The sequence below is a fragment of the Diadema antillarum genome, unplaced genomic scaffold (assembly GCF_040938485.1).
Source record: "Diadema antillarum isolate AM-2024a unplaced genomic scaffold, OU_Dant_1.0 seq00001497_RagTag, whole genome shotgun sequence".
In the NCBI taxonomy this organism is placed as follows: Eukaryota; Metazoa; Echinodermata; class Echinoidea; order Diadematoida; family Diadematidae; genus Diadema; species Diadema antillarum.
The window spans coordinates 72,433-343,487 of record NW_027272234.1 but is presented as its reverse complement, the minus strand read 5'-3'; the positions used below and the strand labels follow the sequence as shown (position 1 = coordinate 343,487).

The following is a 271,055-nucleotide window of genomic DNA, read 5'->3' as shown; positions in this document are numbered from 1 at the left end:
GTTGAGTGCATTTTACATATTTACATAGCAATATGCAACCTTACACTCGTGAAGCTGCGTTGAGCCTGATAAATTTATAAAATATTATGCTGCGAAGGAATGTGACATAAAAATGCAGCATGACACTTGAGAACTTTTGTAGGCTGCGCTCAGCCTTAGAAGAATTTGCCTTTTCATAAAACACAACTAGCGCTTTGGGAAAAGAAAACTAGCGATTGTTTCTTTCTTTCTTTCTTCCTTCCTTTCTTTCTCCAGTCTTTCTTTCTTTTCTTTCTTTCTTTCTCTTTTGATACCTTAATGCAGGGGGTCCCTGTTCCGAAATCGAGCAAGGATGGGGACACAATAAGGGAAATTTCTATTCGTCTCTGATGTGATAGTATAGGTTTTCCCATCCATTTTCGCACTTTTGTCATTCAATTTCAAAGATTTACTATTCAATTTCGTCCCGAGAAGCACGTGGAACGCAAATCCTAACTTCAATTTCGTCAATTGTCATTGTAATAAGCCAGTTCGGAGATAGCTCATGTGCACATGGGTACAAATGACCTTTCATTTTTCTGTTTGTTAGGCACTTCACTCAGTTCAAAGCGACACAATGCAGCAGCTTGCCCAACATAGCAATTTATGGAACTCGAATTCTAACAACTAATGAACCTTTCAATTTTTCAATTTTTTATTTCCATTTCCATTGAATAAACAGAAAAAAATATATACAATACATTTACAGAACAAATTTATAACAATTTCAAAGAAAACGTACAAGTGGTCACGAGTAACAACAGAATTTCGTTTCTAAGGTATATACCTAATACAAAGATTAGAATGGAAATGGAGGGTCCCACTTAAAAAGCAAAGCTTGTAGGGTATGGGACCCTCAAAAAATACGTACACAAAGTCAAAGAAACCAATGTCAACTGACATGAAATTAACTTAGGAAGGGGAAAAAAAGAAGAACAAAAAAAAAAGAACAAAAAAGGGGGAAATGAGACTATGGTACAACACGCGCCATCGTGGACACAAGCATACTGTACTTCATGATTAAAATGCAATAACAAAACAATACAACGCTCCCTGGTTTGAAATTGCGATTGATTGGGTGCATATGCCGGTATGAATGCATAGGAACGGATATAAGAAAAAAAAGAGAAAGAGAATAGACTCACTGTTACTGGTACAATAAAATAAATATCTGAGGTAAACTTATGTTAGACAGATTGTTTTCCTTAAAAGATGATTTCTGTGTGATATCTTAATACTTGTAAAAACAAACAAACAAACAAACAAACGACTTGATTGAGAGAATGAAACCGAAACTAATTTGGTTGTATATCATAAGATTTCAACAGAAAGAATTTTAATTTGTTCTTAAAAGAATTCAAAGTTTGTGCTGTTATTATGTCGTTGGGAAGTGAGTTCCAATACTTAGGCCCCTCGTAGATGGAGGTTTGCTGAGCCAGCAAAGTCCTAAAAAATGGTAAATGAAATTCGTTGGATTGCCTTGTAGGATAATTATGAACAGATTGATTTTTTGAAAACATTGATTCAAATATATATGGAAGATTGTTTTTATTGTAATTATACATAAATTGTCCTAAATTAAACAAATACAAATCTTTAATTTTAAATATTTTATTTTCAAAAAATAACGGATCAGTATGAGACAAATATGCAGTGTGACATATAATACGCAGTGACTTCTTTTGTAGCAGAAGTAATTTATCCAAAAGAGTTTGATATGTATTTCCCCATACAAGAATACCGTAATTTAAATAAGGCAATATGAGGGATGAATATAATGTAAGCAGGGACGACAAAGGAAGACAAAATTTAATCTTGTTGATTATACCGATGTTTCGAGAAATAATCTTACATATACTATCAATATGAAATTTCCATGAAAGCTTATTATCAACTGTTATTCCCAGAAATTTGATATAAGAAACATTTTCCAGTGGTGTGCCATCAAAAATAATATCAGCAGGTAGTGCCTCAATGGAGTTGCTGAAAAGCATATATTTTGTTTTTTGAAGATTGAGAGATAATTTATTAGCTTTTATCCATTGAGCAACTTTTTCTAATTCAAAATTTAATGTCTTTACTAGGGTAAAAGGATTATTATGCGAAAAAAAACAAATTTGAATCATCCGCAAAGAGAATGAAAGAAAGAATATCTGATGATTTACAGAAATCATTCATATAAATAAGAAACAGAAGCGGACCTAATAAACTTCCCTATGGCACCCCACATTTAACATTTAACATTTGTGAATTGCAACCATTTAAAGAGACATATTGCTTCCTGTTCAAGAGGTAGCTCCTGAACCACTCCAAGGCCTTCCCACGGACTCCGTAATGTTGCAGTTTATTAAGTAAAATATCATGATTAATGGTGTCAAAGACCTTGGAGAAGTCCAGGAACAAACCTATGAGATGTGAAGATTTGTCGATAGCATGTGCTACTTTTTCAACAAAACTCAATAATGCATGTGAGGTGCTATGTTTTTCTCTAAAACCAAACTGAGTATTTGAGAGTATATTATTGAATTTCAAAAAAGTAAGAGTTCTTTTGTAAACAATTTTTTCAAGAATTTTGGACAATGTACATAACAAAGAAATTGGTCTATAATTATTAACATCTAATTTGTCACCTTTTTTAAACAAAGGGATGACTTTTGCTATTTTCATACTTTCAGGAACAATACCATAAAAAAGAGATAAATTGAATATATGAGATAAAGGATCCGCAATTGAAGATATTACCCCCTTCAGCAGAAAATTACTGATGTCATCGTGTCCAGCACTTTTTTTGGAACGAAAATCAGAAACAATATTGATTATCTCCTGACTATATGTTGGACTAAAAAACATTGAGTTTAAATTTGGTGGACCTAAAAATTCAGAAAAATGTTTATTTGAAGATGGAATTTTGCTTGCAAGATTTTCCCCAATGGAAGAAAAGTGATTATTGAGAATATTACAAATATAATGAGGATCTTCATGAATTTTATCATCAGATCTAATTTTAGTAATATTCGACTTGTTATTTGATATATTCATTGCTTGCTTTAAAACTTTCCATGTATTTTGCATATCATGCTTATAAAATTGTAACTGCTTAGTATAATATTTTTTCTTTTCAATACGTATAATTTTCGTCAAAGTATTTTTATAACTAGTATATTTCAGTTTTGATTGCTCAGTAGGTTTCATTTTAAATTTGTAATATAAATTATTCTTTCTATTTATTGAACGCAAAAGTGACTTAGAAATCCAAGGTAACCTAGGTACCTTTTTATAGTTGGGTGACTTTTCTCTTCGTTTTGGAATATGAATGTCCAAGAGTTGAGTAAAAATATGCATAAAATATTCAAATGACAAATTCACATCATTTGAGTCAAAAATAGACGACCAGTCTGTCCTGTCTAAACTAGCACCCAGACTGGCTACATTTTCATGTGTAATTCTTCGTCTAAATAAAGAACTAGATTTATTATCAATGATATCATTTCAAAAGAAACTAGTCTAAATGGGGAAGTGATCTGTAATATCTGAAAGTAATATAAGAGAATCAGGAGACGGCAGAATATTAGAAAAAATATTATCAATAAGGGAGGCGGATTCATTAACTATACGCGTGGGCTTAGATATCAAAGGTAAGAAAGAAGCAGATAGAAATATTTCCATAAAATCTTGTGAGATTGTATTTTGTTTCAATAAATCTATATTAAAATCTCCCACTATGAAACATTTTTTATGAATAAAAACTGGATCCTTCATTAGATTCGCAAAATATTCCAAAAATGATTTCATATTCGCACTGGGTGGTCTATACATTACACCTATGATTATATTTCTACTGCCAGGGACTGTAATTTCAATGAAAAGAGATTCAATAACTTCAGTCATACAGTTGAGCTCTTCACGAACTATATAATCATACTTTTGTGAAACATATAAAGCAACGCCCCCACCCGCCCTAATTTGCCTGTTATTAACTACAAAATCATATCCGTCAAGGGCGAAAGGAAGACTTAAATCATTGGAAAGCCAGGTTTCGGTTAAACCTATTATCGAAAATTTTTTCCTGATGGGATCATCTAAAAGTAACCTCAGTTCTTCAAAATGTTTATTAATACTCCTAATATTAAGATGTATGAGTGAAAAAATGGTGTGATCATATTCCTTGACAACATTATTAAACTGGTTGAGAGTAAGATATTCCGAAGATGGGCTTTGCAATTGGTTTTCTATATCAAAGTCATAATGAAATTCTTTCGACAATGTATTAAAACTATCTGAAACACAATTATCGAAAAACATATTATTTTGATCAATATTTACTTCTCTTTCTGCCAAAGAAGGTCCTACCGTATCGAAAAAATCATCATCAGTAATTGAATTGAATGCAGTGTCTATTGGATTGTGTAGTACAGGGTGAGCGTGATTGCCATTGCTTGTGTCCACGAGGGCACCTGTCGAGTGCAGCACAGGGGATTTAGACATCTAGAATGTCTGTGATGTACGAGTCTAAAAAGAAAGAAAATGCTACATCTTAGTTGGAAACAGAGTCAATGTAACATTAATCCCATACACGAGGTACCACATATATTACAGAATAACGTATTAACAATTATCTAAGAGCGTCTTCAGCCTTGCTCTACTATATAATAGGAATTAGAATACACCAGTTAAGAAATCAGGTTACAGAAGGAAAAAGAAAAAAATAAACTAGGTAAAATGTCCCTTGACATTTATGAGTATTACATTAACCATTTTCAGAGAGTGATAGAAAAAAAAAAGAGGAAAAAAAATAAAACACCTCTCCTATACCAGATGCAGACATCTTGAATTGAATGATTTACATTCACAAATGTATGTACATGGGATGACATGGATACAACACTGGTTGAATGCGAATGCCTCAATGAAGGCGCCAACAAACAACCACGTGACGGGGAGGCGCCATGCTTCGGACTGCAATATACAATGAAACAATAGAACGCAATCATCACCTGTGTATTACACTTGGGTGTCACAAATATAGCATATTCAGCTTTGTGTACACAGTATAAACGCGCAGATGAAGGAATGAGAAAAAGTGAGTTAATTGTATAGGGAAACGTAGGTCAGTAACCACCAGCATGGTGCCCTCTGCCACGCCCCGCCGATGAGGCAGGAGACCCCCAAGCAGTACCTCAATAAAGGCGCCAACTAACAACCACGTGACAGGGAGGCGCCATGCTTCGGACTGCATTAATGAAACAATAGAACACAATCATTACCTATGTATTACACCTAGGTGTCACAAGTACCATAATATGCAGCTCTGTGTACACCGTATAAACACGTATGTTTTAAATCATCCTACTATCCTGTTATAAAACGTCATGTTACGAAATTTTGACTCCCGCTTACCTCTAGTGATAAGGACAGACAATGTCCAATTTACCATGAGCGTCTGTGAAATTTCATACTGAGTTAAAGAAATACACTGGTATGTATGATATTTATAGTCATCACCTGTGAATTACACTTTGGTGTCACTATAGAAGCGTAAACAGCTTTGTGTACAGTAAAACGCGGTCATGGGTGATACAATTCAAGAAGAAATTTCAGACTGGCATTATAAAGAACTGACCCAATATAACACAGACATTAAGGCATGTGTTTTTCAATCCAAAGGGAAGTTACAGACTGTAAATCATAAAGAATGTACATTATTCCTGCATAAACAAATACTATACAAATGAGTAAAACAATGACCCTTTGATATCGCCCGTTGAGAACGACAAGGGCGCTAAGCTGTCACAAAATGGTTCGTCAATCAACACTTTGGGAAGCATCTATTTCATTGTGCTGTTTTGAATACATTAACAAACTTTTCTGTTAACATTGTCAAATACCAGGCTTGTTGTCAGGTGGATGTACTGGCAGGCACCATTTATAAGGATGTCATGAATAATCATTTACAGAATAGATGCTTATCTCAGTGAAATTAAAAACCAACCTGTCTCTCGGTACAAATGACCTTTTTCTGCTCATGCTCAAACTAGAACCCCGAACTGGCTTATTCATCCCTCCCTCTGACGGATCGCAGAATGTGAAGATCAAATTCGTTTTTGTTCACACAATTTCATGAATTTTATTCAAATTAGCCAGATGTTGTCGATTCTTTATTTTGAGGGTGAACCAACTTTTAGCCGGCATGTTTTTACTTTCTCTCGTAAATTGTATCGTTACACGTTATTCCCCAACCATTTGCTTAGACAATACACACGAAAAACGTACTTGGCAAGATGCCTTGCACAACAGGAGATTGAAGGGTACACGACAGTCAAAAGTCATAACCCAGGACAGTATGTCAGTGTCACCGTTTGAACTTTAACTCGTGATTTCCAGGTTTTCGCATCATAATGCATGATGCAAACTTTAAATTTTGTACCCTGCACAGCAGCAAAAATAATTATGTTATCCATTCTTTGACATTAAACAGGCTACAATTCTACACTTGAGATTTTGTCTTTAATCATAGCTGTTTGCCTAGAAATTGTTTGTCAGTGTTTTCGTATGCGAGACAGTACGTCTGTTTGTATCAGTGTGCACTCGGATTGCTTGTGTGTGTGTCTGTATCTGTGGTTCTGTGTGGGGGGACGCTTGTGTGTATGTTAACTCCTCAATGTAAAATGTGAACGGTTTCAGAAAAAAAAACACGAATGACTGGGAAATCACACCGGATAGAGATATGAGACGAATATGAATGAGAATTTAACGAAAATGATTGACAAAAGACGAAATCGATCCTGCTGTTTTGAGTGCTGCGAGTGAGACTGACGAATTTGAACTGTAAATGACGAAAATGTATGCCAAATGACTAAATTGAATGGACTTTATTTGAAAATGAACGACGAAAGACGAATTTGAATGTAAGATTGGCCTATTCCTGACATCCCGCGATGAAATTGAAGTAAATATTTGTGAAATTGAATGAAAAAAAGGTTTGAAAATGAATGGGAAAACCTGTATAAATTATTCTCATTCGTGAGAGCAACTTCAGCTCTAATAGAGTTTCTCAGGTTCCAACGGCAACTTCGTGAGTGGCGGCAAAATCTTTGGCAAGCCAAAAAATTGCCCGCAGATCTTGGGAAGATTCATCTGTATTCGTTTAGCCTTCTTGTTTGGTTCGAATGTCATCTTGAGACCTTCTGTAGAAATCATAATTTGCTTCAGCTCATGATAGGCATTTTACCAAGTAATTCTGGCAATTTGTCTGGGCCAACTTCGGGCGAAATTGAAACTTTCACATTGGTATGGGCATCTTGTGTCAATTTCGGGAACTTAAAAGCATAATTTTATACAGTGGCTTCAGTCGCTACAGGCTTGGACTGGCGATGCAAAGTCGAATGTATACGTTTATGATTATATAATTCCTGATTATCTCTGTGTTATGTTTGTTGGAAAAATTAGAATGAAAATAAAAGAATTGAATTGAATTAACACAGATAGCCCAGCCAACATCCAGCTGCCTGGTAATCATTTCACCCCTTGTTTCCCTCATGTAGGGCAAGGTGGATTTAGGACGTCATGGATCTTTTATATCATCTATGACTCCTGTACTTGTCAGATTTGTGTCCGGATATGTCCAATCGAATATTTCATTCTGATTTCATCGATCTTTGTGAAGTCACTGTCTTTACCTTTATTTAGAGCGGTTGGCCATGATGACATGAGACATGAATCAATTGTTTTCTTATCTGTGAAGCAGATCAAGTTGGGCACATGCTTCAGATGTCAAACAGTAGTTAAGATTAAGGCTGCTGTTTTGCATCTCGAACATCTTATGTAACACACCGGTTCTGTAACGTATTCAGATTTTATTCATGATTTGTTCACAAAAGTTGCTTAAAGAGATGATACAGTATTGGTGGAGATGAGAATTGGGCTTTTAAATTTTTATGAGATACCAAGAAAACACTTATGATATTGTACAGAGCATACCATTTTAAGAGAAATTCAAAGTTTATTTGATGAAAGTCGGGTTTGGAATGACTGAAACATCCAAAAACAAAGTAAAACAAAGCGATCGTAATAAAGTGTGGGTCCCACACTTTATCAGAATCGCTCTTTTTTGGATATCTTAGCCATTTCAAAACCAATTTTCATCAAATAAACGTTGAACTCCTCATAGAATTACATACTCTTTCATATTTCATAAGAGATTTCTCATTATCTCACCAAAAAAATGTGAGAAACCTGACATTAAGTCTCAACCAAGACTGTACAATTCCTTTAAACAACCACCACGCTTGCTGGAGACTATACATGTACCTCACAACAACTTCAGTGAATTCCTACCTGTGGAACTAAATGGGAGGAAACAGATGACTGAAATGCTTTGTTACTGGGCTGTTAAGTGTCAAAAGGAACCTCCTTAAATTGCAATGAATTACAGAAATTAAAGATTTATTGTTTTATCATGGACGCAATTCCTGCGAGTAAGCTGAGTGGCAATTACACGTGTATTGAAGAGCAATGAAATGCATTGATTAGCTTGTTACTCGTTCATCGGATGTCAGAAAACATAAATACATGTATATTGATATAGCTTTCACGTTTTGCAACAGCTAGTATAAGCAATGGCCGACTCCTCCCCAGATAGCATATCGCGACTTATCTTATGGGGTCGGGTGAGGTTTAGAAGTAAGAGGAAAATTAACTCCCAGTTGAAAACTTGAATTCATATTTTGTATTTAAAACTGGATGAAAAATTGATGCACGACTACATGAATAATTTCCCTAAAAATATGAGAGCATGAAAATAATATTGACAGTAAGAGGTCCTGTTGTGGTAGTCTTAAAATCTGCCTTAGCTAGCTTCTTTGCTGTAGTATATTTTCGGGTTATAGGGCCATCCATGTAAGACTTACACTCCATTCACTCGATTGAAGAAAGTGTCACCACACCAAGAACTACAGCTTCTGCGCAAAGTAACTTCAAACATCAATCCATACATCGAAAGAAAAAAGTCGAGGGAAACGATCACTCCCTCTCGTGGTGTGATAATTCTCTCCTCTTTCAATGTAAAAGTTCTGAGTCTGAAATTCTTCGCATGGGGATATCTTTTTTATTCGAACATAATGTCATTCAACTTTGATTGGTTAAGACCGAATGTCGAAGAAAGGTCATGAAGTTGTTCTGGTGATAAAAGAAAGGGCAATGGTTTATCATAAACTCTGACAAGGACGCATTGCATTAGGGGTGTGGTTTAAAGAAAGTGGAAGAGTTGTGCATATCAATGAAATTCGTACAATGGTGCCTTGCACATCGTTTCTTTATAGGTCATTTTAGATTTACACAAACAGCAAGAAACTATGTTGATGATCGATCACAGGTGTTAACGGGAACATAATTTCGTTAATATGAGGTGGAATTTTAAATTTCTGCGATCAACTATAAGACGTCATGGCTGATAAACCTGTTCCGAGCAATGAAATCCGTTATTCAGGAAGAACAATTTCTATATCATTCCTTCATCTAAAAACAATATGTGCATCCATACGCTGTATGGTGTGGACACAGCAGACATTTTGATGTAACCATGTAATCATGGAGAAACTAGATTGTAGGCAGTAAAACAGTTATCCGTTTGATTAAAGAATCCATGTTGAGGTAAAGTCAACTTAGCTTTACACCGAAACAGCTCTGTTAAATGTGACTAAAAATTTGCCAAATTCTTTAGGCGAAGGTAAATTGGTGGAAATAGTAGCCCTATAGATTTGAAGAAAAAAAACACTTTGACACTGTTCATCATGGCATTCTGTTGCTTAAATCTAAAGGAACGGGACAAGTAAAAGAGCTTTTGAATGGTTTCAGGTTTATTTACAAGATATGTATCAGCGCACGGTTGTCAATGATTACGTCATCATTGCAGAAAGTACATTGTTGTATTCCACAGGGAAGCAATCTAACAGACACCTATTGTTCACACTATGAATACATCAATGACCTAGCAAAGTGCATAAAGAAAAGACCAGTGTAAAGTCTCCCTCTACGCTGATGACACATATATTTATTCACAAAGAAACCCTTCCACCATCACTGACACTTTAAATGAAGAATCAAAATCAATAAATCAACGGATGGTCCAAGATAAATTGGCTTTTATTACAAAGAAATGTAACTTTATGCTGATAGGATTAAGAAAAATAATTAGAGATGACGTTGTCCCTAACGTCACGGGCGGAGAAAACACACTCACTGATACTCGGGAGTTATTGCTTAACACCTGGATTGGCCAGCTCAAGTGGAAACACTTCGCAAAAATGTTGTAAAATATATAATTTATTGTAGCGAATTAATCATTTCATATACCAGTAATTGGCAAAAAAAAAATGCGCTTGTGTTTTATAAATTTGTCATTCAACCTAAATTAATCTTGATTAATGTAATATTGTGTTGAGAAATGTGGGAAATAGTCATGATAAATTTGTTATTCAACCTAAATTTGATTAATGTAATATTGTGTTGGGAAATGTGGGAAAAAGTCATGAAGAAAACCGCAGATTGTACAAAATAAAGCATTGCTTCTTTTGATACAGTATATCATGCTTAACTTAGATAGATTACAAGACCGAAAAAAATAAACGTGTTTTTTATCCTATGGATGAAGTAGTTCACGATTTAGCGCTTCAATGATTTATTTTGTTTTGAAGAGTTATGATTGCAGTTTAAGACGACCGATAAAATACCGAATATTTTATTACCGCTGATACTGTGGAATAATTTGAAAAATGAAATTAAAGTAACAAGTTTGAATGACTTTTCAAGACGAGTAAATGATGATGAAAGTATTTTAGTTAGAGCAAAAGAATCTTTATTATTCAGATAGCAATTGTAAATGTATGTTTCATTAGAGTTTGTTTAAAAGATGGGTGGATTGTGGGGATATTTGTGTGTGTGTGTGTGTGTGTGTGTGTGTGTGTGTGTGTATCATAGGGTAGTTAGAGGGGATGTGCAGTGTTTCTTTTACATCAATCTTTAATCTTACTTAGTTGTTTGCTAATTACAGTGTGTGTTGGACATTATTTGAGTAAGTTGTGTTTTTTAAATTGTTTCCCATCAATTAGATATTTTTGACATTTTTATACTCGTAAGTTTGAATGGAAATGTGATTCCATTTATGTGACTTTATATATAGTCTTGTTTATTTTGGGGTCTGGCCTAGGATTTGTAAATTAGTTTGTTTATTTAAGTAGTTTTATTTGTATTGTATCGATGCTGTATTATGTTATGTATACTTGTTTTTATTCCACTGACTAACTGAAAAATAGCCGTGGCTGATGTTAGTACCGTAATTAAATAAAATGAATGAATGTAACCTTCATACATAACCTACAGATCAAGCGTTTGTACAATATACAGTCAAATACAGGGGGTCTTCCATTTTTCTAACTTGTTTTCTCTTTTTCTAATTTACTTGTTGTCACTATGATATATATGTCTCATGGAGACACGACATGCAAATCTAATTGACCTTTTTACGTATTTGATTGCTAAAGAGTTTGAATTTTAATATCATACGCATGTATAAGTATATAAGTATACATATAGTGTATACTGCATACATGAATCACTCGGGAACAAGTGTGAAATGGTATAGATATGTCCTCTTTACTATTGGATTCGCACTTAATTCATAATTTCATTCTTGGAACGATCATAATGTCATGTTACCAAACTAATAGAAACTGCTAGTTCTTTGCTTTTTCCATTAATTTCTCTCTCCAACACACACACACACACACACACACACACACACAAAAGTCGTTATAATTGAGCCTGGTTTTAAAGAAAGTAAATGAAATAAGATGTACGCTACCAGGTATACAATATAAGGCCGGAAGCTGCTCAAATTATGACAACCTTTGATTAAACTTTAAAAAAACTCTTGTAAATTACTTTACAGTAGACAAACAATATTTCCTACGGGTCTTTCATTCCTTACATGTCACGATCCTACGTAATAATACATGTACGTCTCACACATTTTGAGAACAGAATTACCACAAGGCTCGTGATATTCTTCAAAAACCACATTACGGTGCTAAGACATCTATTCAATGCTTTACAATACTCTAGCAAGAATCTTTTACCCCTGGTGAGAGGTTTCGACGTCTTTTAAAGGGTAAGTCTGGGCGATTTTTTATAATTTCACATCATAACGTAGATCAACACCTCCCCGTTTGTATTTATGGACTTGCTTGTGGTCCTTGAGCAGAGAGACCAATACTCTCAAAACCCAAAACAAGTTACGCTCAATAAGATATCGGTTTCAACATAAAAATGCATGAGAGAGGGCTCACCATATAACAATGAACCAGAGCCTTCTATTACAGAGTTTGGCCAACTTAAACACGGCGCCATTTTGTGCCCACCAAAGAGCAAGCCAGAGAGGTTCTATATGTTAAAGAGTGCGTGCTCGCATATAGAAGCGGGGCCAATTGAACGACCCGCCGCCATTGGCAAAGAGGTCGAGAAGTCGAGCATTCGGGAAGGGTACCACACGTTTCTGGTAGTCGACCTCTTTTGTGCGCGCGCGCGCCACTGTTCAATATTGGCCCCGTTTTCATTTGTACGTTCTGAATGGTGAGCGTTTTACTCTATTACATAATACATGTATGATAGAACCTCTTTGGTGGGCACACAATGGCGTCCATAGATCGAAAAACTCATAACAGGGTTGGCCAAACTCTGTAATAGAAGGCTCTGCAATGAACGAGTAGGAGGCTCACCAATTTGAGAAATGTAGCGATGCAATACTTTACAATACCGCTTGCTTAACAAGGTATGACCTGTGTAGAAGTTATGCACTTTCTTCTTTTGATATGCTTCCTTGAGACCCAGCTCATGCATTCTCATGGTGAAGCTGCTATGTCATCATCTTTGTTCATTGCAATCTGTTATAAATTTTGAAAACATTCTTATTCCTTATCCCAATCACCATAAATTCTAAAACTCTATACACAGGAAAACCAATTCATGGTTGTTCCGAGGTAAAAGTTTGAAAATCAGCCTCAGAACCGGTTTAAGTTTGTTGTGCGTTTTTTCCCTCCCTATATCTCTCATTCCTTTGTTAGAGATTTCCAGGATGATATTCAATTCAATTCAATTCAATTCAATCATAGTTTATTTCCAATCAACGAAAATCAAAAACATAGTACAATGTATACATGTCATTAAATGATATTGTTCAAACGCTTGCAAAAGATTCATGTAATATACGAGACAAATTATAGAACAACATATATGTACAATAATAAAGAGGAAAACTGTCTACAACAAAGAATTTCGAAAGTTGTCGCCCCTTTCAGTCGTACTTAGCCTCCGTGATTTACTACAAGTGTACGCATATCTAAGTATTTAAAAAAATACATTAGTTACACAATTCACCCATGTTATGTAATGCATCAAGCTGCATCCTTTTTTTTTCCTTTTTTTTTTACAGTAAAAAAACTTCATCTTCACCGTCCCTCAGTTCCGGATGATTATTAAAGCTCTAATCTAGTCAGATTAAATGTATTTAATCATAAACTTGATAACTCTCGCGGAAAAAAAAAATAATTATGCGTGACTTTAGAGCTTATTCTTAATACTAGAATAATAAGTCTGAATGTTTTTCTTTTTTTTTCTCTTCAGTATACCTGCCACATTTCTCCATCCTCCTCTCTTGGTCAGTTGTATTACGTAACATAGCTCTAATACTGCTGCCTATTTTTTATATTATTTGTATTTACATTATTTGTATTTACCGTTATTTGCCCAAAAGCTTGAATATGAGATTGATGTCAAATTTGAAATTCTACCACCACTTTCTTTTTCTATCCATTTTATACTCATCTTTCTGTTTCTAACTCTCTCTCTCTCTCTCTCTCTCTCTCTCTCTATCACACACACACCCATACATCTACTAAATTCACAAGACATGGCAGTACATTTCTAATTGCACGTCAATCAGTTCAATCAATGACTATTGCTACTCGTGCATTGTGTCAATCCAGTAGGGCTAATGAATAATGCTAGTCATACATTGACCATTCTACACCTGCCCACGTGTTTGTTTACATTCATATTATCCCTATCCACTTTGTGCATCAACAACAATAAAACATCCAACAGTGTGTGCGTTGTGTAACTCTGTACAGACTCAGGCGAGTACACAAATTCACATTGGTTATCTAAAAAATATACACATTACAAGAGACGTGCTGGGAAATTATTGGCTCAGAAGCAGTGAACATTCATCAAGCACTATTCCCTTCTTCTTCAACGGAGTTTGTTAAATCAGCCTTGTTGAAAAAGAATAAGAAAAAGAGTGATATCAGAGCAAAAACCCGTTTCAGATCATGAATTCTTTAAACTGCAGCAACGAACAGCTGACGAATATAAGTATACATTGCAAAATGTATAATACTGAGGATGGTTTTCTCTTGAAGGGGTTCCTTTTTTATGTATTTCAGTCATGTCATTACGCTACCAAAGATTATATCATGAGCTTATTATTTCCACTAAGTTAGTAATCTGTAATGTCTTCTTTGCGCGACTATGAGAGAGATGGAAATTCTTCGACAGTGCAAGTTGAGAGTAACAAAAAACCCTTTGAATAATGACCATGGCGAATTGATAAGTACTTTATTTTCAAGTCGTATCGTCTTATTTTTGAAGTATAGTGTACGAAAAAAACCTAGGCTGAATATCGAGCATCTGTAATTCGAGTCACTGATAGATATGCTCTCATGTGGCAGAGGAAGGCGATGGCTGCGTCGGCCGGAACGTCGCTCATTTATCCTCCAACTCGATGTCGTGGTCGTACCCTTCGTTGACTTTTCCGTTTGTGCTCTTTTCCGGCATGCCGTCCTTCTTCTCCACATATGTCTCTGTGACGTCACTTGCCATCTTCTTCCTGCGATCGATAAAGGGGTATAATGTTCGTAATTTCGTCATGATCATTTGATTTTCATTTCATATCATTAAATTTATAAGTTTCGTCACAAATTACCATTGGAGCATATATCCATAAATCAATGAATAGTAACAAAAAATAAGATATCTGAAAATTCAGGGGTACATGTATACCGGCTTTAAATTATATTTCAGTAATACAAAAGGTACGATAGAGTATGTTACATTCATATTAGTTGATTAAGATTATGTGTGGTGATCCTACAGAAAAGCAGATGCTTGCTGGGGTAGGTCCCCAGAAAAAAAGTCAGACACAATCACTAACACACACATAACACTGTACGCACGCAAGCGCACCTGGACCAGCGTGGCGTGCGCACATACACACACTCATACTCATACTCGCACACAAACAAACAAGCACAAACATTTGCTGTGCAATGTAAAAACTATCACAGACAAGACTGCATGAGAAGTTCCCACTCTTAAAAAGATAACAAGGTCCCCTTCTGAGGTTGTTCATCATCCATTCAAGCCTAATAATGTTACTGACAAATCTGTTCTCTGCACTGCCTAGAATTTCGACAGTCAGAACACCAAATAAAACCCGTATCAAAGACACTCATAAAGATCGAACCGCTTTACTAAAGAAAATCATTGTGACAGAAATATTTCGGTACTTTTGCATGAAATTTAATAAAACATCGTGTCTCGGATAATAAACGGCATGTAACTTAGAAGAATTTCAAATCTATCAAGTTTCCGTCAGAGATTATTTTTCGAGATGGATTCCTGCCTGGAGGTTAATTGCACCCTTAGACGCAGTGTTTTGTTTAATTGTGATGGTGTGTTATACCTTAAATACCCCCTCCTTTTTACAAATGTGTAAAGCTGGAAAACTAGGAGTTCTGGCCTCACTTGCTCCACTTTCATTATTTGCACGTACAGAACTTAACAGGAAGAGCAGCGACAGTATTAATGACCTAACATGCTCAGCGTTGGAATTCATTTTTACGATTAATGATATGTTTTATTTGTCAATCAAGTGATGTTGTTATCAAAATGCTGTCATCAGCATGCTTCATTTCTACCACTGCTATTCTCATTTTCTGAATTGGTCCACCCTTGATAATTGGTACTTTAACTGTTTCGCGATCGCCCAGTGGGCACTATACTCTACCAACGTACGTTCCAAACAGCTCTCCCTCCTCGATGGTCTCCGGCAGCTTCTCGCCTAGAGTTTCGGGTAAGAGGAGGATGAGCAGACCGGCGGCGATCGAGGCGACGCCAAAGATAAGGACAGGCAGTGGCTCCCACGTCTCGTTGAGGAGAAGGATGATTGGGGCTAGGATTCCGGCTATACGAGCGCTCATGGAGCATAGCCCGACACCGACACTCCTGATGGGGAGAAGTGGTACGGGTACAGGGAAGATGACAAACCGTAGCAAAGATGATGTCAAGTGTCAAGGGGACGTTTGCGTAGGGAGGGCGTGGCGGGGTAAGGAAAATAGGGACATAATGTTTCAGTTTCGGCGGCTTTTCGTATTTTCTAGATATATTTCGAAGTCATGACAGAGCAGGAAGGACTGCAGGGAAATGTCATACAGAGAAAATTCTAATAGGCAGGGGATAGGTACTTTGTAATTAACATGAAGTTTACATGATTCTCAAATTACTTCGTTTGTTTGGTGACTGATAGCAATCCTAAATAGCATTGATAGATAATTCACTAAGATATTGCCTGTACTATAATAAGGTGACTGCGACTTAACACATAACTGTTCTTTTTTTTCAAACGTTCTGATACTGATAACTATAAACATAGCCACCCCTTCTGTTTGTGAGCGACAACTAACCTGACCGGTGTCGGGAAAAGTTCGGCCGAGTAGACGTAGATGATGGCGAAGGAGGCCGAGATTCCAAACTTGCCAATCATCGCCACGGTAGTGCGCCATGGTCCCAGAGCTACGGTGTAATAAGCAGGAGGAGAACAGGGAGGATAAAACCGTTGGAGAATAGCTTCCAAGAGTCCTTTATATTTCTTTACAGATCACATTTTGTCACCTATGATTAGTCATGTATGTATCCAAATTTCTGAGTGCTAACCATCATGCAACATAGCCAAACTTCTCTTGGGGTTATCACTTATATGATGTGTTGCGAGTGGCTCTCCATGGTGAAATGCAGCCTACATGATAATAATAGCTGCAGATTCTAGCTTGAGTTGCAACTTCATTACATGACTATCTAAACCCATTGTGTTTAATGAAGCCAACCAGTACACTAATCAACGCAACTGCTTACTTTAACCCTATTCTAACTGGGGGGGGGGGGGTCAAATTGATCAAATTGACCCCCCCCCCTTGACGTTTCGCGCCACGATTTCGCAACGCGCAAAGATTTTGCCGCGTCGTTTCATGACTTTTTTCATTGAAGTCTCCCGCATATTTTGAGACCAAATTTGCGACGTCCGGGGACACCGTTTTGAAGTTACGTAGTGTTTTGCACATGCATGTCAACCAAAAAACAGCTCAAATTCACGATATCGTGTGCAAATCCAGTGCAAATTGTGTTTTTTGGTTAAATTGATACAAATTAGATTATTTCAACTTTTAACCATTGAAATTAATCAATTCTAGCGTAGATAAGCCTGAAAGAGTGCCTGCAACATATTTTGGCAAAAAACAATAGAAAACAAAAGGTCGAAAAAACAATAAAATACATTAGAAATTAACAAAACAATAAAAAAACAAAAGAAATTGATTTCGATTGCGTTATTTTTTTACACGAAAATTGTTTGATGTGTCTTGAGGAATTCTAACACAAAAATTTAGCAATCCTCCAGTCTTGTTAATGGAGTTATAGGTGAAAATATGATTTCATGCACAAATCTGCGTAATTAATTTATTAAAAATAGAAAGGTAATATTTTTCTATTGTATGACCATGTAATCTTGGAGTTGACATCCAGCTCTATCTTCAGGCAAAATTTCGCGGCGATCGCGCAATCGGCGGCCGAGATCTGAAGGGGGGTCAAATTGACCCCCCCCCCCCCAGTAAAAACTTGGTCTCAAATAGCCCAGTTAGAATAGGGTTAACAGGGGACAATAATGAACAGAGTGGGGTCTCTATCACAATATAAAGTGTGGGAATTTCTAACTCTCTTGGGGACCGGGCTGCTAGCGGAATACGTACGAGTGAAGATGGTGCACAAACAAGCGATACCGCCGCCCATCATGTAACCGAACATGCTCCATTTCCGCCCGAAGTAGTCGATAGCGAAGATGCTGCTGATGTAGGCTGGCACCTCGACGGCGCCCGAGATGAAAAAGGCAATGTAGTCGTTGACACCGAGGTCAGAGGTGCTCAGAGAGAGGCCGTAGTACACCAGAGTGTTGACAAACCTGGATGGGAGGGGTGTGGGGAGGTGAAAGTATGAAGTATGGCGGCAAGATATTCCACAGCCCTTATCAATCATACGATGAAACAATATTTTGTCTGTAATGTATAAACTCTCTCCTATTCACTTATTGCCCATTGGGAAATTGTTCCAATTCTTCAGATTTTGATTTGGTGCTCTGACATGTTAAACACTTTATGATGAGACTAAATGCAGTCAAAAGTATTTTTTTTAAATCAGTATATACACATTTACACACTCGTTATTTGTATGTATGATAGATTATACAGAAAGGGCTCGAAACTATCTTTTTTTTTTTTTGGTGGCCGTTCGGGCCACTAAAATCTTTAAAACTGAAATTTTGGTGGCCCGAAAAAGATATGTAGTGGCCCGTAATTACAAAAAAAAAAGTTACAATCCATTTTGAATATTAGTTGCCCGACAGGGCCACAAAAAGATAAATTAGGTGGCCAGACACCACATTATGTACGCCCTATATCTTTGAAGAATTACGTATTATGTGAATATAATGTAGAAAGACAGAATTCAGAGAGAGAGGAGAGAAATATGCTGGGTTTTTCTTTTATTTATTGTGTATTTGTTTGCTTTATTTACATTTCATGACGTCTCAAGTATAGAAAGTAAAATTCAGCCAATAAAACAAGTCGAAGATGTGCGTAATTTTTTGCTTGCATTTTATGAACTCCAAACCAAATTTAAACGGTCCCCTTGTCTCTAAAACTTGCTGGATCGAACGTGTAGGCCTAAAAATAACTCTAGTTTCAGTGAATTGCCTCCGATGAAGCAAAAACGGTGATATAAGAAATGACAGCAGGTCTCAGATCTACTCCCTCTTCTTCTACATTCTTCTTCTTCCTCTTCTTCTTCATCACTTCTTCTTGCTATACGTAACTTCGGTTTGTTCATCAAAATTGGATCTTGCCAACAGCCATGTCTGAAAATATCTTTATCCACGCGCTTTCTCTACTATGATGGTGTCATCGCATTTCCTTTAATATCGAGAATGCAATTTGGAGCTCTTACCAGTTAAACATGCAGTTCAGTGTTCTGACTCGCAGATTTGGTGTCCTGAAAAGTTCGATCATTGATGGGGGTCTCGTATTTGCAGCTGCCTCCTACAACAAACAGAACAGAGTCAGAGTGTTTACATAAAAAGAACTTGCCGGGAAACGAATAGACTGTAATATGGCTTGTTGTTTTTTATTTGTTCATTCATTCATTCATTCATTCATTCATTCATTCATTCATTCATTCATTCCCTCTTTCATTCATCCATTCACTCATTTGTTCAATCACCAATCCATTCGTTCACTCACTCATTCATTTACTCATTCGATCTTCCGTGCACGAATTCACCCGTTCATTCATTCACTCATTCACTCAATCCTTCATTTTGTCAGTCACTACATGCTTTATCAATTCATTTCATCTTAGCAGGTTGCTTGGTATACAACATAACTTACTAGTACTTCCTATATTTAAAAAAATGAGAATGAAAGACATCTGAAATCATTCAAACTACAAATCAAGCAATTCGGAGAATTAAGATGAATGTCTGATTGAAATTGCTTTCTACTTCTTTCAAACCGTGAAAAGAAGGTTGCAGATTTTAGGAGATTCCCAAATCGTTAATGTTATTACAAGTGATTTTTGTTTTAATGCTGGACAGCTGTTTGTATTAGAATGTGAGAGTGTCATATGGGAAACAATCATTCGTCAAAAGAACTGAGTCCTTTTAGTGGATGATAGCAATCTTAATAGTATGAAAAATGGAGCTGAGATTGGCAAGAATCGATGAGCAAGAACTTATTTTCTGTTACCCAAAAAAAGTGATGTCTATATGTTTTTGTCGAAAAATGAAATAAAATTTGAAATGAATTGAATTGAATTGAATTGACTTTTGAGATTTATTCACACTGCGTGTATGAAAGATGGTAGAGCAAGCCCAACAAATGTGTAAATTGCTACAGGAAACTTTTTTCTTTGTCTCTTCAATTCTTCAAGATTATATGAGCCGTGCGGCGTATGGTATGCTGACGTCATGAGAGTAAAGTGTCATGTGACGCCAACAAACCAATCATGTCGTCGAGATGAAAGAAATATTTTTTAATCATTGGTACAGTATCAATAAACGTCAAGCTTAAGCTTTTTAACTAAATCGTCATTTTTTCGTCTTTCTTCTTTTATACAATGTGAGAATCCATTGAGTAACGAGGAAAATAGATCGGTTTTCTGATACATCAATCTACAATGAATACCTTAACCAGGGCGATGTAACAGGAGAGGTTATTTCTTACAACCGCGAAGGTTGCAAAAGGGTTACTCGATATGGCAATGGATTATAAAGGCACTTACTACTTTTGTAATAGAGTTGATGCGGAAAGGTAAACCAGTAGGCCTAGACGAGTTTACACAGGAGTGGGGGAAATGCGTGTGAATTAATTTTCATTGAGATGCAGGGTTGTTAGCCATTCAAAAAAAAAAAAAAACGATTATACAAACAAACTAGAAAAACACTCGGAGAGAGCAGACCTCCGCCAAGCAGCTCACTTCCAACCAAAGTGTGATTTCCACTCGATATGATAGTCTTACATTTATCATCTACATGAGATTCCTTGCCCATCAAAACATACCCTTTTTGCCGACCAGCCGTCGCGTCGCTGCATTCATGCCTCCGCCGCACTTTCTGGCCAACAGCGCATGCAATTAGTGGCCCTGAGAGTTGCAAAAGCAAGCGCGCCATCTAGCGTTCATTATAAACATCACCAATAACAGAATCCTTCAAAATATTGAGAAAAAGTCATGGATCCAGACAGTGATCCAGATAACTATCAAAATTGAATCATCTCTTTCTTGTGTCATCATCAACTTTCCTTGAAAACTTCATCCAAATCTTTTCTCATGTTTTTTAATTGTTTTACGAACCGACAGAGAACCCAACGCCGGTTAAAACAAAAAACAAAACAAAACAAAACAAAACAAAAAGCCAAAACATATAACCTCCATGACGGAGGTAAAAACCCAAACATGTGATACTCCGTACTTGTTCCTTCAGTTCTTCCTCGGAAAAGAGCGGTGTTGGCAAATCGACCTTGTTGACTTTCCCCGCTTTGACAATGATCTTGGTAGCCTGCTCCGTGCGCCCTCTAGTAATCAACCATCGTGCAGACTCTGGAACGAACCTGTGGAGTCGACAACAGATGTTTTAAAAGTTTAAATGCATGCTGAATTTTAATTAATCAATGCATGGCAGTTAGCAAAAAATTTAAAGTAAAGGGTCAAGAATACGATAAGCGATCATGCACAAAAGGAGACTAAATTCCGGGGTAGAAACAACATTAAAGCATAAGAATTACAAAATAAAACCAGTCCTAAATAATACCTATGATTAGTGGGTCCTGAACAATTATTTGAAAGCGGTACAAAATAGCGTATTTGGCATATATAACTTCTTCTTCTTCTCCTCTACTACTACTACTACTACTACTACTTCTTCTTCTTCTTCTTCTTCTTCTTCTTCTTCTTCTTCTTCTTCTTCTGGTTAAGTCTGCCTCCTTCAATCGGCTGAAGATTCTTGCAGACTGTGTGTGTGTTCACCGAAACTCAAGTCCATTCGAGTGTTATCTACTTTATAATACAGTTTGTTTACAGCTATTTACAAGCACATAAATAGCAAATACGAACAACGAATAAGAACAACCATATTGTAAGCTGTTTAAATTTCATGTGGAACATGAAGAGGAAATCCAGTCCAAATATAAGTTAGTCTGATAAAAAAGAGTAAAATGTTAAGAGTTCACCGGTAAATATCTAACTGAAATCGGATGAAAAATAAGGAAGTTGTGACATTTTGAAGTTTTAATAATTTCTGCACAACAGTTCTTGTACAGTGAATATGAATATGCAAATGAGTGAGCTAACCGTGTCGTAGCCTCACAATTTCCAGTGATGGTGTACAAAAAATGATGAAAATTCAATCTTTCGATCATTGAAGTCTGAAACATGACGTTATTCCTGGTTGAATAACTTCAGAATAGTGATCAGTTAGATATACGAGGATTTGAGCCTCTGGCAGAGTTGCATTTGAATGAAAACTAGAAATGTCAAAATTTTATGTACAAATTATATGGAAAATTGTGAGGGAATGACATGCCCACTTTGTCATTTTCATATTTTATTGACTGTTCAAGAACTGTTTCCCGAAGAAAAAAATAACGAAACTTCAAAATGTCATAACTTTCTTATTTTTCATCCGATTTCTAGCAAAATTATACCATTGAACTCGTAATATTTTACTCTTTTTATCAGACTAACTTATATTTTGACTCGATTTCCCCTTTAAAGAAAATGATACAGGCGTGGGGCAAAAGCAGCGGCGATATGACGACACTCACGGAAATGTGAGAAGCATGATGAAAGAGGGCGCGCTAATCACGAGTTGAAGAATCCACCAATCACGGATGAAGTAGGCCAGCAGAGCCAGGAGCATGTAGCCGAAGGAGAAGAAGAGCTCAATGACGATGCCTGCCACCGTACGTTTGCTTGGCCCTACCAGCTCCGTGCCTTTCATCCAAAACAACATAACGAAAGTAGGATGCAAATTAAACGGATGATAACAACAGGAATACAGATGATACGTTTAGACTAAATGATACAAATTAAACGATTTTTTAAAAAGCAAATACCACAATAAAAATAAAGCAACACTACAAGGAAAACAATTCCCTACACCTTGCGTTTCGTTGTGGTTAATGTTGTAGAGTTGGACGCACATGTCCAATCCTGATGTTTGTCCCACAACTGCATCTCATTCTCATTCTTTGAAGACTTCCTTTGAACATATTATATTCGAGTTTTCTATAGGCCAATACGTGTATAGCTGTCTCAGTGTATACCATCATCAATCTATTTGCACGCGATGTCATTGTCTTACCAATCACAAAAGCCATAAGGAAGACGCCCATGTTAGCCGCAGCCAAGATGACCCTCAGAGTTGTAAAGGTGACGTAGTTTGGGGAAAAGGCGATTGCTGCTCCCAGAATTCCCTGCAAGGCCAGGGCGATGTACAGCGCGATTCGCCGACCAATGCTTCAGGAGAAGTAAGTCAAATTCAAATTCAACAGTCAAAAACAAATTTATTTCAATTTTTCAACAAGTCATAAATTATACATTTTTGTTGACAAATGACAAATGCATGATGTTAACGGTATACACTGTGAAAGGACCAGTGTACAACTATAGCGAAACATCATGATACATCATTATGTAATAAATCACCAAGAAGAACTTCTAGGTATCTTTTACAGTGCACTCCCGTTACAACGAACACGGTTAAAGCAAAATACGGATACACCGAAGTAAAATTCAGGGCTAAAACTTATCACCTACAGTTATATATCTTTATGCACTTTATTTGTTTGGATATAACGAAATTCCGATGATTATAATGAAAGAAAATTTTTATCAGACCAGCTTATATTTGGACTGGATTTTTCCCTTTAAAGAGAGATTAACAGAGGAACCTGCGAGAAAATTGATATAAGCAGTTATATACGTGCTTCTCGTCATCACGCTTTCTCCTTGTAGTTCTTGAAGTTCTGGTATCATTAGGAATTATATTTATATTGTAATCTGGCTCCTAATCGGATTTGTTGAAGCAAGCAAATCAACATTGTTTTGCCCAACATTTCTGACATTATAACACATATTCATTTCTTATTTTCATTCTTGTTTAGGATTGAAATACATTGTATGTTCGTAAATTAGATCAGCTGTATGAAACTAGCCTGGTAGCCGAATTATATGGAAAAGCGACATGACTATGGGCATTTTTTTTCTATACTAGGGAAATCATGTCATTTCCTGACATATATGTTTTGCTTGAAGACTGCTGTTCCTTTTTGCATGCACTATGAAATCTAACAACTGCGGTATAGCGGCGTAGCCTATCAAATCTGTTCTGTACATATCGAGTTCTGCTGCAAACCACTGTTTTTTACTCACATGTCTGAAATGGCGCCAAAAATGACCGATCCGAGGAGAACTCCAACAAAGAAGAGAGACTGGGCTAAGTTGGTCAGGGTGGCCTGGCTGCACACCAAGTCGAACTTTAAGAGAAGAAATTTTATGATAATTAGTGACCGAAGGGAGATGACATCTACAAAACCTTGCTTATGATCTAGGACAGTCACTGACAGTACGACAACAGACACTGCTGTCATGGCATTTCAATTCAATTCAATTCAATTCAATTCAATTCAATTCAATTCAATTCAATTCAATTCAATTCAATTCAATACAATTCACAATTATATTGCTTAAAAAGGTAAAACATTACACAGATTTCTTTATTGGGTTACGTCTATAAGAAGCGAACTGGTTACCCGAAAGGGTCGGGTAAGGTGCTTCCTATTGCAATATATTATATAACATAATAATTATAAAGAGTACACATACAGTATATACATATATATATATATATATATATATATGTATATATATATATATATATGTATATATATATGTATATATATGTGTATATATATATATATATATATATATATATAACTGATAGAATCAATTGATACGTGCATACATACATACATACATGAATACAATTGCAAATGCAACAAAATAATTATGGAAATGAGTTAAAGTGAGGCATCAAATAAAGTATGATATTGGCGACAATGTACGATGGCTCATTTGAGTATGTTTCAAGGTTTATCGAAGAACATCACTTGTTTACTAGAGTTTGACTGTACAATGACTATCAAAATTCATCGTTTGTTTAAAATATAATCGAAAGAACTCCACCGCCATAAAGAAATAGGCTATCACATACTGACACATGCAATTTAAAAGAATGTTAATTGTCGTTTAAGATTTTACCTCCTGGACCACAGATGAGTGATACTGGCTGCGGTCGTACACCCAACCATCGTTGCAAGACGTCACGTCGGTGTTGTTGTAATTGGCGGGGTCGAGGTCGGGGCTGAACTGGAGGTCGTCTACGATGACGTACTTGGAACACTGGAGCTCGTCCTCCGTGCCGTTCACCGGCATGCTGGCGTTCCTCTTCGCCTCGGCGCATTGCTCCTCCGTCAGGTCCCACTGGGTACATTCCACGTCCTCCCAGCCAGCAACCTGCATCAATATAGAAGCCTTCATCAGTTGCATTGTCATTTTGGTCTGAGCACTGTAGTAATTCTTCTCAGTTGTATTTAGATTTTCAATTCAATTCAATCGTTTATTTATTTCTATCAAGAAAATAACACATGATACAAAGCGGTACATTTGTCAATTCGACTTTCATCCAGTTTGGATGAACAGATCATTGAACACAATATAAAATATATCAGTATACGCGAATGGTATTGAAGTGAAAAAAGGAATAATGCACACTTTGCCAGAGTAACAAAAAAGAAGTTATCATAACGATGGGAAATAGTGTTCCACTAATACCCCGTTCCCACTGCCGATCAGATCAACTCGATCAAGCGAGATCAATCCCGATCACCTATTTTTACCAGAGCAATCCCGACCAAATGCTCGATCGTCCTTCAACACGATCCCTTCCCGACCGCTATTCGATCTTATACGATCCACACCCGACCATTCTCGACATCTCCAGAATCTCTCCTCGACAACCACATAGATCTCTACTCGAACATCCCGATCTACACACAATCAATACACGATCGCTACACGGTCAATACTCGATTTCTACTAGACTTCTTAGACCAGCTCGACATGACACGATCTGTGTAAGATCTTGCATCGAACGGGTCGGCAGGTTCGTAGAGTGATCGAGTGAAAGAAGAATTGGTTACAGTTATTCGTTTGGTTACATGAGACAATTCAGTATTTATACTTGAATACGGCATGGGCCAAAAGAGTGCTATAGAACTGACTATCAATTTCAAAAGCATGAATGAACGAAAGAAATGATTATCTTTGGTATATGTTTTCCCGGCCAATTTCGCACTTTTGTCAGTCTATTTGATGAAAGGTTCATTCAATTTAGCGAAATCCTCGTCACTGCACATTCTTTCATTCAAAATTGCAAGTTGTTCGTTCAATTAGCATTCCGATCCATGAGATTTGCACATGACGATTGTGCCTTTCGAATTCGTAAAAGGGGCATTCAAATTGGCACGTGCTCTTCAGTCATTCAAATTCGCCAGCACTGGCGAAAGGGGTACTTCAGTCATCAATTTCGCGTATGGGCAGTCAAATTCCTAACATGTTCATTGAAATTAATGCCATGTTATTTCTTTTTTGAAAAGTTGATAACATTTAGACGCGTATTTCTATGTGACTTATTGTTTCATCCACGCACTGTTAAGTAGTAAAAGTATCGTATTTTTGACCATTACTCGAGTCTGCTGTTCTGTAACGCCCCTTTTCTTTCATACATGCCATTTTAGGCCTACATGTACCAATACTATTATATAGTTTAACTTCATCTTCTTCCAGTCATGACGGCACAAGTTAGATATAGACGTATTACAATTTTCTCAAGGGGACAGAAAAAGAATTATAGGAATATTTGATGATCATAACCTTGACTTCCTAGAACTGGCCGACACACGGAATAAAGCGCTCAACGGCGAGATAAGTTGTGGCCATGCACATGTTGCATTATCTTCAGACTTGAAGAGTCACTAAGCATATTAAAGAAAAAAAAATGTTGCCAAAATGTCTAAAATGAGTACGAAAATATGAAACGTAATGACGCTTGGAGAAACAGTAACTAAGTTATAAAAAAGAAAGAACCAAACCATAAACATGCGTGCTAAATTGACTGCAAAAGATGTTAAATTGATTGCCAAAAATGAATTTAAATGAACGAGAGCAGCATGTCCGTGATCACGTGAGTATATAACTCTAACTGAATGAACGAATAACGAAATGGTGCTTGTTTTACGAGTTTCAATTGAAAAAGTGTTAATTAGAATGAGGCTAAAGGTAATTTGAATGCTCCAAAATGAATTTGAATGAAGAGATCATAAAACTGAACTTCCGAACATGTCATCTATGCTTTGTGCTAACTTGAATGCAGCTATTAGGAATTGGACTGACAAAGATCGAAATTGGGCCGGGAAAACCTATAGTTGATAGAAGAACACTTCCTATTTTGAAACCACAATTATCAATTCTCGCGCAGGCGTTTCGATTATATAGTCATTTTTCCTGAAAAAAAAAAACGATGATAAAGACTGATCACTCTGTTTGTGAGCCAATCAAAAAGGTACCCCCCCCCAAAAAAAAAAAAAAATGCATTCACTTGTATTCATTCATTTTATCCGTTTTTAGTAGTTACTTTTTTGACGCATTCGTTATCAGTTTTTAACGGCTGCACTATCGCTCAGTTCAAGTAGGATATCATTGCCCAAAGTTACAGATTTTGTAAATCACAAATTTTCATGGAGATCAAAGCGCCTGCATAAAGATTGATTATCATTGTGTTAAATAGAATTTGAGGTGTTTTTTCCTATTGAACAATGTCACGATTTCATTCAGTCGCTCATATCTTTTTAAATAAGAGACAGTTTTGTAGCCTTCTGTCTGCCGGGACACCATGTATAATATAATAGGTTCGTTCATATGCATTCAATATTTGCATTGGATGTGAAGAATAGCAAATCAAAGTTTGATCTCTCGTGAAAAAAAAAAAATTACACCGCCACGCTTCGTAAGTGCATTACATATAGGTGGCTGAAATTAACTTGGTCTAAAATGAAACATAGGCCTATATGCCCATAAATGCACCATCATGTAGAGTTTTAAAAAAATGACTGTCCTACAACCCTATTGAGTCGTGTTATCTTTGTCATTATTGTTCTCATTATTTAAGAATGAAAAAGTGAATGCAAAATATGTATGTATTCATTGATAAAGTATAAGCCCAAGAGTGTGTAAAAGGAAATACATGTATTACATTAATTTCTAAATTCATGAAGTGTGCTGATATGTGGAACAGAGTACATTATTATGAAAATTAAAACAATATTACATTTTACATTAGCAAAAATGATGAAAATCTTGGTTGTTTATTTTTTTGTCAACTCATCCCAGCCAATCGATATCAAGGTGGACTTCAAGCAATGTACATACAACTCTCAATAACCAAAACCTTATCAAGCGAAGCAAAAGTGTAACATCTACGTAAATAAAAGTAAAGTAAGTCAATGAGCATTTATGAATCTAAGTTACAACTAACACGTAAGCGTAAGAAATAGATTTTATATCAACGTAATCAACTTCAACTTTGAAACAGACAAGCTAGCAATAGAATTGAAGAAACATTTCTCAGTTTATAACTAAAGTAAATAATCTAGAAAATTTCCTTTCACGTTACAGTCATATTGCCAGAATACCGAATTTTTCTCAGTTTCAGTCGTGTTTCCTTTCTTTCTTCTGAAATGTTTGTCTGGAAAGTCTAATTCTACCATGTCTGCTGTTTAGGATTTGTTGTCCTTTCTCTCTTCGTGGCCCTTTTCTTTTCTTCAGTGGGCCAGGAGTGGCTGAAGATACTGACGACATTTAACTTTTTAACGTGATCAAGGACTGCATATATTTTCATGAACAATAAATGAGTGCTAAGAAAGTACGTCTGCACCTGCTGCAACCACTATTAAAAAGTGCTCGGTATTTGATCGAGTGCCGGTCGAAGCATGATCGAGTTTAGTCGAGTATCAGTCGACAGCAGTCCTGTAGCGGTCGTGCAGCGGTCGAGTTATTTATGAAACTGATGAATCCTGGATCGAAATGATCTGAAATCAATCGTGTCGCATTCGAGTATAACTCGAGATGATCGGGAACTGAGCTCGGGGAAAAATCCGTCCCGACCACACTAGATTTCTATACGACCGATTCCCGATAAGCTCGATCTCTTCTCGATCACTACCCGAGCTGTTGGTGTTCGGGCTTCCTACTCGAATATTTTGGACATGTCCAAAATTATCGTGAAGGAAGCAAGAGCGATGCCGATCAAGGTAGATCGACCCCGAATACCAATGCCGAGCGAGCCCGAACAGGCCAAAAAAGCTTGATCGGGATTGATCGAGTTGATCTGATCGGCAGTGGGAACGTACCATAAAAGGCTAACCTTGTAGAACGTGGAATACTCAAAAGAAATTGATTTATACTTTGTCGTTGGTGTAGTTGTTTAAAAGCACTTTCAATCAGTCAAAACCATATAAAATGTATTATATTTCATATGCATATTGTCACAAAAGTAATATTGATACTACTGTCTTTGTGATTTTCATTGTCGTCATCTTCATCATCAAAATAATAGACACCCTTCTTGCCATTATTTCGTTATCATAATTGTAGTTCTGTAAGATGGAGAGGGAGGAATTGCGCTTGACTTCGCTGACACCAGTGTCGCTAGTGCAAACTACAAATCACTTTCTTCATAAATAACAACTACGTCGCTGGTGTTTTCATGAATTGCATGAATTACGGGCTTCCCGTATAATCTTTACAAGACACAATTTTAAGTTGAGGGAATCAAACCAGTCGCGTTGAGTTAGCTTGAAAACATGAAGATTCGTTAACCAGTCTTTGATGTGGCCTCGGATAAAGAAACTCAAGACTTCTTTTCTGATTCTACATCTCACCATGACGGGTACCCAGAGGAGTTAAACAATGGCAATTGCCATGATTGCTATCACTAGACGCTCACAATGAAAAATAGGCATCAAATATTCCGAAAAGCTTGAAAGGCCGGGGTTCGAACGAATGGAGAATTCGAGTGAATGATAGAATTCTGTTTCACTTCTAATGTAATGGATCATGGCAGGGTTACGCACTTGCAGCTTTTGGAGAGCGAATTTACGAAATAGACTGTGGCATTCGTTTACTCTGGGGAGACTTACATTACACTGTTTATAACATGTTCCACAAATCTCTACGCCTCCAAGGTAGCAATACGCCCAAGTGACATCTTAAACCCTCTCACACTGCGCGATTTTGACTTCAGCACATTATATATTTGAGGTACGAAAAAAAATGAATATCTATACAGAAGGGTCATTCATGATATTTGTGTAGAGATCAGCAGATTTTATACTGAGAAGAGAGTACACTGTAAAAACATCGGTGTTAGATTGATCACCATGGGTGTTAAATCTAACACCGATCAAACTTCAATAGAGGACCACATCCACAGGTGTTGAAAATGTACTGTGACGGTGTTAAAAAGTGTTCGCCTGGCACTTCGTGGTGTTAATTTGACACTGTGGCTGGTGATATTTTTGACACTGCGCTAGAGTTAATTCAATAATGACACCGCATGGAGTTGATTTGATATTGGTGGTGTTAATTTCAATGATATAACACCCGTCCAGCTTCAATAGGGGACCACACCAACTGGTGTTACTGTGGTGTAAATGTGTTTACACATTTTTTTCAAAAATCAAGTACTTTATCGGAAAATTCTTTATTGTCTTGTTGAAGTTCAAAATTAACAAGAAGTGCAGTAACTAAGAAACGATTCAAAAAACAATTTTAAATTTTGAAAAGACACCCGGAGGTGTTACTCTAACACCATGAATGAGCACCGGAAATTTAACACCAGATCGGTGTTTCATATCTAACACCGGACTTTTTAGGCCTACGTGATAGTTATAAAAATAAAGCAGACTGCAAATATTTATTTATTGTTTTGTTGAGTTTTAGTGTCCATAGAAGACTTGAAGGGATATGCCTGGAAGTTTCTGTTTAACTCTATACTCTCGTCAGAATCCTATGCGCATTGCATGACCTGCGCGGAGAAACCGATCTAAAGATCTACGGATAAGACGAACCCTTCCCCCTCAAAAAAAAAGAAGAAGAAGAATGAAATTTGCATTTTTGATGTTTTTTCTTTGTGACAGTAAGCTCAGGCCTGCAAGGATGTTTTTCACATGTTTTTGAACCATCATAGGAAATTATCTACAATTAACACAGAAAACAATTTTAAAAAGACAGAGTTATGAAGTTAAGATAACCATCACTGGGAATAGGGTAGACAAATATATCTGGTAATGTTATTTCATGAGCCATAAAAGCGAAGATAGTAGTTTTAATCTTTAAGGTTGTCAAAAAGATCTTTCATTGATTTAGATAAAAAACTAACACAATTGTTGATGTAAAACTTCAAAAAAAGGAATTTCGATTGAAACGTTTCTAATTGCAGATCTACACACCGTAGACTTATACTAAGATCTATCTGAAGGTGAATCGTGTGTTCTGAAGGTTGAGAGGGTTGATTGATTGAACAAGCGTTGAACAAGCGTTGTTGTTCTGAAAGTATCAACCAGAGTTTGAGCATCATTGTTGAATAGAATTGTACAGAATAGATTTTGTTTTACGTGACCATTATGACAGCATTGAATGTTTCGCAGCATAATTTTTTCTTGCACTTAAATTTCTAGGGGGTAGATTCAACAGAATTTATAAACTTCACTCCGACATCTATACACTCAGTTTGGGGTTAAGTCCTATGAGCCTTTCTAACCCCAAGTAATGTATGAGTGATGGAGGCACTCTTATCTCGTGTATCCTAAAGTATATAACCTGATCCTGGTGGCAATTTGACAAGTCTCATTGTAAACAAATGACGTGCATTTAAATCTCATTTGGATAATTATGTAAAGGTAAAATATGCAATCGTCATATTGTATACTTTCGTCGGAAATGAAATGAAATGAAATAAAATGAAATGAAATGAAAATGAAATGAAATTCAGCTGCCTGTTTCATGTGTACTAGAAATTTGGATTAGAAAAAGTACACTGGAAGCAGGAATATAAGGTTTACTATTCATACGTATGACTTGTACGATGTTTATGATTTGTACTGAATTCACATTCTGACACGTGTACGCAAGTGAAAAGATACCTCAGGTCTGCAGGTCATGAAACGCATTGCATATTTTGTATGCATATGTTCAGAATGTATGTTGGAAAATAAGACTTTATTTTGATATTGCTCAGTCATGTATAATGCATGCTGGGAAAGGAAACGAAAGACAAAGGCAAAAATCGTGGGAAAGATAACAACTTTAAGACAGGTCAAGACAAACTAGACCACGTATCGAATCTACAATCTATAATTAGGTGCCATGTAGGCAAACAGTGATGTTACAGCTGAACTTAAATGTTTTTATCTGCACCGAATAACCGTCCATAGTACTAAAGTAGGTCGTTTATAATACAAGGTATATCCGTCAGACATGAAAACACAGATAACGAACATAATGTATGACCGACAGTGAACCATTATCACAAACGCTGGGACTGTTTGCATTTTTAAACAATAACATTGTGTACGGAGTTATCACAACGCTTTGCAGCTCCGATCCAGCATGTCCAGGCAGTTTGATGTTGTACTGTAATGTATTAACAAGGAGGTTCTAGAGAATGGAGTCACAACCGTCTTATTTCCTTTGCTAGATGTTCGAAGCTGCCGCCCAAGAATTTTTGAAGCATATGTCGGACGGGATCTGCCGCGCAGATACGAAGACAATTGACTCGTGTCTCATTGCATAATCACCAGGCACTTTCAAAGGAGATATGTCTTTGTGATGGTAATCACTTTTCGCTATCCCTCCTCATAAAAGGTAGATGGCATAGACACGAGGATGCGCGAATAGAAACTGAGCCAAAAAAAAAAAAATGCTGAAATAAAAATGAAAATTACTCGACTAGGCATACCCGGGGCACTAATCTGATATATCTATAAATAAAGAATTATACTTGAAGATTATTCCATATCATTTTCATTTGTGGAAATTAAGCGGAAAAGTGATACAACCACCTTTCAAGGATGGTACAGTTCTAAACATTTTCACATGATACAGCTCTGATTCATACTTTTGTACAAATTTCTGGACGGGATTGACTTTTGTTTTATATGCTTTATCATTAAGTGATATTTCATTTCATTTAATAAACAGATAAGCGAAATATGGCCAACATTATAATAACGTTCAAAATGAATCTTCAGATTGCTCAGCAAGACGGCGGCGTCGAACATCGATCATAAAAGGCACAAGTGCACCTCTGGAATTCTTTTGTCCATCAATAGAATTCTGACAACTGTCTGAATAATTACAGCCAGTTGGAACTCCACGTATAAAACCTCCCTGGTATTACACACCCTTAGGTTCGTCGCAAACAACTTCTCCTGGACGTCTATCTCAGGAAAAATTTCCTTCTGGAGAGAACACAGTGTCACACAGTGTCCCACAGTGTGAGAAACCACAATGTGAAAACAGTCTGAACACAGTGTGAACAAAGTGTGAAATCTCTTCACACTGTTAAATTCGAGAGTTTTAACAGTGTGAACACAAGGTGAGTCATCCATCTACAATGAGAAACAAAGCATTACAATGTGAACAGTCTGTGAAAACCACACCACAATGTGAATCATCTTCACACTGTTAAATTTGAGCATTTTCACAAAGTCAACTACGTGAGCACATTGTGAATACACTGTGTAAAAATGTGTTCTTTCTAATTGGGTTTGGTCACGTCATTGTTGTCTTCATAACATAGGACCAGAAAGACAGAGTATACGATATACCTGTCCGTCATGTGATAGACTTAATAGTAATCAATGTTTCATAGTTAACGTTGAAGACGTGTCTTTCCTCTGGAGGCACTCCATTAGAGACGAATGCTCTGGGAATTAATTCCTTGAGATTGGCCAACTCTTTTATGTTATTGTCGGGATTTATTTCGCAAAGTCTGTTCATGATTTCGCTTGATAAATACTGATATCGTGCCAGTCAACTTTACAATCAAAGCAGGATTCGAAACTACAAAATATATTAAGCCCTGAATATCAGACATTCAGTGATCAATTAGTTGTGTAGAAGCGGATGATAGGTGCAGGTAATCTAATCTTTCTAAGACACCTTGATCTTTCCGGATCTTAGCTCACTGGATCTTGTTTTGTTTTGTTTTTTCTAAGACCATAACCTCGCCAGACCTTGGAACTCCCACTTTCTTCTAACCTTTTATAGTCCATAACCTTCAACATGGCACTTGTTGTCGAGTGACCACGTTATCGGATAGGTGGCCATGGTAAAGGTTATGGACGATAAAATGTTAGGAGAAAGCGTAAACAGAAACCTGCATTCGTATAGGCTGGCCTAGATGTTCATTTGGTCATTTTCATTGACAGATCTCATCCATTCAGTGAGACATTTACTGTTCCTTCATTTGACACTCAATCTTGGAAAAAGCGCAATTTTCCATTGTTGTCTTTAAAGTTCATGTGCTCAGTCATGCATGACATTTGTCAACATAATTAGGCAAGAATGCAAAGAGGAAGAGTTCTTCTATCCTCACAATTAACATTTTGCTCTCCGTAGAGGACAAATATGAAATGATAGCCCTCCAAAGTTGGATTAGGCCTTCCTTTTTTTTTGATACGCACTGTTTATGATTAGATTTTTTCCCATATAGTCCTTTCCTCAGATCTTGATATTTCCAGGTCTTGATTTTCCAAAGACTTTTATCGATCGTCGACCTTGGTCTTCTAAGATCCTGATCTTTAAGTGTGTTTTTTTTACCTTAACAATCCATTCCCTTTATTGATCTTTTGTTCTTTGATCCAACTTTGCTGATTACCTAGAGGTCTGTAGTCCCGAAACTGGTCCGGAATAAAAAGAAACTGTAAACTCAGCACATTTTGGGGGACAGGTTCTCGTGCCAGACCATTTCCTGCAAAGGAAATAAATAACTCTTCTGATATTTATCACGGGACACCTAGATGGAACCAGGGAGGTGACTCACGTCCCTGATGGAACCTGGAAGAGAGTTATATCCTTAACACCAACCCCAACCTTACATAATACAGTTGTACATGTCCACAGGGATCCACTGCGCAACTCGTGGAAATGCTGATTTCCTCAGCCCAAGTGACCATAAACAAAGATCCTTGAATTTCCTTTTGTTTAAAGTATTTGGGTATTTCTTTACTCTTTACTCTTTCGTTATTGTGGTATAGGAAGGGAGAAGTGAGAATCTTCCTTGCTTAAGGAATATTACGATTTCTGACAAAAAAAGTCCTTTGGAAAAGTGTACACAAGAAGAGAGAGAGAGAGAATGCGAGGGAGGGCATGTACCGACCATATCAATCTTATGTAGATCGAATTTCTAGTTTTACACTTTTCACAGTGCAATCATAAACTATCATTGACTACTACATGCCTGTTCAAATACTTACAGGCAAGGCAAGCCAGCTAACAAACTCATGAAGAATCTGCATGTAGTCAGCGGAAGCAGCCACGAACTATAACGACCGAATCAAGACACGAACTGAGATTAACATTACTGCGACCATTTTCGACACACCGTATACATGAATCGGATTTACTCGGACCTTCTGAACATTGCAGATGGGTTCATGGAACAGCGCCATCTTTAATCCTGGCTACGTTTCCCTTTAAGGATTTGCCATGCCCAATGATGCAATCTCCTCTAATTAATAGTCATTAAGCCTTTTGTATCCCTTCTTCCCGATACACATACACACACACACACACACACACACACACACACACACACATTAAACCAAGTAAAATTCACCAATTCTACACCGTAAGTTGTTCATGTCCATGCCCAGTATTCCCATTCATGTCAAATTGCTCCTTCAGAATGGCTGTTTGATTTGATTGATAAAACAAAACTTAAACGACAATGATAATAATTTATTAAAAGGTGTGCAACGCATGGTACCCTTTACGGAATAATATGTTTGATTATTTGTTTATTTTGGGCTTTTCCCTCTTGAAGTATGATGCGCAGCAATGTGATAATTCCTCTCAGTGTCACAAAAATATCTTTGATTCCTTCTCCTTTCTTCAGTCACAACAAAAACCTATTTGGCAGTTAGAGGCTTTGATGATACTCGCCATTGTAAACAGTAGATGTCTTATTTTTATCATTGTAATCGCTATCAATAGATTTTACCTGATAAGGTCTCCTATATGAATGATATGAGTGGTCTCCAAGAGGATCCTAATAATTCTGGTGTTACCTCAGCATTAACCCATTCTTACATCCTGGTAAAGTGGCATATTCTGAACAAGGAGATGGGAATCCGTGGTGTTGAGCTCCTAGAGCACTCTCTACTCTCTGTTAGTCTGGACTGCAACATCGTTTATGACGTTATGACGTTTACACAGTTATGACACCATTTGAGGGAGAACTTTCGTCGAGATCGCTATTAAACGGAGATCAATTCTGATTTCTGTCGTTCTGACATTGACAATGACACAATTTGTTTGAACAGCCATATGCTTCCTTTACAAGGATAAACGTATAAGGACAAATTGGAGGGGTTAATGTTATAAAAGCGAAAAAAAAAACAGTTGGGCAAACTCACATTACACCAATGGTCAGATCTGCCTGCCATGAAAACCTGGGCCAACATCTGCATAGCACACATCATCCCATTAACGCACACCAGAAAGTAGATGATTTTCTGGTATCGACCAAACTCGCTGATGTGGATCAAAATATCGTCGAATCTCATCTTGATCTATTTCTGTCTTTCCCTCCAAGTCTAATTCACACGAAGATGCTGTGGTAGGATATGATTACCTCTTCAGTTTCGAGCCTGGTCTGTGCCGATTAACAGAAACCATTGGTAACACTCTGGTATCCAAAAGAGAAGGCACCGGATAGATCCACTTGTTGCAATACCTTGTCTACATGTATCAATTACACAAGAACTGGCAGGAACATGATGTGATATGAAGTCTGCTAGTGTTCGCGGGGAAATAGCAGAAAGTACCCAGTAATGTAAAGGAGCCTTGCGCGGATTGTTGGTGCGCAGTTACGTGGTGCCATTGTCCAACACCGAGAATGTTTTTTTAGGTTTGTCTGTTTTTGTTTTTGTTTTTTTGGTTCTTGGATGTGGGTTGTTGTTTTTTCTTTCGTTTTTGTTTCTCCGGTTCTGTCTGGTGAGTGTTCAACTCCCCCCCCCCCCCCCCCCCCCCCCCCCCACCCTTGCACACCATTGTGGTTTTAAACATGTCATTGACACAGTTTGTAAAAGCGAATCTAACTTATTACTGATTTCAACCAAATTTATACACGCTTTTACTCTTTTAGTCTCTTAATGTACAATACCGTTAGTTGGTTAAGGTATTTGGGTATGGGAGGGTTAATTACATTATTCAATCAAAGTTTGCTTCAAAACTGGGACGGTTTTCAATTGTCTTTTTCCTGTTCATAATTTGTGCAATGTCAGGAATTAGGTTGCGAAAATCAGCCAGCGGATATAAGGTAAAATGCAGACAATACTAGTATATCTGAATAATAACAGTGTCATACTTAGTGGCTTTATAATCACAACATAGAGTCGGCGTAGAATCAGGATGCGTCCCTTGGCATTGTGGCGCCTATATGACACTGGCCTTGGCACGCACTCTACGAGTTAACAAAACGTTTAGAATATCAGTTTGGGACATGTGATGTGTTTTAAAATTCAGTTCCATGAAATCGTTCCTTTTTTTGGGGGGGGGGAATGGTGTGTTTGTGTGTGGGGGGGTTTGTGTGTGTGTTTTTGGGGTGTTGTTTTTTTGTTTGTTTTTTTTTGGGGGGGGGGGTTAGGGGGCTCTGTTTTGTGTTTGTATTTTGTTGTTTGTATTCAGACAGGTGCGCTTTTCTGGAACTGCTGGCCCCCAAATCATAAAAACATTCACAGGGCTCCCGGTTGTTTTTTTTTTTTTTTTTTTTTTTTTTTGGGGGGGGGGGGTTAGGGGGCTCTGTTTTGTGTTTGTATTTTGTTGTTTGTATTCAGACAGGTGCGCTTTTCTGGAACTGCTGGCCCCCAAATCATAAAAACATTCACAGGGCTCCCGGTCCTTTAGCATTGATAAATTAATTGTGAGACCTTTATGAAATCATTTTGTAGAACAAAGTAGGCATCACACGGCATGACCGGGGTGTAAAGAAGAACTTGAGAAAACACGGTATACAAGTATACCAGAATGAGAGGTCGACAGTAATCTTGTGTAATTTTTTTTTTTTTTTTTTTAATCCCCTTACCCTGTCTGTACCACTGGAAATTTACTGTGTATAAGATAACAATGACATCATGAGTTGATGATCTAGAACTTGATTAATGGATGATACTGGGTAAAGAGGGAAATATAAAAAAAGAAAAATCACCAGAGCTCTTTCTAAGAGAACTCAATGTAAGGAAGAAATCGTGAATAGCTAGTGACACATTACAGTAATGCCAATTTCTCAAAATTATGTGCAAATGTCTGACGAAGGAAAACGCATCAGCCCCTAATGATGAAGAATGATCATGCACTTGGTAAATTTGTAGGGAACCGTTGCAATTAAGGGATACCGCAGCGCAATCGTCTCTTGAAGTTTTTCTTGACCCTCTATGGGAAAGTAAGGTCTTTCAAAACGGCGACGATATCCGCTGGAAATTACATAACGCAGAGAAGTCATTTAGATAGAGGACCATAAGTCCTGCCAGGAGGTGGGGGTGGGTGCACATAGAAAGCCACCGTGGATCGCGTCTTGAATTGTGAAATCAGGATCGGATGGTGAAGCAAACCTTTCATTTACACGGGAAATGATATAATCGTACTCAAGTGGTAGTATGGATGACGGTGGTAGCTGATCGTTTACTCTCTTATTTCAGGAAGAACTTTATAATATCAGCACTTTCCGGTAAGGGATGATTGATATTTTTTCCAACAAAATATTTGCGTAACATTCATCAACAGCAGAAGGAGAAAAATGTAATGAAATCCAGAAATGACAAACAATGACAAAAAACAACAACAAAACGAAAGATAAACAGACTTAATCCATTAGTAGCTGAACAGCTCGAGAACGTGCCCGTCCGCTTTTTTATAATTTTATGCTTTACTATTTCAAATATTTTATATAGAATATATAATTATGTAATTTGGAAGAGGTCAAAGGTCAACAAAACGATATCAGAATTATTTCTGTGACACACAAGTTTCTCGGTAAAGTCTTAATAGGCTTTCAAATGTTACATAATTGATAGCAGACAAAAATAAACATGCAGTGATCTATTTCCACATTGTCGATATGAGAGAAACGTTGCTGCACCTTCCAGGGAACAATGTGTCATTTTGTACGGAATCTTCAGTTGTTAAAAGGGTTAAGCTAATCTTGTATCATGAGGAAACACTCGATACAATGTATGACAGGTAGAGAGTGAAGATGGTGAAACATAGTTTGAAGAAATGACCTTTCTATACAGTGATGCACAAGAGGCCTAAATGAATCATAAACGATACTTGAGATACTAAGGTGTATAGTAGAGAAGCGTAAACGGTAATACATTGTGCCTGCATTTGCTTTTGATGGTGCAGTCACTCACGCGTATTAGTATTTAAAGGGGATGGCTAGTATCTGATCTGTGGGATTCAGTGGGAATGCCGGAGGATGATTGTTCCAATCCTTGTGGGATTCATTTAAGAGTACATTACATATCTATTGTTGTGTGAAAATTATTTGCTTCAGATTCCCACTGATCAGTTACTAGCCATCCCATTTAAGTGCTTGCCACATTCGCAGCTAGCTGGTTTCAAGCTGGCTCCAGCGATTATTCACCTCACCCACTGTTCTGAGCGACGGACTCTGGTTCTCATGGTTGAATACATAATGTTTTTACACATTGATATCCTGTGGGATCGTACCATTTAAACGTTAACAGGTGTGGGTCTACTCATCCGTTTGTCACGACACTCATACATCTAACAGACAGGTCAAGAGTACAGCTGGTCCTTCTACAACCAGGCACTGAAACCCATTTCCCACTTCTCCTGCCAGACTGCCTGCAGTCCAGGACAGTCGTGAACTTGCATGCAAAAGTCAGCAAATCATGCACGCCATGGCGTTTGTCTTTATTCTGTAAATAAGACGAACTGTAAGGGGAAAACAGTGGTTAATGACCGATACTTGAACGATGTTCGCCCCTGGGGGAAATCGCTTAATTACAATAGTCAACGAAAAATACACATTATTTATTTATTATAGAAATATGACAAACTATCGACTGAGATAAGGAAATAGTATCTTGGCCGATGAAATCATACGTGAAGTCATCCCACCGTTGTTGAAAAAAAAACGCGCACGCACGCAAACAACACACACACACGCACTCACACACTTCCACATAATTATTTTCAGGAAGGATAGCTTGCTGCTAACGTTAAAGACTGGTGAGCAGCGAATGTATGATAAGACGTTTATACATCTAAAATACTGTGTGTCTTCACATGCGTACATTATAAATTATGAAGCCATTGACACATTGAGGGTGTGTATATCGTTACTGTGTCTTGCATCCGTTTTAAATACCACTGTAAACACTCACGCACATAATGTGTGTGTAGGGTGGCTTGTTTGGTATAAGGGCCTACATTACCTACATCAATGTACATGATTCCTCTCTGTTTCATTTTTCACCAATGTATTTTCACATTTACATTGTTACCGATTGAGGGTGTGTATATCGTTACTGTGTCTTGCATCCGTTTTAAATACCACTGTAAACACTCACGCACATAATGTGTGTGTAGGGTGGCTTGTTTGGTATAAGGGCCTACATTACCTACATCAATGTACATGATTCCTCTCTGTTTCATTTTTCACCAATGTATTTTCACATTTACATTGTTATCAATCTGACAAATGAGATGTTAGGGTTCCTTTAATATTATCAAGTTTTAAATATGCAGAACGAATTTAATGTATTTTGTGAATATCACATTACTTTATACGGCAATACCAGTTTATGATATCTTCTTTGCCCCGTTTAAATGAAAATGAATCATACACTGTAAAAACATCGGTGTTAGATTTAACACCACGGGTGTTAAATCTAACACCGGTCAAACTTCAATAAAGGACCACACCCACAGGTGTTGAAAATGCACTGTGATGGTGTTGAAAAGTGTTCACCTGACACTTCGTGGTGTTAATTTGACACTGTACCTGGTGTTATTTTGACACTGTACTGGTGTTAATCAAAAAATGACACCACATGGTGTTGATTTGATATTTGTTGGTGTTGATATCAATGGTTTAACACCCGTCCAGCTTCAATAAGAGACCACACCAGCTGGTGTTACTGTGGTGTAAATTTATTTTCACATTTTTTCAAAAATCTAGTATTTTAATGTAAAATTCTTGATCGTCTTGTTTAAATCAAAAATCAACAAGAAGTGCAGTTACTAAGAAACTCTTCAAAAAACAGTTTAAAATTTGGAAATGACACCAGGAGGTGTTAATTTAACACCATAAATGAGCACTGAAAATTTAACACCAGCTCGGTGTTCACTATTTAACACCGGACTTTTTGCAGTGTACCATTGAAAAAAGGGGGAGTGTAAGTGTGCGTGTGTGCGTACACGCTCAAAACTTCCTCTGATTTCTGAGAGACCTTTATAGGCCTTTCGTTCGGTCTTTGATGCGAGGGCTTTCAGTGGAGCAGTATCGGCCTACGGCGTACTAATTAATGATACCTGAAAACAAAAACAAAACCAAAAAAAAAGTCAGCGGAGCAACATTACTAGTACCATTCTTCTTTAATGCAGGCCCAACATAACAAGATTCTATGCCACTTTTGGATTTTATTGATGGCAAAATAACGATTTCGATATAAATGCTTCGAACATAAATTATCTACTAGTATATTATCCAAAGGACCCGTGTCTTTACGGTATTTCTGGCCACTGAGAGAAATGCCATATTAAACATCCGAAGGTGCAGGGCCTAATAATCATGTCCATTGGTATACATACAACTGTGTGTGCACATTTGTTTGTGTTGTGTGCGCGAGCGTGTGTGGATGAATGTCTCTCAAGAGATGACCACCTTGACCAGAATCATAGATATTACTTTGGGCTATCAAGCTGCCCTTGTCTAGTGGTCACTACTAAACACTTCCGGTGTTCACCAATACAATCACGGTATCCGTTCAATTTATCACAGCTTTGTTCCGAGTCTTGACCTGTTTCCATAAACTTTGAATCTCAAAACAAAGCAATCGACAGGATACAGGCTGGTGATTCATTGCTCCCTTGCGTTTTGAAGCCAAATTCACCATAAAATCTTCTCATGAACAATGAAATAGAGTGGCATTTATCTGAAATCGTATAATAATCTTGATTAAAAGAGCAAAAGTGAAACGACAAGCATGCCAACAAACAAACAAACGGGTGATTGGTGACACACATACCTCCCACAACCATGGTAAGTTACAGTTTTTGTAATGAATAGGTGATTCCTGATAATCGTTTTATAACAGTTATAGATAAGATGACCGCACTATCACTGATGTTCATTGTACCGAAGTACGTTTGGGTTAAGTCGCATTCTAAAGGACTCAGACTTCTCGATTTATTTTTAAAAAAAAGGACAAGTCATATACTTTTGTTGATACCAACACACTTTTTTCACCTTAACACCTATCTTGCTTGCAAGTTCACTTTTTTGAACTCTTAATTCTTTCAACAAAGCACCTGCTGTATGTTTGTACTTTGAAAGAAAAACATATTCTTGTTTAGGATAATGCAGAAAACACATAGCACTGAAATGTATATGGTATGTGAAGTTGCCTTGGCCACGCGTACGTGATATTTCGTATAATCATGACGGATAGTACATCTTCAGTGTTATACATATGTAAAGTGAAAACTATTATAATAGATTGTTTCTATACACATGAGGGGCTTCTCATGTTCATATAGGATTGTACTGAACTTAACAGAGCTGTTTAATACTTCGAGATATATATATATATATATATATATATATATATATATATATACATACATATTATATTGTATACAGGCATTAGTCATTGGTAGTTGTTTTTGTTGCGTTATTCACGCATCTGGCTAGCTCTTTGGTCTTCAGGAAGAACTTTTAGAAAAGGAGTGTATAAATAAATGAAAAAATGAAAACTCCCTGAATATTTTAGATCAGGAGCCTCATCATGCTTGTCATGATTTATCTGTAGCAAACCTTTTCATTAAAAAAGAAAAGAAAATAAGAACTTAAAAAATGTACCCTACGTACCCCATCTTTCCCCTCCCACCACCACCATCCCCTTTCACCTAAAGAAACTAAAGAAACACAATGCGTTATAAATGGAGACCGTGATGTTGATGGGTATGTAAATGCTGACAGAAATCGATTTTGCTTTGATGATATATTTTCAGATTTGGAGACGTTGAAGGAGACGTAAAGGGTTACATGGTGAGTTCAGTGTACTATGACAAAGTACATTTTAATTACAGGCTTCAAATGACACCAATTTGTTATGAATGTATACCCGAAGGTGTCGGTTGACTCTAGTTTATTTTCATTCTAAACCTATATGTTTATCTTTCCCTTGTCTGCTGCTAGCTATCACGGCCAGCCTCGGTTGTTTTGATTTCTGCGATGCCTGTATCATAATTATATTTTCTAAGTCTCTTCCATGCCCAATATGAGCCGTTTAAAATACATTATAGGTCTTACTCATTGTCATTGTCGTTTTCATGTCGTTGTCCTTTCTTGTCAATACATTCGTTGAAAGATCTTGATTACCGCAACCATCTTTGAATGTCATACCACCCATTATATTTATCACTGAAATCAATAATTCTGTTGTCACCGACACAGTGTTGTCAACAATTATCATTAACTTAAAATAAAGATGGCCAGTACTAAACTGGCGAGATCATCCGACGAGCTGAAAATAGATAGGCCCTACTTATAAGTGTTAAAAAAAGGGGGGCTCAGGAGTTATACACGAGGTACATTTTGATATAGAGTATGTAGATTATTATTAACATTATTATTATTATTATTATTATTATTATTATTATTATTATTATTATTATTATTATTATTATCATCATTATTATTAAGTAATGTTTGTGGATGTTTGTGTTTGTAGGGAAGACATTCAGCACACTTTCCTGTACCGTAAGATGAACAGATTTGTTTTTGGGAGTCAATGGTTATCAAAATATGTTTAATTACAGTCAATTAAGAAATAGACATTATATCATTATCAAAGTTGAGAAAATAGGAGTATGGATGATTTGTCGAATTTTCATTTTTTTTTTCTTTTCTTAGTATTGCAAATTTGTTAGTTCTGAGGAACAAAACAAGGAGTGACAATATGACCAAAATTATTGAATGTTTCGCAAGATACACGCTACGTATTTTCAAGTGCGGACCAACTGCTGGGAGGTCCGGGTAGTAAAAATCTTTCCCAGTGTGTCACTTGCCCGCAAGGCTTCCCAAGACACGGCGTGACAAGGCCTTGAGCATGCTCAAAACTCGTAAGGCACAAAACTAGTATAGGCCCCGCGCTTGCCCGGAAAGATGTGACAGGGCTCACTTGATGTACCTCTGTGGGTGTGAAATTTGAATATTTGTTTGTTTGGGTATTTCTCTTTCTATTTAGGGGTGTAGAAAGAAAAAAACCCAAACAAACAAGAAGTATGCCTACAGTTATTCATCGCTTCGACCATACCAGACCCGGTGGGTGTGTTGAAACTGGACCCTGGAGTAGATCCTGTAGGTATATAATGACCATGGTGACGGCATGTCATAGTCTGATAGTACGTGTGAATAGGACCGTACCTCCAATCGAAGGGGGCAGCCGGGCCCTTGGTAAGTGTCAAATATTCATACCATGATGTTATCTCAGCTATAGCCAAACCAAGTAAAACAAATACTCACATTTACCCAACTCAAGCGAATGTTACAAAAAATAGTCCTCTTTTTCCATGTGTGATGAAATACGATTGGAGGTCATAGGTTAATGTTTTACAGGTTAATTATAGCTGTTGCCGATTCATTATATATAGGACAGCATCACTGTGTCATTTAAAAATGAATAAAAAACATGCTCTCTTCTTACAGATGAACGACTTGTCATTTCTGATTTGAAAAATATCTGTTTTCTTCTATTTAGTTGTTATTAGGTATTATTGTGTGTTTTGATCAAAACAACGCCTGTTCTATGTCATCCTATACTGTGATAAAACGTATAGAATAGCTTGTTGTCAGCATAGGTTGCTTTGAAAGACCTCATAAAGTCTCTTTGTAAGTCCCATAAGTTCGATGATTTGTGCAGATATGATGCCATTAACGATTAGGATTCACTATAGAAGTGAAATAGTTGAGTAATAGATTCTCTTAAATCATGTATGAAAGATACTTCATCTCTAAATGCTTTATAGAGAATACGGATCAATGAAAGAAGAAATTGATAATTGTTTTGACGTATTGATAAAGAATACTTATAAAAGGACTTTCAAATTATCAGAATTGCGTTTTATGAATAAGGACCTATTTATGAACTTATGGATTTATAAATCTATGAATTTATCAATCAATAAATCTGTGAATTTATGAATTCACATGTCTATGGATTGATAACTGCAGTATATGAAATATTCATGGATTGAGTACGCACGTTCAGTATGCACCCTATAAAACAAATCAACAGGGGTTAATACGGAGCGCTATGGTGTATTGGATACAACGGCGTAGCCAGGATTTCATCTTAGGGGAGGCGGTTAGTCTGCGAGGGAGCGAAGCGACCGAGCCCGAGCGAGCGGAGCGAGCGAGGGGGGGAGGGTGTGGGAGGGGGGTGTCCCCCCTCCGACGGTAAGAACTTTTTGCATTTTGATGTTGTAAATGGTGCAATTTCATGCATGCTTTTGCGCGTTTTATCGACGTGAAACAGTCCCACTTGTTTAAGGTAGCAGTTTATTTTGATGTAGATTATTATTGAACAATTTGCCTATAAAATGGTATAATTTAAATACACTTCTTGTATTAATTCTTTTCACTGAATATCATGAACGCGACTGAACCCGAGCAAGCGGAGCGAGCGAGGGGGGAGGGGAGGGTGTGGGAGGGGGTGTCCCCCCTCCCATGGTGAGAACTTTTTGCATTTTGATGTTGCAAATGGTGCAATTTCATGCATGTTTTTGCGCGTTTTATCGACGTGAAACGGTAACATTAGTGTAAGGTAGCAGTATATTTTGATGTAGATCATTATTGAACAATTTGCCTATAAAATGGTTTCATTAAAATAATCTTCTTGTATTAATTCTTTTCACTGAATATCATGAACGCGACTGAACCCGAGCGAGCGGAGCGAGCGAAGGAGGAGGGGGAGGGTGTGGGAGGGGGTGTACCCCCTCCCACGGTGAGAACTTTTTGCATTTTGATGTTGCAAATGGTGCAACTTGATGCATGTTTTTGCGTGTTTTAACGAGTTGAAACAGTCCCACTTGTTTAAGATTGCAGTATATTTTGATGTAGATTATCATTGAACAATTTGCCTATAATATGGTATGATTTAAATACACTTCTTGTATTAATTCTTTTCACTGAATACCATGAACGCGACTGAACCCGAGCAAGCGGAGCGAGCGAAGGGAGAGGGAAAGGTGTGGGAGGGGGTGTCCCCCCTCCCACGGTGAGAACTTTTTGCATTAAATTTTTGATGTTGCAAATGATGCAGTTTGATACATGTTTTTGCGCGTTTTATCGACGTGAAACAGTAACATTAGTGTAAGGTAGCAGTATATTTTGATGTAGATTATTATTGAACAATTTGCCTATAAAATGGTATCATTTTGAATAATCTTCTTGTATTAATTCTTTTCACTGAATATCATGAAAGCGACTGAACCCGAGCGAGCGGAGCGAGCGAAGGGGGAGGGGGAGTGTGTGGGAGGGGGTGTCCCCCCTCCCACGGTGAGAACTTTTTGCATATTGATGTTGCAAAATGGTGCAATTTGATGCATGTTTTTGCGTGTTTTAACGAGTTGAAGCAGTCCCACTTGTTTGAGGTTGCAGTATATTTTAGTGTAGATTATTATTGAACAATTTGCCTATATTTAAATACACTTCTTGTATTAATTCTTACACTGAATATCATGAACGCTGTCTGTTCAGCAATCAAACAGAAAAAGCATGCACACGAGGTTGTAGATAGGGGCATATCCCCTCCCACACGAAGGGTATTTTGCGTTTTCAGACCTGAAATTCAACGATCTGGTGCAAATTTTTGGTGCAATACTTTTTCATCGAAGTGTTAAATCACGGAATTTAGCTCTTATTCCGAATGTGCACCATCTGTGTGTCAGTGTATAAAGTCTAGTGAGGTACAGCTTAGGGGAAGGGGAATTCCGCCTCCCGCTCGCGGAGCTTTTGCGTTTTTAGAATTGAAATAAAGCAATCTGGGTATAGCCACAGTCTACTTATATGCATGGCGGAGGGGGGGGGGGGGGAAGGAGAGGCGGGTGAGCAGGGAGAAGGCGTGGGCGAGTGTTATCTCCACCTTTCCCTTCCGATGGAGCTTTTGCCTTTTTAAGGTTGAAATTGAGATATCTCGTATACGCATATTTGATGGAATCAACATTTGGGAACTCAAAAAAAAAAAAAAACTGATGGGGGGAGGGGACTGAGGGAGGAAAGGGTCGATTAAAAGGGGAAATTCCCCTTATACATGAGGGAACCTTGAGTTTTTGGAAGGTGTGTGATAAGTCTTGTGCACTCAGAATTATTCATAATTTTTTTTTGTAAATCTAAAAAGTGTACTAAGCTAGGGAAAGAGGCACAGAGGGGGAGGGTTTGGGAGGGGGATACCCCCTCCCAAGCACGAGAGATTTTGCATATTTTGAATTGAAATTCAACGATCTGGTGCACACTTTGAGAGAAATATTCAAAAAAATATCTTATTTGATGAAAGGTTGCAAAGGAGACCCGCTTCATGTGCATGCATACAGTATACACGCATTTTTTTTCCGCCTCCCAAATCCCCGGTCCAAATCTTAGGGGGGGGGGCGACCGCCCCCATCGCCCCCCCCCCCCCCCCCTGGCTACGCCAGTGATTGGATAAGATTCTTGACATTGAAACGGAGGCCCCAATGTCGAGTCTTGCCGATTGCTTAAGTCATAGGACGAGATGTTTTAACTATGATGTCGCTTTCGACCCAGGTGTGGAAATTTGTACCACTCCTAAGGTAATGATAATTGCAGAGCCTTCTGAGAGAACAGTACTAACACTGATGAGTCTATACCCTTGGGAAAGACTGTGTTATTATCATTATATGATTATATTAGTACGTTACCCCCAAATTCATAATAATGAAACAGGGGTCTAGGAACAGTACCCCCTGGAAAACCACCCTCCGGATAACTACCACCCGGATAATTACCCCCCAGGACAATTCCCCCCTAGGGCAACTACCCCCCGGACAACTACCCTCCAAGGGCAATTACCCTCCAGGGTAATTACCCCCTAGGACAACTACCCCCCGGACAACTACCCTCCTAGGGCAATCACCCCCCAGGGCAATTCCCCCTTAGGAAAACTACCCCCTGGATAACTACCCCTCGGATAACTACCCCTGGATAACTACCCCCGCGGATAACTACCCCCTGGATAATTACCCCCCGGAAAACTACCCCCTGGATAACTACCCCCCGGAGAACTACCCCCTGGGTAACTACCCCCAGGAGAACTACCCCCTGGGTAACTACCCCCAGGATAACTACCCCCCGGATAACTACCCCTCGGATAACTACCCCCCGGATAATTACCCCCCGGATAATTACCCCCCGGATACCTACCCCCCCCCCCCGATAATTACCACCAGGATAATTGTCCCCAGGTTAATTACCCCCTCCTCCGATAACTAGACCCCAGATAACTTCCACCCAATAACTACCCCCTCCGATAACTCCCCATGGATGATTAGCCCGGATAAGTAGGCCTACAACTCCCCCTCCCCTATAACTATCAAGAAGAAAAATTACCCCCAGGACAGTGCACCACGTCAATTACCCCCTGGGTAACTACCTCCCGGGTCATTGCCCCCCACCACCCTCCCCCCCCCCCCCCCCCCCGACTCTTACGTTTAATAAAAAGGATATCATTACTACAGGAAACGAAGTTCATTGTATTACTTGCCAGGAATCACGGAGTACCATACTGATACATCATCTTATGAAAAAAACATCTTAAGGATTTACGATTTGTATCGTTTGCATTTAGGACGATTTATGTACAAGCTTAATTTCTCCCTCTGTATTTTGACTCTATGTTCATAAAACACGAAGCTGTCCCTTCATATCCTACCCGGTAATCCAGTAAAATGTCAATGCCTTTAACCAAAACTATTTTCGCTAAATCTGTATTTTCTTTTACTGCTCCGAAATTTCGGATTTCTCTTAATAGTATAGTATAAAAGAAGTTTTAAGTTTGAATGCCTTTACCATTGAATTAAAGACATTTTGAAGAAATGTTACACTTCAGAATGAGTTATACTTTTTGCAATATTTTTTTAACCACAATCGTCTATCGTTTACCATACATCAAACATCATCATACATCAAACATCATCATACATCAAACGTGATTTTGATACTCATTAGAGTCTGCTGTAGCATGCAACCTTATACAATAGACCATCGCGTTCTTTTCTAGGCAGACCCTGGTTACGTATACCGGACTTCCGATGGGAAACGAATGTTCGGAATGTATTTATCATGTAAAGTTATGTAAATGATTTTTCCTTGAGTAAGACCCGCCTTGTATATTTGTAGTCTGTTCATGATTCACAGTATTCTCTTACCACCATTTTTGTTTTGACGCTCACTGTAGTTTAATCATTATACGGTTACCCCACATACTGACTCTCACTTGCGTATATTATAGGCATTATGCTTTACTCGAGCCACTTCTTTTATGTGACATTTACTCAATACCCCAATGAGATAAAATCTGCAATCATTATGTCATGTTATACGAATCAATTTTTTTTTCTTGTTTTTTTTTTTCATCCATCATGTTTGGCTCTTCTTATTTTCTCGTATAGAGTAAGCTTCGTATTCTTATACCAGTAACCGAAACATGACGTTTTATTATTCCATTGATTTAACCATTCTACCATTGTTATACATAGTTTTGTCCTACGAAATATAGAGCTTTAAATTAGGCGGTAGCCTTATACATTGTGCCATAAATTGTAAGCTTCATCAAAGAATTTAGAGACATTTCTGTTGATTTATTTCACTGAATAGTTTATTCCAGCATTTATGGCATCTTTCGTCCGCAATTGCAAAAATATGCAATTTTTCTGTATTAAGATGTTATCTGCCCTGCTTTGGCAAGGGGAAGCGAGTCACAAAAGTGACATTTCTCGTAAAGAGCTAGGTGTGTCTGTTATTTACACTGATGTCGGTGGACTAACATGATGTCTTGTCTAACGTGTCCCTTAGTGGGATGAATGTTTCTGCACGAAATTTGGCCTGGAAGAGGAACTCATTATATGAAGTATGAAAACATCGATGACTCAAATTCGTATGGTATGTCACTTGCTTCCTTTTGCCAAGGCGGGGCAGTTATCTCCCCGTACCTTAGATATACATGTTTTGCATGGCATCGCAACGAATGCTAAATTATTATGTGAATCTGCTATAGCTTGTGACTTTCCCCACATACCATCACATTCTGTACTTGGCGGATCTTCGTATGCGTACTCCTGATTTCCAACTGTGTAGGAATGCTGGAAATGTATTTGTGTTGTAAGCTATAATAGCCAGTAAAGGCTCGGTTGTATATTTTTGCAGTCTTTCCACTTATTTACAATATAAACGTGTATACTTATATAAATATATATATATATATATATATATATATATATATATATATATATATTTCTTTTTTTTCGGGGGGGGGTTGCTCTACTACAATTTAGTGAGGCTGGTACTTTACTATATCCACAAACATTTCCGACTTTACCACACTCATGACAGATTTCAGCCATTGTGAAACTTATCGTGTTTACTCAGGGCGCTCTGTACCTCATTCGTTAATTTTACTATTTCATACCCATATATTTGATTGTTAAACTGATTTCAAGTAGGCTACATTTATGATAATGAGCATTCGTTTATTTGAAATATTTGTATTTATACTTATCCTTTACAACCAAGTTGTCTCATGATTAACCATGCAAAGGTTCTGGCCATCTTAGCTGATATTCTGCTTTAAAGTACAACACAATGTTCACCCTTTCAACAACAAATGTAAAACTTTTTAAATTATATCCGGATATAGAGCCCGCGGCGTGAAGCTGTTTAGCAACGCACGTGCGAGGCCTGGAACTGGCATGTGTTGTGGTTTATTCAAGTTTCCCGCAGTTAACTATGTTGTTATCATTTGTAAAGGGCACCGTCCTTCCTTGTCCTTCTTTGCACTGCATTTTATCTTACCATTTTGTTAATCAAACAAAAAAGTATCGATATTCACATAACACTTACTCAGCCGATTCAAACAATATGAGATCATATTGTATTAGCAGTACTCATGTATTTGCCTTTAAGTATATTCCTACATAAAATCTGTTACCTATTGAAATTTAGATAATTCAAATTCCCTTTGCATTTTCTTTTGATTTGGATTTTCATTTTACTTTTTTTTCCCTTCCTGTCTGCCAAATTCTAAACGGTGTATGGTGGTGGCTGGCAGGAAGATGTGCACCGATGCTTTCTGTCATAGCGTATTATTATGTACTTTCTGAGGCGGATTTTTTGTATTATTGCAGCGGTAGGGCAATGCTCTCTGCTGATAAGATCATGTGCATTCCTTCTTCTTTTGTCTATACTCTCCGCCGATCATCTTGTGTATGCATGTTTTTTTATTTTATTTTGGAAGCCCACCGAGACACTCGTTGTATCTTCGTTCACCTGTTGTGTGTGTTCCTTGTTCTTCTCTCTCATCGTTATTGACCCTTCTAGCCCAATTCATTCTGCATTCTTTTACTCCCTGTTCCCTTCCTTCGCAACGATCCTCTATCTACTCAAGTCTTTACGCAACCCATGCACACTGTTATGTGCATCGATTATATCCCGCGCCTTGTCACATTCCTTCTGCCGTGTCTGCTGGCTATTCTCCCATTGCATAATAACCTGGCATTCCTTCGTTACAGCGCTATTGTTTATGCAGGTTCATATCTTAGACAATTTCATCTTTCGTTATGGCTGATCTCTCGAATGCACCCTTTCATTCCGTGCCAAATGACGATTTTTTTGAACTGTATAGGCTCACAACATCCGAATCTGACTCAGTTGATGAGGCACCAGTAACACAAGCAACTCCTTATGACAACTTCGTTGCCGATAATCTTAATTCAGCAGTAAATGAACTGCCTTATGATCTTAGTAATGATTTAAATCTGAACACGTCATGTAATTATATAACAGTTAATCAATTCAAAGATATGTATTTTAATTTCTCTAAAGACACGTTTTCTCTGTTGCATTTTAACATAAGAAGTCTGAATAAACATTTTGATGAGTTAAAATTTTTATTAGAATCCCATGCGAGCCAATCACTCTCTATCATTGGACTTAGCGAAACCTGGTTGACTTCCACTACGGAAGATTCCTTTGCAATCGACGGATACAATATGTATGTCAGTAATAGATCGGACAGAAGTGGAGGCGGTGTTGCATTTTATGTATCAAGTATTTACAAATGTATTGTTCACAACGACATTTGTAGAATGGACAACACTGTTGAATCTCTTTTTGTAGAAATTTCTATCCCAGGATGTAGAAATGTGTTATTGGGTATAATATACAGACCTCCTAATTCGAATACTTTAGAGTTTGTGACATATCTTACAGACCTGGTAAAAAACCCAGTTTTTAGAAATAAGGATTGCTTTCTACTTGGTGATTATAATATTGATTTGCTGAAATCTGGAAATGATTGTATCTCAAGCGAGTTTCTTGAGACATTTTTGTCTTCATCCTTTTTGCCACTCATTACTAAACCGACTCGCGTCACGGATCACTCTGCTACTTTAATTGACAATCTGTTTTGCAATATCTTACCTCTTCCCGATTCTTTTATAATTCTCTCAGATGTGACCGACCATTTCCCAATCATGACTCATTTTACTTTGAAAACTTTGGCAAATGATGCTAAACCTTCGGCTCCTTTATGCAAACGTAGAGTCTCATGTGAAAAGTTAGCCAGTTTTGATGCCGCTCTTGATAATGCTGATTGGTCACGAGTTTATGAAAATGATGAAGTTAATCTGTCTTTTGATAATTTTATGGAAATATTTAATTCTCTTTTGGATGATATTATTCCAAAGCAAAAAAGTAAAAAGGATTATAAAAAGACGCCTAGGTTACCGTGGATTTCAAAATCAATTCTTCGTTCAATTAATAGAAAAAATCGATTGTATTATAAATATAAAATGGAAAAAACTGAACGATCAAAGAACAAATATACATTATACAAAAACACATTAACTAGGATTTTACGTTTGGAAAAGAAAAGGTATTATTCTCAGCAGTTGTTGAAATTTAAGTTTGATATTAAAAATACTTGGAAAGTTTTAAAGCAGGCAATGAATATTCCGAACAAAAAAGCAGAAATAGATGAAATAAAGTGGGATGATGAAATAATTGATGACCCTGTTGATATTGCAAATGTTTTTAATTCTTATTTTTCAAAAATAGGTGAAACGCTTGCTCATGGTATTCCGGCTACAGAACAGAATTTTACTGAATTCTTAGGCCAGTGTAACCCCAACTCTATTTTTTTAACTCCAACAAACAGATATGAGATTATCGATATTGTATCCTCTTTAAAAAACAAACGTAGCTCCGGTTATGATGATATAGATAATTGTATCCTTAAGGGTGTTATATCATCAGTCGCAGATCCCTTGGCTCACATTTTTAATCTGTCAATTTCTAATGGTATGTTTCCTGATAAACTGAAATTGGCTAAAGTAATTCCAATATTTAAAAAAGGTAATAATCTGGATGTCAGTAATTATCGTCCAATCTCTTTATTATCTTCATTATCGAAATTTTTAGAAAAAATAATATACACCAGAATTATCAAATTTTTAAATGTGCACAAAATATTCACAAATTCTCAGTTTGGTTTCCGAGAAAAACATAGTACCATCCATGCAGTTCTTCATTTTATTGATAAAGTCGTTAATGCAACTGACAATCATTCCCATTTAATTAGTATATTCTTGGACTTCTCCAAGGCCTTCGATACAATTAATCACAACAGTTTACTCCACAAGTTATCGCACTACGGAATACGTGGGAAGGCCTTGGAGTGGTTCAAGACTTATTTAGCTGACAGAAAACAGTTTGTTTCGATTAAAGATAACAATTCAGTTATAAGAGATGTAAAGTGTGGTGTTCCACAGGGAAGTCTTTTAGGGCCGCTGCTATTCATAATATATATCAATGATTTTTCCTCTGTTTCAGAGGTACTTTCCTTTATACACTATGCTGATGACACCAGTGTTTTTCTTGCCCATAACGATATCGATGTTCTTGTTCAACAAGCTAATACAGAATTGAAAAAAGTGACCAACTGGGTCAGAGCTAACAAGTTGTCATTGAATGTTCAAAAAACAAAATATATGCTTTTCAGCAATACTGTTGATTCTTTGAATTCAGAAATAGTTCTGGATGATTGTAATTTAGAAAGTGTGTCATATTTCAAATTTCTTGGTATTTTTGTAGATAATAAACTTTCTTGGAAAATACATATTGATCATATTTGCAAAATCATCTCTCGAAATATAGGTGTTATGAACAGACTAAAATTTTATATTCCTGAAAAGACATTACTTGTGTTATACTCCTCTTTGATACTCCCTTACCTTCAATATGGAATTTTAGCTTGGGGCAATACACATCAGACGCTGCTGAATAGAGTGTTATTATTGCAAAAGAAAGCCCTCCGTATCATTTCCAATTCTCCCACTCGTTCACATACAAATGTATTGTTTAACTGTAATAAGCTCTAAAAATTAACGAATTATTTTTATACAACTTAGGCCAATTTATGTATATGTATGATAACAGTTTACTGCCACCTATCTTTGGTTCTATGTTCCAAAAAAATCAATCATTCCATAATTACCCCACCCGACGCTCTAACGAGTTTCATTTACCACTTCTTCGAACGATTTTAGCAAAGAATACACTTATTTACACTGGACCTAATTATTGGAATTCCCTGAACCACGATATAAAATCTGCTCCCTCTATCTACTCCTTTAAAAGGAGATTGAAGTTTTTTCTTTTGCAATCCTATAATGACGACCCCCTGAATCAGATTAGTTCATAGGCTTATTTTGTTTCCCGTCCGCAAAATCTTTATTGCCGTTTTTTTCATTATTGTTACCTTTGCCTTAGCTTTGATTATGATAAGATCTTCTTTAACTTATACCTTGCAGTTGAAGGGTTTGTTGTATATTCTTCTTTTCTTCTTCTTCTCTTTCTTCCTCTAACCTCCGATGATCGTTGTCTCTGTTGCTTACTCCTGTCTATTTTGTTACCTCTTCGTCGCGCTGTAGTCTTGTTTCCTGTCGTGTCGTCGAGTCAGTTTTCTTCCCTATAAGTAGTCTTGTTGCTGTCCCAGTCTTGTCTCATGCTCATTATTTCGTTTGTTATTGTTTTGTGTGTAACTGTTTGTCCGTCTGTCTCTTAGTGGGCTGTTAAACTTTTATGCCAAACTTTTCGTGCTGCTTTGTTGCTATATTTAGTCAAATTTTGCATCGAGTTTTTAATACAAGAGGGGCCCACACTCTACAAGCATTGTCTTTTTAGTGGGTCCCTCCGTTTTTTTCACACAGTGCATATTGACAATTCTTTCATTTTCGTTACTTCTGCAACAATTGCAATGTATTGATACTATTAGTTTTTCTCATTATTGTTGGTTTCTTTGTACGAATTTACATACATTGTATTTGTCACTCAAGAAAGTGAGATTTATGTCTGTATGATTTTATTGTGGAAAAACGAATAAATTCGAACTTGAACTTGAACTTGAACCACAACTCCATGTAACACTTCTTTATTTGGAGGAGCTTATATCTCATGCCTCACGTGCCCTGGTTTTGACCCATCATCTTCCTCTTTCCTCTCGCTTTTCTCTGTCCACCGTGAAGGTAGTCTATTCCTGTCATTCATTACTCACCTTTCCTCTTTCTCTCATTACAAGGGATTAATCTCGTGTGTGTTCATGTGCAATGCACTCCCGTTAAAACGAAATGCTCAGGACCGGCATTTTTTTTTTTCGTTTTAACGAAATTTCGTTATAACCGAACAAATATAATATGCAATGTATAACGAAAAGAAGGAAACCACGCATAAAAAATTATATTTGTTGAATCCTCATCATACGCTGGAAGGCTATGTGAGATGGGAGAATACCTCTTTAATTTCGGTTAAATATTACATTTTGAAAAGAGCATAAAGTTGTTTGTGTTGTCACACGTGTAGAAAATGACGGTGTAAGATTTGGTTACAGTTCGCTATTCCAAAGGTTCTTTTCTTACTAAAGTACGTTACTCCAAAGGCTCCTTATTCCAAAGTTTCGCCATTCCCGGGATTCCGATGGTTTGTTTATCTGAAGGTTCGCATTTCTGAAGAATCATTATTCCGAAAGTTCATAATTTAGATCAAAATAATATATTGTTCATTTTCCGAAGGTTCGTTGATCTGAAAATGAAATGAGGTTCGTCATTTTGAAGGTTTATAAATCAAAAAGTGAGAAAGGTTCACTATTCAGAAAGCCCGTTGTTCCGAAGGCTTTTTCATCTGAAAATGAAATAAGGTTCGTTATTCCGAAGAAATTTTGCTAATGAAAAAAAAAATGAGAAAGGTTAGTTATTTCGAAGATTTATTTGTCTTAAGACTATTATAAGGATTGCAGTTCTTAAGTTTTGTTAGTGTACTCTCCTTTTTCCACCATGGATTAACGATACTTTTTGTAATGTTCCGATTAACGAACGTTTTGAATTCCTATCATTTTCGGACTAACGAACCGTATAAGAATGAGAATAAGGACCATATTTTATTATCGGATTAACGAACCTTTGGAATAACGCCAAAATGTGCTCAATAACAAACCCTATTTCATTTCCGAACTAACGGACATTAACAATTTAGTTGTATCAGAATCTGTGTGTTTTGTATTAAAGGACTTCGGAACAATGAAACAAACCTTATCTGAATTCAGATTATTGTATTACAATAACGCAAGTTCCCCTCGGAAACTGTGCGTGATACACGGAGTGAACATTCAATGATGCGTTCGCTCATGCAGAGACGCTTTAAAAATGCTTGTTCCGCTACGCATTTTCGAATGCGATCCGCATTTCGTTATAACGGAGCACATTTCCTTTGTTTTTCTTTGTCAGTGGTGCTCAGAAAAGACTTCGTGATGACGAAAATTTTGTTATAAACGTCTTCGTCATAAGCGAATTTTGTACCATAGAGACTTTAATGGCGATACTTTTGGGACCAGAAGTTTTGCTTCGTTATAACGAAATTTCGTTATAACCGTGTTCGTTGTAACGGGAGTGCACTGTATCTTTATTTGTGTACTTCGTCTCTGTCTTAATTTGCTTTCTTTGCATTGTTTCATCAATTTTGTAACTATTTTACTGTTATACCATTAACGCTCATTTCAGAATTGCCCTACTGCATCATGAATTGGGCATTAACAACTAGTATATCAAGAATGTGGGAAGATATTGTCACCTCCTTGGTATGATCACCGCAGAGCATTACCTCCCTTGACAATTACTCCTTATTAAAATTAGGCTCCAAACAGTCACCCCTCTTACAATAACTCTCCCCCAGAAAATTACGTCTCTCATTTTTATTTTCGAACAACGTTTGCTATTTGAATTGATAAAAAAACACCCATTTTTTCAAATCGTCTGGTTTTGGTCGAGACCTAACTTCAGGTTTTAAACATCTTTTGGGTGAGAAAATTAGAAACCCCTTACGACATATTAAAGAGCATGTTATTCCAAGAAGGATTCAAGTTTTTGTGAAAAAAAAAATACTCTTGAAATGGCCGGGATAAAAAAGAGCAGCCCTATAATGTAAAAAGAATTCTGTCAACTACAACTCTCTATAGATCTATTAAAAAAGAGGGTGCAGGACAAAAGACTTCGTTAACAACTAGGGGTGTTTTGTAAAAAAAAAAAAGAAATACCGTTAAACTCATAATATTTTACTCTTTCTAATCAGACTAACTTATATTTGAACTGGATTTCCCCATAAAGTGTCGAGAACATTTAATTTGAAAACTAGCACAATTCTACTTGTATGTAAAACGAGCTGTAATTTTACTCTTATGACAAATTAGGGCACCGTTTGATAAAAGTTGCCAGTTATGACATCTTGTTAGTCTCTAATAATTTCAATAAAACCATGGGTTCTGCTTGATAGATAAGCTCGAGTTACTGACTTGTTACCGTGGACCTGCTTTGATCGACCTACAACGATTGGTAATTGCGTGGAACTGATAGCTTGTCAGGACTGACTTCATAAAACCGTGCCCGGATCCTATCAGAAATTATGGCTTTATATCGAAGGGTCCCTCGCTAATGTTAAGGGAATATGAATTGCAGTGAAATCAACTCTCCTTTTCTTATGTTTATCTTCTAATGTGTTATAACGGTAGAAAATGACAAGCCAAAAGAGTAAATGATGACAGTGTAAGAGAAAGGTGCATCTTCTGATATGGTGTTATGATCTTCTGGAAAAATTACAAAGGGTGGGAACTTTCGGGGGCGGGGAGGGAGGGTTGTCCAGTAGGTAGGTATCAGGAGGGGTGGGGGGGGGGGGGTCGGGGTATGGTTAGGGGGGGGGGGTAGTAATCCGGGTGGTAGTTATCCGGGTGGTAGTTATCCGGGGGGTAGTTATCCGGGGGGTAGTTATCCGGGGGGTAGTTATCCGGGTGGTAGTTATCCGGGGGGTAGTTATCCGGGGGGTAGTTACCCAGGGGGTAGTTCTCCGGGGGGTAGTTATCCAGGGGGTAGTTATCCGGGTGGTAGTTATCTGGGGGGTAGTTATCCGGGGGGTAGTCATCCAGGGGGTAGTTACCCAGGGGGTAGTTATCCGGGGGGTAGATGTCCTAAGGGTAATTGCCCTTGGGGGTAGTTGCCCTAGGAGGGTAGATGACCGGGTGGTAGTTGTCCTAGGGGGTAATGGCCCTGGAGGGTGATTGCCCTAGGAGGGTAGTTGTCCGGGGGGTAGTTGCCCTAAGGGGGAATAGACCTGGGGGGTAATTATCCGGGTGGTAGTTATCCGGAGGGTAGTTGCCCAGGGGGTAAGTGCCCGGATACGATGAAACAGATCGAAATCGGACAGCTAGTTTTCAAATTTTTTTAGGCCTAGTTCCTTGACCAATAAATTCTAAATAACTCATAAGGAGGCAATAATGTGTACAGACAAAGATTTACAATTTTGAATTTATTTTGAATTCTCCTAATTCAAGATTCAAGATTCAAATCTATTTTCATTTTCATCTAATAAACAGAGAAATTGTATACAATGTATAAGCAGAACATATTTGTAATAATTGGAAAAAAACACGCGAATTAACAAAGAACATGTGAAAATGAGTAACACAAAAAAGAAACACGATTGTATTATTTTTGCTTTAATATTTACATATGCATATAGTACAAGTTAAATAAGGATGGGAATGGAAATGGAGGGTCCCTCTAAAAAGCAAAGCTTGTACGATGTGGGACCATCAGAAAATGCATAAGACTGCGAATAATGCATTCAGGTAGAAACCAATAAAAAAACAAAATAAAACGATCCAATGTCGATTGTAATTCTCCGTACTTCGGTTGCAGTTCGTGATTCACAAGGTTTGTTATTCAAAAAATTCGTTAATCCGAAAATGCATAAGATTTGTTCATTCTAAGCTTCATCAATTTCAAAATGAAATAAGGTTTGTAATTTCAAAGGTTTGCTAGTACGTACTTTCTTTTTTTTTCCATTTTCGGATTAACATTTAACATAATCCCAGTTTGTATTTCAATTTCGATTCCAGAAAGGTTTGGAAACTTTGTCCTTAGATATAAAACAAAGGACAAAAAATAGACAAAATATTTTAAAAATGAGAAAACCGAGTGTAGGCCTTGATAATGAAGCCGTTACTTTTATTCCGCAACAATATATCATTTTGAATTTTATATGATACAATTAAACTTGCTACAATTGTAGGTTAGCAATAGTTAAGAGAAATCCTATATATAGCATGTATTAGCAAAATACGCTAGAATATTTGCCGTCAAAAATTACCGCATTTTTATCTACTTCCACCCCAACCAAGCCCACCCCAATATACATATAATTATATATATATATATATATATATATATATATATATATATATATCGTGAACTATGTCCATTTGCAACCCCTGATATCCTCACTAATTTCTCCCTTAAAAGATTTTGATAATGATCCATCTATAGTGAAAGCATGCATGCTGTGAAAACCGGTCAATGGAAAGTATGTTGTCATGACAATGAATGCTGCTATCATATTTTGATTCCATACTGGTTGTGACATTTCTGTTTGTCTTACCTGACACCAGTGATCAGATTCCCCGGCCAGGAACACCTGAGCCATTTGATGCATGGAAACGGGGATAGCAATTACACAGAGGGTAAAATAGATCCATCGTTGGTACCGCCCAAACTCTCCAAGCTGTCCCGAAATCTCGTCAAATCCCATTATTCCGTGGTCACATTCAAGATGTTATCAATAAAACACGTTCGATCCTTCTGAATGTTTTCGATATGTCTAATCGAAGGGTTGACTACCAAATGTGGTCCTTATTTGCGGCTCTTAGCTTCTAGCCCCTTACGTCATATCTTGCATGCAATAAATTAATACAGGGATGAAGACAATTTCAGGTAGATAACCGTAGTCTGCATTCTGCGTTCAAGGCGACGTGTGTACAGGACATAACACAAATCTACAATGAATGAGATACTAATAGTATCTATTCTCCTGTTGATTCTCAAGACAATAAATTCATTGGAGACAACAAATGCATACATTTTCACGGATGATGACAATGAAAAGGTTCAATATCATGCTCCCCTTGTTAGGGAACTAATAAAGATGAAAACCGTATTAAAAAGGAAAATTCATAAAGAAAATGAGCAAAGCCTGGAGAAAAGAATAATTATTAACGACCTTTGTATCGGAGCTTGTTCTTGGCCGATAACAAGTGTAACTCTGTCCACCCTGCTCAAAACTAAAGACCAAAGAAGTCAACGCCCCTCGTTCGAAGGACAATACTTTTTTTCAATCGTTTATTACCATTGAGTGTAAGAACTGTTGATTTTCTCTGCTGCTAATGGTGTTGACAACGTGACAACGAAACGTGATGCTCGTCAATGATTAAAACTGTAAGAAGATCTTACAAAAAGTCAATCTTATCCGTGCTCCCTTTAACGGTGAACCTCTGAGGAACGCTTTGCTCAGTTTATCTTTTTAAGGAAACAATTGATAAAAGTTTAGCGAATCTTTTCAGGAGGATAAAATTATGTTTATCTAGTTATAAGTTATAGATGAAGACTTCTAAAAAATGATGAAAGAAAGAAAATTACTTAGAACAAAGAAATGCAATGCGGTATTCAGAAACACTTAACTGAAAGAAGGAAGGATGTGTACAGGCCTCTACTTGGAACAAAAGAAATTATGGATGATCGGATGTGTTTATAGAATAAAAACTGAAGAATAGGGTGATGAGGAATTAAAGGTCATATAAAGTCATCCGATAGTTTAACGTGATGTGAAGGTCGCCTTTCCTTCATTTGTATCATTATGTCATTTTTTTAAGTTTGGAAAACATTAAAAATAGCTTTGTATTAATCATCATTTACTGAGAGTAAAGTCCGATGATTTGTTATCAATGCTAGTTTGCATATCAGGTTGGTCGTTATGGTGGATGCTGTCGCTTTTTGCAGGCAGATGATCATTCAGACTAGACTATAGCGTTATCACGGTTATAGCAGCATTTACTCTTTTTTTTAAATCATAAACCTTTCAGTTGTACAAGCATTTAGGCATTGGTCCCATCAAAATCGACCTATATCCCAAAGAATTTCTCACGAATCTTACTCTTCCAATCATTACCCTACGCATGAAGATGTTGGTATATCCACATTATCCCCACTATCGTCGCGACCTATTGATAAAAGCGAGTACACAGCACAATCCTGACTACTCCAAGTTTCTTGTTGTGAGAGATAGTGTAGTTGACATGTCATAAAAGGCTATCGCACAACGCCACGTTCTATACGAGGACAAGAAACGGGAGTCCTTTATCTTATCTAGTTGGCCAAGTTACTTAGTAGGTAAATTGGTAATTTGAGCATGTCGGTTGCAGGAGGCAAGCATAGGTTCACTTTGTCATTCTATTACTGGGTTGATAATTCCTTTAGCATAGAATGTTCTCAATGATGATTACATAATTTGACTTTTTTATTCTGTTCTGTCTTTTCTATATATATAAGGAAACCATGTGAAACGATAGTGAAAGATTGTGTCGTTCTGTTTGACGTATACATGTGACACACATATCTATACTGTACTTAATATATTATATGTACATATATATATATATATATATATATATATGCATATATATATACATATATATATATACATATATATATATATATATATATATATATATATATATATATATATATATAACTGAGTGTGATTTTTACAATGTATGATGTATTTACATGTATTGTCCTTTGTCTTTGCCTTGTGCCTCCTGTTCAATCCAGGAGACAACCTAGGCCTTTCATGTTACATTGTTTATTGATATAATAAAGAATACTGAACAACAAAATATGTTTGTATGAGTGTGTGTGTGTGTGTGTGTTTTTTTTTCATCAATTCCATGCATTCGTTATACAGAACATGAAATATCAAGATATATCACGTGAATATTCGTGAGTTGTTTGCACAGAAGAATATAATAAACTGTTATACACTATTGTATGATTATATTCAAATGAACATGTATAAGCACATAACAATCATACTTACATGTATTCATACATGTTCATTTGTACTTGTAAGCAGCTTCTCTCATTTAATATAACTTGAAAAACGATTCTTTTTTAAGGCCAAAAAGACATTTTGAAAATATCACAGCTATTTAATACAAATCTCTCTCTTATGAATACACGGTTGAGTGAAATAAATGCCATCACAACTGTTCCACTTAACGGTAAAGAGTGTCAAGGGAAATTAACATAATGACCAGGGAGGTTTCGCTTACTCCCTCTCAAAATATGTTTCTAAATATTACGAGTATAGATTGCAAGGGGTTTGTGATGCATTTAACACACCGGTAATTAGCTCTATGATCGTTAAAGATTCCCTGAAGTATAAATGCATGTTGATTTGAGTGGAGTTATGATACCCTCAACATCACATTTGCGGTGAAAGGAATATCTAGAAACATTCCACTACGTTTTTAGCAAACCAATATGCATTTGTATTTCAGGGAACCTTTAGATACTGTGGACGACACAGTGATATCGTAGAAATTTTATAAACACTTCTCAATAAAATATCTTTCTTTAAAAAGTTGATATCAGATGTTAAGCCAATTGGCTTTAAAAGAGTACCGAAGTAAGGATGTCACTGTCTTTTGTTATAGCTTATGGAACCAGGTGCAAGCATGGTTAGCAACAATGAAGTGTTCGTAGACCGGGTCTGGTATAGAACCACTTTGGTACTCTAAGGATTCACATATCATCACAGTCATATGCAAATTATGCTTATCTATAAGTTATAAGTAGCACCAAGTGTTACAAAAAAAAAGGAAACGTATATAATGCCACTAAAACATGGGAAATGGGATTGGTACAAATCATGAACGCACAGCACGAAATGAGATATATTCTTTCAATGTCTCCATTTTGTTGAATACCTCAGGAAATCTAACAAACGGCTTTAGCTGCATCAAGTCAGATAATACGTATTTTTCAGTTGTTGTCAAAGTTGCAAAGTTTTAGAATATGATCAAGCGCAATTTTTACGCACAAGATCTTTCTGTTTTATTTTTCTTTTTTTCACATAGGTTGGTTCCAGAAGCTCACATTTTTATTCCACTCGTAAATAAAACAGCTCACTTGGCTGTGGAGACTTTTTACCTTTGTTTGTTTGTTTGAAGATCTAAAAATGGATTCTATATAGTACGACGTCGTAATAGAAAAAAGAATGAAGAATACCGGTGTAGTGATGGGAAATCAGTGTGTTAGATTTGAAAGAAAAAAAAACTTTGAAACAAAGCGATTTTCCTTTTTCTTTTGTTATTTTTTCTTTGCCGCAAATTATTGTAAATATGATTCATCAGTACATATATGTCTACAAAATATATACACAGTAAACTTCCTTTAATTTTCTGCTGTGCCTTCAATTAAGAGAATGTACATTCAAACATTTGAGTTCATCTGATATGCATTGTCGCATACATCACTTGAAAAGGAGATATATGAGGTTGAAAGAAGTTTACGTTTAGTAAGGAATATATGAAAACGTATAAACATTATAAAAGAAAACGGTCCTCAGTTATGCAGCTACAAATTACACAATACTTTCGACGCTAAATACTGCTTTCGTGTCTCATGTTTCTCTTATTTTAGATCACACAATTCCACTCAAGAGAAGTGAAGGAATTTATAAAGTCTGTATAGGGTCTCACAAAACAACTCGTTTTTTGCGAAGCATTCTAGGATTCCCGATCAGTGGTGAGCCAGTCACAGCTTACAGGTGAGCTCTGCGGGATTTTAGAGAGCTGGATCTCTCAGGAATATTTTCAGGTTCAGTCGTTTTGTGTTCCAATTCAGTCACAGTTCTCTTTACGATTATTTTGTTTTCAGCTGAGGTCTGTGAGACTCTGGAGGACTAAGAAGCCTGGGGGACCAAGAGGCCCTTTGAGACAACTTTCAACACCGAAGAATGATGCGGACGTATACACATTTAAATTCACTACAGACGATAAATACACTAAAGCCCTTTTTACACTTGTGTTTCTTAACCCCGTACTTTCTCTGACCCAGGACTATCGTTAATCCCGTACCAATTTTTTTTCCAGCATTTTACACTCTCCAATAAATCCCGTACTAAGCTCTTGTCCTGGGCTAAAGAGAAAACTGACCTTTTTACACTCGTATTTCTTAGTCCCGTACTTTCCAAACCACATGAATATTCATGATTACGCTGTGCACTGTACAAGTACACGCACGCACCGGCAGCACTTGATTACCTCGTTTCTGATTGGTCAGTGGGGGTAGGACTTCGTCTCCGTCGCTTAGCCCCGGATTATTCTTTCGTTCTGTTTACACTCGCTTGCTTGGCACCGCAATTGCTAAGGTCCCCCCCCCCCCCCCCCTTAGCCCCACCGTTGGTACGGGACTAAGCAAAAATTTGCAAGTGTAAAAAGCCCATTTTTTGTGCCTTCTCCTCTGATATCTCTTCATTAAGTCAAGAATGAATTTCCTTCTCAAGGAGATTTTTGCCTTACTTGGGCCTACGTGCAATAAGGAGATATTTGAATGTTCCTTCTTCTTCTTCATCATCATGAGATTCTTTCTTAATCTTCAAAGGGCTATGAAGCATATCAAGAAGATCAACTTGACCCGCGTGCTCATGTTATGAGGGTCCTAATCTGAAGCTGTTGCGAAATGGCCTATAAGGAGATCTTGAGTTTGTTTGTTTGTTTGTTTTTTATTTCGATTTGTCATATACATGAGGAATGTACACCAAAAGGTCTCCTGGGACAATCTATTTCCATTTTTTCTTAGTTATGTGATGCTGTACAAACGCAACCCTAACATATAATGATATAATCATAAAGATATGTGTGCTTAAAAGCATGTCCAGCAGAACTACAGCAAGACGATTGGCAGCGACAGTATAAACCTGAAAGCCCCGCTCGACAGGACTAGGCTTTCTCCGTCGACGTAGAGTCGTCGACGAACCCTTTATTGACGGCCCCGTTGCCATTCTCCTGGTAGGCGTGTTCTTTCTGGTCGACAGAAGATGAGACCGTATTGAGTTCGTATTCTTTCTCCTTCCTGCAGCAGTACAAAAAACAAAATCAAGATTCGTTGATTTCCAAAGTACGTAATTGCAACGTATATCGTTGTATGATAGATCATTATGGTGAGAGGGTCCATGCAGATGATTCATCACACTTTCAAACTCCTCAGACTTGCAACTGATTGACACATTGCCCTGCATCGACATAGATAAGCACTGAATTGATCAGTGTTTTAGTAGTAGCCATGATAAAAATCATGGGCGTACATACTCGAACGGGATTCGAACCCACGACCTCCTGATCTCCAGACCGGCGTTGTCTCCCCTAGACCACCGAGCTTTCGCCCGACAGCAATTAATGTTCGTTCTAATCCTTATAGCATGTAAAGGGTACTGCGTAATTATTCAAATTTACGAAATTCTTCCGTCGAGATGCTTTCATTGCAACTGATTGACAAATTGCCCTTCATCGACGTAAATAAGCACTGAATTGATCAGTGTTTTCGTAGTAGCCATGATAAAAAAAAGAAAAAAAAAGAAATAAAACACTGATCAATTCAGTGCTTATTCACGTTTATGCAGGGCAATTTGTCAATCAATTGCAAGGAAAGCATCTCGACGGAAGAATTTCGTGAATTTGAATCCTCAGACCTAGCAATCGAAAAACCGGAAAAACCGAAACTAGAAAGTGCTACCTACCCAGAGTAGTCTCTAAAGTGCTAGTATACCAAACTGTTTATTAAAGGGATCCCACCATTATTAATACACACACATACACACACACACACACACACACACACACACACACACACACACACAAAATAATGTTACGGACACATGCACGAAGTGACGGCGGGCATCCTACAAGTGTACCACTCCTACTTTTTGGTATGTAGGCATGATGACGAAGATATTGTTTTCGAATGAGTAACTTCATGTAACTTATTATGATCAATGAGGTCATTATTCTCCAGGTCAATGCTTGCTGTAGTATGCCTGCATGAAATACGAGTAGTACACATAGCCTTGAGACGAGAATGCCATTTGTTGACTTACGCCTTGCTTGTCCCGAACAGTTCTCCCTCTTCGATGGTCTCCGGAAGCCTCTGGCCCAGAGTTTCGGGTAAGAAAAGGATGAGCAGACCGGCGGCGATCGAGGCGATGCCAAAGATAAGGACGGGCAGTGGCTCCCAGGTTTCGGCGAGGAGGAGGATGATGGGAGCTAAGATTCCAGCTATACGAGCGCTCATGGAGCATATCCCAACACCAACGCTCCTGGATAGAGGTACATGTTAGAAGGGCCGTTGGGCGTAAAAAATGAACTTCAAATTAATACTTCCTTTACTTTTCCACAGATGCGTACATACACACACACACGACCAATGCATTACGCAGAGTTTAGATGATGAATATTGGAAAGAAGAAATGAACAACAATTTTCCTCTTTAAAGAATGTGCTTAAAAGATATTGCCCTGAGTTTTTGCTACTTCTTCGATGAAAGGTTCAACGAACAGCGTAATGACGAAAACCAAGTGATATCCTGAGTATCCCTAGAAAATACTCAGAGTAAATCGACCCCCCCTAAAAAAAAATCATTAGTAAATTAACTGATATAGTAATCATCATATGAATATATACAAGAAAATGAGATATGAATAAATGATACATAAAGTACAGGAAAAAACTAGAAAAGTCGCTATGGCGACTCATGCTTCCGCCATAATGCATGATTCTAACAGCAGGTGTATGGTACAATGTCTTCACAATGTGTGATGACTGACAAAATATTGAAACGTCAGGTTTGTCAAGAATATCTTGAATGTTCACATTCCTTGAACTAGGTTTGCTATAGTTGTCTAAGAGTGCAGTACACGCATTTGGGGAAGTGAGGATTTTTACTCGACTTCTGACCAACCCTTTTGTAAGTTTATACATTGAGTAATTTTCAAGGTATGAAGAAAGAGTGTAATTACAGTATAAAATAGATTTCCTTTTTACATTTAAACCTGGCCTTTGACCCTTAACCTTTGACCTTTGAGAGAATCTACATTTGGTAATACATGTATATATCAAGTTTTAAAAATGATAATGCAAGCATTGCATATGATACCAGTTAATGAGGGAAATAGTAAAATTTTGAGTTGACCTTGACCTTTGACCCCTGACTATTGACCCATGACCCCTACATTCCCTAGATAATCCCTGCCAGTCAATACATGTGTATGTACCAAGTTCCATGAAGATACATTGAACCATTTGCAAGAAAGTGAAATTGTAACATTCTCACCTCACCTTTTGACCTTTTGACCTTTGACCTTATGACATGAAACTCTCTCTGGAGAATCTTTACGCTGTAGTACATGTCTACACTAAGTTTCTTTTTAAAAAATAACTTCGGACATTCCATGGATATGGGGGAAATAGCAACATTTTTTAGCATTTGAGTTCACCTTTTGACCTTTGACCTCTTGCCAATTTCACTTAAATCAACTCAACTAATTGCCCCATCATACATCATTCTTGGACCAAATTTGGTGAAAGCTGCTTCATCCAGTTTTGAGTTATCACGTAAACAGTTAAATTTTAGGATTTGACCTTGATCTTTGACCTTTGACCTATGTCCAATTTCACTCAAAAACTAATCAAATAATTGTACCATCATACATCATCCTTGGACAAAGTTTGGTGAAATTTACTTGCTCCAGTCTTGAGTTATCGCGTAAACGGATACAATTTCATGATTTGACCTTGACCTTTGACCTTCGGCCGATTTCACCCAAAATCTAATCAACTAATTGCCCCATCTACTTTATACTTGGACCAAGTTTGGTAAAATTCCAGTCAATATTACTCAAGTTATCGCGTAAACGAATGCGGACGGACGTACGGACGGACGGACAACCCGAAAACATAATGCCTCCGGCACCACTTCTTGGCAAGGCATAAAAAAACAGAAATTATACTGGTAACAGTACCTGACCGGTGTCGGGAAAAGTTCTGCAGAGTAAACGTAGATGATAGCGAAGGAGGCTGCGATGCCGAATTTCCCCAACATAGCAACAGTGGTGCGCCATGCACCGAGTGCTGTAGAACAGTTCAAGATCAAAGTGACGTCACTATTCATGATGGTGATAATGTGGACTAAAATCAAAATGATCAGATTATGATGTCTAGGGAGAGGTTGATGGGTGTGTGAGAGAAGGACGCATGTAAATTAATGTACCTGAGGTGCACTAAAAGTGAGATCATTATAGACCTTTATTTTTTTTTCACACACAAAAACACAGACCAAAAAAAAAAATCTGAAGTCCAATCTCAACCAAAATTGTATACATCGTCCCTTTAAATCATCATGAATTATCAAGGAATCATTAACCATACTTTTCCATCTCCGCCATTTATGTCGGTAGCAACTTCAGTCAGATGAGAATAAAGGATAGTTGGAATGACTCCAACAACAATGAAGAACCGTTATGCTAACATCACATCGCGTGCTTGCCATAGGAAGAGTTCCAATGTAGGGCACAAGGATGACATAGGAATAGCAGGTGGTTTGTCGATGACTGAACCACTTCGCTGTAACCTGTCAGTAAACGGTTTACACTCTGTCTTTTGCTTTCGATTTTCTTCTCATTGTTATTCTTCGTTTTCCTGTTGGGGAAGACCAAGGGATGACCCGTTTCGGTCAAGGAACGCCTGTCACCTGTTATTGCAGATGTATATACAGATATATGCAACCACGAATTCGGAAAGGACTTGTCACATAAAAGTGACATCATTAACGTGTTTACCAGACCGAGATGAAAGTGACTTTGATTTCTATTTCATTTTCATGGAAGGGGGCATGGCACAAGTATGTCCAACACTAACAACTTATCCCATTCTTTGCCTTTCCTCCCTTAGTTTGACGTGCAAAAAATGCGAGAATTTAATGACATACCATACATACTCATGAAGTGTGTGTATGTGTGCATGTGTGTGTGCATGTGGAGGGATTCAAACATTTTCCGAGTCCCTGCGCCTAAATTGTTTGCCATTTAATTTCCCACTTCTTGCGGTAATCTTCAGTCACAGCTCGAGTTTATTTTAAAGTGTATTGTAGTTTACCGATTAAAGGGCAACTTCTTAGTTCATCGAACAGCTGGATATAGGTGTGCTCTCGGACTTGCAAGATTGCATTCTCTGGCACTTTTTAAACGGCTCTACCCGTGCACTTTTTTAAAAAAATAATTATAACAAAATGTGTGTACATGCAATGTATGTGATAATATAATGTGAGGGTTTTGCTTCCCACAGTCCGCGTTCAGCATACATACGAGTGAAACTGGTACAGAGACACGCCACGCCGCCAAAGACCATGTAGCCGAAAGTGCTCCACTTCCGTCCGATGTACTCGATGGCGAACATGCCAGAGATGATGGCGGGAATCTCCACTCCACCGGATATGAAGAACGCTACGTAGTCGTTGACCCCGAGGTCGGAGGTGCTCAAAGACAGGCCATAGTAAACCAGCGTGTTGACGAACCTGAGATTGCGATGACAGACATGGCTCATTTGCTATCACTAATATCTGATTAATCTTTCAACCATTGATAACTTATAATTGTATGATTATTACCAGCCTTCATATTCATTCATAGCTCCATTATCAACACTTTTTTCTTAAAGTTTTGAAAAGATACACATTTGACAGTGCACTAATAGAAATGTAAACAGTGGATATTCTAGTACTGTTGTTATCAAATGGTTGCTGCAGAAAAGAGAGATATATTATTTTGTTTTCATGCAGATGGTTTGGTATACTTTTAACTTTTGTTTGCGGTGAAAATCGTTGAAGTACGTTTCGTTTGAGATACAGAGTAAGAAAGAATAAGAAAGCGTAGCACTCACCAGTTAAACATACAGTTCAGTGTCCGTAATCTCAGATTCCTCGTTTTGAAAAGATCAAGGGCTGTGGCTTGTTTGGCTTTCAGTGCAATTTCCTGAAGTTCAGTAAATGAAACAACCAAAAAATGGTTTTCATTCCGCCTACAGATCTTTTTGATCGGAGTTCATGAACTCGATCAGAAACTTTCAAGAAAGAAACTAAAAGTACAGGTCATTTCACAATACTCCCCCCCCCCCCCCCCCCTTTGAGACAAGACCATGGCTGACACCAACATTGAACTACAGTGGACTCCCGTTGTAACGAAGTCCTCGGGACGGGCAGTTTTCTTTCGTTACATCGAAATTTCGTTATGACCGAAAATAAACAATCAAAAGCATAGAGCAAATAATGTTGCGGCCTGAATGTTTATTTCGTTGTAATCGGAATTTCGTTATAACCGTGTTCGTTATAACGGGAGTGCACTGTATAGGAGGAAGAGCACTTGAGACTTTTTGTTGGGGATCGCAGCGACCAGGAGGAAGAGAGAGGCTCCAAAAGCGAGTATATCAGTTTCTTCTGCAGTTTTCATCATGACGGCATCATGGCTATAGGTGTATTACGTCGGCTAATGTAATTGTGTTCTGCATATAGGACTATATACTGCTCTGCATATAGGACTATAATTACTGTTCTGAATGGGATTCACAATTTCAGAGTGAGAATCGCCTAAAGAGATATTCAGTCAAAGTATATCCTTCTGGAAATGTACACATGAAATGGTTGGGCTCTAATCAGGCATATTTTTTTTTTTCAGTTTTCAGTTCAGTAATATTTATCATGCCAGATATTCTTTCTTCCTCCTCCTGAGTGAGATTTTCGTATATCATCTGAAGATCTCGGAAAATATGGAAAATTAATGTATTGAGTGCCACTCGCTCACTGCAAGCGACTTGTCAGCGATGCATGCATAAGATAGAAAAAAACTGCCACGAAAAAAGAGGGAAACCTGCAACTGTCAGAAAAAAAAAGGGAAACCTGCCGAGTTTTCAATGTGCCCATGCAGTGAATGGCAGCGCTGTGTTAGTGCAGTGGATGAAGTAATGGATTCAGATCGTGGTCTCAACGCTCAATAACCAATTAAATCATTGATCAAGATGTTCTATCCCCTATGTTACAACCTTGGAGCAGCAGCATCAAGAGGACCAGGGGGTGTTTCACAAAAAATTTAAGTCTTTAATTTTAAGATCAACTGAAAATTATGGCAGGATGTGTGTGATTTCAGTAATATTCATTTTTTCATGTAAGAATGAACATTTTGGAGACTTTTCATACAGGTGTTAATAAACAAAATAAAGTAAGGGACAAAAAATGTTTCTGTAAATTTGGTAATAATTTGAAATGGATTCTGAAAACATTAGATAAAACTGAAAAGAGAAACCAACGGCATACCATAATTTTAAGTCTATCTGAACTTTTGAAGTTCGACTTAAACTCTTCGTGAACTCCCCGGAATGTTATGCTTGGCCCTGTACAATGATAGTGGCACTGCCGTTTGGGAGAACATGCAGCAAATCTTGTGATAAGATCATCTCGTTATTGCCATAATTGTCATTACCAGTGTTTCTGAAATGATTGAGTGCTGTGTACAACACATTATTAAATATTTACCAATAACGATGATGAGTTCAGTTGCACCTTAATCGATGTAACAAAATTGCCAACGCAACAGCCAATGTCTGAGGAATATTCAGTACTAAGATGCACCTCCTTTAAAAAAGTGAAACCTAGCTGATTTGAGTCCAAGAGTGTACTTTAGGTTGAATTGGCAAGCTCAAAGATGATAATTTGCGAATAGGCCTTTAGAATTAAGCGCGTACTTTCCCTGACTCTTTCTCTTCATTATTACTGCCATTGTTCTCTTCTATTTTCAGCTCCAACTTTCAAGAATGCGAGATTAATTATCGAGATAATTACCAAAAGGGGAAAGCGAGTGTGTTTTCAGTAGGAAATTCCCAAAGAGGAAGATCTAGGGTAAGTGTGCCTCATTAGGCCGATGCTTAACAGAGCTGTGATAACATGAGTACATAGGCATGTCGTTTTCCCAGTGGCTTTTGTGGTTGGTAACAAGGGGAAACAATCTGTTTATGCGTGAGGGTCAAATTCTGACTGAATTGCTAGGTCAAAGATTAGTTGTAGTTAATCCATTCCCATCATGATTACTCCAAATCTTCATATTCTGGAAACAAAAACAGTGATTTTCACTGTGTAAATATAAACATCAAACCCGGGTACGCGCCTATTAAAGAAGTCAACGGGAAATGCTGTCAAATCCTGCATTGCATTGTTCTCTCATCTGTTGTCATTTGTTTTAGCTCGATCGTAAAAGAGAAAGACATTGTGTAATATGTAATTAGCAAATGTTTTAAAGCCTAACACTCTTCGGCTCAGGTGGTGTACCAATAATACGAATTAGCATCGATGGCGTTTAGCAAGTCCACATACCCCTCTCTTTAATTGAGCGGAGTTCCCCGGTAGCCCTCGGTCTAATACCCTTGAACCTTATAGAGAAGAGTCAGGGGTTTTAAGATGATAGAATACGTATATGTGTACATATACCTGTTCCTTGATTTCCTCGTCCGTGAAGATGGGATCGGGAAGCGTTGCTTTGTTCACTTTGCCGGCCTTCTCCACCACTTTGGTGGCCGCTTCAGTGCGGCCTTTACTAATCAGCCAACGGGCAGACTCTGGAATGAACCTATTATAAGGAGACATGTAGACAGATATATTCATACAGACTGACATGATACGTATTATAGGTAAATATATCAATACAATTATGCTTTAACGACTTAGTTAATCAATAAAGCAATCATTCTAATATATCAAACATGCACGTAAAAGAGATCGAACGCAAAAGAAAAAGAAAAACGCCATTTCAATTCTTTGAAGTAAGGTCATTATCAAAACTAATAGAGAAAAATAATAATCCTTTCAATCACACTGCACTCGTTAAATAAGTAGAAATAACTTTCACGATATTACTGAAATCATGATATACATTTTGTTCACATATTCTGTGTTATTCAGAAGCTTTAATCTCAAATATCTTAAATTGACAGAAATGGATGTATCTATGTTTGCATTTAAACTCCTCATATTACGAACATGCATAGATAAATGCATATCATGTACACATATACATATACATATACATATACATATACATATACATATGCATATACATATTATCCTTACATATACATATACATATACATATACAGAAAGAGATAAGTATGAGAAACGAAACATGAGAAACATGTTTTAACAGGTTTTACATCAGGTATCAAAGCCGTGATTCACCAGCGCACAGTTTATTCCCGTTTTCGGTAATATGTGGATAACAATATAGTTGTATTCATTATAATGAATACAACTTAGTTGTATTCATTAGTTATCCAAAGATTATATTTCCAAAGAAGATATTTCCTTTTTAAAATTGGATTGTAATAAAGTAAACCAACTGCAGTGCCACTGCATACTGAAGTAAAATTGAATAAATAGCAAACCAACAATCAAGGACAATGAAAGTAAATAGAATTGGGGTATCTCAAATCAATATGACAGAAACATTACTGAACAGAGCTTGGAAAATTCATTATGCTTTATGATACAGCGGTATTAATCACAAGCTATGATGAATATACAAATTAGATGGGGATGATATCCCGTGTTCATGTACATACGTTTCCTATTTGCTCGCACGCAAATCTTCAATTAACTTTCACCGTTTTGTTTATTTGACTTTTGGACTGACATTGCCACAGGCAACTCATCCAGGATTTAAGATCCGTGATAGGAGTGAAGGGGGTATCTCACTGATGCTAGAGTCACACACGGCCGGATTTCGTACCGGGTCCATAAGGAATCAAAACTGTATCGACCCGGTTTGAGCCGTAGAGACCCGCACTGACCCGCATCGTAACCCGTGTCAATTTCTGATGGATTCCAGGGGCTACGATACGGCGGTGAAAATTTTTGGTCATGTTCAAAATTTTCTCACGGATTTCAATTCCGTATTGATATTCGAATTGACCCGGTTCGAACCACATTGACTCGCGTCCACCCTCTGCAACCTGCAGCGTTAAACCGTATCGACCCTTGCCGTATGCCGCATTGCCTTCAATGCAACGGATGACAAGTTTACATCCGGGTAGGTACGGGTCGAAGCGGGTTGACACGGGTCGATAGGTGTCGAAAAGGATTCAGTGAAGGATTTAAAAAGCGGATTTTTATACGACTCGATACGGGTAAATACGGGTCTCTACGGCTCGAACCGGGTCGATACGGTTATAATTCCTTATGGACCCGATTCGAAATCCGGCCGTGTGTGACTGTAGCATAACCCTCCATTCCGGGACTATTCCGGCTCATTTTCACCCAGATCAAATCCGTTTTGTGACCCGGCCGTGTGTGACTCTAGCATGAGCGGCGATTGTTTGCAAATTAACGCGGGGAATGTATGTTTCGTTAGGGATCATTAACAGTTGCAATCAAGTTCTTTAACATTTGCAATCAAATTCGGGAAACAGTTTACAGTGTCGCAAACAGTTTTTTTTCTTGCCACAACTTGTCGCAAAGAAAGTTTGAACGTGTTAAAAATTTCTTTGCGAAAAAAGAAGCTGCTTGCCACAATGGAAACTGTTTGCGGATTTGATTGTGTAACTGATTTCGAAAATTGACAAAATTTAGAATTCTCTAAATTTCGCTAGTAGACGTTCTCAAACATTCCCCGGCTCAGTGAGATATTTCCTATAGGGGATGGCGGCTTGATGATCCCAAATTTCTAACCAAATGATGAAGTTGATTATGATGACGTCTTACACGATGCTGCATACGTAATTCGATAATCACTCCAAGGGTGTCTCCTTTGATGACAGTCATCCCCTAATCATTTCTGAAATTCAGTGGTTGAGCATGACAACGATCCCTGTGAGAAGCTCACATTATCTTGTTACAAACGCAGATCAATCGCACCGGATATTACCAAAACGATCACTTTACTGAACGGAAATAATACCCCGTTCCCACTGCCGATCAGATCAACTCGATCAAGCACGATCAATCCCGATCACCTATTTTTACCAGAGCAATCCCGACCAAATGCTCGATCATCCTTCAACACGATCCCTTCCCGACCGCTATTCGATCTTTTACGATCCACATCCGACCATTCTCGACATCTCCAGAATCTCTCCTCGACAACCACACAGATCTCTACTCGAACATCCCGATCTACACACAATCAATACACGATCGCTACACGGTCAATAGTCGATTTCTACTAGACTCCTTAGACCAGCTCGACATGACTCGATCTGTGTAAGATCTTGCATCGAACGGGTCGGCAGGTTCGTACAGTGATCGAGTGAAAGAAGAATTGGTTACAGTATTCGTTTGGTTATATGAGACAACTCAGTATTTATGCTTGAATACGGCGTGGCCCAAAAGAGTGCAATAAAACTGATTATTAATTGCAAAAGCATGAACGAACGAAAGAAATGATTATCTTTAGTATAGGTTTTACCGGCCAATGTTGCAGTTTTGTCAGTCCATTTGATAAAAGGTTCATTCAATTTAGCGAAAATCCTCATCACTGCACATTCTGTCATTCAAAATTGCAAGTTGTTCGTTCATTTTATCATTACGATCAATGAGATTTGCCCCTGTGCCTTTCGAATTCGTAAAACGGGCATTCGAATTGGCACGTGCTCTTCAGTCATTCAAATTCGCCAGCACTGGCGAAAGGGGTATTTCAGTCATTCAATTTCGCGTATGGGCAGTCAAGTTCCTAACACGTTCATTGAAATTAAAGGGATAGTACAGTCCTGGTGGAGATGAGAATTGGGCTTTTAACTTTTTGCGAGATATCAAGAAAACACTTATGAAATAGTACAGAGCATACCATTTTAAGAGGAAATCAAAGTTTGGGTGGTAGAAGGCTTCACGGTGCATCGCGTATTCTTTCTGGAGTAAGTGAGTGGCCCTGAAAAGGGCCTACCCAATCCCGACGTTTCGGCAAGCATGTTCTCGCCGTTCTCAAGGGATTCCCTTGAGAACGGCGAGAACATGCTCGCCGAAACGTCGGGAGTGGGTAGGCCCTTTTCAGGGCCACTCACTTACTCCAGAAAGAAAAGTGGTGCACCGTGAAGTCGTCTACCACCCAACGTTCTACCACCACGGAAGCCTTCAAAGATTTCAAATCAAAGTTTGTTTGATGAAAATCGGGTTTGGAATGACTGAAACACCCAAAAGACAAAGTAAAACAAAGCGATCGTAGTATTAATGTGGGTCCCACACTTTATTAGAATCGCTCTGTTTTGGATATCTCAGCCATTTCAAAACCAGTTTTCATCAAATAAATGTTGAATTCCTCATGGAATTACATGCTCTTTCATTTATCATAAGAGGTTTCTTATTACCTCACACACACAAAAAAAAATTGGAAACCTGAAATTAAGTCTCAACCAAAACTATACGATCCCTTTAACGTCATGTTATTTCTTTTTTGAAAAGGTGATAACATTTAAACGCGTATTTCTATGTTACTTATTGTTTCATCCACGCACTGTTAAGCAGTAAAAGTATCGTACTTTTGACCATAATATTATATAACTCGAGGTTGCTGTTCTGTAACGTATATAACTCGAGTATGCTGTTCTGTAACGCCCCTTTTCTTTCATACATGACATTTTTGGCCTACCTGTACCAATACTCTAGTTTAACTTCATCTTCTTACAGTCATGACGGCACAAGTTAGATACAGACGTATTTCTCAAGGGGACAGAAAAAGAATTATAGGAATATTTGATGATCATAACCTGGACTTCCTACAACTGGCCGACACACGGAATAAAGCGCTCAACGGCGAGAGAAGTTGTGGCTATGCACATGTTGCACTATCCTCGGACTTGAAGAGTCACTAAGCACATTAAAGAAAAAAAAATGTTGCTAAAATCTCTGAAATGAGTACGAAAATATGAAATGTAATGACGCTTGGAAAACAATAACTATGTTAAGAAAATAAAGAAAGAAGCAAACCATAAACATGCGTGCTAAATATTGACTGCAAAAGATGTTAAATTGATTGCCAAAAAATGAACTGGAATTAACGAGAGCAGCATGTCCGTGATCACGTGACTATATCATTCTAAACTGAATGAACGAATAACCAAATGGTGCTTGTTTTACGAATTTCAATCGAAAAAGTGTCAATTAGAATGAGGCTAAAGGTAATTTGAATGCTCCAAAATTAATTTGAATGAAGAGATCATAAAATTGAACTACCGAACATTCTATGGTATATTTTGCAAAATTGAATGCAGCAATTAGGAATTGGACTGACAAAAGTGCGAAATTGGCCGGGAAAACCTATTGTTGATGGAAGAACACTTCCTATTTTGAAACCACAATCATCAATTCTCGTGCAGGCGTTTCGATTCTATAGTCATTTTTCCTGAAATAAGCCACTCAAAAAGGTACAAAAAATGCATTCAGTTGTATTCATTCATTTTATCCGTTTTCAGTAGCTATTTTTGACGCATTCGTTATCAGTTTTTACGGCTTCACTATCGCTCAGTCAAGTTGGATATCAGTGCCCAAAGTTACAGATTTTGTAAATCACAAATTTTCATGGAGATCAAAGCGCCTGCACGAAGATTGATTATCATTGTGTCAAATAAAATTTGAGGTGTTCTTTCTATTGAATAATGCAACGATTTCATTCAGTTGCTCATATCTTTTTAAATAAGAGACAGTTTTGTAGCACTCTGTCTGCCGGGACACCATGTATAATATAATAGATTCGTTCATATGCATTCGATATTTGCAGTGGATGTGACGAATACAAATCTAAGTTTAATGTCTCATTAAAAAAGAAAAAAAAAATGTTCCACCGCCACGCTTCGTAAGTGCATTACATATAGGTGGGCTGAAATTAAATTGGTCTATTAAAAATGAAAATAGGCCCATATGCCCATAAATGAACCATTATATAGAGTTGGAAAAAAAAGCTGTTCTACAACCCTAATGAGTCGGTGTTATCTTTGTCATTATTGTTCGCATTATTAAGGAATGAAAAAGTGAATTAAAAATATGTACAGAGTATTCATTGATAAAGTATAGGCCCAAGAGTGTGTAAAAGAAAATACATGTATCATATTAATTTCTAGATTCAAGCAATGTACATACAACTCTCAATAACAAAAAAACTTATTAAGCGAAGCAAAAATGTAACATATACGTAAATGAAAGTAAAGTGAGTCACTGAGCATTTATGAATCTACGTTACAACTACTGTTTTAACACGTCAGCGTAAGAAATAGATTTTATATCAACGTAACCAATTTCAACTTTGAAACAGACAAGCTAGCAAAAGAATTCAAGAAACATTTCTCAGTTTATAAGTAAAGTAAATAATCTAGAAAATTTCCTTTCACGTTACAGTCATATTGCCAGAAAACCGAATTTTTCTCAGTTTCAGTTGTGTTTCCTTTCTTTCTTCTGGTATTTTTGTCTTGAGAATCTAATTCTGCCATGTCTGTTGTTTAGGGTTTGTTGTCTTTTCTCTCTTCGTGATGGCCCTTTTCTTTTCTTCATTGGGCCAGGAGTGGCTGAAGATACTGACGACATATAACTTTTTATCGTGACCAAGGACTGCATATATTTTTTTCTTAATACCTGAACAATAAATGAGTGCTAAGAAAGTACGTTTGCACCTGCTGCAACCACTGTCAAAAAGTGCTCGGTATTTGATCGAGTGCCGGTCGAAGCATGATCGAGTTTAGTCGAGTATCAATCGATAGCAGTCCTGTATCGGTCGTGTAGCGGTCGAGTTATTCATGAAAATGATGAATCCTGGATCGAGATGATCTGAAATCAATCGTGTAGCATTCGAGTATAACTCGAAATGATCGGGAACTGAGCTCGGGGAAAAATCCGTCCCGACCACACTAGATTTCTATACGACCGATTCCCGATCAGCTCGATCTCTTCTCGATCACTACCCGAGCTGTTGGTGTTCGGGCTTCCTACTCGAATATTTCGGACATGTCCAAAATTATCGTGAAGGAAGCAGGAGTGATGCCGATCAAGGTAGATCGACCCCGAATACCAATGCCGAGCGAGCCCGACCAGGCCAAAAAAGCTTGATCGGGATTGATCGAGTTGATCTGATCGGCAGTGGGAACGCACCATAAGCTGCTCGGCGTAGCCTATAGACCTACACATGCGCTGGTAATGTCTTGTGATGTACTTTGCTGTTAAAATACAATGACGTCTATAATGGTGTCAATCGGGTTAGATTTGCGTGAAAGAAGGTCTTATTTGTCTAATGAGACTCATTTAATTGTGATGTGATCCTACAGGGCATGATATGGTGTGTGCAAGTGCACTTCGTGTGTCCGATGTCCAAGTCTGATAGTACAATTACACTTCCCCAATGTGTAAAACAATGCGAGGAAAACTCTACTACCAAGGTTAAACCTTGTTTCAGCAGCTGCTATATATGGGATATTCTGTCCTCTATCAATTGTACTACATTATTCTTGTGACCTAGATAAAATATTGTTCATGTTTTGCTGATGATCTGGCAGAAATGGCCGGATAAGCGATCTACATCACATACCTAATCGATTATTGGAGTCAAAGTCCACAATTTGTACAGCTTAATTGCTTCGGGAAGGTTAGAAATGAAACAAAACGGCTGTTGTTAAGCTGGTGTATACGTGTGCGTCAAGTTTCGAGTTTGGCAGAAACACCATTGCAACGTTCTGCAACGGGATGCGAGTTACAGGGTATCATTGTTGCGTCTTCATTTGGGTCAAGCTGTTCTGGCAGACTAATTATCTCAACAATCGTACCTTCACACACTATACCTTTGATAAGTCAACTCATTTTCGTGTTTCACCTGCATCCTCAAACCTATCGCCTTCCTTACGTCTTCCGGCTAGTCTTTTGATAATGTCTAAAGTGTCTGAGATCTAAACTGCCCTGTTTCGGCAAAACGGAAGCACGTGACGAAAGTGTTGTTCCTTAGCGGCATTGCAAAGTTTATAAGCCATTTTCAGTTACATCACAGCAAAGTTACAACGTCTTAGACATTTCTCAGGAGAATGAGCTTTGTAACATAAACTGTTGTTGTTGTTGTTGCTGTCGTTGTTGTTGCTGTTGTTGTTGTTTTGCTCGAAACTTTATCATCCAAGAAGAACGTATACCGCGTCGAATCTGAAATTAAAGAACGCTTAACGTCACACTTTGATGTTTTGTTACTTGTTTCACACATGTCTTATCTCCTTCCCAAGGTAGATTCGTGTCGGTATATTTGGAATTTATTCATGATATATTTGTATATAACTATATACAAATTGTATATATGATTGTTGTGACAACTTCTTGTCAAGAGGGTATACTTTTGTCTGTCTGTCTGTCTGTCTGTCTGTCTGTCTGTCTGTCTGTCTGTCTGCCTGCCTGTAAAGCGTACGCAAGGACTCACGGGTAAAAGAAAAACAAAAGGAAGGACGGGACCGTTATGACGAGTTGGAGGATCCACCAATCCCTGATGAAGTAGGCGTAGACGGCGATGATCATATAACCCACGGAGAAGGCTAGGTTGATTCCCATGCCGGCGAAAGTTCGCTTGCTTGGTCCCACAAACTCGGTCCCTTGTTGTCAAATTAATGAAAATAATGAAAAAAAAAGAGAGATAGAAACAAAACACATTAATAGATTAACATTCTTCATATAAGGGGGGGGGGTTGTTTTGTTTTTTGTTTTATTTTTTTGTTTTGTTGTTGTTGTTTTTTGTTGGTTTTTTTTTTGGGGGGGGGGGGGTATTCGGCCCATGAGTTTCTGGTTTTGAGACTCATTGAATGATTTAATGTCTGCTTTCGTGCTATAATGACAAGCATGATATTGACAAAGGTATAGTACCACACATATTTTGGTAATGTGGGAGTATATACAATTCATATGTTTATGGGTGCACGTATACGCATGGATACATTATGTTTATAATTATGTGCCTATATACGTGTAGATACATTACGTGTCTGTGTATATATGCCTTTGTGACTGTATGTGATGAAAGTTAAATATATTTCGATATGCACAGGCGTTGAACAAACTTTAATGGGGTGTCATACGCACGTAACCAAACAAAATTCGGCTATACAAATATGTGCGCGCGGATTTGAGAAGCACCAACAAAAGAATGAGAGGTCCAATGTTCGACAGACGGGTGAACTGCATGAACACCGCCAAGGATAAACAGTTTTGTTTATTACGAAGAAATTAGCTAAAGTACACTCCTCAACAAATGGTCCTCAGCACCGGTTGCCTCGGTCATGTCGGTCAAAATGATTATAGCACGGAAGTAATTTTCCGCTACAAACGTCACAGTCCAAAGAAAACAGAGTCAATAATTTTGACGTGTGTAAAGATGCTTCCACTCGAGCTGGCGCCCGACAGCCTCACAATTATACGCACTGTCATATACTTTATTATCATTTCATGCAGGCACATGAAGGGCTAATACGTACAAATGCATCTCTCCTCTTAATCAAGATTACACATATTTACTCCGTCCTGACTGATGAAATAATAAAAAAAAAGAATCTACAGATACTCTACAATCAAAAATAAGACTCTGTAGATTAAACAAGAAACGTGGTTTTTAGAGAAAAAATACACGCAAAATGGTCGTTTCGACATAAACATTTAACGCTTTTTTCAATTGCAATGTCACATGCTCAATACTGGTTTTCTGTAAGATTGATGGAGTTAAAGCTGACGTCACTATACCTCAGAAATCTCCCTTTTGGTCTACACCCAAATCTTCACTTCGTTTTTCATTCAATCACATGAAATCAAAAGGAAACTTTATATCCATCAGTTCGCGCGCACTTGTATGTGTGTGTGCGTGTGTGTGTGTGTGTGTGTGTGTACGTGTGTGTGTGTGTGTGTACGCGTGTGTTTGTGTGTGTGTGTGTGTTGGTAATGGATTTGTCTTTTGAATGGCATTTGTACCGTTTTTATGTTCATGTTACACCCAGAATGGGTTGATTTATGATTGATTTGAATGAAATCAATAAAATATCATTGAAAAGCAAAACAAGTGTGTGTGTGTGTGTGTGTGTGTGAACGTGTGTGTGAACGCGTGTGTAAAAGCGTGTGTTCCAATGACATATTACAAATAGTAAAGAAGACTTTCTCGGCGAGAAGAGTTGTTGTTGCTAAATTAAAAGTACGTGATATATTCCTACACTTTCCAACGGGACAGACCGGTCAAAGACATACCGGTAATCTTGATCTCAACAATAATAATCATTATTCAGTGAAAACATATTTATGACTCATCCATTTTCCATAACTTTGTTAACAAATTCTGATTCTGGTGAAACTGCTGACACTCTGTTGGCTAAGTTTGATTTAATTCATCAAATTCATTTTATCAATTTTGATTTATTATCAATCAAAGTCAGCTTAACAATGTTAAACTATGTATTTCAATATATTCTATATAAATGAAAAAAAAAAAGGCTTTGAACTGCCCAGGGAATCCAGCTTGCATCTCCTGGGACCTGTTGCATAAAACTTTTTGCCTGAGAAAAACTCAGGTTAATTTCTATCAAAGTTTTTCCTGTGTTAAGACAATGGCAGCATCATACTAACCTGAGTTTTCAGTTCTTACCAGGGTTTTTCCTCATGCAGGTTAAACGTTTTATGCAACAGGCCACTGGTGGAATCGAGGGGCTATATCCCGGGAAAATCCTGAGTTTAATAGGTTTGTGACTCGTTTATGTTTATGTTTTTGTGGGTTTTTTTTTTTCAGCTGAATGTGGGGGAGCTGAAGGCCCCCCTCCCTTCCCATCCCCCCCCCCCCCCCATGATTGTGTGACCAATGCTAACAGTTTTGTCCGTACATGTGAAGCTTTCAATTCCACCACTCAGTCCATTCATTACGTTGGAATGTGCTCACCGATGATGAAACATAGAAGGAAGACCCCCATACTGGCCCCGGCCAAGACCACACGGAGACTGGTAAATACCCAGTAACTGGGGGAGAAGGCGACCCCAACGCCCACAGTGCACTGCCCGAACAGGGCAATGAAGAGAGTATAGCGTCGACCAATGCTGTGAGAAAAGTGGAGAAGACAATGTTATGATTGAAAATGTGAAAACTGAATTTATTTCAACACGAAACTTACAGGGTATGATATGTATATAGGGCACTTGGTATAAAGATAAACGTCATAATACAACTCAACCCATGACTATCTTAATTTGTTCATACTGCTGTACATTAGAATGTACCAACTAAATACAACAACAGCTAGGGCACGTTATATCATACGCGGACACAACAACGCAAACATTGAGATCTTACATCTTGAATGGCCTCGGTACATTATACAAATGAAGAGACAATCTAGCTTACTCATGAAGAGACATTTTAGCTTCAGTTTCAGTATACTCATGAAGAGACAATTTAGCTTCAGTTTCAGTATACTCATGTAGAGACAATTTAGCTTCAGTTTCAGTATACTCATGTAGAGACAATTTAGTTTCAGTTTCAGTATATTCATGAAGAGACAATTTAGCTTCAGTTTCAGTATACTCATGTAGAGACATTTTAGCTTCAGTTTCAGTATACTCATGAAGAGACAATTTAGCTTCAGCTTCAGTATACTCATGAAGAGACAATTTAGCTTCAGTTTCAGTATACTCATGTAGAGACAATTTAGCTTCAGTTTCAGTATACTCATGAGGAGTCAATTTAATTTCAGATTCAGTATACTCATGAAGAGCCAATTTAATTTCAGTTTCAGTATACTCATAAAGAGCCAATTTAATTTCAGTTTCAGTATACTTATGAAGCGACAATTTAGCTTCAGTTTCAGTTTACTCATGAAGAGACAATTTAGCTTCAGTTTCAGTATACTCATGAAGAGACAATTTAGATTCAGTTTCTGTAAGTTTTATTTCTCCACTTGGAACCCCCCCCCCAAAAAAAAAAGATGACAACATATTATACACAAATTATGAAAATATAAACAAGAGTTCTCATTACAAATATATAATCATACGGTATATTTCATGACTAATCGCAAAGCATACAGACGGAGGAGACCGTCATCAATAAGCAAATCGCTCGACTTGGATAACGGTCTCTAAACATCACGACTTGTAACAATTCTTTTTTTTTAACTGAAGGAACAGAACACATAGAATATAATAACGTAAAACTCTCAAGTATTCTAAACGTTATTTGGCATAAAAGGACAACACAAGGTGGGATATAAAAGAACAAAAAAAAATGAGAATAAGGGACAAGAATAAGGGTATCGAATAGGAAAAATAGAGAAGAGAGAAGAGAGGCGAAAGGAATAAAAGCAATAGTATGTGCGTGTGTTCATGAGTTGGGAGCTAATAAGAGCGTAATTTCCGAATCGAGTGTTTTACTGCGAGAAGAACTGAAGATTTTCATTGAAGTAATCTGTGTTATAACGTGCTTATGTTTTAGTTCATCTATGTCGGTTGAAATGGCAGTAACGGAAACGAATTTAAATGGGTGCGCTGTTGTTGTTGGGGTTTTTTTTCGCCCAGAATGATGTCCTTTTACAACTCGTGCATGTGATTTGTATCTATGGACGCAATCTTCATAAAGTAAAACACATGACTGTAAATGTTGCTACATGATGATTATATGATTTGAATGAAATCTTAATAAACATTTTTAAAAAAACAGATAGGACGATGTTACCTACATGTCGGAGAGGGCGCCAAACAACAAAGAGCCGATTAGCACGCCGACAAAGTAGAGAGACTGGGCTAGACTGTCGAGATTCGCGTCATCACAGACGAGATTGAACTGTGTAAAAGTAAATCAAACACGAAAGAAGAAAAAATACATACACTGTGATCACAAATTACAACCCCCCCCCCCCCCCACACACACACAGGGATGATAGAGCAGTTTCCATCACAAAGTAAGAGCTGCTTTCATTCATTGTCAACATGGATTATGTTATGAGTTATTCATTATTTTCTTAACACCCTCTTCAAATCTAAATGTGTGGGGTTATTATCTTTTTCCACAAAGAGAGACTATTGTATTTACCTAGTAGCTTGACGGCCAGTCGTCCAAGTAGACCAAGTGCATTACATATGGCCAAACTATTCAATTTAGCTTATGCTTGCCATTTGAAAAAAAAAAAAACTAGCCAAATTTGTCAGAATAATCATGTTTCAGTTTTCTTCAAATCAAAGAAAAAAAACAGTAGTTTCGTCAAAAAAAAAAGTAGATGTGAATGTGTGTACGCGTAGTGGTGGAGTAGTTAAACGTCCTTTACGCCTTGATTAGTAAACATGTTTATTTATATCTGTTATTTTCACATGTACATTATCACTTGCATTTTTGTATTCATATATTGTAAATATGTTTGTACTCTCATACCCCGAGAGGGGGTCGATAGAGTCTATAAAATCTTACAAATCTTACAAATCATTATTTTGAATTGAGTATATTCTTTTTTGCAACTGATTGACAAATTGCCCTATGGGTACATCGACGTAAATAAGCACTGAAGAAATCAGTGTTTTTGGTAGTAGCCATGATAAAAAAATCATGGGCGTACATACTCGAGCAGGATTCGAACTTACGACCTCCTGATCACCGGACAGGCGTCACCTCCACTAGACCACCGAGCTTTCGCCCCACATAAGTGTTGGTTCTAATCCTTATAGCATGCAGCGGGTACTGCGTAATTATTTAAATTCATGAAATTCTTCCGTCGAGGTGTTTTCCATAGGCGTTTTCACATCAGCCCGATGTTTCGAAATAGCGCGCTATTTTCTGACTTGGGAAATTTTCCCTATAGCGAAATAGCGCGCTATTTGATAATGTGAGCACAAATTAACGCGCTTATTGTATCGCTCTGACCGAGAAAATTTCTCGAGTCCAACTCGGGAAATTTCTAAAATAGCGGGATAGTAGCGCGCTATTTGATAATAGGCGTTTTCACATCAGCCCGATGTTTCGAAATAGCGCGCTATTTTGCTATTTTCTGCGAAAAATATCTCGAGCTTGGATTTTTATCGGGCTGATGTGAAAACGCCTAATGTGAAAACGACTCGAGAAATTAGCGCGATGCATACCATCATGCCTAGCGTGTGTGACCCGATCGATCGAGGCAAACTGCACACAAATCACGACGAACTTTTGAGAGAACACACACATTACTTATGCTGTTTGCACATACTCAGCTGTCGAATTAGCTCAAAAAAAAAATCTAATTCTCTTCGGGCTGATGTGAATAAGAAATGAAATCGCGAAAAATATTTCGAGCCAAATAGCGCGCTATATTCTGACTTAGGAAATTAACCCGATAACGAAATAGCGCGCTACTTGATAATGTGAACACAAATTAGCGCGCTAATTGTATCGCTGTGCTCGAGAAAATTTCTCGAGTCCAACTCGGGAAATTTCTGAAATAGCGGGATAGTAGTGCGCTATTTGATAATGTGAAAACGACTCGAGAAATTAGCGCGATGCATCCCATCATGCCTAGCGTGTGTGACCCGATCGATCGAGGCAAACTGCACACAAATCATGAGGAATTTTTGAGAGGGCACACACATTACTGATGCTGTTTGCACATACTCACCTGTCGAATTAGCTCGAAAAAAAATTCGGGCTGATGTGATTAAGAAATGAAATGGCGCTCGAATTCGCAATCGCGAAAAATATCTCGAGCTTGGATTTTTATCGGGCTCATGTGAAAACGCGTATTAGGCGTTTTCACATCAGCCCTAAAAATCCAAGCTCGAGATATTTTTCGCGATTGCGAGTTAGCGCGCTATTTCATTTCTTATTCACATCAGCCCGAAGAGAATCAGCCCGAATTTTTGTCGAGCTAATTCGACAGCTGAGTTTGTGCAAACAGAGTAATGTGTGTGCCCTCTCAAAAATTCCTCGTGATTTGTGTGCAGTTTGCCTCGATCGATCGGGTCGCACACGCTAGGCATAATGGGATGCATCGCGCTAATTTCTCGAGTCGTTTTCACATTATCAAATAGCGCACACTACTATCCCGCTATTTTAGAAATTTCCCGAGTTGGACTCGAGAAATTTTCTCGATCAGAGCGATACAATTAGCGCGTTAATTTGTTTTCACATTATCAAATACCGGAAAAATTTCCCAAGTCAGAAAATAGCGCGCTATTTCGAAACATCGGTTGATGTGAAAACGCCTATTGCAACTGATTGACAAATTGGCCTACATCGACGTAAATCATTGTAAATAGGCGTTTTCACATCAGCCCGATGTTTTGAAATAGCGCGCTATTTTCTGACTTGGGAAATTAACCCGATCACGAAATGGCGTTGAAAGCGCGAGCTCTACTGGTATTAATATCCGACACTGTTTGCGCATGCTCAGCTGTCGAATTAGCTCGAAAAAAATTTCGGGACAATTCTCTTCGGGCTGATATGAATTTGCGTTTTCACATCAGCCCGATGTTTCGAAATAGGGCGCTATTTTCTGACTTGGGAAGTTAAAAAATATCTCGAGCTTGGATGTTTTTTTTCGGGCTGATGTGAAAACGCCTAATAGGAAATGAAATAGCGCGCTAATTTGCGATCGCAAAAGATATCTCGAGCTTGGATTTTTATCGGGCTGATGTGAAAACGTCTATTGAAAACATCTCGACGGAAAAATTTCATGAATTTTAATAATTACGCAGTACCCGCTGCATGCTATGGAATTTTGTAATCTGCGGCCTGTGAGTAACCAGAAGTATTCAAAGTTGGTTGAAGGTGCTGCCCATTAGCAAATTGTGGATCACCTTATTGTTTATTCACTTCTGCCTTTTAACCAGTCAGCTTACAGACAATTCCGCAGTACTGAAACAACATTGTTCAGAATTAAGAGTGACATATCGATGGCATTGGACAATCAGAAAGTAACCATATTGCTTTTATTGGATCTGAGCAGTGCTTTCGACACCATTAGATCATTCCCACTTAGTGGAATCATAATACTTGCTTTGGCGTTGATGGAGTTGTTCTGAAATGGACGAAGTCATACTTAGCAGATAGATATCAACAGATCGATATTGATGGTACTGTTTCTGATTTTTTTTTTCCCCAGTGCCCTCTGGAGTCCCACGGCTAGGGGTCTCGGCTGGGCCCTCTGTCCTTTACTTTATACACAAGCAATCTGATCAAAAATATGTATGATAAGTTTCCTGGTGTATCTTGTCATTGCTACGCAGATGACACACAGATGTATTTGTCGTTGACACCTGACGCACTTGCTCAGCAGCAAAGCATCACTCACATGGAAACATGTGTCAATTATGTGCGTGAATGGATGCTGCAAAACAAACTCATGCTAAATGACAGTAAGATTGAATTGTTATTGACTGGCACATCCAAGCAAATATCTAAGCTTTCTTTTCATGGGATATCGCTTGGAAGTACTGTCGTAAAGTCATCTTCCGTTGTTAGGAATCTTGGAGTGTGCTTTGACACACATCTGAACATGGAAGCACACATCACAAATGTGTGTAAATCATCATACCATATGATATACAATCTTAGACGTATCAGGAAATATTTTGATGAGAATAGTATGAAAGTGATCGTCCAAGCATGTATTGTTAGTAAATTGGATTATTGCAGTGGGTTATTATATGGACTCCCTGATTCTCAAGTTGGGCGCCTGCAGCGAGTCCAAAACTCCCGCGCAAGGCTTATCTGTAACAAACCCAGGTTCTCAAGGATTACTCCTCTTCTGAAAGATTTACACTGGCTTCCGATTCGTAAACGAATGTTGTTAAAGATTTTGTTGATTGTATATAAGTCACTCATCGGTCAAGCCCCCAGTTACATAACCGAATTATTAGTATTTGAATCTCACAGACATACTCAAAATCTGCGCAGTTTCAAGGACATTCTTCTCTTACAAATTCCAACACGTAAAACAAAGGTAACATTGGGAGACCGAGCATTTGCCTGTGCAGCTCCCAAACTCTGGAATGATCTACCATTTTTTATTTTGAAGTCCGGAAATCCCTAACTGTAGCATTCTTTAAATCACGACTCAAAACACATCTTTTCATTTAACTGTTTATTATCATCAAACACATCAGAAGCTTTTGCAGCGCAGAAGAATATATGTCTATAGGTTTAGCGCTTTATAAATTGATATATAATTAAATTGATATATTATTATAAGGATTAGAACCAACACTTGTTTTGCTGTCGGGCGAAAGCTCGGTGGTCTAGTGGAGATGACGCCTCTCCGGTGATCAGGAGGTAGTAGGTTCGAATCCTGCTCGAGTATGTACGCCCATTATTTTTATCATGGCTACTACTAAAAAACACTGATCAATTCAGTGCTTATTTGCGTCGATGTAGGGCAATTTGTCAATCAGTTGCAATGAAAAACACCTCGACGCAAGAATATCATGAATTTGTGAATATTTGTTTTATAATGACGAAGATAGTGATCTGCGAATAGCAAAAAAGCGGTCTGTGATTTCCAAAGATGAAATTATAGAAATTAAACATAAGCCGGTTTTGTTTTTGTTTTTGTTTTTATATTTTATTCTGAAGACGATTACAGTGAAAGGTCGTGAAAATACTGTTCAATGGACTTCAGGACACTCTCCTTGAAGGAATCGAATATTTTGCATTGTTATTGTATCTGCATTATCTATGAAGTTTATTATAAGGGTATGTGAGCAAGACTCAAATTCAAGTGGTACTACACTGCCATGAGATGCCTATGTGTTAATCAAATCCTTGGCTGTGTTACTGCTGAATCTCTTAGATGAAGGCAAAACATTCCATTGTTTTGTTTTGTTTCTGTCACGAGCATATTATACCCCATAACATTTTGCTTCGAGTTCATTCATCTCTTTCTCTACCTCTAAGTAGGGGAAATGGGACATACGTCTTATCAGTCCTGCAGTGATTTCAGTGCTGGCAGTCAAGAGTGGTAAGTCTAACTCCTCGTAAAAACGAAGGTTTAAGAATTCCCACAATTTGTAAAAACAAAAACAAAACAAAACAAAACAAAAAACAGGGGCGGATCCAGGAATTCCGTAAAAAGAGGGGGGGCGCCTTTACAAAATTACTTTCTTTTTATTTCTTTTTTTAACAAAAAAAAAAAAAGGGGGGGGGCGTGCCTGGTGCGCCCTCCCCCCCCCCCCCCCCCCCCCCCATCCGCCACGGCTAAAGACCAATATTTCTGCTCTGTTTTGCTTTGTTTTTGTTCTGTTCTGATGTTCTCTTTAGTTCTGTTTGGTTTTGTTTGTTTTGCCCTTTTTTTTTTGGTTCTGATATGTTGGTTTTATTACAGCGCCTAAAAGTCAGAATGTAGCAGATTGTCCTCACGTCTTGGACGATAGAAGACTTATACTGGCTCTTGTCGTAAACCCAGCCGTCGTTGCACTCGATGATCGTGGTGTCGTTGTAACTTGCAGGATCCAGCCCCGGATGGAACTCCATGTCGTCGACCACTTCATACTTGTAGCACTTCAGTTGCTCTTCGGTGCCGTTCATCGGCGAGCTCGCGTTTCGCTTGAACTCGGCGCATTCGGCATCGGAGAGCCCGTTAGCATCGCAATCATAGTCCTCCCACGCTGCTACCTACAATGTACCATCCAATAATTAAAATAGAACAACATAATATGCATGTCCTGCTATATTATGCATCCATACAGACAGAGAGACATATAGACAAATTGACAGATGGACTTGATGAACGAAACAGACGAAAGATTAATTCAGGCGACAGTGTTTTGAACCATTAAATACATGTCGGAATGAAACTGTACAAACTACTACTACTATTTCTACAGTTTGTCTTCAAAGCAGGCGTCCATTTTTTCTATCGAGGAATTTCTTATTGGTGATGATGTCATCTGTGCTTACGGGTGCTGTATTGAAGTGTAACTTTAATTTATGATTGATGGGATTTAACAGTGTTTCTCAACTCATCGGTTACTGCAATTGCGTGACTAAAAGTGTTAGTACATAGCTTGGTCTCACAGTTTACAGCTCACTCTTCCCTATATATTTCGACATGGGTGCATTCTCATCTCAATGAAAGATCGTTGATGGTAAAGGCTATTCAGACCACGCATATATCGATGAATCATACCTAAATGACTTTAGACATCTTATAAAGGACAACACTATAAAAACTTCATGTAATTCAAGCATAGTGGGTTATGATTGGACTGAATGTAATCGTTTCATCTACTACGGGTCAACAAGCCCTCAAAGAACAACACGATTCGGAGTATTAAAACTATAAAAAATGCCTACTATGAATAGCATCTTCAGTCGAAAATCCCCAGAGGAGACCTGATAAATGAATGTAAAGTCAAGTCATAAATTATTTTTCGTTACGTTGTGAAAAATCCAAAAAGACTGATGAATGAATGACTAATGAACGTTCAGTATTCTCATTTTACGTTTAATACAGTGCAGATTGTCTGCGTCTTTCGGTGTTTTTTTTTTCATTCACGACGTACCCAACATGGACATAGCTAAAGCATTTAAACCGAATTCAAAGCGCGTTTTGAAATGTGGTTGACAGGAATCGCTAGATTGAGATTGGAATTTCTCAATTCAAGTTCCTCGGAGACTGATATGATACGCATAAAGTTTGATACATTGTTAGTAAAGCGGTCTGTATACACGTCGCGTTGTTAAGACCCGCTGGTCTCACTTACCTCACACCAGTGGTCAGAGGCTCCGGCCAAAAAGACTTGACCCATGTGGTGGAAGGCCACTGGGATGGACGTGATGATGACCATGGTGTAAACCCATCGTTGGTATCGACCGAACTCACCGATTTCTGACAAAATGTCGTCAAACTTCATTGCTTGCGGTCTATGAGGTGTTGCAGAGACAATGTACTTGGCAAAACACAAGATTCACGCTGTAAGTCAAGTAACCGGTGGTTTATTTCCAAGCAATTACCACATTCCGTTCTCCACCTATTCCCCTAGAAGTGCCGGTTGCCATGAAAACAGCATCCAGCCACTCTTGCGTCTTGCTCCTGTCAAAGGCTATCATACACTGACTCTGTGTAATCCTTGCCAAACGTAAATAACAGGAGGGGGCATAGCCTTGATGAATTCAATGCGAAGGTGATTGCAACCCTTGATACAGCATGTCAAGAGTTTACCTTATTCTCCGTTCAAGGTGTCAAAAAATATCAAGGGCTCAAACGGAATGAGTCTTTTGATGGACTATGTATATAACATGATTTTCTTGTTCTGTCGATACTGACACAGATAGCATTCAAATGAGAATTTTACACATAATTACTAGGGCGTGTCGAGATCATGATTGACGTTATGAGTGATGGTATGGACCCTCAGAACCACGCCCTCAACCTACCATTAACTTTGAGTGATGATCCAGATGGACCGTGGTATAATGAAAGAGTTGAGGAGTGCATATTACCATCATTTACTCCGACTATAAGGCTTAGACGGCTGGAGTGTGAGACAATGTTCTTCTGTTTGTGTAACACGGGCATGGAAATGGTTAGCCCAACCGCAAACAACACCAATAGTAATATGAGATGTTAGTTGTAGAAGGGTTAAAATCACCTATAGTGACGATACTGACCTATAGGCCCTATCTCTACACGTCATGTCTGCTCAAGCAGTGTGGCAAAGGCGTAGTGCAAAGTCCTCTTTACAATCAGGAGCAAAGATAAGCGAAGACTATTTCTGCTGGCGGCGGACAAAGGGGCGGGGTGAAGTGTTATTATGGATTCCTTCCACTTCTTGATAAAGGCGAATTATGATAACAACCGTTCATAATATACACCCAAACACAAATATGATACATATCTGTACGTACACACTCATTGTCTTTAATCAAGATTCAGTTTATCTTATAGCTTACTCATTATGAGATCTCCCTCTCTCTCTCTCTCTCTCTCCCTCTCTCTCTCTCTCTCTTTCTCTCTCTCTCTCTCTCTCTTTCTCATAGAACGGGTTCTTTAACCATCGTCCCACATTTTGATTTAAGTCTAGGTATCTCCTGACAGCTCCCAGCAAGCCAATTTCGACTAATCACTGGGATCATCGACAGCGATTTCACACAGGCCTATCATTATGTTCAGGCGCAGAGTAACAAAACTCTTCAGGACAGGGGCGAACTTGTCAAGAATGGCACTAACTAATCAAAGATTAGTTAGTGCTGTGTAGATCTCCTTTATTGCTTTCAACACCTTTCACGCATCTAGTACGTTATACGATGGAACTGGCTCCATGATTACACTCATACATGTATAACAGAGGTTCAATACAACTCCATGATTACGCCTATATATTAACAAAGGTTCCTCTGGGAACCAGAAATTTTGCTCGAGATTTTCCCAAACAGAGCGACATTCCATGTGAATTGGATTTTAAGTATCAAAACGCATGTCATACAATCAGGTAAACTAAGCAACTCGTAATCATAATTATATACCGGTATATTATAGGGACAAAATATCCATTCTGATGCTGCATGAATTCTTGTGCTTCCCGGTCTAGTCATGTCAATTAGCAAATGCTTTAGAGAGCACTGTAAAAGCTAATTTCGCTTTAAGTAGTAGTTACACAATTTTCATGCTTCCAATGAACTGAAAAACTCAAACTCTTCAGGTTATTTAAATTGTATCAAGTTTTCCTAACTGAAAAAGCACAAATCAAAATGTTGAGTTAATAAAACGTATTTCTTATGAATTAATTCTACTAATGTAGAATCTATATGATTAGCTTTATAACATTGAAATAAGTGATAGTAACTCATGTATGATATTAGAGTTAAAAAGTTCCGCAAGTGTAGTAATACTCATCCTTTATAGTAGCAGCAACTGCAAGTAAATCTTATGTGTGTCTCCGTTACTTAATTATATCTCATTCGATTTCCTAGTGAGAATCTGTATACGGAGTTAGTTTGAAGTAAGTTAAAATAGTAACTTTTATGAATTTCATATGAGTTTGATCGACTGGTCATTGCCCATATTTAGTCTATCCCCCCCCCCCCCCCCTGTGAATGTCTCTGTGAATTATCGATGTGACAGGGTGATTATGCAACTGGGCTTCAGAACTCGACCTTAACCTGCTATTTGACAGACGTCAACCTGCCACTTTCTACTCCAGTCGATGGGACTCCTCAACCAACCCAGACCTTGCATGGTGGCAAAGTGATTCCTCTGAGGCCCCTGAAAGACTAGTGCTGGACAGCTTTCCTCACAGCCACCATAGACCTATCATTATCAGAGGCACACCCCTAGTGACTCCAACCATGACACGCCCAGCAAAAAGATGGAACTTCCGCAAGGCAAACTGGAACATCTATAAGGAAGAGACAGATAACCTAGCAGCCAATCTTCCTTGCCCATGGACCACGGACATCAACAAGGCATATAGTGCCTTCCTCCAGGCAGTCAGTGCTTCATCAAAAGCAACCATCCCACGAGGCTGTCGGAAAGAGTACATCCCTGGATGGGACGAGGAGTGTGAACGGCTCCACAAGACTCTCCAAAACTCCCCAAATGCTGAACATGCCGCAGAGGTGGCAGCCCAGCTGAAGTCCCACCTTGACGATACGCGGAAGGCACGCTGGCGGGAAGCCTGTGAGAGCATCGACTTTACGCACTCAAGCCGGAAAGCTTGGCAACTAATCAACAGACTCACTGGGAGGACAACCAAGAAAAAGGCCTGCCCCGTCACGCCAGATGCAATAGCACGTACTCTCATCAACAACGGAAGATACCCTTTCCCTGACAAGGACTTCTCCCGCGATGTCAACAACAAACTGAAAGAAATGAGAAACAGTCCATCTGCTGATCGTGGTCTCACAGCAGCCTTCACCATCTCCGAAATGAAACAAGGACTAGGCACTCTCAAGCATGGGAAAGCCCCTGGCCCTGACAACATCCACCCAGAACAACTGTTACACATTGGCCCTCGCCTTAATGACTGGCTCAGACACTTCATGTCACGATGCCTCTCTGATGCCAAAGTCCCCCTGCTGTGGAAGAAGGCCACTGTTGTAGCCATTCTAAAGCCGAACAAACCCAGAAATGACCCTAAGAGCTACCGCCCCATCTCACTTCTGTCGGTGCCCCTGAAACTGTTCGAACGACTCATTCTAAACAGGATAGAGCCTATCCTTGAGCATTTCCTACCAGATGAACAAGCAGGCTTCAGGAAAGGGCGTAGCACTGAAGACCAAGTGCTTGCAGCAACCAACCAAATCGAAGCTGCCTTCGAGGACAGGAAGAAATGTGGAGCTGTATTCATTGACCTCTCATCTGCCTACGACACAGTCTGGCACCGAGGACTTACCCTCAAGCTCCATCAAGCACTACAAGACAGACAGATGGTCCAAGCCATCACAAACATCATTTCAGACCGCTGCTTCAAAGCAATCATTGACGGCGCATCCAGCAGAACAAGGACCCTCAAGAACGGCGTCCCCCAAGGCTCGGTTCTTGCACCGGCACTCTTCAACCTGTACACAGCAGATATCCCCCACATCAGCAGCTCTAAATACGCCTACGCTGATGACCTGGCTATTCTCTCCACATCAAACTCCTTTGAAGAAGCTGAACACACCCTCACCCAAGATATGCAGACTCTGCAGACCTACTACCACCAATGGCGGCTAAAACTTAATGCACAAAAGACCATCTCTTCTGTGTTCCACCTGAACAACAAGGAAGCAGACCGCCAACTCCATGTCAAACTTCAAGGAACCGATCTTCCATTCTGTGCTACTCCAACTTACCTCGGAGTGAAACTCGACCGCTCATACCACTCACCTTCCGTCACCATGCACTGAATGTAGCTGGGAAAGCATCTGCCAGAGTGTGCCTTCTACGCAGACTATGCGGCCATGACTGGGGAGCCGATTTTACCACCCTCCGCTCCACCGCCCTCGCCCTTGTCTACGCTCCAGCGGAATACTGTGTCTCTGCCTGGGGGCGTAGCTGCCATACCAAGAGAGTGGACACCCAACTCAACTCTGCTCTTCGCACCATCACAGGCTGCCCGAAACCAACCCCCACCCACCAGCTCCCTGTGCTAGCAGGCATTCCACCCCATCACCTCAGAAGAGAAGCCGCTACAAGACAGGCAGCACTGAAAGCTGACACGGAACAACACCATCCCCTCCACACCAAGATGCACGCTGCCCTCCCTAGACAGCGCCTCAAAAGCAGGAAGCCTTTTATCAGGACTGCACAAGCCCTCTCCTCAGAGAACAGGAACCTCAGTCGGAAGGCCTGGCTCAAAAACAAATGGAAGGAGCAACAGCCTGCAGGCAGACTCACTAACATGCTGCCACTTACATCTCATCCCTCTGGCTGCGACCTCCCACGAAAGGACTGGTGTCGCCTTAATCGATTCCGCACTGGAGTCGGGCGCTTCCAAGCATGCCTGCACCAGTGGAAACTGTCAGAGACAGACAGATGCGACTGCGGGGAAATACAGACAGCAGATCACCTGGTAGAGGACTGCACCATCCATCGCCTGGCGGGAGGATGGACTGCCCTCCGTAGCCTCACCCCTTCTGCCAGGTCCTGGCTGAGGGACGCAGTCTTCACTGCATAAGACTCAAGATGACAGATCAGACAGACAGATCACAAGCAAGAAGAAGAAGGTGATTATTATTATTATTATTATTATTATCATTATTATTACATTATAATTATTATTATTATTATAACCACCCCTAAGATGGAGAGAGGGAACTAAAAATTAAAAAAAAAGACAGGAAAAAAGAAGATCATTTTTTCAACTCATTATTCATCAGTTGGGAAACTGATATGACATAAACTTTTGGTTCTGTACCCCCTTTATAGACCTAAATATCTTCGAGAGCAGGGACCATAGAGGACCCCCCCCCCCCCCCCCCCCATTCAATGTCAATTCTTGGATAGTAATTCTTGGATCGGCCGACACAGGTGAGATATAATGAGCACCGATCTATATATGAAAAGAATCTGGGTATTGTTCGAGATTTTAACGAAGACGGCCATCACCGTGTAACCACTCACAAACATGATTCTGCATGCCTGTCTGGGGGGGGGGGGGGCACTCAGTTTCGGCCTATTACTTGTAGTAGGCCTATAAGCCTGTGTGCCATTTAAGACCCCCATTTTTACACCCATTATCAGTTTGTTTTCTTTTTACTTATTTCATTTTATCAAAAGTTACAGATGGCCCCCCTGGATCTATCAATGCTGTTACATTAATCACTGCGATTGATTGACCTTATGCTAATTATGGTATAAAAGTGTTCAATGACAATTTCCAATAAGAAAACAAAGGAAAAATAAAAAAAAAGAAATTGATTTGAAATTACAAAAACATTTATACACATAAGAAAAATGGCTTTTGGAAGTCCTTAAGTGTCTGATGTACAGTTGTTAAATAAATATGTCAAAATGGACTTACAAATAATAAAGAAATAGACTCTGAATGCTCTTAATTAGGCTAAAATAAAATGCTGAGCCTAATTTGCACAAATAATTGATTAAGTGATCAATTAAAGTTAGATATTGATAATTAAACAAAACATTGAGACATATCAGACATAATCTTGTAGATTACGATGTGGTTGTCACACAGGTCAAATTTCACTGCGATCGTGAGACTAATGGTCGATATCTTGTGGGGCGGGGGCGAAATTTAATCCCAAAACGCAGGTTTTAGCATTTATAGCCAAATAAGCCCAACCCGTTAAGGATAAGCAAACTAATTAATTCTTATATAACAATTCATTCGTTTTGGAACTCATTGACAATGTGTTTGATCTCATACAAATTCCAAGTACGACCCAAAATATTATACAGGTTCATTCATGTAATAAATGTATTTAGTATATACAAGGAGGTCCAGTACCTCCTTGGCATAAAATGTAAATGTGTGTATGTGTGAACTTAATTGTGTGTGTGTGAGAGTGTGTGTGTGTGCGTGTGTGGGTGAGTGCAAACACCCATTAGAACTAATATATCCATGGAGACAACTGACTTCTTCCAATGCAGTTAATACCTCATCTACCCAACTGGAAAATGTGATACATGTTGATTAAAGGGGACCTCCGGACGATTTTCAGACTTTTACATTTGAACAACTATAAATTAGTTAAACTGAGTACAGAGTTTCAGAATTTATAGTGATTGGGATGAGGAGTGAGAATGTTTTCAAAATCTATAACGAATTGAAATGAACAAGGATGATGACATGGCAGCCTCACCATAAGAATGCATGAGTTGGGGCTCAAGGAAGCAGAACAAAAGAAGAAGGCATGCATAGATTCTTCACAGGTGAAATTGTTGAGCAAGTGGTATTGTAATGGAATTCCACTGCTGCATTTCTGAAATATGTGAGGCTCTGATGTCATCAACACTGTTCAGTGTAATTTGTTTAAGATTTTCAGTTAATTTGTTTCTCTGCTCAAGAACCACAATAAATTCCACGAATATATACATGGAGCTGTCGATTTATGTACTACATAATGTGAAATTATGAAAATCGTCTCGAATGCCCCTTTAAGTTGCACAATCCTTGTTTTGACTTGGTTTCTGTATCGATCATGAATATTCATGAGAGAGCATCTAACATGCAAAAAAGTAGAGGAAATAGATAAAAGACATAAAAACCCAAAGTATATAGTCTTTGTTTAAACTTTGAAGTGTGCTAGAAATTGTATCTTTTGTGATCAACTATTTTAACTTGTTTTATGACGATGCATATTCATATTTTAATATAATATTAATATTAATCTAATATTATGTAGAAGCTGTCGTTAGCAACCATGCCTTAAAACTTTTCAGATATCAGCCCATATATAAAGAACTAATACCATAGCCATGTATCTACGAATAGGAAGCGTACTCTAGGTATACAGATATATAGAGTAGGATGTAACCCTTGAATATTAGGTTAGAAATAATAATATGTGATTCGCGGTCAGGTTTGAAGATAAAAACATACTAAGTAATGGTGTGATAACACAACCATTAATATTTTTTTTAATTGTATTCAATATAGTAATATTATTACTGTCAAATAATGGTGTGCTCCATGTAGATTCTACTTAATTTACATTCTTGCAATTTACAAACAGACTAGACCATCTTGTACATGATACGTAAGAAAATTAATAAAAATTACTATGAAAATCGATGCTCCAGCTGATTCTACTTAATTCATCCTTGTAAAATTAACAAACAAGCTTTAAGTAGATGTTAATTTCTGGAAATATTTAAGTAGATTTTACCTATATAAAACTAGTAAAATATAACCCATTAGGTTTCTTTATCAGAACTTAATTTTGGAAAAAGTTATATTTACTCAAAAAAATTGATGCAATCTGTTGAAGAAATCAAATTAAGTAAAATCAACATTTTTTTTTAGCAGTGAGCGTACAAGATGGCAAGGCATAATTATACAACGAGTATTCTCTTATACGCGAAACGGCCATCTATCAATATTTGACATAAGTTTGAATCTCCTCACACCTGCCCTGAAAGCGGTGTTCCACGGTTAACCCTGTAATTACCATAATCAACCCTCCTATATACATTGCCTTGGTTATTTTAAATGCTTGGTGACGAGAGGATTAAAGTCCACTCATAGTGTCGGATAAACGTCATTGCGTAACACACTGTCTGACTTTGCATGCGATTAATTGTCCTATTTTTCATCTCCTAAGTAGTTAAGCGATTTCTTTATCGAACGTAATCCGATTGTCCGTGCTCCAAAACAGTGAACAGCAAATACAGAGGGGTGATTTCAAATGCCCTTGAGGAATACACAATAAGGAACTATATCATAGATACGTGAATGATGAAATGTATGAGCGTGCACATAGCAAACGTTCACGCACAATTTTTGTGTAGAATATTTTTTCGGATTTTTTTTTTCTTCAATAACCAGTGTATTTAAACACGCAACGCCCATGTATAGGTTGTCACCTGGTATAAGTAGGAGACATCAAGCACGGATAAATTACATAACAACCTCGTCACATTATCATAGAAATACCACAAAAATGATATCTGAATTGACAGCAGTTATACACTATGTCGAACGTTGTATCACCACCAAGATTGCTGACATGAAAATAATAAAGCTTTGTTGTATTCGATTCCTAAACATATATTTCTCTCATATTCTGCTTTCTTTCTCCCTCTTTCCTATAGCTCTTACTGTCGCACTCTCTCTCTAGCTCCAATGCACCATTTCGATTTTCGCAGCCCACCTTCTACTCCATCACCTGCCCCTCCCTTCCCCTTCTTTCTCCCTCTATCCCCCCCCCCCCCCCTTCCCCTCCTTGCCCTTCAAAGAGACCTCCGGATGATTTTCAGACTTTCACATAAATTATGAACAATTAGATAAATTGGTTACACAGGGTGCAGAATTTCTGAATTTGTAGTGATTGGGATGAGGAATAGGAGTGTTTTCAAAATTTATAACGAATCACAATGAACAAGGATGATGACATGGCAGCCTCACAACAAGAATGCATGAGTGGGGGCTCAAGGAAGCCGAACAGAAGAAGAAGGCATGTGTAAATTCTGCACAGGTGAACTTGTTATTCATGTTGTAATGGAATTACATTGCTACATTTCTGAAATATGTGAGGCTCCTATGTCATCATCTTTGTTCAGTGTAATTTGTTTCGGGATTTTCAGAGTATATACATGTACTGTATTAACTTTTCTGCTCAAGGACCACAATAAATTCCACATATCTATACATGAAGCTGCTGATTTATGTACTACAGGATGTGAAATTATGAAAATCGTCTGGAATGCCCCTCGTATCCCTTCTCTTTCCCCCTCTTCTTATTTGCTGTCTTCATTTTAATTTATTTAAAGGGATTGTATAATATTGGTGGAGATTAGAATTGGGTTTTCAACTTTTTGCGAGATACCAAGAAACCACTCATGAAATAGTACAGAGCATACCATTTTAAGAGGAATTCAAAGTTCATTTAGATGAAAATTGGTTTTGGAATCGCTGAGACATCCAAAAACAAAGTAAAAGAAAGAGATCCTAATAAAAGGTGATCCCACCTTTTATTAGGAATGCCCTTTTTTGGGATTTCTCAGCCATTTTAATACCGATTCCCGTCAAATAAACGTTGAATCCCTCTTAGAATTATACGCTCTTTCATATTTCATGAGAGGTCTCTCATTATCTCACAAAAAATAAGAAACCTGAAGTTAGGTCTCAACCAAAACTGTACTATCTCTTTAACACTATATATAGCTCTTTCCCAGGCTGCATTTTATTTTCCCCACTAAAAAGAAAATAAATCGTGAAATCTACATAGTGTATTTTGTTATGAAGCGAAAATAGATTTTTTTTTTCATAGTGTGAGCACTGTCTTCATGTTCCAGGACGGCTTTTCACGAACATCATAAACCTTTAATGGTATACATAACAGTAATATCTGTGTGGGCGTATGTATACTCAGAATATATCATGCTCATTAGCAACAGGATACGGTGACTCGCCTCCCCTGTATTAAGAGAAAGATTTTTACATTATTTCTTTGCAAGATCGTGGCCATACAGTATGATGTGCAACGGCATATGATACATGAGTGCAATATCAACAGACACGTTTCCATGTCATCGTTGATAAAATGTAGGACAAAATTACGTTGGGAAATTACGGCTGTTTGCATTTAAATATGTGTGCATTTGTAATGTGTGTGAGTTTTGTGTTGTCGGCCTATGTGCATGTGCGCCTTCTGTATAAATAAAAAGTGTAACGACAGTTGAATGATCGGCGAGAATTCAAAACGTACTCTCTAAAAAAAATCGAGTGAAAATTTTCACTCTAAAAAGAGTGAATACAAAAAAGAGTGAATTTTGAGTGAAAATGCTCATTTTCACTCATTTTGGAGTGACGTCAGGGATCACTCCAAAATCTTCGAGTGATCCCTGACGTCACTCCAAAATGAGTGAAAATGAGTATTTTCACTCAAAATTCACTCCAATTTCACTCGAAATTCACTCTTTTTTGTATTCACTCTTTTTAGAGTGAAAATTTTCACTCGATTTTTTTTAGAGAGGTATATCTGTGTGTGAGTACATGCGCCCTAATGTAATTACTATCGGTTAACATGCACCCGGGCATAAATGTCCTGTAGAGTTTGTGTAATAATCACACCACCAAAACACAAACAACCCTCGCCTTATTTCAAAGGTCGGACTAACGGTCTGAAACTCGGCAACTGTGCCAAGGTTGGACTGCAGTATAGCTATCCGTATCCACAGTCAAACACTCCACAGATAAGATAATTGCGTCTTTAAGGATTCTGTGTATTTGCTTTACCATTCGAAGTAACAAATTGGTAATATTATATTATTGTCTTCTTGAACACTTGCTTTGATTGCTTCAGTGTATAAAGTATTATGGAATTAACGTTTTGATGGTGTCAGCTCAAAATAAGGGCAACTGCAACTCAAAGTCAAAGCAGTTCAGAACGATATCATTGCAATGTCATTGTGTGAAGTTTGGGTTTCCTCTTTCTGAAGAGAAATTATGTGAAGTTTGAGTACAGGTCAGAAGGAGATTTACGAGGCAATGACATTACTATCTCATCGAATTTGCATAATTATGCGGTTTAACCAATTACACTGTTACTTGGGAAAAAGTAAAAATTACAATAACCTTCTTTATACTCCATTTTTTCTTGCACTCAATAGAACTATAAAATACACAATAAAAGTTTGAAAGACAAAATAGTGTTTTATTCAGATATACTCATTTAGCCCTAACTTACCGGGGGGGGGGGGGGGCATAATGCCCCCCCCCCCCTCGACAAATTCCGCGACCATTCCGCCGCGCAAAATTTTTTGACCACGCCGCTCGCTGACTTTTTATTTTCAAGTCTCGCGCAACTTTTGAGACCAAATTTGTCGCGCCCGAGCACACCGCTCCGAAGCCACGCCCCTTCAAAAAATTTTTGTCAACCCCAAAATTGCTCAAAAACATGATTTTGTGTACAAAGTCAATACAAATTGTGTTTTTTCGATTAATTTATATAAATATTCATATTTTTAATTTTAATGGCTGAAATAAATTCATTTTAGTGTGATTATGCTTCTAAAGATGTGTATGACAAATTCTGCTGAAAAACAACAAAAACAAAAGTTCGAAAAAACAAAGAAATACATAAAAAATGATAAAACAATAAAAAACATAAGAAATTAATTTTGATACTGATTTTTTTAACGCATAAATGTTCAGAATGTCACTAGGAATATATACATCAAAAATCAGAATTCCATAAGCTTTTATAAGCCAATTACAGACGAAAATGAGGCTTTTTGCATATATTTGCATAATTAATTAATTCAAAATAGAAAATGCAAATTTTTTGAAAATTTAACTAAACAGGCTTGTAGATTACATCCGGCTTTATGTTCATGCAAAATTTTGCGGCGATCGCGCGATCAACGGCCGAGATCTGAAGGGGGAGCATAATGGCCCCTCCCCCAGGAATTCAAGCTAGCTAAATAGCCCAGGTAAGTTAGGGTTAATAACGACATGCACAAAAATACATCAAAACAAGACAACTATGTTTATTAAACAGTTAGTATCGAAGAAAGGGTAAAGTACAAATCAGGGTCACATATAAATAAAACAAGCTTTTATCACTGAGAATACGTGTACTATCGGAGAAAGCCGTAAACCGATTCCTTTAATAGGAATATATTTTTATAAGGCATATTGCTTGTTTGAAGTAACTTTTGGCATAAGCCGAACTTGAAGAAGGAGAAACGCTACAGTTTGAATTTACACACACTTATCAACCACAGGATTAAGTTATGATGTGATCTGTATGCGTCCACATTGACTGGTGATTATTATGATAAGCATGAAATTAGGGGCTTAGGCTTATACTGTACAGGTATTTCTTTTCTTCAGGCGTTTGCATTCTTGCAAACAGGTCTAGCAGGGTAAATTATAGAAGGTGAAGAAAGTTTACAAAGTTAATACTCTCATTGCCATTTAAACTAATTAGTTAAATGCTTGTGTATGCAGCTAACGTAGCGTTCTGGTTAGAAGTAGAGAGTTTGTGCGTGGAAAAAAAAATGACTTCATAAAAGATTGACGTGAATTATCAATGTTTCAACTTTCAAGTACAGTCGAAGTATGTATACGAGTCACGTCATCAAAACTTATCTCATGGTGGTAAAAGAGTAAGTAGCAGAGCAAACAGCAGACTGATTAAGTCCCGGTCACGTATAGAAAGTATGCCAGTCACTTATTAGTGGATTATTCCATGATAGGTACTAGTATCACGTTCGCTAAAAGAGATTCAAATAAAATACAAACTCTGAAAACAAAAGACATCCAAAGTCATCGTGTTGATAATCTCTCTCCTTGACTGTACTGATATCGTGTTTTGTTCGGGTTTTTTAACTGTAGAGATAACCCACATTGTTTGGATAGGTAATTATCATGGCCCTTGATGATAAAGACACAAGGGTCGACAAAAGAATGGAGGGGGACAGTTTCTTTGCCAATATATATATATATATATATTTTTAATGTTGAATTCTTGTAAAGTGTGCTTGGGACGTTAGGTTATACACGAGTGATGTGCATTTATAGTCAGGAACAGGGACATGGTGTTTGGTTGCCTGCTGTCTGATATACGCTTCCTTCCAACAACTAAACGTTGAGAGAAAAAGATGATGATGATGATGACGATGATGACGATGATGATGATGATGCAGATGATGATGATGATGATGAACAGCACTAAAATAGGACGCCATTTTTCTGTAAAGAACATTCAAAGGCACCCGCCTCCAGCAGTATATGTCAGTATGTCACATAACATTCACAAAGTTGCTGGAAAAGACAGCTCTTGTAGTTTAGATTTGAAGGTATCAAGGTTGTTACAATTCCGAAGTTGGATTGGCAGAGAATTCCATAGACATGATGGAGGAACTGAAGAGAAGAATAATTATATCCCGAATGTTTTAGGAGGGCAGTTTGGGCACTTGAAGAGTCAGTCCTGCTCATGGTAGTCCTGGTCGCCGCTGAGGCATACACTGATTAGTGCAAATAGGAGACAAGCTAAAAAGGGCCTTGTAAGCAGCAAGATTCTTAGAATTATAATGCAAGAATTAAAGAGAGGTTAACCTCGAAGCCAAACAACATATAACTGTAGTCTTGCTCTGTAATCCAATAACAATCTTACAATTAGGGCTAAATTGTCTGATCTAAGATGCCCGATTCAATAGGGGGTGTTGCAATAAAGTTGCAATCAATATTGCAAATCCCCTAAATCAAGCGCAAGTCTTGCATATTGATCGCAACTCGGCTTTCTTACAGCATACGCCCCATAGGCGAAACGTCTACAGTAAATAAACAGTGCTTTAACACCCCCCCCCCCCCGTTGTCTTGTGGTAAATGCCGCTTTTTTTTCTAACGCTTTGTGTTCGATACAAATCATTTAATGCTAAAATTAATCTTCAAGTCTGCATAATGACATGTGTTATCCTTCCACACGGTGCGAGTGAATTAAGTCTGAAATATAATAATATTGCCTATAACTGTTAGAGAGTGCAGGAAAATGTAATCTTTAACACAATGGGTTTGGGTGATCAGGAAGGTGTCGATACCAGTATTGACTAGGAACCGAGGTACTCCTAAAAGGGTAATCCCTAACTGGTACTGTAATGCCATAGAAGGTACTTCGTTTCACAAAGTTTGTTCGTTTGCCTATTTGTTTGTTTGATTTTGTTCTTGTGTTTGTTTTTGTTTCTTTTGGGTTATTTGTCTGCTTGCTTACTTTGTTTGCTTTTTTGGCTGTTGCTCTTGTTTTAGTGTTTGTGTATTGTTTTTTTTTTTTGGTGTTTCTGTTGTTTGTTTGTTGGTTTGTTTGTATTTTTTTTACAATCGACTTAAATCACATTAACTACAATTCTACCGCTAACATTGCCCTTTGAACCACCAATGATCCACTATGCATACGCACAGATAGATACACAAGCTACTATTCTGATCTCTTGAGCAACCTATATTGCCAGCAAGAAATATAACAAAACATTTCACAATAAACATATACATCAACTAGCCCCTTGTCAGATTCTGAAATCCCCATAGATTTAGTAGAAAGAAAAATCAGATTCCAGTTTATCAATAATAGTTGAATTCACCTTGATCTCTACGAGTTAGACAGAAGAATCGTTGTATAGTGAAACATTGCAGCTGATGGATGTGAGCGCAATGTAGGCCTATAGGCCTAAGGGGGATATTGGTTCTTTGTTTGTTTGTTTGCTTGTTTGTTTGTTTGCCTTCAAAAACAAAGTACAATTCTTGTCGTATGTCGGAACTCATCTCACATCAAACATAAATTAGGCTATGACCCAGTTGAATATACTTTGTAAATATTTTTCCTCTCTCTCTCTGTCTATCTTTGATGGTAATTCGGCAGTTGTAATGGAAAAAACAAGTAAATGGAGAAAATGGAGTTTGACCCCAATATCAACGCACCTACAACACACCGGATGTATTAACCTTTCACAGACAGTCACTTCCGGTTGTTGACTGAGATAAACCAGCTATTTGCCACCTGACAAAAATAAGTGAGCCGAGTAACTCGTACATTGACTACACCATTGAGCACATTTAGATATCGTCATTGGTTCTTTTCTTCACAAAGAAGACCAAGTTATAGCTCGTCACTATGGTTGCTCAGCTGTTACACGTGGTTTTCGCGCTTTTCGTTACAGCTAGCTACCAGCTGGTCGTAACACACGGATGCGACTGCAGCTCTTATCCCGACGTTTCGGCCGAGGCAACCGTCTTTGAGAGCCCGAGTTTGCCGTCGGACGCGTGTTGCGTGGCCTCTGTTGGGAATGGCTATCTGGCTACCGTGGTTTTTAGTGACACTATCCACTTGAACAGAGTGTATAACGGGAGGTATGGCTCAAGTCACCGGGCCGATATTCCTTCCCCAGCACATATCCGGGTGGACACTAACTCCATTAACATCAGCAATGAAACTTATTCCTTGGATGTGTTGAACGGAACGTTTCATCGCCGATCAAGTACAGAAGTGGTTCACATACATCATAAGGTGTACGCTCACCAGGTTTTGACCCGCCTTCTTATCAACGAAATAACACTGACGAGGAAACCCGGAACTGCGGGTCAAATATCGGTAGACTTAGCCCTTAAGTTCAACCCAGAGAGTGAAGATGTGAACATCACGGTGGTACCTCCCAAGAGCGAAGATGCTTGGTTTGCATTCGGAAATACCACAACCTCAGAGACGCCAACCAGTGCAGTATCGACAGTTTACATGTACTGGACGGAGATCCCAAAGGTACTTACTCTTGCGTCCAAAGAAGACACACACACTTGGTGTTTCATCACTTCCGTTTCGACTAGTAAAGCCGACGCCCTCGATTCGTACGTTGTTGGCGAAGCTCTGGGGCGGAGACTCTCTTTGTTCAGAAGTCATGCTGAGGCTTGGAGAGACAAGTGGGAAGAGGGTCACATCGACGTGACTGGAAACCTCTACCTTGCGAAAGCGATCTACGGAAGCCTGTATTACATCATGAGCTTCTTGCCTCCTCTCACCCAAAAGCAGACCGCTCCCTTTCGCTTCTACGGCATCAATCCCGGAGGACTTGCGCATGGCGGACTTTCCCCAGCTGGTTACAAAGGACACATATTCTGGGACCAGGAGACCTGGATGTATCCAACAATTCTGATGCTCCATCCACAATTGGCGCTAGAGATACTGAAAACAAGAACCAGCCAGCTAGACGCAGCGAAGGAGAACGCCCAAAAGAATGGGTACAAAGGAGCTCAGTTCCCTTGGGAGATGGCCTTCACAGGGATGGAAGTGTGTCCGGCGACACCTTATCCCACGCATGAACTTCACATCACTGGAGACATAGCTTTTGCCGTTCAGCAGTACCTCTCGGCAACCAATGATACGGACTTTCTTCTCAAAGAAAGGGGCTTTGAAATGATCATCGAAATTGCAGAGTTCTGGGCGAGCAAAGCGAAGTTCGACCAAAGCCGGAAGATGTATACAATCAATGACGTCATGCCCCCAGATGAATATCATCAGAGTGTTAATAACTCAGTGTACACTAACGTCATAGCACAGATCAGTCTCCGATTACCAGCGTATGCTGCCTCGATGATCAATAAAACTGTCCCTGACAACTGGACGCAAATTGCGGAGCAGTTGTACATTCCGTACGACAAAAATCGGGAGTACCATCCGGAGTATGAGGGATACACTCTCGGAACTGAAGTTAAGCAGGCAGACGCCATCCTTTTGGGATTTCCCCTCATGCACAACATGTCCACAGCGGCTCGACGCAATGACCTCATGTTCTACGAAGCTTACAACGGCGTCAACGTGACCGACCCAAACGGCCCGGCGATGACATGGGGTATGTTCGCCGTCGGGTGGCTGGAGCTCGGGAACCAATCCAAGGCTGGGGAGCTCTTCGAAAAGAGCTACGCTAACATCCAACAACCGTTCAAGATTTGGACGGAAACAGCTCAGGGTGAAGGCGCGATCAATTTCGTCACCGGCATGGGAGGTTTCTTACAGGCAGTCATGTACGGGTATGGTGGGATGCGACTGCGGGAGACTGGTCTGTATATGAATATCACAATCCCTCCAGAATCTCAGAGTATTACTTTTACAGGGATCGAATACTTCGGCAATTCTCTGAGCATCTCAGCGACGGAAAACAAAGTAGAAGTAGTGTTGACCGATAACAGTGGAGCGTACAGACGAGGAGTAGAGTTAGAGGTTCTACAAGGCACGGATGTGCATTCACTAGTGATTGATATTCCCATCATTCTTTCGAGAGAAGCATTTATGATTCGAGCGTCACCACAGACATCTTCAAATAAGGTCACAAACAGTACTCACCGCTAATTTCCATGACAACTATCCAAGGCATGTTGCATGCATTGATTCTTTCTACCTTATCTGCGTTGACATCCCAAAGACAGTATTCTACAAATATACATGTATGTGCATATTTTTAAAGTCGAAATGTACATTACAGTCATTGCATGGAGCGTAATGGACAAACAAATTAAATAGGCCCCTTGCTTCCTTTTTCAAACAGTAACAGTTACTATGTAATCGCATGTCATCAAGAGATTATCTAGTTAACATTCCCAAAGACAAAAGCTCTCCCCGTAACATTTCAGGACTTTAATATTCTCCTGTACGATGAAAGGTCAGGAGTAAATTTTCTGAAAAGGGTCTGTCAAATAACTTGATATACGTACAGAGAAGAAAATGTTTCAGAAGATAGATGAAGCAAGATGAAAGGTGATTGGAATGTGCATTCTTTTCAGGTTCCATCATGTAGCTTCAGTCAAATATTACCATCACTTGAAGTGTGGAATGAAAATGCAAACATTGCTCTATAAAGTGTGGGTAAGTGCTGCATCATAATCGAAGTGGCATATACAGTAGGACTCGTGATCTCTGCATTACGAGTACACATAAAACATGTACGACATTCGGGAAATGCAGTAACAGGTCTTATCAGAATGGTCTACTATTTGTTACAATTCCTAAGTTTCATGAACTGCTGCTTTTTGTTGTAGTATTTTAATTCACTTTTTGGTTTGTTTCTGTCTTATCAGGTGTCTTTGGGTTGACAGTAATATTGATGACTTTTCAACATTTTGCGGTGTTTTTTTTTTCCTTCTTCTTTGAGTGTTTAAATGTAAGCAATACAAATGCATCACACATGAATGTATGAATGTAGGAGTGAAACGGGTGTGCAGCAGATAAAATTACAACCAGATCTGCATTCACACCTTGTCACTTTTGATGTCTTTGCAGACATATAAGAATGCAGAATAGAATGGAGTATATATGTGGTACAATGCATTTCATCCTTACAAATGTACTTGATAAAATAATAACTTATCTCCTATGGAATAAAAAAATAATCTATCAGGCAAGGCTATAGCAAGTTGCGTCAGGAACAGCTATGTATCACAATACAACATATCCCCTGACTTTATTCAGTAAAATAGTTTGCTCTGGACAATTTCTCTATGACAGTTACTTCATTTCTTGAATCATATCTGGCTCATCTCTCTCTAAAAATGATAATAATAATAAAATAAAAATATATATGTTTATATGTTTGTATGTATGTACATGTATGTATGTTTCATGGCTGCATAAAGTGATTTAATGCATTTAGAGATGTTAACGGTCCTGGTCTTTTTGTCAGAAAGAATGAAAAACATTGCGGTAGCATGCTGACTCCGTCAGATGTCATGAGAGCACAAAAAAATTACTTCCAGGAAACTTTGTTTTCATGTCATTTCTTATTCAAATAATGGCACCCGTGACCTTACTCAATAATAGAATGCAGAATGAAATTGTTTGGAAATACCACTCATGATCGTGGAGCCAAATGCATACAAAAAGTTCTGTACTGTGTATTGTGAGCTGCAAGAACTGCAGTTTCCATGGTAGCAGTCACAACAGAACCAATCAGCTGTGAGCATCAAAGTAGTTGCTTTGGGAACTACAATTAATGCAACATACCATTGCAAGTGCCATTATGAATTAGGCTCGTGGTCTCATCTCTTGGGTACAGACACTTTACAGAGGCACATGTCAGAGCCAATACTTTGAGGATTCATTCTTTCTCATTTTATTGTATTGACACACATGCTAAAACAACCAGAAATAAATAAAGCAGGATGACATTTTTGCTGCTTAGTCTCAGAAGTGTTCTGCTCCATTATTCTGAATGCATGAGTTCAAAAAAGAAAAGTCAAGAACACGTGTGGAGAATGTCATAAAGTTTTAATACTATTGCACTCTTTTGGTTACTTTTTCAGCAAAATGTTTGGATTCATCATTCTGCATTGCTGTCAAAGGTTTGCAACTGTAAACCAGCAATACTGTCAGGGTACTTGAATATTTCTTCCAGCAAGTAATTAGAGGTTGTTATTATCTCACCATAAACAATCGTTTAATCTGAAATTTGCAAACAAACTAAGTCTTCTTGAAAGTCTTAATTTTATTTCTTAGAGATTTTTCTTTGCTGTCTGTTTGTTTTTCTTTTTCATATTTTCGTGCAATCTCCTCACACTTATTGAGCTTGCCCTTTGTACAAGAGTAAGTTCTTGCATTTCATCATGCATATTTGGATATATTTATGATGTATGCATATGTACTACACATTGCCCACATTGCCAGTGTTCAGAGACCATGCCGAGTCAAAACCTATTCTGAATACCATACCAATTTTCATTCCACAATCTCAGTCACTCAAACAGTCCTTTTGCGATTCTGAGAAACACATCTCTGCACAATACCTTCAAAGGACAAGTCCACCTTCATATACACGTGGATTGAGTGAATGCAGAAAAATTAGTGGAACACATCAGAGAAAATTTGGGGAAAATTGGACAATCCATTCAAAACTTATGAATTTTTAAAGTATCTGTGCAGTCACTGCTGGTGAACCTGTCATGAAACCTGACATGAAATTACCAGGTGCCTTTAAAATCTTTATTCAGTGTTGAGAAGAAAGATGTAACAAGTACACTTTATCAGTGTACCTGGGTATCCTAAATGAGGTCCTCAGTCTGCATCAAATCATGATGACATCATGCACGGGTATTCCTTGCTTCTCAAAAGTGTTTCACAGGAGGTTTCTCAACAACGAACGAGTCGCACTGCAATGCAACTAGTGACTGGGTGTAGTATGTAACACCTCCATTACAAAGTCATCTGTGAATTGTCCCCTCAGATCACTGGGTTGTCACCTGTAGTTGTAATGGAAGATACCTGGTATCCTCTGACAGATATCATGGTAGGAGAGACAGAGTGCGTTGAACTCTTCCATGGTCAGCCTGAATGGTCGGCACGAGGGATCAACACCCGAGGTTTCAAACATCTCCTTCGTTAGATCCTGGCGCTCAATGGGGAACAGGATCCTTAGGATGTGAGGAAGATAAAGTGTAGAAACTCATATTAAATTTCTGACACATCACCAATACATGTTAGTCCTATGACAATGTGTTGATCCTATCAAAATATTGAAGTTTTCTGTAAGATACAATTGTACACCTATCAACTGCGATATCGTATTTCAAAAGTATTGGGATGATTATAGACACTCTCGGGTAAAAAGAAATTTTCAATGCATGATTTGAACAGGAAAACTGCTCACCACACTACTGAAAAGCTTTGATTTAGGTAAACTTTGGATAACTCAGAAGCATTGTATTTGTTGACAGATGATAAATAGGATGAAGTGACTGTAGATAGTTGGGGTATCATAAGTTTGAAATACATGTATGTTCTAAAAATCACATTTCATGACAGTAATTTTGTCTGTAGACATGATGCAGAGTGCTATTTCTTTGATAAGAGGAGTACTTGCAATCATGCAACAACACTGTTGTATGAGTGCTAGCATAATATCTTTCTAAGTCATTAGTTTCTGTTACAGTGAAGAATTCCTGTTATAAAATGATGAAGCAGATCCGGATTGTATGATTGGTTGATAGAATACAAGTAAGCGAGCATTTATTTATGCCTAAGTAAACACATAATTTTGCTTGTTAGTCATATTTTGCTATTTAGTCATTAGCGCTTTCACATCATGATAATTCAATATATAACATTAGATCTAGATCTAATGACATATTATGGACTTTGACAAGAGGGAGAGTTATCAAATGACACGGATCTGCTTCATCATTCTATAAAACAAATAACACATCATTTTGTTGGGCATTAGTATAATCACCTACGCTTAATACAATGTACTTTGTTTGGGATAATGTCACTAATGCCCTTACTGATGTGTATTATTTGTATGTTCTTATCCACATGCTATATTTCACTGTACATTTTGTAAATACTGCATGAACACTTCATGGTTATTGTCATAATCCTGATGAACTGGAAAAAAACAGAAAAGCGGTAAATCGTTTTAAACTTGAGGGCGATACGCTGAATGTGACCAAATGACGTAACTCTCCAGGTGAAAGGAACCATTTTTTGTTGTCATATACAAAACTGTATGTGTGATTTATGTGTTTGTACTTTCCATTTGTATCGTGAAAATGGAGTGATAGGCAGCAAATCTAGTCAATTTAATCAGTTTAATCATGGTTTCAGTAGAAAATGAAAATGTGCATCTCTTATGTTTTTATTTGATCTCCAAATGTAAATCACCATGATGATTATATAGTGAATCATACACAATTTTTGGTAGAAATTTTGCTAATTTCACATAAGTACATTGTACAGTGGTTGAAACAAAGACAGCAATATAATTCCATGAAAAATGCAGAAACATGGGCTATTCTTACAGTGTCTGCATGAATCATGACCAACATATGAAGTAATATTTCATGATTTTCATTTTCATCTTTACCCCGTTGAGGACAGACCGATTTTGCTACAACACGCATTTCCCACAGACACCTGCCCGAGTATACTCAGGACTTGCCCTCAACAGGTTAATAGCTCACTCAGAAGATTTTCAGCAGAAGCATTTTCCTAAAAGTGCAATTTCTTTATTCATCTATTTATTCATTTATTCATTCTTTTGTCTTATTTTCACAGGGTGGCTCCATCAGTGATTGAGAGCACATTTTGTAATTAAGAATATAATTTGCTGTCAGTTATCTCTGACACAGCATTGTCAGATCAAAAACACAGAACAAAAATCAGTATTGAAATGAAGAAGAAGCATGTATTCAAAGCAAAAGCCATTGTGTATATCAGATACCCCACAATGGCACATGCTCACTGCACCAACTGACTTAACAATCAAATCGGAAGTCTCTGGACTCTAAGGATGGATTTTAATAGATGCATTCCCACAAACGTAACCATGGCAACTCACTCTACTCCTCGCTTGCAGTATTTCTGCCTGAAGTGGAAGACGCTCCTGACAAGTTTTTCCACCAGCTTGAAGGGGAGGTCAATGTGAGGCTGCACAAGTGGAGTAAAATGAACCACACCCACATCTACCTGCAATGTGAATAAAATATTGTGCAGAGAATCACATTGAAACCATATAAACCTGTGAATGCACACATCATCACATATAATGCATGCATCAAATTTTAGTATGTTTGTATGAATGTATGAATGTGTACAATATATGCACCACACATATATGTATATATATATATATACACACATATGTATATATATATATATATATAGAGAGAGAGAGAGAGAGAGAGAGAGAGAGAGGGGAAAGTTCTATTTATACACTAAGTAGAAATACACTTTAAGGCATGCGACAGACAAAAGTTTCTCCTCATCATGCTGTTCGTAAATCTCAGAACTGACATTACATTATTTCTTGCTAAAAGGTAGAAATCATTCAGTCATATCTGCATTATTTATAAAACTAAATCTACTGTATGGCATTCTCATTCAGACAGCAATTGACATATCAAATATAGCACCACTAGTGTCAGTCCAGAATAAAGTGCTTAATATCTTCACGATGATTGAATGAATACTCTTCCAATTGCTAAATGGTGCACTTGAAAGTTTACCTTTGGTTTTGGTACAAATGCTGTCCCAGGTATCGTAAAGCAATGCTTAACTTCACACAGGTGTTGGGCAATGATGGACAGTCTGCTCCTTTGTTCATCACCAGGGGGCGCTGTCAGCCTCTTGATAATTGACACAAAACAAGTCAGGAGTTATGTGCTTGCTGCATACTTGATCACAAACAAACTAGGTATTTCAGAAACTATCATGAAATAAGTTGATATTCATGAAATAATATCATTAAGCACTTACGCATATGATACAGATGATTGGACAACCATTCTGAAAACATTTGTCTTTCCCACTATCCATGGTTAATGAAATTATCATATGGTCCCATCAAAGTGTTTGGTTTGCCCGAAAGCTAATTTAGTGTTCTAGAACTCATTTACTCATGACAGCCTGAAGGGCTTGGAAACCCCAGTATTTAAAATACGACCTCTGCCAGTGCTCTTCACACGTAGAATAATTTGATTAGGTGACCAATCATTATTGCTGCATTATGAAACGGCTAGTCATTTAACCCTAAAAGGGCCAGGGGGTTGAATCAACCCCATCCCCCCCCCCCCCCGACATTTTTCGCCACTAATCCGCCGCGCGAGATTTTTTTTGACCATGCCGTTCGCTGACTTTTTACTTTAAAGTCTTGCACATCTTTTGAGACCATTTTCACGAAAAACGTGCATACCGTTACAACGCTGAACGCCCTTTTATACATGCCTCTCAGAGCAAAAATGGCTCAAAAATGTGATTTTATGTATACAGTCTATGCAAATGGAGTTTTCTCACCTTATTCATAAACATATGATTATTTTCACTTTCATAGGCTGAAATCAATTATTTTCAGCATGATTATGCTTGAAATAGGTTCTGTCATAAATTTTGTGGGGAAAAAATATAAAACAAAAGGTCGAAAAACAAGGAAATACATAATACATAAGAAATTCATAAAACAATAAATACATAAGAAATTAGTTTTAATACCAGATTTTTTTTTCAAGTAAATTGTTAGGAATGCTACAAGGAATAATGTCACCAAAAATTAGGATGCCAATAGCTTTATTTTCTGAATTCGAGCAAAATGTATTATTTCACGCATATGAATTAATGCAGTATAAAATATAAACAAATGAAAAATTCAATTTTGTTCTTTTATAGTTTGGTAGATTATGCGACAGGTAATGTATGTGCAAATTTTCAGGGCGATTGCGCGATCAACGGCCGAGATCTCGGGGGGGGGGGGGGGGGGGGGAATCAACCCTCCCCCGGCCACAGAACACCCCAAAAACCTCAGCCTGGTTAGGGTTAACATTTATGGAATCAGGTCTCTTTGTTTTACCATTCTAAATCTTTTAGATCTTTTGTTCTTCACTCCTTTGGACAGCTTGAGCCACACAATTCAGTCAGGAATCCTGAGCAAATTCTTCAGGAGCCCCCTTTTAACCCTTTGCCTGCCACATTGATTATTTGTCCATAGGTATTTGTGTGAACTTTGTGTGCATTTGAATCATTGGCACACATAGGGTTAAACTCCTTAAAGTGAAAACTAAGTTTCAGTAAGTGCTTGAGAACCCGTCTAGCACCATTTCATTTTTGCTTGCAATATATCGAAAGAGTCCACTAAGAAACTTACCTGGCTGACGCGGTTTGCCGGAATGATGAGTCGGTTTGGAGTATTTTGAGAAAAATAATAATAGTAGGAAAACCGACTTTTATTCCAGAAGGCTCCAGACTAACTCGGTCTCGGGGAAAAATTCGACCCTACTTCAGACAATTCACACGCAGTAATTAGTGATCGCCACATTCTACTGGCCACTGCATAATACCAAATGAGGCCTAACTGAATGGACAGGAAAGTGCGTGCTAACGTAATCCTGTACAAAACAAAACAAAAATGACAGCGTGCGGTCCTCAGTTGCCGAGACGCGCGGTCTTTGGAGTTTTTGTTGTTGTTTATCAAGCACCTTTGATTGTTTTAGAGGTGCTTGATAGGCGCACACTAATTTTGCTTGCACGCAAAAGAGGTTTTTGATGTGCGCGTTGTAACAACTCGGACCATTACTGCGAGTAGCCAGAACACGAAGCGCTAGTTTATACAGGCCGCTCCCATAGGACAACACTGTACAATCAGAGGGACAACCATTACAACTCATCCCGCCGTCAAAGCGAAGCCGAGTTATCCCTGAGTCCGAGTTTAGCCTGACCCCAATCGGGTAAGTACTGAGACTGAACCTTTTTGGTTAATATTTCACATTTTCGTCGTTACCCATCGAATATCTTGTAATAACATTGTTATCCTGCACATTTCCTAAGCATACGTTCACATTTGGGAGCGAAATTTGACAACTTTGTTTGGGCTAAAAGCCCATCCTACACCCAACACCAACCCAATGTGCCTTGAACAAGGAAATGCCTTTGCTTACAAGAAAGCACATGATAATAAATCTCCCTGAATTGCTGGTATGACAAAATCAGACTCTCACCTCAGCCACCTCCTTCTGGAAGGTGAGCAACATCCTCGTCCTGCCAAAGGAAAATGGGCCCGTTTGATTAGACGCTGCCTCCATCCATCGCAGGATCAGGGGAAGTGAAACGTTGAATGGCAAGTTGCCAATTACATGCAGGTTAGGAGGATCTGAAACAAAAATCATACAATGTGTCATTGAATATCAAGTTCTCGTAAGAAACAACTAAACAACAAACCTTCCTATGTATCTGCTGCTCTTACAAAGCTCTTATTTTCAAAAAGAGAGAACACTTGTGTTTAAGCCCAACACAAATGCAACATACATTGTACTTCTTTTGGAAATTGCATTTTCCTATCAGAAGCAAGCACCCCACCTTTCACTCAACAGACATAAACAAACTGCCACAGCACTTTCTGTGATTGCCTGGGACTGTGACCTTCGACAGATTTCTGTACAGAGATAGGGTAAATGCTGCACTGAGAGCATACCGGTAAGTACAATGGCGTGGTGTGAATCAGGGAGGTTCCACCTCCCTGTGTGAATATAGTAGTTCATAGCAAGATAGCAAAAATACATCAATGTCAAATTTTGCTCAAAACAAGCTCTCAATTTCTCAGTGAGAAATGCTATACAGCAGTCAGCTCACAGTACAAGTGGATAATTGCGACCACACAATGCATTGCTGATATTTCAAATTTAATTTAATTTATTAAATTGAATAGATCTACACAACCACTAAGGAAGTAATGAATGTTTGTGAGAGAACAACCACCTGACTAATAAATGTGGCTTAAAATTACCATCATCCCACTGTTTCTTCAGGTGATGCGGAAAAGCATCCTCAAAGTCAAATTTCAGGATGTCTCCGCAAGCCACCCTCACTTTGCCCTCACTGGCTTCACTCAGAATCTGAATGAAAAGAGACAAACAATCACAAGGTTTTATCATGGGACAAAGAGACAATCTGAGACAATCAAATATTGTATAAGCTGTTTCATGTACAGATATATTTGCGGTTGAGGCCACAAACGCTTTCGCGAGATGCTGTTTTCACGAATGGACACCGAGGTTACTGAAAATGCACTATCACCCTAGCGCAAGGCACATTTTCGCTCATTGCTGAATTTATTGTCAACTATGATTCACGAAATTCCAAAAAATTAAACCATTGTGAAAATAACAGCTTATACAGTAGAATAATTATTCATGAGCTATGATTAGAATTTTTATGGTGTTGACAGCAATACTAATGATGATTACATAATGTATCTAATTGGAATCATTGTGTAAATATGATATATGCTATATATGTGGCAGTTTTGTGCTTTTTAATCAGAGTATGATTTGCATTCATTATGCTCATACAGAGTTTTTCCAGCATGGACTTGTGGAAGAATAGCCCGAGGCTGAAGCAGTCTATGCTATCCTTAAAAGACAAGTCCACCTTCATAGACATGTGATTGAGAGAATGCAGCAATATTAGTAGAACACATCAGTGAAAGTTTGGGGAAAATTGGACAATCCGTCAAAAGTTATGAATTTTTAAAGTATCTGCGTAGTCACCGCTGAATGAGAAGACTACTACAGTGTATGATGTCATATGCGTACAACCATATAAAGAAAATAAAAAGGGAATTTCACAAATCTTTACTTTTTGAATAAAGTGCACATTTCTTCGACTCGTTACTGACATATGTTAAGGGTAATATTATTCCCCCTGCCTTCTGAAAGAAAGAAGTCAAGTGATCCTTTGTTACTCGAGAAAAGTGAAAATATGTTGAATTTTCTTTATTCTTTCTTTATATCGTTGTACTCATGTGACATCACAAGCTATAGTAGTCTTCTCATCCAGCCATGAGTGAGCAGAAACTTCAAAAATTCATAACTTTTAAACGGATTGTCCGATTTTCCTCAAACTCTCAATGATGTGCTCTACTAATATTGCTGCATTCACTCAACCCGCATGTCTATGAAGGTGAACTTGTCCTTTAAACAAAACATTCATTTACTGAAGTGACAATGATGATCTTGAAGAGGAAGAGAAAGGAGGAAGAGGAGGTGGAGTTGGAGGAGAAAATTGACAGGATGCGGAATTTAGTGATAAGAGCAGGTGGTGTGGGAAGTATAGAGACCTAGTTTGACAAAATTTGGATTGTAAAAACATTCACATTAAAAGGCTTTGTTTCACAGAGCTATTTGCAGTCATGGTAACATACAATAGGAACAGATGCCACATAAACTATTCGAATGCAGGGCTGCCAACTCTCACGCATTAAGCGTGAGACTCACGCATTTTGGTCCTTTCTCACTCTAAAACTTTATTTCATTTGCATGCATTTCTATTGATCTCACTCATTCTGACTCCTAAATTATAGCATTGGCCTATGGAGTCCCACTCTCAACTAGTTTCCAGTGTTGGCAGCCTTGCAAATGCTTACAATTTATCAGTTGGTGTCTGTTCAATTTTGCTGTCACCAAGATTTAAATTTTGTATATATTGAATGTTTTGTATAGGAATTCATAAAATAAGGTCCAAATGCAATCAATCCCCCCATCAACCTTTCAATTACTCATACGACCACAACAAACTAGAAATTTGTTGATACTTTTGAAACAACCCCTTTAAGGACTAGATCAAAGAATTATTTGTCAATAGAATTGTACCTCCAGACTTGGTATGAACCTAGCATCTTTCTCAACCACCAATAGATCCGCCACACCCTGGTTGACAATGGATCTTGTGATACCCCCTGGTCCAGGCCCGACCTCACAGACATGACAGCCTTGCAGCTTACCAGCTTGTCTCACCAGCTTATCTGAGGAGAAAAAACAAACAAACAAACATGCTTATGAAGTAAGACTACATTGTCTACACACAAAGAGCCATTAGTAGCCAACCATAATTGAAGGACAAGTCCACCTTCATATACATATTAGGATTGCGAGAATGCAGCAATATTAGTAGAACACATCAGTGAATGACGAAGAGGAAAATTGGACATTCCGTTCAAAAGTTACGGATATTTTAAGTATCTGCGCAGTCACTGCTGGAAGAGAAGACTACTACAGTGTATGATGTCACATGCGTACAACTATATAAAGAAAATAAAAAGAGAATTTCACAAAACTTTACTTTTTGAATAAAGTGCAGTTCTTCAAATTGCTACCGATGTATGTTAAGGGCCTGCCTTCTGAAAGAGAGAAGTCAAGTGTTCTTTGTTATGCGAGAAAAATGGAAATACGTTGAATTTTCTTTCTTCTTTCTTTTATATCGTTGTACTCATGTGACATCACAAGCTATAGTACTCTTTTCACCCAGCCGTGACTGAGCAGAAACTTCAAAAATTCATAACTTTTTAACGGATTGTCCGATTTTGCTCAAACTCTCACTGATGTGTTCTACTAATATTGCTGCATTCACTCAACCCACATGTCTATGAGGTGAACTTGTCCTTTAACCACCTTGCATCCAATAGAATATCCAATAGAATCCAATGGAATGAGTGTTAGAGAAATTCGCGTATGTAATGTCATGCAATACATCAACGCTGAACACTGGCCTTGGTCCGACGGTTCCAGACCAGTAAAAAACACTTTCAGAACTGCAACTTTTCAGGGATTGCTGAATTTACTGGTCTGACATGACAGGTGAAATAACAAAAATTACATGGTTGGGGCCAGTTGAAAAAATAAATAAATATAAAAATACAGGACCAGTTAATTTAAGGTTTGGACCAGAAAGGAAAAAGGGTTAGTGTGCGACCCTGAATACATGCTAATGCCCCATCCCACCAATATTTCAAAAATGTCACCACAAAACATGAATATTGCAGCAGGGTGCTACAAATCAAGATGTCTGCTAATGCTATGCTTGTCAGGAACACCTCAAAAACAATGTTGAACGAGTTAAATGAATGGGTGGAGCTACTTGTCTGTGGTAAATATTTTGGAAACTTGCTTAACCTGTTGAGGACTATAGTCCCAAGTATACTTGGGCAAGCATCTATGGGAAATGTGTGTTGTAGCAAAATCAAACCGTCCTCAACTCTTACTGGTTACAGCGCCACGCGCCGGGGTTATCACAGACCTATCTCAGTGAACGTTGCATGGGCCAAAAACCAAAATGCAACACAAACATGTAATCACATTTAACCTCGATCAGATTTAGAAGAAGACGAAGATTTATCACAAGATTTTAATGCATAAAGTGTTTGAAATGTGTGTGCTTTACCTTTTACAAACAATAAAATACGAAATTTGAGTCCCATTTGCCATTTTCTCTTTGTCGTTCGCTCAGTATGAATGTGTACAGTGAATTGTGGGGACTATGAGTATGAGTTATGTCAATGATGATTCAAATAAGACTTAAAGTCCTAAGAATCAGATGTGAAAGACATCGATTATTCCATTTCGAAATTCGTGTTTGGAATTTAAAAATGCCATTTTGCATCGCTAGAAATGTAAACTTTTTGTGGAGGGATCCGGATGGGTTAATGTTTAACAATTCATGAATTGTTATTAATGACAATGTTAATGTTAAGTTGACTAGACTAGCTAACGTTAGAGAGAGTCTATTTTCCAAAGTGAGAGAGAAAATAATTCCAATTATTTTGCGAAATTCGTTATTTTCAGGACTTTATCAATAACTAGTGCTGCTTCTGCTCATATTTTCATCCTCTAAGGACGGAACTCAGAACATCGAAAAATAAATGTCCGGTATTCAACATCTAGACGTCGACTCTCCTACCAAACGCAGACCTACAACTACGCGTACACTGCACTGCACCGAACGAGTCGCTCAAGAACACTGCCCCAGCACCACCGGCGTAGCGATTGCGAGAACCGACCAGTCCTTGTTCGCGGACTTTGTAATTGTGGGCCTTCATAAACACGACATTTACTTACCCGTAAGCTTGAGATCGAGAATAAAAATCTGAGCCAGCTGCTTTTCTGCTCGAAGACCATATAGCCTAATTATCTCTCGAATTGTAGGTAACGGTGGTAATCTTGCAACAGCCATAATACGGCCTCCCCAAAATGTTCAGCATCAGTCCGTTCTGGTTCTGAGAGAGATCGCAGCAGCCACCATTCATCAGTCCGCATACCGCACTAACCACACACCATAGGAAGTTGCACGTGTGTAAAAAGTGCATTGACCTTATTACTCACAATTAGTTATCTTTAATTGTCGTTAAAATTCACAAATACTTCCTTATTATAAATTATAAAATTTTAAATCATAATTTTTCATTTTAATAGATTTTTAGTATATTTTCACGGAATCAATATGAAAAATTTCTAATGATATGCGCCTTCTATGCTACTAGTAAATGCTCGAGCCTAGAAATTCCGTATTCTTGCTGTCGCCAAGAACGCTGATCTGTGAGTGACGACTATCTGCCGAATTTAGTAAGTGGAATTTTTGCTGAAATTGTTTACTATTTTTTTTTCTCTTCATGCACCCAGCTGCTTCATCATATGTTTAAATATTATTTACATGAAGTCTGTCTGACGGAAGAATAGTGACCAGTGCAATGGTGTGGCTTGTGCTCTGGGTAGCGGTAGTTCTAATCACTTCTATATCATTGATATGCTACAATAATAGCTGTAGTGCAGTGTCAACGTCCAGTCAGTGGCTGCGCGCTGCGCTAGCACTTCGCTCCGCGGCTCTGCCCTCTGCAGGGCAGTTGTAATTACTAAATACTAATAAATCTAACTGTTGAGTGTTAATGTTAGTAGTTAAACGTTAGTAGTAGAGTGCTAATAATGTATTTCTTTGACTTAAATAGCTCTAAAGAAACGTTAGATGACATCGTACAATTTCATTTCATTTCATTTATTTCCACATCCTGATAAAAAGCATTAATACAATTACAAAGGATACTAGGAACGATACATACACAGTATAACATTGGAACAAAAGAGGAAATGTTGAACCTATTACAATTACACAACAGACAAACACAACATAAAGCAATCATTTCAGTTTGTGGGGGGATCAACATAGACCATTATTACAATACATGCATGCAGTCACTACCTTCAATTACACTGACATGGCATCAGCTAATGTCTAAATATAAAAAATGGCACTTTTTATAAATGCTAGTAATCAAGCTAGCTTACTGAAAGTGGGAGGGCATTTACAAGATCAAGACTATTTCCAGACCAGAGAGGCCCGACAAGATGGATGACTGGTGAATAGCTAGCCCGGCAGATCATTCACATGGAGTGAAAGATCCATAGTCACCTGTGCTCTACAAATTACAATGTAGATCTAATTCACCTAAAACGTAGCACCTACTTGCTGCAGGCCGGCCCTTAAAGATTGTTTTTGCCCTTTTCCTCAGCCAAGTCTTGCAGTAGCGGTCAGAAAGCATGTGTGCAACCCCTGGTTCCTTGTATCTTTTTCTTTCTTTTCTATCTTTCACTTACTCTCTTACTTTCACTTTTCTTCCTGTTAATCATTTCTTTAAATGGGTTTCCTCTTGTCTTACTTTCTCAATTTCCTGTTCAATCTTACTTTCTGCCTATTAAATTGTTCTTTGTTTGGTTATCTTTCCTTCCATCTACATTTCCTTTCTTGCATCTCCAATATCTTTTTCATGTGTTTCGTTCTGATGTATCCTTTTCTGTATTTCCTTTTCGACCTGTATAATTCTTTCTTTCCTTCCTATTCATCTTTGCTTTCATCCAGTTTTGATTCATCTTTCACTCTATTATTCTACCTAGTGCTTTTTTCAATCCTTGATTCTTCTTTGCTTTCTTTGCTTTCCACTTTTCTTTCAAAACATATCACTCCTCATCTGTCCCTTGCTTTCCTAAATGAAAGTTTATCTTCTTTCTTTCCTTCCATTATCTTTTGTTTTTAGTTTAAGGGCAAGTCCAAGATAAGGTTCCCTCAGAAGACAAAATTTCATCTTTGCTCAATATTGACATATTTGGTATCATTTTGAAGCTTATGAGTTGAAGTTTTGATTTCCATGGAGGAAAAAAATGATATTATGTAAATTTATGCAAATTTCAAACTCTTCATTTGCATAATTGTAAAACACAGCGTTACGTATGGGACATTTATAAAAATTCATATTTATTCAAAGGAAAGCAAACGATATTTGATTAATATGTGGACATAAGAAATTCATCAAATAGATTAACTTGTATGGAAATTTAGGGATTAAGCATATGATTATGCAAATTAGCTCGTGTCCTATCATGAGATGTCCCATACATAACAAAATGAGGTCATTTTTTTAAGGTTTTTTTCTAAAATTGCTAAGGCTATTTGAATGCCCTTTTGGAAAGTTCTAATTTATTGTTTAGAGAAATTAAATACCATAGAAAAAAGAAAAAAACAGTAAAAAGAAATGTTTTTTATTAGGCATTGAAATAATGTTACGTATGGGACAAATGTGTTACGTATGGGACATCCTCATATATATTGCATGTGAATGCATGTAGCTAGCTGGGAAGGTCTCTCAGTACACAAATGGTCAATCATCCTGAAGAAAGCATCCCAACTTTGTAGCTTCTTTTTGAGTAATAGACACTTGCAACAATACATGTACTTGACTGAACAATTTTCAGAAAGGGGGAGGGGAAGATGGCAAAATACACAATGAAAATCAGCATTAAAGGGATGGTATAGTTTTTGTAGAAATGGGGATTCAGTTTTCAACATTTTATGAGATGACTGGAAACCAATAATATGAATTACTAAAGAGCATACAATCCTAAGACTGGAGGAATTCAAAGTTAATTTGATGGAGATCTAATTTGAAACCGTTTGTGATATCAAAAAAAAAGTAAAATGATTTGTTTTATTGCAAGTGATACACAAATTGTCCTTATTCAGTTGTCAATAGTAGCCACAACAAAATTCATGGGTATACATACTGAGGTGTGACTCAAATCAATGACCTGATTGCTAGACAGACATCATACATCACTCGATTATTGGAATTCCACACAGCAGGTATTGCTTATCTATTAAAATTAATATTTATTGTGTCAAGTTGTTGTTGTTTTTTAAACTAAATGGCAAACTGCCCTTCATTAATGGAAGTAAACACTTTAAACTATTCAATTTTTAGTAGTAACTATCCTGATGAAAATAGGGCATACATACTCAGGTTGGTCATGAAAATATAGAATATGATTAGATATGATTATGATCATTATGGTAAATATTTGGGGGGATATTGTTCCCTTGACAATCTGGATCAGTATTTGAGTAATTTCAACTGATTCCACCTCAATAATTCTGCAAAAATTTGTTTATGGGGTATTTTGCAAAATCATTTTGCAAAATACCCATAAACATGGTTCTCCACACACTAAACGAATGGGGGACAAAGGGCATGCATACTCAGGTTGGTCATAAAAATATAAAAATATGATTGAATATGACTATGATGGTGAATATTTGGGGGAATATTGTTTCCTTGACAATCTGGATCAGTATTTGAGTAGTTTTAAACTGATTTTACTTCAATAATTATGCAAAATACCCATAAACATGGTTGTCCACACACTAAATGAATGGGGGACAAAGTGTCCCATACGTAACTGTCCCATACGTAACACGTCATGTCTGTCTTTAATGAGAACCTGTAATTAGAGCTTTTTGCCTAATGACATGAAACTTACCTGTGATAATCTTGAGTGTTGTGACTTTCATCACAGTGAGTTACAAGTTGTAGAATGAAATACTTTCAGAGAGTTTTGAGGTCGAAAAATATGTTCTAAAAAACAAAATTTTTCTGGTCCCATACGTAACGGCACATATTTTCTCTTCTAGAATATAATTGTGATGGTCAATTTTCTCAATTCTTTACATGATTATACTTCTCCTAGATATCAATCACCATGATAAAGTTCAATATGATCAAAGGCCATTAACACTATTTTTCAGGCCATAAAAGTCTCTGAATGTCCCATACGTAACGCGCGTGTTATCTTGGACTTGCCCTTAAGTGTACTTTCTATTTTGTAAACCTTTTATTTTCTGAAGTTCTGAAGTTTTTGAGGTTCCACAGTGAAACTTAGAGACGAACTCTCATCACTTTACATTGTAACATTGATAATTGACTGAATATGAATTGACTAGGGGAATCAAATTACACTTTTAATATTATAGACATTTAAAAAAGAATCATGTTGTCATTTTGCTGATAATTTTCATGTTGCAAAGTCTTTGTGATATTAATTTGCAGATGGAGAGGCGGTGTGTGTACCACTTAAAGCTTTTGAAGACGTCAGTACAACATCTGCAGTGTCAGGAGACTGAGGACATTGCTGGAGGATCTTGTCTACGCAGACACAGGAGAGGCATACTGTATGTGTGTCACCCTGCATAACTTACTGGATTGATACTCGCTCTCCCAAAGACACTTGCCCTACCTGTAAGCTTGTATCGGCTGGCTTGCTGTCATGGGCTTTGCTGCCTTTCTGGCCAAACTCTTTGGCAGCAGCAAGAAGCAGGCTCAGGTGCTGTGTATAGGACTTGACAACAGCGGAAAGAGCACCATTATTAATCACCTGAAGCCAAATGAGGTGAATGACACTTGACACTACACAACATTTTTAAACCTACTTGCCAATAACATGAAGTTTACAATTGTAATACAGCTTGTAGTTGTACTGTGTACATGAATCAGGTATAACTGAAAGGTCAATAAGATATTTGCCCTGCTTCAGAGGGGTGTTGGAAAGAGAGCCCTTTGTCCTGCCTAGTGGTAAGATTTCAAACGTGTCATGCAGCCTAGTAGATATTATGATAGGAATTTGCGTAATGTACAATACCCCTGAAAAACTAGGACAGGTTTACAGCTAATGTGCACATACAGGCTATACAAAAGTAGCTGTGTTGTTTTCACAGAACAAATCCATGGCATTGGTTCAATATTCATGTTTCAAGACAAAGAACAAATTTGTGTCTAGTGTACGTTGTATCTTTCAATATGATTTACATGTAGGACGAAATTTTCTTCTGATACAAATCCTTTCCTGTTGTAGCAAGATTAAAATGTCCTTTGCATTCAAAATACAAAACAGAAAGAAAGTGGACACATTCTGACATACATTGTGTACACCAAAAATGAAATTCACACTTCAACAATGTGTTACAAGAGTTCTGTAGTAGAGACAGCATACCAATGGTACCCTAATTAATTAATTTCTGCAAAGCACGGATGGAGTACATTGTATGTACACAATATCTAAATTATACATTTTAATACACAGAGCTGCGTAGGTTTTGCCCTTGTCATGGAATTTGAAAGGAGTGCTGGAACAGTAATTTCTTGTTCAGCTGTGAATCCTGACAATAGGGACCTGTCCCCCCCCCCCCCCCCCCCCCCCCTTTTTGTCCCTGTCTATATGTTGTATTTAGATTCTGGGAATTTTTCTGGAAAGACTGCATGTTGTTCCACGCTGTACAAATGACTGTAATTGTTCTTAGTAATGCTTGTGCATGTGTGACAAATCCAGGCTCAACATTTGTTCTCCAAAAACAGGACCAAACAGAAGATGTTGTTGCCACAGTCGGATTTTCAGTGGAAAAATTCACAACGCCTGGAGTGAGCTTCACAGTCTTCGACATGTCCGGTCAGGGCAAATACAGAGACCTGTGGGAACATTACTACAAGTAAGTTCCATTTAATGACATGTCATCTACAGGTTTACATCTGTACATAGTCCATTAATCTAATCATGAAAATCAACCTATAGTCAAGGAGATTTACTTGTAACCCTGGAGGATGATTTGAAAATAAAGGGAAGTTGCTTGTTCAATGTCGGTCACAAGAGAATTCAACAAGTCATGGAGTGTGTTGGGTTTTTTTTTTTTTATTTGCCTATTACCATAAGTTTATGACCTTTCAAATGTCAGAAAGTCATGTGAAAGACTCAGCCCTAAAGGTTCCTTGCAGTAACTCTGGATTGTGTTCATGTCATATCACTTGTGTATACACAGTATTTTCCCCATTTGTCTTGTGAATGAAGACAACAATGAAAAAGCAATGGTCTGCCTTTTTGATATGTAGGCCCTATGGTAATGTATTGTGAAAGTGGTATCCTATAACCTACTGTACATAGATGTCCCTGTGCCAAGTGGCCTTACAATTACCTGACCAAAATGGTTTGATTTTAAAGTTTCGTGTTTGACTCCATGATAGATTACTTGTTAACTCGTAGACATTCAAATTGTTGTGACTTTGATGAATTCAGTAGAATGTCAATCCAGATTTTGTTAATTCATTCATATTTCATATTTACATTTTTGAAGATCTCCAAGAGGTGCATATTTCTTTAGAGAGTTGTTACTTTGTCCACTACATCTACACAGAAAATATGAACCTGCTTACAGATTTGCATTAACTCTTTGTGAAACATTTTAAGATGCATACATACTGTAATTCTTTAGTTCAGAACAGAAGTGTTCTTATTCCTGAAATTCATAAAGGTAAAACCCTTCAAACATCACTTGTACTCTGAGCTGTGAAGTGCTTGACAGTACAGTCAAATGCTCAAACATTGCAGAATGATTAAAACAATAATAACAATATCAATGTATTGTTTGTTGTTTTTTTATAAATCCATTTTGGCTGTTTTCAGCAAGAGGATGGCTTTCACTATAACTTTCAATGTGAGTAATGTCTTGTCCAACTATATCAATCTATCGTGTTGTATGTGTGCGTATTTTTTTCTGGCAGGGAAGCCCAGGCCGTCATTTTTGTCATTGACAGCAGTGACAAGCTACGGATAGTGGTTGCAAAGTCTGAAATTGACATGCTGCTAGAACATGCAGGTGAGAAAAGATGATCACTAGGTGCTTTGGTGCTTCACTAATTTCTCAGATGTCAGCACCTGTATAGTAATGTTTATCATTGTTTGTGCAAATACACTACGACTTAAATGGTAATTCCTTTTTTTTTTAAAGATAATAGTACATGAACAGAAATACAAAATGATGTAATTTAATCAGATATTGAGCAGGTGGTTGCTGATATTTTTTTTTTCAATGTGTGTGTGTCTACCAGCAAATTTTGTTCACACTTTGCCTGTGTGGAGTAGATTGTGACCTAACAAGAGTGTGCACCATCATACAATACAGTCACTATCCAAGGAAATAATATTGCAGTGTAATCAATGTCCTTTATTCCAGCTGTCCAGTCACGGAGGATACCCATCCTCTTCTTTGCCAACAAGATGGATCTACGAGACGCCCTGACCTCTGTCAAATGCATCCGACTGCTAGAGCTAGACAAAATCAAAGACAAGCCGTGGCACATCTGTGCTAGCAATGCACTGACAGGGGAGGGCTTACATGAAGGCATCCAGTGGTTATCAGGTAAGATTTCCTTCCAGGGTCCTTATTACATCTTTCTGTTATAGTTTTATTACCCATGCAAATGTTATAAAGATTATTATCATTTGTTTTTCTTTTAATGGGAGAAAGAGAGAGATGGAAATGAGCAATGTTCTCATGTGGATTATTTCTTCTCTTGTGCTATTCAGTTGCACTGTTTCATTCACAGTCATGCAGAAGATCTAGATTAGTCTCTTTATTGTTTTGCAACAATGGGAACATGGCAATATGTTGAGAACATTAAAGGAGATCCAACATTTTCACGTTTTCTGACAGTCTTGATTTTAAAGTTAGCAGAGAAAACTATGCTTGTTGTGCAGTGCAATGAACCGTCTCATATTTAAGTGAAAAACATTTGCTTGATTGGTCGTTACTATACAGCTCTAGTCATCTTGGCACAACTTGTTGCTGGCATTTGTGCCAGACCTTAAAGTAATAAAAAGCAACAGCGTAGATGGAACCTTCAGTAAATGTAGATTTTCTAGAGTAAGCAATGCTCAACCTTGAGAAAGATGCCAGATGAAGGCATACATGTAGAATTTGGCAAAGCACATTATCCATTGCTCTTGTCATCTTCAAGTTCATGTACACACATATCTCATATTTTATTGGTACTGTTGTAGGTTGTTTGTGTCTGAAGGTACAAAATATTTGGAAGCACATGCTATGAACTATAGATGATTCTTGATTGACGAGTATCTTTGTATGAAAGTACTTTAACCAATTCACCAGGCTACCAAATTTCCCTGACAATGCAGGATGCTTCCTGAGAATGTTACTGTCTCTTCATATTCGGATAAGCAAATGTAAAACTTTCCCTGATTTTAAAATTACTTTATGCCCATTGAAATGCTGAAACACACAAAGGCAAACTATCTCCCTGATTTGCTGTGTAAATGTTGGCAGCCATGACTTTGGCTTCACAAAGCATATTGAGAGAGAATGGCTTAGCTCATGTAATTCAGAATGATTTTTTTTTTTTTCGGTCCCAGCTTTTTGGACGTCTTCAAAAACGCATCCATTCTCATATCTTGAGAAAAGCATTCATTCATTAGGATGTCTAAGAGTGTAATATGTCCATATTGGTTGTTCATTTGTCTTTTGTTGTGGAAACACATTCTGGTTTGGTAGGAGACGTTAAAGATTTCACAATCTCCCCTCTCCATACAGAACAACTGAAATCTGGTGTATAAAGTTGGCACCCTGTAGTCTTCTCATCGCCAAAGTATGTCAAACATCTAGTCATCTGTGATCCTGAAGTTGGACAAGTCTGTGGATGTGCAGCATTGTTCACTGAGAGAGACTGTGAAATCCAGTGGTGCAGTGTGTAGGGAATAAATTGCCTTGGTATGAAGTTATAAATTAGAGAGCTCCAGCATTGGCAAGTTGGTGTTTGTTTCTGTTGTAGAATGGGGGAAGTCCCAAGTGCTATGACAAAATCATGGTGATATGAAATCAGATAGTGTATGGGGTATCAGCATATCATTTAGTCCATTTTGATGCCTGCTTTCATACTGTGGGGTAGTTGATATGGAGCAATGATGTGCAGATAGGCTTACTTGCATCTGTGTAGTAAGAAAGCTCTGCCATTGTTTTGTTTTCCCTTCTTAACATGTGTTTTATTAATTGCATGTGTTAGTTGTTAGGTCCGATTCTATTAGATTTCCTGTAGTTTGCCAGTACTGGTGTTATTTCCTGTTCTTCCCTTTAAAAGAGGAAGGAATGGTAAGGGGTTGGTTTGAACAAATATCGATGCCAAAAGTGCTGCAGGTTAGGTTGTTGAATACAGTTTCATGGGATGTGTGTTAGTGTCAAGTCAGTACTCATCAAATTTCATCAAGCTATTAAGAGATGATTTATGATTTATGTGCTTGCTTCTATATAGAGATGCAGTCAACTAGTATTACATGACTACCGGTATTTTATGGGATGGGAGAATTAGCTTCAACTTATAACCTTTTACATACTACTGTATTTTGGTGCAAGACTGTAGGCAGAAAATTCATAACTGTGCACACTGCTAGGAATTTCCCTCAGAAGAAATGACACAAATTGGAACAGCAGACAAAACACAGATTTGCCCTGTAAACTTTGCAAATTGAACTTTTGGTGCAACAGTCGCTAAAGTTTTTGCACAGCAGGGTTAAAATTTTTACCTCTAGTGCGGCAACTTGTATTCTAACAGGTGGGACACCATTTAGAAGTACTATTTAGACAGCACCTTACATTGTACAGTAGTGTAGTATTAACAGAAGAACAAAATGAGTCTATGACGCATAGAATATGACTGCCTCCATCACACTATTTAACAGCATGATGATTTGAATGCACCGTGTAAGTTTGAATGAATGATTGATAACTTGAATTTGAATGCCTTCAGCAGTACAGATGCGTAGGCCTATTCATGCTACCAGTCAAGGAGATAGCATTACAGTGTGGAGGAGGCAACACGCATCGGTGTATTTTAGGAAAAAACTTGCAAGAGGTGAGGAAACCGTCTCGCTGCACAAAATTGTCGGAGGACAAATGATGTATTCTGTTTATTGCCACCTCAACTGTTATGCACTGGACGCTTTTCCACTTTGCATGGTAGATGGCTAAAAGTGGGACGTGTGATCACATTTTTAGTTGTCATCGTCAAGGGGGTCTTAACCCCGTCGCTCCACCCTAAATCACCACAGGCAATTTGTACTTATTTGGTGTACTGCATGTCTCCATTATGTTTAAGCCTTGAAAAAAGTACTCACCTTGTATATTCACTTCTATGTACATTGTAGATATGGAAATACTAAATCAGCAAATGTAACATATGTAATAGTATTTATGAGCGTGATAATTTTTCTATTTTTGTAAGCATGTAATTGCATTTATCCCATGAGTTGGCAACAATGGAGATAGTCACATTTTGCGTAATTCATACCAGATGAATATATTGTCACGACACCAATGTTCTGGTGACTGAAAAAATCAAATTCATATTTGTGTTTCTGGTTATGTCAATCTGCTCTGAATTTATGTTCTTCACAGTGCAGAGCTGGTTTGTTTTATTGTTTTATTGTTTGTTTGTTTTTTGTAAATGTACTTTTGAGTTTGATTAAGATTGAAAAAAAAAAGCTTGTCAGTTATTAACTGCAAGCATACAGTTTATTGCACTGTACAGAAAAGTGATAAGTTTATCACACTATCTTTGTAGATTTTATTCTTTTTCATATTCTTGCTGGGGTGTGTTGTGAGTATTTATATTTTTTCCACAATAAAAAAAGAAAAATGTTGCAGAGTCATACAAAACTGTAGATATAGAAATGATAGATACAATGTCTTGGGATTTAACACTTTACATTAATTACAACCATATGCCCTTGTCTACATGTTGATGTCTATAGAAAGTATGTGTCATTCTAATTGATGGGGCATTTTAGTCCATATTTTTATATCTATGCTCAATATCGAAATGTTCCCTCGCGAAGCTGTGCAAACATGACATACATGTACATAATTTACACATGTGGCAATGGATGTCAGTTGCAAGTGATTTCTATCTCGATCTTTTTTTAAATGAATGTGATACAAGTGTACTTATATCACTGAACAGAATATCTATGACACAGAGACTGCAGGCTTTAAAAGCACAGCAGTAGCAGTGAATTGGAAAGGACATTTACGCTAGACACATACACACACGCGCGCGCACACACACACACACACAAATCTGCACCTTACACCAAATACAACTCTAAAGGTATGATTGATTTGTCACTCAACATGTAAATATCCACCAAAAGAATCATCCCATGCTTATTTTGCGCTTAGAGAGAGCATTAATAGTTCCTTATTATTATCAATGATAGTCCCTTTTGGAACAGCAAATAAGATTTAGATTTATTTAAATTAGTGGTGGACAAGAATACAGTGCTCCATAATATAACCCACCCAAAGTGTGATAGAATGTGTATACAGTATATGATTAAACTTCCTGATGTCTTGAAATTTGCAACAGATTCAGTTTACTTGGCCCCAATGCCATGCATTTTGATAAAATATAAACGTAAACAATTAATACAAATGCCAGCAAATAGCACATCAAATCTTTGACCCAATACTACCATGCACTTTCATTGTAAATGACCTTGCCATTTCAAACATGCAGAGCACTTGAGGTAGGCAATTATTGTGTGAATTGACCTTGATTGTAAATGCAATCTTTGCAGTGGTAATAAACTCAAGATTGAGAACCAAGGATGGTATGTGGCTGTGATTTTGATAGTGACTCGGTCGAGACTGTGAACTGATGTATGAAGTTGTATGCTATGATGGGACATTGTATACAGAGGTTGCATTTTGCATGTACATGTAGCAAAACCCTGTTTTAGCAATGTTTTGCTGCTCCCAGCTCTTTATATTCTATTGTTATTTTACTTTAATGAGACATGAAACCTCACGTGAAAAGGTTATTGTTGTGGTCTTGGAGTCATACAGTTAAAAATTGATGAGGTCCCATGTACTTCTGCATCTATGTTTAGACCTCACATGAAAAGGTTATTGTTGTGGTCTTGGAGTCATACAGTTAAAAATTGATGAGGTCCCATGTCCCATGCATCTATGTTTAGAAAAAAGGTAACGTGGTTGATGGGACAATACTAACAGAGTAGAGTGGATATGTGGCTGTGACAAAGTAAAAATGAACAGCATCCAGCAGTAAAATTGTAGAACTCGGTAGCCATGTATTGAAACTTTGTTGTTAGCACCACTGCATTGTAGTTACTTTTTTCAATGTATGTAAAATGCTAAATATCTGCCTCATTTTGGGTTAATTTACTGTTACCAGTACAACCTGTAAAGTCTTCATAACACATACTGTATATTGTTCAAACATAAATTTTGTTGCACCAGCTACACACTTGCCTCTCTTCCAAAATAATGGATGTATTTAAAAGTACATTGCCTTTGGTCAGCTACATTTGTATATGTGTTATGGTGACTTTCTTGTCATTTATATGAACTAACAATAACTGCACAATGTGAACCACCAGAATTAAACAATTCTGAATGCAAAAATAAGTATTTATTGAAATGGCTTTTACATGAGAACACTTCTAACATAAGAATATGAATGGAAAATCTGTCAACATTTAATAATAAAAGACAGAATTAACCCTTAAAAGTCCTATGATATTACAATAAAACCGATGGCAGCTCTTAATCTTTGTGTTGGCACAAGATAGTGAAGAAACAATTCTAAACCACTGACAGAAATAGTATTACACGTAGCAGTAGTAGTAGTAGTAGTACATGTAGTAGTACATGTAGTTGTAGTAGTAGTAGTAGTAGTAGTTGAAGTAGCAGCTGACCTTCATTTGCTCACAGCATAAATCATTCATGATACAAACGGTGCAACTGTCCATATGCAAAATGGATCTGTGCCAATAACAAGCAGTAATCAAGGAGGTACAAGGTGAACCAAGTACCTAAGTGGTAAAATACAGTACAGTGCACTCCCATTATAACAAAGTCCTCGAGACCGGTGGTTTTCATTCGTTACTATCAAAATTTTGTTAAAGCCCAACAGTAAGGTACATAAAGATATGTACAGTTCGACCTTGATTATCCCGCCTCCTTATATCCGGAAATCTCTATTATCCCGACATGTCAGGCAGTGAAGGACTTTTTTTTTTCTTCCAAAAATTGAGAAAAAAACAGTGACTTTAAACTCAATTAAAATTTCTACAAAACTCACATGATTTACCTACAATATTCCCAACAGAACTAACATAAATTCACACCATATTATCATCGTAAAAGTAAGGGACAACAATTTTGCGCAGGCTAGCATAGATTACACCACCGTTGCGGGGTACGCTACCTGCCTAGCTGCCAGTGCACTGGGACGGCAGCTTGGACGGCAGCTATATACATTATGATTGTGTCTCCCATATCCGGCCAATTCACTTATCCGGATGAGCGCTGGTCCCGACATGGCCAGATAATCGAGGTCGAACTGTAGATAGTAATTTGGGGACCTGTGTTTTTACTTCATTGGAGCAAACATTTCATTATAACTGCATTTGTAGTAAAGGGGTGAACTGTATTTCATAACCCCTAGCACTATAACAGATATTTTCCCACAATCCCAACACAATACAACATATAACATCCTCATTAGACAGAATATGCAAACACTGTCTAACAGTCTACACCATGAGGTGGTTTGGTCTTCTTTCTAAGGGATGAAGTGCCACATGTGTGTGTAGCCAGAGCACATCACAAGTGACTACAGGAATGTAAATTGACCACTGAAATTTAAGAGCATAACACATCAACACAAGTTAAAAAAATTCATGTTCACCTGACAATATGCATGGAGCATTCATACTTGACTAGCCAGCACTGACATGATCCACTCATTGTGTTGTGCACAGCAATGAGTCCAATAAAAATAGTGGAGGTCATCCATTGTGCTAATACAAATGATGTACCACAATTTTATCATCGATGATCATAATTTGTTTACATATGGGTATTGGTTGCTTGTTTTTGTTGCTGATGTCAGTCAGGGTTTTGTTTATTAATGACAGAGCTCCCATGTGTCATCAATGCTGCAAAGTGCAACACTTATTTTATAACCTCTCTAACCTCTATTTCATTAATCAAGACCACATTCCAGCATCTGTGCACACTTTTAAAATAGGACTTCAATTAAACGTCCATTCAGATTTATTGGCATGACGATGACCTTAAAAGGGTCTAAAAACAGCATTTCAAAACTATAGTAAAAAAAATAAATTAATATAAAATCCATAATTCAGCCAGATCACTTGCACATATTATTGTCAGTCACATCTTACCATGCCTTTTCAGCACATTATGATTTAGAATAAAGCTTGTCATAAATGTGCATTATCTTTATTGTCACCTCATGAAGTCTATAGATTGATGATGAGACTCACATGCTGTAGATTATCAAAATCACTGATAGCAATAACCAATGTGTACAAAATTCAGTTTTAAGAAAGAAATCGTACTAATACATGTATATGACTACATTTTGACCGCCAACAGTACACCTGCGCCTTATCAAATGCCCACTACTCAACCAAATCATAATGCCTCCCATAGTAATCCCTAAGATATATTCCATATGTACAAGTTTATCATCTTCCAATGCTCCTCTTCCTCCTCCTGAGCCTATCTACAGACCCACAATGGAGTTGGCCATACCGCAGCATCTCCTCACCACAAACACCATAGAATCAGTTAAATCACTGTGTTATCATCATAAGGTTTGTTTATCAGGGTTTGAAAAATGATAAGATAATATAGAGAAATTACAAAGTTTTGACGAGAAATATTACTGTTATAGCAAACTCTGCAATATCATGGTCAAATCAACAGTCTAATCATGTTTCTTTAGTCTCATCTTGAGAATCAGATTCAGTCATTCTCATAACAGCAAAGCTCTTTCATAATTTTCATGATTGACACATTTCAGTGCCTGAATATTCTTTATAAAAATAATCCCAATTATACTTCTCACTTGATCGTCAGACAGAATAAGATTGCCATGAGGTATACTTTGCAGGCTACAATACAATTAATTCTTCATTCCATGAGGCAGAAGAGAGGCCAATCAGTTGGTCGCACACCATATGAACAGCGCCCTCCACTGTCGCCAACTCTCCAACTAGTTTTGACCCTTCCTCAAGCCAGCAAACTCTTCACAGTCACATTTACTCCCCATCAAGCATGCCCAAGTTACTGTCCAACCGGCATCATCAGGAACGGAGACATGCACGGCCTCCGTGCCTCGTCGAGGATGTGTTAAGCAACGTCGGGTTCCTTGTGCAGAGTCCATATCGTGGTCTGGCCCACCCCAGTCTGGGTGACGACTCTGTAGCCAACCTTTTCCAGCCTATTGAGAATCACTCTGGGCACATCCGGACTCCTGTACTCTTTGCTGGACATTTTGTGATAAATAAATTGAAACAAGTCAGAGACATATTCCCGACTCCTAGCTAGAATTTAGAATTATGGAACTGTGTTTCAACACACTGCATCTAGCATTCTCTGGCTGCTTGGGCCATATCATGTTGGGTCAGTAATGGAATTCTACCATTGCATTCACCTCATGCTCTTGACTAAAGAAGTAAGAGACCAAAATAATATGATGTTTTTAAAAAAATGCAAAGAAAACTGGACTGGTTAGTGAGAAAATTTCAAGTATTGGAAACACACTGCAACACCTGTTTAACCCTAAAAAGACTGGGGGGGGGGGGGGGCCTAAAAGGCCTAAAAGGCCCCCCCTCGACATTTTGTGCGATTACTCGGCAACGAGCATTGCTTTCACTGCGACGCTCTATGACTTTTTTCTTTTGAGTTTCCCGCACATTTTGACGCCAAATTTGTGACGCCCGAGGGTATGGTTCTGATGTTATGTAACTTTTTGTACGTGCACATCGGACTGAAAACGGCCCAAAAATGTGAATTTGTGCACAAAGTGAATGCAAATTGATATTTTTCACATGGTTCATATGAATATGCTTATTTCTACTGTCAATGGCTGAAATCAATTTGTTTTAGCAGTATTGTTCTTCAAAAATGTCTGACATAAAATTTTGCTGAAAAAAAAAGACAAAAACAAAAGGTCAAAAAACACAGAAATACATTAGAAATTCATAAAACAATAAAATACGTAAGAAATTAACTTTGATACCAAATTTTTTTCCAAGTACATTTGCTAAGAATGCCACAAAGAGTATTTGGACCAAAAATTAGCACTTTTGGAACTTTATTTACTGATTTATAGCAAAAAGTCTGATTTTTGCATAAATTAGCATAATTAATTGATATAAAATAAAAGAAGACTATTTTGAAAAATCTAATTATGTGATCTTGTAGATTACATCGCACACTACCATTGTGCAAATTTACGCGGTAATTGCGCGATCCACGGCCGAGATCTCAAGGGGGGCCCTTTAGGCCCCCCCCCCCCCCCCCCAGTCTTTCCAGCTACCAAAATACCCCAGTCTTTTTAGGGTTAACCAAGAAAAATTAGAGGTGATATGACCTCTTTTCCTCTCCCCACATGCTAAAACATGACTACTTACAAAAAAAGTAAGAGGAACCCATGCAGTATGATTGACCTGTATGTGCATGTAGTATGTACTGTTTATGCCATAAATTAAGTGATTTTACTTTCTTTCTTTTTTTCGAATCGAGACTTCCCGACAATTTCGCCAGTGGTGGAAATCGGAATAGATATGAGAAATGTATGCGTGCATGTCACATTCATGTCGGGATCACAGTTAATACTTCTGCATGTTTTTAAATTCATGAATAGCGCCTGACGTTTTCTGTGTTTCTCACTGTGATTATGTGCTTGTGCATAATTATAATAATATTTAATGGAGCAGTCCTCGCTCTCACTTACAAATTGTTGCCAACTTGCTTGATCAGCGAGGCTCCAAGATATTCCATGAGCTCTGGATCAGACTCGGCATCCCCACAGATTGTTGGTCCACACTCCTGGGTGCAAATCATTTCCCACAATTCAGAGAATACATGAGATCTATGACATCATACATTCATAACTCATTAAAATGCAGACTTTTAAGACGTAAATTTAGGATCAATACACCTTTTTCTCGAACTACAGTTCCATTTTCTCTTTTCCTTTTTTCCGAAATTTATTTGACAATAATGCCACTAAATTTGAAGTTAAGAATTAGATTTTTCAAGATTGGGAGACATAATTCATCCAGCATTCAAAAGTGGCCACAGGGTCAATGGTCCTTTTTTTTTTTTCTACCAATCCCCCTCCCCCCCCCCCCCCAAAAAAAAAAAAATCTCCTGTTTCTGCAGATCCTGTCATAAGTGTTCATAGTTGGTTGGGTCAAGGGTCAAGAGTCATAGCACCCTTCCTTAAAAGCCAAAAGTGCGTGTGTGGGGGGGGGGGGGGGGGGGGAACTACAGCGCTCTTCCTAACGAGGACTAGGACCCTGTGCGGATAATACAGTATTTCCATAAGAAATTGCCCTGCTTTATTGCAGAGGCAACAGACAGGAAAGGAACACTCACCAATCTAATCTGGGTGCTAATGATGACATACGGCATGGCGATACCCTTCACTACTCTGCGTGTCCTTTTTAGTTCTGTAGACTGTGGTTCTTTCATGTACTGAATGAAATACAAATGTAAGTATGGTACAAAATAATGCAACATTTTTCACTAGCATCCAATGGCAGAATGTGCATTTCTCATACTCCCCTCCCTTGATTTCACGACTGGCCCAAGAAGTGAAATCAAATGTGATACAGGTGAACCCCATTATAACAAGATGCAAGGCACAGCCAGCACCACTTTTTCAAAAGTGAGGGGCCCAGTTTATATTTCTGTTGCCACTTCCAGCCAATCCAGGTTTCATTAGCTAATAACAAGCAAAAAAAAAAGTCTTCAGTGCAATTCATGACGGGAAACATTTTGTGCAGTTAAATGTCCTTTTATTGTTCGGTTCAGCGACATAACTGTACATTGCACCACTTGGCTTGGCACTTCATCATCATTATCATCATCATCATCATCATCATCACCATCATCATCTTACTGCGACTCTTAAGGAGAGGTAGATCCTGTGTCTAAACTTATTCTTCACCTCTCAGGTTAAGTTAGTTAGATCATAGATGATCAAAACTTTTATTCAATTACTGCATGACATGCGAAGTAAAATGAACACAGAAGCAGCTTTAGGTCTACATCTTTATGTAGGAATCTATCTTTTCTCTTAAACTTTCCCTTGCATCTCGATCACTACATTTTGTATTCCTACTCTTAGCCTCTTTTAGTCTTATGACCAAAACTTACTACATAGTGTCCACACTAAGTTGTACATACGGGACTGAGGATCAACCTGACGAGTAATATGCAATAAAACTCTTCCCTTTCGATTTATTAGTTTCTACAATCCTTTCAAAATCACTTTCAGAAAAGTCTTTTCTTGACAAAACTCATTTACAGCGTAATAACGTGAGCACACTTACAGTCCAACGTGAATCAAGCCAACACTGCACTGTGGCAACAGAACTACCAGATGAGATGACACACACAAGACATAAATTTTCGACTTGTTTCAGCTGTGACTCGAGCGATCATAGCCGCACCATAAGAACCGTTGACCACCCGGTACGGCTCGGTGTACCCCGGCCGAACGCCCACGGGGCGAGCGAGGAAACGGTCGGCGACCGAGCTAGCAGCGGCTGCGTGCCACAAGTGCACCCGACCCGTTGCCCCGGGGCCCGGCGCCCGCGGCCGGCCGCGGCTGCGAACGAGCAGAGCAGAATAGAAGAGACGGACAGCACATCAAGGCAGGATGAATAAATCAAATAAGATTAACGTGAACGTTTCTTCGGTAAGTTTGTAGAATCTTAGAATACAAAATATTCGTCCAAATTTCACACGGCATAAGAGGTGTCATTCTTATAATTCTGTTGAAATATAACGGTTTAACTTGAAGGTACATGTACAAAGGAACAGAGGAATCAATCTTGATTTAGAGTGTAGCACCACACCTTGCATTCTGTGATGGGGAAGGATGTCCCAAGCTTGTTCAAACCAACATTCATGATGGTATGGAATTCATGGAACCAATTAAGTTACAGCTGTTCTCGTGAACTGAAAGTAAGCGACAGTGAGAACGAAGCTCTCTAGAATCTCTGCCAGCTAACGTAGTAGTGCATTTCACCTCATCAGAATTTGTAATAGGGGCCTACTTGTAAAGTTGTAAGACCCTCATTAATCAAGGCAAGGCCAAGGCTAACCCCGTCGCGGGGCGCTGTAACACAGTCGTATTTATCCGTATGGGGTCGCTGCTGCGGTAAGGCCAAGGCAAGGTCTAGTAAGGCTTGTAAGTAGTAGTAGCCCGACCAGACGCCGTGCACTAGTTACACTTGTGTACAGCGACAGGGCTGTGTATAGTTAAGTATAGTAGTAGAGTGTGCCGAATAGAAATTCCCCATTTTATTGAATCATTTTTTTAAAAGAAGTGCTGTACCCCGTGTGACAAAAAAAAAATAAAATATGAGTGAGTCAGTCTGGGAGCACGATTAAATTTATTGTACTGCCCTGTATGCAAGAAGATTTTTAGCACTAATCGGGGTAATGTACCAAAAAAAAAAAAAAAGATACATGAATTCCTTTGACTTTGTAATGATGGATTTTGTGTCTCACAATGTTGAGTGGAAATCAACATATTCAAATTTTGTCTAATATATGAAAAAAAAAATCAAAGTGTCAGTTTCTTCGATTTGATACAGCAATGCTATGATTAAAATGTGTGCATTCACATTGCATGCCCTCAGAACCCTGTAATCTTTGGCATGCTTATTTTGCCATTATAATCAATAATATTGTAGGAGAAATTCACACCACTTACAATGCTTCACTTCTTGCACAGATCAAATCATCCGCCAGCTTAACTTTTTCCGCATTTTATTCCCTCAATTATTATGAAGAAGAAATGTGATTATTATGCAAAATGAAATAAAACAAAAGATGTTTCAGTTTAGCACCCTATCCTGCCTCAGCGGAAAAATAAAAAGGAAGGAGGAGGTCCTTTTTTTTTTTTCGAATTGGTCACCTGCCACATCCACATTTTTCAATACAACCAGCTGCACTGTTTGTCAAAACTACCTGCCAACCTTTTTTTTTTGGGGGGGGGGGATTGGGGGGAATACTCCCCATAAATGGAAAATTTGATTCAAGAGTCTCCAAATATCATATATGCAATCTCTAGATATGAATATCAATCTTTTCCTGTGGAAAAAAAAAATGATTTTTTTTTTTTTTGAGAAAGATTACCGGTATATTTTTCTTCCCCCTTTTTTTTTGTACAATTGAAAAAAAAAAGAACAGACAGCCTCAAAAAGAAAAGATAAAGTGGGCAGAGACACTGAACATGTATTTTTTATTCACTTCACTATTATTATTGTAATTTTGTTAAGCACATCAGGATGTGGAATTGGCATTGGGATTGATATCGCCAATTGCTAAAGTTTGGCCACCATGATGTGAACGTGCAATGTTCTGTATATCTTTCAAACACAAGATAGCGCCAGACAATGCCGTATTCTGGGTTATGATGGTACCAAGGGTTACGGCATGCTGCATTACATTGTTACCTACCGGTATATTTTTGAATGTTTCCTGAAGTTATGCAAAGTTCTTTATTCTCATTTCTCCAAACATGAATTGCCTGAATTACCTATGATGTCTGATGACACCCTGTACCATGTAAGTTATAAACTTGTAGATGGCCATTTAGCAGATCCTGATCCTAGAAAGGGTGGTTAGTTTATGCAATTTGAATTAAATCTATTTTGTATTCTTATTTATTAACTTCCATGTTAATAAGACATGTTTTCCAATTATCATTTAACAACCAATGAGTTTTATGTGATGTGTGAAGATCATTTGTTCATGAATCCTACCTGGAATAGCTCGTGGATCTGAAGGCAGAGCTCTTCAAGAAACAGGAACAGCTCAAGAGGGATCGCCTTCAGACACAGCAGCAAGGAGGCAGCTCGGCTTCAACCACCAGAGCCAGACCAGCAGAGTCCAAGGTAGGGGGTCTGTTATTTCATTCTCAGGGCTGCCAAGTCTCGCATAGTGATCATGCAGAGTGCAAAAGAAGCTCTCTGTACACCCTCAAATGACCCCACCCCCTCACCTTCCCTTCCACATGGGTTTGGTCCTTTGCAGTGTCTCACTTGCTTCTTGTGCAATGTTAGCAGCCGTACTTTGTGGTCTCGTTGAAGAGCAATATATTTTTTTTATTCATTTTTGTTTGTTTATTTGATTTTTATATATTTATTTTTTATTTTTTATTTTTTTTATTTTTTTTTTATTTTTATTTTTTTTTTTTTGGGGGGGGGGAGGGGGGTTAGTTCAAAGAAGTGAAAAGTGTTGGTTCCAGCTCAGCAGACAATGTATTTTAGCACTACCTTTGCTGTCACAACAATATATTCCCTGAGTCTCCTTGGCATAAACAGTTCAGAGTATAGTGTAGACATTGGGATAAAATCCAGGTTCCTTGCATTCACTTTGCCTGCATATGGCATCACTTTTGCTTCACTCCTACAGAAGCCAAGTATCTGGAGCAAGAAAAATGCTGGAGTCAAGGCCAGAGCAGAGAAAGATCTTGAGAAACTTGAGGAGGAAAGAAATGAGCTTGAAAATGCAAGGTACAGTACTTCTAACAACATTGGCTTGCTACTCACAACAGATACCGGTAGGTGATATGATTAGAGGAAGATATTTTTGTGTTACTACTTTCTTGCTGTTACAGCCTCAAGGAAAAGATAGGCGCAATCAACATCACATGGATCATTCAGTGACACCAAACAGCAAGAAAGCCATATCACCACCAAACTTTTATGAGGAATCGCCAAGAACAAACTTTATTCCTCGATCTCGAGCGCCATGTCCTCTCTCAAAGCTTCCACCACATGGACTCAGCGTGCATACATACTACCTTGTAATTTACTTAAACATATGCATATTCATGACAATGTTTATATCCAATTATTCACAAAATGCATCTTCAGACTGAATACATAATTATGAAAGATTAGTTGTATTACTCTGTCCACTAAAGATCTGTAATTCTTGATTGTAGAAATATCATTAATATTGGTGTTTTGTGAAATTGTATAAAATTACTGTAGTACAATGTATCTAATTGAATGTGTTAAATGAGTACAATAAGCACATCAAAGTGTACAAGATGTGGAAAAAAAATCTTACCTTTGCATTTCAGAGGAAGTACTTGTAAGTTTGCATTGAGAATTGTCGGTTGAGATTACAGTAAAGATCACAAACTTACCATTAATATTAATGAATGCTTCCATCAGATATTTAGACTATTTAGCAGCACTGTCTACTCAACTGAACTGTGTTCTTCAATTCCATCTGATTTTGATTTTACCTTCAGTTGTTTTGATTTACAGATGGACATTTGGGTTGGTGCAAGGTTTTGTGACCCATGTGTGTTATTCCATTCCAAATGTGATATGGCACAGCCCATCCCCTTTTGCTGTTTTTTTTTTCTTCTTCTTCACAGGAGCAAGTTGGAAGCCAAAGCAAAGTTCTATGAGAAGATGACCAAGGATGGGGGTCTACCAAGTATGTAGAATGTTGTTCTATGTCTCCAATTTTTAGTTACAGTGTACTGTACAGCAAGATACATTTGTGGCATGAAATTTTTATGAATTGGAGCTGACAGCTTTTTTCTTGTGAAATGTTCACAAATTGGCACTGGCATTTAATGCTTATAGTGTAGACAAGATCTTTTGTATGCATTTTGATTTTGCACATCTTGGCTCTGGCAAAATTCGCGAAATTAAAATGCATGCGAACATATCTCTATCCACAGTATAAAAGTGGAAGGATAAAAGCACTGAATCCTTAGTTGTTATCATAGATGTCTCAAAATTTTTCCTTCTTTTCTTTGATTCTCATATTCACCCTTTCTCATCCTCCATAGTCTTCTATTCTATCAGTCTTGCAATACCATCAGTATCACATTTACCAATATCACCGTTGTGAAAGTTACACACTTTAAGTGTGCTAATTCTTTCTAGCACTGCATTTGGATACTTTGATGTATAGGAGCAGTTTGATGTCTTATGAATTAGGTGTGTAATTCAGTCTCCTTACTGATGGCAATTAATACAGGTCATTGTCTGTTCTGGATCTTACAACATTTAATCTCAACTTATTAACAAAATTTCATGTGAATGCAATTTTAGAACAGCCTGATCGACAGTCATAAAGGCCAAAGAACCTACACAGGCATAAGTTTGATGTGGATATTTCTTGTTTTTGATTACTTACTAGACTCAGATGGTGGGGAGCACTTCCTTGTGGACTTTGAGAAGAAGGCTCTAGACAATCTGGATGAATTGAGGAGCAGGGGTGTGGGACCGTTACCAAGGGAGGAAGCGGAGAAGGAAGAGGTGGACAGATTAGCGGAGGATGATGAGATACCACCTCCAGCAAACAGAGATGAAGAATGGTATGTGAAAGAAAGTTTATGTTGTGAATTTTGCTGTTCACTTAAAAAAAGAACAAGCATAACATATGGAGATTTTAATCTTTTCTCATTTCACATGTTTAAAGGCTTCTAAATCTATTTTGCTGTTGTTGTTGTTTTCTTTAATGGAGAGGAACCACTTTATTGACAGTTTGTGATGATAAAATGAATTTTTCCTTTCTTCAAAACAGGGTGGACTATACAGACTCCCTTGGTCGATCCAGACGGTGTATGAGAAAGGATCTCCCGCATCTGATCTCCATGGACAAGAATCTTAACCCACAAGCCTTCCAGTGAGTAAACATCCTCCCCTGTGCCAATCAGCACTTTTTCATTTTCTCAATCAGGAGGTTACTTTAAAGATCATGGTTTCTGTGATGAGGATGTTGTATATTTCGTAACGGTGGGGAATGTTGATTTTTTTTTTTTTAGCCAGCACTAGAAAAATGGTGGAAACCCCACAGGTAATTTTGATGGAAGCACATTGGGATAAAACATCGTTAACGAATCACACACAAAAGAAGACAAAGAGTATGTGAACTCCTGACGTGTTTAGTCAACTACCACAATGACCCACAGTATTCTCACTGTTCCACCTCAAGCTACAATGTATTAGATTTTGTATGTCACACCCATGTTTGAAGAAAAAAGTCGTCTTTCACAGGTCTTTTGCCATAGTATTACTCATAACTCTACTTTGTTCACATGCTTCTATGTTTATTCATGCATCTGCTTTCAGGGAGAAGGAAGAGAAGAAAACATCGGAGAAAGGGGAAGAGCTACCAGACCTGATGTCCAATGACATGTATCGTGAGATGCTCCGCAAGAAATGGGAGGCGGAGGAGGAGGCTGCTGCCAATGGACCCCAGGGCCCCACCCACTACCAGAATGTCAAATATGACGGTGAGGTCATGTGCGCCATCTCCTTCTGGTCTTCTGCCACTTGAGTTTTTTTCTTCTTTTTTTTTTCCTTCTTGAGTTTTTCTCTCAATGTTTAGTAAAATGTTTCCCCTATGGTGTAATCCATAGGCGCCGGAAGTGGGGGGGCAGGGGGGGCGGCCGCCCCCCCAATCCAAAAAGTGGGGGGGCAAAACGCATTTTTGCCCCCCCAAAAAGCCCCCCCCCCCAAAAAAAAATAATAATAGTAATAATGATAATAAAGATAAATGAATAAACAAAGAAAATAAAATAAATATGTATATATATATGAATAAAAGGGAAAAAATATGGCTACAAACGGCAGCTTTTGGACTGGAAAATGTCAAAATTTTCAAGCTCGCTCGCTTCGCTCGCTCGCATCCAGCAGTTGAGTCCGGTGCGCCTCCCCCTTAATTTCTAAAGCGAAAAGCATAGCTACGACGGCAGTTGTTGGACTCTAGAATGTCAAAATTTTCAAGCTCGCTCGCTTTGAATCGTTATGCCATTCTCCTAATGTTGCTGACAGTAATAGCCAGTAGTTGCGCCCGATGCCCCCACCCCTTAATTTCCAAAGCGAAAGATAAATATAGCTACAAACGGGAGTTTGGGGACTGTAAAATGTCAAAATTTTCAAGGTCGCTCGCTTCGCTCGCTCGCATTGAATCGTTATGCCATTCTCCTAATGTTGCTGCCAGTAATTGCCAGCAGTTGCGCCCGATGCGCCGCCCCATTAATTTCCAAAGTGAAAGATAAAGCTACAAACCCCAGTTTTGGGACTGTAGAATGTCAAAATCTTCAAGCTTGCTCGCTTCGCTCGCTCGCATTGAATCGTTCTGCCATTCTCCTAATGTTGCTGCCAATAATTGCCGGCAGTTGCGCCCGATGCGCCCCCATTTATTTCAAAGCGAAATATGTAGCTAAAATTAAAACTCCAGTTTTGGAACTGTAGAATATCAAAATTTTCAAGCTCGCTCGCTTCGCTCGCTCGCATTTTATTGTTATGCCATTCACCTTATGTTGCTTACAGTATATAATTTGTCAATCGTTTCACACCGTCATTCCATAATCCATGTAAGGAAAACTTACAATATACCTCAATGACTGCGTTGTTGAATGTATCACATTCCGTAATGTATTGTAGTCCCATTATTGCTCACGCACACACGCACAAGCATACAGACCGTCAAAATTACTTTATGGTTCCCCCCATGTTTCGACCCACCGTACGCCACTTTACATATATCTATATATATATATATATATATATATATATATATATATATATATATATATCTATATCATATATTATATATATATAATATATATATTATATATATATATATATATATAATTATATATTATATATATGAATAATAGATGTGTGTGCGTGAGTGTGTGTGTGTATGTGTATATTGTGTAACATATGCATGGTCTAATCTTGAGCCCCCTCCAATGTTTGCCCCCCCAATCCAAAACTGCTTCCGGCGCGCCTGGTGTAATCACATTAAATGCTGCTTACTTTATATATACAAAGTTGCAGTAAAAGAGTGGGTTATTCATTCTGTTGATTGTCAGTAGGTGATTGTCAGCTCTGTGGACTGTACATCAGCTGAATGTTCTTTCTCACTTTGAGTTTGTAGAAGAAAGATCAATAACAAAATGTTTTATTGCCCTTTTTGATAACACAATTGAACTAAAGCTAAATCTATTTTGCAATAAAGCAGACTGCAGTGGGAAGTTCTGTAGATTGCACAATTATTCTGGGTAAGATAAGTCATTAGTCTACATAAGCATCCTATCATGGGGTCTAGGGCAGCTGCCCCCTGGGCAATTACCCTGGACCCTTCCCCTGACCCTAACCCTGATCCTTATCCTGAACCTAATCATAACCCTAAACCTACCTAACCCTAATCTTCACTCTAACCTTACCACTGGCCAGTATTTAGCCGGGGGTAATTGCCATCTGGGAGTACAATGTAATTGCCCTGATGCGCCTATCATGATTCTATGTCTATAAGAAGTATCAAACTTTGGTGTTTGGTCTTTGGCATTCTGTTATTTTGCAAACCATTCTGTCTAAGCTAGGCTTCACTTAAATTCATTTTATACTGGACTTCAGAATAAGAAAATATATGTCCAGTTGTTCATCACATGGGCCAGATTGTAGTTTGGCAGGAAATAATAAACACGCATATTTGTATTGCATATTCCTCATTAATAAAATCCTTGTCAGTGATTGCTCTACAATAGCATCATGTGATCAAACATAACATTTCATATTGCACTCCAAATCTGTGTTCCTTATGGCAGAGGTGCGAGATCTTGGAGTGGGGTACTTTGATTTCTCCAAGGACCAGACTGAGAGGAACGAACAGATGGAGAGACTGCAGCTTCTCAGAGATGAGGTAAGCCACCTGTCTGCCTGGCCACCAGTCTGCATGGCCAGGAGGGTGTTTCACAAAGAACTTAAGTCAATCTTAAAGTTGAACTCAACTTTGATAAAATTATGGCATGCCATGTATGTCTTCAGTGGTCTTCTACCTTCCAAATGAAAATGAAACTTTGGGAGACTTTTTCATGCAGTCATTACTGTTCAAGAGAAAATAAGTGACAAAGAAATTTTTCTCTCAATCTGGATAACAAGTTTAAAGCAGATTCTGAAAGGCTGATGAAACTGAAGAGGGAATCAGTGGCATACCATATGTTCAAGTCAGTCATAACTTTTAAGATCTACTTGAATTCTTTGTGAAACACCCCCCTAGTGTATCACAAAGCATAACCACTGGAGAGCCCAAGAGAAACCTCCGTCTCTTCTTTGTAGCTGATGTCCCTATGTTTAGATTGAGGTGATTTCCTCTGTTGTGGCACCATGCGTAGTTGCTAGCACTGCTGTCTATGGAGTAAATATTAGCTGGCATTATTTTTCCCGCACACAATTTTCCTACTTATCACATTTAAAATTGCATCCAATCTTATTGTTGTGACACAGACTCTGGGGCAGAGGCAGCGGCGAGAGAAGCTGAAGGCAAAGCGGAAGGCGGCCATGAAGGCGAGACTGGAGAAGGTGAAGGAGAGGAAGAGGCAAAGGGGAGAACTCGTGGAAGATGAGGAGGAGGAGGAGGAGGAGGAAGAGGAGACTGTGGTTCCAGAGAAAAAGAAGAAGGATGGCGCAGAACAGGCACGACTGGCAGATGCTCCCGAGCAGGATGGGTCGCCCAGAGAGGCAAAAGTCAGAGAATGGGACATTGGCAAAGGTATGAAGATTAGATCTTGAAAGCATCTTACTGTGTTATGTCAATAAACAACCTTTGCTTGTGGGCTATCTGTCTGGTAGGAATAAAGATGGCTGATGCACTTGGGTCATCATCATCCCAGAAAGATTGCAGAGTGTAATGGAGTGTTTTACATCTATTAAGCACTCAGTTTCTTACATTTTACAATATTCACTTTGTAAGAGCATGACTTACAAAAGTGACTAACAAGAAGTACATGAAATAAGTCAATTTTCAGTGAGTGATTTTCGTAGTCGGTAACACTGGTTTGAAACTATACACAATTCATTCTATGATTGCAACAGACCTTCTTGACTTTGCTAAATTGCTATATCAAAGCACCATGCACCAAACATGCATTTCAGTGAGCTATTAAATCTAAGTCAACATCTCCACTTTCCTTCAGATGAGCAACCTGCCTGTCCTTTTGTGTTGTTGTAAAGCATAGTAAACATGCTTTATTGGGTCATTGCTCTATGCTTATGTTTATAAAATAAGAGCTCTTGAAGGAGAGTGCAGTGGACCATTGATGCGGCCACCTGGGCAGAGAAACCAAAACCGAACATTTAGCTAAACATCAAATGATGAAAATCACCCTCATGACCTACAAATGCAGGATTTGAGTAGACAGTGGAATTTCTCTGAATGTGACTCATCTGATTTTTTTCAGAGCCTGTATCACCATGGGAACAGAGACTGGACAACGTCAGAAACGAGAGACCTTCAGAGTTTGCCCCTCCCAGCAGCTACGAGAGCTCCGGGTGGAAGAAGCCCCAGCGGTCCAAGCCGCAGTTCCCACCTCTCAGAGACTACACATCCAGCTATGGCAAGAGGACTGAAAGGACCGAGGGAAAGTCGTCAGCTTTAGGATCGCAGTGGAATAATCCCGGTGGATCTGGTACAGGCACTCAACCGTTTGCAGCTGCAGGGGACTCGTATATTCTCAGCCAAAGAGGCAGGGGAAACACCAGTTCAGACTCAAAAACAGAGGATGCCATATCATCAGCTCTCTCCTTCTTCAGGACTAATGCCAATCAGTAAATTTGAATACCTTGGAAATTCATGAAAGAGCCAATACTTGTGGATCTACACACTTGGCTCAGGGTTAGGTCATGTCAAGCTGCTTGCCCATCTGCAACATCTGGCATGGTGTTCAATTCAATTCAATTCAATCCACATTTATTTCGGATATAAAACAAGGTAAATATTACAAGGATTCATTTGGGTGACACCTATAAAGAAGCAAACGCTTGTCGGGTAAGGTGCACCCTATTGCAACTGTATAATAAACATAAATAATGATATAATATACAACATAAAAGTGACTAAAAATAAAAAACATACATGCGTACATACATACAAAATACATTCACAAAGACAACAAATAAAAAAAAAAATAATGGATATCGGGTAAGTGAGGCATAAAAAAAAAGTAATGTTGGTTGAAACGTACATTGACTCAAAAGATGTGAAATATCAGATTGGATAAGTTAAACAGAGGCCAGGTAAACAGTAAAAAATCATTCAATTAGTCAATCAGCATTCGAAATATATTATAAGCGTCAATGGTATAATTCCTTTGATTTTTATAGAAAAATAATCAATACTAATGTTAATCAACACTAACATCTAGTGATAATTATTAAAATGAACTTTGAACAGTAACACAAAAGAACAATATAGCATGCAAAATATTAAAAGCAGATACTTATTCGAACATATACAAATGGAATATAATGTCAGTTTTTTAAAGCATGCTTACTATCATGTAAAAAACAATTAGTCAGTATTTCATATCATAATTTGCCAGATAAGAAGGAAGTTAGATGGGAAACGTTGATTTTTGTTGCAGAGTCAAATCGGAAGAAATCATATGATGGCACGTGAATTCAAAGCAATGTATTGCACAAGGATCATAATAATGTGAACTAATAACATATGTAAAATACGTAAAATGCATGCGATGAAGTACTATTGTGGCACTAAGAATGTCTGCACCCATTGATGATGAGACAAATAAATATGTTATAAATACGTGTTAAAACATGGTGCATAAATCAAACCAAACAGAGCATGTTAGACTGCAATGTCACACGGATCGAGTTGTCTGCATGCTAATGCTGAACTTTTTTAATCTTACTGGGGGGTCGGGGGAGGGGGGAATTGAATCAATTGGAAAATCCATGCAGTCCATTGACATGGATATTTATGACTGTGGATTTTTTTTTTTTTAAAGTAATATAATTGTTGTGGCCTAATTGAAAATTGTCATTACCGTGATGATTGTGTTGTCAGCTTGTATAAACTGTGTTTGCAACAATCAGAATGGTTGCGTAGGAAGTTGATTGCATGTAGATGATTGCATGCTCCTCCAGGGCTCTGCTGTGGGTCGGTGGATACCATAGATTCTCAATTGTTAGGTCCTGGTTCAAGTCCACAGACAGTAGCGGTTGTGCACTCGCGCAGGACCCTTTACCCGCGTTGCTTGGACCTCTGGAGGAGACTTAGATACCATTGGTCACATAGTACCCTCTCTCTGAGCATATTTGTGCTTCTTTCATGGCCATTTAAAATGAAGATCCAATCACACATCAGTAAACATCAGTCAAAGGCAGTCATTTGTGAGGTTTTGTGTTACTGTGAGCAATTATCAAGGTGAGGGTGATTTGACTTTGCAGTCACTTTCAGCTGCCGCATTTCACAAGTGATGTGTTTGTTGACAACTATTCAGTATGTCATGCAAGTGTTCAAAGTAATAATCAGTCAAAGAACCAGACAAAGGCTGTAGGGTTCTACTGCTCTTCTTGGTATCAATTTGTTATTGTACAATAATCACAGCAAGTATTTTCATTTCTTCAATGGTGCATCACCAAATGTGATGATCATCTTGCTTTGCAATGAAATATAAATGACCTGCACCTAACACTGAGTTAAAGCCCCCTGCAAGTTTGAGAAACAACCACAAGTACATTGTAACATGATTTTCTTTTCTTTGTACCTTGTGTATAGAAGAACACATATACTGTAAATGTCAATATTTTCACATAAATAATTTTTTTGGTGCTCAAAAACATATTCTAGGGTTCGTCAATTCATGTTGTGCAATTGTCAACACATTCAAAATGTGCAGAGAAGATTGAAAAGGAATTTTTGCTAGTATTAGAATTCACGCTTGCCAAAAGTACCGCAAAATACGTGAACACTAAAGGGATGTTATAGTATTGGTGGAGATGAGGATTGAGCTTTGAACTTTGTGAGATACCAGAGAAACTATGTATGAAAATTTACAGAGCATGCCATTCTCAGAAGAATTCAAAGTTTATTTGATGAAAAATGGTTTTGGAATGGGCAGGGATATCCAAAAACACAGTAAAGCAAAGCGATCCAAATAAAAGCTGTGTCCCACCTTTATTCAGACCACTTTGTTTTTGATATCTCAACCATTTCAAAACCAATTTTCATCAAATGAACATCGAATTCTTCTTGAAATTATGTGCTCTTTTATATTCCATAAAAGAGATTTCTCATTTTATCTCATCTAAAAAAAAGTTATAAACCTGAAACCAGGTTTCAAACCAAAACTATATCAACCCTTTAATGCACCACAAAAATTACTGCATTTACAATATTAGATTGACGAGTGAATTTTGGGCAAGAAAATCCGTAGCGGACTGCGATCAGTGTAGTTTTATGATAATCATTCATTTCCCACCTTCAAAGAAATGTGTTACTTTACAAAATAAACTACATGTATACACTATATTTAGCAATGTGCTTTCTCCAATTAAACCTTCATAAACCGAACTGTACATGTGCCTTCTAAATATGTTTTATCATGTATGTATAGTGTAACCGCGGAGTTGTGCAAATTACGGAAGAAGGTAAGATTCTTGTTCCATTGGTGACTGGTGATGGGAGATACAGTCAACCTTGCGTTACCTCGCAGAAGTGGAATAATCCATTAAGTCGGAGGTCTTTTCATGTCTTCTTCTCGCTATATTCTATTGATTTTAATCCCTCGTAAGTCAACTTTTCTCAAAGTTGAAGCTACTTCTTCAGTCCAAATACAATGTAGATTCGATTTTCAAGGTGAGGTTGACTGTAGCTCCAGTGTTTTAACAATATGACAGAAAGCACTCAATCTCCTTGTAATGGCAAAGGTCTTGAGTGTGGAAAGCAATATTTGCGACGGATTGCGGTCTTTGGGTTAATGACTATTAACAGACACTGAATATGAAAGACAAACAGGCATGCGGATTTCAGAATCAAACAATTAAATATTTATTGTGAACAATAATATCCTTAATTAATAGAACTTGGCACTTCATTAAATACAACTAAAACATCCAACATTTAAATCCAATATCTTTAAACACTTTCTGCAACGGTGAAACACAGTATAACAATACAAATTGCACAGACCATTCTGTCAAAAACAGACAAAAGTTCCCTGTTACAGGACAATGGCATACATACTTTTCATGAAACAGGTTTCCAAACCTAAACTTTTGTATCGCCAACAAGGAAAAAAATTACCAACATCTACCACAACACACATTCAGAGGAAAGTGTAGATAATGGTGGCATGACAAAACAATGCATTTCTTTTGACAAAGTACTATTAAGTTTGACCCAAATCTTCTTTTCCTCCATTCCAGGGCCTCTACGTTGAAGTCTTCAAAAGACAAACCCACAAATTATTTGCAATCAAACTTTGGTGTGGATGTCTGTACCACTTTCAGAGAGAGCCTGTATCAGTCAACATACTGTACATGTATATGGCATACATTTCACAAGCATAACATTTTGCGAATCACTATCTCTTTTCAGAACAATGTCAAGAGCAGTTCATGAAACAAAGTGAACAATTGTGCACACTGGAAACATAATTCAGTTAATCTGGATTCTGGGAGACAATTATTTTTCTATATTTTGTTGTTAATTTCATGAAAATTGGTCAACCCACAAAATTAAAAAAATAAACCACAGGAAAGTATATGGCATATATATTACACTGATCACCTACAATTTTGCTGAATATTCCTCCCACTGGGAGTGGCACTGAACAAATCATCAACCAAAAAAAAAATGTTCCCTAGCTGCTCACAGCTAGTGTAAAACTTCTGATCTAATTTTGGAATGTTTCTTTGATAGAAATCAAACAACCATACATTCATAGTTCATAATACACTTTGAACACAGCCCTCTTTATTCAAACGTACTGCATTGTTACCACTATTGTACAAACAGGGCTTAAAATTAGCTGTGTGTAATTATCATGGTACAAAATTTAACTCTTGCTTTGGACTGGTTTGAGTAGTGGTTGTGAAGATAACAGAAAAAGATGAAAACGAAAAAAAAGGGCCCGATTCAAAAGCAAAAACAAGTTGAACATGGAAAAATACTTGAAATTTTGATTGCTATTCATACAATTTTGGAAGCTTGTTTGCTCACCATGAGCTGGACTTTGCTTTCATTTGCTCAAGTTCTGTGATAATCATTTTTTCCTCTCTTTCATTTCACACATTTGTACTTTGCTTTCAACTTGCTAGAAGGAAAAAAAAAAGAACAACATGATTGAAATTGCACAAAACTGCCACACATAGGATTCTGTGATACAAACACGATGCATTGATCAAAATGTGGCTCTTGCTTTCATACACTAATACTGATACCTCAGTAATCCTCCTTGAAAGCCAACCAGTACTTTGCATATATCACATGAACAACTTACAGCTCAAACATTGTCAGAAATAACCGTCTAATATTTACATATACAAATACAAAACAACACAAAGCATTTTTCGTGAATGCCCCCAAGTACATACAACTTTGTTCAAAAAATTGAGAATATATCAATATATTGTTTAATACTAACAATACAAAGCTAACACAATAAACCTATTTCAGGAAAAGAAAAAGAAATTCCACCATGGCTCTGGTGGAATCGTGCAAAAATGTGAATTCAATATATATTTTAGAAATTCATGGAAAACAGAAAATTCTGGTAATATATTCCATGTCCTTCACATGCTACCATTTTCCATAATAAACATTTGAAAGTGAATCTGTGAATAATTTCAGCCTCTCATTTCCACAAGGATTAAGCACACAAACCATTGGTTGTAGCAATGCTTGAAGATTTGCTTACCTGCAAGTATACTGATACAACCATGGAACAAACTTGGTAGTTAACCTCAAATAAATGCAACACAGTCACACCCTGATCATTAAAGTTCTCAATAGCACACTTCTAGGTTCTTCTTACAATTCATTCATATCACTTTCAAGCTATTTTTGCAATAACTGTAATCTTTAGGCATAGTACCAACAATACAGAATTGAGTAAGTTCCATCATATCTATGTTTGTGTTTATCTTCTGGTCTCAACAATTCTAATAACCTTGCTAGCCTTTTATAAATGATACACTATGAGACATTTGAATGCTCTTTTTATGTATAAGTAGGTAAACATATTCAACAGCCAAGGATAACCATCATTTTCCTTTATCAAGCAGACATAGAATCACCGATGCCAACCTCGTAAACAGCATTGAAATATTGTGAGGTCTGAAAAGGCATGCTTTTTGGTGGAAAAAAAAAGAAGTATATTCACCTTTCCTGCAATAGACATGTGTATTATTGCAATTTGGAAGAACCAGTATTTTCCAGGAAACCTGGGCCCCGTCTTATAAAGCCTTCAAATCGATCACAAGTCCCCAAATCAATCGCAACTTGCATTGCAGCACACACAAAACTTGTGATTGATTTCTATCACAAGTCTTTATAAGACAGGCCCCTGCAGTATTATTGGCAAAAAAGCAGTAACAAACCAAAAAAGGGTTACAGTTGGTTGGCATCTCTGTAGAATGTTCACATACTTCTAACATTAAAAAGTTGATCGGGATCTGAAAGAGCATTCAAAACCATCTACACACATGAACATTCACTGCTGAAGGGTGGCATCTCTGCTCCCATGGCTAATGCCTTGTGACCCACATCATGGAATATTTCCAAAAGCCGACTGTAACCCGACATGCTGCGATAACATAATATACAGTACAGCTTGCAAGTAGCAATTCCGGGTACTATGGTGACTTCTCAAGAACTGTTTCAGACATAACTTATCAAAGACTAACTGCATTACGAAGTAAACACTCTGGGAAGCTTCACTTCTGCTGTTATTTTGCTCTTTTTTTCTGTACTTGGGTATTTCTACACATTACTGATGTTCTTGATGTCCACAAGGTGTTCTTGGAGACACTACAGTGTAGCTCCTAGCCATGGATCAACTGTCGCCTTCCCTTAAGAGCCGGTATAACCTGAAGGTCCTGTTGTGAAAGACTAGCTTGAACAGTCTGTCGAAGTCCTGGCCACCCTTCTTGATAGCATCACAAAAGCGGGGAGCATTGGTTGGCTTCAGGTTGGGCTCCAGAGCTGGGTTAGCTCCACTGTAAAGCTGTGGGAGCATGAGAAGTTCAGGTGAAGGGGGAGATGACAAAATTTTATACACACTATTATGACAACTTCCATTATATTATGAATTCATCTTGGATGACTTAAAGAGCTACATCACTTGTCAAACCCATGGTGGAGGAAGACAACGTGGAAAACCACACCAAATAAACTACAAGAGAACATTGCAGAAGGGTGCCAAGCCCAAAGCGGGTCCTGTCTACTTAAGGAAAAAGACATATAAGAAAAATAAGGAAAACAAGAAACTCTACTGCACAATTGAGGTGTTGGGCATGGAAATGATGACTGAACCTCACTGCACTGCTTAAAGATAACCCACAAAAATTATCATAATCACATCAATACTACAATACAGGTTAACATATGACGCTGCATGAGAAGAAGAAAGAAGACTGGGAGGTGATTTATCAACTGTGAAGTAAACATTGCAAAAAGTATTACATTTGACAATCTGTATTTATAAAATGATAACAATGAAAATAAACTTTAATCATCAAAGAAATGTAGCTTCATGTCTGCATCTGTCAGTAAGATTTCACAGCAGTCAATGACTTTAATATCCAAGTATGAAAAGTTTTATGAACCTCTGAAAGATTCTTTGCATACTTTTATGACAATTTTCAAGTTTTGCTGCTCGATGGAAAAACCACAATTTTTGTCACTTTTACTGTCATTAAGTCTGATTTGTTAAATCATTCTTTCATTCATTTACTTCCACTTCATGGGCTCTAGTAGTCCACAGAACAAGACAGACACAAGATTTGAGCTGTACCATTGGCATAGATCAAGGGCCTATTTGATGTCTAAATCCTCTTACATGTCCATTCATGATGTCCAGTATGTCCGGCAAGCGGCAGCCAACTTCTGATGACCTGGCGTAACAGATGCTGTCTTCCAGAATGATAAAATCTGTGCCGATTGCCTGGTGGATGTTGTAGACATCTTGTGCACTCCGGCGTGCATAATACTGGTAAAGCTGCAAATGTAACAGATACAACAAAATCAGGAGCTTGATAATAGCAATGATACTGCAGCAAACTTTGTCCTTTTTTAAAGCAAGAATTTTCTCACATCAAAGCCATATGCAAAGCAGTCTTTATAGTAACATATATTAAGATGTGATTCATCAATACTAGCTTGTGACATCTTGTGACTATTGTGATATCTTTTTCTTTTTCAATTCCATGACATCAGTCTTGTATATGTTTAATTATTGATACCACAAAATGAATACCATTCATTGAATACAAGCTGACAGGGTTCTAGGGCAATTACCCCCCAAACGATTACCCCAGACCCTTCCCCCGATCCCGATCCTAACCCTAATCATAATCCTGAACATAATCCTAACCCTAGCCTAAACTCTAACCCTAAACCTAACCCTCACCCTAATCTTTAGTCTAACCTTATTACTAACCAGTATCTAGCTGGGGGGTAATTGTCCTCTGAGGGTAATTGCCCTGATATGGCTGAAAGGCACTCCTATACACTATGCATATCAAAACTCATATTGCTCTACGTTTATGGCACAATCATGTCTTCAAATTCCTTCATTAAAAACACACACACAAACCACACAGAAACTTCAAAAGTTACACTGTGCAAGTGGGGGGGGGGGAACATGAATACATCACATTTTATTCTCCTGCATCTTTGATAAATGTGAACAGTGATATTCAACCACTCCATACAAACTGTCATTGGTTCCTAAGAAATCAATGATCATACAACTGCAGTGGCTGTAAAATCTAATGAGCCTTCTTCACCCATCTCATGCTTGAATGTTCTATGTACTTTCTGCCTAGGATTGTTTTGCCTGCATTCACAGAGGAGCCGTGGAAACAATCGTCTGTGACGATGCCACCGTAATACTCGATAGGGCAATCTTATACTCCATTCCACAGAGATTTTCTCTCATCGGTCACTCATCGGAAGCAAAGCTTATCATTTCCGGCCATTCACCGTAGTGTACTGGATCCCAGTCAGAGGAATCTGACCTGTGTTAGTCAACTATTAGGTCAGTGTCAGATACGTCGGGCAATGATCCATAAAGGCAAGATTGTCCAATGAAGATCACGCGCCACACGTTTGACATTCACCTGATAGTTGACCAACCAATTAGGATTCATCACACTTCCATCCGATACAGTTTAGTGGGTGGCTGGAAGCAACAAACTTTGCTTCCGATGCATGGCCAATGAGAAAAAATCTCTGTGAAATGGGGGTATAACGAAGGTTAGCCAACGCATTATATTCCTCCAAGTTAAGAGTGGAATTCTTGCCCCTCACCTTCACAGTGATGTCTCGGAGGCGCTTGTCCTCGTAGTGAGGATGGTTAGTGAGTCTCCTCCCGGTACATAGCTTGACTCCAGCCAGGAGCTGCATGCTACCGCTGAATACTGCCGTCTTTGGGGTCTGCTGACTGTCAACACAACAATCAATATATCTTAATCAGGGCTCAAGTTTAGCAGTCTTAACGATCTTAAATTTGAAATTAGACTGAAATCAAAACTTGATGTGCCACCAAATTTCCAATAAAGGTTTCTTTTGGTGGTCCTATAGGACAGCTCAATGTTCAAAATGAACTTCTATATTTCCCTCTACAGTTTCTTTTTTTTGGGCCACAAAAATTTCAGATTCAAAGATTTTAGTGACCTGAACAGACTACCAGAAAATAAAGTTAAAGGTCAAGCCCTGTCTTAGTTTAGTACAAACCTTGCCCACTTCTTTTTACAATATCCCACGAATCTGCACTAATAAGACATGTTTACTTGGATGTCAACATTAGCAGACATTTTTAGCCCTGTTGCCCAGAGAAGTTATTTACTGCAACTGTTTCTCTCACTTTTACTAGCTACACCAACATTTTGTTCTTGTATAATTCAGACCATCTTCAAAAGAGTACAACCTTTGGAAAGGAAAGTCTACAAAAATCTAAACCAGATTTAAAAGTGAATTGCTTTTTTTTTTCAGTACTGCACTATCACACCATCATCACATATATAGCCAGACATCTCAATTTTTCTTTTTCTTTCACAGCCCTCATCTCAATTCTGCCATATCTCAATGTATCATTCATTATTACACACAGCAGATAGTTCCCATAATACATTTTGACACAGCAAATATCCTCTACCAACTGAACAGATGTCAAAATAGATCCACAAAAGAAGAGGTGTTAAAGAATAAAAAATATTTTCCTTTTTGAATGATTCTCATAAAAAAAATACTTTACTGCTACACACTGTTCACATCCTTGATAAAACATATCACAGAAATCAGCAGTAAACCCTGAACAGTTTTGATTGCTGCCTGCATGGACCCCTATGACTCAAAATACATTGTAGATGGCAGTAAACAGCTCATGACTTGAGTCTATGAGTTTTTGATGGTCCAAGCAAGAATAACTGAAAGGTTTGCCCAACCTGATCCAGTTCATGAGTTCCACAGTGTCCGGATCATAGAATTCCCTGAGGCTTGTCAGTTCGTATGATATTCCTGGGTAGCACTACAATGCACAGAGATTCAAAAGGAGTGATACAGCCTGAGATTTGTGATCAAAAGCTACAGTACCTGGTAGCATCTTCGAAATCAGTAATGCACATTTTTGTCATGTCAAAAACTGTCCCCATTGTTTAAACATTACAAACAGAGAACAGGCAGAAATTTTATTAAAAAAAAAAAAAAATGAGATGAGACAAACAACACAGCAAATGTTAAAGATATGTAAAAAAAAAAAAAAAAAAAAAAGCATTTTCCTGTCTGCAGGATTTCAGGTGCTAAAGAAGAGCAAAGAAACACTTCTACTTCATAAATGGCTCTGAAATTAAAACATGAAATATATCTTCATATGCAAACCATCAGACACTGACTTCTAGTGACACAGCTAGGCACTGAAAAAACATATGCCACTTTAAATTAAAAAAACACTGGCAAGATTTTCTTTTTTCAATTTGTAACAATGTGCTTCAAAGCATCACAATGAAACAATGACAAGAGCTTCCTTGCTTTTAGAATGCAATTCACACCATTTTCATAGTGACTTTAATCAATAAAGTAGAATCAGACACACACATGTACAAGATGCAAAAAGTAATCACCCTCAGGTTATTATGCAGGAATAATTTTGTGCATGGGATACAATTTTATTCTTTGATTCCATATCAACATGGAATGTGTATAAAAGACTTGAGTGTGATCAACGAAAAAAAACAATAGGGAATAACATGATCTTTCATCAGATCTGGATGTGTGGTTTCCTACTCACAGCATCGTTACATGAAAACCAGGGAAACTTCAATATTTCATGGCTTTCTTCTTTCAGGTCTAATTTCATTGATACCATCTCTGCTGTATTTGTTTTGATTTTGCCAATCAAAGGCAGCTAAAACACAGAGTGAATTGCACTTTTCATTGCAATTTCACTCTACAGTCTCAACTTAATCTGCATATCTTTCTCATCTAATGATTAAAAAAACAAAAGAAAAACAGACAATCAACTCCATACAAGACATATGGTAATGGTGTCCACACTTACCCTGTATAATGAGATAGCAATCAGGGCTATTGCCACACCATGACGAACACATTGCACCTAGTGGTCCAAAATACAATTGTAGTACAAATGAATAGGGGTAAAAAACATCAGTATTGTAATATGCTGGCATACTCTCCTATCCATCTATACTGCATTATGTAGGAAATCAATTTGAATTTAATCACAAGGTGTGTTGTAACCTTGACCAACACATTTCCTAGCATGAAAGCCAGCAAAGAGCATTACAAATCATTCACTATAACATTATGTTTTAGTTACTGATATATAAATTATTAACCCGTTCCTTACGGGATACCACGTTACAGTGGGGTCAACTCATATACAGGAACCTGGTATACAAGGTTCTCAAAATTTAGACAAAAATGTCTCCATTTGGGGCCTTAATTCACAGTTAATTTGTGTTACACTGACTAGAAAGATGACTTTGATAAAAAGATTAGAGCTGATTCTATCAATATCCATTCTTCTGTATCAAAACGATGTGATTTCTGTCTAATTGACCTTTTTCTAATGTAGTAGTGGGCTTGTTTTACTACGAAATTAGTATTCTGAAGATTATGTAGCCATCAAGGCTGAGCTCGCTAGATTTTGACTTTTGCTGACCCCATTTAGGTTTCCTTATAGTGTATAACAAATGAGTTCACAAGCACCTGAGCTCTAGTCATAGCTCACGCCAAATCGATATTTCGCATTGTTCAATTGCACAATGTCATGCATTTGATCATGTAAAGGGGAACGTGTATAGCTATGACTGCTTTTGCGCAGGCAGATTACCAGCCTGTCCATTCTTGTCAATGGGCAAAAAGAATCTTGTTTGGGGGCATTGGAAGTTCTCTGGGGAACTGCGGAAGGAACACTTTAAGAACAGGGTAAGAAACCACATGATTATGGAAAACTCACAGTTGTATCTGACTTGCATCCAAGCTTGCCAAGCAGCCACCGCCATAGCGATCCATTCCCGACGCCGAACGCTGCCAGGACGCACATCTGCGGGGTCCAGACAAACTTCATGCGCAGGACGAGGAAGGCCATGAGACCAAAGGGGATGGTTTGCAAGGTGTGGAAGGCAAGATCCGGCCTCCGTATGATACCCACCAAGGATGGGGGCGGGGCTGGGACAGACATGGGTGCTGCAGGGGAGGAGAATTTTGGGGCACCAGAAGAGGACGGAGCATGGGTGTCATCATCCTTCTTCCTTCTCGATAGCTCCAACCTTTCACTAAAAAGAAACAAAAATGAATCAACTGACATCATGAAGAGTGTGACCACAAAACAGGTTAGGCATCATTTCTAAACATCTTTAGCAATTCCATCATCTGAACAGAGCAAAATTGAGCCTTTCTATGATAATTCATTTATTAGATAACAAGGAATGTGCTTTCAGTTACGATGACAAATATTCCATGTAATCTTATTATTTTCACTGTTTTTGAGCCACTTTAATTGCACATATCTCAAATTGACACAAATGGAAATATCTATGCTTGCTTAGCAATCAAACTCTTCATATGTTTTTTACGTGATATGCAAGTCATTCTAAAGCACACAAGATCATCATAAGCCTGACCTACTGGGTATCCATGTGAAGAAAACACACAGCTGATACACACACACCAAAAAAAGGCTTTACATTGAATGTGAAATCATTCATTGAGAGGGGCAAAAGACAGGTAATAGACGAAACAGGATTACTTAAGTTATACCCACAGCACTTGATATCTAGGCAGAGCACAGTGGCAGCTGTGTGGTATGTATAATAGTCTTATACGCGTTGCAACATCAATACACTATTATGTAAATCAAGCTTCCATTTTGATACTAATATACATGTAAATGAAGAATTGTCGCACGTAGGCTCAGGATGGAAATTAGAGCATGCCTCAACTCGTAATCTCACCAAAGAGATTCAATTGAGGCTGTAATTACAGCTGTGACCACACTGGCATTACATAGACAATGTATGATTCACAAGGCCCTCATTTCTTTGATGCTGGCCAACCATGGAAAAAAGCCAACCAAATCATAAAATTCATTAAATATTTTACATCTGACGGCCAAGAAAACTTTATACCACAATGTCATTGACCATGAATTCTTATGTTGATGATTGACACAACCCTACTCTCTTTTATTTTTCTCTTTTGCGCAACAGGCACTTTCAATGTTGAGGAGATTTGATGGAATATCGATTTCAAACTCAATCTGTTTTTCATGTAGCGGTAATGCATGAACTATGGGGACATGATGGGCCTCATAGTGAGAGAGATGAGAGAGAGGGAGAGAGAGAGGGAGGGAGGGAGATCAGTTTTGTTGTTCATCTTGTGATATTGTCATTGTACATAATGTGGATCACACACAAGATCATACTTAACTTTCCTGTATTATCCTGGTAATTCACATAGGTGCACACACATGCAGACATTTCCCTCCCCTCTTCTCCATCTCTAATACTCTGTTTCTCTCTCTCTCTTTCTCTATCCTTTCATTAACCAGATTCCCCTCTTGTTCTATATCTCTCCCATTTTCTTTTCATGACAATCTCCCTCTCTTTCTTTATATCTCTCCTGGTCTCTTCATCCCAATATATCAATTATGAATTTCTTTCTCCTGAACCATATCTTGAATTATTAATGTCTGTCCTTGTTTGTCTGTTGACTATCCATTTACTTACCATTTTCCTATCTTCAATTCATCTTTCTAAGCATATTCCCCTATCTTCTAAATGATATTCTATTCTTCTGTATTTCATCACTACCTCCAGGCTCCTTTCCTCCAAGAGTCTTTGTATAAATGTTTCCTCTTTGCCAATATGTCACTTGCTCTATCTCTTCATTTACCATCTCAAATTTTCTCTCCATCGCTTCTGTTTTCTTTTCATCTCTGTTGGCCCTCTCTTTCTCAATACCTCCTACATGCAGTCTCTTTGGCTTTACTGCATCTTTTTCTAAGTCTCTTGTACTATCTCTCAATATACCTATCCCTCTCTCCTTCTCTCAATCTTCTCCTGCTACCATCCCAGCTCTCGTTTTATCTCATCTGCCATCTCTCTACCCCTAACTCCCTACATCTTATTGCTTCCTGTCCTCCTACTTCCGATCCATTGCTTAATTTCATGCATATTTCAAACTGAGTCTGGTAAAGAGTGCACCATCAGAATGTTTTTAGTGAGGGTAGGGTGGTTTACTCACATGACTCATCCCCCTGTAAAATATTGTATGACATGTGACCACAAGCACCAAGACGTACATTTGGGCCACCTCCTTCTAATCAAAACCAATAAGGACTGACAGAGCTTTGCAAAAGTCTGCCACTATCGGCAGAGTGTGTTTAACTCTTTAAACGTCAGTACGACATTGTGCCACCTGTTCAGCTGCACAAAAAGTTTTGTATCTTTGGTTCAAAGATGTGTAGATGGTCTGATGATAGACAGTGGTATGACGAAATGACAAATTCAAGGTGGGATAATCCCTGCAACCTACACAAGCTTGGATACACGTAGGATACAATTTATCATAAAAAAGAAATGCTATTCTCTATTCACGCAAGGCATTCTTATATCATCCATATGTTTCAAGAAGGTGGTGGGTTCTAAACAAGGCAAGGCAGGAATTAGAAATATGCGTATGATATATTTGGAACTTTGTTCAAATTGCATTTTTTTGATATGCACATAACTCTATCAATTTGAAAGATAAGTCAATGATTCATCACTACTGCATTATACAAATGCACCAGAAATTCTTTGATGTTTATGAACTCACAGGTACCAAGAGTCATGATGTAACTATTAATTGATGCCTAAACTTTTCAAATAGCTCATACTTTATCTCTGATGTATATATAAATGCATTGCAATAAAGACACTTTGTTGCTTTAAAAACAAAAAACAAATCAACTGAATCAGATGTAAATACAGCCACATACATACAATAAGTATCACAAAATAACCTTGCACTGAACTGCATCGCAACTGTGGCTGTATGTAATCCAGGAATCAAATGGGCATCAATCAAGAATGCATTTAAGCAATGAAAATATATAATGAAAGAGTGAGCTCATGGACCACTGTGCGGGTCTTAATCTGAGTCAGCGACAATTTCTGATGACTTCATAACAGAAGACAGTAAGTAGCCATTATAGATCTGTCTGGTAGCCTACAGATCTCATGAAGAATTCATGGATGAATAAATACCAGTGGTGTGCATGGGTCAAAGGAATATAATTTATTGAACTCCACTGACATCATACATAATAATTTCCTCCTCCATCCACGCTTGAATCCAATTAGTGAGGTTGGCATAGGCTGGAGCCATACAAATCTTTCCACGTTTCATTTTCCCAACCCCGAACCGGCAATTTCCAATCACAAGTGTTCAGCATCTTTAATATTAGTACTATTTTTTTCTTCACAGTATCTTTGGATGCAAATGGACATTAGTCAGAGGGATCACCCACAATCCCTTTAACACCATCCTCAATGAATTATATTCAGCGTGTGCATCTTGCCGAGTGGTGCCGTGCTGCACACTCTCAGTGTCCATAACTGAATCACGTTATCGATAGAAGCTATCACATGACACCAATTTACATTTGGACTGCTGATGATCCTTCCTCCCTAGGCTCTTGTGTAATAAACCTCTTCTCTCTTTCCCATCCCTCTCTCCCTCCCTCTCTCTTTCTTTCTTTCTCTCTCTCTTTAACTTGCTCACTCTCCATCTATCTCTTCCTATCTCCCTCTCTCATTTTCATTTTGGTTTTGTTTTTTCTAATTTCCTCTCTTGTTCTTTTAATTTCCTCTTACTCACAGCCTGGAAGGTGCTTGGTGCATCTCCAATTTTATAATCTGCTATATTCACTCTGTTGAAATCCCTTAACTAAATTTCTGCTGCCTCTGTGTAATATCATGATACCACTCTCTTACTCATGATCCAATGACCACTTTCTGCATCTACTAATAAAACTTATTTCTTCTGCTCACCAAGCTTGACAATTCTTCACTTGTCAAGCACATGATGACTCACACATATCTCATCTTCCCATTTTAGTTTTAACAGTCTGCTCCTTCTTTCCATTTCTTCTATCTCCATCAGCTGGTGTATATTTCCCTCTTTCCAACAGTCATCAGTACTTGACTCACAATGTGTATGGTCAATCTCCCAATGAAAGAACACACTCAACAGTGTCATTCACTCAGACAAAATAGTGGGATGTCGATCATGATCCAATACTGAGATTTCTTGCGGCCACTAAGGTGGACAGAAATATTCTGGCACTTGTTGATTGCGATAATTTGTCGACCAAACTGCCCAAGCCCGAAATCTACCGAAATGGTGACCCTTGCCCTTGTGTTTGTGCGCTGTAGTGATGTGTGCTTTGAATGACCAGAAAACAAAATATCAGGATTCTTTGCTCCAGCATTCAGGCACTTGCCATGATGTAAAATTATCACACTATTTCACAAATAATTGCAATTTAATTGCAAGATTTCTTGGGATTGAGATGGCGATGCTGATCGCCCTATTTAGTGGGGTTTTCATAACTATATTGGCAAAATTTTGTATGGTGCCAATTCCCATCAGTGTGAATGCAGCTAAAAGTATTACAAAGAGTATGATACTGACAGTTATTCACACCATGATACTGACCTCCAGTTCTGGAACACGGCTACGATGAGGATGGAGAGGAGGCCAAAGACGACAGCGATGTAGAGCGGGAAGAGGAGCGAAGAGGTAAGTCTCCACAGGGCCTCCATGGGCAGGAAGGAGAAGGCACCGTGGCACTTATAGAGGAGGACGTCAAAGTCCCTGGGGAGTCAATCAGACCGGTGGAGGGGGGAGGATGGGGTAATTAGTGGTCTTGATAGGTACAGTGGCTCATATGAAAACCAGTACAAACTAGATTCTGATTTCTCAAATTCCAAGCATCACTACCTCTGTTAAACCTCAAGTACAGAAATATGACTACTCCAAAAATCTAATACAGAAGAATATCTACTTTTTATTACAAATGCTGCAATAGACATTAAAACAGAAAATGCTTTAAAGTGGCTACACAATGACACTCATACTTATCACATATCTTATTGAAACTTAAAACATAACATATAAATGCAAGCTTTTGCTCATCAAATGTGATGAAGTGCACTGCAATACAATCACTATCACACCGGCATTAATTAGGCAGGAAAAAGCTGCAGAAAGCTGCTTATCCAATAAAGGCCATCCAGTGAGTTAAAATGAACTTAAGAGGGGCCTATGCTCAGGCCCCTATTGACTGAAATATTGATTAGAGCACAGTTCCACGCAAAGTAGATGGCTCAAGCCACTAGCTACAATTTAAATGCTAAACATGAGGAAAATTGTCTGGCCTTCTCAAATAAGCCTTCATTAAATCATGTTTTAATATGAGCAAGTGTGAATTATGTATCTCTGCACTTGCTGTAGAATAAAGAAGAAAGCGGGGGAGCATGTTCTCACCTTGCACTTGTCAGTCCAAATTTGGCAGTGAGGAATTTGAAAATGTGTTGATCAGCATCAACTCGCAGCAAGAACTAAAGGCAGTAATGTACAGGACAAAAAAAAAAGAAAAAAAAAGATGGGTTTAGATATTACTGTATGTTGTTGTTTCTTCATCATCTGGTAGCTCTTTATTTCAGTAAAATTGGCTCCCTCTTTGGTATGATACTTATAACCTTCATCGATGCTGATAATATGCCACAAAATTTCTGTATCAAGACATTACAATGATGGTGTCGTCAGAATCTAGTAGTTATTTCCATTTTGCCACAAAAAAAAGAAGAGAAAATAAAGAAAAGAAACTCAGGAGCTACAGCTCTTTCCTTCTTCTAGCCAAAAATGAAAAGAATAAATTGCCATTCACATAAGGCACCACTGTTCAACATTCCACCTTGTGTTCATTAAGACAACCAGTAAGTAAACTGCATCCATTCCAAGAACATCTGACAGTTGTGTGTACAATGAAACAAATTTTTAAATGTGTATTCAGTCTCTTCTAAGTCAAACTAAAAAAAATAAAAAATAAAAAAAAAATATATATATATAATATAATACATATAAGATATATATATAATGTAAAAAAAAATCCAAGTGTTTACAGGGGGATCCTATCACATAGTCTGTGCAAAATGTCAAAACATAGCATCTTGTGTTATGTTAAGTTTCTCATCTTGAAAGGTTTGCAAGCATCTCTGGCAGTCCTGCTCTTTGACTCTCATCACTCATCTCTGTAACAAGCAGCAAGTTTCCCACATATTCACGGTACACAGTGTGCCACTGTAAAACATGTCACATTACGTGACAGAGGACACATTTGACCTGTTTACGTCTACTGCCAATCATGTAAGACTGCATGAAGTAAATACCTTACATTTCAGAGCACCTTAAAACCACTTCCCATGTCGAGGGAGCCCAAAGGGACCACAGTGTGGGTAAACTAAATTTGTTTCCGGTGTCAGTAATCTAAATCATCTTGTTTCCACCTCCCTCTTCATCTTTTTTCCCATCAGCATTTTGTTTTCTTGCCAACAACTGAAGTTTTGGTGTGTTTTATTTTTCTTCTTTCTCTCCTCTCTACTTTTTAAAGATAGTTATCTCTTTCTTTTTTTGTTTCAAAGCCATGCCAAGTTGTACCAAATTTTCTTGAAAGATGACATATGATTTGAACATTTGTAACATTTTAGATAGAACCATGGATTTATCAGTGACAAATGCTAGCACATGATTTCTAAGATTTAAATATCATAGTCATCTGAAAGAAAAAAGCAAAACACTTTAATCACCTCAAGACAAATACATTACATTTTAATCTCAATGTGACACTTGAATACTTTACGTACAGAATGTTCAGCCATCTCACGTCTTAACCTACTTTTATCAACCTATCAAGGGTCCTAAATTGTTAAGACACACCCCCTCCAACAAACACACATTTTGTGAGAACTGCTGCACTGAATAACATAGGTTTTCTCTGTATCTCAAATACTGTGTCTCCCTTTGCATTCTTCTTTCATCCATCTTTGACAGTTATGTATTGAAGACAAAAGTATTAAACTGATACTGGTAATTGATTGTAGTAAAACATAGTTCTGACAACTAAGGGGAAAATTGTGGGTACATCTTTAACACACAATTACCAAAAGAGTGATATTGACATTATATACAAAAGACAGCACTAATACTAGTTACACAAGGATACATTTTTACAAGACTCAACAAAAATCATAGTTTACGAAACAAACACAAAATCACACTTTCACCGAAACAAACACAAAATCCTACTTTCACTGAAACAAACACAAATAGGTCTATACCAATTTGAGCTTCAAGTACACAGGGGCTTATATACCTCTCCCACCCACTCACTCTCTCTCTCTCCTTAGTTCTCACTGGCCTGACAGTCCCTGAGGCAATAGATCATACTATTTTCTTTTCTTTTTTTCTCTGGTGCTGACATCTTGGCACTTCAAAACTATTGGGGCCTACCAGATCACACAAGCCTGGAGTCCTGAGAGGGAGACCTACATCCTTGAACCCAGCCAAATTCTGATCGATGATACCCTTGCTAACTTCTGGCCTGCAATAACTTTCCAATTCCACCCAGTAAATCTACTCAATTTTGGTGATAATGCAAATCCACCTGCTGTATGTAGGTCAGCATGGATGTGCAGATAAAATATAGACCTGCACATTGCTGGAACTTGATGTGTGACACAAAGTGGAGGTTTTCAGACTGAGAAAGAACTAGTTTGCAAGCTAGCACACTTCTATAAAACATTCAAAGTAGTGTTCAGATACTGACATTGGTCTCTGACCGACTGCTAACCACAAACAGAGTTCATGGCAGCAGTATTTAAATATCTGTGACTTGTTAATCATAAATGCAACTCATAATATGTGTTCCTGCAAGAGTATGTAGGTATCTGGTGGACATGATTACAAGGTCAAGCTAAAGTGTACCATCCCTATAAAGAAGTTTCATACACAGATGTCAAAGGGCATAATACAAATGTGCAACGAGAAACGGGCAAAAGCTTGATTCGGAAGCAATTGCAGACCATGACTTGAGAAATGTGATTGAGTGAAAGGCATTTCAAGACTGCTCCGAAACCTGCAAAAATGATTTGGCAGACTTTAAAACAATTTTCTAAACAAAGTTATTTAAAAATTTCCTTCAAGAGTCTAAAACCCTTCTCTCTTGAAAACAGATCACAGGTGCGGCTTGGCCAATTTCTACTTTACATAATTCCCTTTATCACATGGATGCACTTAATGTGTCTTGGAATATTATGCATCATAAATCACATTCTCAAGTTGTTGTGTTTTTTCCTCAACCTACACCAAAATACATCACAAGGTAAGTAAAAAAAAATGCATTCTTTGACAAATCATGCAAATCAGACTTTGATTCTGTTCTCTCTCTACTTGTAATGAAAAAAACCCAAACATTTGAGATTGAAAATGGAAACATAACTTCCTATCATAAACTTTCCTCTGCAATTTGTCACTCAGCTGTTTCAAGGTCTAAAATATTTGTGGAAAAGGAACTTGAACAAATGATCAAGACAAATGTGTTGCTTTCACAAAAAGAATTTGTTTTCTTCTGTGATTTTGATCATTTTTGTTTTGTTTTTTAGTAAAGCAGGTCAAAGTCCACAGCTTGATTTGCTTTATGATTGAAATAAGTACCCAAAAATTAAATGATACCAATAATACAAGAAATATATAGGCCTATAAACAAATACAATCACATGCATAACATTGTAAGCAATAGCAGGCAAAAAATAATAGGGGAAAATGCAAAGTTCTGTTTAAATGTCAGCAAATTAGATTATTCATCACCCCAAAGGCAATTGCAAATTAGCTATCATAGTTGACTGAAAGTGACATCACTCAAAAGTGTTCCTCTTTCTTTTCTTTTCTTATTTTTCACTGTGCACTCTCATTCTCCACAACACTCTTCCTTTGGGCAATTTTTTTTTTTTTTCTCATGTGAATTATTTAACACACAGCTCCTAGTACAGCCATCTACACAATGAATACTAATGCTGGCAATCAGTTTCCTTTCTCATATGGTTGCTGTCAAAATTTTACTAACCTCCTGTCGGTGCCCATATGACATCCAAAGTCAGAGAACAGCCCCTGACATAATTTCAGTTTCAAGTCCATCCCCCTGGAGGACACTCCGCCAATAAAGTCCTTAAATGCCACACAAGATATATTGATGCCTGGAGCACACAGCTAGCTCACATTTCACTCTCTCTGACATTGGAGTCCAGCTGACCTGTCGACCACCAAGTGGTCATTTTGTGGAATGTCATGTCATATTGTGAAATACAAGATCACCTAGTTAGACCCGAGGACCAAGTCGAAGAGGGCAACGAACTTGTACTAGACATTCCATCTGTGCCGACAACTTTGTCAAAGTTGAAGTTTCACAATATTTTTAACTTTAATTTCAAACAGCAACAAATGACAAAAATACATTTTGCCTGTGGAAAGTCACACCCACACTAGCTCTAGCAAAGTGATATTCCCTCAATGGTAAAACAGATTTCACAAATATGGCAAGGTCTGTACAGTAACAATGCATATTAGATAGAACAATAAATAGGAGAAATAAGGCATTGAGTGTTTTACCTTTGTGCCAAAGTTGATGGAGAACGTTCCTACAGCAGTGTAGGCTACTCTTCCCATCAGTAAGACAGCATAACCAAACAAGCTGGTTGGAACAGGTCGGCAAACCTTCAACAGATGAGAAACACACAAGAGATTAAAGACCCATGAAATGAAAAGTTTGAATTTGAGTACCAGACAGTGATTCAAATGTATCCTTAATTGTTTTCAGCCCCGGCAGACAGTATTCAAATTTTAGAAAATGCAAACTTTTTATTGTTATACTGCTGATTCAAGCCATCTTCATCAACAAATCATAGCTCCTTGTAAGAAATGGTCAGACCTGGTATTCAAAAGAAACATGACCTATTCATGCCACATTGTATCTAGATGAAAAAGGTTTGAGATTTGTTGGGGATTTATTGTTTGTTTGCTTGTTGGTTTGTTTTTTCATCAGGCTGGTTACAAAAACCTCCTGATGCATCCACAGAGAATTTATGTAACCTCCCTCATAGAGCATTTTAAACCCTGATGTTAGAACATATAGATACCTATACATGTGCTAAATCCTGACAACAAATTTGTCTTCTGTACATTATGGGTTTACAAAGAGTCATAGAACTTTAAGAGTGTCACATACACTTGACTTGAGTATTCTGTGGTTGCCATTTTTGCTACTAGCTGTGCACACAGCTTCAGTGTCTGGGCACCTCCCTGGCACAGTGCACACCACTACTGCAAGCTCTTATCTTTTAATATCAACTTCTCTCTGTTGTCTTTGCTCACATGAAAATGTTTTCCAAGTGGGGGAACATCCTAAAAAATGTTCTGCCATGGAAAACATTACAAATGGTCCACTATAACATCATATGGTTTTTCACAGTCACTGATTGGTATTCCACTAAACCCATATGATATAAATCTAACTGTATTGTAGAATAGAAATGAGGAAGAAGAAAGATGGGAAGGAAAGTGATTTCAGGATGCCTCGAGCTCACCTGTAATCTGAAGTCCAAGAGTACTGCCATGCCGAAGGCAAAGGCTAGCGATCCAAGCAGCATCTTGTTGAAGAACTGGAGGAGACACACCCCAAGGATGGCGGACAGGTGGCAATAGAGGAGATTGGTCACCTGACAGGAAACAGGATAACAGTCACTCAAAGGGTTAATAGGAGAGGGTTCCACTGGCACACTTCAAGAAAGTAGCCACAAACCGGAACAGCAGTCATGGGTTACAATTGTCTTTTTTTTTAACTTTCATGCACTCTATGTAATTTATTGATGATATTCAATCATCAATTAAATCATCCTATGCTGCCATTACACATAACAAGTCACAAGGACAGAAGAAGAGAACTGAGAAATTTGCTGTTCATCAATATAGTGCAAGGGGAACTGATTAACAAATTGCCCTATGTCACTGTAAATAAGCACCAAATTAATCGATGTTTAGTAGTAGCCATGATACAAAATCATGGGTGTACATACACAGGATTCAAACCTATGCCCTACAATCGCTAGCCTTTGGCTTCAGCACGGCATGATTTTCCAAACATGGCTACCATTAAACACTGATTACTTTGGTGCTTTATTTTGATATACTATACATTGATGTAGGGCAAATTGTCAATCAGCCACAATAAAAACACAACTCGATGCAAGAATTTCATTAGAATTTGATTAGAATAATGCAAGTGAATTGTGTAAACTGTGACAGCTTCTATTGATCAGTTGTGGATGAAGCTGTTTAGTCTCCATATTTTTCTCTATGGCACTGCTGTGCTTTAAAACAATTATACGTGAATTAAAGTGTTCAAACTGCCATAGAATAATACATTTATTAATTTACAAACAAGGTATCAATGATTTTTTAATGAATATGACACGGCAGTTAGAGAGAAGTAATGTAGTGTTTGAGTGTCTATACATACCATTACATATAGAGTTCCTAACAATAAAATACACACATGCATACATGTACATACGTACATACATACAATGTACAAACAAACATACATGCATACAGCTGTATAAAAATCCATACATAACTACAGTGTATCCATAAAATGACTTTTGTTGCTCTACTGTGATGATTGAACAAACTGGAAACAAACAAAAGTCATCTATGCATTGAGTACATGCCAAACAAACAAACAAACAAACAAACATGGTATCACTGTTCTATCACAAACAAGTACAATGTATAGTCTGACTTTGAGAGATGACATCCTACCTTTTTCTTTGGTATGAGTCCTGCGATGTTGCCTGCATAGAGAGCCATGGCTTGAAGGAGGAGCACAAACTGAGAAAACTGCCAGGTCAGTACAAAGAGGAATGTAAACACAGCAGCGAACCCCAGACTCACCATCTACATCAACCATGGACGAAAGATTTAAAGTGAAAAGAAAGGTTATGAACCAGCATGCAGAAGAAAATTACAATGTATATATTTATTTGCGTGTGTCTGTGGACTTTTTTTTTCCATTGTCTTCATTCAAGGCACTTGATAATAATTAAGGTATTTATATCGATTATTACATGCACACATTCATAATGATGTATGCTGCGTAATTGTATGAAGGACTGGTAGGTGCAATCGAAGGTGTCATTTGAAACTTCACCCAATGCAGCGCAGTAAAAAGCATTTAGGAATGACTATTCCAATATTGTTCTAGTTGCTCTAGCATTGCAAGTTAAGGTGTCCCTTCTTTTTCTTTTTCTTTTTCTTTTTCTTTGTCTTTTTTCCACTGATCATACCTAATAGTTTATATTTGTCTGTGAAGACTGTATAGTGTTTTTCTTCCTTAATAAAACACAGAAATAAAAGTTAAGGTGCAATTTGATGGGAAATGGCTCATATCACACAATTCATATCAAAGTACAGGGCCTGATATACAATGCCTGCTGGCCAAGACCTACAAAAAATACCTTTGGGGAGTCACCTATTTACAAAAGCAATGCTTCGGTAACTTGAGTAGGAAATCAGCATTCTGTGCCTGCACTTTGAACAAACCAATTGGATAATCCACTTATATATCAGTTTTGAGATCTCTGCACACGGACAACAGACACATTGTGCTTAAATGGGGTAAGTTTCCCAAAAGTACCTTGACATTCATTTTGAATTTGAACGCTCGCACTCAACAGCTCCAAACAAGTTCTAAGTGTAGGCGGGCATGAATGGGGTGTGTCTGGAACGACCTCTTTGCCAAGTGTTTCTCTTGTTCACCTAAATGTTACATATCACGCCGTGTTTACGCTGCCACAGGAGGTGATATATATACCTTTTTTTTTTCAGGCATTTCTAAAGCTTAACATGTCTTATCTGTACGTACAAAGGAGTGCCATAACTACATGATTTTTTTTTTTCACTCACAAAGTGAAGAATGAATGCATATTTGCTAGAATTAAACTTGATATCTGCTCCTGTTTAGTCTGTATTTGCTTTTGTCTATTTTCATTTCGGCAAAAAAAAAAGCTAACATAATGTACAATTGTACTGCTACATGAGGTCTTCATGTTACACACGCATTGCAAAATGCAAATATAATACAGGGAGTGCCTTGGAGCAAAAAGGATGTAATGTATTGCACATGTATGTGTGAGGGGGGATGTGGGTGTGTAAATGAGTGCTCACTGTTTGTGCTTCTTGTTTATTGCTTGAATTGTGCCCCATACCATCCCATCTCTTTTTACAATATAAGACACAAAGAAAGATATTATATAGAAAGATGGATAGACAGACTGATATCATAGATACAATGTATGTATGTTAGATATTTACGTAGATAGATGGATAAATACATAGATAGACAGACAGTGAGATAGATAACCATTATAGCAAAATGTTATACATTGGTAGATGGAGGGGTGTACAGCTGGACAGATATAGATACAGAAATAGATTTACTGTATATAGATATTGTAGAAATTAGATATCGGCCTAGCTACTCAACCCTTGGAAGAGATACAATAACTGCACAAGAGTAAATCTTAAGGGGCATCTTCACTCATATTGCAGTCAAATAAAACATTACAAAATATCAGCAGAACACACATTTCAGAACTAGGATTGAGCATAATCTTTTCATTAGGTCATGAATAATTCTGTTAAATTTTGCTTGGAAAGTACTGCTATCATAACTCTAAGACATAAATAAACTTAGATTATGTCTCTCCAACTTTCTAGATTTTTGATACTAATATTCATCCACTTAAGTACAGAAATGTCATCTTTGCTGCCACTGGCAATATTGATTGTTTGAATTTATATTTATTTATATAATTAAATGTCAAGAGTTTCATGTTTTCATAAACCCCTCTGGTATGTGTGGTATGTTTTCTGCACAAATCTGACAACTCCGGAGATCTGACAGTGCTTCAAGGTCGACGCCTTTCCATTCATGTTCACAGTAAATTTAATCAGTGCGCAGGATCAGTGTGCCACTTAAGTTGAACAGGAAGAGGCAATGATTCACATTCAGTAATCAAAGCCACATGTGTCAGAATATCAGAGTTTGATGTCCCAACTATAACTGTCATGCCTTTGATCATGTGTTGCCATTGTTTTGTGTTTTTGTTGTTGTTGGTTTTGTTGTTGGTTTTTTTTTTTGGTTTGGTTTGGTTTGTGTGTTTTTTGTGTGTGTGTGTGTGATTTTTTTTTTTTTTTTTTTTTTTGGGGGGGGGGGTCTGTTTGGTTGTTTGGTTGTTTGGTTGTTTGTTTGGTTTTTTTGGGCCAGAATATGACATTTTCAGTTATTGAAAGGAATAAATTCCCCTGAAGAATATATCGCGAAGACAGTGCTTAATCCCCCATAATCTACTCTACCCCTCACTCAATTAAGCAAAAGAACAAACAAACAAATAAAAACAAGAATGAAATAGTGAATATGAAAAACTAGAAATGTCGCTACAGCGACTGGTTATACCCCCACCAAACAACATTTCATAAGCTTTGGTCAAAACAACATTTGATAAGCTTTGGTCAAAAAAATGAGGAAGTAGTTAAATCCGCAAGATCTTTCCTTGATCTTCTGCCATTAATATGCCGTTACCATGGCAACGTACTTTCGGGTACTGTCGAAAAATGCGTCTTGCACATCTACAACCAAAGGCACACATCTGTACCAAGTTTCATGGAAATTGGGCAAAAACTGAGGAAGTAGTTTGCAACACAAAATTTTCCATCATTTTGGCTCATAATATGTGAGCTGTTACCATGGCAACATACTCTTTGTCACTGTCAAGAAATGTGTCATGCTGACCTATATCCTAAGACAAACATTCAATATGAATTCCATGAGAATTGGAAGAACACTGATGAAGCAGTTTTGCCATGAAGCATTTTGCCCTATATTTTACCAATAACATGCCGTTACCATGGCAACGCACTTTTTGCCACTGCGGAAATATGTGTCTTGCACATTAACATATTCAGACGAACATCTGTACCTAATTTCATAAAAATTGATCAAAAACTGTGGGAGGAGTTCGCGACGCAAGATTTGTACCCATTTTTGCCCATAATATGCCGTTACCATGGCAACATACGTTTGGGTACTGTCAAAAAATACGTCTTGCACATCTACAACCCAAGGCACACATCTGTGCCAAGTTTTATGGGAATCGGTTGAAAACTGAGGAAGTAGTTCGCGACGCAAGATTTGTACCCATTTTTGCCCATAATATGCCGTTACCATGGCAACGTACTTTTGGGTACTGTCAAAAAATACGTCTTGCACATCTACAACCCAAGGCACACATCTGTGCCAAGTTTTATGGGAATCGGTTGAAAACTGAGGAAGTAGTTCGCGACGCAAGATTTGCAACGGACCGACCGCCCGACCGACCGCCCGACCGACCGCCCGACCGCCCGACCGCCCGACCGCCCGACCGCCCGACCGACCGTCCGCTGATTCCTATATACCCCCTTCAAACTTCGTTTGGCGGGGGTATAATTAAACGAATTGAATTAATGAAAAATGATGAGATGCACTGTACTACCATTGTTTTGTACGCTATTTTTTTTTATCCTCCCACGTAGTAATAAAGCATTTGAGCAACTGGAAAGCAATCAGTTGAGTGAAACTGGACGAGCATTAAGAAGTTATCAACTACTAAAGATTAGTATGTTCTCAATTGTATTACATAAATGCATTGTATTAACATACTTGCAGCTGTCTTCAGTGTGTAAGTTGGCTCATTGAATCTGAAATAAAGCTCTACTTCTCTCTAAGCTTGCTCAAATTATCATTTTTTTTAAATCAGGCTATTCCCAAAATAACCCTTTTCCCCTCATTTTGGTAGCAACTACACACTTGTATGATATATGACATTTTGATATTTTCCTCTAATAAAAAAAGTCTGCATTGTCCAAAAGCGGCCCAAAGTATAAACCTTATTCACCACTGGCTAGACACAATAAATTAGTGATCACATGACTGAAAAAGATGGTTGCCATTGCAACCCAAGTGATCACAACAGACAGTATTGAACGTCACACTTACAGGATTTCTGCGTGAGGGAAATATCTCAGCATATTTCACACCACATAAGTGCCTTTATTAGATTTGTCAACTTTACAGCGAAGCCTAATCGTGAGTTTGCTCCTGAGAGCTGACAAGACGAAAGAGAGTGGAGGGGAAGCCGGACTGTAGACGAGAATTTAATAGCATTGAAATCTGCACATCCCAGTGGAACCATGACTCACTGGGTGCCTAATGACGCAGACACACAAATCAACAACCAGAAATGAATTAAGGCACGGAAAGACAACAGCCATTAACCTAGATTTCACATTCTTTATTTGCAAGAAATATATCTCCGAAAATTGATCAAGGTGGGGGGGGGGGGGGTAATATTTTTTTAGCACTATCTTGCATAGGAAATGTCTTATCTTCATGCTACTGGTTTGATTCCACTCAATATCTCATGCTACAATGAAGATTGCTCACAATTTTCTTCTAACCTTTTGGGAAAATATTCTGAAAACAAGGCTAGTGACCAAATCTATAAATACACTACCAATTACACAAGTCCTTCTCGACTGAAAATAAATCTGCAATGCCCAGCACAGTGTAAGGAAGTAGCTGATATTCATCATTTATAATCGTCGGGTTCGTTCTTTCCACTCCTTTTGCAAGTAGAAATCGCCAAAAGTCACATTTTAAGACTACAGTATTCAGTGACAAGGGGAAAATGATAAATTGCTTCATACTACACATCCTTTAGTAAGAATTTTCATCATTGCTGTTTCCTTTACTATTAACAATGTGTTCTTGAGCACAGGAAAAGAAAGAAATGTTGTGGCCAAAAACTATAAAACAGAAACATATCAATCCGTTGTGAACCAATAAGGCCCCAATTGGGCCACCGCAAGAAAGCCTTTTTGGAAATTTGGTGACAGGATATCAATTTTAAGTGGTTCTGGGCCACCGGGCCAGTGCCAATGTTGAGCCCTCGATATAAACTGAGTGATGCAATCCCTTCGATTCTACAGGAATATATGGCTTAAAGGGATCATAAAGTTTTGTTTGAGACTAAACTTCAGGTTTCTAACATTTTTTGGTGAGATAATGAAAAACCTCTTATGAAATATAAAAGAGCATGTAATTTTAAGAGGAATTCAACATTTATTTGATGAAAATTGGTTTTGAAATGGCTGAGATATCCAAAACAGAGTGATCCTAATAAAAGGTGGGACCCACCTTTTATTACGATTGCTTTGCTTTACTTTGTTTTTGGATGTCTCAGCAATTCCAAAACCGATTTTCATCAAACAAACTTTGAATTTCTCTTAGAATGGTATCCTCTGTAGTATTTCATAGGTGGTTTCTTGGTATCTCGCAAAAAGTTAACCCATTGAGGACGAGTCCTGAGTATACTCGGGCAAGTGTCTATGGGAAACGAGTGTTGTAGCAAAATCAGTCTGTTCTCAACGGGTTAAAAGCCCAATCCTCATCTCCACCAATACTATACCATCCCTTTAAGATGGTATAGACTCCAGGCACATGATCTAGGTCAGACAACAATTCACAGGTCAAACAATGACAGGTATGGTGTAATAATACATACATGAGAAAAGCATACTGGGTATATAGATTTTCTTCTTCTTTTTCTTTTTCTTCCTTTCTTTTTCTTTCTTTCTTTTTCTTCTTTTTTTTTGTCTTCTTTTCAGCAGTCTAGGAGATGGTACAATGTATATTGTATTGATTGTACTTCAGTGTCCGTGCCTAGCTCCTGCAGTTTGGCTCTCTGTACAAACACATTCAAGTAGGTCACATGCATTAGAAACCCAATCTTCATTAGCGCTGTCTCGGCGATGGATGCACAATTTGCATTCTGATACCCATAACAGCCTGGCGTATCAGTAACACACATGAAATATTGATCAAACGTGCCTCGGTTTCCACTTTGGAGACTGGCTCCCAGTTTGCTCACGGGCAAGCGACACATCTTACCAGGACATTATCGAAAGCTATAAGATGCAGCATAGAGTGTCGCTTTTCACCAAAGCATGTGTGATCTGAGCTGTATGTACCTGCCATGCATTCCTGCTTGTGTGAGTGACATATGTCACATACTTGTATGTTGCAGGTACGACTTCCATCAAGCAAACAATTCAAAGCCATGAAATGTGCTTGGCACTTCTTTGCCAGAAAGCTGTTTAAAAACTATTTCTCTGAAATTATGCAATCATCCATTTTATTCCTGCCATCCACTGAAAATATGCTGTACAATGGCAATACTTCTGCTTCTACTACTACTGTTCATGATGAGGATGATGATGATGAAAACAATTAACAGACAATTATGATGAAAATAATACCAACGATTATAATGATAATGATAATAATATTAAAGAGCTACAGAATACAGTTACCTTTTTTCTTTTCTTTTCTTTCTTCATTCTATGCTATTAAAATTCTGCATCCACATTGCTCAAGGTTACCAAGTTTTTTGTTCTAGTGGCAATCTATAGGTACAAAATTGTATAAACAGCATACAGCATAATCTGCAGAAAACACTACTAACTGCCAATTTTTCATGCCAACAAATCCAGTGTGATTATGTCTATCTGTTTCAGCTTTTGGTATCCAGATAATAATATCATCATCCAGCAACATTGATACTCACTCTCCATCACGAGGGTGATGACTTCTGACACAATTTTGATGAAGTCTATACCACAGATTTTGTAACAGAAAATGTGACAAGAGCAGTTCCCCCAAAAAAACAGGAAATTACCCTGAGGGGGCCAACTACCGTGCCTCTCTACCGGTAAGCACTGGGGTTGTAAGGGCCTCACCTGTCTCTTTGCATGGGGCGAAGGTCTCAGGTAGTGGGTAATAAGGGCCAGCTGGACATAGAGGAAAGGCAGGGCAAAGCTCTCCCTGAGGGGTATGGTATAGTCCACTCTAGTGGTGTCATCCCTAGGGGAATACAGGTGTGAGAAGGAGGTCACATATCAGACACAATCTCATCCTCTTTGCCAACTTTACATGCTTTTGTTGTTAGTTTTTATACAGTAATGGAATTAGGACAATATCATCTTTTAAAGAAGAATCCATATCTGGAAGAACAATTTTCTTGAATAAATGCAATAAAACAGTAAAAACCAGACACTGAAGGAATTGAAATATTATGACTGCATATACATCAGTGAATTAACTGACACTTTATTACATAGGCATCTCAACATTACCAATGCATAAAATTATGATTGTTGACATTGTTTGCAAAATATATCTCATCTGTTTTGATAATGGAAATGTATTTGTATGTAACCCATTACAAATTTGTCATTAGGAACATCTTTTCCACAGCTCTACGGGAGATGAATCTAGGATGACTGCATGCAAAAGAGCTTTTGTGTTCAAGACATTTTTTTTTTCAATGCAAATCAACTCCTTTTAACAGTTTCAAATGGCATTCATACCTTTTGTGAAATGTTCTATGTGCTCAACCCACTTACTTGTTTGCAATGAAGAAGGTGCAAGCCAACAAGCCTGCCAGCCAGGAGTTAGTGAGCAGCCAGGCTGTGGCAAAGAGACTTGTGAAGTAGACACCATGGAGGACAAACACAGTATTGATGTAGAAGAAGATTGGCAGTAGACGGCTCTGTGGGCACAACAGATCAATGAGACACATTCAGAGATCAACATCTAGGAATTTACTCAAACTGATGATATAGATTCATTTTATTCTGTTTGCAGTGAGACTAATATTTTTAGCGGTTTCTTGTAATGGTTTGACTGACATCAACAGTTTATTACAGCACTTTGCAATTCAGTTCTTCAAAACAGTTCAAATGGCACTCATCATTAAGCAGATACCATGGAATACAGTCATCAGAAGGAAAATTAGCTTGATGTGACTAATCACTAATATTGAACAAAATATTGCCAAGACACTTTCATGGAAGTACACTTGATCCAGATGAATGAACAAGGTAAACAATGCATTTTTTAATAGCATTGTTTACCTTATATGAAAGAAGGAGATAATGGTACACACATTATGCTGATATTATTAAAGATCAAGGAATGTCATGGGGGCGATGGCACTCTATTTCAACTATATTGTTCCTTTGCATTGTGGTATTATAAACCACTGTCAGGTTTTGCTGTCAGAATCTGCAAATTCATCTAAATCTCCATGGATTAGGTTCACTGAGCTGATAATTGGCATCACACACTTGAATGCCCAGACTCAAGAGCACATATGTTATCAATACTTAGAGAAACATGCACTGAGTCCACAAAACTTCTCCAACCACGATGAAATATTATATCCCTCATAGAACAATTCCTGTGAAGTTATTTGTCTACATAGCATCATGCGATCAAACATTACATTGCCATGATGTTCAAAAAGTGTTGAAAACAAAATGTTGATGTGGGAAAATGTTATGTACCATGACAACATTCATGGTATGGAGCACTATGCCATGAATGCCATCATAAACAAGACATGGCATTGATTATTCGATGGTGTGTGTACAGAGCTTTTGATATCAGCCTCGTAGACCAAGTAGCTATGTAAATCGCGTTTGTCACGGTACCCTGATTGTCTGCATCGCAATATATGTAAATAAACAACCAAATTTACAGCCTATTTTTCAGATTTATCGGAGGGATTATACAACAAATACACATCATACACTGTTTCAAGCCACCAGTAAAATAGTGCCATTCCTGCCACTCAGTGCACATTGTTTACTATTCTTCAACTCGTGTTCCTACATTTATGCCAGATTAGATATTTCTCATCTAAAATGTAATGGGGAGGTGTGTTTCAAACAGGTATAAAGCAACCCCTAGATTACAATGACAATCTGCATAGTAGAAATATTACATGACTCAATTCATGGTGCCAACTATTATATAGTGGAGCGGCATAGCCGAACAATTGTGCATTTTGTGATAAAAGCACCAAATTTCGTACACAGGTTGACAATCACGTTCAGATTAAATTTAGATATTGGGCCATCATAAATAGCGCCCTCAACGTCCATGGCAGCCATTTTTCAAAATGGCTGCCATAAATGCCATGTTTTCGTAAAATTTGGTAATTTTAGGAGAGAAAAGTCAATAAGTTTTTGGTTACAAATGGGAAATTACATTCAAAATAAATGAAGATATCGGGCCATTGGAGATAGCGCCCTCAACGGCAATGGCAGCCATTTTTCAAAATGGCCGCCATAAATGCCATTTTTTCAAAATATTTGCTAACTTTAGAAGGGAAAGCCAGTAAGATTCTGCAAACAAGTGGGAAATTACATTCAAAATTAATTCAAATATTTGGCCATTGTTAATTGCGCCCTCAACGTCCATGATAACCATTTTTCAAAATGGCTGTCTATTGTGCCACTTCGTCGATGATTTTGCAAATTTCAGAAGGGAAAAGTTAATAAGATTTTGCCCATAAATGTTGATTACATTAGAAATAAATCTAGATATTGGGCCATCGGAAACTGCGCCCTCAACGGCCATGGTAGCCATTTTTTTCAAAATGGCCGCCATAAATGCCTTTTTTTGTTTAAAAATGCAAATTTCAGAAAGGAAAGCCATTTTTTTTCTTTTTTGCAAACAAACGGGAAATTACATCCAAAATAAATACAGATATTGGGCAATTGAAAACTGCGCTCTCAATGGCTATGGCAGTCATTTTTTTTTTTAAATGGGCACCATAAGTGCCATTTTTTCAAAAAAAAAATGCTAATTTCAAAAGGAAAAGTCAATGAAATTTTGCTTATAAATGGGAAACGACATTTGAAACAAATCTTGATATTGGGCCATCGGAAATTGCGCCCTCAACGGTCATGGCAGCCATATTTCAAAATGGTCGCCATAAATGCTTTATTTTCGAAAAGATTTACTAAAATCAGAAGGGAAAGCCAACGAGATTTTGAAAACAGGGGGAAATTACATTCAAAAGTAAACTTATTGGGCCATTGCAAATTGCCCCCTTAATGGCCATTCCAGCCATTTTCAAAATGGCCACCATGAATGTCTTTTTTCCGTAAAGTGTTGCAGACGTCAATCAGAATTTCCACAAAGGTGGAAAATTACATTCAAACTGAATTTGATAATAGGCCATCCAAAAGTGCACCCTCAACAGCCATAGCAGCCACGTTTCAAAACAGCTGCCATGGATGCCCCCTTTTTTTGCAAAAAATTTGCTGTCAGAAGGAAAAGTCAATAATACTTTGCAAACAAGTTGAGAATTATGCTAAAAAATAAATTTAAGTATAAGGTCTTCTTAGAAGGCTCCCTCAAGGGCCATGCTGACCGCCATGGATGTTTGCTTTTTTTTCTTCTTTTTTGGAAAGATATGCTAATTTAAGAGAGAAAATCAATGAAATTTGTACATAAGTTGAAAATCATATTCAAAAGAAAATAATATACGAGGTCATTACAAATGGCACCATCAACGACCATGGCAGCCATTTTCCAAATGGTCACTATATATGCTATTTATTTCTTGAAAATATGATAATGCCAGAAGAAGACAAAACATTTCTTGTGCAAATTGACAAAAGACATTCAAATAAATTCAAGTTTGAATTTGAATTTAAATTTGAAATGAAGATATTGAGCCACCATTTAAACATCGTCCCCAACGGCTTTGGCAGCTCTTTGTCAAAATGGCTTCCACACACTCCCCCTTTTTTAATTTGCTTATTCCAGAAGGAGAAAGCAATAGAATACTGCTAAATAGCCATTACATCTAATGCAATCTGGTGTTCAAAGAAATCAAAATCTAACAAAAGGTTTCATTGATGGGTTAGTTCTAGATTGTTTTCAGTTTAGTTCTAATTGCAGTGTTTCGCATGCGACGGCTAACAGTATGGATACATGTATCAAAGGTATGTGTTTTTATGGAAGCATGGCAAGTAAATTAATTTTTTTCGTAAATTGAAAGGCCATTTTTTCGTACCTGTCTTAAGAATATTTAGAAAGTTACATCTTAGAATAGATACATGTCATATAGTCCCATATATTCAATGATATGGTGGTGCTGTCAAAGTTAATACATGGCGCCATTGAATATCCCTCGATATTCATATTACTCTTTTTCGGAAATTTTTCAAGTTTGCCACCTAAAATATGCATTCATCATTGGTGAGATATAATCGCTAAGCATTTGCCTTGTTTATTTTAGTTGTTCCTCAAATGATTTCTTTAACACCATATTTTAGATTATATAATGTCTCTGTGAGTATTCTACTGCCTTCTCCTTCTGAAGTTAAGCAAATTTTCAAGCCAAAAAAAAAAAAGAGTGTATCGTAGCCATTTTGACAAATAGGTGAAATAGCCATTGAGAACACAGCTTATGATGGCTCAATGTCTAAACTTCTTTGTAAGTATATGTCAACTTGCGCAAAAATGTTTATTGTCTTCTTCCGGCATTAGGACATCTTCATAAAAGAAAAATGGCACATATGACAGCCATTTTGGAAAATGGCTGCAATTGCCGTTATTAGCAATTTTTTTTCTTCTTCAAAATTTGCGAAAGAACAATTACTAGAGTTAATGCAATCTAGATATATTGTTTGATTTTAAACATGATTTTCAATTTATGTACACATTTGTTGACTTTTCTTTCTGAAATTACCATTTTTGAAAACAAAATGATTATGACAATGGCAGCCATTTTGGAATATGGCGGCCATGGCCGTTAAGGGCAGTATTATAATAATCTAATACAAATATTAATTTCAAACACAATTTTCAAATTGTGTGCAAAATCTTGACTTTTCCTTTTGTGAAATCAGGAAATTTAAAATATTGGAATCCATGGTGGCCATTTTGAAAAATGGCTGCAATGGCCATTTAGGGCGCGATTTACAATAATGTAATACATAGGTGCAAGATCTATTTCACACGAAATTTTTAAATTGAGTGCGAGATCTTACTGACTTTTTCTTCTGGAATTAGTAAATTCAGAGAAAACGGTGGTTTTTATGGCAGCCAATTTTAAACATGGCCACCATTGGCGTTGAGGGCGCAATTTGCCATGGCCCAACATCTAAATTTATTTTGAATTTTATTTCCCACTTATTTGCAAAATCTTATTGATTTTCCCCTTCTAAAATTTTTAATTTCTTGCAAAAATGGCATTAATGGCGACCATTTTGAAAAAAATGGCTGCCATGACCGTTAGGGGGCGCAATTTGCGATGGCCCAATATCTAGATTTATTTTAAATGTTATATCCCACTCGTTTTCAAAATCGTATAGATTTTCCCTTCTGAAATTTGTAAATCTTTACGAAAAATGGCATTTATGGCGGCCATTTTGAAAAATGGCTGCCATGGCCGTTGAGGGCGCAATTTGCGATGGTCCAATATCTAAATTTATTTTGAATGTTATTTCCCAATCGTTTGCAAAATCTTATTGATTTTCCCTTCTGAAATTTGTAAATTTTTACAAAAAATGGCATCATATGGCGGCCATTTTGAAAAATGGCTGCCATGGCCGTTGAGGGCGCTATTTACGATGGCCCAATATCTGAATTTTTTTCAAATGTAATTGTCAACATGTGTGCGAAATTTGGTGCTTTTATCATAAAATGCACAATTCCTCTAATTTTTCGAGCTATGCCGCTCCACTAATAAGATGGCATCTTCAGATGACATCTGTTGGAAATTAGAATGGCCTAAAAAATAAGAATGCAAACAAAAACTACAAAGACCACCCCCCCCAAAAAAAAAATAAATAATAATAATAATAATAATAATAACTTTCAAAGGAGATCATTAAGGCCTCATTCCTTTGACTCTACATTGTATGTTAGGGTTGAAGTCACACACAATTTGACAGTCAATACAGGATTTATCTCACATTAGGTTACACGTTTACATGGATCATGAGCCATATTTATCTTTCAACAAAGGAAATATAAAAAAAGAAACACCTTCAAATGCAATGAAGCTTTTGATTATTCATTATCATATTAGGCAAAAGTTTTATCCCAAGAGCGTAAAATGATAATCATGCAAGTGGCTACTGCAAGCTGGTGGAAATTCTGTGAAATTGAAGAGGGATTGAAAATAACAAAGTTATTACTACAGTGTAACTTAAAATGAGGACTCACCTGGATAAAAGGTAGACTCCTGTAGATGAGAGCTAGGAAGACCTCCTGGTAGATATTGAATCTCTCCAGGATGTTGATGGTTCTCCAGTTCTCTGTGATGTTGTCATGGGTCAACTCATAAAAGCCTGCAGCAAAATGACAGAAAGTCACATAAATCAATTAAGAATTCTAGCAACTATGAAGCAGCAGATAATCACAGATCCATCACAGGAAGAAGAAGTGGGAGGGAGAAAGATATTTCACAATGATATGAAGCAGTGGTGACATGAGGTGTAATCACACTGATGGTGAGATACCATGGTATTTTGCATGACAATTTGTAATGTGACTATAAATACACCACAAAATAGACCACAAAATGCTAATACATCCAAGAATACCATCGTATCTACAGTGGTAATTCAAACTTCGCACAAGTATGCATTTGATATTTTAGCATAAATCATGTCACAAACTACTAATACCAACAACTGTACAAAGGTGTATTTCTCTCACTAGCTGTGTAATACACACAGTCAGGGTACAACTTGCAATCATATCAATCAACAGAGAAGATATCAGAATCCTACGTACAAAACATAGATTAAAATTGAATCTTATCTTGAAATCAGGTACATTTAGCTGATAATCTTTAACACTCGCACACACAAAGCATCTATTCTATATCCTCTCTTCTGAAAGAACACGTCTAACTGAAATATTTCCCATTATGGCTTTTAGATTGATGCCAGACAAACCAATGTTACTGGAGGCACTTCACATACTTTATATTGGCCAAAGTTTTTCATCAATGATGACAACCCAATCCAGCCTTATGAACTCTGTGCCCATGTTTTCTGATAAAGTTTCCACAGTGCTGAAATTGTATCTCCTGTGACCTTGCAAACCCGTATCCACACTCCCTTCTCACTTGCTCTTGAAGACTCTGAAAAAGGATTTTCTGACTTTAAAGGACAAGTTCACCTTCATATACATGTGGATTGAGTGAAGGCAACAATGTTAGTAGAACACATCAGTGAAAGTTTGGGGAAAATCCTACCATCCGTTCAAAAGTTATGAATTTTTAAAATATCTGTGCAATCACTGCTGGAGGAGAAGACTACTACAGTGTATGATGTCACATGCGTACAACGATATAAGGAAAATAAAAAGAGAATTTCACAAAACTTGACTTTTTGAATAAAGTGCACATTTCCTCGACTTGTTACTGACTTATGTTAGGGGTAATATTATTCCCCCTCACTTCTGAAAGAGAGAAGTCGATTGTTCTTTTATTATGTGAGAAAAGTGAGAATATCTTGAATTTTCTTTATACTTTCTTTATGTAGTTGTACTCATATGACATCACAAGCTATAGTAGTCTTCTCATCCAGCCGTGACTGAGCAGAAACTTCAAAAATGTATAACTTTTGAACGGATTGTCCGATTTTCCTCAAACTCTCATTGATGTGTTCCACTAATATTGCTGCATTCACTAAACCCACATGTCTATGAAGGTGAACTTGTCCTTTAAAGGAAGATACCAATCATTGCCAATGTCACTCAGTTTTCATGAAAAGTTGTTTGAGAATGGAAATTTGAATCAAGCTTTGACAGCATCATGGAGACTTTCCTTCCATCGAAAATAACTCCTGGTTAGGTAGGGAAAATATCTATTGGGTTTCCATAAAGTCAGGAAGGAATGCTGGTGAACAACTCAAACATCAATTCTTACTTTATCTAAATCTCTGGTTTCCAACTATTAAAAGAAGTTGTTGCGAGCAAACTGTAATAAAGTTTAGGCATGTTTCTATCAAAAGAGCTGTGGAAGGCTAAAGTCTAGAGAATCCTCACGTTGTGGTGAGTGAGTGAGACATTATTTCTAGCTTCACACAACTGGAGGATTAATGGGGGTAATGGTATATACCGAATGGCAGGTCTTCGGATTGTGCACTGAATGGAGAGATCTTCCAATAAATAGCTCATTTCTTTGAGCAATCATTCACAGTCTGAAAAGGTCATACAGATTTTTTTTTTTCTGAGATAAAAGTCATGGACATTCAAGCAACATTCTATCTGTCAGGACATGAAAATGTATGTGTGCCTGTATGCCTCTGACACAGCTATACCCACAGCGACCACCGAAGTAATGTCAATCAATATATGGATGTTTCCTTTCCTTTCCTGTGCATGTAGTTCAACAACACATCATTTTTGTTGGTATCATTAGCATACTGTACTATAGCAAATTTACCCAACTTCTTTCCCAATACAATGGACATACTGTAGCTATGGAGGAATCTGTATATCATGCTAGCTGCACCAACCATTGCCAGTTTCTGTCAGTGGTGCTCTTCTTTCACTACACCTGCTAAAGAGCTTTAAAACCTTGAGATCATACACATTCCAATCAGAAGACAGAAACCTCTCTCCTACTTCAAAGCATGATACCCGTCTCAGGGGGCATCACCTGATACTTGCTTCGCATCCTCTGAGACAAGCCTGTCACTCGGCAAAGAATTATTCAGATGGTTTGAGAGAAACAAAGAGGGGAAAAAGTAGACAGGGATGGACAAAAGCCGGAGGGAGGGATTCACACCTTTCCAGAGGCATCAATTTCCACCTGCTGTGGCTTACCCTGCCTCTGGTTCAAGCCCTCCCTGAGAACCTTTCTCATGGTCAACCACAACGGGGACAAGTTCAAGATCAGAGCTCAGCTCGTGTATCTGATTGTATGCGTGGGAGGGGGAAGAGGGGGTAGACATGTATGTTCTTTCCTCTAGGCCATTACTTTTACACATGAGGCATCCTTGCAATAATTATTGACACAGACAATGATGCGTGTGAGTGATTGTCATTCATGCATATTTCCTCTTTTCGGGTCATTCAAAGTTCCCTAGATGTGCCAATGAAGAATATGGAAGATCTTTGCAGTTTCTTGAGCTCTTAGTAATTAAGCCTAGCCTTGTGATAGTGTAATTTTAAGAAATTGTCTAGTAAGACATCTTGTGTGTGACTATATACATTGAATTTGGCTGATTACATACAGCTAACCTTGCATAAGCTGAATCTCTTGGAACTGATCAAACAACTTTGACTTCAAAGAAAATTTTACATAAGAAATAAAAACAATAGAAAATACTGACAAAGGGGATGCTTCGGAACATCATTCAACTTATGTGAGTTCTTCTTAATGCAAGATTGAATGTATTTCTGATCCTGGCGAGTATGATTTTTTTTTTCTTTTTTTGAATGTTGATCTTTACAGTACTCTTTCAAAGGAAATGAAACTTATGCACATTGTATGACATTATGTTGATTCTACTTTTTCCTTCAAATAATGTAAAACACTGAGTTTCCAAAAGTTTACACAGAGGAAACTGGCACAGTGATGTGAACAGTGCATAGCAATCAATATGAAATCTCATTCACAGGATTCAGTTAATGTTATTTCTTTGTTCTTTACGACAACTGTGCTTGGTTACCAATAAAATTCATATTCATTCAGGTGTCCATTGCATGTAGATCATCAGTATACGTCAGCTACATTTATTCTTCAGCAGGTTGAAAAATTTAGCCATTTCTCAACCTTGGATGTGAGTAGAAAAGCAGGTGGTATACAACACGGATCAGTAATTATTCAGCACCTTCATTATTTGAAAATGAAGGGATTTTACCAATCCATTGATAGACACAAAAGGCAATCAGATTAATGAGATAAGATCATTTGTTCTGGGCTGTATCTACAGAAATTAATAGTCCATATCTCTGGCAGGTGGAATTAAGAAAAGAAATGGATATATGTGCATGTATGATATTAAACAGTACATATCATGGTTGACCCCCCTGGACCAGCAATGTAGTCTCATATAAACCACATTAACCGCACAAACCACATGTTATCTGACTCTGTATGTTTATATCATACCTCGGTGGCAAACAAAGAACAGGGAGAAACTCATCCAAGGCAATGCTAGTTCTACACAGGGTAGACGATAGGACTGTGGGTCATTCTGTCAGCTGTGACTGAACAAGCACTGGTGCTGACACTCATTGTTCCCTCCACCCACATGTCATCAGTAAATACACTAACAACATTGATAGAATTCTTTCTTTTATGCACTACTTCTGTTGCCTGCTATATAATACTATCTTTAGGTCAGATCACTCTGCACTTTAAAATTCATTTTTAAAGACAGGGAGATGCTGTCATCAAGCCACCTTGCAATCAATTGATAATAAGAGGCAAAGATAACTGTGTCTCCATGACAATAAAAGTGTGAGCAACCTTGTGTTCTACTTGTTCAGTCATCATAATCAGTATTCCTTGCATACACTGTAGGTACAACAGGTATGAAATGCCTAAGAATATAATCAGAGTTATGATCATAACAATGAAATACTATTCAACAGCACAATACCAGGACAAGGTTGACAAAATTTGCACATCAAAATGAGAGAGATTCCACGACAATATCATGGACCTTGATAGGCTAAAATAACATCCATATCATGGAGGCTTTTGTATTCTGTTGCCAGGATATGAGGATAAATTGTAGTGTTCAGGGAGCTCCCTACAGAATCAGGGAGACCTACGGCTCTGCCATTGCTATCCTCATTATAATCATCATCACTATCATCATCATCATCATCATCATCATCATCAGTTCTAAGGCAATTACCTCCTGGGTAATTACAGCCCTAACACTAATCCTAATCCTGAACTTTATAATAATCCTAACCATCAACCCAAACTCTAACCCTAAACCTAACCCTACCCAAAATCTAATACTCTAACCTTACCACTAACCAGTATTCATCAAGGGGGGGGGGGGGGGATACAATAAGAATGATGATGAATGACAACAGTTTGATAACAATAATACAAACACAGGGTATCAGGATATCACATACAGCAACAATAGTATAAATATCACCAGAAAATCAGCTGTGATGGTCGATCAGGACATCATAAGCAATGTGTTTGTAACTAGCACATTCACTATTAAATAAAATATTTCTTGCTTTATTACTGTTGTTAAACTGCTGGTCTCAGACATTGCAACCTACACTATGGCCATTTGGGTATGCTGGTAACAGAGCTGGTTTATCACCGTACATGTCATACAGATTAAAGTATCAGCTGGTGAGTAAGACAGGAAAAGGGGAACTCCCTGTTCCTGCTCCCCCGCTTCCCTTCGTCCTACATGCTGCACGGGATTCCTCATCTCATTTTCCTCTCTGTTGTTGTCATTGAAGTTGCTTTTAAATTTCTTTCTTTTTTTTCTTTCTTTTTTAGTCTACCAGATGGATGAACAGGCAAAGGTATCCTCAGGGATCCAATCTATCATAACTGTCAAATGGGAAATGTCCCATCAGGATGGTACCTACATAATTCAGACCGTGAACAAACCTTCCACAAAATTTTCGCACAATACTGCAGGGTACTTTTTCACACAAAATGAAAAAGGAATCTTGAATCTATGCCTAGCCCAATACAGGCATTGTCAGGTAGATTTCTCTGCAGCTCTTATTTCTGTCAGTTCTAAAAAAAAAAAGAACACAATAACAGCATTTATTGCTACAAAAAAAAAAATAATGTCGGAGGCTACTGTAAAAAAAAAAAAAAAAAAAACTCTCTTCTCATTTTGCTCATTATAAGGGTCGGGCACAAGCAATTTAATCCAATTTGCAGAGAGTCTACAGAAGGCACTGCTGATTAGCTAAATTACTGTTAAACAGACGGCATACATTCCTCCATATAATGTATCTCTGAAAAAAGAAAATCAAACAAACAAACAAAAAGTAAGGGCAATGTCTGATCTTGCAAACAAGCACTTGCATAGATCCAGTCTGTCCTTCCATCACTTCCTGGACAAAGTGTGAACTGCTGCCTTCTTCAGGTGTCTTCTATCAAGATCAGATGTTTTCCTCACAAGGTCTGAGATGACGCACACAGCGCAGATATTTAACAGCCTCTTCCCTTTCACCGGTAACAGGTGTGAGGCTAGGAAATGAACGGTGTTGTAGCCACACATTTTTGTTGTATTTTTTTTGTAATACATTGTATGTCTATCCAGATGCCATGCTTTCGCTATGCACCTCGTTCTCCTTCTCTCTCTCTCTCTCTCTCTCCCCTCTCTTGCTCTTTTTGTAAATATGTACCATTTATATGTTATGTGCCATGTGTGTTGAATTAATGACCAGGAGTACATGTAGCACTCCCACAGACATAATACATCTTAGCACCCATCGAGGGGATGAAGAAGCAAGGTCAGCTTGACCAAAATCATAGGTGGTCTCCGGAACTCCACTCCCCGACTTTCCCTATAACATAAACAATGTGGTAAGGCTTTGCTCGAGACATTATGACAAACAATGGACCACTTCTTCCCCATCGAAGAGGTAGGATTCATTCCACATTCTGCATTCACAAGAGGAGGAGGTGTCTCAGCCTGCATAGAGCTGGTTATCATACTTATTTTGTGGAATCATGCTGCTGGTCGCCGACTAATTGTAAGTTTAACCATGTTATACATTATACATATGTTGGTGTACATGCATTAATCGGATTTTAATATCGTGTTGTATTTTCGAGTTACATAAGGATAAGGATCACCCAGATTTTTAGATCACCCTTTATTTAAATACACGAAGTTTGGATGTGGATAGCAACTTCAGTTCATATGAAAGGGTTGGTCGGTTAGGCATGTTGTGAACCAAGGCTGGTTCTTATTCTTATATGTATTAAACATTCGCACATGTGTGCTGTTGCTTCATTTATTTTGCTGTTGATATTAGTGAGTTGATCTTGGGTATGGTAAACTTTGTTTCCTTTGTTCATTCATATTGTTTACGGACAAGTCTTGTACATGGCTCATATTATGTGTTTGGTACCAAAGATATGCTTAGGGTCTAGATTTTAGACTAGTATGAAGAAAACTGGGATGCCAAGATGTAATGTGCACTCGGTGTGGTCAGTCGCCACTGGTGGCTGAAGGGTTAACGTAAACAATGAGCCTGTGTGTAGGCAGGCTGCATCAGTGACGGTCAGTTGCTTTGGACAAAAGGGGGGATCCTCATTACTAGTTGTCTGTTAACTCCCTTAACCTTGTTCACATTAATTTGGGGTTTTTTTATGTTGCTGTTGCCATGACAACTGGAGCCCATAATTCAATGGGGGATTTTGTACATAGATATGTGTTTATGAACCTGTTACACTCATTTGGTTTACCATAATCATTATACAATTTGATTTGTTCTCTCTATAGCTGAATTTCTACTCTTATCGAGTAGTCTGAGTTCAAAGGCGAGGTACTGCTGGGTACTGTCCAAATAAGGAGGTAAATCTTGCCTGTAGTTGGTCTACATCATTTCTTGCCCTTTTTTGTATATAATATTTCAATGTTCATGTTAATCTCAAATAGCTTATGCATGGTATAAGTCACTGTGATCTCTAAGGATAACCAAATACATGTTTTTCATTGTGTACCCGGTTTGGTCGGACCCTTAAAGTTTACTGAGAAATGATTAGAAGAATACATATAGTTAATGTGATACGTGTGGTTTTGAGTTAAAACATTTTACTAAGAAGAATGTTGACGAAGAGAAATGATTTCCTCATATATTGCTGTAATGTCAAAGGCGAGCGTAGTATTAAGGCTCTTGGTATTCATTATTATAATCCCAGTTTCATTTCTTTGGTTATTGTTAACAGGGATAGCAACAAAAGGAACTATGTTATCACCCCAGGAGTAATCAAACACAATATGTAGGAGTAGTTCATGAAATAAGAGTGTCATGAATATTCAATCAACACGTTGGAACGAGGTGGAATGTTAAGCAAATAATGCCATATGTAGATTCAACTCATATTGTTGCACTCTTTGACATTTTATGGAGTAAAGTAATATTTTGTTAGAAGATTGTTTGTCTATGGTTAGATTGTAAGAAAGCGCGCGTACGATTTTAGTTGCATTAGATTACACTAATTTGTAGTTGGTATGAGCCCTTTGTACATAATGTATATTGATTCATGTTTTCTTTTGTTCATTGCCCACAGCACATGTACACCTAACGGCGTGCACCGGACGGTGCTGTGTTGGTTTAGTTAGTTAATTTTGGTCCTTTTTCTCTCTTTTCTTTGTTGGATATTGGTCAGGGGTTGTTCTTAGTTTTAAAGCAACTCATTTTGTTTAGTATTTTATTATATCAAGGATAAGACAGAGATTCTTCACAATCGAATCTCACATTCACAATAACTTCCCTAATAAATTGATATCACACTTTATAATTTGAACTGGCTTGCTCCTATGTGTCTTTTCTTTCCACCTGATCTTCAAGTGTTGAACCTAGGCCTCTTTAGTCCCGAATTCAGTCTTGCTGCTTTACCCATTTTGGTTTTCATTTTTCTCTTTTCATCATTTGCAAATACCTGTGTACACATTCCACGGGTCACACAGGCATCTCAGATATTTAGAGTGACTCAATTGAAGCCCCACTGAGCTCATAGTCGTCACATTCACTGCACTCATAAGGTGTAATACACAGAGCCTGAACAACAAGCAAATTGTCAATTGGTGTGGCTGAACTTAAAGGGTCACAGCTTTTCTTTCCCAAATATTCTCAAGTTTGACATATAATCACTTCTCAAAGGCATCAGCTCTTATGAGTATTATGCAAAATCTTGCAGCAAATCCAACAGTTAATTTCATTACGTGAAATCAAATCACCACTCAGAATCTGATTTTGAATAAATTCCTTTTTCCAACATAATGAAAGAATACTTGACTTACCTCTTCCAAAAGGTAGAGGGAATGATATTACCTTCAACACATATCAGTAACAAGTCAAAAGAAAGAGTACTTTTCATAAAGACTTTCAAGAAATTTGTGGAATTTTCTTTACATCCTCTTCATATCATTGCCGTATTGTGACATCCTTTGTTGTAGTTTTCCAATCCACCGATGATAGCACATGGATTTGACCAGAACTTTAAAAGCTCTTATCTTTTGAACAGATTGACCCACTTCCCTCAAATATCACTGATGTATACTATATGTGAGATTTAATGTCTAATATATATTTGAGGTACATTCTTAATAGTGGCATTACCTAATCACAAGCAAAAATGGTTTACTTCAGTGTGTTACAACTAGAAATGTCGCTACAGCGACTGGTTATACCCCCGTCAAACAACATTTCATAAGCTTTGGTCAAAACAACATTTGATAAGCTTTGGTCAAAAAACTGAGGAAGTAGTTAAATCCGCAAGATCTTTCCTTGATCTTCTGCCATTAATATGCCGTTACCATGGCAACGTACTTTCGGGTACTGTCGAAAAATGCGTCTTGCACATCTACAACCAAAGGCACACGTCTGTACCAAGTTTCATGGAAATTGGGCAAAAACTGAGGAAGTAGTTTGCAACACAAAATTTTCCATCATTTTGGCTCATAATATGTGAGCTGTTACCATGGCAACATACTTTTTGTCACTGTCAAGAAATGTGTCATGCTGACCTATATCCTAAGACAAACATTCAATATGAATTCCATGAGAATTGGAAGAACACTGATGAAGCAGTTTTGCCATGAAGCATTTTGCCCTATATTTTACCAATAACATGCCGTTACCATGGCAACGCACTTTTTGCCACTGCGGAAATATGTGTCTTGCACATTAACATATTCAGATGAACATCTGTACCTAATTTCATAAAAATTGATCAAAAACTGTGGGAGGAGTTCGTGACGCAAGATTTGTACCCATTTTTGCCCATAATATGCCGTTACCATGGCAACATACTTTTGGGTACTGTCAAAAAATACGTCTTGCACATCTACAACCCAAGGCACACATCTGTGCCAAGTTTTATGGGAATCGGTTGAAAACTGAGGAAGTAGTTCGCGACGCAAGATTTGTACCCATTTTTGCCCATAATATGCCGTTACCATGGCAACGTACTTTTGGGTACTGTCAAAAAATACGTCTTGCACATCTACAACCCAAGGCACACATCTGTGCCAAGTTTTATGGGAATCGGTTGAAAACTGAGGAAGTAGTTCGCGACGCAAGATTTGCAACGGACCGACCGCCCGACCGACCGCCCGACCGACCGCCCGACCGCCCGACCGCCCGACCGCCCGACCGCCCGACCGACCGCCCGACCGTCCGCTGATTCCTATATACCCCCTTCAAACTTCGTTTGGCGGGGGTATAACAACCTTCACTCTCCCTTCTCTGACAGCACTCACAAGTTCAGGTTCAAGCTGTCATATCTGGGGAGTTCTGTTTCATCACTGACGTGTCGCAGTACCCCTGCGGCTTGCTAATGGATATTCATGCTGGTGCAGAGAAAGCCACATCTGTTCCCAAGGAAATTGATCTTGGCACACAGCGCCACGGTATCCAGAACAGGCCCACCCATTTCTACCGCCAGCTCTATCAATTCATGCCCTTATTGACACATTCTGCTGGCTACTTACAGCTATTATCATACACGAAACTCCGGTCATTTTCACCTTCCTTTGGTCCAAACAAATGCTTATAGAAACACTATCTTTTTCAAAGGTCCAATCCTTTGGAATAGTTTACCGCTCCTACTTCAAAATATCCCATTCCTTAATGGTTTTAAACGTGCATATAAAGATCATCTTATGAGTTTGTATTCTTCCTGTCACTGATTTGTTTGAAGGCTACTTTTGTATCGTTATCTACTTCTTTTATGATTGTACAGTTGTGTTTGTGTTTTGTGTCCTTCTTAATGTAATATTTCATATTTCCGGGGTTAACATGTCATAAATCTTTAAAGTTCTTTTTGTTGATCCCCATTCACATGAAATAAGTTTTTCTAAGTTTGTAGTTGTATGTGTCTTTGTATTTTTATGTATTTTATGATGAATGAAAATAAACTTAACTGAACTGAACTGAACTATATAAAATAAAAAGAACAACTGCCTCCCTATTATTACCACTCATAAAAATCTGTAGATCTACATTTATATAAAGCACTTGGACAAACAACAATTAATGGCCAAAAGTAAAGACGATAGAACCTAAAAAATGTACAAGAATGAGATAAAGATGATCTTTATAATGTCAATAAAAATATCATTTAAAAGCAGCTGTACCTGTGGCACATACTGGGCTAGACTTAACAGGTTGATGATGTTTCTCATTCACAAAATCCAGTTAAAAGATCCAGCAAGGTAGCATCTAACAAGCAGATAGCACCCAAAGACCAAAGCTAGCTATCGGAAGGACAGAGGCATGGGAGAAAATCATAGCTGTACACAAAGAACTGGACAGAGGAGAACTACTCTAGTATGTACAGCTGCATGTATGTAGGCCCAAGGAGGTTGAAGAGATGGAGTAACAACAGAGTTATTCCCTTTGATCTATGTTCGAAGCCATCGCTCAAAAATATTTGAAGCATGTGCCAAACAGGATCTGCCGCCGATACGAAAACAATTGACTCGTGTCTCATTGCATAATCACCAGCCACTTTCAAAGGAAGATCACTATGTCTTTGTGATGGTAATTACTTTTCGCTATCCCTTCTTATAAAAGCTAGGTGGTACAGACACGAGGATGCGCAAACAGAAATTGAGGGAAAAATGCTGAAATGAAAATGAAAATTACTCGACTGGGCATATGCAGGCAATAATCTGATATATCTATCAATAAAGAATTATACTTGAAGATTATTACATGTTAGTTTCATTTGGGGAAATTAAGTCGAAAAGTGATAAAACCAGCTTTCCAGGATGGTACAGTTTTAAACATTTTCACATAATACAGCTCTGATTTACACTTTTGTGCAAATTTCTGAACAGAATTGACTTTTGTTTTACATGCTTTATCATTAAGTGAAATTTCATTTCATTTAATAAATAGATAAGCAAAATATGGCCAACATTATGATAACATTAAAAATGAATCTTCAGATTGCTCAGCAAGACGCTGGCTTGGAACATCGATCATCAAAGGCACAAGTGCACCTGTGGAATTCTTTTGTACATCTATAGAAATCTGACAACTGTTTGAATAAATTACAGCCAGCTGGAACTCCATGTATAAAACCTCCTTGGTAGGCCTAACTAATTTAGGTAACACCCGCTATACATATTGTGTCTTTTAACAAAATTACTATCACACACCTTCCTACATGTATTTCTATAATTGTTTTGGGTATGTTTGTTTGTTTGTTTGTTTTTACAAGATATTGTTCATCACAAGTTTGATGGTCAAAGGTTTCACCCTGAAGTGGCCATTTCTGATGAGAAAGATAAAGTAGTATTCTGCAATCTAAGGAAGGTAGTCAGATAAACTTACTGAAACAGTTGAATGAATGGGACTGAAATCTCTGGTAAATATGGCCAACATTTCCAAGGCAATTGCACTCCTTCTTTCTTTTCCCTCCCACTTCACAATTAACCCATTAAGGACGGTTTGATTTTGCTACAACATGTATTTCCCATAGATGCTTGCCCGAGTATACTCAGGACTCGTCCTCAATGAGTATAAAAGCTTAGAATCTTGCTGCATATACAGTAAGGAAATCCCTTGGACCTTCAGAGCAAGTTGACCAACAGATTCTACACTTTGATACCTGCTGTATGGACGAAACGCATATGAAACTCTATCTGCCTTTTGCCACTTTGCAGATTGAGGAAGATAATAAACATTAAAACTAGATGTAAAGATGAAGATGTGATTTCTACAACCAGCATCAATAATAATAATCACATAAACAAAATTAATCATATTGATAATCATAATGATGATGATAATAATCTAATGAACAATATTAGATATAACAAATGATGTTGTCATCAGAAGTACTGGTATCTCCCACAATACATAGTTTACTTCTCTATTTATTTATTCATTCATTCATTCATTCATTCATTCGTTCATTCATTCATTCATTCATTCATTCATTCATTCATTCATTCATTCATTCACTCATTTTACTATCTACTTATTTCTCTAATTCATTTATTTATTCATATTCATTTATCTATTCATTCATTTATGAATTAATTAATTAATTTATCTATTCTGTATTCTTTTAGCAGGGTAGCCCTTCCAGCTCATTCAGAGCTGCTCTGCCTAGAGGCCCTGCACACATGCAAAATACTTTCAAAAATTATGTCAGGAACAACTGCAGAGGCATTAACAAATGTATTTCATTGCTCACATTTCCAGCTTCATACAACCAATGTTGAAGTGCCTGATTTCAGAAAGCCACAAGCCATGGTAAAGACAAAGATACATTGTACATGTATACAAACAACAAAGAAAGTAAAAGAAAAAAGAAAGAAAACAATAGTATGACACTATCCATCAGACACCCCGCACAGCAGGCAGTGCTATTCATGCAGAGACGAGGTCTGGAAAAGACAATGAACCCAGGCAGAGTTCATTTGCGGTTCAGTGTCAGCCGCACCCGCTCATCAACAGCAGGATGACTGAGGAGCTGGCCTGGGATAGCCCTGGCTGGTCCTGACATCGTAACAGGGCATTCTGCAGGAGATTTGACAGACTTCCACAATCTGCCCAACTCTAAATCTACCAACCATGAAAACACTGCTATGCATATGTATCTTGGTTCAAGTACATAGAGACTTTGTTGAAATTTTGACATGCTATTTAATAAAGAAAGTCCCGATGCAATATATTCACTTTCAGCAAATAGGATCATGCTGGTTGGTCATACTAGCAGTACAGCTAGTTTCAATAACTCATACCTTGGATTCTAAGTACATTACCACTCCATATCTAAAATGACTTTGGTATCAAACAATACATCAGTAAAACAAGACAGTACAAGTTCCATTTAAGGAAGTTTAAAGCTTATTTAATAAAGGAGTTTAAAGTTTAAAGGAGTTTAAAATGTTTGTATGTCATATGTCTCTAATTTATTAGTAGATGACATAAAATTCAGGTAATGCTGCATCTAATTATTCAACAAGTAACCATCTGATTGTGGATGTAATAGGATTACATTATGTTCAACCCAAGATTGGTTGCTTAAATCAAGGGTTAATTATTAAAAACAAGATATAAATGTACCCATAATGCAGATGAAGGTCTCAAGAGAAGAATTGTTGTATACATCTGGCCCGAAAATATGAAAACAGAATGAAATCTGCACTGTAACATCACTGCTTTACACAATCCACTACAGCAGGAATTCCAATTTACACTAAACTGTGCCTTATTTTACATGGATGTTTTCTCTGCTCAACTTAGGATAAATTTCCTTGATTTGGGGGTCATGAAAACTGGGATTAGCTTGTTTTGGGATATGAGTATGAGAACAGATTTTTTGTTGCTGTTGTTCCTTGGTGGACACACAGCATGTCTGATTGTGTCTACTGGAGTGAATTTGCTGTCTGGAGGTAAAATATCTCATTACCTACAGTTGAACAGATTGCCACGCACATGCACAACTCTAGTGAAAAAAAAAAAAAAAAAATCTGCTTCACATGAAATGCAGAACTGGCATGTAAGTCAATACCTTGCGAAACTGTGGGTGCGTGGAGGAACTGCTTATAGTAGGAGTAGTACAGGCCAGACTCCGTGCGGAATGAGATCTCGCGTTCCACCTCCTGCAAATATAACAACGGATGAAAGAAATTGCTTGATTGAATTCCACGACAGGATTCAGTAAGATGCGAGGCAGGGCATGACATTTAGGGAGGAATGAAACAGGAAGACGGAAATAGGAGGTTTGAGGTAACCAGGGGGTGAGAAAAGAGACGAGGTACATGTACAGCAATACTGATATTATATTGATATCGACTGACAGGAGAGGTACAAACTTTAAAATGTACCAGTTGTGATTGACGAGTTTGAGTTGAAAGGGTTCACCAGTGAATGAAACATAATTGATGGGTCCCAAAAATAGTACTTCAGACTACAAGGTGATGATGTCACATGTTATTCTTGATGTAACTTTTTGATAACATTATGCTATGCACAAAATGTAGAGAGGCTACAATGTAAATCAACATCCTTCAGCCAATATCTTTGACACAAGATGCTTCATCACCACCTTGTATAAAAGGGACTTAAAGGTCCTGTTTACCCTTGGGAACAGTGATTTAAAAGATGTTAAAGATATCACATTTGATGCAAATGTGTAGGTCAGTTGTACCACAAAAACATCCTACCATATAAAATGTTTGCAATAAAGCCTAAAATATAAGGAGATATTACTGTTTTTCGCAATAAACCATAACTGTAGATGGTTCTAAAATGTCTGGAAACATTTTTATTATAACTGTTGTTCACATTTTGTATATTTAACAATACTTAACATTGATAATACTAATTCAAATTTTTACATTGGTTGTTTCTATCCCTAAGTCACATTTTGAAGCAGTAATGCTGGATTTTTGTTTCATCTGCAAATGGTAAATTATGCCTTTAATCTCTAGATGTGTCTGGCAACCTGAAAGAACTGAGAATGTTGTTACATCAGGCACCAATGTTCATCAATTCATTGGTGTACATACAGCATCCACTTCACAGCACAGCCAAGATAAATATTATGCAAAATCACATCCCATCGCATCAATAGATCGCCTTCTAGTAGTTGAGTAAGCCACACAAAGTGGAGTATCTCATATTCCAGAATCATGGTTTATTCATCACTTAGCCTGAATTAAAATGATTTGACTGATTACAAGGGAATGAATTATTTGAAATCACGGATCACAAAAGAGGTTTAACCAAATCTTACCACAGAAGACCATTAACTGTACTTCCCATTGAATGCAATTTTAATTTCATTCTTCACCTATGCAATACTGCAAGAACCAGTAATAGAATGGGACATAATTTCTGTCTGATTAAAGATTAATGACAGAGAATATAAATAGCAGGAACTACCTAAAATATCATCAACCCTTGCAGAGGTCGTCAACATGGTATCCTTGGTTTTTATTTGATGGAATCAAAGTCACACACACTGTTAGGGCTACAAAACATTGTATCTCAAAAAATGTCGAATGTTCAGGAGAGCAAAAAAAAACAAAAACAAAAAACAAAACATGGAAACAAAAGCTCCAAGAAATAGGATGCCCCATCCTTTAATCAGGGAGGTGAGAGGAGACCTCCCTGCTTTAATAGACATGCCATGGTGGCTTCGTGTTTGGAATAAAACAGCTACACACAGATTTGGACAAGACATCACTTTAATATTAGAATGTAACTGATTATCTGATGATTAATCCAAACAAGCGTTTTTCACCAAAATTTGAGATACAAGTTTTTGTCACCAAGCAACAATATACAGTACTAGGCCTACACATAAGAGTGTAGGAGTGAGACCCAGTGTCTTATTTCCAGCACTATGTGTCTGTGGTGACATTTAAAGAGGGTTTTTTTTTCCTTCTTCTTTTTTTTTTGTGAACCCAACTCCTGACAATATCTTCCCAAGGGAGTGCCCTGGGGGAAGTATCATCCCCATTGTGATTAGCAGGGCAAAGGTCAATGTCTCATCATGTCCTTCGCATGTATATCAGTCATGTACTCCCATGTATTCCCATGCCACTGCCTCCAGACTCATTTCAAGGAGGTGTGGATCGATGCCCGCCCACCTCTTCAACCGCTCCCTGCCTCAGTAATGCGCAATCATCTTGTTTCTCCATGAAAGAAGAGCGAAATGAAGTTTTATGCACAGTGTCAGAGTCACATTGCACTCAAAAGTCCACGTTTTGGTTTAAAACCAGAAGAAAATACATGTGTACATCAAAGCTGTGTCATCAGCATTTCAGAACAAACTGATTTAGATCTGTATTCATAATTTCAACAGTTATATGCAATGAATATCAAAATTCTGATAAAAAGTATGCATTGGAAAATGTACATCATATGAACTTTTAAAAAAATACATATATTTTGCTGCATATAAAGCATGGTAAGGTAACTATATTGTTTGTTTGTTTTTTGTTTGTTTGTTTGTTTGTGTAATAAAGTATTGATAGGTGTCATATTCAAACACAATTGCATCTGAAGAGACACACAAAAAAGAAACAATATAATATACTACACAGATATCACATCCCTAGCCTACCCCTTTCCTTTGACTCTGTTATGATCATCTACACAATTAAACAATTATTTTTCTCTAGAAGTAGCTTTGACAGGGTACATCCTAAAATACCCTACACATGTATACTACACGCACACACAAACACAAAAACACAGCACAAACACAAACATCTCTTGCACAGTAGTGATCAAATAAGATGATATCCTGTTCCACACAAACAGTGCAAAAATCTACAAAGCAGAATAATACTGGCATCATTACAACACCATGAAATTAATCTCACTATATTGAGTCTTATGTACAAGTGGAAAGGTATGTGAATAGGACAAGAAGAGTAAATCACTGCTTAAATGTCATGCATGTCACATCAACCACATCATGTACTGCATACTCATTCCTATGAAGTGTATGCTACATGTACATGTATTAACCTGGTGTCAATGTCAACAACTGTTAAAGGTTACTGCAAAATAAAGCATTCTTTGCCCTTTAAATGCCCGGGGGGGGTATTTCATAAAGCTGTTCTTAAAGTTACAAACAACTTATGAATGACTGGTGATCAGTTCTGATGTGCTATACTTATTAGAATTTCAATAATTCAGCACAAGAACTGATCACCAGTCGTTTTAAGTCGTTCGTAACTTTAAGAACAGCTTTATGAAACACCCCCCTGGACCCTGTGTCATAAAGCTGTTTGTAAAGTAATACACGACTTTACAGACTTATGGAAAGCCAAGTGGTTTCCTAAATAGCTTAAGTTGAAATTTGCATATGTGACCCGCTACAACAAAATGATCCTAAAGTCGGGCGAGGTCGATTGTTTGAAAATTGCATGACACAATTCCCTAATCTTTCTGCTTTAAATTGATATATAACACGTCTTATAAAAATAATCGGCTGCGGAGATATCGATGTTTAAAAGAGAGCATCTCAAGACGTCTGAGAAATCACTGTTTCGAGAAAAGCGCCCTAAAAGTTCTCCTTGCGACGCAATCACAATCAAGAGACACGCAAGTCAGTATTCACCTCCGGACAATAGAAGTTAAGCCCTAGCAACCCCCGAAATGCTCATTAAAACACAGCGTCGGCGGTCTCCTCACCGACCAATCAATGACCAGGATGTCAGGAGAAGCGGCTAGGCACAGCGCAACCCGCCCGCACGCACCAGTCGACTGGGCAGTGTGCGAGCTTCACGCTTCGGTTAGCGGCAAGCAGCAAACTGACCAATGGGATCACTCTGGTCGTTGTTAGGGGCGGAGCCTATGTGTGGCGCTCAATCCAAATGTTCGAACCAGTTTCTGCTTCGTTGAAACGCCAAAAAAACATGGCCCAGAAAAACGCTATTTTTGGTCTTTCCTTTCATCATTTTGCTTCAAAATTTCGACAGATGATAAAAGACATGTCAGACTCTAATAATATGTCAAATTCAGAAAATCGTAAGTTTTGACCAATTTTGATGCTCTAACTTCAAACTCGATTTTCACGGCTTCGATCGTGCGCGACTTTAGGACCATTTTGTTGTAGCGGGTCACATATAATGATTATTCTTAGTATGTTAACACACGTTTTCAGTTGAAAGTTTATTTTTGCCCCAATGTATATGAAATAGTCACCCGTACAGTCGTACTTCGTTAAAACGTAAGGAGAAAAAAGGGCACAAATACTGGCACTTCATATTCCAGTCGTTCATAAAGTCACGCATAACTTTATGAACAGCTTCATGGAACAGCGTACAGGTACAGTTTGGGAGAGTGGTTTACACTCACACTAACACACACACACATACACACACACACACACACACACACACACACACACACACACACACACACACATCTCTGAGGTCAAAGATTATACATACAGCTAGAGAAGCAGGGGTGAAGAAAGTATGTAAAACAATTTTTGTATGTGTGTATGTGACCACACAGCAAGAATAAGAAACTTTTAGTTGATACTGACACGAATACACAGATATATTCTTCATCAAATTCTTCATACAGCATAAATATTGCATACAACTTGTATTTTGATTGTGCAGCTGTTAAAGATCAACTGTAAAAGTGATAATCTTTGTAAACTATGTACAATATTCATCACATCACTATCATGCCTGACATAGTGTACTTATGACTAGTGTCATGAGGGAATACTGTAGCTAGGGATAAGAAACTGAATGTAGCAATAATATCACTACTTTCATCATCGTAAAAAATTGACATCATTGTATTGTAATGGACATCAGCATGCTGTCCAATGTCCATCTGACAAGAAAAACATTTCCTTTGCATTAATGTTTTAACAGCAGGACTAAACTCAGTTGGTGAATTCACCATGACATTCTCTGGACACTGTTTAATCTGATCATAGTGGAATAGAAAGACTAAAGAGTTATCTTATCAGTTCTATACTGATATTATAGTGATATATACCTGAAACACAAGCCAGTGAGTTTTATGTTTCAGATACTTTACTTTTAAATCAGATATTCTTTTGTCTTTTTGATAGTAAAGTGACATATGAAACAAGTGTCAATCATACATATTCTTTTTTATTCTAAAAACAGAGACAATGTCATTGAATTCAAAGAAACTGTAGTGACAATAAAGAGACTTGCACAAAAATACATGATATAAAGATACTGAGATGTGAATCAGGATATATGCTTATGACTTGCAAGCTGACCACAAAACCTCAGCTGCAGTGGAAAAGAATCACATTACCTTGTATTGTTAAAAGGAAATGAAGGGCTGCTTTACCTTTGTAAGCAAACATTTTGTGGATAATTTTTGTTTGCTCTGGAACAATGCTCAGGCATGAAGTTCAATAATTAATCAACGAAAATGCTAGCAGCTGGGATTGTGGGGGGGGGGGGGTTAATGCCTGAATGCATAGGTTTTCACTTTCATATTGTCTCACTTAACTCTAAATATATGTTTTGTATATTATGATTTAAGTCAATTTTTGGATTTTGAATAGAATATTTCATGCAATTTGAGAAAGTTGTGGGGGAGGGTAAGAAAGTCTTCTTGCTCAGTTGAGGCAACATAGGTAGCCATGGCAACAGGAAGCCTTTGTTGAACTAACTCACCTTGATGTGGGTGAACCAGAGTCTGTTTTCATGGAGCATGTAAAGGAAGCAGGAGTACGCTGCCCCAGCTCCAAAACCCACACACATTCCACAGGCTAGGGTCAGCCACCGCTGCCAGCCCTGTGGACGACGCACCCTCCTGGCTGCGGTACATGATCGTCCGTTCCTCACGAGGCGCCCATTGCGGGGACCACTGTGATGGCCATTTGGATGTCCATTGGAATGCGCAGCGTGCCCAGTTCTGCCATTTACCTGGCCACTGTTTTTTCCATTCATGTCGATAACCTTTCCAGTTCTTTGCCCATTGCTTATTTCATTCTGCCTGACGTCACCATGATTAGGTTTATGCTGGGATGTCTTCCTTACTCTCTCCTCCTCTCCAGGACCATTGGCACTGGATATATCCATCACTTCCTCATTCATGACAGATCAAAGACATTCAAGTCAGATGCATAATCCAGCCTGCACAGACAAAGTCAACTGATTCTGCTGCATATTATAAAAGCATCTCACATACACTGTATCATTGATCAACACGCCATCTATTCTGCACAATACCGTCAAAAAAATGTCATAATCTATTTCAAAACAGCTTTATAATCCCCAAATAAGAGCATCCATCATGAATTGTGAATTCCAGGACAGCAGCACCCATACAGAGTGTAGGAAAATCAGCAGATGACAAAACAGTGCACACCAGCCTCAGTCAATCAACCTTCCAAGTTTCCTACCAATTTAATGCAAAACAAGAGCACAAGCCATAAATAAACCCATTCAACATTCTATTATGATTGAGGAAGAGTCATCCAGTTCCATTGAAAATGTAACATAGGTCAAAAGAATAAAGCCTAAGAAACAAAAACAACAACAAATAGTCTCCTAAAAGTCAATCATCAACAAATGTGGTAAGTGTCCACAGTTCACACAGAAATCTTCCTTTCTTTTTTAGTAGTAATAAACTGAACCTATAGCCCTGGGCAGTAGTTATCAATTGATTTCTGGGATGCTGACACACCCACTCCAACTAAAATGGACTCCATGACAGACATCCCACCTCCCTGCTAAAACACAGTACAGCTCTCATTCAGAGTAGCTTTGTTCTCAATCAGCATGACCGACCTCAGAAAGAGAAAAATATTTTTGTGAACCTCCCGTGAAGGAGATGATGAAATATGTAAACTTTGGCGAATGGAAGCACTGCAATAAATCGCCCCACAGGTCTCCCAACTCAGAATAGCAGAGAATGAGGCCAGATTAAACTGAATTCTCTTCGTATGATCATTACTTGAGCTCTATTTTGGACATACATTATTGCCATCAAACTGCACACACGACCCCCTATCTTACAGTGTGCCTTGCTCATTCTACTAACCACAGATCAGAATATCAGTTTAAATCAATATTTGGTAACAACTCAAAAGAGTCAATCCCAAATTCTTTGAGTGACTTCACATCGTCTTTTGATATCAAAAAGATGACAAGCACAACTGTTTGTAATTAAAGCATTGTTTACAGTTTGAGCAGTAAATTCATTAGTATACAGGTGAAAGTTTATAGACAATTCTCAGAAAGAGATGGTTTCCTGAATTTGAAAGTTGAAGAGACATATTATACTGTAGGTTATCCATATGTGATCACTGTATGATGACAGTGACTGCATACAGCATATATACAACTTGTATATTGGCTATGATTCCATATGATACACCTGTGTATTTTTTCAGGGGGCCATTCCAGGGCAGAGCAACTGCAGAGTTGAAGGTCATGTGTTAAAAGTGCATGTATTCCTGTTCAGTGACACTGGTTAGTGGAGGCCCATCTCTCACAACCCACAAGTCTACAAATTACCACATCTAAGCAAAAGCTCTGACTGGAACAGACAGAGAAAAGAGCATCAACTACAATAGATGGGCAATTCCGCAGTTAGGTGGACATGACATGGATAAAAGAAATGTGCCTCTTTATCTTACTCTTTAATCTAGGTATCAACTAATGCCATGGATGTTCACCAATCATTAAGGTCTTTCAAATTCAGTAGATTTTATCTTTTGTATTGATTGATTTCGCGAGATCTAAAACCATCATTTAAAATGTACATGTGGGACTGGGGATGCTGAAATTCACTTAAATGCAAATTACAGTGGGTTCCTTTGAAATTTTTTCCTCAAAGTTTTGCTAAAGGGTAAAAGATAAATACATTTAAATACTCTAGAAGTCATGTGACATTTTGTCAATTACAAAAGGGTGAAATGACCTGCGGAATTTCTCCGGACAAATGTAACGTTACTAACCGTAACGTTACTAACCATGCTTTGGGGGTCTAGCTAAGAAATTATTGGTCGAACTGCTAAAAAACATTGTGTGAACATTTGTCATGATGCAATAATTGAAATTAATGCAACACTTTGTTCGAAGTAACTTGAATTTTTGCACACTTTTTGTTACAAGACATTGATTTTTTTGTCATGTCCTTTTTTCGTAACGTTACTAACCAGCCCTTTAAGTTGCCATAGCAATGCTATTATTTCTTGGATTGTATTCATTCTTTTCTGTATCATAAACCTGGGAATGATGAACATGTTTTTGACATAATTTTGGCTTGAAATGAATAAATGGTAATTTAGTAGTAAAAACAAATATCTAAATTTGTTCAAATGTAACGTTACTAACCGCGGAATTGCCCAGATGACTAGAACTCTTTGAACTATCATCATTTCCATACATGTGCACCAAAAGCAGATAATCAGAATTTTATAGTTATGCATTATAACTGGTCTGTCACAGGCAAAAGGGGCCTTAGTGGAGGTGGCATAAGTCAGCTCTGATGAACTGATAAAGTTCCTGTCATTTTTTGTTTTTACGGGTCGGTTCAAAGAATTTAGTGCTTATAGAGCAGCTGACATGCTGTTCGGTAAACATTACTGAATCATCCATTCACAGCTAGATCTTTATTTAAATACAGCACAAAAAATGCAATGCATAATTTCACAGTTCGAACTTGTACGAGTCCTTCCCAGGCAAAAGTTAAAACAGGTCCTGCAGTACACTCCTATCAACTGTAATATGGTAAGTTCTATAGACCAATTTTCATGCTAGATTTTTCTGGGAACAAAAAAGTTTGACATAAAAAACAAAATAAACTTTAATGAAACAAGGCTTTCTTTGCTGTTTTCAAAAATGATAAAAGAAACACTCACTCAGATTCGGTGAGTGATTTAAGGCAAGCCACGGTTTCTGACAGATTCTTGGGGTTTGTATTGCTCCATTGATTGATCACGTACTTGTAGGCCTACACGTGTACTTCTTCACATTATACAATACATGGATATTGTGTCAGCACACATTCAGAAAACTGTTGTAATCCTTATAATACATTTCAAAACTAGAAATGTCGCTATGGCGACTGGTATGCCTCCGCCATAATGCATGATTCTCCTAATGGGCAATTCCGCAGTTAGGTGGACACGACATGGATAAAAGAAATGTGCCTCTTTATCTTACTCTTTAATTTAGGTACCAACTAATGCCATGGATGTTCACCAATCATTGAGGTCTTTCAAATTCAGTACATTTTATTTTTCGTATTTATTGATTTCGCGAGATCTAAAACCATCATTTAAAATGTACATGTGGGACTGAGGATGCTGAAATTCACTTAAATGCAAATTACAGTGGGTTCCTTTGAAATGTTTTCCTCAAAGTTTTGCTAATGGGTAAAAGATGAATACATTTAAATACTCCAGAAGTCATGTGACATTTTGTCAATTACAAAAGGGTGAAATGACCTGCGGAATTACTCCGGACAAATGTAACGTTACTAACCATGCTTTTGGGGGTCTAGCTAAAAAAAAATTGGTCGAACTGCTAAAAAGATTTGTGTGAACATTTGTCATGATGCAATGATTAAAATTAATGCAACACTTTGTTTGAAGTGACTTGAATTTTTGCACACTTTTTGTTACAAGACATTGATTTTTTTGTCATGTCCTTTTTTCGTAACATTACTAACCTGCCCTTTAAGTTGCCATAGCAATTCTGATATTTATTGGATTGTATTCATTCTTTTCTGTATCATAAACCTGGGAAGGATGAACATGTTTTTGACATAATTTTGACTTGAAATGAATAAATGGTAATTTAGTAGTAAAAACAAATATCTGAATTTGTTCAAATGTAACGTTACTAACCGCGGAATTGCCCTAATACAACATAGTATGTGGACAATGTGTGATTACATTTTCACAAAATTGGCAAAATATTAACAGACAAGTTTGTCACAAATGTGTTGAATGTTCACCTTCCATGACCTAGGTTTAATTGGATGAATAGGAGAGCATGTATTTGGGATTTAAGGACTTTAACTTGACTTTGACCCATTCATACATTAAATGCATCGAGCAATTTTCAAGGTATGGAGAAAAAGTGCAATTTCTGTATTGAATAGTAAATTGTTACCATTTTCATCTGGACTTTGACCCCAAAATTCATAAGATAATCACTGTCAGGCAGAACATGCATAAATATGTAGTACGTTTCAAGATAACTTGAGCAACTTCCGAGATATGGAGAAAAAAATTAGTGCAGCACTTTCACTTGATCTTTGACTTTTTGACCTTTGAGGCAAAAACAAAAGAAAAGAAAAACTTTCCAGAGAATCTCTATTAGGTTATACATGCATACACCAAGTGTAAAAAAAAATAATCCTGCTGGCATTGCATAAACATGAGGGAAATAGTAATATTTTGAAGTGTTGCCCTTGACCTTTGACCCCTCACCTTTGACCCCATGAACCCTAAATTCTCTAGATATATATCTTTGCCAGTCAGTGCATATGTTCCATGAAGATACCTTGAACAATTTCCAAGGTTCAGAGAAAAAAAGGTGAAGTTTTAATATTTTTACTTGACCTTTTGACCTTTGACCTCATGACCCAAACTTTCACCAGAGAATCTTAATTGGGTAATACATGTATACACTAAGTTTCAAGAAAATATCTTTAGGCATTGCATAGATATGGTGGAAATAGTAAAATTTTGTGTATTTGACCTTGACCTTTTGACCTTTGACCTTGAGCATATGCATCCAAAAGTTGATAGGCACAACTTCACCCCCTAATACACATACATGCCAAGTTTCATTAGGATACCTCAAAAGGTTTTGATAGTTACCCTGTCCACAAAATTCATTACGTACGGATGGAAGGACGGACGGACGGACGGACGGACAACCCGAAAACATAATGCCTCCGGCACCACTTCGTGGCGGAGGCATAAAAATCACAACAAAATCTTAATAACCAATTTATGTACAAAGCTAAATACAAGTTTAGTGAAACAGTGTTAGGTGAACGGGATGGTTACTATTGCAACCGATTAACAAATTGCCCTACATCAACGTAATTTTATACGGATGGTTACTGTAAAACCTGAAACATTTGCGGCATGAAACTTTTGCAAATTGCCAACCATTACCAAAAACGGGTACTTTGGTACATGTGCTTGCATTAAATGTATTCTGTAGACAAAAGCATTCACATGCACATACACTTTTATACTTTTGTGACTCTTGGCTCCCCATGAAATTCACAAGATTTTCATGCACAATGAACATTTCTGGATTTACAGTATTACAGGATTCCTTTGGAATACCACGTTTAATGACTCACTGACATACCACAAACTGTCATAGCATTTGCAATACAGTGTCTGACTTTGCTCTAACTTCTCTATTCTTTTTTTATTCTCTCAAGTCTATGAACAAGAGCAAATAATTCATTGCTTAAGAAAAAAAAAAACACAGAATGCTGCTCACAGTCTCCTGTGGCTACCTTTTCATACAAGATATAAGAGCATGGCTTTTATGGGTAGGTAGTTCAAAAGCCATTTGTTATTCTTGCCAGGGTTCTGTCAAAACACATCTCCCCCATATTGGAGTGATTGACTGAGATGTAACAATAAAGCACCCAGAACACACTGCAATTGATTCACTGTGGCAACAAACTGACAGATAAACTGCAGTGGCAGAAAAATAAAAAAAGTTATGATAATAATGGGGGGTCAACAAGGCACCAAGTTAAATCATTCTCTGTTATTGGTCACCTCTCTAGGGGGGCTAATTTTTTTCTTTCTTTCTTTTTTTCTTTTTGTTCCCCATGCTACTGCAGCACAAAGAAGTTTCTCCTGGAGCTACTAACAACGGACTATGATAACTTTTCAAATTCAAAATCATTTAGCCAAAGCTCTTATGATTCCCAACCATCAGGTCAGATGACTAGATAATGCCTTAGGCAACCTTGATGCGAAGGCTTGATACCATGTGGTATTATCAAATTGTTCCACAAAAAAAATCAAATGGAACGCATTTCATACAAATTGCGCATTTGTCTGGCTGGAATCTTGCATCAAATTCTCATTATTCATTGTCCTTTTCTGCATGGAAGACTTGGTTTTGCAACTTTGCCTAAATTGCCCATTTTCTAGTAAGTAGTATAAGGATGAATGGAGCATTGAATTTTAGGTACAAAATGGTGCATATTCTCTTTTCACTTTTCTCTGTGAAAACAGAAATTTGTGGAAAAAGAGTGCATTAGTTAAATACGTGAGAGTGAAATTTGGGAAAATAGGGTCCAAGAGTAGTCTGTGTGTATGTGTGTGTGCATGTGTGTGTATATGATATTTGATCATACAAATTGTATACAGTGTCAGTGTACATTTGTAATGTTTGTCATCCTCAAATTAGTTCCCTACTGGGATTGCTGTTCTGATAAACAACAATCCTGGTATGGAACTAATTTGAAGACGTACAATGGCCACTTTACTGTACCAATGACATGAGGCCAGAAATTAAGATCAGATGGAAACACTAATCTCTCGCATGGAGCATCATGCTGAGTCCTTTTCCAAGATAGGGTTAGATCAAAGGATATTCAATTTTTTATGCAGGATTATAAACGACATCTCATCTTTTCTGACAAACTGTTACAAGCTACAGAATTCCTTGCACCTGATGGCTGAGAGCAAATTTGTCGGACAAGACGCTTTACATGAAATGCCCCCCTGATGTTGCCACAGTAGTGCCTATTCCTGCACAAACAGGAGTAGAGTGGTATGATTACAATTTTAGATCAATATTTAATAATGCAAATATAAAAACTGTATAAAAAAGATCTGTATACCATATTAGGAAATTGAACAAAAGCTAAGTTCATTAATTCAAAATGTGAACAATTACTCTGCCAAAAATGTTAAGTTCTACAACTTTGTATTATACAAGCAAGTATAGGATCAAATGATGAGGGAAATGAAAAGGTCAAAGAGTGTCCTACTTCTTAGCGCATGTGTAAGGGATCCTTCTTGTATTCCCTACTGGTTTTGAGCTCAATCATTGCAATATTGAGCTTGGCTCTTTCTAAAGATTCATGTCATTTCTCACATTTATCCTCACACCCAGCAAGTGGACTTCTCATCCCAGCCTCCTCAGCTGTCAGCATGGTTGTCCACACAGACTGTGTTTACACTGCCAGTTTACTCTGGCTTAGGGAATATTTGTTCAGACTTGTCTATGATGGCAATGAGATAACAAACAGATTTAAACTGGTTTAGTGTTTACAAGGTGAACGCTCCTCTTGCAAGAAACATACTGAGCCCTACCATTGAAGAGAACAGCAGTCACATGTACTTTACTGGGTTTGAGTATACGACTGTAGCACATTTGATGGTTTCAGAATAGGTTTAGAGGTCAGTGAACTGCAGAGTAAAATTACATTTATGTCTTATTTTGATGGAAGAGAAATTTTTCCTTTCTATTACATACAACTCATTGTTTGGTTGTTTGTTACTGTGATTTTGAATTTTGTTCACTTTGTTGAAAAAGAAGATTCATCTTTTGACTACGAAAAGTTACAGTATTTGATATTCCCATCTTGGGAATGAGCAAATGATACATAGATGGTCTTATATCACACTGAGAAAAAAAACTACAGAAACATTCAGTGCCTGAATTCATCATTACAATGCTCCTTACCTTAACTGTGCTGTTGTAATACATTGAGCAATTTTTATTTCTATTAGTCAAATTCTTATCAGAGAGGAAACCCCACTCTCAAGAAACCAAATAATATTATTCTTGTTTGCTAAAATTGCAACCTACAGTTGTCATTTGTTTTCTTTCACAGCAAATCACAACTGACGGCATAGAATTATTACTTCATTGCAAATGCATCACATCTTGCATTATGCTGCCTAAAACAACTTGGTGACTCAGTGCTTGAACACATGTATGTTGCATGAGGGTGAATGTATGGTACGTGTAGGACACAACAGTGAAGTGTCACTGGAATGTCTAGAAGGAGCAAATTGTATGACAACGCATTGGAGGCCATCCTCGTCGACTTGCTCTTTAGTTTTTTGAATGGAAACCTAAAGTGTGTTATTCTTTGAATCACAACTCAGCAAGGTAATCTGTGATTGCTTGCAGGCAACAGGCAGGGGAGAAAAGGAATCTCCGCTGTGAGATGAATAGCTGCTGGCAGCTGAAATCTCGGCCAGGCCAGAAACTAATCTGTAATTTAGTCTGAAGGTGAATCATGAGATGAGATTGCTTCAGTTTTCAACTAACACCTCGCCAGCACAAAACAGGTAGGGGGAGAAAAAAAGATCTCCCCAATTGCTTTCAAACACTTCTTCCCACCAAGGACTTGGTACACAATTTGAGATTTAAAGAAAATACTGTCTCTGTACCATACAATATGTACAACAGCTGTCGATGAATATGGGAGGTTAAACATCACAGAACATATAATTTCAGTGCCACTGATCATACTTATGCTACAGTTGTTGACTAAAGTACATGTCAAAAAAAAAGTTGTAAAGATAGTAATTTGCTATTGGAGTTTTTAAGTGAATGAAGAAAAAAAAACAATAAAATAGATTCTCAAATTAACAAAAATGAATAGATATCTGCAACTAGACTGAGTAAGCATTTTTCATACAAATCTCTGCAGTTCACGATGGTTTAACGACATTGTAATTTGTACATATGAATAAATGAATAAATAATACATGAATAAATAAAAAACTAGAATAACAAATGTAGCATGCATCTGCACATCGATCATTCTATCACGTGACTTCAGTGAGGATAAATTCACATGTAACTGCCCCAAATATAGACATTGACAGTGGTATACAAATAATCTTAAGTTTACAACTTGATTTTCCTTCTCCCAGAAATCACTATGAGGCAAGATGGTCGAGCAAAACACACTCCCAGGAGTGATTTGGCACAAGAACTGCTATTCTGGTGATTACATTTCATAACTATTGGGGCAGAAAGTGTGAGAGCACAACCTATGTTGACTGCACTTTAAATGATCCATGCATTATTGTGTACATTGATTTCAATCACATTGAAATAGCTCAGATTAGGGAAGCAAAGCAGTTAATCAGAGCCTGAAACCCCATCCTGTCTTTCTATGTATACCCATACATGCAAGCAGATTGATACAGTAACCACAGACAAATGCACTAATCCCTGTTCAACTCTGGATTACACTGGAAAAAAAAAGGCTATCACAAAATAGATGCGCAACTTGGCATAAAGAAGGATCCTCCCATTCATCATAAAAAGCCTCGAACACAGATTAAAAAGACTCTAACAGCCTAATATATCTTGTCAGCTCTGTCCTACTTGTAGGATTTAAAGTAGCTTTTTGCAGACCTGGACATGAAAAAAAAAATGCAATCAACCAACCCTTCCCTCTCACCCCTGTTTATCTCAGCAAGAGAAATAAAAAAAAGAAGCTATCTATTCTGTTGTATATCATATGCCCCAACAAATGTTATCTTCAAATTAACTTCAAAATACACAATGAATAAATTCTACATCAGTTAGATACAAAATAATGCTAACTACAGAGCTACACACATTCTGCAGATATCAGTAGGCCTATACGGTATAGATCAGAGTCTAAAACTTTCCTGGAGTGAAAAACACAGCCTCTGCATGAAAAGTACCGGTATGCATAAATATATGAAGTGCATGATCTGCCTAGTATAAGGATCTGCCTAGTATAAGATAAATTATTGAATGTATAAATTTTATATTTCAAATTACATTTTTTTTTTTTTAATGAAATGCACTGCACAGACCTATAATTTCGTTTCAAGTCCACGTAGGGCTGCACTACACGATGTATGTCAATTAATGACCAATCTAATACTCCAAGGAAAAGATATTTGCAGAGCTACCAAGTCTCACGCATTCTGTGTGAGACTCAAGCATTTAGGGGCCATCTCACGATCTCACGCATGACACCCATTTTTCTCACGCATCAGGCGAAGTCTGCAACTTGGGCCTATATGAGCATAAGTCAAAAGATTAGAGTGATAGTTGCAAATGAAGGTATATTTCCCTTTTGTCTTATAGTCACTCAAGTATGCACCTGATTGCACCATTAAGAGCTAATTATTGAAGAAGCTCCCTACCGTGGGACTCAGGCCACATGGGAAAAAAACCCTCCCAACACCCTCGCTCGCGCGCACATTTGCATGCCGAGATGCCGTGTCATGAAAATCTCACTCACAAAATTTTTTTGAACTTGGCATCCATGTATTTGTCCGTGACAGGAAGTTCACGGCAACTTTCTACAAACCTTTTCATAAAAATACAAGGTAAGCGTCGCATAAGATTCACTGTCGGTATCATGGTTATTTAGTTTCTGCTTTCCCCACACTAAAGCCAAACAAGCAAGAGTGTCTGCAGTATCGACTGCAATGAAAATAGATACTTCACAAGGAACAAGCCTCCTACTAGAAAGCTACATTCTCCAAGTCTTGAAAAATTCAATCAATAAAAGTGCACAGCAGTATAGCACCTAATGGTTCCCAGGCAGTAAATCAAAACACATACTGAGTACCTGCAAGCACACCAAAATCACAAGAGGTACAGCTATCATCACTCAGATGGAGCAGATAAAACGATCATTAATATCCATGATGGAAGTGCAAAGTGATAACTCCGAGACAGCCTGACCCAAAGAGTGCACGCAGTTATCCAATTGACAAGAACAGAAGTACCCGATACACTGCTTCCCTTGCTTGATCCACACAACTGACAGAGTTGAGTACCCCGTACTAGTATTCTGCACTGCAGGGCAATTCAGGTTTGCCTATCACAGAACAGGCCACACCCCCTTTTGCTGCACTTGTAGGCATGCCTGGCATTATCATATTCCAAGCCACTCCCCCATAGCTGTTATGGACAAGACAGAAGCCCATCCCCTCCTCAACTATGATTGGCTGCTGAAGCATGTTTTGACAGTGACTCCATGCTCACTTTTTCCTGTCAATCAAGTCAATGGCACTTTGATGAAAATTTATAGACTACAGTATATTTACATGTACCAGCTATTGCAGATCCTGGAGCATGGGTGATATAGCATTAGGCTTCCACATTGCTATAAAGTAGAACCTGAAATTATGCTACTTAAAATCATCCTGTAATACTGTTGTTTATACGATGCCTGAAAATTTTGTAGACTTACATACTTTCATATTGAATTAAATATACCAGTCATTCAAATCTATTCACATCAATATTGTATTACCAGAGTGAACGTTGTGACAATAATTACATACGTTGTAGATGAATTAAATTACACACACTGTATATAGATGCAGCATTTGGTACACTAATGTATTTACATGTACTAGAACTCTATAATTTTGTTGACTTTTAATATACTTTTTATCACTGTTCCCTTGGTTATCGGAAGATGGATGCAAGTAATTTCTTTTTTTGTGCTTTTTGCAGTAGCATTTTGTCGTGTACAGTACGTTAATAATCCTAACACAATAATAAATGAAAGATAATACATCAGGTACTGTAAATCCGATAATTTACTGCTATACTCACTCAGCAGCAGCACCAGTACCACTACACCATGCATTATCGGCCTAATAATAATAATAATTAGACAAATTTGTATAGCGCAGCTACTACACTGTATGTAAATATACTCTACTGCGCTGTGATGTAACAGAGCTCCTGTCACTGATTAGACACACATACAAAAAGCCTACATACAAAAATAAGTAATCATGGCCTATTAGATATCTGGATCAAAATGGCCTCTTTCTAAATTACTGTCCTGAATGATGCTAACATTTTTAGAAAATCTAAAAGAAGATATTACTATTATTTTAATTACATCATAACTGGGATGAATTGGCATTGGGACCATTATCTCCAACCACTTAGATTAGGCAGCTATGATGGCAGTGTGCACTGTAGTGTACAAGGGTACAATGTATGTTCACATGCACTATATACTTACGAAAACAAGGTGGCGCTATACAACGCTGTAGGCTGGGGTATGACGGTACCCTTGGTTATGGTGTGCCGCATGATGCATGCATATGAACACTTGCATCATATGTGCAATATTATTGCTCTCATAAATATTCAAACTTTGAAACTTTCAACATATTCTTTCTCTAGACAGTTAAGGAAATTTCTCGAAGAAGATAACCCCACACATTAGACATTTGACGAAACAAAGCATCCCTCTACACCTGCTTGGTTTGAGCTTTCCTCATAGATGTTTATTGTGCCTTAAATAGTAATAATAGCTTTGAAATGGTAATAGTCTGCATGGTTTCTTTTTCCTTGACTGCTTTAGTTAAATCTTAAAGGGGATGGCTAGTAACCGATCAGTGGGAATCAGTGGGAATGCTGAGGGATGATTGTTCCAATCCTTGTGGGATTCATTTAAGAGTACATTATATATCTACTGTTGTGTGAAAATTATTTGCTTCAGAACGGTCTCATATTCAAGTAATGTGCAGATTAATGCCCCGTCACTGACCAGGGACGCTTACCTGGAAACATTAAACTGCACATTACTTGAATATGAGACCATTCTGAAGCAAATAATTTTCACACAAGAATAGATGTATAATGTACTCTTAAATGAATCCCACAAGGATTGGAACAATCATCCCTCAGCATTCCCACTGATTCCCACTGATCAGTTACTAGCCATCCCCTTTAAATACATGAGTTAATCATAAAGACATCCAACAGCTTTATGCCAGTTCTTTCAATCATGTCTATTTCTCAATAAGAAATATGTATAAATGGCCTATTGTCTTGGGTTCCCTTTCTTAATTATGTTTTTGAAGGGGGGTTCTACAAATCAAACTACGGCTGTGAATATCAACAGTACGTAATCTGTCACACCTTTCTGAAAAGTATCTGAAATCATACATGTGACTAGGGCATAATGATGTACAAATTAGATTCTGAATAAAGATGTCATTTATTTGGACACCAATTGGAATCTCATTTGTCTCTATTCTATCAATCAGATCCCGACTAGGGCACACACACATGCAAGCACGCGCACACACACACACACACACACACACAAATTCTGGCATTTTACAGTGCAAAGCTAGATGCAAGATTAGGCAGGTGTTTGCATGCAGCACACATTCTTGAAAAGTACAGCTCCCCTAGCAGAATCTGATGCCATTCCCACAGATCTATGAAATTCAACACTGGGTTCTGGCATGGGATCATGACATGCAGAATGCAAACACAATACACAGGTTATGCCACGCACCTTGAAATCACCTGTCACAGATCACACAGGTGCCAATTGTGATGATCGAGAGAGGGGTAAAAAAACCTTTCAATTTCAGACCAGGAAGATACATGTACATGTAGAGGGTGCAGACAACTACAAATTCAAGTCATGCAGTGACTTTGCAATAGATACATTTGTATATTAACAAGTTTCGCCGTACATATACAAATTGTACCATACGACCTGCCATATTTCAATACTTTCTGTTTTATCTCTTTTCTATGAGTCACACGATTTGAAATCATCAATTGTCAGTCATTTTTCCAATGATGCATAATTCTTCACATACTGATAATCTGTTGGCAAATTACATCTACGACCGACTTAACAGTGTCAAACATTTTATGAATACAAAGATATGTGTGCCCTGTACAATACGCATTGCATGCAGCAGCAATAAACAATATGTTATGACATACAGTTGTACCATTCGAATGTGATCAGCGTACTGTACATGTAAATTGTATTCAAGTTATTCTTTTGAGTAAATACAGTCAACCTCGCCTAAGTCGACCTCGCATAAGTCGAAAACTCGGCCAAGTCAAAGCTCCAGAAAAGTCCCGATTTTCTCTTTACTTATTTCTTTAAAATAATCTTGCACAAGTCGAAGTTTTACAAGTCGAATTTCGCCTATGTCGAAGATAATTTCGAGTCCAGATTTGTGTAAATACATGTAATTTTCATCGCACGAGTCGAAGTTTTTTTTTTCCCCGTACGTCATTCAAACATTGAGTGAAGCATTCTTTCATTCTTTGATAAATAGGCGAAGGAAAAAACCACTACTTTTGTAATAAAATACTCCAAAGGGTCGAATACAAGTTAACCCTAATATCTCTTGTATCCTTGATGTCCAGCTGAGAAGAACATAAAAATCAAAATTTCAGAAATGAAGATTTTGGTGGCCCGCGAAAAAGGTCGGATGTTTGCCATTACTTTTGGAAATGAACAGCGGTAACAATCGGCTCCGTAAGAAGCTTAAATAAATGTCAGATGTTTGCTTTTAATTTTGGAAATGAATAACGGTAATATTCGACTCCGTATGGTACTAAAATGAATGTCGGATCTTTGCTCATACTTTTGGAAATGAATAACAGTAAGATTAAGCTCCGTACGGTGCTGAAATTAATGTCAGATATTTGATTTTGCGTTTGGAAATGAATAAGGATAACAATCGGCTCCGGAAGATGCTGAAATGAATGTCAACTGTTTGCTTTGATGATCGGAATGAATAATAATAGTATTCAAGTCCATACGATGATAAAATTACTGCCGGATGTTTGCTTTTACGTTCGAAAGTAAATAACAATAACATTCAGCTCAGGAAGATGCTAAAGCATAAATGTCGAATGGTCACTTTGACGTTCGGAGATGAATAACAATAATATTCAACTCCGTATTTGTACCATGATTGAATAAATGTCGGATGCTTGTTTTTAATTTCGAAAGTAAATATAGCAATAACATTCGGCTCCGGAAGACGCTGAAATAAATGTCAGATGATTGCTTTTACGTTCGGAAATGAATAGCAGTAATATTCTGCTCCATACGATGCTAAAATAACTGTCGGATGTTTGCTGTCAAATTTTGAAATGAATAACAGTAACATTTAGATACGTTCGATGGTGAAATTAACGTTTGATGTTTGCTTTGACGTTCGGAAATGAATAACAATAGTATTCAACTCTGTACGATGATAAAATAACTGCCGGATGTTTGCTTTTACGTTCGAAAATATATAGCAATAACATTCAGCTCCGGAAGATGCTAAAATAAATGTTGAATGGTCACTTATACGTCCGGAGATGAATAACAATAATATTCAACACCGTATTTGTACCATGATTAAATAGAATAGATGTCGGATGCTTGTTTTTACTTGCGAAAGTACAAAATTGTAAATAGCAATTATATTCGGCTCCAGAAGATGCTGAAATAAATGTCAGATGATTGATTTTACGTCCGGAAGTGAATAACAGTAATATTCTGCTCCATACGATGCTAAAATAACTGTCGGAAGTTTGCTTTTAAATTTTGAAATGATGCGTTCGATGGTGCAGCGGAAATTAACGTTTGATGTTTGCTTTGACGTTCGGAAATGAATAACAATAGTATTCAACTCCGTACGATGATAAAATAAATGCCGGATGTTTGCTTTTACGTTCGAAAATAAATAGCAATAACATTCAGCTACGGAAGATGCTAAAATAAATGTCGAATGATCCCTTTGACATACATGAAACGCATTTCGATTATTACAGTCCAATAACTTAAGTTTCTCGATTTTTTAAAACTCAAAACAAAACAAAAAACACTATACATATTGCTATACCGTCTTCTGTATTTCAACTGCCAATAAAGACATAAAGAGACACTGCATTATAAAAATTTATCGGAGAATATCGGGAAACATGCACGAGACATTCTCCGAAGAAGCTTCTGGGTCTGTTCGATGTTTCACGAAGATTTTGCGAACATCGCGCACGTCTAGCACTGGCAAAGGTCAAGCGCTATGTCGAGACAGTAAAGACATTTTCAAAAGCAAATCACGACCTGATCATGACGCATTGTAAGGAAAAGTTCATTGAAAAAAAAAATATATCTTATTCAAATTCTTACCGAAGTAAAAACATCCCCGAACAAATAACAGCGCCCCGAACTCCCGCGTTCGTTTCACGATCTTTTGCAGAAATTACGTGCAACGCATTTCGATTATCACAGTCCAATAATTGAGCTCCAGGATTCTTTTTTAAAACGTAAACAAAACAAAAATACTAATTACAACATAATACTACCGTCTACTGTAATTTCACGGCCACTAAAAACATGATAAGACACTGCATTATGAAAATTCGTCTGGAAATACAAGTCGAAGAAAAATTCGACTTCCGCGGAAGTCGAATTTCGCGTAAGTCGAAGTGTTTTCGCCAGTCCCAATAGATTCGACTTAGGCGAGGTTGACTGTATTACTTTAAAGTCATTGTTAGTTTTCATTCAATTCCCTTTCACTGGCATGGTTGTCATTCATACTTCACTGTTTCAAGGCACACTGTACAATACTGTGATTCCAACCTATGATGATGTCAGAATTTTAAAAACAATTGAACATATGGCTATGACTACACTTGTAATATGTGTAGCATGGATATTTATAAACTGTTAACAAATGGCTAAAACTGGAGCACTGTTTCTACTTTCATGAATGTTTATCATTTTGACATATCAAAGTAAGAATACAATTTACATTTGACTCTCTGACAAAGAAGACTACACTGAGAGAAAAATCATGCACACACACACACACACACACATACATACATCTTTAATTCAATAGAAAATTAATTATCAACTTTGAATGGTTGTATACTTTGGGTACATTTCATATTCAGTTTAAGTATTGGAAAGTTCAAATGTTTCGTGGGAAACATAAACATTTTAATCAATAGGCAGCAGTGTGTAGGCTACAATTGAAGCAGAATGGGATGGTACACTAGTATACACTGCATGCTTGTTTTCACATCAGCTGAGAGTCTACGGGGTATAAAGACACCAACTCCACAAAGACACTGCTTGCTGGAGTCAAAAATACAGAGAAAAATCAATGAAAGTGACTAAATTAATGACTTGCTACCATCCCGGGTAGCAAGAAGAAAACATCTGCATGTTTCACACTTTCTACTGGCCCATAAAGACCAGGTCAATCTGCATTCATATGGAAATAACATCAATCAATTAATATTGATTGCCCATGCAGCCCTCACACAGGGAAAAAGCCCGAGAAGCGCTTAGCCGTTCCCTATAGGAGTAACAGTGAAGAGAGCAGAAGTCATTGTTGTGCATGCATTGTCAGTCAAGGTTTGCAATGAGTACAAAGCCAGGGGTACCTGAGATGCAAATGGCCTGTAACACAAACTGCAGTGTGCAGTGGCTAATTTGGATCATGTGATATGACTGCAGAGCATGAAAGGTTTCTACTTGTGCATACTGTACATCAAGGGTATATTGTGTCATCTCTTTCAAGTTTGTATTTTTTCCTGGCAGAATTCTGTTCCAATCTAGAATTGTATGATCCAATTAATCTGTTTAGATAGTATTGATGTATGAATATTTAGAATAAGAACATTGTCTGCATCGTGGAAGAGCTTAGATATAACATTAGCATTAATCTATTTTGAAATAATTAATAACTCAATCACTACATTGACAAAATAACAACAACAACAACACATGAAATGGTCGTTGATATATCACAGAGACAGTATGATGATGAAACTACTGATGAGTGAATGATGAATGAATGAATGAATGAATTTGAAATGAAATGAAAGCAAATGTTTTAATTGAACATGATGTACACTGTAATGGTATGCAACAAACAGCAAATTCATGATTTCACATCAATGTCACCAGGGAGCACTGCTGGCCACAAAACCTGAGTCCCACTTTCATACAGGTCGTGTAGGTACCTCAGGGACAAAGGTACATGGTATATCCTGATGTATTATCACCCTGTACCTCATCTAATACCATGCCTTTTCAACAAAAGAGAATGGATTCGACTGCTGAAGAGATAGATCTGCAATTAATACTTCTAGATGCAGAACAATAAAGGTATTTATGACTAGTACAGAGTGCTAACCATCAATGGAGCCAGTCTCTGGAAAGTAAAGGTTATTTTGATTTCTGAGGTCGAGCTCCATCAGTCATTGATTGATTTCAGACTCATCTTCAATCTCTTATTCAAAATTGATTTCCAAACAAGACATAAACAATAAATCATGTTGGTGGCAACACTGATTTCCAAGGATGGATTTCTGAATTTCAAACCCATTCCGGGTATAGCAATGCAAGTTGATTTTACTTTCCAGAAAAAGCAAGATTAGTTTAAATCTGACGCAAAACAAGGAGAATGGACTACAAACCATGATGCTGCTGAACCACAGGTGATTCTCATGAAGTGTGTAGATGTAGACATAGTAGGCATATCCAAGGAGCAGTGCCAGTGTGGTCCCAATGATGCAGCTAAGCGTCATCCAAAACCATCCCAGTGCCTCGGAATCCTCTTCAAACACATCTGGTACGAGGATGTCATCATCACTGTCCCCTTCCTCCTCCTCCTCTTCTTCATCATAATCACCTTCTGTATAATCATCTGAATCAGCCTCATCTCTTTCATAGCTAATCTCAGCATTGTTCACTCCGCCTTCACTCCCTTGATGTGCATCTTTCACTTCCCTGTGACTGTCAGCTACATGCGAGCGGCCTTTCTGTACCCCATTCTTACTGCGATATGACTCTGCTTTGCTGCGAAACATAAGCAAGTCTTCCTTCACGTCTTCATCATCTTCTCCAGACGAATCTCGTTCAGGTATGACTACCTTTGGTGCCTTGCGTCCACTTCTGTATCTCAATTGCCTCTTCTGCGAGTTGTTTGGTTGGTTTGCCATGGCACAATCAACCCTTTGGAGTGGAGTCCACACTTTCTCCGAGTCTCAAACAGTAACTGGCTCACCTGAGAGTAAAGAATTTAACAGGATTGATTCAATGGATGAATAAGTTTAGATGTTTCAACAGATTGTGTTTCAATTTAATACCAACATAGAGCTAGAAACCAATACATAAAAAGTTTTCTTGATGAAATATCTGAAGCTCTTATTTAGAAAGACAAAAGCTGTCTAAATTGGACTCTAAAAGGTAAGGAAGGGTCAAAATCAGTAGGATATAAAATATCAGAGAAATATAGATCTCATTATCAAGAGGATGAGTGCCAGGCACTAGAAATTATGGATACTAGTTGTGTCTTTCCTCTCATCAGTAGGGTACATGATGCACTCTAATAGTTCATGACTCAGATTAATTTTTACAAAATCTTCCCTAAATTCGAGTCACTTTCTATTACTAAAAAGAACAAAAAAACATACATTGTAGTTGAAACAGTTCACATTGTCTTGATTATGATAGCATGGGGTATTTCCAGTATGTCCATCTTACAAAGAGACTACATTATGAATGATGCAGTAAAGTACTTGACCTGAAAATATCTGTACTCTTGGTACTCACTGCTGTGATGTTGGGCTATATAAAAGCTATGAAACAGTATCAGATAGACTGTTTAGGGACCCAAAACCCAAATATGAATGTTGGACTGAGTGAAAGCAGAAATATTAGAACACATCTTCTACAGAAACTCTCATGATGCCATTGAACTACAAGACTAGGCCTCTAAGTGTCAACTGTGTGGTTATAGGACTATATTGTAGAACTACAATTATAGGACAGATGGGGTTATGCCACCCATGAATAGAATGTTACTTAATATCAAAGTTACATCGTAGGTGTAGTGTCTAGTTTATTCTACCAAAGAGGTATGAGGTATCACATGCTCCATAAATTTTGGTGTACCACTACCAGGGACTAGGAAGGTGTGAGAGAACATCTCACTGGATTGATGTCCTTTGCATGCAATGCACCTGTTTCTTGTAGCAGTAGCATTGTAGTATACAACACCTCATAAAAGAATATATTGTAGCTATCCGATTGGTTGATTAATCATCACGTGACATTAAGTTAAAAATGTTCCATTGCACGCTGTAACTGTCAGCCGCGCAATTTCCATTGACCCCCCTGTTAAACTCATGATTGACTCGAAGTTTTTGTTCCATTGCATGGCTCTGATGTCACAACAAACATTTGCCCGCACATTCAACAATTACAAGTGCACTTACATAGCGTGTACAAGCACGTATTTTGTCACTCATTTTTGTACACAACTTCAACCTATCTGTTTCACGTACGCACGTACACAGCCAACTGTGACTGCGCTACTTGTTCCCCTTTTGCGGAAAACAGTTACCATTTCTGTGCTCAAATCAAGAATGTGTGTGGACCACATCTGTTGTCGACGTCTGATTCAATATATTGTTTATCAAAAACAAATACCAAATAGATGGTCTAGTGTATGGACATCTATCATGGTCTTTTAATACTCATGCAACAGAACAAGATTTCCAATTTGGTAAAAGATGAGATGCACTAAAGCTAGACAATTTTTCACTCAACTCGGCATTCACTATTGACAATATTGTAGTACTAGGCCTATTCATTATCTCTAGTAGATCTACTAGTAGACCACTCCAGACGTATAGACACTTCAAACCTCTCGCAAAAGACAAGCTCTCGTCACACTATGCCCCCTATTACCATTTACGTAGAAATAGTAGTAAGCAAATAATCAACGTTGGAGAAGGTGATGGGACAAACTATCACTTCCGAGGCGATCTGGATGTCTATCTTTCCGAAGCGCAGCTGAGGAAAGATAGCATACCGGTACTCATTCAGAATGCCGAGGAAGTGATACACAGTGTAGTTTGTCTCCTTGCCTGAAAACCAAAAGTTGATTATTTGCTTTAACGGTTAGATTCTTAGATTCTTATAGTCCACATCTAGGGTTCTAGATATTCCCATTTTATTCCACATCTCAAACCATCTAACTGTCTTTAGCCTAGGTATCCTTAAGTACCAGGGTAGGGCTTTACAGATGTAGGATCTAGACGTACACGTACGTATGCACGTAGATGACAAAACAATGAATTTGCTCCGCGCACCGAAATAAAAGTGCGTTGCACTGTGCTGTGGACTATCAAGTGACCTTGTTAAGTGATTAGTCCACAGTGCAACACACTTTTACTTCGCGCGTACTCATCTCACGTTAGGACTGTATCATTATGGACTGAAGAGATCAGCAAAATAAACGCTGTGCTTTATCACGTGATCAGCTCTTGACCAATTAATCCTATAGCAAAGTTCTTAGTAGGCCTATGTGGAATATAATAAATGTTATATAGAATCTACTACTTTATTGTGTTGTGATGCAGATGCAGTACCGAAGTCACTTCACACTCACTCAGGCGCGGGTTCAGGCACTCCATGGTCCAATAACACTCGTTTGCCTGTAACACGTTTAATAGTAGGGTTCTATTTATTTGTGATTAACCTCATCAACACAACAATGAGTGATACATGGTCATGAAGACGTAAAACACGATAGGATAAGTATGCCTTCTACACTTCTTACCCATTTTATGGATGTGGTCACTCTCATTAAAGATCCTTTTTAGCACCTGATCACACCTGAAACATTGTCAATGATAGCTGTATCAGTATCAGTCTATCACTTTGATTTCCACAGTTCAGCATAATATGCCTTAGCTTAGGGCAGCGCAGTGAGAGCATTCGAATGAGCAGACGACCGTGTGTAGTAGTGTGTGTGTTGATTATTAGTATACATCTCTATGGAAGAGAACAAAACGTGCGTGGCCGGCCTGTGATGATGAAGGCAGTGTTGTTGTGTTGCGGGATCATTGTATACTAGCCTTTTATCAAAGCACTTGTAGGGTGTGTTTTTTCCGGGTAAATAATCATTCGCTCTTCAAGGGAAGGTAAACCCAAAGAGCAATGTGGATTGAGTGAAAGCAGCAACATTAGTAGAACACATCAGTGAAAGTTTGAGGAAAATCGGACAATCGATGCAAAAGTTATGACTTTTTAAAGTTTTGGTGATGGAACCGCTGGATGAGGAGACTACTAGAGGAAATGACGTATGAGTGGACAACAATACAAACAAAATATAAAGGAAATTCAACAAAAATTCACTTTTCTAGAATTATGAAAGAGCAGTGGACCAACCGCTTTCAGAAAGCAGGGGGAATAATTGCTACCCTTAACATATGTCAATATCAAGTTGATGGAATTTGTAATTTTCATGAAAAATGGATTTTTGTAGTATTTTCTTTATATTTTCTTGGTATTGTTGTCCACTCATACGTCATAACCTCTAGTAGTCTCCTCATCCAGCGGTTCCAACACCAAAACTTTAAAAATTCATAACTTTTGCATCGATTGTCCGATTTTCTTCAAACTTTCACTGATGTGTTCTACTAATGTTGCTGCTTTCACTCAATCCACATTGTTCTTGGGGTTTATCTTCCCTTTAAGTGGGTCATATAGCAATTAAACTGAATATAGGCCTAAAATGAGAGATTAAAAAAGAAAATATAAATTGTTTGTTCGTAGAATTAACAGCCAGTTTCACAGCAAACCAGATACCAAAAGATAAGCTTCATAAACTCACATCTAAGTTTTTTATCGCATCCAGAAATGTGTGGGTTTTCGTCTGGCAGATAGTTTAGCTACAAGATACAATCAAGTGTATAACTATATCGCTTCATGCATCAACCTAAAAAGGTCCTGTTTCATGATGAATTATATGTCATTGTTGATTTGTTCAATGTGTGATATCCACTGGTTTAAGGGGAAATGTAACCCCAATGTAATATGTGGATAATCAGATAATTCATTTAAAAGTTATATGAATTTTCAAAGTTTCCATACCATAGACGCTGGATAAGAACACCAAAACAAATCATATATAGAGGGTAATGATACTTTCTGCTTTCTAAACGAGGGTAAACCAGGTGCTCTAGTTTGTTAGAAAAATACCCAGGACATGCTGTTCTCTTTATAATTTCTTTGAGAATTGAAGGCCTATATATCATTTTCCATGCGAACGTATGACATCACAAATTGTTTTAGTCTTCTTATCCAGGATGGCTACTAGTATATTGAAACTTCAAAAATTCATAACATCTGAACCACGGCCGGCGGAACCCACTACTTGAAACTTCTATTACCTCCTGTTGACGTTTGATTGTTTTTCTTTGTTGTTTTTACTCTTTTGCTAAACGACAACTATAGTGCACTGCAGTGTAGGAGCTAGACCAATATAGTACCCCGCTTCTCAACTGATGGGCCTCAAAGTTTTTTCAGGCTGTGGGCCGCGATGTCGGCCAAAAATAAATGAACAGCCTAAATAGATAAATAGATAGATAGATAGATAAATAAATGAATAAATAAATAAATAAATAAATAAATAAGTAATAAAAATAATAGATTTTTTGTATTCTATATACCTGGGCCACGAAAAAAAGGAACTTTATGTGAGCCAAAGTGGGCCTCGGGATGGGGGGGGGGGGGGGGGAGCAAAGGACTCTAGAGTTCTGGGGGGGGGGGGGGGAAGCGAGAGCCCGAAGTGCGTTCACGGTATATCAGTAGATGGCGCACTCCTTGTCGGACCCGCGTGCTTTGAACGGTCACCGAACGTGACCTGTTGTTATTGTTTGTCCCAGGCCACTTGTCTGCTGCGAATGCCTACGATGTGTTGTCATCAGCAGTGTACGAGCAATTTGAGAGATTTTCATGATTGTGATAGTCACCACCATTATGTTATAGAATGCAAAAAAAAAAAATAGTCTTCCCATGTAATGATTGATCTGCCGTGATACAAATTGAGTGCATTTATATGAGGAATCAGGATTGATCGCGTTCTAGTTGAAAATAATCAATGATTTAATTTCTCCATCACTTCTCCTGTCTGCTTCCTCGATTCATGATAGTTTGGCAAAGACAATTTTTACTATATTCTGTATAATTTCACCATTTTCCCCCTTTTGACATAGCAGCTCTTGCGATGAGAACAGTGTACCTGTTTTGCAGTGTTCCTGTCAAAAGCGATCAACAGACGTTGATATTACAAAGGGAAAATCCTATTAAAAAAAACAATAATCCAACTATAGCTGACCCATTTATAGTTCATACTTTTAATTCATCTTCATCAAAAGGCAAATGCAGTCCCAAATACACTGAAAATTGGTAACTCCGCTTATTCCTTTGTTTCAGAAAGGTATTCTATATATAAACAGACTAGACAGCAATAATTACTGATCAAGATTTCTTGTCATCTTCTATTTCATTAAAATTCTTAGAAAATAATTTTCACCAGGACAGCTTCGTTTCTAGTGATTTTTTTTCTTTCTAATCTCCAGTTTGGTTTTATAGAAAAACATAGTCGGTCATACTGTACTCATGGTCTATTGTCTTCTTTGTGCAAAATGTGTACTTTCTCGTGATAAATCCCGACAACTAGCCTGCGATACACTTTTAACACAGTATAAAAATGGAATACACAAGGCCTTGGAGTGGTTCAAGAACTACTGTATCTTTCCGATCAAATGCAATATGTTTCTTGAACGATCAGGCCGCAGATATACGAAAGTACTCTACGGAGGTCCACAGGGCTTAGATTAGAATGATGTTTTTGCAGTGCACGTTTTATTAGCCTTCTAAAAGTCACATAGTGCGTCATGTTGGTGATGCAGATGTGTGGTTTTGGTGTTCTTTGATGAAGTGTGATTATGTTAATAAGGTCATCTTTTATTGATGAACCGTCATTTCAATTTGACTTGTGCTGACCAAAGAACAACAGTAAACCGAAAAACTCGGAAATTATAGAATATATAGACTTTAGAATCATCCCTTACAAGGGATGATGCTAACATGTCTGTTAACATGGTAGTAGCCAATTTCGGAAGCATTTTCTCCTCTACAGTGACTTCTTCAAATAATATTCTCCTACTTTTTTTTAATCAAGACTTTTATCTCTAACTCTTAATTATTTGTATGGTGGTTTATTATCGAATAATTGATTACAATTACAACAGGGCTGAACATTATTTTTTGCAAGCTCTGTTGGAATGGTAGTATTATACTACTTAGTATAGGCCTAGTGTGTCAAAACATGATTTGATAATACACTGTACATTAATTTTCTTTCTCAGGATATACCAAATACACCCTCATATAATATGCATACACACAGGGGCCGCGGAACGTTTGTTGTTGTTGTTGTTGTTGTTGTTGTTGTTGTTGTTGTTGTTGTTGTTGTTGTTGATGTTGTTGATGTTGATGATGATGATGATGATGATGTTGCAGTTGTTGTTGTTGTTGTTGTTGCTTTGTTTGTGTTTAAGTTGCACCCCCCCCCCCCCATCCTCTCTCCACCTGATACCTCCACCCAACCCCATTTCAACATTCGAAGTGAAGAATAATCTCGTGGAAAAACTTTGGGAGAGCCATATGGGTTTTGTTGTGATTTATTCATTAGGCCTACTCTTTCATTGCTTAGTTTGTTTGTTTGTTTGTTGATGTTGTTTTAAAGATTGTTGGGGGCTTAATATGCAGCCCCTCCCCACCCCACCCCCGCTTACTCTGCGGCCCGCCCTGGAAGTCTGCATGCACACGAGATACCCAAAATCACTGCTTCTGTATGGCTTTATGCTTTTTTGTCTTGAGGAAAAAGAAGACAGAATTTCATTTAAACCTACGCATCCATGATATTGAGTCCTTTACTCCTCGCCTTCTTCCGCCTCACTGGCCCTGAGGTCTACCATAATAATGGTTCGTGATCACAACTGACTGCTTCCATAGAGAATCTAAGGTCTGTGAAAGAAGACTAGGCCATCCAAGGCCATCGAAAGAAAAAAGAAGATAAATGGTGACCGTGTCGACCGTTGTATTTCATCTATTGTTCATTTGGTGAGATCAGACACATGAGTATTGTTAGAATTTGCCATGTTCTTTATGCATACTGTCATTTAGTGAACTTGCTCTGCATGTTAATAATATAAGATTGTTTCAACAACCTGAATTTTATTTAATTATGTAGTTTTGCAGGGGAAGGGCAATAAAGCAGAGTACCGGGTATACGGTCCCACGTATTCATTATTGTGTAGTTATTTTCTTCAGGTGTTTTACCATACACACACATGCACACCCGAGTTCGTGAGTAAATTACTCGGTAAGTAAATGCAGGAGATGAGCCAAAAGTAAGCTCACACGCTACAGCCCTCAGCAGGGAAACTCTCTAAGGTATAGGAGATGGTGTCACCCTAACTAAATAAGTATAACGTTACACACCAGCCCATCCCCAGTCGCTGTAGGTAGCACAGCGTACTTACACTCTACAGTTACACTACGTCTGGTCGACGTCGGGCGAGTGTCACCTAACACTAGTGCAGTGTTGCACTTGATTTTATTATGGAGATTCTATTTTTATTAATTTAATTTACCTTTGACTGAAATTTGGGTAATCATGTAGAAATGCACACCTACCGTTCGCTTCGCCGTTTGTCAATCAAATTTTGTGCAGCTATTGGAGATGATTAAATTTATTTAACCGTATCAGAGATTTTCATGGAACTAGAAAGCCGAAAAGGGAAGACAAATAAGAAATCAGAGCTGAAAAGTACGTCGGTCGTGAACATAATCTCCGACGTAGAAAGTAGTGCATCGATTTTGCAGAGAACGATGTCAGCGATTATAATCGATTCTGGTGGTCTCTAATTAGCCACTTACTAACAATATCAAACACTACTTGTGCAATACTAGTATGTTTAGGCCTGACTAGGCCCTACTTTCTTTTTCGTATTTTTTTCTCATTGTCTTCATTGCTGCTATCTTCACGATCCTGATTATCACTATTCAAATTATTGATACAGAAATTATTCATACCAGCATTTGGACGTCCTTTCTTTAAAAATTGTGGTAAGTATTGATTTTATCATGACAAAAGTTGATAATTTAATTTGAATACAATAGTGTTGAAGAGAATAGAATGAGTTGGAGGAAAAGTGGAAGGAAAAGGTAGGGCTATAAAAGGAGGGAGAGAGAAAGAGAGAAAAGAAGGTGAGAAGAAAGTTGAATTCAAAGGGGATTTGTTTCTAGTAATCTACTGTACATATAGGCCTAATAATAGTAAATTAATGAGAATAGTGTTAGAAAAAGTGAGAGACCATGATGTATTTATATAATGGAATTCTTATAAAGTGCTCATTCTACCTATTAAAAAAGATACTCATGGTGCTGTGGAAACAGAATATTGAAATTGACATGGTAATGTGTTTTTAATTTATGAGTTTGATTTGAAGTATAAATAATTGTTTTTATGAGAGTATTTATTTTTCCATTTCATTTTTTAAATTATGTATACAAGAACTGCAACCCCAATATTTGCTTTTGTTTTGTAGTAAAGGTCCATTTTATTGTGCAATATTCATGATGGGTAATTTTCATTTTTTCATATATCTTTTATTGTTTTGTACACATATTATCCTTCCATCATTTAGTCAGCAAAAAATGTTGACAGATATTCAGTCACACGCTGGAGAAAATTAACTAAAACGATAAAAAACAGATGCATCAAGATCACTTTCTTTCTTCCACTTTTTACTGTTGAGCCGACGTAATTATTGTTGTTAAACACCAAACAAGTGGCTGTATCACAGATTACAACAATTGATTATCATCGTTATACCGCTCTTCCACATAATCGATCATGCTACGCTACACAGCCGTCGATCAGCGTACTTTTGAGTCAAAATTAGCCAATTTTCTTCCGTAATTCATAATTGGCTATGAAATTTCATGAAACCGTCAGATATGGTCTATCTTGACATTTCTGACAGCCACAAGAAGTTTTCATTAACAAATTAAGGAAGGAAATGGCAGATGTGCATGATGTGCATTTCTACACGATTACCAAAATTTGGGGGAAATTTGCAGTATCAACTATTGACCGTGACCAGTCTGCAGGTCTGTGACTTTATGTTTGAGAAATTGAGAGTGTTAGCATGTGACTGAGTAGATAGATGGAAGACTTAGCTAGTGTTTGATAGCAATAGGTACATTTAACTGTAATACATAGCTAGTCTATGGGTGCGTTTATAAGATTTTTCTTCTGGTCAGAAACAGTGTTTTGAAACACTGTTTCTGGCCAAACAGTGCTTCTAGCAAGAAAAAAAATCTTATAAACGCTAACCATGATTTGAAACACTGTTTTGAAACACTGTTTTGAAACGCCTAAAATAGTGCGTTTCAAAACAGTGTTTCTGTAGAAACAGTGTTTCAAAAATCTTATAAACACAACCGCGATCTCAAACACTGTTTAAATGACGTCAAAATGCCTTGCGCACACCCTGTTTGACCTTTTGCCGAGGAAAAATTGCGCAGAGTGAGTTGCGCAATGGCACAGTCTGAGCGAGAGCCCCAACACGCTCGGAGAAAAAAATCTTATAAACGCTCTCCTGACGAAACTGTGATTTGAAACAGTGTTTCAAAACAGCGTTTCAAAACAACGATTCTAGGCACGCAAAATCTTATAAACGCGGCCTATATGAGAGTAATGTGCCCAAGTTTGGTACGGTACACTTAACTAACAGTTTTCGTGCGGTAGTTCCAAAATAGATGAAGTCTTGAGTTTATCTTTCGGAACATTTTGTGTCAATATAATGACATTCTGAATGCATATTTAAGATATAAAAATTATAAAAGAAATTTGGCAAAAACTTGGTTTTTACGTTACCTTCTATGGTGCCATGATTGGTACAGCGCGTCCTTGATTGGTACACACACATGACTTGTATGTGTTGTAATACAACTTCATTGATTTTCCTGCATCAACATTATTACCCATAAGAATCATGTGGCTGTACCGATCATGGCATGGCACTGTCTGGAGGCAAGGTTTACACTAATTATGTAAATTTCTCTGTGAGCTCACTAGTCATTTGTAATCTGGCTGCTGTTGACTGAACATCACGACCAACTTCATTTGCGTAAAAGATCACTATTCACCGTTCAGTGCGCAACAACTGGAAAATAGTGGTCTAAAATGAGGACCGCATCTTAATTCGTCTGCTAATTTCCAGCTTGAAATCTAGTTTGGCAAGATGTCATGAAGATCAAAAACTTTTTGTGAAGCTTTACTGGTCTTTGCTGTCCTGTTAACTGTGAATTTCAAGAGGTAACAGGCTGCATCTTACATGATATACATACAAGGCTATGGATTATTAATTAGTGTCAGTGTGTCAAAGAATACTGGGCTGTGCCAATCATGGCGCTTTACCAATCACGGGCTCGTTACTCTGACTATAATATGATACTATATCATATAGACAGAGTCTAGTAGGATTTGTATGAGATATTTAAACAGTATTGAGCTTTTAAATGTTCTTTACAACTGTTGGGTATTTCGTGGTGCATGGTTTTCATTATTTGTATGTGTCAGACGAACTAACCTATACCCCCACCACACTGTAAAATGGCAATGATCCACACCCTGCATTTACATTTATGATATTGATAATGGTTCTGCACAAAATATTTCTATATATTATAGGGCCTATATGAACCCACAATTACATTGATGTTAATCCATATATTGTGCCTTAATAAGCTAATGATTCCTTTTATGTGGTGAGGTACTTGAAAATTGCAGTAAAGATATGCGAATGCACATGTAATAACATACTTTGTTTGATTTTCATTGGGCAAAATATCTATAGTCATGTTATCATTCATATTCTTGCCCTCACACACAAAAGTTAAGAAAGCATACTTATGTTGATAAGTTGATCTGGTCAGACTTCTAACATTCTTTCATCAATTTGATTGCCAAGGTTTATGCTTGTCAGTGGTTGTCCTACTGCACTATACATAATCATGTCATAATTTCAAATTCTTGTCCATTTAATTTTAGAATCCTTGTTTTGAGAGGAGGACAGAGAGATGGCAGACGACAGAGAAGTCCTGCGTGAAGTGTGGGAGGGGAGAATACCACTTTGCTTTGTCTTGGCAGAAGATGAATCATCCATGGAGAACCCAGAACCATTTGTGGTAAGCCAATCCTCAACACTCCAAGATATCTTAGCTAATAGGTTGCCAAGGTGCAGCATAGAGATGACACATTTAATAGACCATACAGTCCATTTCCACTCCTTTGTCGTACACTGTGTATTTTTATGAATTGAGGTAAAAGTGAACGGACAGAGTCATAGAAGTTTCATCAATATTGGATGTGAACTATAGAGTTCATGCAAATAAAATGAGGTTCCGATGTCACAACCTCGCTAGCTTCTCAATCAACGTCCATTCTTTGAGTAAAATTACAATGAAGAACTGACTTCTATAGCATCAAATGACAATTTTGGTGTTGTACTAGAGCTGATCAATGATGACTTTTTTGGGTGAAGGATTTATAGATCCTGAATTATTGACCAAAATCATGATTTTTGTAATATCTTTGTGTTCAAACAAATGAGAACTTTGTGAGTTGAGGGCATCATCACTGTAGGATATGTACATAGATAATGTGGTTGTGATGAATATCACTGTGGTGACCACATACATGTAGCTTAATTTTATTTTTTCTTAAATCTTGGAATAGGTTTAAGGTCTATGGTATCAATTTATGAAGTTTGGAGATATCACTGTTTTGACCAGAATAAATTTGACTTTTTTGCTTTTGTTTTGTTGGTTCTTCCGTCAGTTGATGGTATCAAGATTGACATACATCACATTAGTCACTGAGAAAATCCAAAAGCACTTCAAGAAGTTTACAGCTATAGATGAAGGAGACGAAATCTGGTTTGAATCAGAGGGACAACCTCTTAAATGGTAAGACACTCTCATAAAGATTTTTAGCCTGTCTGTCTTTGTTTTGTTTTGTTTTGTTTTGTTTTGTTTTATTTCCCTTTTTATTTGGTTTTATATTAGATCAATCCAGAACTTATCATTATTACATGTACTTTTAGTCTTTTGGCACTCATACTTGATTTGAATGTAAGATTATTTGATTTTAAGCTCAAATAAGCAGAATGAATTTGTAAAGCAGCAATGAAGATTTTTATTGAAATTAAAGGACAAGTCCACCTTCATAGACATGTGGATTGAGTAAATGCAGCAATATTAGGAGAGCACATCAGTGAAAGTTTGGGGAAAATCTGACAATCCGTTCCGAAGTTATGAATTTTTTAAGTATCTGCGAAGTCACTGCTGGATAAGAAGGCTACTACAGTGTATGATGTCATATGCGTACAACGTTATAAGGAAAATAAAAAGAGAATTTCACAGGACTTTACATTTTGAATAAAGTGCACATTTCTTCAACTTGTTACTGACATATCTTAAGGGTAATATTATTTCCCCCTGCCTTCCAAAAGAGAGAAGTTGAGTGTTCTTTTGTTGTGCGAGAAAAGTGAAAATATGTCGAATTTTCTTTATTCTTTCTTTATATCGTTGTACACATGTGACATTACAAGCTATAGTAGTCTTCTCATCCAGCCGTGAGTGAGCAGAAACTTCAAAAATTCATAACTTTTGAACGGGTTGTCCGATTTTCCTCAAACTTTCACTGATGTGTTCTACTGATATTGCTGCATTCACTCCACCCATATGTCTATGATGGTGAACTTGTCCTTTCAATGATTCATTCAACAGACTGTGACCCATTTTCTATTATGCCCGTGGAGTATCAGATATCCATAAGTGTTATTAAATGTCAGATGAAACTTGTAAATACAATGTATATTAGAGTAATCTGTCATATATGATGGCAAACATAGTTTTTATTTTATATTATCTATGACAATCCTTATGTACATATTTGTAACATTCTGAATAATTCCACTTATCTTGTGATGATATCAAAATGAGCCTATTACTTTAAAAATTTTTGAAATTTCTGCCTGTAGATTTTAAAAAACAGTTAACCCGTTCCTTTTGCAATTCTCTGAGCGCCTTCAATGTCCCAAAACGAGATTCTTTTTGCGAGGCAACAGAGAACGGACAGGTTAGTAATCCACCTGTGCGAAGGCAGTCAAGCGGTACATGTACCCCCTTCCTGTGGTCAACTCCATGTGCCATCGAACAATAGAATTATTGATCGGGTGCAATGTATGAATAGAGCGTGCCCTGACGTGCTCACAAACTCTTTTGTTATACACAAAAGACGCACCTACAGACCATGTAAATGGGATCAGAGAAGTCAAATATCCATTGAGCTCAACCTTGATTGCTTTTTACATCTTTACACGAGTTTTACAGCAAAGCAAGCACACACTACCCAGGAGAAAATGCAAATAATACTGCGATATATGGAATTTTCATACACAAAGAAAACAGATATTCATAGAAGAAACTCTAATCTTTCTAGTACAGCCATTTTCCTGGGCATCGTAACACAAATTAATATGAATTTAGGCCACGAATGCAGGCACTGCTGTCTATATTTTCGCTACCTGGTATGCCAGGTTCCCATATATCAGTTGACGCCACGGGAACCTGGTATACCAGGTTCCCGTATGGAACGGCTTAACAACAGCTGTCCCTACCCTCTCCATATTTTAGAGCAAGCCCATCATCTAATTTGATACCATCAAATGTGGAAGCTGCATTCATCAATGATGATTCCACTGTAAAGTAGTCTGCTGAACAGGGGATATAGCAGAACAGAACTTTTGCATTGATATTGAGGGGCAATGTGGTATGCATGCATAGATTAGTATATTTGATGTAAATTCCAGCTTGATCAACTTATTTTCACCACTCTCTCTACATGCAGGCACTACCCAGTGGGAGTTTTATTTGACCTGTTCATGCATGATAAACCGCTGCCATGGAGAGTTACAGTACACTTCAAGGTAACTAGTGATAGACTATTGGCACCAACTGTAATTTTCTAAAGCTAGTATATCCATGGCAAGCCTTACAAAAATTGAGCATGGAGCAGCGAGCTTCAAAGTCTCCCTGATGCTACAGGAGGTTCCCTCAAAAGTGATATGTTCCTTCATGTTCTGCCAAATTAGATGGATTTCATTTATGTAAAAGACAAGGCTATGTATTTTGAAATCTTTATGTCATTCTGTTTGTGAATGTAACTGGTATTGGTCAATGATTTCCAATCTTTTGTCTCTCTGGAGATGTTTGGATGAGTCCCAAGTATATTCGGGCAGATGTCTATGGGAAATGCGTGTTGTAGCAAAATCAGCCCGTCCTCAACAGGTTAATAGTATTACCGCTGCCTAATTGTCCAGTCATAGTTAAAGAGCATACATACCAATCATTGCTCAACATTTCTGATTTCAGATTTTTTTGGCCGAGTGTGGTCCACACAGCAAGTCCTTCACAATCAGAAGAGAATTGAAGGATTTTGTTGCTAATGAATTCACCAATAATTACTTATCATGTTTAGGTAATGTCATTATAGTCACACACACAGATGAAAGTGTAGACCTGAAATTATGTGTGTGATTTTAAGTTTGTTTGTTGTTTTTTCTCACAGGCAATTGTTTGGGTGCAAATGTTTGTCTTCCAGTTGCTTTCCTAGCTTTCAATGCTGTCTTTTGAGTTTCTTTCTGTTCCTCTCTTAGTTTATCATTCTCTCCTTGTTGCTCTGCAGAATTTCCCAGAGGATGAAATACTGCATTGTAAAAGCAAAGAAGTGATAGAGGCCATGTACATGTCTTGTGTGAAGGAAGCAGATGTTCTCAAGCACAAAGGTAGGCTTTAATCTATCAGACATTGCAGCTGGGATGATAGCATCGTCCACAAAGAAATTAGATATTTGTCCACATTAGCAATTTAGAGCCTTTAGAAGAGCTAGCAATTTAGAGCCTTTAGAAGAGCTACCAAGTTTAACTCATTCTGTAGGAGGCTTCTTGAAAAACGAGATGTCTCTCCACGTCCTGAGAAAAAAAGTAAAAAAAGATGTACCCAATTTGAAAAGTACCAGTACTTTTGCCTATTGAGGTGTATTTAACCAAGGAGGTGTTAGAAAAGGAGAGACAACTCCTGCTCTCCTTTGAAGTCATGCGCGGCACCGCCGAGAAGTTATGCGCTTAACTACAGGTGGAAATCAGGTGCTTTGACAAAAGGGAGCATCAATAATGGGGATTAGCGCTCTCACATCTGGAAATACTTGCCCCTACTGCATTTCGCTCTCTCTCTTTCAATGTGATGGCAACAATGAATTTGTGTACCTTAAATTGGAGCAGCGAATCAAAATGCAGTGTAAAACTGACAATTTTAACAGCAAATAGTTTAAAAGCACGCTGGTGCACGCTTTATCGGAGTACTTTATTTGAAAGATCAAAATATCCCAGATTAAAACTATTAAAAATGGAAAACTAACATGCGGAAATGTGTGCATTATAGAAAAATATTAGGGTTTTAAGATGGCCCAATTTTCATTTCATTTCAATTTGCGCATTACGAAGAAACTAGAAATACATGTTTATAATATTGAATTCTTTCCTAAACTACTCTTAATCCATTCAAGTATTTCACTTAAAATTTTACTTGGAAATAAAGCTTGTAATTCAACGAAAGGTGAAATGCGTTCTTCGTCTCCGAACTTCGCCTTGCAACTAGAGCGGTGCAGAGCATGACTTCAAAGCATATAGTGGAATGCTAGACATCCCATTGTAACGCTTTGAACCAAAACATGTGTTTGTATGAATTACGAAGAGTTGTCTCTCCTTTTCTAACACCTCCCTGATTTAACAGACAGATATTTCTCTGAAAGCGTTCAAATCTCCTTGATTTTGGTGTTTCAATATTTGCAACCCTGCTGCAGCCCTGCATTACAGGCAAAATCATAGGCCTACATGTGGTGACCATCAGCAATATCTTGTATAATGTGGTAATTGACCAGTTACCTTTGGCTACCATAAAGTCCTTGTAGCTTAACATGCCTGCCAACTGTTACTATTAATACTAGCAGGAATATCCCCGTTTTATCAGGAAAACAGGATTGTCATTTGACTGTGAGTTCCTGTATCTTTGAACATCCATTTATAGGAAAGAATAGGAAAATTTGATAAAAAACATTGAAAACTTGTATGTCTACAAATATAGTCCCCTTTGTGTCTATGTGGTCTGAGGTCAGATGATATGGGTTAATGTTCTACCTGATCTTTGTATCGTATCAGATCAGTGTAAACTTGCAATAACTTAGTAAGAGTGACTCTTATCAGGGAAGAGTTTGTAGTGGACATATTATCAACTTGGGGCATAATTTTTAGTATGTCTGTATTTTTTTCTGTATAAACCAATGATAAAGTTAGGAGATGATGACATCATCACCTAATTTTATTTGACATATTATGTGCTTGCAACCTAGTCACTATTTTGTGATAACCCATTAAATGTTAATATTTTATGATTATCTATTTCTTGTCCGATTTGACACAATGTAGTGGTTCTATTTGTTTGATTTTACTCAATTCATTAAAGTCAACTTGAATATGTATTAGAGTTGCACTTTATAGGTTTAAGCATACATATTTCTATTCATTTTCATATTATGTACTTATTCTATTCATTTATTTTTAAATTTGATTTTTAGGGCATGTCATGAACAATCTGCAGCAGAAAGATCACAAACAGCTGTGGACGGGACTCCAAAGTGGTGAGTGTAAAATGGTTGATAGAGGGCACTACTTATCAATAGTTGATGTTTACACTTTTTCTTTAATTACACATTGACTGCTTCAGCATATCGTTGGTGGGGTGACAAAACCTCGTATCTCAATATTTGGTGAAAATGAGTTTTCTTCATTATATTGAAGCTAGGAACCATTACTATGTAATTCCCAATTCTTATATGCCCATCTGCAAAAATAAAGTCACAAATGATAAACAAAAGTTGGCTGTTTCCATTGACTTACATGTTATGGTAGCCATGTTTTTTAGCTCTCCTGAACATTTGACATTTTTGAGATACGAGGTTTTGTCACCCCACCAACGATATGCACCACCTGCAGTCACCCCTTTAAAGGACAAGTTCACCTTCATAAACATAAGGATTGAGAAAATGCAACAATATTAGTAGAACACATCAGTGAAAGTTTGAGGAAAATTGGACAATCGATGCAAAAGTTATGAATTTTTTAAATGTTTGTGTTGGAGCAGCTGGATGAGGAGACTACTACAGCTTGTGAGTCATATGCGTACAACAGTATAAAGAAAATGTAAAAGAAAATTCACCATATTTCACTTTTTTCGCATAATAAAAGAGCACTTGACTTGCCTCTTTCTGAAGGCAGGGGGAATAATATTACCCATAACATTTGTCGGTAAAGAGTCAGGGGAATGTGTACTTTTTTCAAAAGATGGAATTTTGTGAAATTCTCTTTATATTTTCCTTATATTGTTGTACGCATGTGACATCTAAGTTATTCATACGCTGCAGTAGTCTTCTCATCCAGCGGGTACTGCACAAAAACTTCAAAAATGCATAACTTTTGAACGGATTGTCTGATTTTCCTCAAACTTTCAATGATGTGTTCTACTAATATTTCTACATTCGCTCAACCCTTATGTTTATGAAGGTGAACTTGTCCTTTAACAAACAACAACAAAATCACTGCCAAATCCAATGCAACCTTTGTGGGTGTGTGTGTTTGTGTGTGTTTGTTTGTGTGCATGTTTGTACACATAGTTTTGCATACCGGTACAAGGGATATATATGTATTTGTAGATTATTACAATATCAAAAGAAAATTTTGGAACAAGAGAAAAACAGTAGGCCTATATGTCCATATGTGCAATGTCGTGGGTGTGTGTGAGAGAGTTTTTTTTTTTTTTTTTGCTTGGTTCATAGTATCCCTGTATCATCCTACACTCCGACTGTCCTGTAATCTCCAGTGATAGTGTCAAACTCGCTGCTTCCTTCAGTCAGTAGAGGTTGACAGTGAAAGCTCTCTTGCTGCAGAAGGCATTACTTCTGTTCATTGGTTGGATATTTATATGATATTGGATGGCCTTGAGATTAATACAAGGAAATATTGGACGAGCTATGCACAAATATTGGACGAGTCGAAGACGAGTCCAATATTTTGCTTAGCGAGTCCAATATTTCCTTGTATTAATCGAAAATAGGACATTCAATATCATCATTATTATCCTACAGAGGATTTTAGCAAAGAATGTTTTCACTTAGGCCTACCCTTTCTGTCTCCGACTCCGAGTGCTGTTCCTACTGTGTAGTGATCCTGACATGGGGTATGGTACATGTACCGGTACACTCTTCAGTGCAAGTTAATCCACTTCAGTCTCTGATAAAACAGTGATCTATTATCCAAGGTAGCCGTCATGTTACTGTTAGACCGATATCTAGCTAATTTAGACCAGAATTAGATGTATTTGTATCCGAGATCTGAGAAACAATTCACGTCACATCTACCGTAGATCGTGAAAGATCGAATTACTACTACCACAACTAGTTCTACTGTGCTGTATATAACGTACTTGTACACACGTACACGTACGTAAATGTACAGTAACTGTAATATGCATATCGCGCATGCAAATGCAAGCGCAGCGGCGGCGGCGGCCGGCCGGCTACATTATATCGCGCGCGGGCTATCTAGCAGTGCAGTAACGCTGAGCATGCAGAGCTGCAGATCAATCGTCGCCTTGCGCCTGCATGCACAAAAAAAAAGATGCAACTTGTTTTCATCAAACCTAAATTTAACTTCCTGTTATGAAAGTGATATTTTGAAAAATTGTGTAAAAAACAATTTCAACTAATTGATATATGAAATTTGTTTGTATAAACACAGAATTTTAGAAGAAACGATATTCTAGTTAATTCATGATTGACCAATCACAGACGTTTTTACTTCATATTTCAGGTCATCTCGTATATATCTCAACCAATCACGGTGCAGTTTATAAAAAACTTTGGGGAATCCCCTCTTGCCCTCCAATATTTTAAATATTGGTCGCCTCGGCCAAAATTATTGGTCGAGTACAACAAACCTTCTATGTGGGTCGGAGGTTATGAGGTGCGTCAACAAAATAACACTTGTATTTGAGCTCTAAAAATCCTCTGTATGGATAATAATTCCCCATATTCTATACATAGATAATCATGTGCTCTGTAGGACGACCATAAAGGAACAAAAATGCAGCACACAGATGAACTTACATGCAATGTCCATGTACACCGACTTTCCCATTTACACAGTGCTGCATTGCAGTAATTATTGCATTTTATCAAATAAAGTAACAATGTTGCGCAGTCCTTACATAGAGAAAAGAGAAATTGTTTGACTTTGGAATGACAGCAAAATTATTCACTTATTCAAAAACTGTCAGTTACAAACTCACAAGCTGAATTTATCGACTTCCACAGATGATGTTTTTGTGTAATGTTATGATGACTTTAAAGCCACCATACAACCACCTGCTACAATCATTTTCATTGGTTGTTTCTTTCAGACAAATTTGATCAGTTTTGGACCACCAACAGAAGGCTTATGGAAAGACTGAACAATGATCCTTTCAAATACATTCCATTCAGGATATACCAGGTTAGTGTGAAGATTCCTGAATCCTTGAAGTAACTGTTTCTTCTAGTGGACCACAGTGTTCTGGTTTGTATGCTCTTCATGTGTCAATTGTGTTTGTTTTGTTTTGTTATCTTGTTTTGTTGTGTTGTGTTTGTGTGTGTTTTGTGGCTTTACGAGTATTTGAAGTCTTGCATATGTTTTGTTGTGAGGGATAGTAGTCTTAAAACAAAGTGCAGGAGATGATCATGTCTGGCCATTATTACTGTACATGGTACATTTCTTTGCTGTTTTGTGAGAGTAAAATAACCCCTCAATGCATAATTCCCATATTCTCCTGTTCTTGCTTTTTTCTTTATTTGATCTTTTGTTAGTGTATTTTGTTAGTTTTTTTCTGTTGTATGTTTTGCCCAAAGTGCCAGTAATCCTTGTGTTTGATATAGAGTGTATACACTATTAAGTAGCTTGTAGAGACATATTGCTGTTTCCTTCACTGCCCCCTCCTCGTTCATCTATCCCCAGCCTGACAAAGTCTGCATCCAGAGGTTATTCAAGCCAGTCAGTGAGGAGGGAGAACCACTCACACTCCGTGCCTTGCTAGCTCACAGTGTACCGGACTTTTTTGGGGAAGGTGGTAAGTACTGACTCCTGATGTTTTCCTCAACTTTTACCTCCTCAGCAGAAGGTAGTTTTTAAAACTGTTGTGTCTCCAGACATGGTGACAGTTAAGTTTTCTGTTGACATATTGCCAGCCAAATCACGCTTTTGTTGTGGTTTCAATGGGAAGTACAGAAAAAAAGAAAAAGAAAAAAGAACTATGCTTAGAGTGACATTGGAAGAACAAAAGAAATAAGCAATGTTGGTATCAAACGTGTTATTGTGTCTGCTACATTCGCTTGTGTTGAGTTTTGTCACCAGTCAGCTCAGAACACACACACTCACGAACACGCAACAGTATGGCTTTGGTGGTTGAATTCTCTTTGGAGGACAGGCAACATTTTGTCTTCAGATTTTCAGTCATGTAAATTATTGATTGCTAGGTGCAAAAGTGTAATAGATGCTTATGTATGTGTACAAAATAACACTGATACAAATATGGGTATATGAGAATAGTACCAATTATGAATGAAGAAAGTAATCAGTTGTCTCACGATGTGCAAACGTTCTTCATTCATTCTTCACCACGATGAACCTCTTCCAATCTATAGTACCAATTATGTTGTGGAATAAGAAAAAAAAAGAAGAAATCAGAAATACTTCCATGATGACTTTCCAGACAATTTTTTTTTTGGCTTTAATGTGTGATTCAAATTGCAGAATTGCAGTTTTCTTTCATTATATTGAAATATCATTATAGCCAAATAGTAAAGTATGCAAAGATGTATAGATAATTTTGAGACCTGAATATTTACTTCGTTGTAACAAAAATGTCATTATAACCATGTTTGTTACAACAGGAGTACACTGCTTCACATCCATAATTTCCTTCAACTCCATGATTTTCTTGAGTGCAGATAATAAGGACTACAAGGTGCTTATCCATGGCATTGAGACGCCGCGGGACACACCGGTGCAGTGGCTTAGTGAACACCTGAGCTATCCGGACAATTTCCTTCACATGTGCATTCTGCCTACGCAACCTGAGAACGAGATTTGAGGATGTCTTTCCAAAATGCTTTCCGATGCAATATGCATGAATTGGACTCCAAAGAGAGAGGATGAATTTATGTTGGTGGTTGTCTGTCTGAGCTGATTTTTTTTTATTTATTTTTTTTTTGGCGACTCCTGATTTGCACACAAGGGAATATGCAGTTGAATTCTGTTGTTCAGAAAAATCCAATACATTATTGCATCAGTCTTAGCAGTATTTCTAGATATGTATGTTTTGTATTGATCATGCTTGTCTATGACCCACCTCACATGTAACAAGCCTGTTGTAAAAACACACAGCATGATACTATCTACGACTGCGAGAGGATTTCATGAGCAAAAGAGTCAGTATTTACTCGTAGCGCTATTCCATGACAAGATTAAAAACCGGGAAAAAAAGAACAATTGTATTGCTTGTTTCACAATATGTGCCAGAAGGATTTGCCACCAAGTGCACATCTTGTAAACATTGATACACACAATCATGTTCCACACATTGCACTCTCATCTCACACAAAGAATGGGAAATATATGTGACCCGCTACAACAAAAGGATTCGAAAGTCGGGGAAGGACAATTTTCTGAAAATGGCATGACATTATTCCCTTACCCTTCTACTTTAATTTCATATATAGCACAACACATAAAAGTACTCGGTTTTGGAGATATCGATGATTTTAATAGTACATGTCAAGTAGTTGAGGAAATCAGAGTTTCGAGAAAAACGGCTTCAAAGTTTTCCTTCCGACGCTTTCATGATCAAGGGGAGGCAAGACAGTTTTCACCACTTGACAATAGAAGACATGCTCCTAGCGACTTCCGTGATGTTCATTCAGGCCTATCACCAGCGGTCTACGCACAACCAATCAGTAATAAAGATGCCACGCACTGACCAATAAGGTCACTCCCTCGTTGCTAGGGGCAGAGTCTAGCTGCGGCGCTAAATCCAAATATTCGGACTTGTTTCTGTTACGTTGAAAGTCGGAAAATCATGGCCCAGAAAAAAGCTGATTTCTTGCCTTTCCTTTGATCATTTAGCTTCAAAATTTCGGCAGATGATAGACAAAACATTAAGCTACAAAATTATGCCAAAAACAGAAATCCGATTGTTTCGACCGATTTTGATGTGACCTCAAACTCGACTTTCTCGGCTCCGCCGTTAGCGACTTTAGGATCCTTTTGTTGTAGCGGGTCATATTTGTACCATGGTATTACAGAATCAACAAGTACCACTCGCTGCACACCAGGTACTCTACACAAGAGCAGTTGGAGGCAATATGGCATATCTGTCATTATTTATGTGCAGTGATAGGAAGGGTTTTACCCAAACTCTGTTGTAAACACAAGTTTCATATTACAATTGGATTTGCCTGTCTTTGCAAAGGTACCTGAATTTGAGGTGGGTATGTTTAGTATTGTACAGAGTGTTGCCTGACATGTGCTGCAGCTGGGGGCTTTCCATCATCTAGTGAAAACATTTTGAGTTATTGTCATTTGAGGGTTGTTCTTATTGAATATGCTCTATTAAAACTGCTTTCAACCTGCAATACCAAAGCAGCTATTTAAGCAGAGCTAGATACCAATCATGATTATTTTGTAGCCACTCGATGAAAGTACAGTGTTGATGTAAATGCTGGTAAAGAATGGGATATCAGACTCCTATTGTTATCATGTTTGGGTGGATAGTGAAACAAGGAAGGATGGCTCTTCTGGAGTCTAAAGATGATAACATTTCATGAAATGACGTGTTATAGACAAATCATTTATCTATCGGAAATCACCAGCACCGTTTCCTTGCAAAGGCCACCATTTGTTTGTTTTCCATCGCCTGCCATTTGGATCATGTAAAAGAAAGTCATCGCTTTTTTGAGGTTGATAGAAAAGATCTGTAGTGCTATGTCAACCTCCCTTAATCCAAGGAGAAAGATTTTTTCATCAGTTTTGGCTCTTTTTAATCTGCCACTTAAGGAATGGCGTGTCACCTACACAATGTAAGCAGTGTCTGACTTATGCCAAATGGTGTATCAAGGGTGGATGTTTAAGGCCTCAGTACAGGATAAAACACAGATCTCACAGCTCTATTTTTTTTTTTTTTTACATGTATGCATACTGTATCTATTGATAGGTCCAGAAATGTTTAGCAGTGCTGCAACATGTGAAAAGAGTATTATGTATACACTGTACATACATACAATGTACGTCTTCATGTAATCACGTGCAAATTACCATATTTCTCTCATTAACACTACCTCCTCAGCTGTCCATAATGTTGGTTACCATCTTCCATCTAGAAGTGATCTTTGAAAGAGCTAGTAAAAATGCCAAAAGTGGTCTGCTTACAGAATGGCAGTGGTGCAGATTGCCAGGAGATATACATACATACTTGATTGATGTACTGGCAGTGCAATTGCAAACATATTGGGCTGTACATATTTCCAGTCAAATACAAAATGTACATCAAAACTGCTAAATGTTGAAGTCACCAGCAAATGTGAGGATATCATCTCTCACTTGTCTTTAGCAAGATATACATCAATAGTGGTACATGTGTCTTCTTATTCTTTCAACTCCATGGGGACAAGTGGAATTCTAATTATGTTATTTTTGTTTTATATTTGTCTTATATTTCTTTTTGTATTTTCTGCAGAGGAGTTTGGCTGCCGTCTGTAAAAAGTACACTGTATGGCAGTTGTCTGGTGCAGTGCACTCCCGATATAACGAACACGGTTAAAATGAAATTCTTGTTTCAATGAAGTAAAAAATCAGGTCGCAAAATTATCCTCTGTATACCTTTATATACACTACTGTTTGGGTATGACAAAATCTTGATATAAAACCGCTGGTCCCTGATCACTTTGTTATAACGGGAGTGCACTGTACAGGGGAACCTTGTTATAATGAGCTGCCTGGGACCATTGAAATGCCCTCCTTATACACTGTATTGGGTATCTTGTTATATTTAGGATAAAAACAAGAATATAAAGGAAATTGGGCAAGCAAACTTACCTCATTATGTCGGGTATATCATTCTATCCAACCTCCTTATAACAAGATTCCACTGTACAATGTACAAAGAAATTTGCCATATCAGAGTTCTCTACTTTGAATAAATGGTATTTAACTTCGGATTCAATGCAATAGTGTTATCTACTTTGTCATGTACAGCAGGTGGCTTAGTAACATGACCAACACAGCCGCGTTGAATGAGCCTGTATCCTGTGTGTATTTATGAGCATAATACATGATGTATGTATATAACGACATGAAAAAAAAAAAGAAAAAAGAAATAAACAGATATATAGAGGTGTATTGATATAACAAGCACTCACAACAAAATAATGAGGCTTCACCTTTCGTTTCATGATTGTCATGTTGTCTGATTGATACATTTATTGCCATTTCCATGTATTTCTTTTTGTTTTATTCTCTCTTACTTTCATCTTTCCATTTCTGTCCCCGCGTTCACATTAGACCCCACGATCTTATCTTTTTCATGACTGACCGTGTACACTGCTATCTCTACTATCCACAAGCTGCAGGGGCAATTGAGCTAGGGGTGAGCTCTGCCACTCAAAACCAGACATCGCGCATGCGCACATTTGGTGTATACAGCTGGATGCTTTCAATTACGCCCCAAGGTCGCTCTCCCCTCCACATCTCGTCCCTGGACGCAACTTGCTTCGTGGGGACGAGGGGACAAGTCCTAGCGAGCGTTCACATTATGGTTTTCGAGGAGAAAGTCCCACAGCACGGGACTTTCCCCGCATCACGGGGACTAATGTGAATGCAGGGTGTAATTACTGCCACTGAGTAGCATGGTACTTATGGAATGTGCTTGTGGAACAGTGAAAGAGAACATATCATTCATTCATTCTTCTATAAGGAGCAGCATAAAAAAAAATCCTGGAGGACTTGTATCTCCTTTGTTTTAAAAAAGTATCAAAAGATTAAATTTCTCAAAACAGACAAAGGCATAATACTGTATTCAACGAAACCATTTACATTTGTTTGACTACAGGTAATGCCCCATTGGAATACCTGATCTATTGAAAAGCTGAATATTAAAAATCGATAATACATAGAAAGGAAATGTAAACATAAAGCCACCTTAGAATTATTAATTGTTAGAAAAGAAGTTTAATTTAGAAAAGAGAACATTGGGAGACAACAGGAGTGTGATCCTTTTCAAATGGCCGAGTCTGAGTACAGAATCATAGGTAAATTGTAACATATGGCAGCTGCGTCATCCTTAGTTACTGGTCGTCCTTAGTTACTGGTCAGTATTCACCATTCTTTTACATTACCAACCCATGCCATGTGACACAATGTGGCAAACACGCTCTTTGTTCAATATTGCCATGACTCAGAGTAGCACAATGATCACTGCTTCCGTGAGTGATGACAACATGCAAACTTTATTCAGACATGGCCTGTTATACTATAAACTGGTACTGGGAAACCTGTCATAACAAACTCGCTTTATTTGAGGTGCTGCTTTTAACGTGGTGAATTCGGCAGTCCCGACTTTCCATTACAGAATTTAGTTTGAGGTACCAGTTATTATGAGGTAAAATTGGCAGTCCAAGTGGGGCTTCCCTGTACAATGAAATCATTTTTTTCCCTCCATACTTGGAAGTACACTACAGTCAAAAACAATAAAAACACCTTGAATTATCTACTGTGTAAGCTCATTCCTGATACGGTTCACTCCCGTTATAGCGAACATGGTTGTAACGAAATTCCGGTCACATCGAAGTAAAAATTCAGGTCGCAAAATTATCCACTTTTTGTTCTTTATTGTTTATTTGTTCGATTATAACGACATTTGGACATGAGGAAAGAAAACTGCCGCTCCTGAGGACTTCGTTAAAATGGGAGTCCACTGTATCAGGGATAAACCGTCATATACACACATATTCCTGTATAAAGAAGTGGATATAATTAAGTCAATACAACCCGCAATAATTCTGAAGTTCTGAACTTCCCAGAAGAACAGTTTCAACAGTTTATCTTTAATGTCATGCAGTCATTAGGCAGATATTGCTTAATTTCTGGTTAGTTGTAAGATCATGGAAAGCTCATCTTTGGCTGAAATCTCTCACACACACACCATTTATTCAAAAGAAGGTGTCTCCCACACCATTTGACATATTTTTCTGGTGCTACACAGTCATGATTGCACACAATAACATTTTCAATGTTTAGCTCAGCTTTATGATTGTGCCACTGCAAGGGAAGCGGTTGATATTATGACAGGATTTCCTCCCACCCCCCCCCCCCCACTAGTTCAAAGAATAACTCAAGCAAACCTTGATGGATAAGAAGCCCTAGAAAGGCAAAACATGCACAGTGCAGCATGGTCCCATTGCATATTAAAGTAGTTTCAATCAATTGCAGATCTTTGTTCTATGCAGTACTGGAGTCATAGTGTAATGAGTTTTAATGCTTGTCCATTTTGCTTGCCGTTATCTTCCTGCATTTTTCTCTGGTTTGTACAGATTAAAATTAATAAATATCTGCTGCAGTAATATCAATGGCCTCCATATTTGCTACATTTATTAATGATCCTACAATTGGCAACAAATTTCAGAGAGTGAGAATTTCTCTCAAAGTGGCAAATTTTTTCTGATTTTGAGGAGATTTAATGAATTACGTCAGTTCCGTCTACTCTTATTCCAATATAGGATATGCATTGAATTACAGAGTTGTCAATTTAATAAGGAAAATTTCTGCCGTATAATTACCCTATGACTTGATAGGTAAAAGGTCACAGAAAGTAAAGTTTGGTAATACAATTGTATGTGTCCATGGCCATATAAGGAATAGCACACAGAAAGTAATAATATAATAATAATAATAATAATAATAGTGAGACTCTTGTAGAGCGCACATTTCTACCTAAAAAAGATACTCAAGGCGCTATAGAACTGAGTACATATTGTGTCACGTTACAACAGTATCACAGAAAATAATAAGACAATAAACCAACAAACAATATATACGTACACATACATTACATACAGGCATACAATATTGTCAATTCAAATTAAAAATATACGTCTTGAGATTCTTTTTGAAACTATCAATGGAAGATGCTTCTCTAAGAGATTTTGGTAGGCCATTCCATAGTTTTGGGCCCATATATGAAAAAGCCCGATCCCCCCAATTATGCTTGATTCGAGGTACCTGTAATTTTAGCGAGTTTGACGAACGCAGATTACGTGGTGGTTGGTGAAGATGAAGAGTATTTTGAAGGTAGACAGGGGCAAATTTGCGCAATGTACGGTACACAAGAAGAAGAATCTTGAAGTTAATACGTTTTTCAACAGGAAGCCAGTGTAGGGACCGAAGTATTGGGGTAGTATGCACAGTTTTCTTCTTGAAAGTAAGTAATCTAGCGGCACAATTCTGAAGACGTTGCAGTTTACTGAGTTCTTTTTGTGGAAGACTGCAAAACAGAGACATGTACATGTACATTAAGTAAACAGTACATCAATTACCCCCAGATTACTGTGCTGGGTAAGAGAAACAAGCCAGTATCTATAATCTGACCGTCTCTATTGATTTGTGGTGCAAGAGTAGAAAGTGAAATGCAAGTCCACATACCAGCATACAATATCACCAACAGTACCCACATACATTGTAGTATGTTCACCTGAATTAGTTTTCTGCATCAAGTGCTTATAGATATGGTGACTGCCACCTAATGATAATGGCCAGATATAGTTGCCGTGATCAATTCCAAATCATGAACACTCATTTAAGTGTCTGACCTGCATAATTAAAGCTTGTAGGCATCTCAATATATTAAAAAAAATATAATTATGATCTCTCGGTGAAATTTGATTTGACACAAGATCATTGTCCTTCCTTTTCCATGTCACGTTTAAGCTTGGCAAGAGCCGCGAGACGCGCATCCCTCCACTTCCGACGTTCCTCCAGTTTATCCAGCGGCATGAGGGCATTCATCTCAGCCACAATCTGCTCTACACCCTTGCCGCTGTAGGTTGGATTTGGCCCAATAGTCGAGAGGACCTCGCGCATGCTTGTAGCATAGCGATCCATGTAGCTTTGCATACCTTTAAATTGGAGAAAGCACATATTTTACAGTTACTCACTAGATGAAGTTACAGATGAAAAATGTGATTTTTGATTTTTTTTTTTTTTGTGCCAAAGTTCAGTAACCTTTGACCTTGAAGAATATGGCCAATAATCTCTTCAGCCCATCTAGTATATCTTCACCAAGTAGCAAGAACTTTCATGCAAAGGTTTCTTTGAGTCGTGATAACAAGATATATGGGTAAGTCAGACAGATGGACAGACAACCCAAAAAGTAATTGACAAAGCTGTAATGAATAACAGCCCTATACACTGTACTCTCATGCTTTGTCTTCATCATTTTGTTTTTTAATCTTAGTAGAAAGTCATAAAAAATACATGTTCTACATATACATGAGTTTGACAAGAGTTGACCTTAACATAAATGCAATGGAAGTTCAAGAGCAGAACATATCACAGAAATTTGTTTCACCAGGAGTGACTGACCAACACTTTTAAACAGCATTCATGCTTATGAATATTCAAATGTATTTTCTATCTCTGCCAAGTCATGCCAGTTTATGAGAGGATATATGTCATACTGCAGGGACAAACAGGATTTTAATCCTTACTGTGGTTTGTTCATCAATTGGCAACAGTGTTTGGAAACTAACTACAATTTGAATGAAGGCAACCTAATCACCCTTATTCCTCTAGTGTGTCACCATGGCCTTTTTGGACTGAGGAACATTGCTACACCCAAGGTGGCTTTCTGACTTTACAACCTGGTCATGTTTGGATGGACCACTGCATGCTGATGAAAAATCTTTGAAATTTAAGCTAAGCACCTAAGCACATAAAGAGTTACAAACACACACAATCTCTATGCCACATACACCTTTAATACCGGTGTTCAGAAAAAGCTCACAGACAGAACAGAAAATAAGAGTACTTACAAGAAGAATGCTGAAATCTTACACACATACAACACACACACACACACACACATACATACAAAAGTGTTCACATGTATAAAAACAAGGAAACAAGTTGTAGTAGGCCTATGCATGACAATCAATTTCCAGCACTTACCGTCTGCATTGAGGTGCATGACTCCCAAGGGGCCAAGGAAGGCGTAGCGGAGACCAAGTCCCTCGCTCATCACCTTATCCACATCTTCAGCTGACAGCACTCCATCCTAGTGCATCATAGAAAAGATTGAAGCCAACTATGAATCTTACGGCAAAAATTCTAACAGGTCTTACTTACACACTTATGAGACATGCTTGTACAGGGCACTCCCATTGTTTACAAACACGGTTATAACGAAATTCCGGTTAAAACGAAGTCAAAATTCAGGCCGCAACATTATTCACTCTATGTATTTTCATTATTTATTTGTTCGGTTATAACGAAATTTTGACATAACGAAAGAAAACTGCCGGTCCCAAGGACTTCATTATAACGGGAGTCCACTGCACTTTTACTGCAAAGAGATTCCAAAGAATTCCCCAACAGATACATAAGACTGCATTTGAAAAGTATTTGCACTTGTAAAATTTGGTTTATGATTGCTTTTGTTTACAATTTTTGTTTTAGTGAGTTAAGTGTTTTGTAGTTATCAATGTATTAATACTTTCAGCATGTTGTCTTTACACATTTCTGAAATCACTAATGCCATGAATATACATTGTACCTAGATAGACTGCCAGAGACTATGAATAGCTTGCTGCATGGGGTTATGAAGCATTTACAAGATCTTTAGATTGTTAGAAATCCAGAACAACATCCACTCTGTCCCTGTGGTTGTATCATCACACACTTGAGATGGCATTTGACTGACTGGGACAGAGATTCCCTACCTCGACCAGTCTCCATGTCTCAGCGATGAGGCAATACTGGATTCGGTTGATGGCGAAACCAGGGACCTCCTTCTTCAGGGTCACTGGTGCCTGTCCCAGACTGCTCAGGATGGCCCTGGTCCGGTCAACGATTGACTGGTCAGTCCAAGGGGCAGGGATAACCTCCACCAGAGGTGCATAGTAGGGAGGGTTGATCTGAAAAGAAAAGACAATGTGGAGCATGCGTCTTTAGATATTACACCATCATTTTCAAGTTTTTTGACTCTCCTCACTCTGTGCTTTTCATTTTTTTTTTTTTTTTTTTTTTGCATTTACTGCAAGAAAATTTGCCATATCTCTTTTAGTGGGCAGGGAGAATAATATCTCTTTCAACGTTTATCAGTATAAACAAGTGGAAGAAATGCATATATTTCAGTAAAGAATGGCACTTTGTGAAATCTATAACTTCATATCAATGTCCTACTGTGACATCACAAACTGGTGTAATTTTCTTATCCAACAATGACAGCGCTGAAACTTTAAAAATTCACAACCTCTGAACACACTGTCTGATTTTCCTCAAATTGCACTCTCATCTTTTTTACTCACACTTCCGCTTTCATTCAATCCACATGGGTATTTCGATTAAATTTTCCTTTAAATTGTGAGTTGGAGAGAAAAAATTATATCTCTAGAAATGGTTTCTACAACGCTGGTAGAAATCAAATCATGAGGTTTTTTCTTTCTTTCTTTCTTTCTTTCTTGGGGTGGGGGGAATAACGAAGACTACAAATTACGATGATGTAATTGCTCATCACACAATGGATGAAAAGCAATAACAGCAGCTTACTGGAGCATTATTGTGCAATTAACGGAAAAGAGCAAGAGCCACTCACAGGATGGGAGACGATGCACTGATTGCGGCGCTTCAAACCCTCAGTGAACTTGGACGGCAAGATACAGGAGGTAGAGCTACTGAGGATGGTGTTGTCTCCAACACACTCCTCCATCTGACTGAACACCTTCTTCTTGACCTCGATGTCTTCGAAAACACATTCCTGGTGGAATAAGACACAAAGCCACTTTGCTTACAGAAAATGTTTGTTTCAGACTACTTTCTTACCATTCATTACCTGGTGGTACGCAACATAAGTGGTATATTTGAGCATTACAAAAGTAATTTCTTCCTTTTGATTATGTGGGCATTCTGGCAAGGACTATTAAAGGCACTCAATCGTGGCGAGTGGTTTGTGCGGCACGGAGACGAACGCAACACGCTGCCTCCCCCATTCTGTATCAAATGTAGTGACCCCAAATGAGAATAGCGCTGGCTCAATGAGTCAGCGAACAACACGCTGACCTACAAAAGCTCCATGCTACAAATCTCCTAACCCAAAATGGCTGTCCGAGCAAGCCACGAGAGCTTCCGAATGGACGCACACTCTCAGTGCGCATGCGCATGAAGAGAGGCCAAAAGAGCCAAGCGTCTTCTGGCCTCTCTCCTCCAATCACCACAGCTCGTGGTGACAATGTTTGTGTATGATGCGTACACACACATGCACACACACACACGTGTCTCAGTGGCAGCATTGTCCCACACGTTTATGGATATAGCACCGAGTCTGGTATTGCGCAATTGCATGCACAAACTTTGGTCGTTCGGAGTTTACGTACCATAAGGGATGGCGATCGGCTGCCTTTAAACAAACTTGAAATAGGCAAGTGATGATTTTCATTACATGCACTCATCAATGAATTTCAACAGTCCAAGACAAGCAAGTAAGTGAGTTTATAGTAACTTGAATTTGGGGAGATTGTAAGCCTGGCAGGTTCTGACAAGTTGATTACTTTTGCCCATAAATGTGAGCCAAAGAAGAAAGGTGATTATAGAGTATTACAGTCCACTCTCTATATATTCATCCATTAATCTATGTTTATATGTGCATTACTAGAAAACAGTAAACACTCCTGAAAGAAGTGTAAGTACTTATGACGATATGCAGCACACAATTAGTACCCAATAGGATGAACGATTGGTAGGCAAAAATAATATATGGCACTAGTCATTCATCAATAAAATGTTTTAACACTATCAATAACAATTATCTCTAAACTCGAGTCCTTGAATCTCGAGGATGGACCCCTGCTACATATTGTTTTCAGGCTTTGCATGTTATGCATCTTCTCCAACATATTCTAACTCCTTTGTAGTACATATCAACCTAAAAGATGGATGACACACATGCACAATCCACAATTACATAATCTTCCAGATTTATGGGCCCTAGCCTGTAATGTCCTTACTGAATTACCTGGACAAAGGTGGCTCCAGCCAGGGCCTCTGGCATACTGCTACTCCCCTTGATGAGGGCAAACTGTTCCTCTGGCGACAGACTTCCCCGCAGCATGCCCGACTTGGATAAGTCCTCCAGCCGACCCCTGATGACGGTCAGGGCATCCTCCACCTGGAATAGCAAAGACAGTGATACAGTGATACTCCAACATTACCTGGGTGTTTTCTAGATGCATGCCTTTGAAGGGTGGAGTGACTTTCACAAATAATACCCAGCCACATGAGTGAGGAAATACATTCAAAATATCGTCTGCCCTGACTCAGCACATATGTGTAGTTGGGAAAAGGAAGAACAAAGAAATAAAAATCTTTTCAAGATGTTTGAAGGAATTAAGAATTTACATTCTCGGTGAGATTAAACTTTTCCAGTCCTTTTTAATTTGTTTTGATATTCTGAGTTGTTGTTGTTGTTGTTGTTGTTGTTGTTGTTGTTGTTGTTGTTGTTGTTGTTGTTGTTGTTGTTGTTGTTGTTGTTGTTGTTGTTGTTGTTGTTGTTGTTGTTGTTGTTGTTGTTAGAGCTTGAATGAATGCTATTAATGAATTCAAATAAACAATCTCAGAAAAAAATACATTTCTCATGGCTTATGTATTTGCTTCTGTTTTGTTTGGGGGGAGCAATAGCTTGAATAAGGCATTTCAACTGTAACATTCAATAGGTAACAATTTCAGCTATCCCACACAGCTGTTTGTCCTACACATCCTGCACCTACATTCCTTGTGTCTATACAATAATATCAGAGGCAACCATCATGATCAAGCCATAATTTTAAATGGTAGTCTCTTACAGTTTCTAGCAGAAAACCAGTATTTCCCTTTGTGAACGAATTATATCAAACATGTTCACAAAATTACACTGCTTAGAAATTGGCAATGTGAGCAAGATTAAAATTGCATACTTTAGTGTGCATGTTTATATTACGGAGTGTTCAAAAAATGCACAAATTACACTCAAATGATACTTCACATAGTGGATACAAACTCTGAATCATAGCATTATGTATGTGTAAATGTTGTTCTCAGAATCAGAATGCATAAAATCATCTTAAAAATCCAAGTCTTTATCAAATAATCAAATTACAATGTAAGTTACCATATATTGCAAGGAAAAATCTTACCTGAGATGGCTTGATATCATAGATAGTGACCTGATATCCTCCACTTGCAAATATCATGGCCCAGCTTCTTCCAATCAAGCCACTAATGAATAAAGTTACAAACACACAAACAGGGAAAATTACATGAAGACATCAAGGATTATGGATGTTATTCCAACATCGATGACCTTCAGATATTGATCACATTCCCATTTCTTCTTCTTCTTTTTTCTTCTTAGAGAATAATGGGTTCTCATTTGATTTAAAAGGTAGGGATGGAGCACAACTTACAAGCACCATTGGAAAGCTAGTTAACTTGTGCTTTAAAATGCTAACCTCATTCTGTACTGGTTGCAGCAATTACTCTCTGCTACCCCCTTGACTTTCACCAAAAATGATGTGCTTAATCTGAGATGAAAAGTAAAACTTATCAGACAGGACTCTAATTGTCTCAATGTCTTTCAAGTTGTCCCGCATTCATTGCACAGCCTGGGTGTTAACTGCGACCAGCCCAAACGCTAATCATTGGGCTCCCACAGTATAATTGTGTACAAGGAGCACCCCTGGTTACCTAGGTGTGTGATATACAGCATTCACCAAAGGGGGCAGTTGGAGTTAACACTGGGGAGCCGGATATGGGAGCTGGAAAACACAAGTGACAGTCTTGTAGTAGCTCTTGCATCAATTTTCCCCAGTATCTATCTTGCTGGGTGGGCTTTGGGTTACAGTGAAGTGCCCTAGTTGGCGTGGGCGTGGCCCTAATTTGTTTGTCTTTCTGTCATCTATTCATGCTTTCATTCCCTTGTCTGTAACAACAGAGCAAGCTGCAACTACCCACACCATGTTGATCAGCTGTGGTCATAAAATAGATGCATGAACATATGCACTCTAAGTCTCACACCTGTTTACAAATTCCCACGGACATGTGGTGGAAATGATATTGGATAAAATGATCTTATAAAAATCATTTTAAAGGACAAGTCTACCTTCGATAGACATTAACTGCGAAGCCCCAACGTGCAGCGTTAGGGCTGTGCCGTTTTCGCATTCAGATCGAGGAGTTGTACATAACGGTGCCGTTTCGGCGCTATATTTCCTTAATTTTTCAACAAAAACTACAGTAGGAATACTTACATGGGTCGATTAAACCTAAATGATTAATTTCGGCGACTGTTTGATGCATTTCATCGCTTATGATGCAGAAAATGTTGTCTTATAATGCGAATATCTTCAGCTCACCGATGCTCACTGAAACTCACAATCACTCGCACAGGCGCACAGCATGCATGCAGTGCAGTGCATTGACAGCATGCGTAATGCGTACTAATGGATATAGCAGCAAGTCTCTCCACTGTTGCACTAGGGCAGGCCGCTTATCACTCCTAAAAAATGTAGAAAATTTTGCAGTTTCAGATAAATGGGTGAGAAAAACCAAGTTGAAAAGGTAATGTATATTTCATTTTTTATTGTCACTGTGTTTATGATAGAAATTTAGCCGTGCTTTATTTGTGAAGTCGCCGTGAATGTGGCAATGGAATTATTCGTGATTTTTGCTCCCACTCAACTGTGAGGTAGCCGCCAGGACCGTGCCTTGCGGCGCGGTCTCTGGGGCTACATAGACATGTGCTGAAATGTATTATAGCCTGACCAGACGATGTGCGATTGCATTTTCACAGCGACGAGATCTAGACGTCTGTGTATCGGTGCAGTTAAAATGAGAGGTCTTGTTTTGTTTTTTTCAACAAACTTCATTCACATGTACTCAAAGGAAGACAAGATTTTCACCTCTCAAAAAGACAACTCTCAAAAAAGATACACATTTTGAATTTAGAATCGTTGACACACAGGCTGGCAAATGCTACATATCAGTTATCACTGGGTTTAAATTAGCCCCGGAGACCCGCCGCTCTGCGGCGGGGTCCTGGCGGCTACCCCGCAGTTTCGTTCAAGTGAGAATCACGATCAACTCCCTATTGCCACATATACGGCAACTTCACAAATAAACCATGGCTAAATGTCCATCATAAACACAGTGACAATATGAAATGAAATATACACTACCCCATTGCCTGGTCCTTCTCACCAATTTATCTGGAAACTGCATAATTTTCCATATTTTTTAGGAGTAGGCGGTCTGCCCTAGTGGAGAGCTTTGCTGCTATTTTGAACGTGTATATCCATCAGTACGCATCTACGCATGCGTAAACAATGACGTCAACGTTACGGACGCAAAAGGATATGAATAATGCATCATCACACGGTGAATATGCATCATGTAGCGAGTAATACAGCTGTCAATGCACTGCACTGAATGCATTGTGTGCGCATGTGCAAGTGATTGTGAGTTTTAGTGAGCATCGGTGAGCTGAAGATATTTGCCTTATCAGTTTGGGAAACCCACTCACAAGGGGGGCCCCTCCTTATAAGTAACCCGTCCCCCTTATAAGTAACCCCGTCCCCCTTATAAGTAACCCCCGGGGCACCCCTTATAAGGAGTCTCCACGCTTTTTTGCAATGCAACGCGAAAATGAAAGGACTGCGGCAATTCGCTTGATTATGTCCATAAAGCTTCACAAGTTTCCTAGTTACTCACGAAATTTGAGCAAAATCGGTTTGAGGCATCATATCTAAAATCATGGATTTAAATGCGATGTCAAACGACCCATGCGAATGCTGAAATGCGAGCGATTACTGGCGTGAGTGTCGCCAGGCGCGGCGGCGCGGTAATGTTTGAGTGCAGACGTGGCGACTGAGTACGGAGACTTTCGTACTCAGTCGCCACGTCTGCACTCAAGCATTGCCGCGCCGCCGCGCCTGGCGACACTCACGCCAGTAATCGCTCGCATTTCAGCATTCGCATGGGTCGTTTGACATCGCATTTAAATCCATGATTTTAGATATGATGCCTCAAACCGATTTTGCTCAAATTTCGTGAGTAACTAGGAAACTTGTGAAGCTTTATGGACATAATCAAGCGAATTGCCGCAGTCCTTTCATTTTCGCGTTGCATTGCAAAAAAGCGTGGAGACTCCTTATAAGGGGTGCCCCGGGGGTTACTTATAAGGGGGACGGGGTTACTTATAAGGGGGACGGGTTACTTATAAGGAGGGGCCCCCCTTGTGAGTGGGTTTCCCGAACTGTTATAAGACAGCATTTTCTGCATCATAAGCAATGAAATGCATCAAACAGTCGCCGATGTGAATCATTTAGGTTTAGTCGACCCATGTAAGTATTCCCAGTAGTTTTTGTTGAAAAATTAAGGAAATACAGCGCCGGAACGGCACCCGTTTGGTACAACATTAAAATATCGATGCCAAAACGGCGCAGCCCCAACACTGTACGTTGTACGTTGGGGCTGCTGGTCGCAGTTAGGTTTAAATCTATGACAATCGCCAATTAATGTCAAATGACGTAGACGCAATACAATGCATCATGAACACAAAACCACACAAAGGGCTGAAGATGACACCTGAACAGCTAGCGGCAGCTAACAAAAATTTTTAACTGCGTAATATAGACCTAGAACTATAGAAGTAGGAACAGCGACTCTGACGTGTTATGTTCTCAAACCCGATTGTGAACGGATGGGACTAAGATTAAGAATACCAATCGTGTCCGTTTCTATCGACTGTCACCTGCGGTTCAAAACACATGATCATCATCACTACAACAGAAAAAAGGGCAAAATACACTGACATTACAAATTGTGTACCTTCCTATTATTCCAACTTTCTTGTCCTCGCTACTGGATGCCATTTTTGTTGATGTTTTCTAATCAAATGAACACTGCCCACGAATCGCCGCTGCGCTGCTATGATGCGTGATATACCAGTACGGAGCGCTCGTTGAAACTGGCGACCACAACGCCAGCGACCAATTATGGTATCCTCAAAACGCCCCGACGAAAAGAGACGTTTCGCAAAATTAGTAATATCAATACCTGCACTGTCCATTTCTTTTTATGTAACTGACAAGAACTAAGAAAAACATTCCTTTATATCCGAAAATTAAAGACACTTCTTTTTTTCTATTGTAAAAGGTCAAATTGCTGACATTAATTTGAAGGCACAATCCGGTATTGCGTGCAATTACAGTAAAACATTAAATGAACTAACAAATATGATGATCAATAACAGCTGTACTTTCCATTTCTTTTCATGCCAATATGAACTTAGACTAAAATTTCTTTATATCCGAAATAAATAAATGAATAAAGATGTCAAATGGCACCAACTAGTTTAAAAGGCGCAATCCGGTATTTTGCGCTGTGACAAAACCGGTACACAAATCAATATCCCACTTCCAATTTCCTCTCATGAAAAGAATATGAACTAATGATAAAATTCCTTTCCATTGTAAAGACTAGAGAAATCTTTTCAACATAAAAGATTAAGTTGCATATATAAGTCTTAAAGTCTTAAAGTTTTAGTAGGAATAAACCCTTGGAAGAAAGTTCTTTATATTAACCGTTTACATATTTAAAAAGAACAGATATTGGCCTTTCCTGTATTATGATCTGGAATGCTGGAGAAAAACATTCGGATCTTACTGTTAAAGGTAGAATCAAGGGTTCTACAGAGCGAAAATACTGTTAATCGTTTACATATTTGAAAAGAAGAGATATTGGCCTTTCCTGTGATGTGGCATGCTGGAGCAAAACTTCTGGATCTTACTGTTAAAAGTAGAATCCAGTGTTGTACAGAGCGGAAATACTGTGTAAGAAATAAATGAAAGATATTCTTTGAGGAGGAATAAACATTTGGACGACATTTCTTTTTATAAACCATTTAGATATTTTTAAAGTAGAGATATTGGCCTTTCCAGTGATATATGTGGCATGCTGGAGCAAAACTTCTGAATCTTACTGTTCAAGGGAGAATCCGCGGTGAACATTCTATAATGTATACTCATAACACAGTGTATAACATAATAGGCATTTGTCATTGTGCGTAAAGGGTGCGACACTAGACATTAACAGAAAAAGTTTGAGTAGGAATAAACCCTTGGACGACATTTCTTTTTGTTAACCGTTTACGTATTTGAAAAGAAGAGATATTGGCCTTTCCTGTGATATATGTGGCATGCTGGAGCAAAACGTCTGGATCTTACTGTTAAAGGTAGAATCCAGTGTTGTACAGAGCGGAAATACTGTGTAAAAAATAAATGCAAGATATTCTTTGAGGAGGAATAAACATTTGGACGACATTTTTTTGTATCAACCATTTAGATATTTGAAAAGTAGAGATATTGGCCTTTCCAGTGATATATGTGGCATGCTGGAGCAAAACGTCTGAATCTTACTGTTTAAGGGAGAATCCGCGGTGATCACTCTATGATGTATACTCATAGCACAGTGTATACTTATAGGCATTCGTCATTGTGCGTTAAGAGTGCGACATTAACGATTGACAGAAAAAGTTTGAGTAGGAATAAACCCTCCTACGACATTTCTTTTTGTTAACCGTTTACATATTTGAAAAGAACAGTTGGTGGCCTTTTTTTGTGATATATGTGGCATGCTGGAGCAAAACGTCTCGATCTTACTGTTAAAGTGCGACATTAACGATTGACAGAAAAAAAGTTTGAGTAGGAATAAACCCTTGGACGACATTTCTTTTCGTTAACCGTTTACATATTTGAAAAGAACAGTTGGTGGCCTTTTCTGTGATATTATTTTGTGGCATGCTGGAGCAAATCTTCTGGATGTTACTGATAAAGGTAGAATGAAGGGTTGTACAAGCAAAAATTCTGTGTAGAATATAAATGAAAGATATTATAGTTTGAGTAGGAAGAAACCCTAGGACGGCATTTCTTTTTGTTAACCGGTTACATATTTGAAAAGAACACTTGGTGGCCTTTTCTGTGATATATGTGGCATGCTGGAGCAAAACGTCTGGATCTAAACTGATAAAGGTAAAATTCAGTATTGTACAGAGCGGAAATACTGTGTAAAAAATAAATGCAAGATATTCTTTGAGGAGGAATAAACATTTGGACGACATTTTTTGTATCAACCATTTAGATATTTGAAAAGTAGAGATATTGGCCTTTCCAATGATATATGTGGCATGATGGAGCAAAACTTCTGAATCTTACTGTTCAAGGGAGAATCCGCGGTGATCATTCTATAATGTATACTCATAACACAGTGTATAACGTATAGGCATTTGTCATTGTGCGTAAAGGGTGCGACACTAGACATTAACAGAAAAAGTTTGAGTAGGAATAAATCCTTGGACGACATTTCTTTTTGTTAACCGTTTACGTATTTGAAAAGAAGAGATATTGGCCTTTCCTGTGATATATGTGGCATGCTGGAGCAAAACGTCTGGATCTTACTGTTAAAGGTAGAATCCAGTGTTGTACAGAGCGGAAATACTGTGTAAAAAATAAATGAAAGATATAGTTTGAGGAGGAATGAACATTTGGACGACATTTCTTTTTTATAAACCATTTAGATATTTGGAAAGTAGAGATATTGGCCTTTCCAGTGATATATGTGGCATACTGGAGTTAAACTTCTGAATCTTACTGTTCAAGGGAGAATCCGCGATGATCACTCTATTATGTATACTCATAGCACAGTGTATACGTATAGGCATTCGTCATTGTGCGTAAAGAGTGCGACATTAACGATTGACAGAAAAAGTTTGAGTATAGGAATAAACCCTTGGACGGCATTTCTTTTTGTTAACCGTTTACATATTTGAAACGAAGATTTATTGGCCTTTTCTGTGATATATGTGGTATGCTGGAGCAAAACTTCTGGATGTTACTGTTAAAGGTAGAATCCAGGGTTGTACAGGCACAAATTCTGTGTAGAATATAAATGAAAGATATTACAGTTTGAGTAGGAATAAACCCTCGGACGCCATTTCTTTTTGTTAACCATTTACATATTTGAAAAGAACAGTTGGTGTCCTTTCCCGTGATATATTATGTGGCATGCTGGAGGAAAACGTCTGGATCTTACTGTCAAAGGTAGAATCGAGTGTTGTACAGAACGGAAATACCGTGTAAAAAATAAATGAAAGATATAGTTTTAGGAGGAATAAACATTTGGGCGACATTTCTTTTTATAAACCATTGAGATATTTGAAAAGTAGAGATATTGGCCTTTCCAGTGATATATGTAGCATGCTGGAGCAAAACTTTTGAATCTTACTGTTTAAGGGAGAATCCGCGGCGATCACTCTATTATGTATACTCATAGCACAGTGTATACGTATAGGCATTCGTCATTTTGCGTAAAGAGTGCGACACTAGACATTGACAGAAAAAGTGTGAGTAGGAATAAACCCTTGGACGACATTTCTTTTTGTTAACCGTTTACATATTTGAAAAGTAGAGATATTGGCCTTTCCCGTGATATATGTGGCATGCTGGAGCAAAACGTCTGGATCTTACTGTTAAAGGTAGAATCCAGTGTTGTACAGAGCGGAAATACTGTGTAAAAAATGAATGAAAAATATTCTTTGAGGAGGAATAAACATTTGGACGACATTTCTTTTTATAAACCATTTAGATATTTGAAAAGTAGAGATATTGACCTTTCCAGTGATACATGTGGCATGCTGGAGCAAAACTTCTGAATCTTACTGTTTAAGGGTTAATCCGCGGTGATCACTCTATTATGTATACTTATAGCACAGTGTATACGTATGGGCATTCGTCATTGTGCGTAAAGAGTGCGACACTAGACATTAACAGAAAAAGTTTGAGTAGGAATAAACCCTTGGACGACATTTCTTTTTGTTAACCGTTTACATATTTGAAAAGTAGAGATATTGGCCTTTCCTGTGATATATGTGGCATGCTGGAGCAAAACTTCTGGTTCTTACTGTTAAAGGTAGAATCCAGTGTTGTACAGAGCGTAAATAGTGTGTAAAAAATAAATGAAAGATATTCTTTGAGGAGAAATGAACATTTGGACGACATTTCTTTTTATAAACCATGTAGATATTTTGAAAGTAGAGATATTGGCCTTTCCAGTGATATATATGTGGCATGCTGGAGTTAAACTTTTGAATCTTACTGTTCAAGGGAGAATCCGCGGTGATCACTCTATTATGTATACTCATAGCACAGTGTATACATATAGGCATTCGTCATTGTGCGTTAAGAGTGCGACATTAGCGATTGACAGAAAAAGTTTGAGTAGGAATAAACCCTCGGACGACATTTCTTTTTGTTAACCGTTTACATATTGGAAAAGAACAGTTGTTGACCTTTCCCGTGATATATGTGGCATACTGGAGCAAAACGTCTCGATCTTACTGTTAAAGGTAGAATCCAGTGTTGTACAGAGCGGAAATACTGTGTAAAAAATAAATGAAAGATATTCTTTGAGGAGGAATGAACATTTGGACGACATTTCTTTTTAAAAACCATTTAGATATTTAAAAAGTAGAGATATTGGCCTTTCCAGTGATATATATGTGGCATACTGGAGTTAAACTTCTGAATCTTACTGTTCAAGGGAGAATCCGCGATGATCACTCTATTATGTATACTCATAGCACAGTGTATACGTATAGGCATTCGTCATTGTGCGTAAAGAGTGCGACATTAACGATTGACAGAAAAAGTTTGAGTAGGAATAAAATCTCGGACGACAATTCTTTTTGTTATCCGTTTACATATTTAAAAAGTAGAGATATTGGCCTTTCCCGTGATATATGTGGCATGCTGGAGCAAAACGTCTGGATCTTACTGTTAAAGGTAGAATCCAGTGTTGTACAGAGCGTAAATAGTGTGTAAAAAATAAATGAAAGATATTCTTTGAGGAGGAATGAACATTTGGACGACATTTCTTTTTATAAACCATGTAGATATTTGGAAAGTAGAGATATTGGCCTTTCCAGTGATATATGTGGCATGCTGGAGTTAAACTTCTGAATCTTACTGTTCAAGGGAGAATCCGCGGTGATCACTCTATTATGTATACTCATAGCACAGTGTATACATATAGGCATTCGTCATTGTGC

General features: G+C 37.8%; 10 protein-coding genes across 10 annotated transcripts; 4 read left to right on the top strand and 6 right to left on the bottom strand.

Annotated features, from left to right (window-relative positions):
• Positions 1-14,832: 14,832 nt before the first annotated feature.
• Positions 14,833-36,914, bottom strand: LOC139710081 (organic cation transporter protein-like). Its single transcript, XM_071622025.1, has 11 exons — positions 36,765-36,914; positions 25,267-25,521; positions 24,379-24,482; positions 23,309-23,463; positions 22,770-22,938; positions 21,419-21,557; positions 19,399-19,490; positions 18,150-18,358; positions 16,812-16,920; positions 16,144-16,353; positions 14,833-14,956 (listed from the first exon to the last, which is right to left on the bottom strand). Exons 1-11 carry the CDS (start codon positions 36,912-36,914, stop codon positions 14,833-14,835), a joined length of 1,716 nt encoding a protein of 571 aa, XP_071478126.1.
• A 29,355-nt stretch (positions 36,915-66,269) lies between these two features.
• On the bottom strand, positions 66,270-93,189 carry LOC139710080 (organic cation transporter protein-like). Its single transcript, XM_071622024.1, has 11 exons — positions 93,040-93,189; positions 91,694-91,948; positions 86,058-86,161; positions 84,269-84,423; positions 81,785-81,953; positions 73,852-73,990; positions 71,259-71,350; positions 70,685-70,893; positions 69,344-69,452; positions 67,424-67,642; positions 66,270-66,402 (listed from the first exon to the last, which is right to left on the bottom strand). The coding sequence occupies exons 1-11, from the start codon at positions 93,187-93,189 to the stop codon at positions 66,270-66,272; spliced, it is 1,734 nt and encodes a 577-aa protein (XP_071478125.1).
• Positions 93,190-108,055: 14,866 nt separating this feature from the next.
• On the top strand, positions 108,056-110,281 carry LOC139710078 (protein-glucosylgalactosylhydroxylysine glucosidase-like). The gene has a single exon (XM_071622023.1). The coding sequence runs from the start codon at positions 108,056-108,058 to the stop codon at positions 110,279-110,281; it is 2,226 nt and encodes a 741-aa protein (XP_071478124.1).
• A 2,836-nt stretch (positions 110,282-113,117) lies between these two features.
• On the bottom strand, positions 113,118-123,429 carry LOC139710075 (dimethyladenosine transferase 1, mitochondrial-like). The gene is made up of 7 exons (XM_071622020.1): positions 123,295-123,429; positions 121,054-121,205; positions 119,190-119,298; positions 118,405-118,556; positions 115,924-116,043; positions 115,257-115,384; positions 113,118-113,331 (listed from the first exon to the last, which is right to left on the bottom strand). Exons 1-7 carry the CDS (start codon positions 123,407-123,409, stop codon positions 113,157-113,159), a joined length of 951 nt encoding a protein of 316 aa, XP_071478121.1. The 5' UTR covers positions 123,410-123,429; the 3' UTR covers positions 113,118-113,156.
• Positions 123,430-127,655: 4,226 nt separating this feature from the next.
• Positions 127,656-132,224, top strand: LOC139710070 (ADP-ribosylation factor-like protein 6). The gene is made up of 5 exons (XM_071622014.1): positions 127,656-127,944; positions 128,907-129,037; positions 130,104-130,198; positions 130,556-130,741; positions 131,930-132,224. The coding sequence occupies exons 1-5, from the start codon at positions 127,822-127,824 to the stop codon at positions 131,950-131,952; spliced, it is 558 nt and encodes a 185-aa protein (XP_071478115.1). The 5' UTR covers positions 127,656-127,821; the 3' UTR covers positions 131,953-132,224.
• Positions 132,225-137,395: 5,171 nt separating this feature from the next.
• On the bottom strand, positions 137,396-141,832 carry LOC139710071 (GTP cyclohydrolase 1 feedback regulatory protein-like). The gene is made up of 4 exons (XM_071622015.1): positions 141,790-141,832; positions 140,831-140,929; positions 140,184-140,278; positions 137,396-138,710 (listed from the first exon to the last, which is right to left on the bottom strand). Exons 2-4 carry the CDS (start codon positions 140,924-140,926, stop codon positions 138,575-138,577), a joined length of 327 nt encoding a protein of 108 aa, XP_071478116.1. The 5' UTR covers positions 140,927-140,929; positions 141,790-141,832; the 3' UTR covers positions 137,396-138,574.
• A 250-nt stretch (positions 141,833-142,082) lies between these two features.
• On the top strand, positions 142,083-152,068 carry LOC139710077 (coiled-coil domain-containing protein 174-like). Its single transcript, XM_071622022.1, has 10 exons — positions 142,083-142,157; positions 144,244-144,366; positions 144,887-144,987; positions 145,866-145,927; positions 146,642-146,819; positions 147,029-147,130; positions 147,577-147,740; positions 150,066-150,160; positions 150,745-151,009; positions 151,698-152,068. The coding sequence occupies exons 1-10, from the start codon at positions 142,119-142,121 to the stop codon at positions 152,066-152,068; spliced, it is 1,500 nt and encodes a 499-aa protein (XP_071478123.1). The 5' UTR covers positions 142,083-142,118.
• A 6,192-nt stretch (positions 152,069-158,260) lies between these two features.
• On the bottom strand, positions 158,261-209,701 carry LOC139710076 (protein C-mannosyl-transferase DPY19L3-like). The gene is made up of 16 exons (XM_071622021.1): positions 209,426-209,701; positions 203,797-203,887; positions 189,291-189,415; positions 183,665-183,810; positions 182,999-183,122; positions 175,925-176,059; positions 174,691-174,822; positions 173,717-173,821; positions 169,538-169,611; positions 168,707-168,865; positions 163,962-164,274; positions 163,041-163,097; positions 161,929-162,011; positions 160,793-160,925; positions 159,321-159,479; positions 158,261-158,486 (listed from the first exon to the last, which is right to left on the bottom strand). The coding sequence occupies exons 1-16, from the start codon at positions 209,699-209,701 to the stop codon at positions 158,316-158,318; spliced, it is 2,283 nt and encodes a 760-aa protein (XP_071478122.1). The 3' UTR covers positions 158,261-158,315.
• A 29,826-nt stretch (positions 209,702-239,527) lies between these two features.
• Positions 239,528-250,373, top strand: LOC139710069 (autophagy protein 5-like). Its single transcript, XM_071622013.1, has 8 exons — positions 239,528-239,636; positions 240,289-240,416; positions 242,362-242,440; positions 243,199-243,298; positions 245,146-245,208; positions 248,025-248,116; positions 248,615-248,726; positions 249,607-250,373. The coding sequence occupies exons 1-8, from the start codon at positions 239,529-239,531 to the stop codon at positions 249,747-249,749; spliced, it is 825 nt and encodes a 274-aa protein (XP_071478114.1). The 5' UTR covers position 239,528; the 3' UTR covers positions 249,750-250,373.
• Positions 250,374-256,600: 6,227 nt separating this feature from the next.
• Positions 256,601-265,847, bottom strand: LOC139710067 (lambda-crystallin homolog). The gene is made up of 7 exons (XM_071622012.1): positions 265,781-265,847; positions 262,090-262,171; positions 260,934-261,086; positions 259,518-259,679; positions 258,643-258,837; positions 257,873-257,978; positions 256,601-256,821 (listed from the first exon to the last, which is right to left on the bottom strand). Exons 1-7 carry the CDS (start codon positions 265,822-265,824, stop codon positions 256,601-256,603), a joined length of 963 nt encoding a protein of 320 aa, XP_071478113.1. The 5' UTR covers positions 265,825-265,847.
• Positions 265,848-271,055: the final 5,208 nt, after the last annotated feature.

What these genes read in the sequence shown, in the direction of transcription:
- LOC139710081 (XM_071622025.1), bottom strand. Translation starts at nt 36,914, where the DNA reads ATGAGATTCGACGATATTTTGATCCACATCAGCGAGTTTGGTCGATAC. An exon ending in CCTTATGGCTTTTGTGATTG is followed by an intron (nt 22,939 to 23,308) that starts GTAAGACAATGA and finishes TTTGGATGAAAG; the next exon opens with GCACGGAGCTGGTAGGGCCA. An exon ending in CTGAACTGCATGTTTAACTG is followed by an intron (nt 18,359 to 19,398) that starts GTAAGAGCTCCA and finishes CCTCCCATCCAG; the next exon opens with GTTTGTCAACACTCTGGTGT.
- LOC139710080 (XM_071622024.1), bottom strand. Translation starts at nt 93,189, where the DNA reads ATGAAGTTTGACGACATTTTGTCAGAAATCGGTGAGTTCGGTCGATAC. An exon ending in CCTTCTATGTTTCATCATCG is followed by an intron (nt 81,954 to 84,268) that starts GTGAGCACATTC and finishes TTTGACAACAAG; the next exon opens with GGACCGAGTTTGTGGGACCA. An exon ending in CTGTTCGGGACAAGCAAGGC is followed by an intron (nt 66,403 to 67,423) that starts GTAAGTCAACAA and finishes GTACTGCTGCAG; the next exon opens with GAAGGAGAAAGAATACGAAC.
- LOC139710078 (XM_071622023.1), top strand. Translation starts at nt 108,056, where the DNA reads ATGGTTGCTCAGCTGTTACACGTGGTTTTCGCGCTTTTCGTTACAGCT.
- LOC139710075 (XM_071622020.1), bottom strand. Translation starts at nt 123,409, where the DNA reads ATGGCTGTTGCAAGATTACCACCGTTACCTACAATTCGAGAGATAATT. An exon ending in TCCAGAAGGAGGTGGCTGAG is followed by an intron (nt 116,044 to 118,404) that starts GTGAGAGTCTGA and finishes TCAATTATCAAG; the next exon opens with AGGCTGACAGCGCCCCCTGG. An exon ending in TACTGCAAGCGAGGAGTAGA is followed by an intron (nt 113,332 to 115,256) that starts GTGAGTTGCCAT and finishes TCACATCCTAAG; the next exon opens with GATCCTGTTCCCCATTGAGC.
- LOC139710070 (XM_071622014.1), top strand. Translation starts at nt 127,822, where the DNA reads ATGGGCTTTGCTGCCTTTCTGGCCAAACTCTTTGGCAGCAGCAAGAAG. An exon ending in CTGTGGGAACATTACTACAA is followed by an intron (nt 129,038 to 130,103) that starts GTAAGTTCCATT and finishes TTTTTCTGGCAG; the next exon opens with GGAAGCCCAGGCCGTCATTT. An exon ending in AGGCATCCAGTGGTTATCAG is followed by an intron (nt 130,742 to 131,929) that starts GTAAGATTTCCT and finishes CTCTCCATACAG; the next exon opens with AACAACTGAAATCTGGTGTA.
- LOC139710071 (XM_071622015.1), bottom strand. Translation starts at nt 140,926, where the DNA reads ATGAAAGAACCACAGTCTACAGAACTAAAAAGGACACGCAGAGTAGTG. An exon ending in TTAGCACCCAGATTAGATTG is followed by an intron (nt 140,279 to 140,830) that starts GTGAGTGTTCCT and finishes ATTTGCACCCAG; the next exon opens with GAGTGTGGACCAACAATCTG. An exon ending in AAGCAAGTTGGCAACAATTT is followed by an intron (nt 138,711 to 140,183) that starts GTAAGTGAGAGC and finishes CAAAATGTCCAG; the next exon opens with CAAAGAGTACAGGAGTCCGG.
- LOC139710077 (XM_071622022.1), top strand. Translation starts at nt 142,119, where the DNA reads ATGAATAAATCAAATAAGATTAACGTGAACGTTTCTTCG. An exon ending in CCAGACCAGCAGAGTCCAAG is followed by an intron (nt 144,367 to 144,886) that starts GTAGGGGGTCTG and finishes TCACTCCTACAG; the next exon opens with AAGCCAAGTATCTGGAGCAA. An exon ending in CAAGGATGGGGGTCTACCAA is followed by an intron (nt 145,928 to 146,641) that starts GTATGTAGAATG and finishes ATTACTTACTAG; the next exon opens with ACTCAGATGGTGGGGAGCAC.
- LOC139710076 (XM_071622021.1), bottom strand. Translation starts at nt 209,701, where the DNA reads ATGAATGGAAAAAACAGTGGCCAGGTAAATGGCAGAACTGGGCACGCT. An exon ending in CCATCAACTTTGGCACAAAG is followed by an intron (nt 169,612 to 173,716) that starts GTAAAACACTCA and finishes TACTGCCTTTAG; the next exon opens with TTCTTGCTGCGAGTTGATGC. An exon ending in TTGCTATCTCATTATACAGG is followed by an intron (nt 162,012 to 163,040) that starts GTAAGTGTGGAC and finishes TGTGCATTGTAG; the next exon opens with TGCTACCCAGGAATATCATA.
- LOC139710069 (XM_071622013.1), top strand. Translation starts at nt 239,529, where the DNA reads ATGGCAGACGACAGAGAAGTCCTGCGTGAAGTGTGGGAGGGGAGAATA. An exon ending in AGAACCCAGAACCATTTGTG is followed by an intron (nt 239,637 to 240,288) that starts GTAAGCCAATCC and finishes TTCTTCCGTCAG; the next exon opens with TTGATGGTATCAAGATTGAC. An exon ending in TTCCATTCAGGATATACCAG is followed by an intron (nt 248,117 to 248,614) that starts GTTAGTGTGAAG and finishes ATCTATCCCCAG; the next exon opens with CCTGACAAAGTCTGCATCCA.
- LOC139710067 (XM_071622012.1), bottom strand. Translation starts at nt 265,824, where the DNA reads ATGGCATCCAGTAGCGAGGACAAGAAAGTTGGAATAATAGGAAG. An exon ending in AGTGCATCGTCTCCCATCCT is followed by an intron (nt 258,838 to 259,517) that starts GTGAGTGGCTCT and finishes TTTTCTTTTCAG; the next exon opens with ATCAACCCTCCCTACTATGC. An exon ending in AGACATGGAGACTGGTCGAG is followed by an intron (nt 257,979 to 258,642) that starts GTAGGGAATCTC and finishes ATGATGCACTAG; the next exon opens with GATGGAGTGCTGTCAGCTGA.